General features: G+C 38.2%; 2 protein-coding genes across 7 annotated transcripts; one reads left to right on the top strand and one right to left on the bottom strand.

The window, feature by feature from the left end:
- The first annotated feature begins 53,092 nt into the window (after positions 1-53,092).
- ITGA4 (integrin subunit alpha 4) lies at positions 53,093-142,552 on the top strand. Of its 4 annotated transcripts, XM_032636527.1 has the most exons (28): positions 53,095-53,442; positions 53,766-53,887; positions 77,280-77,386; positions 77,483-77,612; positions 81,173-81,240; positions 82,755-82,884; positions 84,310-84,395; positions 85,153-85,215; positions 85,307-85,444; positions 89,012-89,123; positions 93,579-93,673; positions 94,883-94,973; positions 95,559-95,604; positions 95,981-96,135; positions 99,249-99,403; positions 109,344-109,493; positions 115,831-115,907; positions 126,689-126,839; positions 128,131-128,226; positions 129,444-129,523; positions 129,921-130,010; positions 131,726-131,816; positions 134,265-134,372; positions 135,182-135,307; positions 136,037-136,156; positions 138,018-138,116; positions 138,485-138,604; positions 139,040-142,552. In XM_032636527.1, exons 1-28 carry the CDS (start codon positions 53,246-53,248, stop codon positions 139,136-139,138), a joined length of 3,102 nt encoding a protein of 1,033 aa, XP_032492418.1. In that variant the 5' UTR covers positions 53,095-53,245; the 3' UTR covers positions 139,139-142,552. The 4 variants fall into 4 exon arrangements, 3 of the variants coding, with proteins under 3 accessions (XP_032492419.1, XP_032492420.1, XP_032492418.1); XM_032636528.1 differs by lacking the exons at positions 109,344-109,493; positions 115,831-115,907; positions 126,689-126,839; ... (8 more) ...; positions 138,485-138,604; positions 139,040-142,552 and having other exon boundaries at positions 53,093-53,442; positions 95,981-96,025; positions 96,111-96,135; positions 99,249-99,398; XM_032636529.1 differs by lacking the exons at positions 109,344-109,493; positions 115,831-115,907; positions 126,689-126,839; ... (8 more) ...; positions 138,485-138,604; positions 139,040-142,552 and having other exon boundaries at positions 53,094-53,442; positions 95,981-96,025; positions 99,249-99,396.
- CERKL (ceramide kinase like) lies at positions 139,614-286,854 on the bottom strand. Of its 3 annotated transcripts, XM_032636530.1 has the most exons (13): positions 286,522-286,852; positions 242,354-242,596; positions 176,693-176,824; positions 168,725-168,788; positions 162,023-162,165; positions 156,463-156,537; positions 155,302-155,479; positions 155,163-155,222; positions 154,559-154,584; positions 154,356-154,464; positions 150,267-150,363; positions 142,713-142,891; positions 139,614-141,865 (listed from the first exon to the last, which is right to left on the bottom strand). In XM_032636530.1, the coding sequence occupies exons 1-13, from the start codon at positions 286,757-286,759 to the stop codon at positions 141,784-141,786; spliced, it is 1,626 nt and encodes a 541-aa protein (XP_032492421.1). In that variant the 5' UTR covers positions 286,760-286,852; the 3' UTR covers positions 139,614-141,783. The 3 variants fall into 3 exon arrangements, with proteins under 3 accessions (XP_032492421.1, XP_032492422.1, XP_032492423.1); XM_032636531.1 differs by lacking the exons at positions 162,023-162,165; positions 168,725-168,788 and having other exon boundaries at positions 286,522-286,854; XM_032636532.1 differs by lacking the exons at positions 162,023-162,165; positions 168,725-168,788; positions 176,693-176,824 and having other exon boundaries at positions 286,522-286,854.
- Positions 286,855-288,358: the final 1,504 nt, after the last annotated feature.

The raw sequence follows: 288,358 nt of genomic DNA, 5'->3' as shown, positions 1-288,358 counted from the left end.
CCTGGACCTTGATTGATGAAAGTTCCGACTTTGGTTCTTCAGCCGTATTCACAAAAGGAAAAAGTGTAGCTTGTGAACCCTACAGTGATCATCCTTACAAAGCTATTATGATCACTTACTACTCTTATATCACTTCAGTCCAACTTAAACTTCTTTTGGGTGGCTTTGCATACACCAAGTACCAAGCAATAGCAGGATGATAAAAAGAAAGGTAAGACAGAATGCCTGTCCCTCAAGAAGCTTGGCTTATTCAGCAGACAATTTATAAACACTTGAAAAAGTTTAACAAGATTATGTTATGACAGGATGTGAAAAAGAGACATTAATAGAAAGTAAATATAATTGAAAGCAGAGAAGAAAATGATGATTTGGACTATCAGGAAAGGCTTCACTGAGAAGGTGGGACTTTAACCAGACCTTGGAAGATGTAAATATGTTCCTGTATGACTCCACCAGTAAGTGTTTCCTGTCTGTTGCATCACACAAACAGTATTTTTTTTTTTTCATTTGGATTCCTCTTTCAGTATCCTAGAGTCATTATGTACAACCCAAGGTAGTATCTACACATGACTACTAGATTGGTTTCTTGCCTGACCTACCCTGTGTCAGAATATGCATTGAGTGACATAATGATTCTTTGCTCATCTGTTTGATGCACATCATAGCAACACTGTGTCAGACACTCAGGAAGGTTTACGTGAGGAGAGAATTTCTAGACGATTACATAGGAAGGATTTGCTAAAAGTGACCCCAAAAGACTCCTTAGGGCAAGAAATGGCCCAGCTCTAGAGTCATCAGATCTGTTTTTAATTCCCAGCTCCTCCATCTGCTAGTCATATGATCTTAAACAAATAAATTTATGTTGTCCCAGTGCCCTTTTCTGTAGAACTGTGGCTTTCATATCTTCTCAAGGGGTTCATGTTGAGTTCTAAATAAAATAATATTTAAAGGGTTTATTGCTCACCTCATCTTAAGTAATTTCTTATAAATGACATCTATTTGTATTCTACGACCTTCCTCTTCCTATTGTTCTTGCTATTCCTATTTATTAGATTATTATTATTTTACAGTGAGTAGTACACACATACCTTGCGAGAAATCTTAAGGTATAATAGCAAAATTACATCCACATTAGAATGTGGTAAAGAGCAAGATTGATGACACTCTCAAAATTGAATTCCTGATGTGGAGATCAAAAAATGTAAGGAAGGAGGTGAGATATACATGAAACAAATAAAGATTTAACCATAGAATCATGTGTTCCTTAGGAGAAAACATGAAATGTTAGAAAAGGAACATCTAAAGATGTAACTTAAAAACTTACTTTAGAGGAAAAAGAAAAATGACCTGACTGTGCTGGTCAAAAGGGGTCACCACATTCTAGGCAAAATCACTGAAAAAAGATTCACACCTGGACTAAGTGTAACACAAATTTTAGTCATAAAAATAAAAAGAAAGCCCAGAAATTTAAAAAACAAGAGACCTACAATGTACTAAAAATGAAGCAGTCCTCAGATTTCTCCTCTACAGTGTATGTCAGAAGAAAATGAGAAAATGAAACATCTACAGATTTGAGGAGGAAATTGTAATCCCAAATATTAATAAACAGCCAAATTGTCTTTCATGTATGAGGACAACAGAACTACATTCACAGATGTGTAAACCTTAATCAAAGTTTTACAGAATGTATTGCCCACATACCTGTAAAAAAAAATAATCCTAGAAATGGTATTCCAACCAAGCTAGAGATTGCTGAAAGTTAATAGCTCAAGAATGAAAAGCATAGGATATAAAATCACTTACAAATCTTTCTACCCAAGTTTCACCACAAACTTCAGTTTCTATGGTCTGCTTTTCTTTACTTAAAATTTGTCCTGAGAGATCTTTAATTATGATTTTTCACTCATTTCTTTTCACAGATATTTTTCATTCTTTTGTACGGCTTTTTTTTTTAATATATAGCTACATAGTATTCCATTTTATGGATACACCATAACTTATTAAACCAGTCTGCCATTGATGGACATTGAGATTATTTTCAATATTTTTCTATTTCAAAGAATGACGGAACTCTATTTGTAGGATAAATTTCCAGATTTGGTATTACTGGGTCCAAAAGTATATGCATTTGTGATTTTGATATTCACTGTCAAATTGTACCACATAGTATTTGTACAATTTTTTACTTCTATCTTTAATGTATGGGAGTACTCATTTCCCCAAAGTATCATTAATGCAGTGTATTATCATATTTAGATTTTTATCAGTTTTCTAGGTAAAAAATGATACCTCAGTGTAGTTTGAATTTATCTTATTATAAGTGAATTGGAGTACTTTTTCATGTGTGTTAAGAACCATTTTTTCCCTTTACATGGACTGAGTGTTCATACCCTTTGTCTATTTTTTTTTTTTTTTTTTTGCGGTACGCGGGCCTCTCAGTGTTGTGGCCTCTCCCGTTGTGGAGCACAGGTTCCGGACGCGCAGGCTCAGTGGCCATGGCTCACGGGCCCAGCCACTCCACGGCATGTGGGATCTTGCCGGACCGGGGCACGAACCCGTGTCCCCTGCATCGGCAGGCGGACTCTCAACCACTCCGCCACCAGGGAAGCCCCCCTTTGTCTATTTTTAATTTCTAGCAGCTCTGTATATATTAGGGAGATTAGCTTTTTGTCTGTGATATGAGTTGCAAATGTTTTCTGGTTTGCCATTTTTCTTTTGACTTTTCCTAAGTTTTAGATATTTAGGTTTTAACATGCATGTGTTTTAATATATATGCAATATACATACTTTATAGCTCGATTATGAGTCATAGTTTGTCTTTCCTTCCCTAAGATTATAAAGGAATTTTCCCATTTTTATTCTATGACTTTTTTTTACATTTATATCTTTCATTTAACCGAAATTTATCTTGGTGTACATGGTGAGGTATGAATCCCATATATTTCTTTTGGTTTATTCAACATTATTTATTAAATAGTTCTTCTTTTACCTACTGATTGCATTGCCATTTGTATCAATTATTAAATCCCAATGTGTATTTTGGTCCAACTAGTGTTCTCTAAGGAATGAGATTCTGGGTAGTTCTTATTTTTTCTTTTAATTTTTTTTATGTTTAAAATTTACTACAACAAACATATGACTTTTATAATTAGGAAAAAATTAATTTTAAGTTTTCTTCTCAAAGCTAGCATATAAAAGTATGTGCATTTTATAGAATCTTAATTTTGTTTTTAAAAATAAAGAAACAGCACAAATAAAATACTCTAAAATATTAACAGTGATTCTCTCCTCATAGTTTCACTATGGCTTACTTTTTCCTTCTATTTTTTCTGTTGCTTTTATAATTTTATGCACTAGCGTATGAAAAATCTCTAAGTTAAAAAATTAAGTTTTTGTGGTAAATGAAATATGTCTTGTGTCACAGAGGAATTTGAGGTTATCTTATGTATTTAATGGATTATGTGGAAATTAAATGTTACTTTCTGTCACTGACTTTCATTAACATTACTTAGATTTTCAGATCACATTAATTCAACTCCAAATTCCTCTCACATTCATCAAAAAAGCATGTTGACTGCCAAATCCATTCAATCAAATATCTATAAACTTTTTTTATAAAGTACTAGAAGAAACATTAAAATATATTCCTAAACTTCTGCTTGTAATAATTTCTGAACTAAAATTTTAGTTACAGAAGTAGAAACACTAATAGTGCCACCGTACTGATAGCATTGTCATAATCTGTGACTTATATTTGCTTATTATGAGATAACGAACCTCAAAACATCTTCACTTTGACATAGCAGTTTTGTAAATTAGACACTTCAGAATAATTATTTTTCTTTTTATGGAAAAACAAAATTCTCTGACATAATTTTTCGGTGAGTCATATCTTTAAATTTTAGGTTTATATAAAAGGAATACAAATAATTGAGCTTTTATCAATCCTTTTAATCTTTTACATTTGTATCCCCTTGCATAATGGTCTCGAGGGACTTTTTAATTAATAAATAAGCAGTGAAGTTTCAAAACACCAGGCAAATACACAATTTATTACTGAACTTGGAAGAGTTCATTCTTTCTTTTAAACCAAATGACAAAGCAGAACAAGTCCTTAAGTCATGAATTTTAAGTTTTCAAAATTTCATTTATATTCCCTCCCTTTCATTTAATATTTCTTCTCAGAAACAGCACCTACTTAAAAAACAAAGTCAGCTTTAGATTCGTAAATTCTGTATTTATAGAACTCAAATTAATGTGGGATTTCTGTAACCTAAGATGACACAGTTATGAAGAATAGCACCCCTACGATTTTTACCTTGTGTCTGACCACAGAAAGAGATGTAAAGTACAGTTATAGTCAGCATTCTCCAACCCAAATGTGCTTGTTAAGTTTGTTTATCCAGTCAAACCACATGCCACACAGCTGCAAACTATTTAGAGAAGGTTTACTAGACACTCCTCTGTCTAGGAATGTTTTCTTTCTTTTCGATTTTCTGCCTCATATCACACTGGGGACTACTTAATGTGACTACATTAAGTGTTTTCTGAACCACTGCTACTTCTAAATACTTCTGATGTCTTTGGGGGCATACTTCCCTCAAAAGCCAGATTTCCTTGGAAGGGATTCTGGTTCAATTAATTAATTTAGCATATTGAGTATATAGGTTGATACAAACAACCACAATTATTGTTTTGTCTAACAATGGCCTAGGTGCTGGGGCTGAAGCAGGGAATAGGGCACACAGATGGCTATTTTTATGGAGAGTACATCTTGGTGGGGGAGACCTAAAATCAATAAACAACCAAATAATGAAAAGAGAACATTCCAGTAAGAGCTGATATGCACATAAAGAATAACTGGGTGACAAGTTTCCTGAAGGGCCTTTTGCAGGTCTATTTTCTAAAGAATCTAGAAGAGCATAATTCACATCAAGAGGCAGCAAATCTCTATCATGTTCCCTTTCCCTCATTGAGACTTTAGAGGGAGAAATAAAGATGGGGAATCCAAAACCAAATCCAAACCAAACCCCCCCAAAAAATATATATATATGGTTTGCGGGGACAGAGCAAAGAAAAGGTATAGGCAGAACTGCTGGCCCAGCAAGCATGAACACCAAGACCAAGTGGCAGGGGGAACATGTGCCCACAGTAAATGTGGGCATCTTGAGCTGCCGTCAGTGTTACAGAGGCTCTAGGCCTGTAGAACTGGAAGCGACCTTTGGTCATTTATTCCAACCTTCCTGTCTTACAAATGGCATGGCTGGCACCTGAAGAGTGATGAGACTCACCCATGTCATGGTTAGAAATTTAGAACCAGAACTAGAAGTTAGCCTTCCTGGTAAATTTAGTTTATATCACTAGCAGTATTTGCTTTCATCTGGATTATTTGTGATGTGGGTACTAAAAAACATGGTTCCTGAGCTAGAATCAAGAAGTGATAGTGTGAGATTTAGGTAGTCACAAAAGTAGGTATTCAATAAGTTTATTATATGGTAAATAATATATCTGTACATCAGAATATCCTGCAAATTATTAGTGAAACTGGCTCGTGGATCCTCTTCTGTTGGGGTTATGGAGAAACACAAGCCCTCTTCCTTTTACCCCAAATGATGAACCAAAAGCAGCTTGAAAATTGAAAAGATAAAGGAACCTGTGTTCAAGAGAAGTACTTAAAAAGGCCCAAACTGGGGACCAAAAATAAATAAATTAATTAAAGAGTTAGGATGATTAGCTCTTTAGTTATTTGGAAGGAATTCTAGTGAAGATTAAAAAACACTGTGATCTGGTCTGTGGTTAAATCCCATGACATATAATTTTAGCAATCATCTGGGAGACAGCCAATGGTGGGGTGTAATTATGGAAATGCTGACATAGCAGAACACAGTGGAAACCAAATTAATTTTCAACATGCGTACTCAAGACCTAATAAGAAACTTCCATGGGTGGTGAGAAAATAATTGAGAAATAAAAAAAGTGAGAATATGTGAGTAAATATAGAAAATGAACTGAATTCTCCCTCCCATCTCCATGATCTTTCCACTAGCCCTTTGTGCCCTAATCTGAGAGAATAGCAGCGTCTTGGAAATCTTCCCAACAAATCCTCTGAGTGAAGGTAAGAAGCTGGATTAATGTTTCAAGGCACTTTTTAATGCAACCTGCTTCTACTGACATGAGGAGAAAGTTAATTAAAAAGAAGAATACCTAAACTGTATTTTTGAAGTTGTTATTTTAAAAAAAGCATTAAATAACAACTATAACAATAACTATGAATTTACCATGGACTCAATTAGGGGCCCAGGAAAACTATAAAATCTCACATGAAGGTAGAGCTTAGAGGTGGCAGCTGCTTTGAGACCCTTTTAGAAACGGAAGGGGAACAGGAGAAACAGTAGCTCATTTAACATATGGAATTCAGAACTTCACATCACATCTTCTCAAACCAGCCTGCCGTTGGAAGGTACTATTTCTCTTGGCTACAGAGTCTGCTTTTGTTAAAAGCCTATAACTCTTTCATTGTCTGGAGTAAGTGATAGTAAACACTTTGTCAGATAGGAGGTACCGTGGGTGGGCTCAGTAAAAAGCAGAAGCAAGAGGTATACTTTTTGTTAGATTTCAGTTCAGTTCCATGTAACAGAAGTTTCAGACAAGAGAAGAGAAAACATAGCTATATCTGAGCAATGGTGAATGGGATTCCCTATTAAGGATGGCTTGATCATGGTATTCTTTATCTTCTGTTAGTTATCTAATGCTGCATAACAAAGTGCCCCCAAATTTAGCATCTTAAAACAGCAATAAGCATGTATTGCCTCACACAGTTTCTGTGGGTCAGCAATTCAAGAATGGCTTATATGAGGTGGTTCTGGCCCTAGGTGCCTTATGAGGTGATGGTCAAGGTGTTGGGGCATTCACTGGGCTGTGGGCAAGAGGACTCAGTTGTTATTCAGCACAGGGGACTCTCCACAGGGCTGCTTTTCATGGCATGGCAGTTGACTTCCCTCAGAATGACTAATCAAAGGTTAAGGTGAAGCCTTAATGACTTTTGCCCTAGCCTTGCAAGTTACACTCCTTCATTTCCACAATAGCCTATTGGTTATATGAGCTTATTGGTTACATGTCGGCCCTGCTCAGTGTGTTGGGGGGATTATACAAGGGCATGAATACCAGGCGTTGAGGCCCATGGGGCCATCTTGGAGACCACCTACCACAGTCATTTACACACCAACATCAAAAATTTTTGCCTTTTCTACCACATACCACTTACACTATTATTTATTTAATATTTTTCTTTATGTGAACTTTTTAAACAAACCCATCTCAGGCAACAATATCCATGAAATCATAGATTTGATGTGGTCTTTATTTTCATGTACCAATCTCCAAATAAAAATATAACTATTAAAACAAAATATGATTTTTCTTGTATCTCCTAATAGCAACTCAGGCATCACCAGTGTTATTATATGTACTACCCTTTGGAAAAAAACACTGGCCACAAACTTGAGTGGGTCTTGCCTGAAGGAGATTCTTACAAGTCTAGTGTAAGTCAGGAGGCATTTGTTTCATTAGACCCCTTCACTTACACTAAATTCCCTAGAAGTCTAAGATAACAGTGCTCAGGGGTAGACTTCAACACTACCACATAGTCCATTTGCTGCAGTGGTTAGAACTGTCACTTGCCAGCTATTTTTTGTAATTACTTAAATCAGGAACAGTTTAAAGAATTGAACAGTAAGGGTAAAGCAGATTGTTCTCAGGACATAAAACTAAACTCACCTTATTATGTATTGTTACACTGCTGTCCACTCTCATTACCAAAGGCCATAAAGCAATTTTAAGTGTTCCCTGGAATGTCACCAGCAATAAACGTTTTTGCTTTACTGTTCTGTTGAGTTGAATGTTAACAGTTATATTTTAGAACTCTTACAGCTGGGAAATCTAAAAATGCCTTCTGGTCTTTAAGAATTCATTAAAATATCTGCTTTGGGTAACCTTGGTATTACCTTAAGTATGGTTGGGGAAATAATGTCATAATCACTGAATTTTATTAGCTACCAACACTTTTTATCATAAAATACAGTGTTATGAAACCTAGAGCCTGTTCTGTCCCATGCTGGTGACTTTACCTCTTCTCTTGATGGTATGTCCATGAACCCTGACTAAGCTTTCCTGAGAGTACTATATTTATTGCTGTCCTTCATGGCCAAAGGTGACAATACAGATGATGTTATAGTATGGCTGATGGGAAGAATCTCTATCCTGAGTACACAGAGCATCTCCCATACTTCAGCCTGAAAAGCCTACGACCATTTGCAGGGTTGAGATTCTGTGATTTTATCATATACCTGTCAGGTTTACATTTTTACTCCATTTGAGAAGAAAATAATCCCTTTTACTTTAGTTCTAAATTCACGTCTGAATTAATAGGTAATTAGGTTTTCTTCACCATTCTGTTTCATAAAATGAGGGAATTGTGGGGAGCCTGAAAGCAGTACGTGCCTCCACCATGCCGATGCCATTATTTCCAGAGTATTTCCTCTTCCTTCATCAGTTTCCTCTTATTAGAAAATATAACTTCTAAAATTTGCAACTTAAAACTATATTTGTGGGACTCCCCTGGTGGTCCGGTGGTTAAGACTCCGCGCTTCCACTGCAGGAGGTGCGGGTTCAATCCCTGGTCCAGGGAACTAAGATCCTGCATGCTGCATGGCGTGGCCAAAAAACAAACAAACAAACAAAAACCTGTATTTGCCCAGCCTCTGCTTCATTAAAACAAGGGAGAGAAAGATCAGCCTAGAGTATGCTTAACACAGTTAATACCCGCTCTCTCTTCCCCTCCCCCGTACGCGGGCCTCTCACTGCTGTGGCCTCTCCCGTTGCGGAGCACAGGCTCCAGACGCGCAGGCTCAGCGGCCATGACTCACGGGCCCAGCTACTCTGCGGCATGTGGGATCTTCCCGGACCGGGGCACGAACCCGTGTCCCCTCCATGGGCAGGCGGACTCTCAACCACTGCGCTACCAGGGGAGCCCTCGGTCTCTTTTATACTATGTGTGACTTGGACATTTTTTAAAGGTGATTGATGCAATTATTTTTCTCTTCCTTTACAATCAAGTAGGAAGTGTGGTGCATCTTCATAATAAAAAACTCACTGAGCTAAATTCAATTAAAAGAGATGTACTGTAAGGCTATAAAGGACCACTGTATATGTATCTAAGGAAAAGAGTCCAAGTAGATCTGGAGCTAAAAGTGGATCTGAAGGTCATGCTCAGGGGTGATTCTTTCTGTCCGTCTCAAGCACCTTGTGTTTTCTGTCATCCTTGTTTTTCTCTCTGCTTCTTGACTCTGAAGCAGCTTCCTCTTCTTGCCACTGGTCCCCCAGCCCTTATACCACATGACGATTTCAGTGCCAACCACTGTCTAATAAATATCTGTGTGTCTCCAATCAAGTTAGAGAAAAAGAAAGAGATCTGAATGTTATTTATATTTTCCCTGTATAGATTCTAAGGGAGATGATATTAATGATAGTCCCTCGTTTATGGAATGGGATGAGGACTATGGTAATACAAGATTACATAAGAAGAGAGATTTTTAATTGGTCTGAGAGAGAGAAGGAGAAGTTAAAAGAGAGATAAACTGTCTTGGTAGCCAGTAAGAAACTTGGTGAGTCATTGAAAAGGATGTAAATGTTTAATCAGGACTTCTGTTAAGTTTTATTGTGTATTGTGTGATGTAATTCTCTTTTTTAAATTTCCCCATCATATCTTCTCTAATATCTATCCTTTGCTAACTTTTGTATGGTTAAGCTTGCCTTCTGGGGACTGTGATTAAGGCTTAAGTCAAAGTGAGTAGGATTGAGAGCTGAGAGGCTCCACTCAGCAGTGCCCTCATACCAGTGGGAAGGAAAAGGGATCCAGACTCACTTTTCCATGATTTAGCATATACCTTCTTTCCCAGCTTTATTCCCCAGAGGCCATCCTCACATAACCAAAGTCGGAGCTAGGAAGGACAGGCTTCTAGATTCTCCTTGTCTTTTCATAATTCTATCACTTTGTTCGTGTTATGCTACCTCCTCGTCAAAAATCCATTTCAGCAATTCCCACAACTGCATCAAGACCAAACCCCAATGCTACTTTCTCCAGGCAAAACTAACCTCTCCTTCCTCTCCACTCTTAGGGCACTTGGTTTAGTACTTATATTACCTCTGTTACATTATGCCTTGAACTAAACTGACTGTATCATCTGCCCTCTTGGAGTGTAAGAAACATCTTATTCGCCTCTCAGATTACTCACATATGAGGCCAAGCACAGTGCATGGCACATTTGAGCACTCAGTAAATGTTTTTTGAAAAGATAAGTAACGCAGGGACCTGTGTGGTTTGCACAGGGTGTGTTCTATCCATATTTTTACAGTGTAGTACTAGAAAATAGTAGGCTAAAACATGTGCACCTAAGTGTGTGCATTTCCATGATGAAGATATGTTGGTCTCTTGCTGATAAAGTAATGAACTTTCACCTACCTGTCACGTAGTCTGCCTGAAGATAAATGGGAGTGTGAACATGTAAACACTTTGGGAAGTAAAAACATGCTCGATAAATAAAAGCCATTGTTTATTTCTGTATACTATACAGAGTAGGATCTCTATAATTCAGTGTCTCTCGGGACTATGGGTGATCATGATAGTTTTGGTTAATCTGAACCCTCCAGGTCAGTGCTACTCAAGCTGTGAACCATGGACCACTGCCAATCCAAGAACTGTTACTGGTGTATAATGAGATAAATGGAAACATTTGGAGTCAGCATTTAAAAACCTTTGAAGCAACTTGACACAACAATATAACTAAGTAATTTAATAATAAAAATGTGACTTATGTCTCTACACTTTCGTTGTATTAATTTCATTTTGCCAGTAATTCATTTCCGTTGTTGCGTGATAGGATTCACAATAGATTGAGAATGAAAACAAAACATCAGAAAAGCTGGTCCATGGGCTTCCCTGGTGGCGCAGTGGTTGGGAGTCCGCCTGCCGATGCAGGGGACACGGGTTCGTGCCCCGGTCCGGGAGGATCCCACATGCCGCGGAGCGCTGGGCCCGTGAGCCGTGGCTTCTGAGCCTGCACGTCCGGAGCCTGTGCTCCGCGGCGGGAGGCGCCGTGGCAGTGGGAGGCCTGTGTACCGCAAAAGAAAAAAAAAAAAAAGCTGGTCCTTCAGTGTAGATAGTTTGAGAAGCACTGCTTTAGGTAATTCTTTCCAGAATGGAAGATACCCACATTGTGTACATGGGAGTGTTGGGAAAAAAGATAAAAATAAACTGGTAGACATTATGAAATACTAGTATCAACAAAACTCAGTGAAAGTTGATATAATTGTCAACAAAAGTTGGTATAAAGGAACAATATAGTGAATGATAGTGAGAGAAAAGCATCTGAAATGTAACAGTTCTGATTCATAGTGTTCATTTTGAGCAGTCTTCCCAAAATGTTTTGTGCATCTTTAATAATCCTTTATGCAATCTCCTCTCTCTAGTAACTAAGCTTACATTCTGGAACTTTTAGAGAAAATAACATGCTCCCCTGTTGCTAAATGAGTTTGGGTGTTGTGCTTGCTTGAAGAAAACATCTATGCACCCTTTTAATTAATGTGGACAAGAATTCTCCAGTCATCTGTAAGTCTTCTCTATGAAAAATCCCTTCAGGAAGTCAATAATTCAGTGTCTTTAACATACAACTGAGCTTTGGTTATCCTTTGCTTTTCTTGCCAGTTTGACACTGAATTTTTATGGAAAGTCTTCTTAACCTGGGTCAGGATGATATTTTGAGTAAACAGTATGTGGTTCTTATTGTCGGAGCATCTTGTTTTTCCAGATTACCAAGATAATACATTTCACAGGGGTCTTAAAAATGTTCTACAGATTTTTGATACTGTAGAAAGTAATATTTGCCAGTGTCTTAAAATTTAGTATTCATGAATCATGTTACAGATTTTGATTTGAGGACTCAGGGATTTATTATGTAGATCACAAAATCAGAGGGTAGGGACTGAATGCAATGTCAGGTTTTGTGCTATGCCTGATGGGATGGGATTGCTCAGAAATGGTTCTTTTTTTTTTTTTTTTTTTTTTTTTTTTTGCAGTACGCGGGCCTCTCACTGTTGTGGCCTCTCCCGTTGCAGAGCACAGGCTCCGAACGCGTAGGCTCAGCGGCTGTGGCTCACGGGCCCAGCTGCTCCGCGGCATGTGGGATCTTCCCAGACCGGGGCACGAACCCGCGTCCCCTGCATCGGCAGGCGGACTCTCAACCACTGTGCCACCAGGGAAGCCCTCAGAAATGGTTCTTAATGCTTAGGAGACCGAGTCCTTGATATTGCATCAGGACTTGATATTGCATTCTAAGCAAAACAGGAGGATTTTCTGATCCGTTTATAATGTAATTTTAACTTTCCTATGTTCCATTTCACTTTTCTTTCCTTCCCCTGGCAGGCAGATCTGGCCTCAGGCTGCCCAGGACCTGTTTGAACCGAAATTGGAAACCTGGACAAGCCTGGGGTTATGGTCCTCTAGGGTACACGTTCCATGTCTACCCCTTTCCTCATACTTTTCAGACTCAGATTATCTTGACTCAGTTTGCAAAGTAGCCTGTATTTCCTCCAGAGTCTTTTAAAAAAGAAATTAGAATGTTTCATAAAGCTAAGGATGCTCCAATAAAGAGAAAGTCTGTTTCCTGCTCACCAAATTGTTTCCTATACTACATTAATATTCAAGTCTGCTCTAAATGTGTATTTTAAATTACCCCTTATATAATTGTTTATGGGGAGGTAAAGAAAATCTAGATTACACCCACTAGAAGTTTTGAAGGCTTTGCTAACTTTTTAAATTCTTTGTAGTTCAGTAAGCATACATTTAAATCCAAGGATATAAGTTTTTAAAAAATGAGCTGGCTTCTTGATTTTTCATCTTATCTTTGCCTCTTGATCTTGCTGTCTTAGGAATTCTTGATGGCTCTTTCCTGACTGTCTTTCCGGTCTGACTTTTCTCAAGACAAATCCTAAACCGTGATATACCCATAATGAACTTTCTTCAGCCATGGGTTTAGCTACAGCTGTTCCAGAACCCTCTCTCCACCTTCCCTTGGCCCTGAAGACGTTTCTAGGCTCCCTAATACATCAGGCCATCCCTCACCAGCTCTCCCATCCTGCTGCCTATGCCCTTCCTCCCAATGACAGATCCATCACTTCTGATCCTAGATTTTTCGCTCCACCTGCAGCTTAGAGATGATGTTTTGATCTTCCCTTATCTCTCTTCCTGTCCTTATTGAACATTCCGCCTCCCTAGACTCACAGTAGTTAGTTCCAGTTCCACTATCACCCAGTTCCCCCTTTTCTTTTAAATTCCTCTCCACTCCTAAACCCAGTTCTGGCTTCAAGTGCCTGGGTGGGGAATCCAGAGATCTTGAAATTATCAGCCATCTTGATAACAACTGAGAGCCTCACAGTGGTAATTTCAACAGTGGCCAACCTTTCTCTGGCTCCTTCCTATAGTTCTCTCTTGTCCTTGGTTGCATTGCGAATCCTATTTTGCTAAACGTAGTTGTATTCATGACATTGCTTTACCTATACCTGACTACATACTAGAACTTAAATAATCCTGAAAACTCATGCCCAGTGGAAGCAAGCAGAGAGTCAGGCAAGCCTGATGTGTCTTGTTACTTGTTGACAAAGTGCTTGACAGAATAATTCCATCACCTCTGCTTCTCTACTCTTGCCTTTTAAAAAAGGTACCCATTCAACCTTGAGGGTATTATGCTAAGTGAAACAAGCCATAGAGAGAAAGACAAATACTGTATGATCTCTCTTATACGTGGAATCTTAAAAACAAACAAACAAAACCAAGCTCATAGATAGGTGAGAACAGATAGGTGGCTGCCAGAGGTAGGGGGTGGGTACAGGTGGTCAAAATGGGTGAAGGGAGTCGACAGGCACAAACTTCCAGGTATAAAATCAATGTCCTGATGATGTAATGTGCAGCATGGTGACTATAGGTAATAATACTGTAGTGCATATTTGAAAGGTGCTAAGAGAGATCTTAAAAGTTCTCATCAGAAGAAAAAAAATTCCGTAGCTATATATAGTGACAATGGTAACTAGACTTATTTTAATATCTATAAATATCGAATCATCATGTTGTACCCCTGAAACTCATATATATCACTTCTACCTCAATTTAAAAAATAACAAAATTAAAATAAATTAAGAAAGGTATCCATTCAGAAACATGAAATACCATTTCCCACTGTGCTTACCAGTTTCTGCCCCCTGAGTCTGTACCCTGCCCTGAATCGCACTCTGCCTGTTGGCATCCCATGTGAGTATTTCACGTGGTATTAACAGCAGCTGCTCCCCATAGCAAAGCAGCTGTGAAAGCTGATCAGCCAGGATTTTTCACTTGAATCAGTTTAAACGGAGCCCACAAAGATGTGGCAGACACAACTTAGCTATTTCTTTCAAATTTACCATCTTAGCCTTATGCTTGGAGCAGCGTGTTTGGTCTGTGCCTCGGGTATTAGGAAGAGTACTAAAGCCTCCTGTCACTAATAACACCCTTTCCCGCATTAACCCTTCAGATCCCAATGAATTATTTGAGAACAGATAGAACTGACTTCCCCAGGGTCTGGTTTCTCTCTCAGTGGGTGACACTATAACACAGTTCATCTTTTTGAAGTGAGCAATCTGTCAGTTTCAACACATCATTTCTCTTTTCCTCCCGTGTTTACATCTGTAGCCAAAACTGATGCATTTCACTTAGCAGCAGCTCTTAAAAGAATTAGATCTTTTATCTAGCCATCTACCCACTTATCTGTTTACTTATTTAGTATAGTTACTGCCTTAGCATCTGCATTTTGAATGATTTCATACCCTTTCTCTTCTCCTTACCCTGAACCTGCCCATTTGACTCTTCTTTCAACCTGTGGCTCCTCTCCTGCTTGCTTTCACCAGGCTATCTAAGACCAATCTCACTTTGCAGTTCCTTCTCTTTTCTGTGTGTCCCTGTGCTCCTAGGTTAACATAATCCTATTTGAGCCTTTCATTTTATCATCCATTACCATGTGTGAACCTTGCTTCTGATTGCATTCCATCTCAGAAACGCTAGTTCTATATAGACCACCTACACAGGTCACCTGTATAGATTGCCTATACTGATAACACCTGTCAAAGAAAACGGAGCTGGATCCTGTCCACCAGTCTTGTTTTTGCAGGTTTACTTGGGGAAACCACCTCGGTATGATCCCAAGAGTCCCTGATTACCTATGTTTAATCCTGTTCATGCAGTGCGGGCCATGTTCTAAATGCTCCATACACACACACTTATTGAATGCTTACAATGCTAGGAAGTCTGGAGCATTATCACTCCCGTTCATAGGTTAAGAAATTGAGGCACAGAGAGATGAATGACTTGCTGGTCACACAACTTCTCAGAGAGAAAATAGGCTTAACCCAGGCGATTTAGCTCTAGAGCCCATGCTGTTAACCACCATGCCCCAAAACAGTGTTTCAGCATCTAATATTTCTGCTTTCCATCTCTTCTCCAGGTCCCATGAACTTCCCAGATTCCTCCTTTGGCCACTTTCTGACAAAGTAGGAGAAAATAAAGATTCTCTCTTGAACTCATGAAATCTTATGACTTCTTCTTTACTCATCACACTTTCATTTCTTAGTGCAAATTTAACTCAATTCCTTTATCTCCATGGCTTTCCTTCATAACCTTGACTTCAGCTTACATGACTGAATATAGATAGACATTCATAATCCTCTTACTGACATTTCCTGTCACGAGGTGCAGCTTTGGAGAAAGCATAGCTCCTCTGAGAATGCTCACAGCCGGCATCTGAGCTCCTAACTCTTGAGAGTCTAGAGTGAAATTCCTTATTTTCCTCTGAGTCATTTGTTGACTGTTAACACAAGTTTAGGTCATTTTAAAGCACAGAGGACTCTGTAACCCCTTACATTCTGAATCAAGGCTGAAATTCAAGCAGATAATAAGGCAGACTCTTAACCAGAACAGCTGTTATGGTGGCAAAGGAAGGAGCCCAGGAAATGGCATGAATTTAAACCTTTTAAATGACTGAATAATATGTTTAATTTTCAAAAAGTGAACATTTGGGACTTCCTTCGTGGCGCAGTGGTTAGGAATCCGCCTGCCAAGGCAGTGGACACGGGTTCGAGCCCTGGTCCAGGAGGATCCCACATGCCACAGAGCAGCTAAGCCCATGTGCCACAACTAGAGCCCCTGAGCCACAACTGCTGAAGCCCACACGCCTAGAGCCCGTGCTCCACAACAAGAGAAGCCACCTCAATGAGAAGCCCGTGCACCGCAACAAAGAATAGCCCCCGCTCGCCCCAACTAGAGAAAGCCCGCATGCAGCAACGAAGACCCAATGCAGCCAAAAATAAATAAACTAATTAAAATAAAAAGAGAGCAGATTGCTCCATCTCCTATTTAAAAAAAAAGAGGGGAGTTTAAAAAAAAAAAAGTGAACATTTGAACCTGATAATCCGGTAGCCATATGTTGTGCAAAAGTTTACTAGCATGAACTGAAAAGTCTTGGCCTGATGTCAAGCCACATGACTCCTTCTCATAAAAGGGCAGGACCTTGCTTTTCTACTTTTCCTTTGTTTCTATGACTAGCCTGGACTCACTTGGTGATATTGAGGAGTTAGCTTTGATTCCTCTTTTTCTCCCCCTTCCAATCCATCAACTAAAAAACCTTCTTGCTCTGGTTTATGGAGCACGAAAGTCCTGGCCCCTGACCACTTCTCTAACTTTATCTCTCCCCCTCACCCACACGCTCCACCCGTGCTCGCCGACTGTCTCTTCTGTGATCATTCTCAAGCCATTTTTTCCTCCCTTAGGATTTTCCTCACCAGCTCTTTTCTCTGTTCAAAATGTTATCTCTTCCCTGATATTTTCATGGCTCATCCTTTTCTGTCAGAAGCCTTCCTGAACCATCCACTCTGAAGGAGCTGTCCACTGATTCTGTCACATAACTTTATTTTAACTAAAATAATAATAAAATTTTAAAATTTAACTAAAATAATAATAAAGTTAACTTTATTAACTGTAATTAGTGCAGTGCACTAATAGTTACAAGACCTTAAACTGGGACTCTACCTAAGTTTTAGCTGAGTTCAAAAAGGAGAGGTGAAGAATACTTCAGTATTCTGAAGTGAGGTGCTAGGCTACCTACACAGGACTTTTCAAGGGAGTTGACAACTTGGTCTTGCAACTCTTGGTTAACTGCCAACTTACAGTCTATAAAATTGTTTGGAGGAGGCAAAAGAGATATTGGAGATTAAAAATTATTTTTTCAGAGAGAATTGCTGGTGTGCTGCTCCCCCAAAATCTCTACAGTAAAGAGGAAAGGGGGGTTATGTCCCCCTCTTTTTTGCCTGCTGCAGAGACTTTGGTAAGACTACTCAGTGATCTTGACCTATGTCCCCTTAAACTGTGGGATACAGACTCACACCCAGAAATGTCTGAAGGAAGAAGACTGGATGCTCTGAGACAAGCAGGAAGAAGACGCGGAGTTGAAAACAGCCTAGACTCCCAGAATTTACCATGACAAAGGACACACGAGTGCTACCTCTTGACCAGATGATGGGCACAAGAGAAAGCCCCAGCCAGGAGCCCTTTTAAATCCTACCAGAGAGGGCTATGCCTAGGGGAAAAGTGATCCTAAGAGGAGTTGAGCTTCTAGATTCTTAGTAACTGAGAGAGAACATTTAAGTGGCCACCTAGAGGAATATAGATCACCCACATTATGACTAGAGCAACAGAATTCATTCATTCATTCAACATAATTGTTACATCACTATTGGATTTTCACCTAGTTTATTTCCTTACTTCTATAGTGCCCATCTCCTTTGACTAGAATATACATTTAACAAGAGTAAGGACCTTTTCTATCTTTTCATGGTTGGCTAGAGCAGTACTTGGCATATAGTTGGTATATTTGTGAATGAATATTTAATAAATGTTGATTGATTGACTGAAATAGTGAAGACTAGGAAAATGTAACTTCCACTCCCTTCCCACAGTGATACGCAGATTCTAGTACTGTGAATGTCCACTAAGCTAACATAGTTGGAACTATAATCATTAACAAGTAGAAGCCTCAGAAGCAAAGCCTGATTAAAAAAAAATAGCTGATTAAAAATCTAACAACTACTTCATCACCTTCTCCTAAATTATTTTTTGTTTGGTTTTGCTTTTTTAAACAGAGCACCTCATGATAAATCATATTCTGTTATCAATATAACCTTTGTCGTACTATGCTGTAAGTTTCAACCTATTTATACAAGTTAAATAATCTTATTTTATTAGTCTATTATATTCTTATTTTAAAATGTTTTTATATATACAAAATAATATATGTAATGTAAATTGAGGCATAATAATATCGGTAAATAACATTTTATCACATTATAAGTAACTAGAAAATTATCCAAAGTGGTGTGACATTTTAGAGGAAAAATAGTGTTAATTCTTAGCCCTAAAATAAATTTCAATTTTAATATGTGTAATGTAAATTGAGGCATAATAATATCGGTAAATAACATTTTATCACATTATAAGTAATTGTAGAAAATTATCCAAAGTTGTGTGACATTTTAGAGAGAAAATAAAATGTTAATTCTTAGCCCTAAAATGAATTTCAATTTTAATGAACTTGATGCAAATATCTACTTTTCCAAAATACACACATATACAGAGCTGTCTAGGGCTACAGACACACTCATTTTTATACAAACTTCATATATAGGTATACATACATTATAATTGTAATATATGAAGCTAGTATGTATGTGTGTTTATATTCAACTTATGTAATATGAAATATATACTGCCTTCCCAAAATGAAGGTGGAGAATTCATAGAATTTTAAACTAATTTAAATAATAGCACCAATTTCCTGAGCCTTTTTGTATACCAGGTCCCTCCTGAGCAGTTTAATAAACACTATCTAATTAAATTTTCAGAAAATCCTCAGGAATTAAGTCATATCCCCATTTTACAAATTAGGAAACTGAGGCTTAAGAAAATTAAGCTTCTTCCCAAGATGACGGCAGAAAATCAGTAGTGAGTGATAAAACAGAAAACTTTCTGACTCCAAAATCTACCTTCTCAGACCTTTTAGTTATTCACCACGTTCCTCCCTAATCGATAGGTGCTACTAAATCTGTGTAGGGCCAAGATTATTTTCAGTGTAATCTTTTGAAATCATATACTAATATTTTGTGTGTCTATTTATTAATTTATGTTACTGTTTCCTCTCTCACATTTAACAAATAAGCCTCAAATCGCTATAGAGACTTCTAAAAAGAAGCTAGATCCAAAGTGTCTAGGAGGGCTTCAAGATTCAACTTAATAGAGATATTATATTGGGCCACAATTTTGATGAGTAAGTAATATCTTTCAAACTAACATCAACATCTCTTCTGAGAAAAGAGAGAAAACAAACTGAAAATCATGAATTTTAACAAAATAGCTGAGATGTTTGAATTCTTTGTGTGTGTTTGTGTTTAGTTTTGCTTTTGTTTGTTTACTTCTTTTGCCTTAATCGGATTCTATAGGAGATTTGAAAGCATTATCAAGTGTCATCTTATGCTTATTAGTAATATTAAGCTAGGGAGTAAAGATAGTAGAAAAATGTTTTTTACGTAACTCAATGAAAACACTTTGTTCAATCAGTTAAGACTGTTTCATTAACTAACAAATAATTATTGAACTTCTTCAATATGATTAACCAAAGGGAATTCAGAAGTTATAGTCCCTTTGGGAGTTGAGAGATTCTTCTGAGTGTTCATTAAGGGTATCAAATATTTGACCAAGATAGCGAGCAAAACAACATGTGTTTTGCACTGTAGTTAGGGTGCACCAACTATCACAAATAGTTGTCTGTTCCCCTCTCCCTCTCTCAGGTGTGCTCATGTTGTTACAACAATGAAGGGCGCATGTGCAATGCAAGTTCACACTGAGAAAAACTTGTCTATTCCACTGATAATCTTCTTTGGCTGAGAGGAGCTGGTCTTTGGGGCCTTACGGGTATGAGTCATAAACAACCAGATGAAAGGTTTAAAGGAGTTACTTGGCTATAGTAGACAAAAACATCCTGTTATAGAAATCTTCTAAACCACTATCTGTATGCGTAGATTTCTTTTTCCTTTGCAACTAACTGTATTCTAGCTATCATATATTTCTCATTTTTTTAACCTCTATAATTCAGCCTAAAAATATAACTACTTAGGTATTCTGACACTTCAGTTGGATGTCAGTGATCACTTCATTTTGAACAACCATCAAATCTAAGACTGAGTTTCCTTGGAGGTCACTCGAGGATCAACATAGCCATTGGAAGAACAATAAAAATTTCAGATTTTTATTTTGGTATCAAACTACAGATACTTTTGTGGCTCAAGGAAGGTTGAAATCACTTGACATCAACCTTTAAAAATTAAACTCCATCTTTAACAACAATAGCTAAACCCTAAAAATAGTGCCAATTATTTCCGTGTAAACACCACATGGGGAGATTCCCCTAGACCTGTGTTTCATCCATTCAGTCAAGAAACAGTTATTAAGCCATTTCTACAAGGTGCCCAGACCATGTACAAGTCCTGAGAGCAGAGAATGGAATAACGTAAAGTTCCTGCTCTCACACAGACAAAGCTCCTTTCTGACAGTGATAGCATCTGTGAAAATGATAATTAGAACATTTGATAGTGCAGTTTTCCAGATTGGCCTGATAATAAGACTCACCTACGTGCCTCGTCAAAAATGCAGATTCCTGGGCTTGGAGATTGATGACATGTGGAGTGAGTCCTATAAATCCATTATTTTACACCTTGCTCAGATGTGTCATATCAGGCAATTGTAGGAAGCATTTGGTAGAGAATCCCAGGGTAAGAGTGGACTAGAAAAGCCAATGAGGAGGTGGTGTTTGAGTCAAGGTCTGAATGATGAGAAAATATAGAGGAAGTGGATTCCAAGTAGAGGGAATAGTAAGGGCAGAGGCCCTGAGCACAGTATGAGGTTGCTGGCTTTCAGGAACAGAGCAAGCCAGTAAAATCGGTTTCACCAATTAGGAAAAGCTTGGCCGAAGGAGGTTAAAGAAGAAGGCAGGGGCTATGCTAAGCAGTTTGGAAAGTTTTAAACTCGACAGGCAGCTGTTGGATGGTTTTAAGTAGAAGAATGATGATCTGATAAACATTTCAAAAGATCTACTCTAAAAGACTAGCCATCAAAAGGAGACTTGAGAATGTGCTTCAAAATCTCCTGGGATGATTTTTTTAAAAATGCAGTTTCCTAGTCCAAATCCCATATCTTCTGAACTAAGGCCCAGACATCTGTACTTCTAACAAGCACCCAAGGCTGAATAATACAGCCTCAGACTAGAAGCTCCGTGAGTGTCTGGACTCTATTTACTTACCACTGTACACTCAGTGGCTAGCATTGAAGTAGTAGGGATATTACTTAATTTTTGATGATGTTGTAAAATGTTTTTAATGAATATGTAAATGAATAACCAAATCTTTGGTATTTAAAATCAATGTGATTAGCAATTTAAAAATTAGGTATTTAGGGCTTCCCTGGTGGCACAGTGGTTGGGAGTCCGCCTGCCGATGCGGGAGACACGGGTTCGTGACCCGGTGCAGGGGGATCCCACATGCCGCGGAGCGGCTGGGCCCGTGAGCCATGGCCGCTGAGCCTGCGCGTCCGGAGCCTGTGCTTTGCAACGGGAGAGGCTACAGCAGTGAGAGGCCCGCGTACCGCAAACAAACAAACAAACAAAAAAATTAGGTATTTAACTAGCTAGCATAATAAATAAGATTATTGGTAGTCTTTACATATTTCAAATATTTCCTAAACAAACTATAATTTAAGTTAGTGCTTTAATCATTGTCATTAATATAGAAATATTATATTCTGGCTCCTCAAATGCACCTGGAAATGGTCAGAAAATCTGTCATTGCAGAAGATTATTGATGAGTAGAGGATTGTTACAGGTTTTGAAAGGTAACAAAGCAGTAATCATGCTTAAACAGTTTTAGTTGCTTAACACTCAGTGTTTGGTCACATCTGTAGCATCTGTAGTTTGTAATGGTTGAGGGGAAAACAATTTATGAATCAAAGCAAAACCCCATAGTTGGAATATCCACATCTTTCTTCTAATTCTTCTAAAGTTCAGCTTATATACATAGACATGGAGAGTTTTTACATTTAAATCTTAGTATTTGTTGGTAATTACAAATATTTTTTTCCTAGGATCAAAAGAAATGCTATGAAATACAATAATAATCTGTAAGACTTTGAAGAAAATATAAATAATCAACAAAATATGCTCTGGGTCATAGAACGGACAACATAGAAAGACATAGTTTTCATAAAGTAAATAGGAGTGATATATGAGAATCAGTATAATTTATAACTAAAAACTACTAAAATTTTAAAAAGTTCTTGGCATACATTGGTTTATAAAAAACATTTCCAGGATGAATATATATCTTTTCCACAAATAAAACACAAGACATTAAATAAACTCGATCAGTTACAAACCCAATCCATATTAGGCAAATCCCATATCTTACTTACTTTATCTTCAGGGATTAACACAGAGTGGACCTCCAATAAATGTTTCATGAATGACTGAATGGTTGTCACAGTGATTTATATCATGAAGTTAATGAGACCAAGTTCATGTTTGTTCAACTGAACATATCTGTTTTCTTGGCACCAAGACACACTGTATCTTTATTTCCAGCCAGAAACCCACTGTATCCTTATTCCATCACCCAAGTTACTCTTTGGTCACATAATAAACTGAGTAAGAGGATGCTTCCAGTTTAAAATGACCATCACAACTTTTTATCCAATGTAATAGTGTCACCTTCTTATACTAAGATCAGAATAAGTATATAATAAGTATATATCTATATCTAGATATATATCTAGATCTAGAGCTAAATTGAAAGATAGACACACACATATATGTATATAGACAAACTTATACACAGGTCCATATATATAAATATGTGCATATGTGTATGAATTTCAAAGATGTGAATCTTTATTATCATTATTATATAATAACTTACTATTTCAAAGGGAAAAAAGTTAAGGCCCACTATCATAGGCTTGATACACAGTATTGGATTTTGAGTGTGTATTCCAAAGAGATCCCACTAAAGAGCTAAATATATTTAAAGCTAACAAAAATAAAAGGTTTTTTGAAAAAAATTATGTTGAAGCTCTTTGTACAACCACTTTATTCCACTTTCTGTCAGAGCTTATGTGTTTCCAAGGGAGTACAGTAATTTGTGCATTTTCTATTTTTAAATCATTCATTGTTCTAGTTAAATATTATGAGTGTATGGCAATTCCTAAAAGAGTCATGCAGAGATAGTAGGTGCAATTGTGTTGTACTCAAAATAAATTCATGGTTAAAGCAAATATTTAACAACTGTCAAATACTGGATTGCATGTAGAAAAACTAATCCTGTATAGCTCTGGTAAATTAAAACTTCAAACCAAACCTTCCTTCTGTGCTTTTGTAATTAGAAAACCAAATGAGGAACTTTTCTGGGCAGCCTGGTTTAAGAAACCCACCTGTTTTCTCTTTTTAAAAAGATATTTTTGAAGTTAATACGTTTAAGTAAAGGATTTAAATGACTCAAAACTGGAATTGTAAAGAATAACCCTCTCACATTTAAATATTACTATGTATATTTGTGATTTACAGCAATTTGATAAATGGCATATGAGGCATTAATTATAAATAATATGCTTGAAAAAGAAAGTCAGGTTATGCAAAGAAGACATTACCTGAGGAATGGCAACCATCTATCCCATGGATCACCCATCAAGGCTAATGTCCAGGGACCTTTATATTTTCTCCACATCAGCCATCATCCAGGACCTTGTCAGTATTCACAAGGGCTCTACTGAAATATTAAGTTCAAACATCAGCTCTCTGATCACCAGTCCCACTCTACTAGCCCCACCATGTCTGTCTTCAGTCTCTCGGGGACATTTAGTCTCTTGACTAGACCCTTCTCTCTTTCACTACCTTCTCTATCCAAATTAAATTCTATGCTCCATTATTTCAAATGCTTGCTTCCTAATCCCTCTACCCTCTTCTCCGATTGTCCTTCAGTTTAAGTACATGGAAAAACCCAGCCTTGGCCCAGTCTAATTCTTCACCTTTTCTGAAAGAACCCACACTGCTCAGTGCCTCCGGAGAAATTTCAAACAAACTTACATGTTGGTGTGAGCCTAAATGCATGATTTTCAGACTCAACTGACTTCTCAAAGAGTTCTGATAATCCTATTTTTTCAAAATACTTAGAACTTCTCTTTTCTTTTAAAATCTGCAACCTCATCACTCTCACTTTCATCAGGTACCTTACTTTCAACTTCACAAGGAAAAGAGAAGCCATCAAGGTAGAATAGCCTCAGTCTCCCATTCATAGTACAGACTCCCCTGTGTGCCAGCCATATGTGCCTCCCTCCCTTCTGCCTCAGATTCACCCTTCTATTGGCGGGGGTCATATTACTTCTTAGGGGACCATGCTCCAGTGATTCTTTCTTTCACTGTATCCTCAACGTCTCTTCCTATACTGACTTATTCTCACAAATAATTTGGTGATCATGTCAAGAAAAAATACATAAAACCTCTCTGGATGTTTCTCTATGGTCCCTATCCCTTCTATCTGAACCCTTTAATAGCCAATCTTTTAGAAAGACTGCTCTCCTTACCATTTCGTTTTCCTCGCCTCCCACTTACACTCTGATCCGTCTGTAATTTGGCCTCTGCCTCCACCACACCCCAGAAAGGCCTCCCAGCAAAGTCTCAAATGACCATTGTGTCAATCAAGTTTCCAAAAGAAAAGAGGTGGGACATTCAAGCTGGGATAATTTGAAGAGAATGTAATTAAAAAAAAAAAAAAAAAAAAAAAAAAGAGACAGAGACTTCCCTGGTGGCTCAGTGGTTAAGAATCCGCCTGCCAATGCAGGGGACATGGGTTCGAGCCCTGGTCTGGGAAGATCCTACATGCCGTGGGGCAACTAAGCCCGTGCGCCACAACTACTGAGCCTGCGCTCTAGAGCTCACGTGCCACAGCTACTGAAGCCTGCGAGCCACAACTACTGAGCCCACGGGCCTAGAGCCCATGCTCCGTGACAAGAAAAGCCACCGCGATGAGAAGCCCACGCACTGCAACGAAGAGTAGCCCCCTCTCGCCGCAACCAGAGAAAAGCCTGTGTGCAGCAAGGAAGACCCAGTGCAGCCAAAAATAAATAAATAAATAAATAAATAAATTTAAAAAGACAATAAAAATCCATTGGTAGAGTACAGTGAACCCTCAAGGGATAGCCTGATACTCCAGAGCTAATAAATGCAGGAAGCTCTTTCCCAACCTACCCCAAGATGGGTGAGCAGAGAACTACCTGACAGGAACTGTGACCTTAGGTCAAGGAAGCAAATCCACAAAGAAGAAGCCGAGGGGAAAATATCCTCTCCTCCCTTCTTCCCTCCTTCTTATCTTCTACCAGTGCCCACCGTTGGTCTAACTCCAACAGAAGATAGGATAGAGTTAATGGGGGCCATCCACACTGGGCAAACTCCTGGGCACGGAGCAAGATGAAGAAGGCTGCGGACACAGAGGTGACAGCCAGCACAACCTCAGTGCCAAACCTACTATGCAGCTTTGCAGCTTTATCTTAGGCTCTTAATGGCACTGAAAAATGTTGGCCTCTTCTGAAAACTCTCCTTTTTGTGGCCCTTTGATGCCATTGCAATCTGTTTGTCTTCTTCCTCAACTTCTTTTGCACCTTCTATGCCTTTTTATTTATTTTTATTTTTTTACTTTTATTTATTTATTTTTTTTGCGGTACGCGGGCCTCTCACTGTTGTGGCCTCTCCCGTTGCAGAGCACAGGCTCGGGACGCGCAGGCTCAGCGGCCATGGCTCATGGGCCTAGCCGCTCCGCGGCATGTGGGATCTTCCCAGACCGGGGCACGAACCCATGTCCCCTGCATCTGCAGGCGGACTCTCAACCACTGCGCCACTAGGGAAGCCCTTCTATGCCTTTTTAAAATGCTGGTGCTCTTCAGGGCTATGGCTCTTCAAAGGCTGCTTTTCCTCTCAGTGCCCTTGGGTGGTCTCATCTATTCCTATTGCTTTCACCACCATCTTCACGATTCCTAAGACTATATTTTGGCCCCAGCCCTTTCTCCTGAGCTTCATGCCCACTTCCTTGTCTGTCTATAGTGCTGCTTCACTTAGAAGTCTCATAGACACCTCCAGATCAACTTGTCAAAAATTAAACCAACCTCTCTAATCTCAAATCCATTCCATTTATGTTTCCTGTTTTAGTAAATGAGACCGTCATTCTTGCAATTGCCCAAAAAAGAAATCTGGTTTTCAACTTGACTTACCATTTTCACAGCTAATGAGAACCCCTATCATTTTTATCTCAAGCACTTTCTAATTTCAGTGGTTTACATTTATCCTCACTCCCACTACTCAAGTCTAGGCTACCATACACTTACATTTAGGTCTAGAAGTGGCTTTTTCCCTGGTCCTCTGCATCCCTTCTTGGCCCATTCTGCACCTTCAGCCAGAGTGTAATTTCTTTGATAAATCTTCTCATTATATTTTCCTTCTTTAAAAATTTCCAGTAGCTCCACATTTTTCTTAGAATGAAGTCTACATGTTTTGTCTTGGCTTTCCAAATTTGTTCTCTTCTTTCTCAGGCACCACTATGTTAAATTCCAACAGAGCAGAGTTTCTTTCAGTTACTTGAACAGACCATGCTCAGTCTCACCTCTGGACCGTCACACAGTCTTTGCCTTCTTCTTGGGGCACTGCTTGTCCACTCTCTACCTGGGTAATTGCTGCTTTGCCTTCAAGACACAGGGTAAATATCACTTATTTTGAGAAGCCTTCTCTGATAATCCACGCCTGGATATTATGCGCCTCTCTTATCCGATAGTATATGGTACTTCCCAGAGTGAAACTTGTTTTCTTGTGTGCATGTCCCTCTAGACTCTAGTGATGTGTGCTCCAGGACTGGGTCTTTCGTTTTCATTGATGCATCCCCAGCACCTAGCAGAATTGCAAGCATTTTTCTAATGAATGAATGAAATTGCATTTGAGGACATGAAGGCATTTTACAGAGTGGGAGTGAAGTATATAATTGACGAGGTGAAGAGAAGCGGCATCATAGATGATGTTACAGTTTTGCTCCAAATTTTATGTTTATTCCGAGGGCAGTGGTAAGCCACAGAATGTTCTTAAACAACAGAGGGATAGACAGAAGTTGTGTTTTAGCGAGAGTAATTTTCCTGCTGTGAGTGGGATAAACCAGAAGAGGGGAGAGCTGGAAGATGAAAAAACAATTTTGAAGACCGAACAAATTGAGGCAACAGGTGACACTTTATAAGACTTCAAAGAAAGGTATAGCTGTGGGAGGTGTTTGGAAAATATAAAGAGGGATGCTTGGACATTAAAGGCAAAGTAGAAGAGGAAGTAAAACGTGACTATGATTTTGATACTGGTCACTAGGGTAAATAGTTCTGTCATTTACCAGAATAGGGAAGTTGGAAAGAGGAATTTGAGTGAGACATATGAAAGGACTTAGAGGCTACAGTGAGGTCATAACACTTGAAGAGAAATGTTTTAAGAAGAGGGTTTATAGGATGGGACTGAAATGTGTCTTCTCAAGGGAGAACACCCTTTTCTGACCCTAAAGAATGTGTTCTGGCACAAAGAGAAGCACTCTAAGGCCTGAGGTTGTTTTTGTTTTTGTTTTTGTTTGTGTGTGTGTGTGTGTGTGAGCTGTTGCCTAAATTCTGAGTCCTAGAAAAGACTATAAGGACAGAGGACAGAGAGGCATTATGTATGTGTGTCCCCTCTCTGATCAGAGGCATATATTTGAAGAGCAGTCAAGAAAATTCCAAGTCCTTGTTTATTGTAAATCACCACCTAGCTGAAACACAGATTTCCAATTATTGCACTAGTTTTCTGCACACTGCCTATAACAAATTCTTGTTAATTAATAGAAAGGATGCTTGAAATCCATAGAGAAGTGTTCTGTAGCGTTCAGATGTTGGGAGCCTGTGTACGTGTGTGTGATGCATAGGACACAGCATTTTGTAAAGGACCTCCATAGGCTCTCTCCCCCTGACGAAAGAATGCCCACTACATGTAAGGAGATTTGAGTCATTTTTTTTTTTTAAACAAAGTAAAACTTATATTTACAAATCACAGAAGAACTTTATTCTTTTTCTTCTCCCAGCCATTCAAAGCTGTTTTGTGGGCGTAGCTCTTTCCCTCCCCACTGAAACGTCCATGACTTTTCACTTCTCTGCATTTGGCAGGTGTTTAAAGTGACTCTTTTCCCTTATGGATATTTTCTTGGGTTCTTCTGAGATCCCACATCACTAGAGATGTCTCATTTACATTCCACAACTTCTTAGTCTCTGGAAGTCACATCCGGGCTCTTTGTGATGAGGCCTCCTTGACCCTCCAAAGCCTTGTTGGGAAGAACCCCCCAAACAACTCAGACAGCACCTGTACGTGGCCCCCGTGTGGGCCTCTGTCTGTGGGCCATGCAGTTACTTCCAAGAGCAGTGCTTTCTCCGTCACTGTGGGCCACTTCAGCTAGACACCTGTCCTCATGAGGCTTTCAGGCATGACTGCAGTCTACCGTACGTCCGTAGTTCCAGGGAGTACTTATGAAAGTCTCTGTGTGGCCTTGAAACCCCTCTCGACCCTCTCTCACCAGAAAGAACCACACGTACTCTGATGCCTCTCTCTCTCTAAAGAATCCTCTCGGAAACCTCTTCTTCTCTCTTGAGCTTTTCAAGCTTTATACGCTGGAATCAGATGGTTAGCTGAGGGAAGCAAGAGCCCCTCCTGTACAAGTCCAGCTAGTCAGCACCTCAACTGTGAGGTGGCAGCACACTTGTCACCTCTGGTTTGGGTCTCAGCTAAAACCCAAACAGGAAGAGCCCTACTTAACATCCTGTTACCACTGAGATGTAGATATGTATTAGACACTTATCAAAACCATAATATTAATATTTGGCTGTAAGACAAATCTGGTTAAATAACGCCTTACCCAGAGAAAGTAAATGAGGGAAACTATGACCAGGGAGGGTGACAGAGCTCAAGAGCACAGGATGTGTAGAACTCATGTGACCCCCTCAGGCAAGTACTCATTTCCAGAGAAACTGCACTTTCAACCCTGTATCACACTTCAAAGGGGAAAATAAACTATTTTCTACATCTATGGAGCGTAATTACAAGAGAAAGAAATGAGTCACAGGATTTCATTTCCAAATATTTGCATATGTGTTTTATATGAAACACTAGAGAACAAACGAGGGATGTTTTTTTCCAATAAACATGAAGTATGTGCCACAAAATTATTCAGATATTGAAAGAATAGAGAAAGACTACAAACTTCTCTTTTAGTTTTTTTTTTTTTTTAGTTTCTTTATGTGCAGGAGAAACTACGTGACCTAAGAAGAGACCTGACCTCTAAAAAAACCTCATTTCAACCTCGACATATGACCTCAGAGGGATTCATTTGCCCTTTGGAAGTTTTTAAGCTTTGTAACAGAGACACAGGCACGGAGAAGATTAGAGAGCTCAGGGGAAGGAAGTTGGGGATTTTGTTCCATAGCAGATGGTGGGTTGTCAGCAGCTTGGTTTCTCAATTGGGAAAAGCCTCCAATGGTGTAGCTCTTCATCAGCTGGAGCTCCCTCTTTCTCCGGGTCCCAGTAACTGCTTCTTCACCTTGCCCTTCAGGTCTAGTGGTGATACTGGCGCTCTGCCACTTTTTACCTACTTGTAACCCTGACCTCACACTGTTAGGTAGTCCCTTGATTAAATATTCTTCATTTACCCTATTGGTGTGCCATCCCTTTCCTGTTACACTGAGGCCAGTCTTTCCATAGAAAATTTCTGTTTGCCAAATTCCTCCTTGGGCTGGTCATTGGAGTTGCTTGAGACCTTGAATACTTGGGACTCAGTCCAGTGTCAGATTGTTAAAGATAGCATTTTCTATAGGGTAAATTGACTTTACGTGTACCTATTTATTTGGGAGGCCACAGAATATTTTCCACAAAATTATTACATACCACTAAGCTTACAGCTCACGGATATAGCATGGCCACTGTTCACATCTTGCAAATAACAAGAAAACGATAATCCAAAAGTTATCTTTCAAAGTTCAAAGGCAGCTTAAGGGATTTTTTTTTAAGGGATAGAAATAAAATCTCCGGTTTTGGAAATCCCTTCATGTACCCACCCATCTGACCCCCACCTGTTTTAATGATTCACCGGGTTGGGAGGCCAGTGCACTAAAGCTGCTTGGTGGCTTGCCAAGGAGCCACAAGGCGAAGCAGTAAAACCACCTGTGATCCAAATTTACTAGGAGGAAAATGTCCTCTGCAAAAGGAGAAAGGTGTTAACTCCAAAACCAGCAGGACCCAAATGTTGCTCTCTAGAGATGCTGCTTTATTAAAGGAAGAAGCTATCTGTAGTTTTCATATCAAAGGTCGAGCTGAGTAGGGGTGGCCTTTGTGTTGCAATTACAGTGTTCGCGAACTTCTCAAGTGCTTCAAAACAGCGCCAAGCAGGGCATTCTTCATTTGCTTACCAAGCCACTCCCCTTCCTCTCTGCCTTTCCCTCTCTTCAGATGATCAGGCAAAAAAGATAAACTGCACCATAGGCCACAACTGAATAATCGCACATTATATTTTATAGAAGCCTGGAAAATACCCGTTTTCTTTGCCCTTTTTTTTTTTTTTTTTTTTTTTTCGGTACGCGGGCCTCTCTCACTGTCGCAGCCTCTCCCGTTGCGGAGCACAGGCTCCGGACGCGCAGGCTCAGCGGCCATGGCTCACAGGCCCAGCCACTCCGCAGCATGTGGGATCTTCCCGGACCAGGGCACAAACCTGTGTCCCCTGCATCGGCAGGCGGACTCTCAACCACTGCGTCACCAGGGAAGCCCCCCTTTTTTTTTATTTTTTGCATATTTTCTGATATTTTTCTGCTCACAGAAACTGTCTTAGCCCCAAATGATTTATTTTATGGTGAAATTTTAGTGGATACATGAAGCCTATAAATTATTTGAATACCATTTTCAATAGTATTATATAGGAAAAAGGTAAAGCAGTTTCATAAAGCTTTCAAATATACAATAATGAGCTCTTGATTGAAGTATTAAGAGCAGCATATTAGAATAAAATTATTATAAGCTATTCTTAAGACATGAGCTTTGATATTTTACCTTTTTTTCTTTCTTTCTTTTTTTTTTTTTTTTTTTTTTTTTGCGATATGTGGGCCTCTCACTGCCGTGGCCTCCTCTGGACGCGCAGGCTCAGTGGCCATGGCTCACGGGCCCAGCTGCTCCGCGGCGTGTGGGATCTTCCCGGACCAGGGCACGAACCCGTGTCCCCTGCATCGGCAGGCAGACTCTCAACCACTGCGCCACCAGGGAAGCCCTTTTTTTTATTTTTAAAGTTGGTACTTTTGAGCAAATTAATGAGTTTACAGGTTATTCTTAGAAGACTGATTTCTGAAAAGCAGAATATTTAGAGTTGAAAAGAAACCATTTTTCAGAACAATGTAAACATTTTCATCTGCTCATTGTTCAGTCATGTTTGTGCTCAAATTTTCTTTTCACTGTAGAATAGACAATGGTGCAGGTTATTAGTTAAGCTACTGGGTATGATCATTCATAAGATAAACTAGTGTGTCAGTATTTCTAACTAAGGCAATCAGGAATTTCTCCTTTCCTTTGATTTATGTTTTTGAGTGTATTGGCAAATATTTTATACATTTTAATATGTACAATAATTAAACAAATGCATCTAGCTCTAAGTATTTCATCTGGAATATAAATAATTCTATACATAAAAATCTAAAATCTAAATGTAGTACACAATTTACTTTAAGGTATTTGAGTTCTACCAAGTAATACTTTTTTGTAATTAGAATGAAAATGTTTCCCTAACGTTATTACCTCAAAAGATAATCTGTAGCAGAATCTACAAATGAATTTGTGCATAAAGCTGACCAAATTCCTTTTACTGCAGTATATAATCCATCATCTACATTGTTCACCTGTACATTGCAGCTTTCTTGGTAAAAAACTGCATGGTACTGTGAGAAAGTACAACATAAGATTGTCTATGATTAAGGAAATTTAAAATTAGAGGCCACGTGTTTATTCCATGTGTTTAACTCAGTTAGTAACCATAGATAAATATATATTGTGGGGTCATTTTCTTTTCTTTTCTGACATTATTGTTAGTAAACCAGAGCATTGTTGGGATTTGGAGATTGATTTTTATAGAATCAGAAAGAATTAAATAATTTTGCAAAAGGATGGCCTTGGAGCTGACTCTCTGGTTCGTAAATATGTAGTTTACAATTCCGTGGCACTGAAGCACTTTCAAGACCAAGTCAAGAGACTCCATTCAGTGACACTAAGGCCATAGACAGTGCCCATGAAGAGCAGCCATCCTGTTTCCAAAATGAGCCGATGTGCTGAATTAAGCCTTTGAAAAGGCTTTGTTTTTAAGAGTAAGAAATACAGTTTTGCATCATGACACAGTATACTAATACACACACACACACACCCCTTCACATTTATATATAATTGAAACTAAATTTCACAAAACAGTACTTATTGGAATCATAGCTAAAGCACTATTTTACTATTCTATTCTTTTCATCCTATTTTTTGTATGTTGACCATAACCCAGTAAGTTATGTCATGTACCGCTGAAGAATAGCACCCAGCGTTTGAAAAGCACTGTAAAGTGTGTTATAAAGACTGTCGTGAGATGAGCACCTGTTATTCTCCAATTTCCGATAAAGGTGCCCAAGGGAACATGAACTTCCTTTGATCAGTGCTGTTTACAGATTCTTTCACTTTTTGCCTCACAAAGACTGATGAAGTTGGAGAATCTAAGAAACTTTGAATGTCTAATACATTGAGACAAGTAAATGGAAACCTCTAAAACCTAAGTTGAGTCACACAATCTCATTGGTTAAGTCTGCTTAGAAATAGCAGGTAGTCATTAATGTTTATGCAGTTCATGACCATGCGATATTATTAATTAAGCCTGTTTCTCAGATTAAAAATTGGGTCATCTCTTACTTCTAGCCAGCTAGAGAAACAGTGGAGAAGAGATGAGATGAAGGGTCTGGCCTCCCATTCGTCTCTCTTTCTGTCTTAAGAGGGGAGCCTGAGCTTGGCTGTAGCCTGAGAATCTGAGAGGCAAAGGTTCTTTCCTTTTCATACACGAGGGGAGGTCTAGAATTATAGAATTTAACTGGACAGACTCTGGAATGGTCTGTGGGCTTCTGCTTGAACTTCTGCCAAGAGAAAAAAAATCCTTCCATTTATATTAAGTCGCAACTCTTAGGAAAAATAAGTACCTTTCAGAGAAGTAATGGCCTATAAGCTTCTAAAAACTGACTGAGTTTATCAGAGTTTTCTGAAAGTGTCAGATGGCTAAAACTAAATGCAACAGGACTCAGGTCTTACATGCCAAACAAGCCGAGAGCATGAAGGAAGGACCCCGGCACAGAGCACACGTACACGTAGCTTCTGAGAGTCCGGGTGAATGAAAAGGCATCATGAAGACAGAGCAGAACCTGAAAGAGGAGTAGGCACCAAAGATGGCTTTGACCCCTGTATTATGTAGTGTAAAAGACTAAGCTGCTCTAATGCTATCCCGGGGAGTCTGAACGATAGAAAGTCTTCAAAATGACTTTTATTTCCTCTTCACATATCAATCTGGGGCAAGTAGGCAGGCTGCTATCCTGCTATCCTGCATATGCTTCAGATATCCAGGCTTCTTCCATCTTCTTCTCCAATTATCATCTGGGTTGTTTCCCCTACCCCATAAGGAATATTTATTTTCTAAGGAAGGTTGGAGTTTTTTCCAGCTTTTTGAGGGAGAAAGTGCCTGAAGGATCATATGCACAATGTTTGAAGTCCCAGGACTGGAAGAGGCATGCAGCACTTCCAGTGACTTTCTCCTGGTGAGAATGAAGTCACAGAGCCATGTTTAGAGGAGGGACTTGGGGGAGGAGTGGCAGTGCTAGGAAAGATAGCCCCTGCTTTGTGGTCACATCCCTAGCTTAGCTGTATTACTTTAAGGGGAGAATGAACTGTGATGAACAGCCAGCAGTCCCTGCCATAGCGACGTCTTAGTCAGCCGTGGCTCATGCTACATTTCTGTGTCTACTGTCCAAAAGCAGACTGTGGTGTGCCCAGGCTGCTGTGAATATGTAGAAAGCCTTCTTCATGGTGCAGATTTTACTTGAACATTTATCATCAGGTCATTGACATAACTACAAAGCCTTTTGAAAAATAACCTCATATTCATTTTAATCCAATTTTTCTCTTAGCTTGGAATGCTTTACATTGCTCATATAAAATTTCTGGGACTAAGGCCATAAGTTAAAAATGAATGTCTTTAATCAATTCCAGATTTCCAATCTAACTTCTAGTATAAATCTTGCTCCTTGAATTTAATATGTACTGTAAGAAACAAGGTATGATAGATAAGCCGTAAGCTTTAAAAATTCTGGTTTGAACAGAAATCAGGCCAAGTATTAAGGTCTGACAACATCATCTATCTAACTCAAAATGTTCTTGCATATAAGGAAAATTAATCTGGTTTCTGTGTATGTGAAACAATGCACAGCCCAGATAAAATTATCTGTTAAATTTATGAATAATCTAGACTTGAATTTTAAGGTCTGAGAAGATTTTTTTTTAATGAAGTCTTTTTTTTTAATTATAGTTTTTATTTCCTTTTTTATAATTTCCAGGTTTCTGCTGAAATTCTGATTCTTTAAAGTGTAATTCTTGAAAGTCTAATTTCATTTAGGTACTAATCATGATTATTTTAAGATTCATGTCTAATAACCCTAGTATCTGTACACTCTATCACCTGTTTATTCAGCCATGTGGCTTTTTTTTTTTAACCTACCTATTATTTTTTTTTAACATCTTTATTGGAGTATAATTGCTTTACAATGGTGTGTTAGTTTGTGCTTTATAACAAAGTGAATCAGCTATACATACACATATATTCCCATATCTCCTCCCTCTTGCGTCTCCCTCCCACCCTCCCTGTGCCACCGCTCTAGGTGGTCACAAAGCGCCGAACTGATCTCCCTGTGCTATGCGGCTGCTTCCCACTAGCTATCTATTTTACATTTGGTAGTGTATATATGTTAAGGAAGAGTCTTGCAAATAGAATTTGAAAGTAAGGGAAGGATTAGTTTGGGCTAAGTGGAAAATGAATTCAAAACCTAATATGTAGAAGACAGCTTAGATCCTGTCTAATTCAGAGGTGGGTTTTTGAGGGGGGGCATTGTTTTTTGGGTTTTTTTTTTTTTTTGTCCATTTCAATCTGTGGTATTCTCTAAGAATCAGTGCTCCAATCTTAAATCTTTATAGGCAGCCCTCCCTTATCAACATGATAGTGTTGTAGATGCAAGAGGTGTCAGCAGAAGGCTCAGATGGGGGTTCAAATGGAGTCAAAGACACAACTTCAAAATCAAGTTTTGCATGTGCAATTTTTAAAATTTTATTGAAATATAGCTGATTTACAGTGTTGTGTTAATTTCTGCTGTACAGCAAAGTGATTCAGTTATACATATATATTATTTTTCTTATTCTTTTCTTTTATAGTTTATCACAGGATACTGAATACAGTTCCCTGTTCTATACAGTAGGACCTTGTTGTTTATCCATCCTATAAATACTAAAAATGCAATGTTTTTAGCCTTGCTAACACTCAGTGAGTTTAGCCTCATCCCTGAGTTAAAGAGATCAAAGATGTCAGCAAGAACTTTGCTATTCAGAGTTCTCATTGTGATTTCCAAATGATTTCTATTACTCTGTAATGTTCTTTACAAACAACCCACCGCTTTCTCTCTTAAATGGCCATGATGGTTTTCTCTTTTAACTTTATGGATTTTGTTCATGCATTCCACACATATTTTCAAGACACTATGTGATGCGCTGTTCTAAGTGCTGAGCACACAGAGATAGACAAGAGCAGCTCATGTTTTCATATCCTAGTGGAGGCAGCAGAAAATAGAGAAGTGTAAAAGTATATGACAAAAAATCTATTTCAAAACAATAGAGCAGGCGTCTTAGAGAGCCTGATCAAGGAGGTTCTCCCTGAGGAGGTACCATAGCAGGGAATAAGGGAACAAGTCATGTGAAAATCTGGGCCGATGATAGCAAGTACCAAGGACACAAGATTTAAAAAATAGTCTAGGGCTTCCCTGGTGGTGCAGTGGTTAAGAATCCGCCTGCCAGTGCAGGAGACATGTGTTCGAGCCCTGGTCCAGGAAGATCCCACATGCCGTGGAGCAACTAAGCCCGTGTGCCACAACTACTGAGCCTGCGCTCTAGAGCCCGCAAGCCACAACTACTGAGCCCACGCACCACAACTGCTGAAGCCCGCGTGCCTAGAGCCCGTGCTCCGCAACAAGAGAAGCCGCCGCAATGAGAAGCCCACGCACCGCAATGAAGAGTAGCCCCCGCTCACTGCAACTAGAGAAAGCCCGCGTGCAGCAACAAAGACCCAATGCAGCCAAAAATAAGTAAATTTTTAAAATTAAAAAAAAAAAAAGTCTGGCATTTCGATGTAACTTGCAGCAAAAAGGTCAGGACTAGAATGAACTGAACAAAGCATGAGGTGAGGTTACAGAAATTCACAAGGCCTGTTAGCCATGACCAAGGAGCTGTATTTCATTGTGCTAAATGAAATGGAAACCCACTGGAAGGGCTTGAGCAGGGAAGTAACATGACTTGATTTATGTTTTTAAATGATCACTCCAACAGCTATGTGGAGAATTGATGGTAAGGAGACAAGAGTGGAAGCACCAGTAAAAAGGCTTTTAAAGAAATGAGAAAAGATGGTGACTTGAACCAGAATGAAAAGGGTGGAGGTGGTAAAAACATTTTTTAAGAAAAATCTCCTCTAGGCTTTGCTAGTTGCCTTCCCAGAAGCCATCCTCACTTTCATTCCTTGCTCACAGCTCTCTGACATTCATCTGGTGTGCCAGCCAGGTGACGAATCGGGACGGGTCTAATTGTATCCTGACCGCTCCATCCTCCCTTGGTAGACATCCCCTCGGCCAACACAGCTCGGAATGTCCTGGTTTTCCAAAAAGACTTCAGAGAATGTCATGTGACTATCTCTGAAGGCTTTCTTTTTTATTGATGAGAGAAGGAGTGACATCCTATCGAGGTCTTCCTCAAGCCAAAAATTTAACCAATATGGAAAAAGATTGAAAATCGAAAGGGGAAACATTTCCCAAAGTGTACTCTGTGGACAAACAAATTTGAGAAAATACTGTGGTAGAGTACAACAGGTTGATTTTCAGAAGTTTTCAAATTTGTGGATGTCTAAGAGAGGGTTAAAGAATCCAAACTTATATAACCACAGAATTCCCCTTTGGGGAATAATAATCTGGTTCACAAAATTAGTCTTCTTCAGAATATCACTTATGGTAATATTGGACAAAGGGGTGAATTTTTAGAATCAACTGTTCTTCAGAATCATGGTACATCATTGATATACTCAGCCCACAGCAGGCTGCAAACAACTAAATATTTAAGTGTTGAAGTCTTTCGAGATAAAAATAGATCAACTACTTGGTAGAATCTATCAATACAGATGTTTGATGTTAAGATTTGGATTCTCAGAAATCATATTCATTCTCAAGAATTAGAAGACTCATTCAAATTAAAATTTCAATAAGGATCCAGTTAGAAAATTGCTTTCTGGATTTTCCCCCTTATTGAATAGACTCATTATGAACTTAAGTTATTATGGAAGCTACTACTCTCCTTTTAGGAAGGGAGGGAGGGAGAGAGGGAGAGAAGAAGGCAGGAAGGAAGGGAGGAAGGAAGGAAGGAAAGAAACAGCTAACAGTCTTCTGTACAAATTATTCTGTTAGTGTGAAAAAAGTATTTAAATAAAGAATCTGAACTACACTAGAAATTTTACCATGACTATTTACAGACAGTCATATAGAATGAGATGGGGTTTCTACCTGTAATTCATTGACTCTGTTAGTAAAAGATAACAGGCTTCAAAATTTTATCTCATCATAAAAAAAGGATTAATATGGCTTATAACTAAATGTCAAAATAGATTTTCATTACATAGTCTAATTTTTCAACCACAAGATGTTGACAGAAAAGAACGACTCACACTTAGCTGCTCAGTTCAGATTTTCTTTGCTGGCATTACTGACAGTAGATTTTATACTTTACTGGTCTAACTGTGTAATGAAACTCAACCAAGAATATCCTCTTAAAACCTTACTACCCAAAGTGTGATCCATAGCCTAGCAGCTATGGCATCACCTGGGAACCTGTTAGAAGTGCAGAATCTTAGGCCCTCACCCCAGACCTGCTGAATCAAAATTTGCATTTTAACAAGATTTCCAAGTGATTCATAGGCACATTAAGTTTTGAGAAGCTCTGTCTTAGAAGACATTCTCCAGGTGTTTTGCTATCATTGAGGATCGTTCTGCCACCACCTGGGGTGATCAGCAGGTTTCCCTAAGAACATGACACTGCGATTACAGCCCAGCCCCTTCCCTGTGCACCCACTTAAAATGTGTGAGCGACAATAGACTGAGAATAATGTTTAGAGTGCAGTATACATGCCACACCTTGTGCAGGTCTGATGTACAAATGTTGAATAGATAATTAATTCACATCTATCTAGTCTTCCTTTAGTAGGGCACAAGGTTACAAACCTTTATGTGTGTGCGTGCGTGCGTGTGTGTGTGTGTGTGTGTGTGTGTGTGTGTGTGAGAGAGAGAGAGAGAGAGAGGAGAAATAGAGACAGAAAGGGAGCAGGGGATGCCTGAGTTCCAAGTTCATCCATTAGCAAATATGCAAACAGCCAAGTCTTTAGCCACTGAGTTTCCAGAACAAAACCCCGACTTTATTGGAAGTCTATGGCCTCATTGAAATCCTTCCATCCTAGATTCTGAACCAAATTCTGAACGATGTTTCTCTAAAATCCCCAAGTTTATTCAAAACTCAGCCCACTCTCAAACACTTGGCCAAACTACCTGGGTGGCTGAGCTCCCTTAAAATGTCAAGAACCTCTGATAGTCTCAGAGTCTGACCTCTATAACCCAACAACAGAATTCCATGCCGATCACTCAGCCCAGCACAGGGGCAGCGCTACTGGGAAGATTTAGCATCTGACAACATGGCCTGGTGTATTATGTTGAAGAGCAACCATGTCCTTAGCTGCCTTCATTCTTCCCCTGCTGAGCCCAAGACTTGGCCTTCCTGTGTATACCCTCTTGCTTCCCCTCCTGTTCCAATACAGCTGTGTTCTCCATGTGAGGTTTACAAGCACTAAGGTTTATATATCCATCATCTCCTTCGAAGAACCAACTCCTTCTAAATTTGAAGAGGCTGAGGTAGCCAGAACTGGGGGCAGTGAAGTTGTTTGTAGGGAGTGGTCATCGTCAGTTGCCATCCCTAGAGGAGCAGAAAGGGAACTAAAAGTTAGAACTAAGGCTGGTAGAGTCGAGACTTGAGAGAGGGCTTGCTATCTGGTATTGGGTTGGCCCAAAAGTTTGTTCGGGTTTTTCCGTAAGATGTTACAGAACCCAACCCAATAGTAACCAGGGAGAAAGAAAATGAGGCCTATGCTGGTGGAAAAAGTGGGTAGGGAATTGAGGAAACCAGCCATATGGAAAAAGCAACATTCAGTGGGAGCCGTCCTCTTGGTCATCTGAGACATGACATGTCCCTGGTTCTCTCACCTCTCTGATGATTCCTTCATAGACCGATCGTGGCTTGCTTTTCATCTGCGTGACCCCAAACTTTGGTATCCTTCAAGATTCTTTCAAAGCTCTGTTTTATTCTCTTTACATATGCTCTCCATTGTCCATCTTTATATTAATGATGCTACCGAAATAATATCTGTAGCATAAGTGTCTCTCCTGAGCCCCAAAATTGTCTATCTAGTTGTCTCTAGAACACATTCACTTGGATGTCTCTCAGAAAATTCAGATTCAGCACAACCACCCCTGCTGTGATTATCTTCCCATCCGAAAGGCTCCCCTCCTTCACACTTTATCACAATGGATGGCAGCACCCAGTCGCCCCAGAACTGTGACACCGTGCTCAATTCCTCCCTTGCCCTTGCCTCCATTCCTTCCTCTTTAGCCTTTTAAGATTTAATTCAGGCTCTTGGCATTTCTCTCCTATTTTAATACATCAGTCATTTGACTAAACTATCTGCATCTGATTTCCTATCACTCCGATCTCTCTAGGCATATTATGGTATTGCATAAAATATTTTTCTGAATGTAGCAACAATTCATACTACTTAACAGGACAATGAGGTTTCCACGATCTAAACCCTGACTACCTCTTCTGCATCTTTTCCTACCACTCCCTGCTCTATGCCACATGCCTAACGTTCCCTAACTGTACCACGTAACTTCATGCAGTCCTATTGTGCCACCAACCCATCCATTGCACTTTAAAAAAATGTAGTTCTTTATTTGTTTCATGGTAATCTCATGTGTATCTACTGTAATTTCCTGGAGCGTGGCAACCTGTCTTAATTATGTTTATTTTTGTAGCTCTGAGCACAGTGCCTGACAGAGAGTAGGTGTCAGTAAATATTCACTGAGAGAATGAATATACAGGCATGGGATGAGTTCAAGGAAAACAGGGAACTTGTCTGTAGTTTACTTGTTGATGCCTAAAGTTTATCGTGACCAATCCAGGTTTAAAATGAGACTGGACAGCGTTCCAGCATGGACTGCTGAAGGAAGGATATCAGAGTCATTCTTGTGATGGGGGAACCTGAGAGGAAGCAGATCTCCTAAGATATGGGCACTGACAAGTGGTCAGGGAGGTTCCAAAAGAAGGAGGCAGATTTTATCTGTGAACAGACATCTGAGTTACAAATACAGAGGAACATAAAAGAACAAGAAGGCTTACCCTCAGACAAATGTTTCTCTTTTCACTTCAATTCCCATTTAGGAGACCTTTTGATGTTGTTTACAAGCCACACTACCATCTCACTTCAAACAATATCCCTAGCCTGTGTACATCTCTTGTCTCTTTTTGCTGAGTTCTCTCTTGTGAAAAACAAGGAATTCCCCTAAATTCAATTGAAAAGCTGTTTGGAAGTCCTTTTAGTGAAAGACTATCTAATGAAGTTATGAAATCTGGGATTTTTTTTTTAAGACAGTTCTCCTGGCTTAAAAAAAATAGACATGCAGGACTTTGCCTGAGGCTTCCTATGTACTCAGGGGTCACTGGTGTGAAATAAAGTTCCTATTTTGTGGCAAGACAAGAAAAATTTAAACATGAAGGTTCTTCTCTGCCGTTTGGCTGCCTGTCTACCTCCATCCATCGTGCATTGTGCATTGACCAGGCCTCTCCCATTGGCGGGAATGCATATTCAGCCATAAAGAGCAACATTCTCCCAGAAGCAACAAGACAACTCCTTGGAAGATAGCATTCCTTCTTGATCTTGTAGGGGGTCACATGACCCACCACGATGGTACTTAGATATGGATCATGTAAACTGTCAATAATACCTCATCGATATACAGCCCCCTGTCTCAAAAAACTTATATAGGGGCTTCCCTGGTGGCACAGTGGTTACGAATCCGCCTGCCAATGCAGGGGACACGGGTTCAAGCCATGTGCCGCGGAACAACGAAGTCCGTGTGCCCCAGCTACTGAGCCTGTGCTCTAGAGCCCACGAGCCTGCGAGCCACAACTACTGAAGCCCGTGCGCCTAGAGCCCGTGCACCACAACGAAGAGTAGCCCCCGCTCGCCACAACTAAAGAAAAGCACATGCGCAGCATTGAAGACCCAATGCAGCCCAAACTAAACAAATAAAATACATAAATTTATAAAAAAAAAACTTATATAAACTGTGTCTTGACTTCTAGCCGGCGGAACAGTCCTCAGAGCTTTCTGAGATGCTCTTCCCGGGTTATAATCCTCATATTTGGCTCGAATAAAAATTTCCAGTTCTTTCTTAAAAAAAAAATAGTCTGATGCTATCGACAGTGTGGTTTAGAATGAGAGTCTGTTATGAGGGCAGTGGAAAAGGTTTATCCTGCCCCACCCTCGTTCTGCTCTATTGTTTTTATTTTATAAACTGCCTGAAGGACTCCAAGTTGCTAAAATGTCCATTGGCAGCAACTGCTGTCAATATGGACATTGATCCCAAAGCAAGGATTCTTTTCAGTCAAGCCGCTAAAATTTCATTTGACTCAATGAAGATTTTTCAGTGGAGCTATGAAAGTGTTTCTGCCCATTTCCTAAACCGTTCCTAGTTGGAAACTGAATTGGATTTCGTAAAGATTTATGAACACTTCCAAAATCACTTAACGGCTGAAAGCCATATAGTAACTTTTTCCACGTCTGAATAGAAGGCGAGGCCTGTAGAAGTGACAGCTGTAGAAGAGCAATGTGATAAGATTTTGGATCGTTCCCACCCAGACCTTGCTCTGTCTACTGCAGGGCCCATGTCCACTGCCCCTAATGAATTATGCAAGCTTGCTGAAGCCTTGGAGTGCAGTCTTTATGCTATTAACTTACTGGAGTTCAATTAAATGTTAGTATAGCCCACCCCTAATTATTGGCAGTAACGATTACCCCGTTGTTACAAGGGATAATTATGTCTTAAGTGCCAATAACCTGAAAATTATTCTGAATGAAGGTTGAAATAGATTCAGTTTTACATTTATACCTGAACGTAGGTAGGTCAGGTACTCCAGGAATTATTTTTAATAAAGTCTCATTATTAAGATCTGACTTCCATGGATCTAGAAAATCGTTCTCTTCAATTTCATTCCTTCAGCCTCATTTCCGATTCCTGACCCTTATTGTACATGAAAAGCACTAGGCTAGGCAGGGTCGCTTCTCAAAACTGCCTTGACAGAGAGAGTGGTTCAGAGTCTGCTTTCCTAAGGCTTCCTTAGTTTACAAGGAAAACAAGGGGAAGGTTGTGAATCTGAAATCAACTAAGCTAGGAATTAAACAAGTAAGTACTGCCAACATTTAAAGGCAAGGTTTCTTGGTGGAATCAGGGATGATTACTCAGAGTAGACTCTTTTTCAGATGTCTTTAGATACTGAGCTTCTCCTCTGTATACACAGATAGCATAGGCACTGGGGTATGTTGGAAAGAAATACTTTTAAAAAAATAGTACATTTGAATTGCAGACCAGTCCTTGAATTCTATCTCAGTCACTTAATACTGTAACACCCTCCCCGGGCAATCTCCACATCTTTAAGATGTTAAAGCCAGTCGAGACAAGCCATACATGCTTCCGCTCTGTTCACAGCAATTGCCCAGGACCATTTGGACCTGCTCCTGTTTTGTCAATCTGCCTGTTTCCTGAACCTTAGCTCTGCTTTCTTTTTTCCCCACTTCTGTTCTTTGGTTAAATGGATTCATCTTGGTTTCTCTAACTCAGACTTTAAGAAGGTCTTTCTATTTTTTGCCCAATTCTGTTCCCAGAGACCCAAGCCCTGGCACCCATTCTGACAGCAGTCTTTCTAGACAAGCCAATCCAGTTTCCTTGGAAGGGAATATGAAAGGGTCAGGAATGTAGTCCCTCACCTTGAGCAAGCCCTTAACACTTTGGAAGCCATTGCCTCACCTCTAAATGAAATAAATCATCCTACCTAACAGTATTTTAAATGAAATAAATTATTCTAAAATGAAATAAATCATTCTACCTAACAGTATTTTCTTCTAAGGATCAATAAACTTAGAGTATGTAAACCTATAGTATAAAGTATTTAAGTAGTCAGGAATGAGCCTTGGTAAAATAACATTACCTCCTACTTAACTGGTATGTATTCTAGGCAGCAGAGTAGTGACTGCAATTTTTAGTCAAGATGCTTTAGGTATAATTAAAGCTGGCATCTCAGTACTTTGTACTGGTAATAAAACATCAACTGGGATTGACTAAACTCACAGAGTAATGTGAACTACATGTGACTTACAGTACTACTAAGTTTTAAAAATCAGCTAGGTTAGATTTCAGATAGTAATTTTCAATCTGTCCTCCCTGAAGAATCAGTAATAATCTTTACCCAGTCGTGGCCAAGAAAATTCTTGCTGGCATGGTCAATGCTGTTTCTTATCTGTTCTTTGACCTGCTTCCTGTACATCCTTTACCTCCATGCCCTGGTTTGTACTTGTATCACATTAATAGGACCTGAGGTGCACTTCCTTTTAGAAGACAGTTCATTCTAGAACCTATTTACAAAACAGAAATTAAGTCACACATGTAGAAAACAAACTTATGGTTACCAAGGGGGAAAAGGGGGGAAGGGATAAATTGGGAGACTGGGATTGACATATACACACTACTATGTATAAAATAGATAACTAATAAGAACCTACTGTATAGCACAGGGACCTCTATTCAGTACTCTGTAATAACCTTTATGGGAATAGAATCTAAAAAAGAGTGGATATATGTATATGTATAACGGACTCACCTTGCTGTACGGCAGAAACTAACACAATGTTGTAAATCAACTATACTCTAATAAAAAAAATTAATTGAAAAAAAGTTCATTCTAAATACGGAGACTTCTCAGTTTTTCACTCAAAGCCCAATCTCTAATAACAGAGGTTCCAGTGTTTTCCAATTACACTGCAAAATCATTTTAGTCAGGTCTGTACTACTCCAGGAATGCTCTGTCTTTGCGGTTCTCCCTGTCCCTGAGGTCTGTCTGTGATCTGTCTAGACTTTTGACATTTCATCTCTGAGTTTTGCAGTACTGCTCTTACTTGCTCACTTATAGATGAGAAGAAGAAATTCCAGATTAAGCCTCTGAGGAAAATCATGTCCCCATGGGGTTTTATTTTTGCTTTTGGTTTTGAATTAAAAAATGTAGTCTTGGCTACCATGTTGCATTTTGTATTATTTCCTTTTGCGCCATACAAGCTTTATTGATAATTACTTCACATCTACTTTAGCACAGCTTGGAAAATGTACTTTGTAAATTGTAAGGACCCACACAAGCACAATTTACTTTTTGCTCATTTATCAGAAGACACATATATGAGTTAAACTTCTCTATTTGCATATACTTAACTAAGCCAGCATATGATAAGATAAATGATAGATAAGATATCCAATTATAGACATTGACATATAGACATGTAGAGTTGACATTTATTCAAGATTCATATTTTTCTCCTTGCAGTTGCTCATCTCACCTTTTTGAAAAGAATTAGCAACTGAATTGAATGCCCTTCACCTGCCTATTTGTCTGTGTGTGCTTTTTGATTCCTACTGCAGGCTCTGTATGAACAGTATTCTCTGGTAACTTAAAACAATAACATTTGGAGAGTGGAAAACTTTAGTGACAATCTAAGTGAACCCTTTCAGTTTAATAAAATAGCTAGCTCTAGTGGGAAGGAGCTGCATAGCACAGGGAGATCAGCTCACTGCTTTGTGACCACCTAGAGGGGTGGGATAGGGAGGGTGGGAGGGAGGCTCAAGAGGGAGGGGATGTGGGGATATATGTATGCATATGGCTGATTCACTTTGTTGTACAACAGAAACTGACACAGCATTGTGAAGCAATTATACTCCAATAGAGATGGATTAAAAAAAAAGCTGTAAAAATATAAGGGCAGTTCCATTATCAGTTTCATGTCTCCTAAATCCCTGTATGGTTTCTAAAACTGGTTTTTAAAAAGCTTACTGACTTTTACGTGAAGCAATGAAAAGAGTAAGAAGTAGCTCTACAATCCACCATATATAAATATAAATATAAATATATATATATATATATATATATATATATAATTGTATTGAATTAGTATTACCATCCTTTGGCCAGTAATAAAAAATATGGGTCTGAGATTTTTTTTTTCACTTTCATCTACAATTCTGATGAGTTCCTTATGAACAGCATGTGGTTTTAAAACCAAAATAGTGCTTTAAGTTTCTGTAAACAGAGGGAATTTGCTTTATCGGGTCAATATACTGTGCAACTGTTATAAACAAAGCTTTTCAGTGTGCTCCAAAAATAGAACATCCAAGCTGTCTGCTGACTTCTAATGCATAGATGTGAGGTAGAGCTGAAATTATTTTTGTATTTGTAGTATTATTCATTACGTTTTACTAATCCAAATTATAATTATTTTCCCAAAGTTTCTTTGGGATTTTAAGTAATTCAGGGAACTTTGGTGCATTAAATTATTTCTCTTATTTTGCACTATTGTCCTTACAAAGTGGTGTAGCCTCTTTCCACTGTTTACATTCCTCCTATTTACTGATGATATTTTAGTTTCTGATGTTTTCTTATCTCTTTTATCTAGTCTACAAAGACTAATCTCTGTGTTCCCCCAGTTTGCTCTGATTTTTTTAAAAAAACAAAACAAAACAAAAGAAACATAAGTGTAAGATTAAACTAAATTTATTTCTTTTAGTCCCCCAACAAAACCTTTTGCTATTCTGAAAACATCGCAATTGCATTATATAGCTTTTGCTATATTCACAACATATTTTGTAAGTTGCTTTGAAATTGTTTTCTGGTTTGAGGTCTGCATGTGCTGTCTATCTAAATTAAATTGGCAGATTTATCTATCTATCTAGATTGCCAGCTATTCAAGAATAAGAGCACATCTTTAACTTCTTGTATCCTCAGAGTACTTGGGATATGTGTACATAAACGTTTGTTGTGTGATAAAACTTTACCCATGATTAATCAATTTTACACTCTTTATTTACCATGTCCTTTTCTGAAGTGCCTAGGAACTCGGTTTTTCAAGATGAGGTCATGCGTATGAAAGGCTTCAGATAAGACGCTGTTGTATAGCCCTTTTACATGGACTCTAACCTCTGATAATAGAAGAGGGTGATGCTGTAAACTGTGTGTCTTGTGAACCTTTGAGATCTTGCATGGACCAGTTGTTAAATCATTCCAGTGCACAAATCCAATCTTCCAGATCAGATTACTTATGAGATAGAATGTTGTCACATAATAACTATGTGCTCTGAGGGGGAATGGTTTTATACCAGGTCCTTTATACACTGTAACAAGAGAAGCAGTTGTTTCTTCTTCTGAACTGAAGCATGAAATAGACTTAGTTTAAGAAGTTATAAAGTATCAGTAGTTTCAGGAGTTGTAAAAAAGACTGATAAAAAATGAAATTTCTCAAAATTGTCCTTCTATTCCAGAAAAATTGCCCCGAATAATCCAGCCAGAAGAAACTTGTCTGTTGAATTTCTCTGTTAGGCACCATTTTGTATGGTATTTGGTACCTACTGGCTCAAATAGTTATTTCTTGATCTGTTAATTTCCCAAACTAAAGGGAACATTTCCAGAGGGAAGGAAAAATAAGCTATGTTTGGGATGGGTTGAAAGAAAGTTTGAGGCCCAGCATGGAGGGTATTAGGCCCCAGGCAAGAAATTCTAATTTAATTGGGTTGAATTGGGGGAGGAGCCATTAAGGGTCTCTGAAAGGGAAATGATGTATTCATAGTTGTAGAAAAAAGCATCTGCTTGAAAAAAAAAAAAAAAAAAAAAAAAAAAAGCATCTGCTTGTGTATGTCAATGTACTGAAAAGTGACAAGGGGATAAAAGTATCAAAAGGAAAAGAATCCCAAATCTGTCTGCCATGTTATGCATAACATCTCTCAGTTATACATAATAAGTGTTCAATAAATATTTGTTGAATGAGTGAATAAATAAACAGAAGCAAATAGAGACAGAAAATGCCTTTTATTAACTTAAACAACCTTCCACATGAGTCACTGGCACTGAACTCAGATTTCTATGCAGAGTTTATTTCCGTTGGTAGTTTATTTCTATACAAATTGCATCATTAACGATGATGATACAAGAAAAGAAGGATGAAGGAGAAAGGGCTACTATTTTTTTCAGTATTGATTATGTTCTAAGTACTGCGTTAAAGTGCATTATCCACATTCACTCGTTTTCCCAGCCAACCAGAGAAAACTTAAGAGATTAAAAACCAAGCTTGAGTAACACTAACAAACCGTGTATGGTTTTGATTGGCAGTTGTGGCCAATGCTGTCGATGCCTCCCGCCCCTTGGGCCACCTGAGCTCCCAGAGCTCCCCCGCCCAGTACAGTTTCCGAAGGTTGGCAGCTTCCCTGCTCAGGTGCCTGTGTCCCTCATCTCCCACTGAGGACTCCTCTGGCATTTGGGCACGTGCTGGCCTGTGAACAGGTGCAACCTGTAAGTGTGGCAAGGTTAGCCCTCCACCAGTAGAGGGTGAGTCCTTGGATAAATGCCCCAGTCTCCAGGTCTTCCAGGGTTGGGGATTCTGAAGTATGTTTTACACAGTTTCTCAGCAGATTTCAGAACTCTTATAATGAGGAGAAGCACTATTTCATGTTTTTTTTAAAAAGGAACCTGGTCGTTTATATTTATATTCAAGCATCAGGAAATTTGGACTGATATTACCTATCAGGATAAAAGAGCTTTTTGTTTCATGTTGGGAACCTTACTCCTGTGAAAAAAATTATCTCCTATGTCGTAGCTCAGATCCCCCAAGAGCAGACCTTGAGACATGCACTTGGAAGCAGTTGTTTTACTTGTGGAAAGGGAACGCTTTAGAAGGTTGGGTTAGAGGGAGGCAGGAAGAGATCACAAATATATTCTTTATGCATCACTAATTGTTTTACATGTTACATGCTTTACTTTGGTAATTTAAAAAGATCTATTAAAGAAAACATAAAAAAGCGTTTTAAAAAAATCTTAAAAACGACTTGCTAGACATGTCTATGGATGTTCCACTAATATCTCAGACTCATCTCTAGAACCCAGCCAGCATTATCCAAACACATTCTTCTCTCCCTCCCTATTCCAAATTTTCTTTTCTGGTTGCTTTTTCTTTTCTTTTCTTTTTCTCAAGGCATATCATATCTCTCCTTATAAATTATAAGCTGATTAAGAGTAAGACCCATGTTTTATAGTATATCTTTGAATCTGCCAAAGGACACATCCATAATGCATGAACATAGACTTATAAATATCCAGATTTCTTTCAGTTCGTGACATTAGTGATGTTAAAAGTCCAAATCATACAAGGGCCATTCAAAATACTGACTGCACACCTGCTGTTGGTCAGGTAGCTTATCAGGTGCTGGAGATAGAGTGGTGAATAACGTAACAACACAACATGTGTTCTGCCCTTGTGCTCTAGAGAGGAAGACAAAATGAAAAGGTAAAGACACCTGTGACTATACATTAAAGAGCTATGAAGAGAATGAACAGGATGCTCTGCAATATGGTGACGTACTTTAAGTGGACGGGCAGGAAAATCATCTGTGAGAAGAAGATCTTTCAACTGAGACTGAAGAAAGAGAGGAATCATGTGAGAAGTCAGAGGCTGTGCGTTCAGGCAGAGGGAACAATATGGGCAAGGGCACAGAGAGTGAAAAAAACCTTGATGCACTTAAGGAAAGCCAGTGTGAGCTGGCAGTGTAGTCAGAGGCCAGATCAAAGAGGCCAGTCCTTGGAGGCCATGTTAAGTGTGGTTTGTACTAGAAGAGCATGGGAAACTATTTAACGGATTTAAGCAGGGACTTCCCTGGTGGTCCAGTAGTAAAGAATCCACCTTTAATGCAGGGGATGCGGGTTTGATCCCTGGTCAGGGAATTAAGATCCCACATACCGCAGGGCAACTAAGCCTGCGAGCCACAACTACTGAGCTCACGCACCTCAACTAGAGCTCATGTAAAACTACAGAGGCCGTGGGCCCTGGAGCCTGAGCACCACAACTAGAGAGAAGCCCACGCACCACAATGAAGAGCCTGCGTGCTGCAACGAAAGATCCCCCGTGCCGCAACTAAGACGCGACACGGCCAAAATAAATAAATAATAAGTCTAAAAAAAAAAGGATTTAAGCAAGGGAGTGGCCTGCATGATTTGATTTAGAATTCTAAAAATTCACTTTAGCTTCTATGTAGAAAATCGATGATGTGGGGATGGGATGAATAGGGAGATCAGGTCTTGGATTACTGAACAGCTCAGATGAGATTACTGTACTTGAAAGAGGGTAGTAGCAGGGCAGAAGCAGCTCATCAAACCGATGAGCTGGAGATATATTCTGAAGGTCGATCAATAGAACTTAATTACTGATGGATTAGATGTGGGGAATAGAGAGAGGGGACTCAGAATTACTTTCCAAGTTTCTGGTCTGAACAACCGGGCAGATGGAGTGCTGTTTTTGGGAAAGAAAGATTGAGTGGAGGAATAGTTGAGATACGGGTCAGAATTCAGTGTTAGACGTGTTACGTGCGCCATGCCCAGTAGACATCCAAGTAGAGATGTCAGGTAGGCAGTAAAACATATGGGTCTGGAGCTGAGAAGAGAGGTCCAGGCCGGAGACACGAACTGGGGAATCATGGTGGTATTTAGCGGGATTATTTAGTTGGTACTTAAAGATACAGGAAATCGGTTAGAGCTCTTAAGAAGGAGTGAAAGAGAAGGAAAGAGGGCTCAGAATGGAGCCGTAGGCCTTTCCGACACTTAGGGTGGAGGGAAAGAAGCCAGCAAAGGAAACTCGGAGTGGCCAGATAGAAAGGAGGGAACGGCTCAAAAAGTGTCATGAAAAGAGAGCCTTTCAAGGAGAAATGCTCATTCTTGATAACAGCTGAGAAATTGGGTGAGCCCATATTAGAATCCTCTCTACTGGGGAGGACTTCTTACCAAGGATAGAAATCACTTGTATTTTGTCTTTTATTTGAGACCTTAACGCATCTCCTAGCACACAGTGGGCACTTGAAACATATTAATCAAATGACACATTAATTGAATGACTGAATATTTTGGTTCAGTTGAGAGTGAGTGATAGGCATGAGAAGTTTAAAGAAGTCTTTCTGTTCTCCTGCCTACATGCTCTTCACCCCCCACCTGATTCTCACTCTTGCCTGCAAAAGTAATTGATTGGGGTTATAGCAGTATCTTCAGGCTCTGTAATGGCAATGTTAAATACCCTTTATTTCTCCCAATTTAGGAAACATGGACTGTTCTCTAAGCCTTGGAGGAAGAAAACTCAGGGCTACCATAGTGTATGAGATCATAAAGGGTGGCTGTTTCTGCACGTGTAGTGAAGTCATAACCATAATGACCATCACAGAAATTAGGTCCTGCCCTATGAAGTGCTCTACTGGCCACTCTCCTCTTAGTTATCCCGTGAAAGAATTGTGTTGAGTGGATTTCATTGTATAAGATTCTGGTGAAAGGAGGGAAAGAAAGAGGTAGGGGTTCAGATCAGTGGCTCTGACGCTGCCAGTGCCTGGAGGGTGTGTGAGGGCTTCTGAAACCCGCAGCTGATCCAGACCAGTTCTCCAACAGCCTCCTTTTAGCTCCAGCATAAACACTCCTGGCCTGGCTTAGGAGGTTCACAGCGTGTCCCTGCCTCCCTACTTAGCCTCATATTGTACGATCCTGTGTGGGAGCCGCTAACTGCTCTAGCCAAGACCACCTCTTCTCCTCTGCCTGGCCCTGCTCGCCCTGTCCCGCATCCCTCCTCTCAAAGTGCTTAGCCTAACAACCCTCCTTGTCCTTCAACTCTGTCACTAAAGCATCCAGAACTTTCTCTAGTTAGTAAATGTTTGTCTACCACTTGGCTGAAAATTTTCCTGAAAGCTTCTCCTGCCTTGTTCACCGTGGCATCCCGTGGACCTAGCAAAGTGCCTTGCGCAATGAATATGCTGAGTGAGTGAACAAGTATTTTAGTTACGTGTCTGCCTTTACAACTTCAGAGGTGCTATTTCAGTATGGTTTTAACGCACATGCGCACACACATACCATTTGATGAATGCTGTTTCTTTCTCTCTCTTTTTCCATACAGTAATAATTAATAACTGTACCTGCATCTCCTGCAAATACCGGCCTAATTATCTATGGCTGTCTCTGGTTGCTCTAGAAAGAAACCTGAGGCACACGTGGATTAATTAGGACGAGAATCAAACCCAGTTCAGGTGTGTTGTGCTGTGGGTCCCCAGCGCATTTTCAGAGGCTCATTATGATGTCTGACTCTTGACCTCAGCTGGGTCTAAGCCCTGATGGCAGGTGTATCCGGTGGAACTGAGTGGATGCGTGGAAAGGGGGAGCATCAAGAACCGGAGGGAGGAATCCGTTGAAGTGAGGTAAGTCACAGTGCTTCCTTAACCCAGACTCGCCCTTGGACTCAGCAACAACCTAAACTGCCCGCCTGTGCCTTTCAGCTCGAGCCACTGCTCCTCAAGCAAGCAGCCCGGACCTAAGAGGAAGTATGGGGAGGAAGGAAGTGGGCATAGAAGGGTGCAGGGTTCTGAGTCTTGAAGTGATATACCATAACGTCTTTATCGGGCGCCTTCAGGGAGTGCGCTTTGTGTTTAATTTGTGGCTCCCCAGTGGTTGCTTATGCCCCCAAAATCAGGTCTACCGCTTAACTATCAACGAAAGATCAGGACAGTTCCCCGGCGCAGTCCCTCCCGGCGCCCAGGTTTGTGGCCGGCCTTTGGGCCACTCCGGGCAGGCCGAGGAGCCTCTGCGTTCATAGTGGGGCGCGCGCGGGTCGGATTGGGGTCACGCCGCTAACATCTAGGCCTCAATCACGGATAAAAGGCGAAGCCCCGGACCCCTTCCGGCTCCACTCTTGCAGTCCCGGGAGCCCAGAGTCATCCCGTGCTCCGGGACTAAGAGGCCCCGGCCTGGACGCGCGTTCTGCGCAGCCAAGGTCCCCTAGCGCCCCCTACAGTCTCACGCGCGGGGAGACGGCATCGGGTCCTGCGCCTCCGCACTGCGCCCGGGACCCCACCCAGCGGCCCGCGCCCCGGGACCACGTGAGCACCGCACCTCCAGACTGCAGAAACGGGGCGTGGGGGCCGGCGAGCGCGCAGCATCCCCGGCCACCTCTGATCGCTCCGCCCGCCGCTGCCTGACTTCCCCTCCCTCCCTCTGTCCCTCCCCCCAACCCCCGTTCCTCCCGCCCGCCCGCCTGCCGGCGCCGGACACGCTGAGCCTCTTCTCTTGGGGCGCTCTTCCCCTTGGCCGACCGTCTCATCCCGCGCAACTTTGGGACGGACAGTGGCCGTTTGGTGTTGAATGTTCCCCTCGGAGAGCGCATGGCTGCGGAAGCGAGGTGCGGGCCGGGCCCGCGAGGGGCCGCCGTATGGGAGGCGGTGATGCTACTGCTGTGCTTGGGAGTCCCGACCGGGCGCCCCTACAACGTGGACACCGAGAGCGCAATGGTTTACAAGGGCCCCGCCGACACCCTGTTCGGCTACTCGGTGGTGCTGCACAGCCACGGGGCGAACCGATGGTGAGTGGGGTCGGAGGCGGCGCCCTCGGTATCTCAGAGCGGCGAGCGAAAGGCGCCTCAGGGATTCCCTGCCCGGTTCAAACTTTCCTCCCTCCGCGGGAGGCAGGAGGGGAACCCTGCGACGGCCAGCTCGCTAGAGAAATGCTCGGGAAACTAACTTATCTTGGGGTGGCAGCACCCGGGGTGCGTTCTGGCGCCAGGCCCTGGAGTTTGGGGTGGCGGGTTGGGTGCGCGGAGTGGTGGGCGGAGGAGTCCGTGAAGACCCGGAGTTCAGTGGGCAGCACGGCTCACGTCTGCGCGCACGTGCCCATTGCTCCCTTTAGGCTCGTAGTCGGGGCGCCCACGGCCAGCTGGCTCGCCAACACTTCAGTGGTCAATCCTGGGGCGATTTACAGATGCAGGATTGGAAAGAACCCAGAGCGGACGTGCGAACAGCTCCAACTGGGTGAGTTGTACCTGGGGCCGGGAGCTAATGACCCACTCCCCCCAACAGACACACACACACACACACACACACACACACACACACACACTTGTGAGCCCCACGGTAGCAGAAGTCCTGGAAAAACTCGTGTTGCCTATTACTTCTAGTTTAAAGCGAATGACATTCACTTAACTCTACGCCATCTTCCCTTCTAAACATAAAAGTGGTCTCCTTTCTGTCAATATTGTTCTCCCTTTTGCTTATGACAATGATTGCAGTACTCTGACCAAACTATGTGGAGAAAAATTTCTTATAAAACCTTCTCCTCACCTCTCCCCTCCTCCCCCCCCACCCCTCCCCCACCCAGCAAAGTGTAAAACACATCTTCAAGTCTCTCAGCACATTAAGGACAGGATCCAGCTAAGCCAAGACTTGAGAATTTTATTTCTATCTTTGACCTATCAGCCTTGTTAAAGAACAGGCTAAGGGGCAGATCAGGAATAGCAGTTGGAATTGATCCCATACCCTGTCATTTAGCCCAAGGGCTTTCTGAAAAAGAAAATGATACAGTTTTACTTAGATATGAAATGTAAAAAAGGAGAGCACAAGAAAAAATTGGCATCTCCACTGTTAATATAATTAAAATGAAGTTTAACATATAATTATGAATTTTTCTTTCCAAAAACTCCGATGTTAAATGGATACCTCTATTTGAAATCATTTCTTAGTGTCTCTTCTCAGATTTGTGACAGCTTGAAAAATGCGTTCTGATGGGGGAGAGGAGAAAGTTCATGTTTCAAAGCCAAAAACAAATTTGCTTTGCATAGACACATGGGGGAAGAAAGGGGAACTAATATCAATTCAGACCCTATCTTGCTTCAAACATTGTTAGGAACTGCTATATATGTTTCTTGTTTTCCACAAAACACCACTGGGTCATGGTTGGCATTGTTCTTACTTTACACATGAGGACTCTGTGACTCAGAGAGTTGCAAGGACTTTTTCTAAAGTTATTCAGCTAGTGAATGGAAGATGGGACCTCAAGTCAAAGTCAGGTCTGCCTGGGTCCAATGTCCAAGCCCTTTTCTTTCATGTATGCATCTTGAGTGAAAATAAAATTCAATGACGAGTCCGATATGTTGTCTGCTGAGCTTATGAGTCATCTGTGAATGGTGAATAAAAGGTCATATTTGGTACCTTTTTCCTATTTATCTTTGCTATCAATGGACTTTCGGGATAAGTTAGTTACTGAATCTTTACCACTCCCCTCCCCCCATTTTGGGTAGTAATCTTTGCTTTTTCTCAAACTGGGAAGCGGCTTCCCTTCATTGAGAATGAAGTCAAATAGAGTATGCACATAATGGAAGTTTATTTTTGACTCAGCATCCGTAAGAGTCTCGGAGTTGTCTGCAGTGTGTAGAATAGGCCCCAGCCTCTCATTAAGCATCTTCCATCCCCAAAGGCAGACTAGGAAAGCATAACATATTCACAGACCTATCCATTTGGAATAATTCTGCAAAGTATAATTTTCATTGCATGAGAGTCTTGTAGGATGAATTAGGGAGCGGAGCAGACAGACTTGATCTGCCAGAGGATCTTGACAAGGTCTCAGGAGGGAATGTTTTATTTTTGTTGTCCTGTCATAGTTTCCTGATTCATGACATTATAACTACTGGTATTTAGCTCCTACTTCCTGTCTGGAAGGGCACTGAATCTATTTCTAGATGTCGGTATTTAACTGGAAATATTCTGTCATAATATTATATAATATTTAAAATTTAAGATGATAATACCTGTCAAAATTGAAGGTAAACGTATATTGATTGGGCACGTGGAACATAGGGGTTGACTACAGAAATATCCACAGAAAAATGTGCACATGATAGATGTTCAACACACACGAATTAAGTGAAGATGTACTGGATGGATAAATGAATAAAAGCAAAGTGAAAGTTTGTCATCGACATGATTGGTGAATAAGAGAATTAGTTAGAAATGACAAGCCAAAGGGATATTGTTAACTTTCAAATTTTTGATCAATAAAAAGGTTTCTACTGAGATGAAAGGCAAAAAGGAAGACAAGATTTCTAGCCAGTCAACTGGTTGAAACACTAATAGCTGTAGTAATAGCTATGAACATTTGCAAAAGAGTTGACTGAAGTTACTTCTCATATAACATTTCAAACGACATATCTTCTCTTCCTTATATGAAGAAATTGTGTGTTTCAATTCAGCACAGACTCAGAAGTAACTTGAAACTGTAAAATAAGGGATTGAGGATAATGTCTAGAAAGGAAACACTGAAAACAATACATCGGTAACTAAAGGCATTTAAAAATTCTCAGGTTTTTAAATGGACTATGTAGTATTCTTTATGAAGAATTTTCAAGGAAAAAATACATACACAATCGTCTATATAAGACAGCTTCAGTTGTTCTGTCTCAAATATGGGTGACTATAAAATAGGCAAAATGTTTAGCTCAGTACCTGACATACAACTGACATTCAAAAAATATTAGTTTATTTTTTATCTCTATTTTCTACTTAAATCTATATCTGCATGTTATCTGTTATAGGCAGGTTGAGGTTATAAATATGGATAGTTAATAGATGAAACCAAAAGTTAAATGTGTAAATGAAAAGGAAACAGTTGAAACACAATGAAAAATATTTTTTGTTGGCCCAAGCAAAAAATCTTTATTTTTTAAACATCTTTATTGGAGTATAATTGCTTTACAATGGTGTGTTAGTTTCTGCTTTATAACAAAGTGAATCAGTTATACATATGTTCCCATATCTCTTCCCTCTTGCGTCTCCCTCCCTCCCACCCTCTCTATCCCACCCCTCTAGGTGGTCACAAAGCACCGAGCTGATCTCCCTGTGCTGTGCGACTGCTTCCCACTAGCTATCTATTTTACGTTTGGTAGTGTATATATGTATATGCCACTTTCTCACTTTGTCACAGCTTACCCTTCCCCCTCCCCATATCCTCAAGTCCATGCTCTAGTAGGTCTGTGTCTTTATTCCCATCTTACCCCTAGGTTCTTCATGACATTTTTTTTTTTCTTGGATTCCATATATATGTGTTACCATACGGTATTTGTCTTTCTCTTTCTGACTGACTTCACTCTGTATGACAGAGTCTAGGTCCGTTCACCTCACTACAAATAACTCATTTTCGTTTCTTTTTATGGCTGAGTAATATTCCATTGTATATATGTGCCACATGTTCTTTATCCATTCATCCGATGATGGACTCTTAGGATGCTTCCATGTCCTGGCTATTGTAAATAGAGCTGCAATGAACATTTTGGTACATGTCTCTTTTTGAATTACGGTTTTCTCAGGGTATATGCCCAGTAGTGGGATTGCTGGGTCATATGGTAGTTCTATTTGTAGTTTTTTAAGGAACCTCCATACTGTTCTCCATAGTGGCTGTACCAATTCAAATTCCCACCAGCAGTGCAAGAGGGTTCCCTTTTCTCCACACCGTCTCCAGCATTTATTGTTTCTAGATTTTTTGATGATGGCCATTCTGACCGGTGTGAGATGATATCTCATTGTAGTTTTGATTTGCATTTCTCTAATGATTAATGATGTTGAGCATTCTTTCATGTGTTTGTTGGCAATCTGTATATCTTCTTTGGAGAAATGTCTGTTTAGGTCTTCTGCCCATTTTTGGATTGGGTTGTTTGTTTTTTTGTTATTGAGCTGCATGAGCTGCTTGTAAATTTTGGACATTAATCCTTTGTCAGTTGCTTCATTTGCAAATATTTTCTCCCATTCTGAGGGTTGTCTTTTGGTCTTTATGGTTTCCTTTGCTCTGCAAAAGCTTTTAAGTTTCATTAGGTCCCATTTGTTTATTTTTATTTCCGTTTCTCTAGGAGGTGGGTCAAAAAGGATCTTGCTGTGATTTATGTCATAGAGTGTTCTGCCTATGTTTTCCTCTAAGAGTTTGATGGTGTCTGGCCTTACATTTAGGTCTTTAATCCATTTTGAGTTTATTTTTGTCTATGGTGTTAGGGAGTGTTCTAATCTCATACTTTTACATGTAGCTGTCCAGTTTTCCCAGCACCACTTATTGAAGACGCTGTCCTTTCTCCACTGTACATTCCTGCCTCCTTTATCAAAGATAAGGTGACCATATGTGCGTGGGTTTATCTCTGGGCTTCCTATCCTGTTGCATTGATCTATATTTCTGTTTTTGTGCCAGTACCATACTCTCTTGATTACTGTAGCTTTGTAGTATAATCTGAAGTCAGGGAGCCTGAGTCCTCCAGCTCCATTTTGCTTTCTCAAGATTGCTTTGGCTATTGGGGGTCTTTTGTGTTTCCATACAAATTATGAAATTTTTTGCTCTACTTCTGTGAAAAATGCCAGTGGTAGGGATTGCATTGAACCTGTAGATTGCTTTGGGCAGTAGAGTCATTTTCACAATGTTGATTCTTCCAATCGAAGAACATGGTATATCTCTCCATCTATTTGTATCATCTTTAATTTCTTTCATCAGTGTCTTATAATTTTCTGCATACAGGTCTTTTGTCTCCTTAGGTAGGTTTATTCCTAGATATTTTATTCTTTTTGTTGCAGTGGTAAATTGGAGTGTCTTCTTAATTTCACTTTCAGGTTTTTCATCATTAATGTATAAGAATGCCAGAGATTTCTGTGCATTAATTTTGTATCCTGCTACTTTACCAAATTCATTGATTAGCTCTAGTAGTTTTCTGGTAGCATCTTTAGGATTCTCTATGTATAGTATCACGTCATCTGCAAACAGTGACAGCTTTACTTCTTCTTTTCCGATTTGGATTCCTTTTATTTCCTTTTCTTCTCTGATTGTTGTGGCTAAAACTTCCAAAACTATGTTGAGTAAGAGTGGTGAGAGTGGGCAACCTTGTCTTGTTCCTGATCTTAGTGGAAATGCTTTCAGTTTTTCACCATTGAGGACGATGTTGGCTGTGGGTTTGTCATATATGGCCTTTATTATGTTCAGGAAAGTTCCCTCTAGGCCTACTATCTGCAGAGTTTTTATCATAAATGGGTGTTGAATTTTGTCGAAAGCTTTCTCTGCATCTATTGAGATGATCATATGGTTTTTCTCCTTCAATTTGTTAATATGGTGTATCACACTGATTGATTTGCGTATATTGAAGAATACTTGCATTCCTGGAATAAACCCCACTTGATCATGGTGTATGATCCTTTTAATGTGCTGTTGGATTCTGTTTGCTAGTATTTTGTTGAGGATTTTTGCATCTATGTTCATCAGTGATATTGGCCTGTAGTTTTCTTTCTTTGTGACATCTTTGTCTGGTTTTAGTATCAGGGTGATGGTGGCCTCGTAGAACGAGTTTGAGAGTGTGCCTCCCTCTGCTGTCTTCTGGAAGAGTTTGAGAAGGATAGGTGTTAGCTCTTCTCTAAATGTTTGATAGAATTCGCCTGTGAAGCCATCTGGTCCTGGGCTTTTGTTTGTTGGAAGATTTTTAATCACAGTTTCAATTTCAGTGCTTGTGATTGGTCTGTCCATATTTTCTATTTCTTCCTGATTCAGTCTTGGCAGGTTGTGCATTTCTAAGAATTTGTCCATTTCTTCCAGGTTGTCCATTTTATTGGCATAGAGTTGCTTGTAGTAATCTCTCATGATCTTTTTTATTTCTGCAGTGTCAGTTGTTACTTCTCCTTTTTCACTTCTAATTCTATTGATTTGTGTCTTCTCCCTTTTTTTCTTGATGAGTCTGGCTAATGGTTTATCAATTTTTTCTTCTCAAGGAACCAGCTTTTAGTTTTATTCATCTTTGCTATCATTTCCTTCATTTCTTTTTCATTTATTTCTGATCTGATCTTTATGATTTCTTTCCTTCTGCTAACTTTGGGTTTTTTTTTGTTCTTCTTTCTCTAATTGCTTTAAGTGCAAGGTTAGGTTGTTTATTTGAGATGTTTCTTGTTTCTTAAGGTAGGATTGTATGGCTATAAACTTCCCTCTTAGAACTGCTTTTGCTGTGTCCCATAGGATTTGAGTCATCGTGTTTTCATTGTCATTTGTTTCTAGGTATTTTTTTGACTTCCTCTTTGATTTCTTCAGTGATCACTTCGTTATTAAGTAGTATATTGTTTAGCCTCCGTGTGTTTGTATTTTTTACAGATCTTTTCCTGTAATTGACATCTAGTCTCATAGCATTGTGGTTGGAAAAGATGCTTGATACAATTTCAGTTTTCTTAAATTTACCAAGGCTTGATTTGTGACCCAAGATATGATCTATCCTGGAGAATGTTCCATGAGCACTTGAGAAAAATGTGTATTCTGTTGTTTTTGGATGGAATGTCCTATAAATGTCAATTAAGTCCATCTTGTTTAATGTATCATTTAAAACTTGTGTTTCCTTATTTACTTTCATTTTGGATGATCTGTCCATTGGTGAAAGTGGGGTGTTTAAGTCCCCTACTATGAATGTGTTACTGTCGATTTCCCCTTTTATGGCTGTTAGTATTTGCCGTATGTATTGAGGTGCTCCTATGTTGGGTGCATACATATTTACAATTGTTATATCTTCTTCTTTGATCGACCCCTTGATGATTATGTAGTTTCCTTCTTTGTCTCTTGTGATAGTCTTTATTTTAAAGTCTATTTTGTCTGATATGAGAATTGCTCCTCCAGCTTTCTTTTGGTTTCCATTTGCATAGAGTATCTGCATGGAGTATCTTTTTCTATCCCCTCACTTTCAGTCTGTATGTGTCTCTAGGTCTAAAGTGGGTCTCTTGTAGACAGCATATATATGGGTCTTGTTTTTGTATCCATTCAGCCAGTCTGTGTCTTTTGCTGGGAGCATTTAATCCATTTACATTTAAGGTAATTATCAAGATGTATGTTCCTATTCCCATTTTCTTAATTGTTTTGGGTTTGTTATTGTAGGTCTTTACCTTCTCTTGTGTTTCTTGCCTAGAGAAGATCCTTTAGCATTTGTTGTAAAGCTGGCTTGGTGGTGCTGAACTCTCTCAGCTTTTGCTTGTCTGTAAAGGTTTTAATTTCTCCATCAAATCTGAATGAGATCCTTGCTGTGTAGAGTAATCTTCATTGTAGGTTTTTCTCCTTCATCACTTTAAAGATGTCCTGCCAGTCCCTTCTGGCTTGCAGAGTTTCTGCTGAAAGATCAGCTGTTAACCTTATGGGGATTCCCTTGTGTGTTATTTGTTGTTTTTCCCTTGCTGCTTATAATATGTTTTCTTTGTATTTAATTTTTGACAGTTTGATTAATATGTGTCTTGGTGTGTTTCTCTTTGGATTTATCCTGTATGGGACTCTCTGTGCTTCCTGGAGTTGATTAACTATTTCCTTTCCCATATTAGGGAAGTTTTCAACTATAATCTCTTCAAATATTTTCTCAGTCCCTTTCTTTTTCTCTTCTTCTTCTGGGACCCCTATAATTCGAATGTTGGTGCGTTTAATGTTGTCCCAGAAGTCTCTGAGACTGTCCTCAGTTCTTTTCATTCTTTTTTCTTTATTCTGCTCTGGAGTAGTTATTTCCACTATTTTATCTTCCAGGTCACTTATCCGTTCTTCTGCCTCAGTTATTCTGCTATTGATCTCATCTAGAGTATTTTTAATTTCATTTATTGTGTTGTTCATCGTTGTTTGTTTCTTCTTTAGTTCTTCTAGGTCCTTGTTAAATGTTTCTTGCATTTTGTCCATTCTGTTTCCAAGATTTTGGATCATCTTTACTATCATTATTCTGAATTCTTTTTCAGGTAGACTGCCTATTTCCTCTTCATTTGTTAGGTCTGGAGGGTTTTTATCTTGCTCCTTCATCTGCTGTTTTTCTCTCTTCTCATTTTGCTTATCTTACTGTGTTTGGGGTCTCCTTTTTGCAGACTGCAGGTTCGTAGTTCCTGTTGTTTTTGGTGTCTGTCCCCAGTGGCTAAGGTTGGTTCAGTGGGTTGTGTAGGCTTCCTGGTGGAGGGGACTAGTGCCTGTGTTCTGGTGGATGAGGCTGGATCTTGTCTTTCTGGTGGGCAGGTCCACGTCTGGTGGTGTGTTTTGGGGTGTCTGTGGCCTTATTATGATTTTAGGCAGCCTCTCTGCTAATGGGTGGGATTGTGTTCCTGTCTTGCTAGTTGTTTGGCATAGGGTGTCCAGCACTGTATCTTGCTGGTCGTTGAGTGAAGCTGGGTGTTGGTGTTGAGATGGAGATCTCAGGGAGATTTTCGCCGTTTGATATTATGTGGTGCTGGGAGGTTTCTTGTGGACCAGTGTCCTGAAGTTGGCTCTCCCACGTCAGAGGCACAGCGCTGACTCCTGGCTGCAGCACCAAAAGCCTTTCATCCACACAGCTGCTAGTGTTGGAGGGTATTCTGCAGAAGCTGGGGGTGGCTGTGTCTCACCTTCTGAAGAAGGGGTCTCTGTTCTCCTTCATGTGAAATCTGGCAGTGTTTCCGTGACCAATTTTGTTTCAATTTGGAAAACAATTCTAGAGGTTAGAAGTCCAAAATCAAGGTTTCAGCAGAGTTGGTTTCTTCTGAGGTCTCCCTCCTTGACTTGTAGATAAATGGCTGTCTTTTCCCTGTGTCTTCACATAGACTTCCATCTGTTTCCAAAAAATCTTATAATAACTAAAGATTCAGCTGTGACTGCCATGTCATAAAATGTTTTCTTTCATTCATGGCCTAATTTGCTATCAAAGAGATGAAGTTGAAAGAGCTCTTAAAATGGTGCCAATCTCCTATACAATTCAAAGTGCTATCTACATGGACTAGTCTTTAAGTCTCAGAATTTCAGATCAAAGTTTGATTCAGATAGACTCCTTCCCTCAGAAGAGGAATCAGTACCCTTCCCCCCTACCTCCTAACCCCTCTTCCCTGCAGTGGCTAATGTTGTCCCATACTATGGTATATTCACTGTAGTCATAATCATAAGTGAGCAGCAAATGCCTGGTTATCTAGAATGTTCAGTGTATGAGATGTTGAGAATCAGAGACCCCTTTTAGTGAAGTGAATTGACTGTAGAAGAGGTGCATTTCTTCCTGTGTGCAAACAGGCTTCTTCCACCTTCCTGCCCGCCTAAGAAGGGTCTCTCCCCTCACTTCCTTGGTACTGCTCTCTGTGAACCAGAGGAAGGTAGTCTCCCCATCAGGAGAGTCTGAATCCAAACTTGTTCATGAAGACTCCGTGTCTGAGGAGGCCATAGTGATTTCCACAGGTTCAGTTGCTTTTCCACTCAGGTGCTTTGCATCCTTGCTAAGTTTTTTAAAAGGCAACTTTGATCACAGGTGGTTGCTAAATTAAGGCATCACACATAATGACTTCATTAATGTACTTATCCATGGATTTCCAGTATTTGAACAAATAGAACATAATAAAATACATAAATGGCTACAAAATTATACTAAAAAGATTATATTTGGTCATTCAAAAGGCATACTAGATCTTTCATTATTTTGAAGTTGCCACTAGTAGCATTATACATGTGTGTTTGGGCATGCACACGTGCGCGCGCGCCCACACACATCTGGGTAATAGAGGCTAAAATTACACAATTACACGGTACAGTACAGTAGCCACTAACCACATGTGGCTTTTGAGCGCATGAAATGCGGCTAGTTTGTAGTGAGAAGTACTATAGGGCAAATTATGTTCTGGGTTTTGAAGCCTTAGTACCAAAAAAAAATACATACACACACATACGTATACATAAAATCTCTTAATTTTTTAGATATGGATTACATGTTGAAATAAATATTTTGAAACTAATATTGATTACATTTTTAAATGAAAACATTTTAGATGTATTAGGTTAAAGAAGATATATTATTAACATCAATTTTACCTATTCCTTTTTAATGTGACTACTGTAAAATTATTTCATATGTGACTTGTATTAGGTTTCTGTCGGACAGCGCTGTTCTAGAGAAACATAACTTCCCTATGTAAAATAACACTAACTTTTTAGCAGGTGCTTTCCCAGTGTCTATGCATAAAATGATTGGAATTTTCACTTTTCTAGACCAATGTTGTATAGTTACTAGACCTTTAAGCTCTCTCCTTGTACCTCTTTTTCTTACTAGAGAGAACAGTGGTTTATTAAGTTAGTCATCATTATTCCCCTTCAGATATCTTCCTGGAAATTATATTGCCTTAGCCAGCCTTCTGGTTTATATTACATAACCTACTTGGAGGAGGTTAAGTTAATTAGCGTTTGTGTCATTAAACTAATGATTACCTCACTCACTTCTGCCTGATTTGTAGGAATTATTAGCTTAACAATAAAAGGCAAACCTCTCACTGTTGAAACTTCAGATATGTCCTTGATAACTTTCCTTTTCTTTCTCATTTGTGATACTCTTTAAATTGTAGCTTATGAAGATGCTGTTGATACAGACCGGTCATTTTGAAAAATCACCCCTGAACAGAGGTTGTTATGCTAATTATGCACAAAATGAACACACAGAGCTTCGTGAATAAACCATCATATTACAAGAATTGTTTCCTTATTTCCAGCAATTTCCCAAGCTCCATCTCTAAAAGAATGGTTTCCACCTAATTTAAGAGATGAGATTTTCTAAAATGTATTTTATTTTTTGCCTAAAGTTTACTTGACCACTGGGTGATATTTCTAATGACTAAAAAATCTCTCCCTTTGGCAGTAGTTCTTGGGCCAGATATGGTAATCCATTGTGCTTGTAGGTCATTTATTGAGGGATGTCAAAGGCCGAGAACCTGGGCATACAAAAGAAACATGGCCCTTGCCCCAAGGGGTTTACAGTCTATAGGTTAGGTTATTATAAGAATGGTGAGAAGATCTAATCTGTTTAGGAGATTGAGGTGATGCCTTCCTAAGGAATTGATGTTCTAGTGGAAAACTGAAAACAACAACAACAACAACGACAAAAAATCAAGAGTTAGCCAGAGGAAGAGGTTATGGGAAAGGGTGCCAGACAGAGCAAACAGTGTATATGAAGACCCTGAGGTCTTTGAGAGGGCAGCATCTTTGGACTGAAAGAAAAATGCGTAGAGTTGAACTGTGGAGTGTGAAGTGGTGATAGGTTGGAGAAGTAAGCAGGGATTATTTGTGTTACGACTTGGTAAGCTCTCTGGAAACTGAAGAAGCCCTGGCTGTCAGCACGCTCATGTGTGGTTTCGCACTCTTCCTCGGTGTGTGCACGATGCAGTGGGGGCTGGCGCTGGGTGTTGGGCTGGGGGTAGCAGATGCTCAGTCGGAGGTGTTGGCTTCGGATGGGCGTTGTGGTGCTGAGCAACAGAAGGCGCACCCTGACGCAGGCCCACAAAAGCTTACAGGGGCCCCGGCTGTCTTCGTGCTCCCTCATGGCTGCACACGTTCCCCTGGGCGTGTGCACTGCAGTGAAGCTTGGTGGTGGGCAGAGGATGCACAGCTGTAGGGCTGAACCCTGAGGCCGGGCTCAATGGCGGGGTCAGCCACAAGGGTCTAGGCTGGTGTCTTGCACTTGGGCTTTGGTGGGTACAGGGAGGGGCTCAAGTGGCTGGCTTCTTATACTAGGGTAGGCACAGAGGCCTGGGATGACCGGTGGTGTGGTTTCTGGGCTTTTCAGTGAGGAAAAAAAGGGAGTGGGGAGGAACCCAGGCATCAGTTAACACTAATACCTGTGGGGCAAAAGCTGGCAAGATCTGCAGGGGGTCCACAGTGGCTGTACTGGCCTTTGGCTTAGTGCTGAAATCTGCTATTTTCCTGCAGAGCAGGTCTCCGTGAACCGGACTTTGTAATTATTAAACGGGAGAGATGAAAAAGAAGGTTTCAAAATGTTACCCAAGGTTCTGACTTGGGCTGTTGGATAGATGATGGTGCTATGTCCTGTGAGATGTAAAAGTAAATATCTGGAAATCAGTTGGATGTATGGGTCTGGAGGGCAGGAGTGGTCTATAGGGCAGTTCAGAGTTGAAGGTAATTGGCATAGAGATGGTAATCAAAACCATGGAGATCAATGAGTTTAACCTGGGAACTCTCTAGGCTGAATAGATCATCAGGCCCAGAAGAGATCCCAGAGGCTTCCTACAACTTGAGAGGCGGCTAGAACAGCGTTGCTCAACTCTGGCCGCAACCTAGGTTCTCCTGCAGAGGTTTAAGAATACCAGTGCTGGTGGCCTCCTCCTAAACTAATAAAACCTCTGGGGGTGGGTCTGGGGTAGGAGGTTGTGATTTATAATAAGAATATATTGATATATTTGGTCTTCACCCTCATTTCTGGCACAGAGATCCTAAAACCCTTGGAGTTTTCTAGAGTGATAAATATATCTTTTGTTACGTCAGTGAGATGACTTTAGGACCTCAGGATGTGGCTGGTTGCCAGTGGAACCAACCATATGATTAGATAGTTGGAACCTTCATTTCTATCCCCCTGACCTCCAGCAAGAGAAGAGGGGCTGGAAGTTGAACCAGTTGCCAGTGGTCAGTGGTTTAATCAATCATGCCTATGTAATGAAACCTCCATAAAACCCCAAAAGGACAGGGTCGGTGAACACGTGGAGATTTAGGACTAGTGGTGCATTCAGAGAGGACCTGGAAGTGCTCCCTGCAAGTTCCTCATGCCTTGCCCTATGTGTCTCTTCCATCCGGCTGTTCCTGAGTTACTTCCTTTTATAATAAAATGGTAATCTAGTAAGTAAAATGCTTCTTTGAGTTCTGTGAGCCACTCTAGCAAATTATTCAAACCAAAGGAAACTTCAATAGCTGGTGGACTTGAGATTGGCATCTGAAGTTTGTGCGTGTGGGGGGAGCAGGGGTATGGGAGGAAAGCAGTCTTTTTAAATTTTTCATCTATTTTAATCAGCTATTAAACAGATACACCCGGTGTATTTTTACCTTTCAGGTTTCTTTTAAAAGTTCTATTACCCGTTAAGGAAGTTTTGTGTTAATTTATTAAAGTTGCCTAAATTTCCTAATACTATAGAAGATAGTCACAGATTACTAAATGATAGTAAGCTATGTTTTGGTGTTGCTCAGTAATGCGCTGTATTTATTTTTCTCTTTGTACCTTTTGACTCCCTTCACCCATTTTTCCCTCCCCACCCCTGCCTCTAGCAACTACATATCTGTTCTCTCTCTATGAGCTTGTTTTTTTTTTCTTTTTTTTAGATTCCACATATAAGAGAGATCATACAGTATTTGTCTTTCTCTATCTGACTTATTTCACTTAGCATAATGTCATCGGGGTTCAGTCATGTTGTTGCAAATGACGAGATTACATTCCTTTTTTGGCTGAATAATATCCCATTGCCTATATGTACCACAATTTCTTCATCTACTCATCCTTCAGTGGACATTTAGGTTGTTTCCCATCTTGGCTATTATAAATAATACTGCAATAAATATGGCGGGTACATAATATTTTTTTGAGTTAGTATTTTCATTTTCTTCTGATAAACACCCAGAAGTGGAATTGTTGGATCATATGGTAGTTCTATCTTTTATTTTTTGAGGAACCGCCATACTGTTTCCATAGTGACTGTACCAATTTACATTCCCACCAACAATGCACATCCTTTTTCTCCACATCCTCACTAACGTTTGTTATCTCTTGTCTTTTTGATAATAGCCATTCTGATGGGTGTGAGGTAATAGCTCATTGTGGTTTTGATTTGCATTTCCCTGATGTCGAGCATGTTTTTATGTACCTCTGGTCCATCTGTATGGCTTCTTTGGAAAAATGTCTATTCAGGTCTTCCACTCAGATTGTTTGCTTGTTTTGCTATTGAGTTATATGAATTCTTAATATATTTTGGATATTAGCCCCTTATCAGATATATAATTTGCAAATATTTTTTCTCATTCAGTGTGTTGCCTTTTCTGTACAGAAGTTTTTTAGTATAATGTAGTCCCACTTATTTATTTTTGCTTTTGTTGCTTTTGCTTTTGGTGTCAGATTTAAAAACTCATCACTAAGACCTATGTCAAGGAGCATGTAGGACTGAACCCTTAACCTGTGGGATCTGACATTATCTACAGGTTAGATAGTGTTACAATGGAGTTGAATTGCAGGATACCCACCTGGTATCAGAGAATTGCTTGTTGATGGTGTGGAAAAACTTCACACACACACACGTTGGAATTGGGTGCAGAACCCTTAGTAGTGCATCAGGAGTTTCCAAAGGTCCCCAGATGATTCCAATATTCATCCATGGTTAAAAACCATTGGAGAAGAAAAAAGAGCCTGAAAAATAGATTGAGAAGGAAAAGCCAAAGAGGTAGCTAGGAAATCAGGTCAATGTGGCACTATGGAAGTAGAGGAATGAGAGATTCTATAAAGAGGTGAGTGGTTGGCAGTCTCAAAAGTTGCCAAGAGGTCAAGCTAGGTAAGAACTTAGGAGGTTTCGTTGGATTCAGAGAGAATTGGTTCATTAGTAACCTTGGTAAGACCAGTCTTAGTGGTGATACCAGACTTCAGAGGGTTGAGAAGTGAGGAGTGCGAAAATATTGGTGGCAGATGTCAACTCTTTTAACTGCGTTCTTCCTTTATTTATTAAAGAAATTTTATCAATTACTTATGCTGGTACTGGGAATAGAAAGGTGGCTGAGATGGCTAAAGCCCTGAAAGAACTCAGTGACAGGAGAAACAGGGAAACAGATAATTACTTACAAGGAAATGTAACATGCATAATGATAGAGACACACAATGGGGAGAAGAAAGTGTTTGGATGATGAGAGAAGTTTTCCTGGAAGAGTAATTGAGCCAGTTCTGACCAGTTTTGATGAGCATGTAGTAAAATTTCAGTGAATGTGAAATGGATGGGTGCATTTCTCAGATTTGGGTGGGATCCTCTGGGGTTTGCTATATATTTCAATATTGTTCCAAGAGGTCTAGGCCAGCCTTGGGTTCCAGACTCTGCCTACTCATACCAGGCAATCTAAAGAATACACACTCCTGAGGTGGGAAGCTTGGAACTGACTGTCTTTACAACAAGGGGATTTTAATTTTAGGAAGAGCTGGAGATATCAAATTAAATATGGAAGTGGACTTGCAAGTGACAGAACTGGGCTCAGTAATGCAGTGTGTTGGTTCTGATGCTCTCAGTTTATCCCCAAGAATCTTTTTTTAATGATTTGAAATCTTTTTCATATAATTTATATGAAATACTGTAATTCTCAATGAATATGTTCGGAAGTAGTAAGAGTATAGATTTAGTTATCAAATCTCTTTTGCAGGAAATATTTTGTGAAGTGGATCAGACATGTCCTTTTAAAATGATACCCTTTGTAGAAGTCTCTTGTCAATATCTACCCTCTGTGAAATCTTCCTAGGTCTACCTCACCCCAGTGCTATTCTGTTTTCTTGTGACCATTTTCTAGTATTTATTAGAATATCATTATTTTATCTGCAAATCATTGTCTCTGCAACATCTTATCCCACAGTTTAAACTTTGAATGAAAAGATGTCCTCTGTTATCGGTAACCCCTCATCTCAGTCTGATCCTACATTGATTGGTACAGAATGATGCCATGGACTCTCTGACTGATTTTTACTTTTCTCACTTTTTTTTGCGGTACGCGGGCCTCTCACTGTTGTGGCCTCTCCCGTTGCGGAGCACAGGCTCCCGATGCGCAGGCTCAGCGGCCATGGGCCTAGCCACTCTGCGGCATGTGGGATCTTCCCGGACCAGGGCACGAACCCGTGTCCCCTGCATCGGCAGGCAGACTCTCAACCACTGCGCCACCAGGGAAGCCCTCACATATTTTTAAACCTTGTTATTAGCCTGACCTCCTCCTCCATCCTACCCTGTGAATTCCAAAACCAGGCTCAGAACTTCAGTATTGACCACTGAGCATTAAGTGAGGGCAGGTTTCCCTGGAGTTTTATTTCTGTTTACATTTTTGCATTATTCTTGTTTCAAAGACACTCAAAATGGTATCTATATATGAGTGATACTTTTTCAAATGAATGCTTAAGTCTAAGAGATTAGTTGAAAACCATGGAAGCAGAGAATTTTCTTTCCTTATTTTCTAATGTTGGAAGTTAATGTTATATAATAAGTTATTATAGAAATAGAATTAGAATAAGATTATTAATAATGTTGATACTTGGAGTCATTCCCTGATTAACAGTGAAAAGTACTAATAGCAAATCATTGTAAAGTGGTGTAGGGTGGTGGATGACAGTATGGGTTTGAATCCTTCCTTCCCCCCTTACAAGTAGTGTGACTTTGGGCAAGATGCTTAGTCTCCCTTTGTTTCAGCTTCTCCATCTGTGAAATTGGGATAATGATAATAATACCTGCCTCATAGGGATATAACGAAAATTAAATGACTTAATATACATGTTTACATGTATTAACAGTGTGCCTGGCACATACAAAGCATATAATGTGTTATTTATTATATAAATAATTCTATAATTACTGTAAGAAAACATTCCTTCTTTAAATTATGCACAGCAAATATATCCCTTGCTGTACATTTTTCTGCTGTACTTAGTAAAAATACTTGTATAGGTTTTCTGAAGGAATTTAAAGAAGTTTGGCCCTAAGGCACCTGGAGGAAACCCCGATCTTAGGTTCAAGCTCACCAGCAGGATGGTTTTCTAGGGTTCTGAAGCCTAGTGACGTCTCAGGATCAACTCAGATTCATAAAATTGCAACCATCAAGCTTGCCTCTACTGCCAGAACTTGTTCACCTCTGTGTGGAACTCTCTTCCTAAATACAACACAGTAAAATAAATACAGTTATTAAATAAAAAATGTAATTAAAATAAAGTGAAATAGAGGACTTAAATAGCTGGCTTTTTTGATTATCAGCCATTATCAGATTTTTATTAGGAAGTCGTAGAATATGACACTTAAACATATTTTTCCAGAAAAAAAATACTTCGAGAATGGTTTCTAATTTTGATGTTTAATTTGATATTTCGACTCTCGTTTGCCCCTAGATGACTTGGAGGAGATGGTCTTGGAAGTTTAGTACTTTCATGTCCCATAGCTCCTGTAAAGCTTGGGTATTTCACTTTTCATTACTCCAAGTTATTGTTATTGCTGTTAAATTCATGAACATCACTGTTACCTTTCAGAAACATCTCCACCACAGTTTATTAGATGTGTGGGAAAAGTACACAGTTTAATATAATAAAAATAATAGAATGAATTTAATAGTAATTAGTGTCTGATAAGAAACAAAAACAAGCGGCCATTTGGCTTAAAAAGCTGAAGGAAGGCTGCTGATCCAACCTCACAACATTGTGAGCTCCCTCTGCTGGTGTGTCCACATCAACGCAATGTGGGTACCCTGGGGAGCAGAAGCATTTACCATTTAATGAACACGTACTAGGTGCCAGGCAGTCTTGTATGCACAGGCACAAATTTTCTGTAATTTTTATAACCCTCCAGTGGTAGGCCTTGTAATCTGGTCGTCTTTGAATTGGTTCGTTTGCTTTTAATCACATATGTTTTTTCTATATTCTGAATCTTGGTAAATGAAGGAATTGTATGATTATTTTCACTCGGTAATTATTGCTTCTACAAATAAAGATATCTTGCATGAATGAACAAAGAATCTTTATAGAATCTTTATAGAACATAGAATAGAACAAGGGTCATTTATTTTTCAGGATTATTTAAGAAAAATTTCTAGTGGAAGAGTTTGAAAATACAGGACTCATCTTTCAATGGAATAGAGCTTCACGTTAAAAAAAAAAGTAATTGGTGGAAGTAAGGTCTTTCACTATTTTTCTGAAACTTGACAATTATGTCACATCTTTTGAAAGATCAGATAAATGCATGTGTTCTCTTAGTAGCCGGAAGGCCAGTCTGAGAGCCCCAATCAAATGTCTGAACTGATGAAGCCACAGCCCAGTGACACAAGCAGATAAACCAAACTCGTCATTGCATCCAAAAGTCCCAGGCTCCCCTACCCACAAAGTGTGTCACTCAAGCTGTCAAAAGGTTACAGAAAGAAGCCTTTGAGTTTGGTCTTTCCCCTTCGTCCTTCCTCGGTAGAAATGCCAAAATATTGAGAACTGATCTCAGTTGAGGAAGAGGTCAGGGTAAGATAGGGACCAAGTAAGTAACATTTTTTGTGAACACTACAAAGTTGACTGTATAGTCTGTGGGCAGACTTGTGATATTTTACACATTTTCAGCTGAAAAAAAAGGTTTAGAAAGTAAAATTTATCCAGATAATTCATATGTCTGAAATACGTGTACAGTTCTGTTGTATATACTCCAGATTAGTGGAAAGTAACTACTTTTAGATCTTCAATTTCTAAAAGCTTTTGATTTCCTTTTTTTAAAAAATTCTTTTCCATTATGGTTTATTACAAGATATTGAATATAATTCCCTGTGCTATACAGTAGGACCTTGTTGTTTATTTTATATGTAGTATTTTGTATCTGCTGATCCCAAACTCCTAATTTATCCCTCCCCGCCCTTTCCCCTTTGGTAACCATGAGTTTGTTTTCTGTGTCTGTGAGTCTGTTTCTGTTTGGTAAAAAGTTCATTTATATCATATTTTAGATTCCACATATAAGTGATATCATATGATATGTGTCTTTCTCTGTCTGGCTTACTTTACTTAGTATAATATTCTCTAGGTCCATCCATATTGCTGCAAATGGCAGTATTTCATTCTAAAAGGTTTTGATTTCTGATTCTAATCTTTTCTGTTTACCAGCCCCATGGATTTGGGCAAATCACTTTACTTCATTAAGATTCTATTTCCTCACCTGTAAAATGGGATCGATAACACTGTCCTCTGTTGCTACTCCGAGAAATAAAAGAGTTAATGTGTATGGTCAGGGCTCGCTGACATTGATGCGCCACAAATATGTTATGGAGGAGGATATATCCCATGACATATGTGCAGCTTAATCGTATCTTTAGCTTAATCCTTAAAATAATAATGTCAGCATCAGCTAATGTTTTCTTGCTTTCTCTGCCAGGCTCTAGCCCGAGCCCTTCACATATACCTCATTTAGTCCTCAAAATCCTTGCAGAACCCCTCTGAGACAGGCACTTCCTGGAGGCCCAGCTAATTCTCAGTCCTACGTCATCCTACTCACATATCACACTTTGTAAAGATCTTCAAACCTGCAAACGCTGTTTTCCTTCAGACCATCTGTTACTGTCTTAAAACTTAAAGGACTAATATTTTGGAAGTAGGAGAGAATAGTAGAGAAGGAAGAAGACCTCTCCAAAGCTTAGATCCCTGAGAGTTTGGTGAAAATTTTGTAGTAGTATCCTCTACTAGAGGATTTTGTGGTGGTATAAGGGGTTTCAGAATTCCCTCCCTCAGCAAATATTTTGTTCCTGCCTACTGCATGTAAGGCCCTGTTCTGTGCTGTGGGAATGCCACAGTCAACAAAATAGTCAGTCTGCCCCCATGGAGATGACAGTCAAGAGCAAATATCTAGTCTTCCATAGTCTCTGTCACATTTTGGCACTTGGAAAAATGGCACTAAAACAGATGATGTGAATAAGAGCAAAAAAGACAAGGGGGGGGGAGTGGTAAAGAATGTACCTAATTGGCTTTGCACTAACATCCTTTGCATCCATCTATCAAAATTACTGCTTATTCACATTTATATACTCATGTATGCACTGAAACAGAATCAATAAGTAGAAATAAAAACTGAATAGTAAGCATACATTTTTATATTTTCTTTCCCAAGTGAAAATTGAAAGAGGAAAAAAAAGAAAGAGAAAGATGGGCTTAATTTTTAGAATAAGGGTTATGGTTTTTATGTGCTTTATATTTTTAACGTCTACTGGGAAAATGCGTTCAACTGTGCTAAGAATTAGTCATTCTAGTTATATAAAAGCATGGAAAATTATCACATGTTAATTTCTGCTGACCTCTTTTATGTTAAACCATGTAAAGTACTTTTTTCAATTATGAAGCTGATTTGATTTTCTGAGTTTAGATCAGTAATGTATGAGCTGAATTGAAAACCAGATTATAAATCATTTCAGCATGACATTTGGATAAAATATAATCTGCGTTTATTTATGGTGTTCTGTCAGGGAAATTCATGAGAATTAGCTTTCTCATGACAGTTCTAATGATCATCATTTCTGACCAAATCAGAAATACTGTATTTCCACATGAAGAAAATTGGCTTACTATTTGATATCCTATTCCAATATTTAGGTGAAACCAAGGAGGGCAAAAAGGTATTACTGCTATTTTCTAAATGGAGTAGTTCCTTTCACATATAACACAGGAAATGGCATAACCATGTACATTGCAGAGCAGTTGCTCACAAGCCCAGCTGCGTACTACTGTTACTGGGGAGCTGTTTGAAAAATTCTGATGTCTGGGTCTCAACCCAGGCACATCAAATCGGAGCCTCTGGGAGTGGGACCAGGTGTCAGTATTTGTTCCAAAATCCACCCCCCACACCATCACCCCAGGTGATCCTCATGTCCAGTCAGGGCTGAGAACCATGAGAAAAGGCGTGGCCTCCAGAGCAAGGAAGTTAAGGCAAAGCTCTGGAGGGGCCCTGAGCATAAGTTGGTGATGTGAAGGGCTGACCTCTCTGCCAAGATTCTGCAGGCATTACAGAAGTAAAGGTGAAAAGTTGCTAGAAATGAAGACCCAGGTCAGTAGTGGGGATTTATAGGCTGTTCTTTGAACTGATTTTGTCTTGTAACCAGTGCTGAAAGTACCTCAGGCTTCTCTTTGCTATTGGGTGCTACTCTGTGGCAGAAGCAGTATTAGGAAGTGGAAAGAAGAAACCTATATAAGCATGAGTCTGTATGTCTGTCCACTTACTAGAGTTATCTAAGTGTGTGACTCTTAAGTGTGAGAATCTGAGCAGTGATGACATTGTGATGTCACCTGGTGAGGCTAAAACTAAAACAGAAAGGGTGCAATGGGGAATAATCTGTGGACACAGTAAACAGTTTTATAACACAAGAGTTTCTCTAGTTTTCATTTTAAAATCTACAAATAAGAGCTCAGCTAAGAAACAGATGACAATTCAAAATTTTTGTGCATAAGAACTTTTGGGCCATTTTCTTCAGCAATTTACATGGTATTTTTTAGTTCTAAACTATTGTATGTTTACTACGTACATACTATTATATGTTTTTAAACATTGGGGTGGCATCTCTAGAACACTAAATTTGTTCCTAAATATTGGCCGTAATCTTAACGAAACTGTCCATTAAATATACCACATTTTAACAGAGATAATGTGTTATTTGTGAACTCCGTCCTCTCCTGTCCTTAATTTTCCTCCTGCACAATTGCTTAGTTAACTGAGTGTTGACTATAACTTGAGAAAGACTTTGGTATTTTCAGAGAAGATACTTTGTTGAAGTAACTATTGGGATAAATAATAACTTCAGCTTCAGGTAGACGAATCTACCATTTATCATCTTTTTTTTTTTTTTTTTTTTTTTTTGCGGTATGCGGGCCTTTCACTGTTGTGGCCTCTCCCGTTGTGGAGCACAGGCTCCAGATGCGCAGGCTCAGCGTCCATGGCTCACGGGCCCAGCCGCTCCGCGGCATGTGGGATCTTCCCGGACCGGGGCATGAACCCACGTCCCCTGCATCGGCAGGCGGACTCTCAACCACTGCGCCACCAGGGAAGCCCTATCATCTATTTTTGACATTAGTTTTAAAAAAAAAAAAAAAAAAAGCAACTGACAATTTTAGTAAAAAGTCAAACTGAAATTTGCATCACAATGAAAATTAAAATTTGTCATTCTTTCACTTTCTTTCAATTACGTTGGCATTGTGTAGCCACAGTAACAACTTTCTATGTTAGACCTTACCCATTCAGTACTACAACATAATTGTTTTTCCCTTCCCTCTCCCTTATTCCTTCCTTTCTTTATTAACTTGAATATAGAAACCTTACGCTTCCACCTGGACCATCCTTGATCAAGGTTTGGGCTGCAGCAATATCCCCTTCCCATTCCAAGTAGACATTGCTAATCAACCCCAGCATTCTTTTTCCGGCCAGATCCTTAGTCGTATTCCTCTGTCTCATGCTCTTGGCGGGCACTACCAATGGGTGGGAGTTGACATTACTATTCTCCAAGAAAATTGGCCAAAAAAAGATTATCCATATACCATCGTAACAATGTTCCAGATCATGAGAATTGCCTGGGGTAATCAGGGCCTCACCTGGACCAACTAAATCAATCTCCAGAGACGGGGCTAGGAAACTTTCTTCAGTTTAGCTGTGTTGAAGGGTTGGTTTGTCCTGAACATTTTAAGAGAACGACAAATGTTCATAAAATGTATGCACAAATATCTTTCCACACTCCTTAAAATCTCTCTTACCCAGGAGACTTAACTGCAAATAATTTCACTTTCTAATACTAACCTCATCTATGAAAGTATTCTGAGTTTGCCCAGGAAGCATTATCTAGGGGTCAAGGTTATAAGTGCTTGGTGATTTAGAGTGTGGTCCCTATCAATGTATGAAAACTTGGTACCAAAATTAAGTTAAAAAAAAAAAGTTCCATGTCCCTATCCAGTCAAATTGATGCAAATGTATTTATCTGCCTTTGTTAACGGAACTGTCATGTGGCAATTGAAGTGGGTGGAAATAGCAAAAGGAATCTTAATATACTGCATCTTATTCTCCCCCAAAATCACTTACTTGACATCACATTTAATACAGGATCCCAGCTACAAAGCAAATAAGTCACTTTAACAAAAAGAAAAATGACTGGGATGATCACTTTTTCTTGCACAGTTTAGAAGTTTTGCCCTTGTGTAATATTTTATTTTTGGCTTTCTGGTTATTCATGCCTTTGTGAAAGTGCCTATTGACGTTGTTTCTTTACTTAAATAATCCAGCTTTTCAAAGTCTTTTTTTCTTTGTTGAAAACGTCACAATCCACTAAATGTAAACCATAGGGCAGTTTGTTTTAAATACTGGCATTATTAGTATGCTAATTATACACAGCTGCTTTCCACATGCTCCATCACCTCCAGCTTCAACAAATTGTGACTTAAATGCTGAGGACCATATTATAGTCCTTCTATTCTTAACGTCTCAGAACAAGAAACGTTTAAAAAAGTGCTCTGGAAATGTTGCCTACATTGCTAGATAAATGATCAAAACAAAGATGACATTCTTTGCCAAGTATTACACAATGCAGTTGGACTTGCACAGCCAATGTTGTTTGAAACTGGTTTCCCCTCTCTTAGTCATGTTGGTTAGCGATCTCCTATATCAAGGCCATCTCTTCCTGGTGTTACTAGTCAGAGGGCATTTCTACAAACAAAAATCACCTGTGAGAGAACAATTATGTTGTCACAGATTAACTGACGGTTACCCCAACAATGTGCACCAAATGTATGATGACAGGGAAGCAGGGAAAGGGGGCATTCCACAGAGGGCTGAAGGAAAAAACACTGGGGATAAGCATGCGTGTTTGTTTGCTCTTGTAGAATAATATTGTTTTCAAGATAACTGATGATAAAATTATTTTCAAATGCCGTAGGTAGCCCTAATGGAGAACCTTGTGGAAAGACTTGTTTGGAAGAAAGAGACAATCAATGGTTGGGGGTCACGCTTTCCAGACAGCCAGGAGAAAATGGCTCCATCGTGGTAGGTTATTGAAATTAGTCCACTGATCACATGGTGAAATCAGATACCCTGGGTGTGACTTTCACATCATATGGTCTACTTTTATGTTTTATTCAGACTTGTGGGCATAGATGGAAAAATATATTTTACATAAAGAATGAAAATAAGCTCCCCACGGGTGTTTGCTATGGAATGCCCTCTGATTTACGAACAGAGCTGAGTAAAAGAATAGCTCCATGCTATCAAGGTAAGGCATGATTTTGATATTAACTGAATCAGGAGAAATAAGTGAATGCCTTTAAAATTTTTTCTTCAATTTTCAATTTGGGATGTTTGGTTTGGGGTGGGAGGATCTTTGAAATAGCTATGTTTCCTTTAACTACTCAGAGTATTATTTCCTTTTTTACCCATTTGCAGTTGTTTTAATTTTCAAAGATGTACTGTGTTTTTAGGACTAGGAATTCTACAATTTAATTTGAATAATTTTAGCATCTAGTTGAGCATTACCACTTTAGCATTAAATATATTTTCTATTCAGTATAAGTGAGTCTAATGCCCAGCAAGTGCAGGACACTTCAAATCATGAAATAGATTGAAAAATATGATCAGAAGCAAGAAAATTGTTTAAGTTTCTTGCTTTACCTTTAGCTTCCAACAAGATTTAGAAAGATCTAAAGTATAAACGTAAGCAGATGTTTCCCACTCACTGTCTTTTTTATTTCCCCAAATTTACTTGTTTTCCTTGACATTGCAAGGGATTGGTGTCTTAAGTTTGAAAGGTCTTTCCCATAAAAATTTTAGGTCATGGTTAGTGCATGCAGAGCTAGGACATAAACTGAAATGAGCAAAGTTAGAGGTAAATGTCAACAGAGTATTGAAAAAACGATACCTGCAACAGAACTAAAATTCTGAAAATGTGTCTTTGGAAAGGATAAAATATATATGAATACCAAGTTCCAGTTTTTCTAACCAAAATGATTATCCCAGTGTCCAAAGGAAATTTCTATTACTTGACAAAACTTGGAGCAAGTATGCAAATTGAGTTGGTTTTATTAATATTGGAGTCTTTCCTCCCTGGAATTTGATATAATAGAAAAGATTATATCGTCTGTATTCCTAATTTGCCTTTGAATGCCAAGAAGATAAAAGGTGAATTTTAACTTCTCGATTGCAGTAAAACTTACTCTAGCTATTATCCTCTTTTTCATAATAGTTTATGCTTTACACTTTAAAACATTTCACAGTAGAGGCCTCTCTCCCTGGCTGTAGCGGCCTTCATGGTCATTTGGGGTCTTGCAGTCTCTCCATAATGTAAACCTGACCAGCCTGAGTCATAATCTTCAGTTCAGGTGAGGCCTTTTCCCTTGTGAACTTGGTTCCCTTTAAAATCAAGTGTGCAAATGTTCGACAATAGGAATTAGCTGTATAGGCTGAAGGAAACCTGTCAAAGGACAGTCTAGTAGAGATGCAAGCTAAAGACACCCCTCAACAGCAGCACCCCTCCCCACCTAGCTGGCCCCATGTCTGGGGCTTTTAATTGCCCCAGCAACCACTTCTGACTATTCTGGTGTGAAGTGATGCATTTGACCACTTAATGTTCCGCAACTCTTGTCCTACTGCTGGCAGGTCCCTTCACAAAATGCTGGTGCCTCCCTGGATGTAGATTTCAGTCCTGTACATTTTCTTTTTTTTTTTTTTTTTTAACATCTTTATTGGGGTATAATTGCTTTACAATGGTGTGTTAGTTTCTGCTTTATAACAAAGTGAATCAGCTATACATATACATATTTCCCCATATGTCTTCCCTCTTGCGTCTCCCTCCCTCCCACTCTCCCCATCCCACCCTTCCAGGCTGTCCCAAAGCCCCGAGCTAATATCCCTGTGCCTTGCGGCTGCTTTCCCCTAGCTATCTACCTTACTACGTTTGTTAGTGTGTATATGTCCATGACTCTCTCTCGCCCTGTCAAAACTCACCCTTCCCCCTCCCCATATCCTCAAGTCCGTTCTCCAGTAGGTCTGCGCCTCTATTCCTGTCTTATCCCTAGGTTCTTCATGACATTTTTTTCCCTTAAATTCCATATATATGTGTTAGCATACGGTATTTGTCTTTTTCTTTCTGACTTACTGCACTCTGTATTACAGACTCTAGGTCTATCCATCTCATTACAAATAACTCAATTTCATTTCTTTTTAAGGCTGAGTAATATTCCATTGTGTATATGTGCCACATCTTCTTTATCCATTCGTCCGATGATGGGCGCTTAGGTTCTTTCCATCTCCAGGCTATTGTAAATAGAGCTGCAATGAACATTTTGGTACATGACTCTTTTTGAATTTTGGTTTTCTCAGGGTATATGCCCAGTAGTGGGATTGCTGGGTCATATGGTAATTCTATTTGTAGTTTTTTAAGGAACCTCCATACTGTTCTCCATAGTGGCTGAACCAATTCACATTCCCACCAGCAGTGCAAGAGTGTCCCCTTTTCTCCACACCCTCTCCAGCATTTATTGTTTCTAGATTTTTTGATGATGGCCATTCTGACTGGTGTGAGATGATATCTCATTGTAGTTTTGATTTGCATTTCTCTAATGATTAATGATGTTGAGCATTCTTTCATGTGTTTGTTGCCATTCTTTATATCTTCTTTGGAGAAATGTCTGTTTAGGTCTTCTGCCCATTTTTGGATTGGGTTGTTTGTTTTTTTGTTATTGAGCTGCATGAGCTGCTTGTAAATTTTGGAGATTAATCCTTTGTCAGTTGCTTCATTTGCAAATGTTTTCTCCCATTCTGAGGGTTGTCTTTTGGTCTTGATTATGGTTTCCTTTGCTGTGCAAAAGCTTTGAAGTTTCATTAGGTCCCATTTGTTTATTTTTGTTTTTATTTCCATTACTCTAGGAGGTGGATTCCTGTACATTTTCTCATGTGTTCTCTGGTTGACCTTGTACATGGACATCCAATGTCCATAGATGACAATGTGCACCACCCCCAAATATATATATATATATATATATACACACACATATATATGTATGAATATATATAAATATATGTATAAATATATACCTACCCACATTCTATGAAAAAACAAAACATGATGGCAGAAACCTAAGACACCTAAAATTATGGTAATATTTTTTAAATAAAAAAATATATATAGGACCAGAGAAGATATAAAAAGGAATGAAAAAGCATGACAGGGAGTGGTCATTATAAATGACAGCAATTTATTTAACATTTCTGGTTAGCAAAGCCAAAACAAAGATGTGGTCCTGTATCTTCATAGAGGTTTACTTATGTCAGTTCTTCAGGTAAAGCAAGTTTTGTGCCCCTAGTAAGTTTCACAAAGCAACCATTCATGGGGGCTTTGTAAGAAGAGACCCTCCATCTCCATGCAGATCTTGACTCTGTTATTTTCAGCCAGGCAAAAATCTAGGAAGCCTATTTTAAATGGAAACCTGAACTGGAAGCCACAAATCCTACCTCTGTCTTAGATACTCACCTGACAACTTTTTGAGTGTATGCTGCATGTTCTTCCCACGGAAAAGAGGCTGGGTAGATTTTTCTACTGCTATTTCACAAGGATGTTTTGAAGATCAACATGGAAGATATTTGTGACCTTAAATTTTACCACTTACTATTTTTTTAAAATAATACTGTAAAAAGAGCTCTTAAAAGGTATACTTTTAAGAGCTCTTAAAAGGTATAAGAGCTCTTAAAAGGTATACTTATAAGGATTTATAAATAAAATTATGCAGATTTTGTCTGTTTTAAAATGAAATCCTGAATTGTTTTTCTGCTTTATTTTAGATTATGTGAGAAAATTTGGAGAAAATTTTGCATCATGTCAAGCTGGAATATCTAGTTTTTACACAGAGGTAATTGTCCCAAAATAGCTGCTATGGATGTTTACATATAGAATTTTAATTTGACTTAGAAGATTGATATTATGCTTTGAAGAAAAACTGTATAATACTCAAATAATATGTCTCAAATTTGAGTGTAATACAACTTAATTTTCACCACTCAATATTCGACATATGTATTGATAAAATATTAATACTTAGATGGCTGTGTCACGCAAGACCAACTAAAAGTCTATACTAAAGGTTACTTTTATGAAGAATGTAATAGAAATCAAAAGTAGCTGTAGTTATTTGTTAATTTAAGCATTGAAAATATCTAGGTATGTTATATTTAGTTATTAAATCGAGGGGGAGGAAGCGTATGAGTTAACACTTTTCATTAGAAGTGTGAGAACTGGGAGATTTAAGAACTTAATAATATCCTCTTAAATGAGATATGGTCCCAAACTCTATTATTCTTTTTCTAACACTATCACATACACAGTGGAAGATCACAATTGTACTCAACTCCTAAATCTCCCAGTTTCTCTCAACAACCCATTACGAAGTTATGAATGTTTTCTAAATCTTTGTAGACAGGTTGTATCAAGCCTTGGGTTAACAATTTCCTTAAATATTGCCTAGTATGGAAAAATAATAATGCTTGCTTTCTTTAAATTGACCTCTTTTTTTCAAAGTTTGGATTGTTTAGGAAATTTAGAAATGTTACCTAGCTTTAACTGCTGAAAAGTTTTCATATTTCACCAGACAAGTGTCTGCTCTTTCCTTTCTTCTAAATTCCTACGTTTATCATCAAGTATGCCCCAATTTCATTTGAGTTGTTTTTTTTCCAAGCTAACATTATTAAGGAACCTATTCATTAGCTTTTTGCAAATTGAAATAAATTAAGTCCATTTTTTACTCTTTGGAAACACACAATTATCTCTGTAATGAGCACTAATGAGTTACCCAGATAGGGTTTACTTTAATAGAAAACCACATTGCCTTTCTCCCCAAAGCTTACTCTAGTGTTCAGTGATTCTACCTTTGATTTTAAAATCCGCTGATGAGCATGAAGTGAGAGTTTCAGTGTTTCTTCTCTGAAATTCTCATTTTAGGTGAAAATTCATTAGCTAGCTTCTCTGGCTTTTTTGATGTGTTTTTTTTTTTTTTTTTTTTTTTTTTTTTTTTTTTTTGTGTGTGTGTGTGGTACGCGGGCCTCTCACCGCTGCGGCCTCTCCCGTCACGGAGCACAGGCTCCGGACACGCAGGCCCAGCGGCCATGGCTCACAGGCCCAGCCGCTCCGCAGCATGCGGGACCCTCCCGGACCGGGGCACGAACCCGCGTCGCCTGCATCGGCAGGCGGACTCTCAACCACTGCGCCACCAGGGAAGCCCTGATGTGTTTTTAAACTCATAAAATGCTTACATTTCAGAAATTTATAAAAATGTATTTTTGTCACTATTGACTTAAAGTGTGTATCTGGAGGAGGTTTTGGGTGGTGAGATTAAACTTTTAAATGATGATAATTTTTTTTTTCTTACAGGACTTAATTGTAATGGGAGCTCCAGGATCATCCTATTGGACCGGCTCTCTTTTCGTCTACAATATAACTACAAATAAATACAAAGCTTTTTTAGACAAACACAATCAAGTGAAATTCGGAAGTTATTTAGGTATTATAAAAATGGACAAACTCGAATTATCTCTGCCTTACAGATACTAGTAATTATAAATAAGGGAAATTATATCTTCAAATGATCAAAATGGGGTTTCCCTGGTGGCGCAGTGGTTGAGAGTCCGCCTGCCGATGCAAGGGACACAGGTTCGTTCCCTGGTCCGGGGAGATCCCACATGCCGTGGAGCAGCTGGGCCCGTGAGCCATGGCCGCTGAGCCTGCGTGTCCGGAGCCTGTGCTCCACAATGGGAGAGGCCACAACAGTGAGAGGGCCGCGTACCGCAAAAAAAAAAAAAAAAAAAAAAGAAAGATCTAAATGGCCAGTAGTAATTAAAAATCCATTTCAGAAACCCCCTTTTTAAGGATATAGTCTCTGAAACTTCAGTTAACTTAATATTTTACGTATGTAACTATTATCAATATATAATTCTTAGATTGGAACTTCTGGTTTAGCTTCCTCTTTTTGCAGTAAGTCACTTATAAGCTTATATCTTTATGCAGTCAACTTGTTATTATAAAGATAGCATCTATTGAGTGCCTGTCATCTCCTAGGAACTTTTGTAAGCACTCTACATGAAATAACTCATTTAATCATGAATGGATGAGTAAGTATAGTTTCTTCAAGGACCAACTGAAAGCCAGTGGGACTGCGGACAGCATTCTAGACAATGGGTAACATTATGAAGAATGTGGGTCTAAAAACGGCCCATTGACCTTTGCCTCATAAGTTCTTAGAATATTTCCCAGAGCATAACTATTTTTATCATTCTTATTGTAATTATTTCTGAGTATAGGCTGTTCACATTTGAAGTGAATTCCCCCCATTCATACAGAAGGAATTTATTTTAAAACGGAGGGAATTCATTTACAGTTCAGCATTTACTTGTTTATGGTTGAAGGATATCTTGAAACATTGTTTTAAAAATGTAACTTAGTATTATGCCTTTTATTACATAATAAAATAAGAATATTTTACTTTTTGTGTAATCATACAGTTTTATCACAATAGGAAGGTTTCAGGGCAAGAAAAGTTGAAGTTTAAGAAGCCTTTTTTTTTTTTACTTAAAGTTCAAAATGTTATATTTTATATACGCTAAAATATTTCTGTTGTAATCGTAGAAACTACCATGTCCTAATATACAGAGACTAACAAACCACATGTAAAGGTGCTATCTTTAGTTTCTAAGACTTAAACATATAAGCCATATTAACACACAGATTAATAATTGCTTAAAGCATATAAAAACCAATTTTGAGTATTGCTATTCTAAATATTCTTAAAACTCTATTTACTGTAGTCATTTTGAATTCAGTCTCATTTAATTATGAATGGATTTATGATCCATTCTATAAGTGGATTTATGATAATGAATTTTATCCATTGCGAATGATGATTCTCATACTTGTCTCCATTTTCTTGAAGGATACTCAGTTGGAGCCGGTCATTTTCGGAGTCGGCACACTACCGAAGTAGTTGGAGGAGCCCCTCAACATGAACAGATTGGTAAAGTAAGAGTTACATTTTTATATTTATTTCTTCTAAAAGGTTCATATGGATTGCATGAGAGAATAAGATATTACAGGAGGAACTGCAAAAATTCTAAGCAATGAAGCTGGAAATGATGAGAAGTATGCTGCATTTAGTGGTAAAACGGGCGAAAGTCGTATGGCTTTTAGACAAAATTGAGCAGGAAAGCTTTCAGGAAGACTACGTAAATCAAATGAGGCTCTTCTTTCCTATGAGTAATTGTTTCTGAGATAGAATTGTCTCAAGATGTCCAAGGAATACATTTATTGGTTAATAAGTTTATAGCTGAAGGCAAATGAAGGCAGCTACATTCCTGGTACAATTGTGGTAGGACCAGAAAGAACAAAATGTTATTTCTCGTTCTAGTTTTTGTTACATTGCTGCATGAACATGACTTTGAAGATTGAGACAAACAACATTTTCTTTTTTTTTTCTTTTAATTGGAGTATAATTGCTTTACAATGTTGTGTTAGTTTCTGCTGTACAAGGAAGTGAAGCAGCTATATGTATTTTCTGTGCTCTCTAAGGAAACAGTAAGATTGTTCCTGAGAAGGTAGTTTTTCAAGGAAGGCATCTTAATGTGAACTTGGTTCCCTAAACCTTTTGTATGACTCTGAAAGTGATTTTTCAAAAATATATTTGCGCAATTACAAGTTATGAAAATTAATGTTTTCATTGACTGAAACATTTTTAATGTGATAGCAGTCTGACTTTTCCGAATTCTTTTCCCCATTGCAGGCATACATATTCAGCATTGATGCAAAAGAACTAAATATCTTACATGAGATGAAAGGTAAAAAGGTAATATGTCTCTACCTTCGGTATCACTGAGGGCTTTGGTGAGTAATTCTGCTTTTTTCTCAATGACTGGATCTGGTTTGCCTTGGAGCAGCTTGGGTCTTATTTCGGAGCTTCTATCTGTGCGGTGGACCTCAACGCAGATGGCTTCTCAGACCTACTTGTGGGAGCTCCCGTGCAGAGCACCGTCAGGGAGGAAGGAAGAGTGTTTGTATACATCAACTCTGGCACTGTAAGTCTGATTGGCTGCAAGTTGGAAGCCATGTATGGGATTTTGATTGAAACTGATGCTTTTCTTATTCCAAAGTTCTGAGACTATAGATTTTTAGGCTTATTTTACTGATGAAAGTAAAAATTGTGGTATTGTACTGATGCTTTAGAAATGAAATGGAATATGATGATGAATGGGCCACTGTCCCATTTTTTAAAAAAATTTTTATTTATTTATTTATTTGTTTTTGGCTGTGTTGGGTCTTCGTTGCTGCACACGGGCTTTCTCTAGTTGCGGCGAGCGGGGGCTACTCTTGGTTGCGGTGTGCGGGCTTCTCATTGCAGTGGCTTCTCTCATTGTGGCTCATGGGCTCTAGAACACAGGCTCAGTAGTTGTGGCACACGAGCTTAGTTGCTCTGCGGTATGTGGGATCTTCCCGGACTAGGGCTCGAACCCGTTTCCCCTGCATTGGCAGGCGGATTCTCAATCACTGTGCCACCGGGGAAGCCCCACTGTCCCATTTTGATATCTCGAAAGTATGAGATCAATTGTCTGGAGTTTCTCTATGCACAGCTTGTATGTGTTCACTCAAGTAGTTGAAGTTTCTTCCAGTTTTATTATTGATGCAACTCTAATTTGAAAGAATGATTTTTATATAGCCCTAAAAATGTGAATGTCCTATTGGTTTGATGGTGAATGTCCCTATGTAATTTGGTAATTATAAAACACTACTAGAGGGCTTCCCTGGTGGTGCAGTGGTTAGGAGTCCGCCTGCCGATGCAGGGGACACGGGTTCGTGCCCCGGTCCGGGAGGATCCCACATGCCGCGGAGCGGCTATGCCCTTGAGCCATGGCCGCTGAGCCTGCGCGTCCGGAGCCTGTGCTCCGCAATGGGAGAGGCCACGACAGTGAGAGGCCCGCGTGCTGCAAAAAAAACCCCCCAAAAAACAAAAAACACTACTAGAAGTGGAAGATAAAGTATGAAATGTTTTTAATTTCTTGATTTGAAAACAATTGGAAACAAGATATGTTTTGATAAGATGTTAATTTGCACAACTTATATAGATTATATTCCTGATAAGAATGTAAAATTGCCATAGTTTATTCCAAAGTAGATACAGTAGTTGTAGAAATAGGTGTTTACTTGCTTATGGTTGAGTTTTCAATTCTGGGGGGTGTTTTGGAATAGAAACTGACCACTTGACAATTCAATTTAAAGAGTTCTGCTGGCCTTATCTTGACAGTCTATCTTCCTGGCATCAAATCAAAAGAAATAATTGATAGGGCCTTAATGGGGTCTTCTTGGCCTGTTTCTTTGATTTAAGAGCAAGAACAGGTTTGTGAGAAAATTGGTTCATTTCTTAAGTCACAGCATTTTCATTTAGGATTTAACAAAGTAAAATCTGTTTCCAGAAGGTATTTTTTTAAATCAGTTGTTTCGGAGCATTTAGTACGTATTTACATTAAGCACCTGGCTAAACTCTTTACAATTTAAGAGAGAAAATACTCAGTCTTACAAAGCTGGGAGATTCTTAATGTTCCAAATATAGAGCAGGAAAGTTATTCTCGTGCTGGGATTTCCTAGACTGTTTAAACCTTAATTTTAATAGTAAAAGCATATCATCTATGAAGTGATCGTTCATATCTCATTAGTAGTGAAATCAGGCATTACTCTGTCTTATATAGATATTTCACATTTTCCTATCCATAAATGGTCTTCCTTATGCTAGCTGCATACTTTTCTTTCTCTTTAAACTAAAGTTTTTGAGAACAGTTTAAACAGTAGCATATATACCTAAAGTAAGGCAATAATAGAAACGTTTTTCCCACTGAACTCTTAAGCAATCCCAATATGAAAAACATAAAAGTGAATAGCCTTTGCTTAGCGGGCAAGGGAGGAGATCTACCCATTCGACTATCCTCTTGTTCGCCCCTCACTTCTACATCACTCAAGAGAGGGCATCGCTGTTGAATACTGGGGTTAATTTTATAATTGATTTCAGCTTTTAAAACCTCTTGCATAAGTTATTCTTCTTTTGTTGCCTTCCAACTTCCTGTTTCTTAACTTTAAGAAGACACTAACCACTACCTGACATTATATTATATATTTATTGGTTTGGTTTGCTGTTGTTTGTCGGTTCTTCCATTGGAGTGTAGACACCGTGTGGAGAGAAATCATCTGTTTTATTTACTACTGTTTCCTCAGGACTTGAAAGAGTCCTGGACAAGTTGGTGCTCAGTAATTGTTTCTGCATGAACTCAAGAAAGAATGATACTTGAATGAATCTGGCTTCCACCTACTTCTGCTAAAATAGCTCTCAGGGGTCCCCAGTGAACTCTTGGTCACCATTCTGTGCCTGGAGAATACTTGAAGAATAGTGATCACCACTTCTTGAAGCTCTTCCCCTGGAACTTCAGTGCCTTTGTGTTGTTTTAGGTCTGCACCTTCTCGTCCTCGCCTCTTCTGCTTTCTGCTCTTTAAATTAGGCATTTCTCTAGGAGCAAAACAAGTATAGGAATTTTTTAGTTGGAAAATAAAAGGCGAAGGGCACTTCACAAGGGGAAGAATGTGTGTGCTACGGGAATGAACAGACTTGTTTGAGAAGCGGGAAGGATCTATGATGAGTAGTGCACGGGGTTTGTTTTTGGTTTTGTTTTTAATACAAGGGAGTGACGTGATCAGAGTTTGGAAAGAGGTCTGGCAGCTGTTACTGCAACAGCTCCTGTTGAAACATTATTGAGTGTTAATTGTAATAACTCATCTTCCAACTTCAGAGACAACAGTTGACCAATCCGTGCTTCGGTGCTGCTGGAAAAAGATCACCAAGACCAGCTTCAGTCGTGTCACTCCTCAACTCAGAAACCTTCAGGGGCTCTGTCTTGTTTTCCAAATTGAGAGTAAATTTCTCCCAGCCTTCAAAGTCCCACCGCATAAGACTGCAGTCTGACTTTTTTCGGCCTCATTCATTGCACATACTGTTGATTATAGCCAAATTCTTTGCAATTTGTGTTTTGCTGATTATTTTCTCTGTATATCAAAACTTTGCCCATCCTTCAGTAGCCACCTTGACCGCTACCTCCTTTTTTGAAATCTCTGCTGGCTCTCACAGTTAGATATGCTCTCCTTGCTTGTCAGTATTGCAAAGCAGTCTGTACTTCTAAGTCATTTACATGCTTGGACTATGCCTTTTCTGTAACTGGGGGCTTCTTCAGGAAAGGGAGTGTCTTATACACACACTGCCTTGTCCCCTTTCACCCATTCAGTCTTTGCACAGTGCACTGCCTTTGCTAGGAACTCACTAAATATTTGCTAAATTGAATTATCAAAATGATTTATTGGATTTTCAAAGCTAGGGGTCATGAGTTTGACAATTTTTTTTTTGTCCTCTGAGCTCTAATCATACTATTATACGTGTTGACACACTTGACAAATATTTATTGAATTGAACTGAGATGTGTGTACTAAAGCTGAGGCTGTAGTTTGTCCAACCTGTTTGAAGCATTAAGAAAAAATCCATACCCAATTACAACAGTAAATCATGCGTGAAGCTGTGTTATAATGACACCTTTCTCCCCCTTTCTATCTAGGGAGCAGTAATGAATGAAATGGAAATAGAGCTCATTGGAAGTGACAAATATGCTGCAAGATTTGGGGAATCCATAGTCAATCTTGGCGACATTGATAATGATGGCTTTGAAGGTAATTAAAAGTATCCAATTGGGTACATGATTTCCACTTTTAAAGTGGCACATGGAAAAGAATATAATTGGAGTTTTATGTTGTTTGTCTTTCTATAGAAAATGGAGGCAGACTGGTATGCTAAGTTTTTTTCTTTAGTGTTATCCCTGATTTCTTCTCAGTTGCCAGCTGTTGATTCTTACTACTGTTAATAAAGAATGATACTCAACACACCTTATTTCATTGCTTCTAAGGCACCATTGATTATAAGTTGTTTTATTATAAGTCATTATTTTATATGCCCCTGAAAAAATGGTGCCTCTTAAACTGCGACTCACTTTTTTTCTATTTTAAGAAGGACCCTGATTTCAGGAATGTGAAAATGTGGAAAAAAATGTGCATCATAGACTCACTGGATAACAGTATTTAACTATCAGTGTAGTAAAGACACTGACAAAACCCAGCAGAGGCTGGCCACAGAGCTGGAGCCGGGCTCTGAAAGCCCCCTTGCTGTGCCAGGCTTTCCTTGTTCAGCTGCTCTGTTGTGGGAAGATTTGGGGATCCCAGGAGAGAGTCCTGAGCGGTGGTAAGGGGGCAACTGGCAGACTCAAGGACAGTGGATATTTACCACTCGATAGGGGTGCGTTTCAATAATGGAATAGGTGGTCTCATCAGAACTGTGACTGTTGCCTAGATAGCAGTCCTGCTGTTGAAGTATCTGTCTCTACCAGCCTTCCCTCTTAAAATTTGCTTTTTGTTCAGTCTAGTTCTAAGTAGTAACTAAGTCTATTAAAACTGTGCCTAAAATGATGAATGGGTTTGAAGGCAGAGTGTATAATTCCTCAAGTTCAGCAAATAAGTATTCGATATTTTCAGGGCTCAGAATTGTCTTCTAGATATGGTCATTGGCAATTGGTATATGGTAAAAGTAGGTCAAAATTTACTTGGATATTGGACATAAGTGAGGGAGTACTGTAAATTCTCACTTTCTTAATATCTTCTTATGCCTAAATGCTTCATTCTACTTTAAATGTATAAAATGTTATTCTACAAGGAGCAAGCTAGTTGGTTATTGAATATATGCTTCCAGTGAGCCTTCTTGAATGTAAGATAGTGTAATTTGGTATACAAATATTACCATTTCTGGATTTATTTTACTATTTTTAAAACAAAAGGAGATAAAAAGTATACATATATATTCCTATGGTTATGATTACACATAAAATTTTACATTAAAATATCTAAAAAATGTTATTATGATGTTACATTTCACAAGTAATCAGCAATTCTGTGATATTTATTGAGGACTTATTTTTTGTCAGTTGTACCATGCCAGGTATAGAGGATGTGCCATAATGAATGTAAATGAAGGAAATAGTGGCACTCCTTTTTATAGTTTTACAATCGAATGGAATATAAGATTAAGACATGAAAAAATAAACATTATATAAGTGGTAAATTTAGACCCAACCTAATAAATATCTGTGAAAAAAACCATGTTTTTGCACCTTGATATTTCATATATATTATATAAAATAGTAAAATTCTTTCTTTTAAAAACAAAATCATCATTTAGTAAAATACTTATTTTGTTTACTTATAATTCCTTCTACATCCTCTTTTAATTGACACACCCAGGGAAGAGTATTCACTATTTTGAATGTATTAAAATATTTGAGAATGATTTTTCATTTCTCTTGTGCACATACACAGATGGTTGTTGCATATGACAGGATTTCCTTCTTTTTTATGGCTCAATAGCATTTCTGCTTTGCCCATGGCTATGTGTTTTCTACATTTTAGATATTAGCCAAGACCATGCTGATTTGGAAGTAGGCTCAGTGTGTTCTAGCTCTTCACTGAGGTCTTTAATTCCACCATCTCACTCTATCTGCCTGGGTGAGCCAGCAGGGCATCTATGTTTAATTTTTCATTATGTGATTCCCTATTCCTTTTCCCCATCTTCTAACTTAGTTTGTTTTGCTGGGATATGAGTGAAGTTACTTCACGTTCATGCCAGAGTGTGTGGGATTGTGTAGAAAAGAGATGAAAAACCCACCTGTTCTTTTTCCTTCCTTCTCCAGTCTTAGATGCAAATCAGACTTAATGTCCTTTTACTATGCACAGCTTTGTGGTGTTTTGCATAGTGGACTTCGGTAATTTTGGCGTTCACGACATCATTTTTTTATTCTTCAAAAGAAAAAAATTAGAATATATTTCCTGTGTCCTTAGAAAAGCAAAACAAGCCATTTTCTAAGAAGATAATCAATCAATTTGGCAGGAGTCCAGCATAAAAATTTCATCAAAAGTATGAGAAAGTTAAATAGGTAATAGACAAACCTATTCAACCAATGTGACCAGACAGACAGATGATAGCATTTTAGCCATAAAATGCTTTTGGCAAGACCACTTATTTTTGTTTTTTTATGTTGAGCCCTGTCATCTGACTTTTAGACTATATGTTTGAATATTTTTTTTAGCAGAACCGTAATAAAGTTCTGCAGCTGTAAACTATATTATTTTATGTGCTTCTGAAATGCTTATATATTATCAAATCATTTATTGAGCACTTCTTTCACACAGAAGAGGAACATGTGCTAAGAGGGGAGAATGTTGGTCACAACTTTATTGTTGATGATTTTATAGAACATGGTGATGGAGAGCAAAGGTTGTGGAGCCAGACTGCGGGGTTTAAATCCCAACTCTACCACATCCTGGCTCGGTGACTTTGAGTGAGTTACATTCTGTGCCTCAGTTTCCTCATCTATAAAAAGCGAGGATCAAAAAGAATTTGATAGAGCTGTTGTGAGAGTTACACGGGTTACAGTGGGTTATGTGAGAATAACATGAATAACGTATGTAAAGCCTCTAGTGCAGTGCCTGCATTGTAAGCAGTATATAAATACTAGCTGATGTTAAGATTATTATGATCATACTAATGATAATTGTTATGGTTTATGCTAACAGTGTAGTAAATGTTCAAATGGAAAGTAAAAACAGTTGTCAGATATCTCTGTTTATTCTCTGTGTTTTGTCCCGATGGTGTTGCATAGGCATGGAAAAACATTATTATTAACGTGTATTCTCCTTATTTCTATAATGATAGCTAGAACTTTAGGATATTATATAATAGATCCAAGTGTCATCTTAGGAAGTAAGAGTTTGGATCTATATATAAGCTAGCCAAAGACCGAATATACTTCAGTATCTTCTGCTTGGAATTAAATTGATCTGGGCCTTCTTAATAATTCAGTACTATATGTACTTTGTATTTATAGCACTTAAGCAACCATGTTATTCATAGTTTCTATTTTCTCTTGGTTTTCTTATGTGAAAACATACCCTTAACAGATACTTTAATTACTTTCATTGGAACAGGAATTAATTCAGAAGTCATTTTGCAAATAAAGTAAAACCTAGAGCTCAAACTAAGAGTTCTTGTGGTAATAGTATTTATAGTGATAATAACTTATTATGTGCTACACACTGCTCTAAGCACTTCACATGAGTTACATCTTTCTATGCCGAGGATGAGTTCTCTTACAATCCTGTGCTGAGGTGAGGGAACTGAGATACAGAGAGATTAAGAAATGGGCCCAGGGCTTCCCTGGTGGCACAGTGGTTGAGAGTCTGCCTGCCAATGCAGGGGACACGGGTTCGAGCCCTGGTCTGGGAGGATCCCGCATGCCACGGAGCAACTGGGCCCGTGAGCCACAACTACTGAGCCTGCGTGTCTGGAGCCTGTGCTCCGCAACAAGAGAGGTGGCGATAGTGAGAGGCCCGCGTACCGCGATGGAGAGTGGCCCCCGCTCGCCGCAACTGGAGAAAGCCCTCACACAGAAACGATGACCCAACACAGCCAAAAATAAATAAATAAATAAATTTTAAAAAAAAAAAAAAAAAAAAAAAAAAAAAAAAGAAATGGGCCCAGCATAGCACAGCTGGGCACGAGGGCAGTGCTGGGGTCAGGCCTGGCCATCTGGCTGTAGGACCTGTGTCCTTAACCATTCTGTTAGCCTGTCTCTAAGACCCTAAGACTCTAAGCTTCTTCCACACACAGACTTACCTGTACAATCCACTACATTGTTATGACAGTAACAGTATTTTATAATTTTTTTCTGTCCAGTGAGAAAAGTGTCTTTGTTTTGGTTTTTGTTTTTGCGGCACGCGGGCCTCTCACTGTTGTGGCCTCTCCTGTTGCGGAGCACAGGCTCCGGACGCGCAGGCTCAGCAGCCATGGCTCACGGGCCCAGCCGCTCCACGGCATGTGGGATCTTCCCGGACCGGGGCACGAACCCGTGTCCCCCGCCTCGGCAGGCGAACTCTCAACCACTGCGCCACCAGGGAAGCCCAGAAAAGTGTTTTTTGATAGGGAGTTTTCTTATGTGACATTAATTAAAGAGCATGAAGGTTAGTTTTCAGAGTTGCATTCTTTGCATTAAGAATTTATTTTCTGTCATTTAAATTCTTGAATAGATGTTGCTATTGGAGCTCCACAGGAAGATGACTTGCGAGGTGCTATTTATATTTACAATGGCCGAGCAGATGGGATCTCGTCAGCCTTCTCACAGGTAGGATAATACTATTCTGTTAATACTTTCAAAAGAAGCATTGGTAATAAAATCCGTCTTAAAACTTCCAGCGTTAATGTGGACTTATTTTTTTTAATTTGGTCTTTCAAATACTTAATACTCTTTCACCATTTTCTTACAATAACAGTAGATGGCCTCATTTTTAAGGTCATTAATAACTCTTTGAAACCATTTTGTTTTTCATAAATAAGAGTTCTGGTTCACTTCCATTCTAGCTTGTATTTAACCTATTAAAGACATTCTCTCTGCATTTCATCAAATTTATGTTCTGAGGTAATACCCATAGTATTCCAGATAAGCCCATTTGGATTTGATTAACTGTGTCTTGCCCTATGGCTAAAGCCCCATGTTCCACGGAGATTGCACAGGGAGAGCAAAGACTCATGTGATACTCTGTGTTCCTTTTAGTGCAGAGAGTAAGATGAGAAAGTTCCCTGATCTAACTCTGACTTTACTTTCACATTTTGAAAGATCAGGGCATTTCATTGCATAGAAAAAAACTACATACACGTGCGGAGAAGAGAAGTTTTTCCAAAGGTACTCTTAGGGAAACATTAGCTAACACTGTTATTTTTGATTAGGCAAAAATAGGTAAATTGTTCTCTGTATAACGTGAAAGATATATACTTGTCTAGTAAAGAATACTGATTCTCTTAGAATGGACAACCCTGATACTTATAAATCAGTATCTGGACATGAAATTAAACACATGGGATAGGAAGCACATATCAGACTTGAGTTGTCCTTGTCAAATACTAGGAAGCAATCTGGCTAAATGAGGTGGTTATTATAAACCTAAGTAGTAGGCTCCACTAAGTGATCGTAGATGTCTTATTTTCTTATTATTTGTTTGGTTACTCATGTTGCTCAGGGAAATAAACACAGAGCCTGAAAAAAGACTGGGGAGAGAGTGTCAGGACTGTTCTAGGAGATCTTTACTACATAATTTTCCCTTTGCTCACAATGTAAAGAAAGTGATTTTTTTCTTGTCACAAAATAGATGTCAACTTCCCACTTCAAGCTGGAAACTACTCTTTCTCTTAGACACATGTATTTGACTTAACTACAATGCATTTGTTAATAATGTGCCAGGGCATGTACCAGGACTCATTATTTAACTAAATCATTGTTTCTCTGGGATATTACGTGTTCAAATCCTGTTTCCCACTCAACTTTATTATTTTTCAGAGAATTGAAGGGCGTCAAATCAGCAAATCATTAAGTATGTTTGGACAGTCTATATCTGGACAAATTGATGCAGATAATAATGGATATGTAGGTGAGTATAAAATTTACCATATTTTATAAATTGAAATGAACTCTGTTGTGTATGCTGCTTTATTGTGAAGTACATAAAACTGGTAGAGAAAAGTTCTAATTTACTAATGAGTTTTTTCCTTCATTTTTAAAGCTCTTTTGAATTCAAGGATGGGTCAGAAATAATCAAGTAATTCCTGAGCTTTAAACTGTTAGTTACTTAACACTTTATTCCTTGTTCCAAAAAAAATTAAAAGCATTCATGAAAATAAGTCAAACACACAATGATGAAAAGAAAGAGGGGTTTCTTTGGTAATTTAAAAAGAGATTTCTGGGTGAATGTTTATAGTCCAAAAATTGAATCTTGTTTCAGCAAGGCTGTCTTTATATCATATGTTTATATCTATGAATGAATGTCATTGTAAATGAGCAGATTCAGACATATGTGAAATGAATCTTAAGATGTAAGCATACCTCTTCTAATTAATTTTCTGTAAATAGTGTTTTGATATAGTCGAAAGGTGATATGTAGTTAAGTATTTATGGCTGAAAGTAATTCTCTTTGACTAATGATGATCATTAATCTGTGTTGTTTTTTATCCTCCAGATGTAGCAGTTGGTGCTTTTCGGTCTGATTCTGCTGTGCTGCTAAGGTAAGGTTGATACATTTCACTGCTTAATGACAGTTGGGCTTAATTTAAATGATGGGAGGCAGTTTTTAAAATCAGCAGGGTGGTGACCTCATAACACTCCTTTTGATACTCTGAAATTTAATTATTGAACTTTAGGATATTTTTCCCACCTTACCTAGACATACACATAAATCATCAAAGTCAATATTTTTAGAAGTTTAAATGAAAATTTCTTTTGATTCATACATGGAAATGTAATTGGGTATATGTATATACATATTATTAAACAGTTTCATGAAATTACTTGATCAGTGGAAACTGACAAAACAAATGTTAACTGTCATCTTGAGGAAAAATAATTCTGCAATTAATATTGCTAATTTTATTTCCTTCTTAGGACGAGACCTGTAGTGATTGTCGAAGCTTCTTTAAACCATCCTGAGTCAGTAAATAGAACAAATTTTAACTGTATTGAAAATGAATTGCCTTCTGTGTGCATGGATCTAACACTCTGTTTCTCATATAAGGGCAAAGAGGTTCCAGGTTATATCGGTAAGGGTGCCCTTAACAAATTAATGCCTGATAGAATGTGCACTTCCCTCATAAATCTCTTGGTCGTCTTTCGAGCTCTCTCTCTATTTCACCATGGAGGGGATTTTAGGGCAGGAGAGAGCAGCCACCTGATAACCTTTCCTCTTCATCTTCCGGATTCTCGCTTTGTTCTAACCAATGAGTTGGACACATTAAGGCTCTAGTTGTTTAGAGATTATGGCAGGAAGTAGAGCAAGAGTATCACTTGCTATGTTATTTAAGGTAAACTAATTGAGCTTGATCTGTAAGATCTCTTTGGAATAAAAAGAACATCACCACAGCTCCTCCTGTTTTACGAGGCTCACTGAAGTCTTGAGCTGGCTTAAGTTGGAGGCCTGAGAGGGGGAAGATTCTTTTTTTCTTATTCTGTCCTCTTTGAGTAATTGAAGAAGCTTATCTGGGGTCTAGACCCTGATTCTAATTTCCGTAAATAACACACATCTCTTAAGGATTTACTATGACTATCGGCTCCTAAGAGCCATGCCCATTTGCCTGTACATAGGCAACTCTCAGTGATCTGCTCTGGAGAAAGTATCTTTGATATGGCTCATCTGACATTGTGGTTGATCTCAAATAACGTATATGTGACTTCATAATCATTACACATTTTTCTAGCAGGTTAATGTTCCTAATTATGTTATATTTAAGCTAATATTAGAATAACTACTAATGAAACTAGCCCATGGTAGAAGAGAAGCATAACGGAGTTTACCATTTGGACATTAATAATTCATATACTTCCTGAGCCCCGCAAGGCCTATCAAGAGTTGTTTGTTCCCATGACCCTGCTGGGTGTCATCTAAACATCATGAAGGGTAGCAGATACTTATTGAACCAAGCTATAGATATGTAGCAGAGGCCTCAGTCTGAATTAGCCTGTAATAAGAAGTAGAGAATGAGCCTGGTATTTCTATTTTAGATCAGATTCATTTTTTTACAATTTTAATTTTATTGGAGTATAGTTGATTTACAGTGTTGTATTAGTTTCAGGTGTACAGCAAAATGATTCAGTTATACATATATTCATTCTTTTTTAGATTCTTTTCTTACAGATATCATAGATAAGATTCATTTTTAATGGTACTCTGCAGAAGTCCTCATTAAAGGTGCAGTGATAGGCCAGTGGGCAAGACCTTCATCCGGTTATTGATGGAAGAAGTAGCAGTTGGAGAGCATGACCCTAGTAACACAGTGACACAGACAAGCTGATGATTATCTGAGAGACACACGTTAAATAGAGAGAACTATTTCCCTTTATGGAAAATCAGTATTTGTCGTACTACCGATTCCATTGTGACCAAATATTTCTTTAAATGATTGAAAACAAATATATGAAAATCATAAATAATCAGCATTGTTACAAAACATGCTTTATAGTTGTCATAAAATGACTGCTTGGGAGAAATAATTCACGTAGTAAGCATATTTAATAAAACCAGGACATTTTGCCACTTACTGTGAATGGATTTTTATTTCCCTTGTTTCATGTGCTCTTGTCTGAGCTCAGAGGGATGAATTTGTAGATGGCTATTTCACTTGCAACTCTATCTCTGAGGCATTGAACCTCAGTTATAGTAATTTTGAAGCCAATTGATTTGGACTTTATTTTCTAAATAAAAGGAAGGTTGAAAGATTTATTTGAAGTTTGTAGGAGTGATGTAGGTTTTATACTTATGTTTCCTTGAAGTAGATAATATCCTTCCAGAAGAGTAAGATACTCCTAAAATGTAAATGAACACTTGAGGAATAATATAAATTATTTTAAATATCACTTATGAATTATTTCTCCTATATAATGAATGATCTCTCAGTGGACTACTAGATGTAGCTTGTTTTGCAAAGAAGCCTTTTATTTTTCAATTTTTTAAATTGAGGTATAACTGACGAACAACATTATATTAGTTTCAGGTATAAAACATGAGATGATTCAATATTTGTGTATATTGTAAAATAATCACCAAAATAAGTCTAGTTAACATCCATCGTCATACATAGTTGTAAATGTTTTTTTCTTGTGATAAGAAATTTTAAGATCTACTCTCTTAGCACCTTTCAAGTGTGCAATACGGTATGATTAACTGTTGTCACCATGCTGTACGTTACATCCCCATGACTTTTTTTGTAGCTAGAACTTTGTACCTTTTGATCCCGTCACCCATCCCCCACCCCTCACCTCTGACAACCACCAGTCCGACAAAGAACCCTTTTATATTCAAGAAATAGCTCGCTCTTTCTTGGTAAGATCGGTCTTGGAATTTTTTTTGGTTGTTGTAAATTTTCCTTAATTTTTTGGTTATTGAAGATCTTCTTTAGCACATCATTTACCATGTCAGATTTGAAATAAGTTCTTACCAAACTGCCAGAATATTTATTGAGAGAATATTTGTTTATTTTTGCATAAATCAACACTGGAAGATCCAACCAGAAACCAATAAAAACAAGGAAGGGAAATAATCAGGGTCTAGGGCTGGAAAGGAGATGTCTGTGAGTCAGCTGTTTATGTAGGTTTGACTTTTAAACCATGTGTTCACTTCACGTTAAAAAAAAAAAAATCAAAAGAAAAATAGCAACCCCTCAAATTGGAAACAAATGGAAATAAATGAACCCAACCATATATGAAATTAGTTCTGTAACCACACAAGATAAAATTATTACAAGTGACATTTGGGTGCCTGTACTTCCTCAGTCAGACGTTCTACGGACAAAAGGACTCGAAGAAATCTGAAACCTTACTCGAGACTTCTATTATTAGTAACAACTTTGGTAGTGTAGCTGTGAAATGTTTATATGTAGGAGGATTAAGCAAATAACTAAAGATGTTAATTTTAAAAGTAGAAACCTAGAGAAAAGTTTATAACTCTTTTTTTTTAATTTATAAAAATAATTTTTGAAATGTGTATTTTAAGTTGTTCCCTCTTTCATATTTCAGGTTAGTTTTTAGGAAGTTATTTAATGAAGAGAATTTAATATATATCCAGTATTCTATATAACTTTGACTATTATCACTTTAAAAATAACAAAACAAATGCCTTTAGATAATTATACTAATTGCAATTCTCTCTACACGTTTGCAGTTTTGTTTTATAACATGAGCCTGGATGTGAACCGAAAGGCAGAGTCTCCATCGAGATTTTACTTTTCTTCCAATGGAACTTCTGATGTGATTACAGGAAGCATAAAAGTATCAAGCAGAGTGGCTAACTGTAAAACACATCAAGCATTTATGCGGGTAATGTAAACTTGTTTTTATTAACAGATACGTAAACTTCAATATTATCAATATGTTTAAATCTTCTTGCATTGGTATCTTTTATAAAACACAGTGAAAAGCAAGTATTACTTGAACTAGCTGATCTATTGTTCCAGCGTCAAAATGTTAGAGGATCCTGTGACAGACCTAGATCATTCAAACTCTACGTTTTGCTTCTTCCTTATTTCACATTTATCACATTTTACGGCGTCACTGTTTTTTAAAGATTTGCCTTTTCCTCTTCACAATTGCTATTGTCCCTCTCTGTTTATGCACTTGCCTAAAAATGTAAATGTCGAATAGCTCTGCTGAGCCCCAGATCTATTCCTGGTAGATAATGGAGGGTGGGGGGAGGCAGGGAAGTTGGTTTATGTTTCATGTGACTTTAAGAAGCAGAATCCAACGTGACTGCTTTTGGATCGTGCCTTTGTCTCTATGCCAGCATTGTCGGTGATGTCAGTGGGAACTTGCACAGTTGTAGCGTGATGGGGATCATCTGTGGGCCAGGATGATGCTTCTCATGATGGTTTGGGGGTATAGCCTGCCAAAGCACAGCCAGTTTCATGTTTCTTTTATTAAAACACTCATTCCCAAACTGATCATCACGTTCCTTGCATTGATCACATTTTATCGTATGAAGCAGTGCCAGGTCTTTTTCATTAGGGAATGGTGTACTTCATCAGAAAAACTACTGTCACAAAAAAGCCAAACTATTCCCAGGAGCCTTTTCTGGGATTTCAAATAGTAGCCTCAGTGTAGAACTTAATTTTTCCTTAGATACTTATTCCAAGCAAATGCAAACAAGCATCAGGACTATTAAATGCTAACAGCAATAATCCCTATGCTATTTCCTCATTTCCCTTAACAGTTTTTACTGTCGTACTAGAGTAAAGCTATTAGATGGTTGAGAGCCAAAAGTATAGAATGATATTAGTGCAACCATCATTGATGTGGTGGGGATTAAAGAGGGTTTTTTCTTTTTAATTCTGCATAGTTGATTTTACTCAGGTTAATCAATTTTAGAGCCTAACATTGAGACCATTTTAAAGGGCAATAAAAGGACCAACATCAGGCATTGACAGACATATTGTGTTGAATCTGTATAAATGGCAGCAAATTGATCTGATTTATTTAGTCCCGTTTCTTGACATTGTTCCTATGACTAAGGGTTCATCAAAATTGTGCACTTTCTTCAGAATAGATTTGTACCAGAAACGACAATTTAGCAGAGGTTTCTGTGTTAGTTGCATATATACTTGTCACTACCATGGTAACACAACAAAAGCAGGTTACAGCCGTGACTTTGGGCCATACTGTCAATGTCAAAAAAAAGCACTTAGCTCTGGGATTGGTACATAGAGGGACTGTCTTTGAAAAAGTGATTGTTTCTTCCAATATTTTTTTTTCCTTCCTAACTTACCTTGCTTTTGTTTGGGACGTTTTAAAACTCATACATAGAAAGGCAAAAGGCTACTCCAACACTCTCCCTTGCAAGAAATCCGAAGGCAGGTGTAAGAACCACAGAAACAGCTGCCCTGATCTTGAGTTTTGTCAAGGACCCCTAGCTGTTATTTAGGAGGAGATGAAAATATAATGAGTGCATTTCCCACCCCCACCAGCATGGTACCCGAGGCTTTCGGAAACATTAACCGGATTGTTCCTTTGCTCTGTAAAGCGCGTCCGGTGTCAGGAGTGTTAATATACATGTGCATTCTACCTCAGCGCCCCTTACAGTGAAATAAGGTGACACTTGTTAATTATGTGCTCAGGGCCACAGCCCCCACCTCTCAGAGGACTCCCTGCCTGCTAGTTGGGCATGCTTTCTTTGCATAGCTCCTGTTGGCTGTACCAATTAAGTTCCACTTCTTCCAGTTAATAGATATTGAGTACCTATGTAGTGTCAGGTTCTGTTTGAGACACTTATACGGGTCAGTGACTGAAACAAAAAGATTAGCACCCTCATAGAGTTTATAGTCTAGTGTGGTGAGATAAACAACGGCACAAAATGTAACAATACACAATAGTAACAAATAGTAACACAATAGTAACAAAATGTAAATTTTATAGTATTTTAGAGCAGCAGACCCCAACCTTTTAGGCACCAGGGACTGGTTTCATGGAAGACAGTTTTTCCACTGGGGCGGGGGGGATGGTTCAGGAGGTAGCGTGAGCGATGGGGAGCAATGGGGAGCGGCAGATGAAGCTTCGCTCGCTTGCCCCTCACTCACCTCCTGCTGTGCAGCCGGGTTCCTAACAGGCCACAGACCGGTACCGGTCCATGGCCCGGGGATTGGGAACCTCTGTTTTAGAGGATTATATGGGTAATGGAAAAAGGAAAGGAGAGCAGAGCACAGGAAATTATAGGGTGCTGGGGAAGGAGTGAAGAATGCAATTTTAAATAGGGTGGGCAGAGTGGGCCTCATTCAGAAGGTGACATCTGAACAAAGACTTGAAGGAAGCTAAGGAGTTACCATGTAGATGTCTGGGGCAGTGGTCCGCAACTTTATCATGCAACAGCATTACCTGGGGGGCTTGTTGAAACACAGATTGCTGGGCCCCACCTAGAGTTCTTGATTCAGTATGTCTTCAACAAGGCCTGAGAATTTGCTTTTCTACAAAGTCCCCAGGTGATGCTGATGCTGCCAGTTTGAGAGCTGTACTTTGAGAACCCCTGATCCAGGAGGAGAACGTTACTGAAAGAAGAGCTAGGTAAAAAAGCATCAAGAAAAGAATGAGCCTGGTTGTTTTAGGAAACCATGAGAAGGCAAGGATGGCTGGAAGAGTGAGCAAGGGGGAGAGCAGTAGAAAAAGAGTCAAATCGCATAAGACCCTGTGCCTTTTTCTCCAAGTGACATGGGGATCTATTGTAGAGTTTGGGGCAGATAACTGACATGATCTGACTGAGTAATAAAAAGGAATACTCTAACTGCTATGTTGAGACTACACAGTAGGCGGCCACAGGTTAACGCAGGAAGAAGAGGACACTGCAATAAGCCAGGTGAGAGATGATGGCTCCAATGAAGGTGGTAGCAGTGGATCTGCTGAGAAGTAGTAGAAGACAGATTCTGCAAAATTTACTGACAGATTGGATGTCTAGCATTTGAGAAAGAAAGGCTCCAAGACGACTCCAAAGTCATTAGCCCAAACAACTAGAAGAATACAGTTTTCATCAGTAGGGCAAGGGAAACAACTTTTGGGTGTAAAATGTTGGAGTTCAGTTGTGGACCTGCGGAGCTGGAGAGACCTATTTTACTTTTAAGTGTAAACAGCAGTTAATCATTTGTATTGTATATACTCATCTGGAATTGGAGAGGGGCATGGAACTGGAAATCTAACAATGCACCTTTGGCATATGAATGGGTTTGAAAGTCATATGAGGTGGCTGAGATCATCACAGGAGGAGAAAAGAGCTAAGGTCTGCACTCCGGACCCTACAACATGAAGTGGTTAGAGAGAAGAGAAGGCTTACAAAGGAGATGAGAAGGACTAATCAGTAAGGAAGAAAAACAGGAGCTCGTGGCATCCCAGAAGTGAAGTGAATAAAGCAGGGCAAGGAGAAAGGCACGACAGTGTTTTCAGTGCTTTCCTCTTAGTTGAAGAAGATGAGGGCTAAGAACTCACCATTGGGTTTAGCAATGTAGAAGCTATTGGTGATCATGACAACAGCAGTTCAGAGGAAAAGGAGGAGAGGAATTGGAGACAGAGTGTAGCTTATTCTTTCACAGATTTTTGCTCCAAGGGGAGCTAAAGAAAAGGGGTGGGGGGTCAGTAGCTGACAAGAGAAGTGGAGAGACTTTTTGTTTCTTTTAAGATGGGAGGAATAGCATGCTTTTATGCTGATGGGTGTGTTCCAATAGAGTAAATGAGATAGATAAGAGGAAAGAATCGTCAGTGCAAAGCGGGCAAAAAGGGTGGGATTAATTGTACAGATGAAAGGATTGATTCTAGATAGCACATGCATAGTTCATTTGTTTATTTCCTTGCAGATGCTGGGCAGATGTGGTTGAGAGGACTGGAAGTTCTCTTCTGATTGCTTTAATATTATCAGCGAAGTAAAAAGCAAAGGCATTTGCTTCCATCGGAATGGGAGAAGTGGTGTTTAGAGTTCGGGAAGAAGACGTGAAGTAGTCTTCCAGGAGAGTGGGAGAGTGAGAAAGTACAGTATGGTCCTGAGATGGAGTTAGGCTCTAAGTTGCATCAGAAAGTGAGACGAGTCAGTATGGTTGTGGTTTTTTCCAGTCATGTTCAACCTTACAGGTGGGGGTAGATGAAGAGTTACAATCAACCATGGTTGCGGTCTGCCAGTAGAGTGAAGCAAAGAAGGAACGCGCGAGAGAGCCGAGGAGTATGCAAGGGAGTGGTTATATTTTTGGCCATGAAGATTAAGCAGGGTAAGGAGAGGAGAGAGGACAGCAAGAGGGTGTGTGAGGGACCGGGGAACAAAGTTGAATTGGAGGTCCCAGTGGGAGCAGCACATTGTTGGACTTGAGTATTAAAGAGAATGAGCCAGAAAGATTTCATCAGTATGACAACACATTAGAGTCATTGGGGACCTGAAGGTGAGAAAAAGAATTGAATTTTATTTTTATTCTTGCTCACAACGCCTTGATGATCTCACATAAATGAAAGTCTTTAAACCTACTTGTATTTTAAAAAACCCATCACAGTCTTTGATAGTAGAGAACTTGGCTATTTTAGAAAATCCACATCTTCTCATAAAACTTGGCTTTTATTAAGTCCTTCTCTTTTAATCACACATTCTCTAGTTTCACGTATTGGATCTTCTTGGACTATAGGAGACATTGTTAGCAATCTAATAAGTATCACATCACTAGCATACGCATTTGCTGGTATGTTATTTTTCTGAGACTATGTGGTCATTTATTTGGTTGGTAAGCACATCAGGTTTCTCACGTCTACTTCATCTACTCATAATTAAAACAGGTATTACATAAGACTGTTTTATGTGGACGGTCAAAATGTATTCCTCAGAAAATAAGGCAGAAATTATTTTTTTCCTCATAGAACTCCATTTTTTGGTGGTTTATAACTGTGCCAAGCTTTAATTTTTACTGTTAGAGCCTTACAATTATTAGATGTTATGAAAGGAGAATCTAGAATTTAGAATTGGGAGTTAATAAAAGGTTTCTGTGGTAGAAGGCAAATGGTTAATTTTTTAGGCCTTATAGTGTTTTATCTATTGAAATTCTGTTCTCTTGGACCTCGCTTTTCCCTTTATGAAAATGTTTCCCCATCCATGTAAGCATATGAAAATGAATCTTTGTTATCTTCAAAGGTACAACTTGATTAGGTCTTAGAGGTTTCTTAGGACAAGATTTTAGGACAAAGGATAATTTTGAGGCTGTTTTGATTTAGAGAAACCCATTCAACAATTGGCAACAATATTTAGAAATGTTGGAGCAGCCATGGTAGTGAGACTTACCTTCAGGTTTTTAGAGATATTTCTTGATTGATCTTGATGGAATCTCTGCATCAAAATACTCTCTGATGTTTGAGAAGAAAACAAACATTCCCTGCCTGTCTACAGCATTCCATAAAATCTAGAAATATTTAGCTTAGTCATTGGACCAGGAATGCCTGTCTCTACTGGTATCTGAGATCCAGTGAGTTCAGTGGCTTTAGTATGTTGTATAATAATCATGAAATCAACCTGCCTATGTATTTAGTAGATTAGTTTATTCTTTCTTTCCTTTGGTTTCTCTAAATTCTGGATTTTGGACTTCTGAAATAAAGGAATTTTATTTTGTTATCTAAGTCTTAGGTAACTTATAAAACCCATCATTTTCAGTAATAACTTCAAAAAATGAACACATATTTGATTACTAAAATATGTATTTGTATTTTATTTGCTTATATTTTTAAGCTATACAAACACATAGTTTAATGAAGTACCATTTGCTCCAAAGTAGTTATATTTTAACCACTGTGGACCAATCCATATATGCATGCATTTCTGCTGAAAATCTAAATACAGACCAACTATATAACTATACTGATATTATGGTAACCTAGTAGATGATTGATTATTCCATCAAATATTAATTCTTGGTTAGATTACAAGGTCTTTGAAGACAGGATATCTTTTCCATGTTTGTTTTCTTCTTAGAGCTAGCACAACTCATTACATAAGGCCCCCAATCAATCAATATTTAATAAATTTATAGATGATGTGTTCTCAGAGCTTTTTAAAGAATTCTGTGAGGGAAAATCTGTAATGTTCTATTCGTGTGATGGTGAGGGCACCTGTCTTGGGAGTGTTATCTTTTCTCAGGAAGTTGTAGTCCCAGATGTTTGACAGTTCACCCTCTGAAACATACTTACTAGATAAAATGGTTATAATAACACGGGGCCTTGCTAGCTCAGATTCCAATCTATGCCTCAGTCTTAACCTTCTCCACACAAATCTGATCACATTCCTTCTTAAAATTCTTCTATGTAAGAATTTTCCCATGCCCTTTCGAGTGTAGGTTAGGTGGCCCTCCCTCTTCTGTACTTGTGTCTGCATGTATCAGAATGCTCATCTCTCCACCACATGTGTGGATTTATGGGTTTTAAAGTGTAATGTAGGCACCGGCTTTCAGTTTTGTATCCCGAGATCCTGTCTTCTACAGAGTAGACCCATGAATAGATATTTTCACATGTTTGTTTATACCTCAACATCATTGTTCATTAAGTAATATTTTATAAATATTTCTGGCTCCACCCTTTAAATAAATTCCCTCACTGCATAAACACAATAGGATGACGTGGGCCTACAGCTCAGTTCTCAAGCTGGCCATAATAAAAATTTCTGTGAAAGTCAGACAAGAAGGCAGACTTTGTGTAATTTCAGGCATGTGCTAATTTGCATGCTTGTGGGTGCCCTGTTTTATGTAATTGTCCATAAAAATGTGGCATGGAATCTTCATTATTTTTAATATAGATAGCACATGCCATCCAAATTAAAAATTTTAAGCAAATCTACTTTTTCCTCCTGTATATTAATTAGTCACTTTAAGAATTTTTGATATTATAGCTTTTGTCCTTAGGTGGAGCTGTTAAAGTTAAGTAAGTGTGAATATCTGTCAAATACAGTTCTTGCAAGAGTGCACGTACATTTTATATATTGTGAGAAAGGCGTAATTAATAGCAAATTAGGATAATGAAAGTAATATACACCAGATGTAGAGAAGACCTTGTGGAAAATTAGTATGAATTAGATAACATGTGATGTGGTCAAAGCAAGCTTGTTGAGAAGAATTAGAACAGTGGACATGTGGAGGGACCGTCAGTAGCTGTCTAGCTCCTACACCTAGGGAATAATTTAATCAAGTTTGCTATTGTAATACTCAGGGCTTCAAGCTGTTCCATTTTCACAAGTTGATAACTTGGGATTTGGACCTTGATTTGCAGCATTCCTATATGGTCAAGGTTTCGAGTTGAGATGATCACTTACCAAGTAATCTAATAAAAACATCTCCATGTGTGAGAATGGAAAAGCCATGAGAGATCTTGAGTACTCTGAGTCATGCTACACATCTTCCAGGTACCACTTAATTAATACCAGTCTAATAGTTGTATTAGTAGAAAACGTAGCTCATTTTCTATTTAGTGTTCACTGGTTGGCAATAGACTAATTTTCTTTTTTCTTTTTCTTTCCAAATAGTCACCAGAATTTATTATAAGAAATTGAACTTCTGTAATTCCTTGGTTGGCTTATATAGCTACATTTTGCAGTAATATACACATAATAATTATAACATTTAACATCTATTGAGACCTTAATACGTACCAGGCATTGTACTAAGTGTTTTACATACATTATGTCATTGAATCCTCACAATAAGGTATAGGTGTCGTAATCATCATTTTCATTATCATTATTACCAACCATTTTCAGATGAGGTAATAGTGCCATAGACAGATTATGTAATTTGCCCAAGGTTACATAGAGATAACAAGTGAAGGACCTGAGGTTTGAACCCCAGTACTCTACCTTCAGACCACTTGCTTTTAACCAATTTATATATATATATATATATATATATTATATAATTTATGTATAATGTTGTAAATGATGAGAAGAAACAATGCATCCTTTTTTATAATTACATAAAAGACATAGGATAGGTGTAGTCTTATGTGAAATGTCATCTTTATTAACTTCATTGATTTTTATCAAAAGTTACTATAGGCATAAATAGCATAGCAGTAATCTGTATGATAGGTATTTTTTTCTATTCAGTAGGGATTGTTAATTTATGAGCTTTGGAAATCTGCTTTTAGGCAGAAATGTTTAAGCTATATTCCAACTCTGAATTGTCTAGATAAATAGAAATCCACTGACATTATTCAGTAGGAGGTCTGTCAGTTACAGTGTCATGGATCTACTAAGGAACTCACTAAGTGTAAATATAAACCTCATAAATATAAAGCTTAATTATGGTTAAAATTAATATGTCTAGTCCCAATGAAAACACTTGAGTTTCTTTAGTGGGACTTTGATGAATCTATTTTTTTTTTTAATCAGAAGAAATGTAAATTGAAACGGGCATATGAAACGTAGAGTCAAGCCAAGCTTTACATTTAAATTGTTAGTGTGAAAGACAAAGTGTGTGACCAATTCTTTGAATATCTTCTGAGTATGGTAACAATTATAATGCCAAGAAAAAGAAAAAGAAAAACTGCATAGTTCCTGTGTAGGTAGACTGTATCTGCTGATCATGAGCTTCTCTCTCAAATCCTGATATGATATATACTTTTAATTTTTGTTGTGCATAAGCTACTTGTTCTATAGATTTGCCATCAACATGTCTTATTTCATGCAGTTTAAATTGTCAACTGAATTCTGTTATAAATCCTCATGGATTACTTTATAGTGGAATCTTATTTGCCCATCCTCTTAGATAGGGGGAAAAATAAATGAGTCTGCTTTGTTCAATATATTTTGAAAATCTCATATCTGTATAGGCAGGGCTGCTCTGAGAAGCGCTTTCTAAGAGATGCCATGTTTTTTATCTTACTTGACTTCCATTTTTTTTTTTTCACAGACTTGGGATTCTAGAACACCTTTACTCTTTAGGGAAGTGTTTTCTTAATTGAATGCCAAACTACTTCAAAGTTATTTTCTTGTCAGTTATTTTAGTGTTTGTGCGAGTTTATGTTAGCAAATAATTTTGATAGTAATGTTGTATATTCCCATTTAATGAAGGGGCTATTGAATAATCAAATGAAAAGATGAAATAAATTTTAAGTTCATGGGAAAATGTTTTTAAAAGAGAGAAAAATAATGCCTGCATGTAGAAATAAAGATTAAAATATATGAATTGACAACCAGTGTAATAAACTCACGAGTCACTTCTTGGGGGGCAGAAGACAATAAATTTTAAAAACCTAATCACTCAAAGACTTTTTGACTACATATAAAGAAGATTAAGAATGATAAATGCTGTGTAAAAAATTAGTAAGATATTAAACTTAAAAGAGTGTCATACAGAGCAGAATGGATTCCAAATGGGTTACAATTCCTGTATCATTGATAAATAAATCCAAGAACTCTTTCTTTGTAAAGTGTAAAAGCACAATAAATGTAGAAAAACTGTAACAACTAATAAGAAAATTGTATGCATAGAAAATAGCATTGAAGAAAATATGCCAAAATGTAGACCTGCATAACTATTATTGGATAGTTATGGTTTTTCATTTTTAATACGTTTTGTCTTTTTCCTAATAAATGTGATTGCTTTTGTAATGTGTGAAAATAGTTCAATTTTTTAACAATTTAGCTTAAAAGGAAAGGATTTTCTTTGACTTCCATATATTGTGTTTGACCTTATGCAGGAAAGGAGGGACTTTATGTATATTTTTTATTTAGATGCTTATTTTTGTTATTAATTCATATGGCTTTCAATTTCTTTAGAAAGATGTACGGGACATCCTCACCCCAATTCAGATTGAAGCCGCTTACCACCTGGGGCATCATGTCATCAGTAAACGAAGTACAGAGGAATTCCCACCACTTCAGCCAATTCTTCAGCAGAAGAAAGAGAAAGACATCATTGCAAAAACAGTAGGAATTTTTTCTTTTATTTGAAACATCATGTGACATATAACTGAAGAAATTTTTTTGAAATAGTACACAGTTCTGAGGAAATGAACTCTCTCTAAATTTATTTAAAATTATAATGTTTTTATAAGAAAGATTTATGGTATGTCTTGTTTTCCATTTTTCTTTATTTTTTATATTCCCTTTAGGATATTGAACTGAATACTTTTAAATATGCATTTAGTCATAACAGTGGTTTCCCATATACATAAAATGTTAATTTTCTCTCCTTGATGCCTTGCCAGTGAAGAAAATATATTTCCAGAGAGCACTCCTAATGGAAGTGAGTTGCATTCATGAGTTATTCAGCATCGTCATGTGTGTTCAGCTTATCTTTCTCATTTTCTGTCTCCTTCTTTTTCAGTTTGTCTCCATCTCACTCACCCTACCCACAGATTCACTCATGTCTTGTTAGTCAGATTTTACTCATTTATAAACGTGTATCTATGTTACACAACAGTTTCACTTTTTAACTTAACTGTATGTGCATTTTGAGATGGATCCTGCATTCTAAACAGTGAACAGCTTTTTAAAATGTATCCCTGAAGTGATGAAAGGGAAAAACCTACAACCAAGATTACTCTACCCAGCAAGGATCTCATTCAGATTTGATGGAGAAATTTAAAACGTTACACAAAAGCAAAAGCTAAGAGAATTCAGTGCCACCAAACCAGCTTTACAGCAAATGCTAAAGGAACTTCTCTAGGCAGGAAACACAACAGAAGGAAAAGACCTACAAAAACAAACCCAAAACAATTAAGAAGATGGTAATAGGAACATACATATCGATAATTACCTTAAATGTAAATGGATTAAATGCTCCAACCAAAAGACAGAGACTGGCTGAATGGATACCAAAAAAAGCCCCGTATACATGCTGTCTACAAGAGACCCACTTCAGACCTAGGGACACATACAGACTGAAAGTGAGGGGATGGAAAAAGATATTCCATGCAAATGGAAACCAAAAGAAAGCTGGAGTAGCAATTCCCATATCAGGCAAAATAGACTTTAAAATAAAGACTATTACGAGAGACAAAGAAGGACACTACACAATGATCAAGAGATCGATCCAAGAAGAAGATATAACAATTGTAAATATTTATGGACCCAACATAGGAGCACCTCAATACAGAAGGCAAATGCTAACAGCCATAAAAGGGGAAATCAACAGTAACACAGTCATAGTAGGGGACTTTAACACCCCCCTTTCACCAATGGACAGATCATCCAAAATGAAAATAAATAAGAAAACACAAACTTTAAATGATACATTAAACAAGATGGACTTAATTGATATTTATAGGACATTCCATCCAAAAACAACAGAATATACTTTAAGTGCTCGTGGAACATCCTCCAGGATAGATCACATCTTGGGTCACAAATCAAGCCTTGGTAAATTTAAGAAAATTGAAATCATATCAAGTATATTTTCCGACCACAATGCTATGAGACTAGATATCAATTACAGTAAAAAGTCTGTAAAAAATACAAACACATGGAGGCTAAACAATATACTACTTAATAATCAAGAGATCACTGAAGAAATCAAAGAGGAAATCAATACCTAGAAGCAAATGACAATTAAAACATGAAGACCCAAAACCTATGGGATGCAGCAAAAGCAATTCTAAGAGGGAAGTATATAGCAGGAAACAAGAAACATCTCAAATAAACAACCTAACCTTACACCCAAAACAATTAGAGAAGAAGAAAAAAACCCAAGGTTAGCAGAAGGAAAGAAATCATAAAGATGAGATCAGAAATAAATGGAAAAGAAAAGAAGGAAACAGTAGCAAAGATCAATAAAACTAACAGCTGGTTCTTTGAGAACATAAGCAAAATTGATAAACCATTAGCCAGACTCATCAAGAAAAAAGGGAGAAGACTCAAATGAATAGAATTAGAAATGAAAAAGAAGTAACAACTGACACTGCAAAAATACAAAGGATCATGAGAAATTACTACAAGCAACTATATGCCAATAAAATGGACAACCTGGAAGTAATGTACAAATTCTCAGAAAAGCAGAAGCTTCTGAGACTGACCCAGGAAGAAATAGAAAATATAAACAGACCAATCACAAGCACTGAAATTGAGACTGTGATTTAAAATCTTCCAACAAACAAAAGCCCAGGACCAGATGGCTTCACAGGCAAATTCTATCAAATATTTATAGAAGAGCTAACACCTGTACTTCTCAAACTCTTCCAAAATATAGCAGAGGAAGGAACACTCCCAAACTCATTCTGTGAGGCCACCCTGATACTAAAACCAGACAAAGATGCCACAGAGAAGGAAAACTATAGGCCAATATCACTGATGAACATAGATGCAAAAAACCTCAACAAAATACCAGCAAACAGAATCCAGCAGCACATTAAAAGGATCATACAGCATGATCAAATGGGGTTTATCCCAGGAAAGCAAGGATTCTTCAATACATGCAAATCAATCAATGTGATAAACCATATTAACAAATTGAAGGAGAAAAACCATACGATCATCCCAGTAGATGCAGAAAAAGCTTTTGACAAAATTCAGCACACATTTATGATAAAAACCCTCCAGAAAGGTAGGCATAGAGAGAACTTACCTCAACATAATAAAGGCCATATATGACAAACCCACAGCGAACATCATTCTCAATGGTGAAACACTGAAAGCATTTCCTCTAAGATCAGGAACAAGACAAGGGTGCCCACTCTCACCACTGTTATTCAACATAGTTTTGGAAGTTTAGCCACAGCAATCAGAGAACAAAAAGAAATTAAAGGAATCCAAATCAGAAAAGAAGATGCAAAGCTGTCACTTTTTTCAGATGACATGATACTATACATAGAGAATCCTAAAGATGCTACCAGAAAACTACTAGAGCTAATCAATGAATTTGGTACAGTAGCAGGATACAAAATTAATGCACAGAAATCTCTTGCATTCCTGTACACTAATGATGAAAAATCTGAAAGAGAAATTAAGGAAACACTCCCATTTACCATTGCAACGAAAGAATAAAGTACCTAGGAATAAACCTACCTAAGGAGACAAAAGACCTGTATGCAGACATCTGTAAGACACTGATGAAAGAAATTAAAGATGATACAAACAGATGGAGAGATATACCGTGTTCTTGGATTGGAATAATCAACATTGTGCAAATGACTCTACTACCCAAAGCAATCTACAGATTCAATGCAATCCCTATCAAACTACTAATGGTGTTTTTCACAGAAATAGAATAAAAAATTTCACAATTTGTATGGAAACATAAAAGACCCTGAATAGCCAAAGCAATCTTGAGAAAGAAAAATGGAGCTGGAGGAATCAGGCTCCCAGACTTCATACTATACTACAAAGCTACAGTAATCAAGAGAGTATGGTACTGGCACAAAAACAGAAATATAGGTCAATGGAACAGGATAGAAGGCCCAGAGATAAACCCATGCACATATGGTCACCTTATTTTTGATAAAGGAGGCAAGAATATACAGTGGAGAAAAGACAGCCTCTTCAATAATTGGTGCTGGGAAAACTGGACAGCTACATGTAAAAGAATGAAATTAGAACACTCCCTAACACCATAGACAAAAATAAACTCAAAATGGATTAAAGACCTAAATGTAAGGCCAGACACTATCAAACTCTTAGAGGAAAACATAGTCAGAACACTGTATGACATAAATCACAGCAAGGTCCTTTTTGACCCACCTCCTAGAGAAATGGAAATAAAAATAAAAATAAACAAATGGGACCTAATGAAGCTTAAAAGCTTTTGCACAGCAAAGGAAACCATAAGCAAGACCAAAAGACAACCTTCAGAATGGGAGAAAATATTTGCAAATGAAGCAACTGACAAAGGATTGATCTCCAAAATTTACAAGCAGCTCATGCAGCCCAATATCAAAAAAGGAAACAACCCAATCCAAGAATGGGCAGAAGACCTAAACAGACATTTCTCCAAAGGAGATACCCAGATTGCCAACAAACACATGAAAGAATGCTCAACATCACTAATCATTAGAGAAATGCAAATCAAAACTACAATCAGGTATCACCTCACACCAGTCAGAATGGCCATCATCAAAAAATCAAGAAACAATAAATGCTGGAGAGGGTGTGGAGAAAAGGGAACCCTCATGCACTGTTGCTGGGAATGTAAATTGATACAGCCACTATGGAGAACAGTATGGAGGCTCCTTAAAAAACTAAAAATAGAACTGCCATATGACCCAGCAATCCCACTACTGGGCATATACCCTGAGAAAACCATAATTCAAAAGGAGTCATGTACCACAATGTTCATTGCAGCTCTGTTGACAATAGCCAGGACATGGAAGCAACCTAAGTGTCCTTTGACAGATGAATGGTTAAAGAAGATGTGGCATATATACACAATAGAATATTACTCAGCCATAAAAAGAAACGACATTGAGTTATTTGTAGTGAGGTGGATGGACCTAGACACTGTCATACAGAGTGAAGTAAGTCAGAAAGAGAAAAACAAATACCGTATGCTAACACATGTATATGGAATCAAAAAAAAAAAAAGGTCATGAAGAACCTAGGGGCAAGACGGGAATAAAGACGCAGACCTACCAGAGAATGGACTTGAGGATATGGGGAGGGGGAAGGGTAAGCTGTGACAAAGTGAGAAAATGGCATGTACATACATACACTACCAAATGTAAAATAGATAGCTAGTGGGAAGCAGCCACATAGCACAGGGAGATCAGCTCTGTGCTTTGTGACCACCTAGAGGGGTGGGATAGGGAGAGTGGGAGGAAGGGTGATGCAAGAGGGAAGAGATATGGGGACATATGTATACGTATAACTGATTCACTTTGTTATAAAGCAGAAACCGACACACCATTGTAAAGCAATTATACTCTAATGATGATTTTTTTTAAAAATTTAAAATAAATGTATCCCAAAATATATCAGTTTCACTCACTGTGTGTTTATTCCCAGGAGTCCAGTTGTTCAGACTTTTACTGTCCAACAACACAAAGACAGAGTCAACAGGATGTTTGGGGCCATGGTTAAAGCATTCATTAAAACATTCAGTAATGGCACACAGAACGCAAAAGGTGAAAGGGACATTTAAAGGTCTAGTTCATATCCTGTCCAGATAAAATTGCCCCTAAGTCGCTTCAACATATTTGAGCTTATAGTCAGCACTGTCTGGTCTACAATACTAGATCAAATGAAGATAATAAATTAAGAGCAAAGTCTTTCTATAGCCTTGTATGAAAATATTTATGGAAGTCGGTTTTTTTCACTCTTCTGTTGAACTTCAGTTTTCAGTATCAACTACTTTTAAATGTCTTTGATAATGAACCTCTCAATATTGTGAAGTACATAAGCCCAAACCTTAGCAATTTGTAGTTATATTAGAATGAGCTACAAATGAGCTACATTTTGATTCTTCAAGCCACCTGCTTTACGAATAAGAGAAGTAGAAAAAAATTATATTAATAATCTAGAGAACTATTTACACTTTCCTGCTGCTCCCGCTGGTATAGGCAGTCTCTGGTCTGACGTGCCATTTGACAACGCTCTACCCACTTCACATTTCATGTGCCTGGCTCCTTCTCTGACTTTCTAGATATCTTTCTTTTCTGCATCTCTCCCTCTCTCACCTGTTCCTCTCAGCTTCCTTTCTTTTTGTATCTCTCTATTTTTCCTTTGTCCAACGTATACCTCAGGGCTTCCTGTGTACCTTGCAGTATCTCTGGGTTCTGTTAAAATACTCAGAATTAAATAAATTCTGGAACCTGTTGATAAACTATCATTTATTTTTATTCACTGTATCCTCAAAGTAAAATTTCTAAATTTTATTATTTTCAACCAATATAAAATCACTGTTCTGCCATCTGTGAAAATTAAGTGTCACGCGTATGCATGATAGGCGGGATCAAACGGCAGCACCAGAAAATCGAGAGGGACTCAACGAAGAAAATCTTGGCAGTACAGGTTCTAAACATTTACAGAGGTTACTACCACAGTCTGATTAAACTTCTTTTTATACAACTATTATGAAAGAAAGAAATTATTTCGCTTAACAAACTTAGGCTCTAAATTTGCCTATTGAAAGAACGTGGTTCCTTTGAGCCCTGGAATTGTCATCTGAACCTACTGATACTCAAATCGAACTCTTCAAAAGGTATAAAGGAGTTACCAATTAGCTGTATTAATTTTATTTTTTCATGTGTCATAGATATTTTATCCTTTAAAAAACATAGAAATATACCTACTGATTTGAACTAAGATAAAAAATACTGTCATATTTTATTTCCAGATAAACTTTGCAAGATTTTGTGCCCATGAAAACTGTTCTGCTGATTTACAGGTTTCTGCAAAAATTGGATTTTTGAGGTAAGTGTAGTTGGCTCTCTGCTTACTTATCAGGATGGGGTAATTGGTGTGTGCCTGTGGGTTCTGAAGAGTAAAGGACTAAGAACTAATCCATGGGGGTTAGCAGCATTTAAAGACCTGGAAAAGAACAGCAGTCTCATTCTCCTGAAAGAGACTAAGTGTTCTATACAGCAGTCACATAAGTATACACTCAAAGATTACCACTTTTCAAAAGAATGAGAATGTGTGAGCACCATGGTTTTATCAGGCATGATTTTAACCTTTCACTGATAACTCGGAAGATATTTCAGGATTTAAATGTGCTTTGGGTTATTGTTATCATAATTGTAGTTATTTTTCAGACATCTGTAAGTGCCTGTTAATAGAGTTTTGGTTCAAAGTGAGCTAACCTTTACTATCTAATGCTTAGTATTTTATCATCCAAAAACTGGTTACATAATTCAGATTGATGTACAAAACAAAGATATCCCTAAATATATATGTGACCCATTTGAAAGGGAATAAATCATCTTTGTCTTCTAAATTCATAGAAGGGAAACAGGAAAAAGAAAATACATGTAAACGTGCTTAGAACAGTGCCCACAGTGCAAACTGGATAAATGTTGATTGCCGTCATTATTTATGTTGGGAAATAAACCATTGTAATTCTGTATCATGTCTATATCCCCTCTGTTGAAATTGTTCTGCATGTCAGAGGGAAGATGTGAAAATGAGGACCAGAGAGATAGAATCCACACTTCAGGTTAAGAGCTGGATGTGTATGGAAAGTGAAAGAGGACAAGGAGGCATCACTGACAGGGCAGGAATATGGGAGACTGGGGAAGGTAGGGATATAGAGGAAGCAGGTTTAAATTGGGGTGTGTTGAATTTGATGAGACTTCTATATGTAGCTCTGCAGTGGAAAATCTAGTTCAGGATTATGTTTGGAGGTCCTCTTCGCATTAGTTATGAGAATGCCTGTGATGGGAATGTGAATTTCACAAAGAACTAAGGATCAAATCTTGAGAGGGGTGGGTAAATTTTATTTAAAGAGCTTAAAAAGAATAAGGACTTAACTCCAGGAGACTGAAAAAGTATCTTCATAGAACTAAGAGAAAAACCACCTCCACGGTGAAATAGCCAATGGAGAATGTAAAAAGAGGGACCTAATACTGTGATTTTGTAGCCATCAGAGAGCATAATGACTGAGGAAAGGTCATGGAAGTTGGCACTTAAAATGTGACTGGTGGGGGAGAAAAAGGATGTCGCTGGCAAATTTTAACAGAAATTTCTGTGCAGTCATAGCTAAATGACAGCATCAGTGATTAAGGGAGGGAGAATTTATTAGGAACAAGTAGCTTCAACTGAATTTTTATGTATTTATCAAATGTTATTTAATTATGGGAAGATATAAACAAGTGTGAGGATCAAAGACAGGGAAAAGAATAAATTGAACAAAGAAATGGTCTGCTTAAATCCAGGGGACACTTCAGATATTACTTGAGCTGTCCTGTGAAGAATTTGACAGCTGTTCACTTCCTTTTTTTCAATGTCTTTTAATTTCCCGGATGCCATCCTGCTCCCAATCTCCTTTTACTTCTCTAGCCCCTCCTTCTCACTTGTGTTTGGAGGACCTCTGAATTTGCCTCTTTGGGCTCCCTTAATAGCCCTCTCTCACTCCTTCTCACACTCCCATATTTTCCCTGGATAATCTTGCCCACAACCATAACCTCACCTGGTCTGCCTCCACTGCTTATGCCCAAATCAGTGTCTCTGAGTTCCACACCCACCCATCCAGCTGGCTATCAGACATGCAGTCTTGGGTACCCAGTCACTATCCACCAGTGACACAACCATTAGTTAGTTACCAAAGCCAACAACCTGGAGCTCAACCTGCGTTCTTCTCTCTCTCTTATCCCTGACATCAAATAAATTACCAAGTCCTATAATACTACCACCCAGATGTGCTTTTTATCCATCATACTTCTCCATCTCTACTACTATTGCTCCAAATCAGGCACTCAATATCCTACCTGAATCAACTGAGCTTTACCACTTTCTGGGCTACTGGCCTCTGATTTTACATTATTCAAATTCCTCTACCAAGATGTTTCCAGAGTGACCTTTCTAACTTACACTTTTGATAGCAAGGCTTCAGTAGCTCATTAACATCTAAAGTCCTTAGTGCACTTCCTCAGCAATTCCACAGGACTTTTTTCCATTGATTGCAGAATAGTTGTGTGGCCATGCCATGCTCTCCTGAGCCTCTGTATCTTTTCAGTTTGACTTATCTGATTAATGCTTATTTATCTTATAAATCTCAGCTGTTTTCTAGGTAAAGCCCCCCCCCACACACACTTTGTCTCCAGCTACATAAACCTAGTCCTCCTGTGGCCCTGGTCCCATTGCACCTGTGCTCAGAACTATTATTGTCTGTCTCCACACTATCCTGTACACTGCTTCAAGGTGGGTTCCTGTCTTTTCATCTTGCGTTTCCAATATGTAACACAGTGCCTGGAACACTGTAGGTGACAAGTGGATGTTTGCTGAGGATGGAACAGGGTTCTAAAGGAAATAGCATGTACCTGGGATCAGACTCAGGTGGAAGGGTTAGCCTTAGAAAGAAGTTAAGATTCCCCTTGTCTTGAGCTAAGGAGCTGTGAATAGATGCTGACATTGATGAAGAAATTTTAACCTGGAAGGGAGGGAAATACAGAGAATTAATGGATGGCCAGAATAAAAAATGAGTTTGTGTATGGAAGGTGAGGCCTCTGAGGTTGGGTTTGGGACCTTGTGAAGGGAATGGGAAAAGATTCAAAATAGCTGTGAAGATAAATGGGATAGGGAATCAACCAGGAATGAGTAAAAAGGTTGACGAACAGCACTGAGTACCCTGCTGGGGTGGGATCACATATGGCAGAGAATAAATTAATTCTTTTCACCTAGGCAATGCCAGGATAGCCTTGAGCATCCACAGTTGAGGGCCAAGAAGCCCTAACCTATTTGATAGATAATTGGACTTTATACTTAAATTATCCAGATTGGCTGCTTAGATAGTCCAAAAACAGCAACCGCTAACTGCTTTGTAATCCAGCATGTAATTGTGGTGCCTTTGTTGAATTATTAGATGAATAATTTATAATCTTCCCATTCACATATTTATTTTCTTTCTAAAATACTTAGTCTTCCTGGTGCTTTGGCTCTCATGGGCCTTTGATAAGAAGAAGTATTTTGTGTGGGAAAGATTACCTAAGCTCCAAATAGGTGGTGTTTTCATCTTCTCAAATCAGACACTTCCATGGTTACCTTGTCATCTTTCACTGCAGTCCCTCTGGCCCGTGAAAAAAATGAGATGTTGAAATTTATGTGGAAATATTACTGAGAATGCTTATTTCCTGAAGAATGAAAATAATATCTTACTGAATTAAGATATGAAATCATTAATGTAATTGAATTATCAGTTTTTCTTCATTACGTATTTCTCACGAGAAATTACATTACCTACATTTCATTTTTAATTTGAAGTGATAACGTTTCCTGTAGTCGAAATATCAAGTCCATTATGATTTTATATGGCAGCCAACAGAAGGTAAGGCAGTTTTTCTCAAGGTGTGGTCTTTGAGTCACCTTCATGAGAATCACCTGGGATGCTTGGTAGAAATGCAGGCTCCTAGGCCCCTGACCATCCAAATCAGAATCCATGGGGACCAGGCCAGAAATGTTCATTATTAAGAAGGCTGTCAGTGGTTCTTATCAAGCTGAAATCTGAGAACCAGTGTTGTGGTGGTTTAGAGTTTAGATTTGAAGTCAGGCTAACCTGGTTCAAGTCTATCTACCATTTACTAGCTGAATGACCTTTTCAGAGAAGCCTTTCAGCCTCTGTAAGCATCCTTCCTCATTGGCAAGAAGGTAAAATAGTACTCTGTAAGGTTGTTTCAGGAGGCCAGTGCCTTATCCATTAGGCCACTGGGGCTTCTGTAAGGTTGTTTTAAAAATAAAATGCAATAATGCAGGCCAGTGCATTGCATAGCACAAAGCCTGGTACATATGGAGATTTGAGAAAAGTTGTTATTTTTGATAAATTATGGTTGGAATAGTTATAGACCACGATAAAAATGTTTTCATTTGGATAAAAAAATTAAATATTGCCAGTGAATTCTAAACATTTTCTGCACATGTACTGGTTATTTGTCCAGAGTTTATTGTTTCTTTATGTCCCGAGATAGCTGCTGACTGTGCCTGGGTCAGTTGTTTTCAGTTCTGTGAAGTTTGTAGTGGCCTAAAGTCCAGTGTAAAGTATAAGCCCCACATGTTTTGCATCAGTTAGGAAGATTACAGGCTCTTTCCATTAGGTAAATAACTTATTTGAAGAGTTTTCAAATGAAAACTCTTTGAATTAATTTTTAAGCCCATGGGTGAAGGGTTCTGACAAACTTCTTTGCATTTTAATAAATGATACTCTCTCAGAGAACAATTTGCCTCTCCCTCAAAGGAGTCCTCTCTGCCTTCTCGGTCATGGTAGGCAAATTGCAACCATATGTCTATGCCTTCTCCCAACTGTAACTCCGCTGGCACTAGTGGTATTTCTGTGTCTCAGAGCTACATACCTGCTTCAGGTATGATGAGTTTCTGATGACTGCACTAATAGACTGCCGACAGCAAACTGAATAGTGCTGATGCACTCCATCTCATGTTTTCGCTAAGTTGAGGCTTCCTCCTGAATCTCTAAATTCTCGGGACGGTAAACCACATTCAAATGGACTTACAGTGCGAAGTGAAAATGAACAAATATGACTTTACCTAAAAGATTACAAATAGAAGAGCAGGTATTAACCATCACCTAGGTAATTGAAAATCGAGTCTTTCGCAGAGATGACTGATCTAAATGACACTACTTCTCTTCCGTGCCTCCGTCATGCTTCCGGGGTAAGTGATGGAGGCTTTTCCTGAACAAAAGTGCTTTCAAATCAGTGAGGAATGCTTTTAACTGTGAGTAACAGAGTACGGGGCTAATAGTAACTTAAACAAAGGTGTTTAATTATTTTGCATAATAAGTCTGGAGAAGGTGGTCGCAGGTTTAGTGAGAAGCTACCAAAGTCTGGGCCTTCATGGTTCATGGTTATCTTTTCCAGTTCTCTTGGCTTTTCCCCTGTGGCTGCTGGGGCACCATGGTTCCCAGTAAACAGAAGGGGGCAGGAGGAAAGTTCTGTGTCCTCTTAAGGCTGCCTTCCAAGGAAGAGAAGTGTCTGAGCAGACGCCTTATTCTGATTAACCAGAGTGGTGTCACATGCCCCCGATCTATCCTGGTTGAAAGAGGATGGAGTCGTCACGATCATCGTAGATCAATCATAAGTCACTCCCTGAAGCTGAGCTGGGGGCTTAGCTTCTGCAGTATCAAGGGGATACTACCGACTGGCTGGCTAATCCAGGGTTCTGTTAGCAGCTAAGAAGGGAACTCACTGTTGGGGAGACAGTGAGCGGTGTGTAACCGCACTGTGCTGTTAACCCCAAAAGCGTGAGTGTGACGAAACTGTCCATTTTTGAAATGCAGATAGTAGGAATATATGCCTCACTGATGTCACAGAGTTTGGGGAAGAGGAATCGTATGCTTCGTACACTAAACATTCTAATTCCTAGCTCTATCTTCCAATCCGTGTTCTTCTGCTGTCCTCCTTGGGATCTTAGTGAATTTGTCTATTCAGTAAAATCTTCTTAAATGTCAGGTATCTGATATTGCCCAGTAGATGAGAATTTTCCACTATTTTATTTTTTTCCCTGAAGTCAGTAATAAAGAAAAAAAGAGGACAAAATTTTACTTGGGCCTGAGGCCACTTTGCCGCAGGCTAGTCTTTTGTCAAATAAATGACTCGTATTACCTTGACCTGGGTACATAGCAATTTCTGTTATATTTTGTTCTAGCATCTTGATTAAAAACATGTTAGCTATGAAGCAGTCATTCATCTTATCAAGGCAAAATGCATTAATTATATGAAGACTTAGGGAGCATTTCTCACAAAATAGAACAGTAGCGTTCATTCAGGAAAAACGTAGAGCCTGGTGCTGAAATACATCATTTTTCTGTTTTTCCTTTCACTTATTAAGTTATGATTCTGTATGTACACAGTATCTTGATTTGTTTAAATTACATGGATTCTAGGCTGCTTTGTAAATTTCAAGTCTGCATTATGCATGTTTTAATAAAGAATGAACTGCGATTCCCGGGGAAAGCTCTGGTTCGGCCTTGTCACACTTCCAGATGTGCACCTGGTCCTTTATTATGTCTCATGTAAAAAGCTAGTGGGTATCTTTCTGACAGCACCTTGTTAATGAATCAAGATACAGTAAGATGTATACATATATATATATATACACACACACACACGTAAAGAGTAGAATTGTAATTATGGTAATGTGGCAAAATAGCTTAAAAGTGGAAAACAGACCAGCAGCCTCGCTGTTGAAATGTGAATACTGTGTTTCTCTTTCATTTGCTGTTGTCTTGGAACCTAGCTGTTTATGCAGTGCTTTCACCTTCTGTTGCTTGTCTAAGTGCCAACTTCTTTCCCAAAGGTGTTCAGTGACTAATGCTTTGGTTACAAGCCAGAATATGTTATAAATGTCTATTTATAGGCAGCTCTTCTACAAGTCTTAATTAAACTTTAATGTCAAGCTGAAGTTTACTTTTAGAACCTCTTAGTTTCCTTGAGTTGTAGCGTGGTTCTAGAGAAGTAGAGGGGATGTGGGACAGCCACGTTCCCGCATGTCTTCTCTCTGCCCTTTATCACAGGGCCACCAAGCAGATGCGTGCTTGTGTAACACAAAGGTTTACAACACAAGAATAAGTCACAGCCATCCCCTCAAACACTGGGAAGAATAGCCCATTATGACTGAGTCAGATTCTTCCACCCTGAAATGATAGCCATGATTCAAAAGAGTTAACTGCCTTGTTACTCATCATACATCCTTCCAGAAATATCCAGCTTCTTCTCAAAGCCGGGGATCAGAGCTAGAAATGCTACATAGGGACCTTTTCTTCATTCCTTTCTCCTCGATGTCTTTAGTACCAGACAAGGAATTATGAGGTCTGGGAGATCGTTTCCTCTAAGGCAGCATCGGGTGCCATCTGAAATAATGAAGCTTCTGTTATTGTCAGAATAATACAGGTTTTAAATATAGTAATATGATGTGGTATGCTTATTTTGAAACTAATTATGCTCCTCAGTCAGACTGCCCAGTGGCAGAGCCAGCAAACTTTTCACTTGAAGGGACAGACTGTAAATATTTTAGGCTTTGTGGGACAGAGATGTCGCAACTGCTCAACTCTGCCGTCATAGTGCAAAAGTGGCCACAGACGAAAGAGCATGGCTGTGTTCCAATAAACCTTTATTGGAACATAAAGGTTTAAGGACCTTTAAGGCAGCGGTCCCAATTTGGCCTTCAGGCAGCAGTTTTTGAACCCCTACTCTCTGGTATGCTTTCTTTTATATGATAATCCTGTAGGACATTTTTATTATTTAAATATGGTTCCTTAGAGTGTATTTTATTTTTTTAATGTAATTTGTTAGTAAAATATGAGCTGGTTGCCCAAATTAGCCAGATTTAGAGGTTTTTTTCAGGAATTAGTCCTGGGTTAATAAACCATAAGGGCCTGCTCATAGACAGACAGACAGACTGACACAATGGAATTATGTATATATGTTTACTGAAAAACTATAAAGGCTCCAAACTGTAATTGCCAAAATTCCCAATAATAGTTGAAAGGATAAATAAAATGTGGCATATTTACAAAAATTAGTATACACACCAATGAGAAGAAACGATTTACAACTCCATGCATCAATATAGATTAAACTTAAAAACAAAATTTTGAGTAAAGAATGTTGGATACTCCAAGATTACATACTCAGTGATTCCATTTATGTGAAATATAAAACTGGGCAGAGCCAGTCTATACTAGTAAAAGCAAGATGGTGGGTAGGGCCAAGAATTGGAAGGGGGCACAAGGGTATTTCTTTGGTGCTGGCAATATGGTTTTCTTGATCTGGGTGCTGGTTTCACACATGTATTCAGTTTATAAAAATTTGCTGAGCTCTACACTTAGGTTGTGTGCATTTTTCTACATGTATGTCCTACCTTGATAAGAAGGTTTAAAGTGAAAAACAATTAGGATAAGAAGGGGAGAACTTTTAGGTATTAAGTGAAATGTCCAATTTCTCATAGATATATTAGAAGTATCAAAGTGGGGGGAAGTGTTCAAAATTATAATAATTTTGTTTGTAGATTCTGAGGTTCATAATAATTTGCTTCTCAAATTCAAACTCAAACAGTATCCATGTTGCCATTAATTTATTGGTCAACTCAGTAGTTGTATTGCCACTAAAACATTAGGTTATATGGGCGGGGTATAGATCCCATGAATGTGGTAGTAGTAGATATTTACTTTATCTTAATGAAACATTTGGAATTTGCATACCGTCACAGAACAGATAAGCATGGCTCTAATTTCATAGAATGTGTAATGAGTTCATGAACTCTTAACAGTCACTTATCCAGTAATTTCCTCAATCTTTCAGACTTTTTTTTTTAGTGTTATCCAGCCCTTTTTAATGTTTGATACACTTACATACCACACATATATTTTGAACACTGTGTTGCTAGCCTCTGAGAAAACAGTGATATTCGTGACCCGGCACCTTTTCTCCAAGAGAACTTATTCTAGTGGTGAGAAAAGCCAGACAGTGTGAACATATTGCATTAGAGGGTTGCCCAGTGTGTGGGAAAGTGGCAGAGAGAGAAGCCACTTCTGTTAGGGAGGATGCAATGCTGGGCAAAGGGGCTTAGCAATAAGTATCAACTGGAAGAACTTCTGAGGACTCTTAACATTGACACTCAAGCTGAGTCTTGAAGAACAAGTATAAGTTAACCAGATAACATGAAGAGGGAAGGGATTGAAGGCAGAGGGATGGCTTGAAGTAGGACACAAAACACAGGTGTTTGGACCCCTGTTTGTAGGTGAGCATGGCTAAAGGGAAGGAATGGGTTGTGCAGTGGAAAGTAAGGCACGGCCAGCTCTTTCAGGCTGCATCTGCTGCACTAATCAGAACTCTACCTTGAAAGCACTGGAGGAAAGGAAGCAGACACGTGACATTATCAAGTTTGCTTTCTGCAAAGTGACCACCACCCGCCCCCAGTAGTGTGAAAATTGGAAGAGGACTTGACAAATCGATTAAGAGTATAATCCAAGGTTATGCCAGTTCAATCATGAAATTTTCAGATGTTCTTTATTTAAGAAAAGAAATTTTAATCTTCATTCAGCTCAACCTAAATAACTAGAATAGTACAAAAGCAAGAAGCAACATGCCTTTGCTACCCCCAGGCGAAATGGGTCCCCGCCCTGGTCCCAGAGCCCTTTATTCATAACTCTTTTCAAGTATTTCTAATATCTGTTTACATCTGTTTATAAATCTGCCCTTTGTAAGCTCTACAAAGCTGGGAATTTGTTATACGATTTTTGTATGTGGGAGTAATAGATGTAGCGATTATTATACAAGGGCTTTCAGTTAAAGTCATTCTTCATCTTCAAGTAATGCTTAAAAGCATCAATCTTGAAACTTGTTCTTTAACTCTGTCCTTAAACATTCTGTCTTAAGTCAACTCACAAATAACTACTAAATGCCTATTATGTGTTTAACATTTCCATAAATAGTTTATTCAGACACAAATACAGATGTTGATTAGAATGATACAATGTAGGCATTATTGAAGAAGCGTTTTCTAAACTCTAGTTGCTAGGTGAATATCTTTCTTATTGTTATGGTTATCCTCATCTGATATTTTGCTTTGGGTCATAACTCTTCTCTGGTTGAACTAATTTTTTTTTAATTTAAATACTGTGATATCTAAGAGTGTCTGTTTTTGAGGACAGCTTACAGAATCATGACATTCTGTAGCAGGTTCTGAGCTCTTCTAACCATCTAATCAGTAAAGGGAATGGGTTGCCTTGAGACTTTAGAACATTCTAGCTGTGGTACCTTGAATACATTTCTTAAACCTCAGGTTCCTTGGGGTTTCATGGAATGTGCATGAGTCATATCTTCACTGAACAGTAGTTATTATTACAGGTGGGGTGACTGAGTCTTTAAAATGCTAAATGGCCTCTCCCCCAGAAGAACAGGGGCCAGAGCCAGAACTTGAACTCACTTATGTGTTTGGATTTGTAGCGGTGTTCCCTTTCCACTTCACAAGATGGTGAAACACTTCCACAATTCTGTTTTTAATTTGGTCTAGTTATTGGTAGAGGTGACCAGCCTGCCTTAAGAAATTAATTCTAGTTCAACAGATTTTAGTGGCACCCACATGCTGGCCATAGCAGTCCTTTCCCATGCCATGCGCACTTCCACCAGAGCATCCTCCATTTTGGTGGAAATAGTCTATTCTCCTTTGACTTTGGCAGCAGCTAGTTCAATGTCTACTCAAGAATGAAGAAAGAAAAAAATCTTTTCTTTTAGGAAAATATTTTGAAATAATGAGAAAAATATGCTAAAATGATAGAAGCAAGAAGTTAAACAGAAAGCAGACTAGTTTAATTATAACTAAATTAGAAAACTTTTCCTGTGTAATAACTAACTGAATTTATCTGAAACCTGGGAAACTGAGTTCTTTTTACAATGGATTTACATCTACTTGCATGGGGTCATCTCCTATGGCTGTGCTTCCAAATTAGTATTTTATGTTCAGGATACATAAATGAAGAGATGGGATTTTTAGTTCCAAACAAAAACTAAATCGTACTTAATTTTTAGGCCACATGAAAATAAAACCTATCTTGCTGTTGGAAGTATGAAGACATTAATGTTGAACGTGTCCTTATTTAATGCCGGAGATGATGCATATGAGACAACTCTGCATATCAGACTACCCACTGGTCTTTACTTCATTAAGATTTTAAATCTGGTAAGGATCGAAAACTACAGTAGCATGATACTACATGATATTTTACTTAACTTTTAAAGAATGTAAATGTATAAATCACTTTATCATTTGAGGTATAAATATTTGGCGTATGAGTCTTAATATTCAGACTTATCACTCGGGCTTCCAGTAATTTTTTTCCTCTCTGCCCCTAATCAAAATGGAAAGTTCCTTGGGATCTGACTGAGATCAAGAGAGTCAGCTTCCTGCTTACCAATGCTACTATGAGACAGAAGCGATTGTCCAGTTATCCAAGCAAGCTGCCTGGGTGTCATTGCTTTTCTCGCTGGTACAACCTCATCTGCTGCTGTGATGGTGCTCCTCGTGGTTGGGGTCTCTACACGGGCCATATTGGTCCTTCATGCTGGGCTCTCAGAGTTACTGCTCTGCATTTTAAGGTCACATACACTGTCTCGATCCCAGAGGACCTCCAAAATGCTAGAACCAGCGTCAAATTCCAAAATCCTGGTGTCAACCAGATTGTAGGCAAGTTTCTCCTTTCCTGCAAGAGTTTGGAGCATCTGGAGACCTTTTCCTTTTTTTTTTTTTTTTTTTTACCACTGTGCCTCAGTCATGAGCACTTAGATCCGTCAGTGAGGTATTAATAATGTTAAATTTGAAAGAGAAAAGTCTCAGTCACTTTCTCCGTGGATGCTCCTCTGTCCCTTAGAAAATTTACCCATCTCTTATCCAGAGACCATTTCTTCACACTAAGGACATTTAGAAAGGCCTTTGACCTCTTATAAATATCTACTACCCACTTCCTCTAGAGCTTTGGGAGCCTGTTTGCAATGGTAAGAGGAAAAACTCAGTTATTCAGGAAAATATACATCTGTGAGATGTATATAAATTTATATTTCCCTGAATATTTGAATATATATATAATTGTGATTACAGTTATAATTAAATACCTTTATCACATTCTCACAACGCAGACAGAAGGCAGCCGATGAAATATAGACCTTACGAATTCCTTGCTTCGTGATTTTTCAAGGAACCTTGAGTTAGGGAACACAGAAACATGGTTGAAAGCTACAAGTCCAGGAATTATTCTGTGGAGAATGTATGTGAATATTAGAGTGAATCTATACTTGTACACACATATTTATGTAGTGTATTTATATTCCTATTGATTTATCCCCAAAGTAAACAGAAAACAGTCTTCCAAGAAAGTATTCAGGGATGATTTTCTTTTCAAAAACCATCCTTAAACATATGTTATGAACTTCTCATTCCCTACCTACTTAAACCAGTTATTTCATTTTCCTTTTAGGAGGAGAAACAAATAAACTGCGAAGTAACAGACAGCTCTGGCACAGTAAAACTTGACTGCAGGGTTGGCTATATATATGTAGATCATCTATCAAGGGTAAGCATTTAGCATTTATAGTTTTTGTTACTGACATGAATATAAAATATTTTCTGTTTCCTTATGTTTGTGCTGCATACAAATAATTTGTTGTTGTCGTTTTTATTATTTACTAAGAGTAAGTAGCTAAATGAAATAAAACCCAAACCAACTGGGCTTGAGATCTTTGAGATTGTGTTTATATTCTTGGCAATGTTCACTGTTTAAAAGAAAGAGAAAGAAGGGGGCGCCTGTTTGTGTCAGGACGGGCAGGTGAATGTGTCGATCAATTCCGCTGCCCAGCCTCACCCTTCCCCAACACTCCCCCAACTCCACCCCGGGTGGTCCTATCTGCCAGGCGTGTCACCTGTGCTCTACTAAAAGGTGTTTCTGGCAAGAGTGCCCACTCAAGTTGTTAAAGCATCTCTAATTTTGTCAGTCTGGACCTGCCTATCTACATTCAGAGGGGGCTTTGTCTCTGAACGTCACTCGTGGAAATGCTGCTGCTTTAAAATCGCCGCAGACCCGACAGCTTCCCCGTAGTTCTCTGAGTGAGGGTTAGCCTATGCTTGTAAGGACATCATTTCCTATCTGTATTTCACAGAACATAAGTAATAAGAAAAACTAAAATTCAGATTGTAAAAACAAACTTTAGATTATTTTTATTTTTTTTTACATCTTTATTGGAGTATAATTGCTTTACAATGGTGTTAGTTTCTGCTTCATAACAAAGTGAATCAGTTATACATATGTTCTCATATCTCTTTACCTCTTGCGTCTCCTTCCCTCCCTCCCACCCTCCCTCCCTCCCTATCCCACCCCTCCAGGCGGTCACAAAGCACCGAGCTGATCTCCCTGTGCTATGCGGCTGCTTCCCACTAGCTATCTGTTTTACGTTTGGTAGTGTATATATGTCCATGCCTCTCTCTCGCTTTGTCACAGCTCACCCTTCCCACTCCCCATATCCTCAAGTCCATTCTCTAGTAGGTCTGTGTCTTTATTCCTGTCTTACCCCTAGGTTCTTCGTAACATTTTTTTCCCTTAAATTCCATATATATGTGTTAGCATACGGTATTTGTCTTTCTCTTTCTGACTTATTTCACTCTGTATGACAGACTCTAGCTCTATCCACCTCATTATAAATAGCTCAGTGTCGTTTCTTTTTATGGCTGAGTAATATTCCACTGTATATATGTGCCTAGATTAGTTTTAAAATGAGCGTTCCCTGTGTTTTCCAGACAGATATTAGCTTTCTTCTGGATGCCAGCTCACTCAACAGAGCAGAAGAGGATCTCAACATCACAGTGCATGCCGCCTGGTATATTTCATTATGAAAAAACAACTGTGTTAAAGGAAATGAACCCCGGACTTTTGGGGAGAGAAAAGGGAGGTGACCTTAGGGGAACCATGGAGCTGTGTTCCATTGTCTGCAGGAGAAAACTTCCTTTATGTGATCTGTTAAACAAACAAAAAACCCTTCTAACATAGGGTTTTATAGCATAGAAGCAAATAACCGCGTAAATAACGAGAGCAAATTTCTGCCAACTCTGACATAAAGATTTCTTACTACCGCGTCTACTTTTATCCCCGCTCCTCAAAAAGCATTTTTGAAACCAACCTCCAAGTACATTAGGTATACATGGGCCGTAATTAGTTCCCTCTGAAGTTTTGTGCTGACTGGATTCTAAGAGGGTGTTTTCTATTTGCTTCTGTAGCGAAAATGAAGGAGAAACAGGCAACGTGAAGCGTAACAAAGCGACTTTAACAGTACCTCTCAAGTATGAAGTCATGCTAACTGTTCATGGGTGAGTAGATATGGAGGACTCCTGTAAAATTCTGAGCCGATTTTGAATTCTGTTGCTTCTTAAACTACTGGTCAAAAGCCTATTTAAAGTTTTTTAAGAAAAGATCATGTGCTGTTTCTGTCTCTTAACAATTACCTCGGTGTTGCAGCCCATTGCTTAGGTGTTCGTTATTTTAACCCACTCTGTAGTCATCACTGAGACCACCTCAAACTAATGCCCCAATGGAGGAGATTTCTTACTGGAAAAGCCCAATAGGAGGCCACGTCCAACCATTCAGCGGTACACCGTGCAGGCCAGGGCCCCAGAGTGCCGGCGTGCACTTTGTATCATGCTCAGTGGCCAGGGCAAGTGTGAAGTTCAGAGAAGTGGAAGGTTGGCCGAATCGCCCTTGTGCAGACCCCGCACCTACCTGCGTGGCAGATGAATTGAGATACAAGAGAGCCGGCTCCCTTGTCCCCTCTTTATGTCCGTGAATTACAGAGTTCCTTACCCACAGCCCAGCAGTCACTGATTCCTCACAATTTTAGTAATTTGAATGGACCCTCCTATGACTCAGGAAGGAGATGTGAAGAGAAGGAATTAAAGGAGTATCATGAAAACCTTTCATGATTTTACTGGAAATTATTGAGCCTACTAATCTTTGTTTAAAACCACATTTTTAAAGCATAGACAATATGAGACACAGGACAAATAGATGAGCTTTTCTAGCTGCCCCAACTATAAAGCATCCCTAGTCATTTTTAACCACCCATAAAGGTGGCATACAGTTACATAAAAATAGTGTCCGAACCCGATGGAACTGATTCTCCAGTTTGTGAGATAAAACCAGCGGAGGAAAGAGGAATCCATTCAAGGGCGAGTAGTGGGGAGCAAAGGGAAGTCAATTGCATGTTGCCTGGGTTCGAATGCTTACCTCGCCTCCTTGATTCTGTTATAAGTGTGTCCTCCTGCTTTTCCATCGTCCACATCTCATTTTGAGCAAGGGATGCTCCGCAACTATTAAGCTGCCTAAATCTACAACATTGGAATATTTCTCATTTCTTTCCTCTGTAAAAGAGTCTCTAACATATTACCTCATATTAGCTGCCAAATATTAGCAACTTGGGGAGTCGGGATTTTCCTAGAAAAATATGTCTTAAAGTTCGTTACTGACCGTGCGTATGTCTCATCTCAGGTAAAGGAATGACAACCTTGTATCCTAACAAAAATTTGCCCTACTTCTTGATGTTTGAATTGTTCCCCAGACTTGGGGTCCATTACAAATAGCCAGCAGGAATTGGGGGTGATAAGAAATCACTCAGACATCTGTCAGCTAGATTGAAATACAGGAGGATACTGTGGAGCCCTAGGGAAAAGCTAAGAATTTATCTCATATTCGTCAAGTTTGCTTGAAGCATTTGAGGGCTGAGAGAGAAGGAATGGTCACTAGAGTGAGCCAGGCAGTATTGGGAAGGCAAAGGATATTGGCGGGAAGAGAAATTATCACCCCAGTCAGAGCACGTGGCTTTCTAACTTCCTTACATTTTCCCTAAAATTCTTATCTTTACAAGAAACCAAAAGTATTCCATGGTACTTAGAGGCACCTGTCGTCTGAATGATGGCATATTTAAGGGATATTTAAGAGGTATGCTATATTTAGACTAGAGAGAGAAAGACTGTTTCTCATACCTCATCAAATAAGACAGTTAAATTAAATCTGAATTCATTTCTGGCAGGTTTGTAAACCCAACTTCGTTTGTGTATGGACCAAAAGAGGAAAATGAGCCTGAAATGTGTATGGCAGAGAAAATGAACTTCACTTTCCACGTAAGAAAAGTTGATTGTGCTGATATTTGTAACAAACTCAAAGAATGTTACCGATGCATTGCTCCAGAGGACATCATATATGTGTGGCGTCCCTCAGCTTTGGGCCACCTCAGCTGGCTGAGGGCGAGAAGGGAACTGCAGCAGGGCTCATGCCCTTGCCTGGTGGGCCCCTGCGCCTTCTCTCCCATTCATCTTGTCCCTGTTACTGAGCCCGCTCTCCTTATACTACCTCTCCTTATACTACCTCTCCTTACAGTAAGTGCCTCCTGGGAACAGAGGTAATGCCTGAAATAGGCAAAGTTATGGGAGGAATGCTAAAGATGCATGCAGAAATCAGAATAGGTCAAGAAAAGGCATCTTTGGGTGCAAATCAGTGAAACCTCTTCGTGGTCCAAGCTTCATACAAGTCCTAACCTTACCAAGTAAAGGAAGCTTTTACCTCCACATCTCCATTTAAGGTCTGCTTGGTCAGCCTTTCAAGCCATTGGTATATGACCCATGACAAGTGATGCATCATTTATTAAATAATCTTTTTAAAAAGGAAAGAGTATTATCATCATCCAGAAGTATTAACATACTAATATAAAGCTAAAACTTCATTAAACACTTTTTACAGTCAAACTGAAATTTTCGTTACAGCATGGATGTTGATAATGAGCAAATAATTGGAGATAATGTCCACAAAAACATTTTTTGAACCGAAAGCACTGCTCACACATTCTCAAGAGCTATATAACAATCTACAGGCTGTGAATGAATCTGCCTTAGGTACATTGTGATATTTTGTAAGGCAATGCTTTTCAAAATGTGTATCAGAATCACTTGAGGTGCTTATCCAAAATGCAAACTCCTGGGCCACTGCCCCAATCTGTGGAAGAAGAACGACCTCAAAATTCTTTTGAGTCCATACTCAAGTTGTTGTTACACTAGTATACCCTAGTGTTGGAAAAATGTCGCCCTCTACTTTGAAGACCCCCAAAATGCTCCTGTCACACTCCGGTGGGGGTTTGTACTCTGATAAACAGAAACTGAGTTGGACTCTAGTAGGCCTATTTATTACGTTACAAATAATAGTTAAGTATTGTCTAGTTAAGTTACAATGGAGTGACTGGGCGTGGAGATTCTTTCAGCCTGTAGGCTTGGTGACTTGTCCAAGTACGAAGATGTTCTCGGAGGTCTAAATGCTATTAGGCGAAAATGGATAAAGAATATTGTAAGTGAGCTTGGTTATTTGCTGGCGTCAGGAAGACCTTGTGTAAAGGTCTGGGCATTGCTGGGTCCCCATTGCTGACATTGCCTTTTGCAACTGCCCTGTGCTTCCAAGGCCTGGCAGTTACCACCTGTCCCAAAGCCCAGAGATACTCTGTCTCTTTATTTACGTCGTGTGCGTTCAGAAGATTATTGCGAGTCTTTGAGTCATGCTATTTCATTTAGATATCGTAGCACATCTTTTTTCTGACTTACTGTGTTGGTTTTATAGTTCTCAGGAGGCAATATTTTGGCCCCATTTCCTTCTTCAGCTTTCTGCAAACCCCAGATTTATCAACAATAATGAAATATCTTCCCCTTACGCATTATTAAAAAACTGGTTTTTTTCTAAAACCCAATATCCTACCCTCTTCTGATTTTCTGAGTGCATCAGCATGATAATTTTCCTGAAGTTAAACTACTTTTATTCACTTACGCTGCTGATTATCCTCTCAGCACAGAGTGACTTTGTGAAACCAAGATAGAATTTAGAATTAGAATACCTGGGTTTTGGTCCCGCTTCTTGTCACTTTTTAACTCTCATCTTGGTGACAACATTAACACCTCAGCATTTTCCTGAGATGGCAAATAATAAAATGTCAGCCCACCTCATGGGATAGTTATAAGGACAACCGATCATGGTTTTTGAGATCTATAATGTGCCATACCAAGGTACAGTTGGCCCTTGAACAACACAGGTTTAAACTGCACGGGTCCACTTATATGTGGATTTTTTTTCAATAGTAAATACTCTAGTACTACACAATCCACGGTTGGTTGAATCTGTGACTACAGAGAAACCATGTATACAGAGGGCTGACTATACATTATATCAGGAGTTTCAACTGTGCTGAGGTCAGTGACCCTAATCCCCCTGAGTTGTTCAGGGGTCAACTGTATATTATTGATGTCTTTTCCCTCAGACTACTTCTGCAGTAAACCATCAGTGTAGACAGTTTGGTCTAATCGGCACCAAAAGGAGAGGTCTAGGAACGATGACTAGTTATATTATTAACAAACGTTTTAAAGTTCTGACTATGGATATTCTGTCTCCTTTTGCCGTGCAGCTGCCAGCTACTACAAACCCCCACCATTATAAATGTTACATGAAATATATGGGTTCACCTGAAAAGTTCATTGGTATCTGTACTTCTATAAAAAGTATTTTTTGAGTGTTTAAATTTTCTTTCTTCTTGTCAGGTTATCAACACTGGCCAAAGCATGGCTCCAAATATCAGTGTGGAAATAACGATACCAAATTCTTTTATTCCCCAAACTGATAAACTGTTCAACATTTTGGATGTCCAGGTAAAAATGTGTTCCTTCCTTTATTCTAAGTGATATTAGAATAAAATGGAGATTTCTGTTACTTCAGTCACACTTAGGCTAAACTATGAATGCACCATGCATTTATTGTGTACACTTTGAATACTGCATTAGAATGGCAGGATTACCGTGGAACCTCTACATGTGACTTAACACAATAACAGAACTATGCTCTACCATCTTTGGTAGATTTTCTTTGTGATAGGGACCTGTGGAAGTAATTTAATTGGTGGAATTCTCCATAAAGCTTGAGACCACTGTTGAAAAAGCAGTACTTCAGCCTTTTATTGATATTCAAATAGCTACTTAAGAATCAATATTCTTGTGTTGATGATTCTATCAGAATTGTTTTTACGTTCCCAGTTTTAAGACAATCGACAAAGAAACCTACTCAGTAGATTTGATATATAATCCTTAAAAATCGTACTTGAATCCCAGATTTAGATGGTAGGGCATGCTTTTAGAACACTTTGTTGTATGTCTAAAGCCAAAGAAATGTTCAATATAATGCTAATGTTCCAATGTCCATTTTTCATATTGCCCTAATTTCTGTAAGGTTAAGGCCATTTGATCAATTTGGGACCTATATCCAACCCTTTAAAAGTTTTCTGGGTTTTTGTTGCAATTTTTGCCACAGAGATTTAATCTCTCCCATATCAAAAATATTTTCACACAATTTTAGAAGTACTTGATATATTTCAGGAAAGGTAAGCTTTAAAAGGTAAGTTTTAAAGCCATGTAGCTGTTGTTCTTTCCAATATTGGCTAAGATTTTTCTTTCTTTCTTTGCAGACTACTGTCGGAGAATGCCATTTCAAGAATTACCAAAGAAAGTGTGCCTTAGATCAGAAAAAAGGCACAATGGAGACCCTGAAAGATATATTCAAATTTTTATCAAAGACGGATAAGAGGCTACTGGTAAGTTTCAATTTTTCAGGTTGTAATTTTTGCTTTCCAACCTACAGAACTGAAACACTTAAACCCATGAACCAAGGGGTTTTGAACTGTCAGTTGAGTATCGGAGAGAAGCCAGTTCAGGTAATGTTCTTGTGTGTGAGGAACAGGCATGACTGGAGAGTTGAGAGACACCCAGGGTTAAATATATACAATATACTTTCATTATTTATGCAACAAGTGCCCAACTTATGCCAACCAGACGTTGTGTCAGACCCTTTGCGGGTCAAGATGCTGTCCTCAGCTGAACGGCCTTTGTGGCATGAAATTAATTTTCAGTATTTTCATTTTAGTGAATGTATGGGGAAAAAAACCCAAGAAAGCCCTTACAATGATCCAAGTTTTACCATGAACATAGAACATGTAACTTAGCAAGACTCAGATTAGATGTCTTACTTTTTCTATCCCAGAAGATTAAGTTCATAAGAATAATGAAAACATGTGATCTAGTTCGAATACTTTGTTTTTGTTAATTTACTAAACATTTGTGTTTTGTTTAAAACGAGATAATTTTTAAGTGCCACTAATGAAAGCATAGCTTTAATTCCATGTTTATATCAAGATAAGTTTTTGCAAAATGCCACTAAGGGGAGCAGATCTTGAATTCCACGTATATTTAGCCATCTAAATATTTTAGCCATCTTTTTAAGAAATGTTGAAATTTTAACATAGCTCTTTTGTATTCTTTTCAAGTACTGCATGAAAGCTGATCCACATTGTTTAACTTTCTCATGCAATTTTGGGAAAATGGACAGTGGAAAAGAAGCCAGTGTTCACATTCAGTTGGAGGGTCGGCCATCCATTTTAGAAATGGTAAGTCTATGATACAGTGACAACCTTGTGGATAAGATTTCATATAGAATCTACAAACGCGACCATCTTATACAGGTAGGATGGTATGTAAAGAGGCATTCAACAAATTAAGACGGTATGAATGAATGTAAAATCTGGAGCGAAACTCCAAAACTGTTCCATTAATTAAACAGATTACTAAGACTGTAAAATAGACTATATAATTAAGAGATTTTAGAAAGCATGTGTCCAACTATTTATGAACCTTGATCAAATTAGAGAAGTTAGCTGCTTTAACATTTTATATATCTTTTCCAAATTACTTCATGCTTGAAAACCTACTGTTGTGTATCGTATAGATTTATATATTTGCTAAAAATTGACTTCCAGAAAATCAAACTAAAACATCAGAATTTATCAACAACAGTAAAACACAAACACGCTTTTAAAGAAGATGAACTTTGAAAGGTTGAATTAAAAATTAACTAAATACATGTTGGACTTCTTCCTAAGAAGCAGTATGCATATTTATGAGAAGTACTTTGAGATCATTGGTTTTATCTGGAGTTCTGTTCTTCAGTTTCCTTATCAGATTAATATGGGTAATTATCTCTTTTTCAGGGTTGCCGCAGATTAGATGATTTTCATAAAGCACTTAGTGCACAACACAGAGTAAGCCAAAGGAAATGAGAGCTATTATGTTTTGTTAAGAGGAGTAGTTGAAATTACCACAAGGTGGTCAAGAGGAACACGCACCAGACAGGGAAATAAGAGCTGTCTGTTCTAGTTGCAAGTTATTTAAACTTTTGCAGCCTCCCTTCGTACTCTTTTTGAGGGCCAGGTTTCTCAACAGCGGGCACTAGTAGTATTTTGGACCAAATGCTTCTTTGTTGTCAGGGGCTGTCCTGTGCATTGTAGGATATTCATCAGCATCGCTGGCTTCTCCCCACTAAATGGCAGTACACCCCCTCCCGAGCCCTGCCAGCCAGAAATGGCTCCAGACATAGCTGACTCTCCTTGAGGGTACAGAATCATCCCTGTTGAAAAAAACTGCTCCAGATAAAGTATATAATTTATTTTTAGCCCTAAAATTCTACATGTTCTCTCCAAAATGTTAAATAACCTTTACACAGTAGTTTTAACTTAAGAATTTGACAAAAGAATGTATTCTCATCTACCCTAATGAACGCACATATGAAAAATAAGAAATACCTCGATTTTGAATACAACTTCAAAGATCCTTAGAGTCTATGGAGCCTGTCCACAGATGCCCAACCAAGCTCTGGATTCTGGGTGATAAAGCCCTCTGTTTGTTAGACAGTAAAGCTCTGAGTTCAGCCACTGATTTTATTTTTGAATGTTATAAATATTTGTACCAGATTTTTTCATTATGATATTTGGTACACTAATCTGTATTTGATCAGAGCAGAAAGATGACAACACTATTAAGAAAAACAAGCCCAAATAAAATTAATTTGAGGAAATGTTTATCAGACAAAGAAAGTCTTCTTTGGGAATAAAAATTCAATAGCTAAGGTAAAAATACACTGGTAATTATCAAATAGTATTTAAATATTAAAAATTATAAGCATTTAAATCAAGTTCTCTGCAAAGCAGCCACGTAGTTCTCTGCAAAGCAGCCACGTTTAATGAAAGGATTTCAACAAAGTGATGCCATATAAATTAATACCAAGGACATGCCTTTGGAACCAAAGGAAGCATTGCATTGCAATTAACTACAAATGGTGAAACCGGAGAAGATAACTTGTGAAAACCTTTAGAATGGAAGTAGTTTCTCATGATTCTTACCTGCTCTATGTTTTCATGAAACAAAACGATGTATCAGGCTACAGTGATCTTTTTTGTTTTATTTATTAAACAGGATGAGACTAGAGCCCTGAAGTTTGAAATAAGAGCAACAGCTTTTCCAGAGCCAAATCCAAAAGTTATTGAACTAAACAAGGATGAGAATGTTGCACATGTAAGATTATTACCTTTTTAACCAAAACGTAAACATTGTGGGAAAAAATATTGCTAGTGTTTGGTCAGGAAAATCATGGCGAGCCTAAAATACTTTACAGGGGATTGGTATTTTCTACAACTGCCAGGAAGGCATGACATAGCTCTTTCAGGAGGTGATTTTGGTAGGATGGATTGGAGGAAGAACCACAGATAAGCCCCTTGCACACCCTGTTTCTGCTAAACAATTACCAATGTTTCCTATGGTTTGTGTTAGACCAGCAAGAGAATGGGATGGGTTATTCTGAATACTATTGGGGATCGTGGCTTCAAACGAAATAGAGGCAAGGTTTTAAACTGGTGTTTCTATATTTTGCTTAATTTATGTAGGTTCTACTCGAAGGACTACATCATCAAAGACCCAAACGCCACTTCACTATAGCGATTATTTTAAGTAGCTTGCTACTTGGACTTATTTTACTTTTATTGATTTCATATGTTATGTGGAAGGTAAGCCTTTAATAATTACCATTGTTATTAAACCACTCAAAATGCCATTCTTGATCTTCTCAAAGCCAACTTGTCACTCCGTTACTAGATTTCAGCATTTTTAATGTTAATTCTTATACTGATTGATTGCATATTTCTCTTTAGTACCACTGTCTTTCTAGAAAAATATGCCTTCTTAAAGATAACTTCAACAGATGTTCAAACTATAACAAAAGTTTTGAAGGATGTTCTTTCTAAGCATTGGGCAAACACTGCACGTTCTATGTTGAACTTCAGTTCTGGAGAGTGTGCATCACTGAGAAATCCTGCAGTAACAACAAAACAATGCTCTTGAACCCAATATTTCCCAAACTAAGTTTTACTGACTACAATTGGCATTGACTCTTATTATACTCATATCAAATATCTAATGTTCATGATTAATGCTATTTTCAGGCTGGCTTCTTCAAAAGACAGTACAAGTCTATCCTACAACAAGAAAACAGAAGAGACAGTTGGAGTTACATTAACAGTAAAAGCAATAAAGATGATTGAAGACTTCTTTCAAATTGAGAGAATAACAGACTCAGGTTACAGTATACTAAAACAAATTTAGACATTGTTTACAAGAAACCGTGAATTTTGCCTCAGACTTCTTCTATGTACTTCTTTTAGTCATGACCTTGTGACATGTCTTAATGCAGATGAAAAATCCAAGCAATGATTATTCTAAGAGAAAATAACTCCAAAAGTAATATTTTAATATATCCAAAAAGATAATCTTTCAGCTCTTAAATGGATAGAAAAACACTAAAGCATCAGCTTATCCAAGATAAGTAATCCCTGGACAATACCTTGAAATGAGTGCATCTGAATTAAAATTACGTTGAGGAAGTAAACAACTCGACTGGAGAAAACTTGGACTTTGAGGTATCATTCCTTTAAAAGAAATACTATTTACCATATGTGCTGGCTTTGGTAAAATTAATTCCACCAAATAGGTAAGGACTCATTTCTAATAGATCTTTGGAATATGTTCTCTAGAAATATTTAGCAGAATTTTTGAAAGGCTGTTCCCAAATTTCTAATGAATAGAAGAGGAACATTATCATTTTAAAGCATATTTTATCTTTAAAGACATTGATTTGTAATATATTTCCTATAACCTTTGATCAACAACCATTTATTCAGCAGTCTATGAATACTATGGCCTGATGAGCAAACTTCAGACTGAAGTTATACACTGGTTTGAGCTTAATGGGATAATTTCTGGATAATTACTGTTTATACAGCTATTGATTTTTTCTTTCTGTACATATATATACATAAGTTTTTATGAGAAAATATATGTTTATATAGGTATAAATCCAGTAAGTCCTTCTATAACACAGTTTTATCAAGGGAAAGGTACTGAAAAGTAAATTGTAAAAATCCATCTTTAATCAAATTTTTTGTTTATAAAAACAACAGTACTTAGAATTCTAATTTATATTCTAAAACAGATCGAATGTTGCACTTTAGCTGATATATGTAAAATATGAAAACTGTACCTCACTAATTTTTAAAAATCAAAGCTCTGCAAAGAACATATTGGGGACCAGTATTTCATACAAATTACATACTGTTTAAACAGTTGACTATCAAATTCAGCAAAGAAATTCTTGTTTAGATGTTACTCCTTTCTCCTCAAACGTAAGTATGAAATGTGTTTTCACCAGTACTATAAGAGCATTCGCTTCTTCAGGGAAATATAGAGAAGCAAATTTAACTGTAAAATTGAAAAATATAGATTTAGCTTGTATCAGGTAAAAATGTGACATCAAAATTTCCATGTTTTAGTGATGACTGAAGTATTTTAAGTTTTTTGTTGGTGTTATCTTAGACTTTTTATAATGAAGTAGTTTTTCTGCGTCTAAAATACCTCTTCACTTGCAAATACAATCACTTTTTGTAATATTTATTCATGCGTATGAACTAAATGCTGATATATAAACACCAGAAAATAATTTCCTCTGATTTGTCCCTAGAAAATAATTTCCTCTGATTTGTCCCTACATCTGTCTTGATATGAAGGTTGTGGCCAAATTTTCGAAATCTGTTACAGGAAGTGATAGGTTAGAGGGCAGTCTTTACCACTATGGAAGGGGATTTCTCTTCATGGAGGTCCCTGCCCACAGCTGTCTTCCTCAGACCACTTAATTCCTGTAAGTTATCTGTTCACAAATTGGTGGCTGGAGAATGAAAAATGCACAGAAACTTGTGAAGACATTTGAGCAGTGGGACCCAATGAGCACGAAACCTCCTGAACTCGGGGGTGTACCAATAGAAATTAATTCAATTTTAAAGAACCCTTTGAACAAAAGATACTATGTTTTTTTATGATTATTTATGATTAAAAAACAAGTAGTTCTTTCAAGAAAATGTCTAGGCTCATTGGTGGAAAATCAAATCCAAAATCAAATCCAAATTTAGAATTGCTTTCTCAAGGATGATCCCTGAGGAAATTTAAATTTTGTTCCTTCCTACTAGAAATGACACCATTTCAGGTAGGATTCTAACCAGTTAGATATTTTGAATAGTTTGTGTATTATGGATTTCAAAACCCTAAAACCCTACCACTTTGCGTTTTCAACTTTCAGAGACTATTCACCAAAGTGGTACTATAACTTTTGAAAAAATCCATCTTTTTTCTTTTTGGCAAGTAGTCTAGGTATTAGAGAGCTTTTGAAAAAATAGTACTATTTCTGGTTATATCATTTCCTAGCTGTGTAATTTAATACCACTGGATTACGTACCTCATCAAGAAATCAGGACAGTCTTTCTTACATGACCTCTGTGGTCTGTTGGCATCAGGCTATAGGAAATTTAACGTCAGAATTGATGGACTCAAATCCAGGAGTCCAAATTAGTTCATTTTGGAATTAATCTAGGTTAAATATTGATATATCATGTTTATGATATATCATGTTTAAATTTCAAGTATATGAAATAGTTACTTTCCATTCCAATAAATACTTTCCCAAAACCAGAATTTAAATCGTTTTGTATATATTTCACGTCTTAAGCCTAGAAGCTAATTTTCAGTAACATCAAAAATAGCAATTTTAATTTCTTTTAAAAATAGTTTTCTCCTTACTAAAATATCTGTTTAAAACATGACAATATCCCTTCATATTAAAATTCTGATTTTCACATTCCTCTTATAAACAGCTACATGTTACTTTGGAAGCATTCGTTTCTTCCATGCTTTTTCCATAAAGATTGATAAGTCTTGGGTGTACTCTGTAAAGAATATAAGAATATGTATGATTATTTCATCAACCTATCATGCTGTTATTTTTCACACATAACCTCTATCGAATGTGGTGCATAATACCAAATAGAAATCTAATGATAGCCAATGAGCATACATTCATGGCAGAGCTGCCATCTAGGAAAAAATGCAGGGCCTAATAAATCAGCAGCAGTAATTCCTATAAAGCCCAGTCACCCATGCATGTAGAAAGCTCACACCTAGCAGGCTCCTCAGGGAGCCCTGCACACTTCTTCTACCCACTGAGTCATAATGCTTATCAACAATAAGTTTGCATGTTCCCAAGCCTGTTTATAACCCATTGCTCTTGTTAATATGTAAAATTGTTCTTACTTACGTAAAGTATGCTTTGGAAAGACGATAAAAGCAAACTGCTGAACACAAAGTGTTACAGTATTTGTTGTGGGTAAAAGGAAATTTTAAACGACTGGGGGATTAAATTGTAACCATCTGTGCTATTCAGATGGCATCACAAGGTTTGAGATCTTAATCCATTTTTAAAAATTCAAAATGGAAATTGTAGACGTACATTATGTGTATAGTTTGTGAAGAATGGTAATTCAGAATGCCAACGTAGAGAGACTCATAACCAAAGAAAATGCTTTGGTTCTACATAACAATTAGTGAATAAATACAAAGTTACACTTCTTTATTTATTAAAATTGTACATGTGTCTTTTTATGCTTCCCTGACTTACGAATTTAAAACAGAATTAGCCCAACTGCCTGTTTTGATAGTTATAAGGCGGCAACTTCCATTTATATGTCTATCAGACACAAAACTGATAGTACAAGATGGTGAAATAATTAGACTTACCTAACATGGACCTCTGATGCAACTTCCATTAAATCACCATCTACATTCCAAGGGAAACTGCTTCCTGTAGCAGTTTCATGTGGTCCATCTTCTTCCTCTGGATTGTGTCCACTGCTGTTACTCCTTGGGTGAACTTTTACTTCTTCAACAGTGTAAGTCTCAACAAATGGAAAATTAAACTAAAAAAAAAACCAACCAAAAAATAAATGCAAATAATCTTGGTACTTGCTTTATCCCTAACTAACTGTAATGCAAACTAGGAAAGTTCACTGTGCTCTCATTTGCAAGTAAATATCAGTGTGCATGCTGATGTTTTCATAGCTTTGAAACTCTAATTAGTTCCAATTTCTTTGGAAGAAGGAGCCCCTTTTCTGAAGCTTTCCTAGCTCATTTAGATCTAGCAGCTGGCAAACGTGTTTTATGACAAATAGTATATGTCTATGAAATTGTATACAATAATTTCCAATAGAAACTAAATCTTTAATATTGGTCTGTTGTTATAGAGGATTTATATAATCCACTGACTTGATTATTGTCAACTAGTTTAACTGATGTAGAGCAAACTCTAGAATAAGTTTCTGAATTACGAAGAACTAAACTTATGAAGGTAAAAAGAGAAAGTCCAACCCATGTGATTTTGACAGGTATTTGCCTGTCTCATCCTCACTTTAAAGACGGACACAAGTTGCATGATAATTATGGTTGCTTACTGACCACTCTAGCATGGTACAAAGTCAGCTTCATATTTCAGTCTTTCTTGGTCATGCTACTCAAAGCAACCTACAGATTTAATGTGATCCTTATCAAACTACCCATGACATTCTTCACAGAAATAGAACAAATAATCCTAAAATTCATATGGAACCATAAAAGACTCAGAATTGCCAAAGCAACCCTGAGGAAAAAGAACAAAGCAGGAGGCGTAACCCTCCCAGACTTCAGACAATACTACAAAGCTACTACAAATACTACTACTAATCAAAACAGTGTGGTACCGGCACAAAAACAGACACATAGATCAATGGAACAGAATAGAGAGCCCAGAAATAAGCCCACACACCTATGGACAATTTAATCTTTGACAAAGGAGGGAAGAATATACAATGGGGAAAAGACAGTCTTTTCAGCAAGTGGTGTTGGGAAAATTGGACAGCCACATGAAAATCAATGAAGTTAGAACATTCCCTCACATCATAGACAAAAAATGGCTTAAAGATTTACATATGAGACATGACACTATAAAACTCCTAGAAGAGAATATAGGCAAAACATTCTCTGACATAAATCATACCAATGTTTTCTTAGATCAGTCTCCCAAGGCAATAGAAATAAAATCAAAATTAAACAAATGGGGCCTAATCACACTTACAAGCTTTTGCACAGCAAAGGAAACCATAATCAAAATTAAAAGACAACCTAAGGAGTGGAAGAAAATATTTCCAAATGATGTGACTGGCAAGGGCTTAATTTCAAAAATATACAAACAGCTCATACAATTTAATAACAACAACAACAACAAAAACAATCGAAAAGTGGGCAGAATATCTAAATAGACACTTCTCCAGAGAAGACATACAGATGGCCCGTCGGCACATGAAAAGATGCTCATCATTCCTAATCATCAGAGAAATGCAAATCAAAACTACAATGAGGTGCCACCTCACACTGGTCAGAATGGCCCTCATTAAAAACTCTACAAATAACAAATACTGGAGAGGGTGTGGAGAAAAGGGAACCCTCCTACACTGTTGGTGGGAATGTAAATTGGTGCAGCCACTATGGAAAACAGTATGAAGGTTGCTCAAAAAACTAAACATAAGAGTTGCCATATGTTCCAGCAATCCCATTCCTGGGCATATACCCAGACAAAACCTTAATTCGAAAAGATACATGCACCCAGTGTTCAAAACAGCACTATTTATAGTAGCCAAGACATGGAAACAACCTAAATGCCCATCAACAGATGAATGGATAAAGAAGATGTGGTACATATATACAATGGACTATTACTCAGCCATAAAAAAGAATGAAATAATGCCACTTGCAGCAACATGGATGAACCTAGACATTATCATACTAAGTGAAGTAAGCCAGACAGAGAAAGACAAATACCATATGCTATCACTTATATGTGGAATCTAAAATACAACACAAATGAACTTACCTACGAAACAGAAACAGACTCACAGAGAACAGACTTGTGGTTCCCAAGGTGCGGGCAGGGGAGGGAAGGATTGGGAGTTTGGGATTAGCAGATGCCACCTATTATATATAGGATGGATAAACAACAAGGTCCTACTGTGTAGCATAGGGAACTATATTCAATATCCTGCAATAAACCATAACGGAAAAAAATATGAAAAATATTATATATATGTATAACTGAATCACTTGGCTGTAAGCAGAAGTTAGCACATTGTAAATCAACTATACTCCAGTAAAAAATTTTTTTAAAATTTAAAATTTTCTTACTTGCCTAAGGAAACTATAGTGAAAAAATATATATTCTCTGAAATAAGTAAGATAGCCAAGTAACTTTTTAGTAGAAATGCACAACTACTCATTTATTTCAGTTTTCAGATAAATGGCATGAGGTTTATCACAAATATATTATCTACATGTTTTTTTCCCTTCTTTCACATATAAACCTCGATGAAGCACAGAATTTTAAAAGTTGCCAGAAAACTCTTTTCCCCAATACCCTTATTTTGCTATATGTGGAAACATCAATGTCCAGCAGATCTTATAGTTTATACTGAATAATGCATGGGTTACGTGGTGGATAATACTGGGTTACATGATGGCAACAGTTGTTCTATTTGAAGTACAGGGTTAGCAGGCCCCAAGCAACTCTCTGTTGGAAAAATCAAGGCTCTCTCTAAAACTGCCTCATAGTCACTGCATTAGACTTCCCATTTCAGGTGTAAGGTTTGGGGCCACACTTCACACTGCACTTGTAAAATGTTCTACATTTTTCATTCATTGTGAAAATAATGTGTTTTAGTTGTTTTTTTAAACATTTTTTAAAATTTTATTTATTTATTTGATTGTGCCGGGTTTTAGTTGCGGCAGGCAGGCTCCTTAGCTGTGGCATGTGAATTCTCAGTTGCGGCATGCATGTGGGACCTAGTTCCCTGACCAGGGATCGAACCCAGCCCCCCTGCTTTGGGAGCACGGAGTCTTAACCACTGCGCCACCAGGGAAGTCCCAAAATAATGTGTTTTAAATGAGTCAGTGATCACTGGCCATTATGCGTTAAATTGTGTCCCCCGTAAAGATATCTAGAAGTCCTAACTCTTAGTACATGTGACTGTCACCTTATTTGGAAATCGGGTCTTTGCAAATGTAATCAAGTTAAGATGAGGTCATTTGGGTGGCCCTAATCCAATATGACTAATGTCCTGGTTAAGAGAGGAGAATGCCGTGTGAAGATAGACACTCAGGGAGAATGTCATGTGATGAAGGGGTCAGAGACTTGAGCCACGCAGCTAAAGCCAAGGAGTGTCAGGAACTGATGGCCATCACCAGTAAGTCTATTGTCTTACATCACCAGTTTTCATGTACACACTTCACAAAATGAAGCTCCGTTCATCCATGCATGCACATTTATTACCTAGGAAGCCACAGACATTGTTAGATGGGACTTAGGGAAGCCAAGAGCGTGATATCACGTGTGAGGGTGTGTTTGGGGCATGAGGAAGGGAAGTTAACAATTAAAGTTGTGATATATATATAAGTGCCATGATGGTATAAGCAGAGAGAAATGAGAAGAGGCAAACAGGCTCAGGATATTGGGTGAATTGCCCTCTTGAGCTGTGTCTTAACACAGAAGAATTAGCCTGGAGGTGAAGAGAAGCCCTGGAGAGAGGAAACCACGTTTGCAAGAATACAGAGATATGCCATGATCAAGCATAGTGTGATACTGATGGCAACACTGGTATTTTGGCATTTATTTTTCAGAGTATGTTAATGCCTATATTTGATTTTAAAACATAGACACATATGGTGTTATGGGCTGAATCGTGTCCCCCCTTTCTCCAATTTATATGCTGAAGTCCTAACTCCCTGTACCTCAGAATGTAACCATATTTGGAGATTAGGTCTTTAAAAGGTGATTAAGTTAAATGAGTCTTTTAGGGTAGGCCCAAATCCAATATGACTGGTGTCCTTATAAAAGGAGGAAATTGGGACACACAGAGAGACCCCAGGAATGTGCATGCACAGAGAAAAGATCAAGTGAGGACACAGCCAGAAGGCAGCCATCTGTAAGCCAAGGAGACAGGTCTTGGGAGAAACCAAACCTACCCAGTCTGTGGTATTTGTTATGGCAGCCCGAGAGAATGAATTCAATGACCAAAGCACGGGAAATCTGGTGGAGGATGGCAAGAAGCGAGGCTGTGACACAGGCAAGGGCTAGAATACAAGGGGCCCTGTATTCCACACTGAGGAAATTTGATGTCATCCTGATGACAATAACACATTGAAGAATTAGGCAGGAGATACATCAGATATGTATTTTAGAAAAATCCCTCTAGAATGCAGTGTGGAAGACCAGCGAAAAGAAAGATCAGAAGGAGGCTATTGGAAGCAAGAAGGGGATTAAGGTTTGAATTAATTGGTGGACTGGTTGTGAGGAATGAGGGCGAGGGATCCAGAGTAACTCCAGGATGGGTAGAGAGTGGTACCATTGCCCTTTGTAGGGAAACACAGAAGGAGCACCATCAAGGAAGAGGGCGATAAGGTAAGTAGTGGACGTGCTGGACTCAAGATGCCTGTGAGTTTTATAACCTTCTCAGCACACAGGAAGGCACAGTGGTCCTGCAAATCAGAAAGGAAGAGAGAACCCTTGGTAGTGTGCAAAGTTCAGATAGTGGTTCAAGCAATGGGAAGCAGTGAGATCACCCAGGAAAAAGTATCATGAGAAGAAGGTTACAAACAAATCCCTGGGGAATAACAAGGGTTTTTAAACCCCCTAAACAAAAATGAGGGTCAAAGCAAACGTAGGAATGTTTTCAATATGAACAGAGGAAACAAAGGCCAGCTACAGGATGGAGTTGAAAAGACCTGAAGAGGAGTTTTTACCTCTATCTATTTCACACAGAGATGGGAAACGCAAGATGCGTCACCTACAAATGATGGTTTTCAGTACATTCTACAATTGTTCAGATACGCGAACATTCAGTTCAACCTGGAAAGATGGTTCAGAGACCTAGACTGTTGCTCTCCTTAGGCTGAAGTGCCGCCTTTCCCTTCCTGGATACCAGAACTGCTACTAATTGAGAGTGGATTATATAATCTTACATTTATCTGGTCTTTATAATATTACATAATTTATATAAGTTTATATTTTTGAACATGTCACCATGAAGGAAAGAGACTACACATACACGTGTATATGTGTATATGTATGTCTGTGATTTTTACACAAATGTATCAGATTAACATTGCTTGAAAGCAGTCACCTTGGGAATCAATCCAATTATTCTTACTATATACTATTATGCAAAACAGTTTAGAATTTCTTTGCAAAAAACTACAGAGCAGTAGCATGGACTTGAATTTTTGGAAAGAGCTGAGCCAATCAGTTAAGCCTAATGAACCACACACACATACACAGGCAATAGTTTTTTTGTATCAAAAGCAAGATATGGGGCTTCCCTGGTGGCGCAGTGGTTGAGAGTCCGCCTGCCGATGCAGGGGACGCGGGTTCGTGCCCCGGACCGGGAAGATCCCACATGCCGCGGAGCGGCTGGGCCCGTGAGCCATGGCCGCTGGGCCTGCGCGTCCGGAGCCTGTGCCCCGCAACGGGAGAGGCCACAACAGTGAGAGGCCCGCATACCGCAAAAAAAAAAAAAAAAAAAAAAAAAAAAAAAGCAAGATATGACTGGTTGAGTACCTGAGAAAAATGGTTATGTCTTGCATAACATGGTCTTCTTTTGAAAAACTTTACTTTCCTATAGATACAGAATTACATTCCCTACTATGTCTTTGTCTTTATTTTTTATAGTAAGCATCTATTACTTTTAAAGTCAGAAGAAAGCTACTTTCGTAATGAAAAAAGTATGTCTACAAAAATTACCTAAGACATTTGACCCTTAGGCAATTCCAAAAGAGAACTTCTTCTCTGTAAGTAATCTGTGCAATCGTGCCTCTAAAATAAATATACAGCTTCTCAGGGTAAGTACCTTGGGGTTATTACTCCTTTAAGTTCTCATATTTATTTAATAGAAAAAGAATAGGAAAAGTTTATACCAACATAATGGCACTCATTATCTCTTGGAATATAGAATTTTGAGAGCTTTTTATATATATTATCTTGTTTCTATTTTCTGACTTACAGAAAAACCAATGAACATGTATTGCTTTGGATTAAGAAAAATAATAAAGTTGCAAACAAAATTAGCAACATCTGAAAAGGCATACATTCCTTTAAAAATCAATAAATCACTATTTTCCCAAACACATAAAGTTATTAGTTAGTCTTACAACCTACATTATATCAGCTTTTTTCCACTTTGTCTCCTTAGAGATTTATATTTAAAGAAAATAGGACTGTACATAATTTTATGACATAATTTCCTAAACATTTCATTCAACTGGTTGCTCAATAAATATTGATCAAATAATGTAGTAGGCAGAGGAGAACTGAAACTTCATGAAGCCTGCCCGAGAAAGTTTAAAATTATAAAGAAGCAAAAATGAGAGCCTTGCAGTGGCTACCTATGTAAGAAAGATACACCTGCTAGTCACCGGCTGGATTTACTCTCCTTCCCCCATCTGTTCTCCCCCAGCTACATCCAGGCACAATTTTATACCTGTAAGAAGGTATGAGACTGTAGGGTTTTACATGCATACTATGTACTTCAAGATTCATAATTTCAGAAATTCACATATTTCTGGATCGGTTTCCTAATAACCGGCTCAAAATGTCTGCCAAAAGAATATGGCTTATAACAGTTATTGCTTCTCTTTAAAACAAATCCCTTAAGAATGGAAATACAGTTTTATCTATCTCTACAAATACCACCACACATCCTAAGTTTAGAATAAAATAAATAACATCTATATAAAAGTAGTGTATTTTAAAATATATTTCTGCAAATCTATTTCAATCAATGTAAGTAGGCTGATCTTGAACAACAGGAAAACCCAAAGGTCATAACTTTAGAGGGAGTCTGCTGCCATAAAATTAAGAAGGCTAAAAATCTCAGATTTCACTACTCTTCATTCTGAAGAACAGCTGAGTATGTCATTTTATCCTTAATTTACTTCACATTTCAAAATAACACTACATTTTCTATTTTCTCTTTGCACACACACACATAAATGTGTATAACCACCAACCCACAATTCAAAAAAGGCCAATCCATATTAATACTGGTGGATACTTTTCAGAATTTGAAGAAAGAACAAATTGAAAAAAAAAAAAAGGTTAATGCATTCAGAAGAAAATAAAGCTTTCTTACAAGGCAGGACTCGGTGTCAACTCTCGCAGCATCTCTCTCCCCATGATTAATTGCTTTGCACACAGGTAATCTAAATGGTTTACTGTACCTGGTTTTTAACACTTGCATATCTTTTCAGGTGTTTTATAAATTCTGGTCGAGAAGTGTTTCTTGAAATTATAAGAGCCATGCTTCCGTCATTTAATCTGAAATTAAATATTTGTATTTGACATTAAAATATTTATTAAGAGAAACTACTCTGTATCATTCCTCCTAACAAATAATGTTTACTAGAAGTTGTAGGCAAGCTAGATAAATCACCATCACATTAAATTTACCTAAAATTATTAAATCATATCTTGCTGTGCTGTCTTTTAAATGAAACAGCCTTTCAAATTAGTTTTATTAAACAACTGACTGATTTCCTTCTCACCAAGCACTGACACCAAGCACTTCTTAAAAAATGAATCACCGTGCATCCTGTTCACATATCAAGACATAATTTGAAATCCAATGTACTTACTTAGGGATTCTAAGTGTGAAACCATGTATTTTTTTAAAGATGTGTTGTACGATAGTTAATAAATACAAATGGTCTAACAACTAGTTCAACACTTTTTAAAATCTAAAGTGTGATTTAAATATTTATTTATGGGCAGGTCTAAGTGACATAGGAAACCAAATAAATCAGAGGCTCTTGGATGGATGAACTGGAGTGAACAAATGCTACCACACATGTTCAGTTAAATGACTGAACATTTTAATCTCGCATAACTCTTCAGTTCAATGTAAGAGGCTGCAAATTTAGAGGTGTGATTTAGTGCCAAAAAGCCACTCACAGATGCATCTAGCTTTAGAAGGCAGTTTGCAGAAATATGTGCAAATGACTTCTAGGCTCAGTTTCAGTGCAAATATAAAGTTATTCCAAGAATAACAATGATGACATAAAAAAGAGCTCTTTAAATCTTATGGAAGCTCAGGTTAGAGCTGTAAGGGACCTTGGAGATTACCCAGTCATTCACTCAGTTTATGTAGAAGGAAAAGAAGCCCCGAAGTTTAAGTGATTGGTTCAAAGACAGAGAAAAACAAAATAATCACTGGAACCAGAGCGCTTAATCCAGGGTCCACCATTCCTTTTACGCATTACGTCACCTCTTCCCAACTGGAAATAAATAGTACCAAAACATCAAAAAATCTAGAAACAATAAATGCTGGAGAGCATGTGGAGAAAAGGGAACACTCATACACTGCTGGTGGGAATGTGAATTGGTACAGCCACTATGGAGAACAGTATGGAGGTTCCTTTAAAAACTACAAATAGAACTACCATATGACCCAGCAATGCCACTACTGGGCATATACCCTGAGAAAACCATAATTCAAAAAGAGTCATACCAAAATGTTCACTGCAGCTCTATTGACAATAGCCAGGACATGGAAGCAACCTAAGTGTCCATCGACAGATGAATGGTTAAAGAAGATGTGGCACATATATACAATGGAATATTACTCAGCCATAAAAAGAAACGAAAATGAGTTATTTGTAGTGAGGTGGATGGACCTAGAGTCTGTCATACACAGTGAAGTAAGTCAGAAAGAGAAAAACAAATACCGTATGCTAACACATATATATGGAATCTAAGAAAAAAAATGTCATGAAGAGCCTAGGGGTAAGAGGAATGAAGATGCAGACCTACTAGAGAATGGACTTGAGGATATGGGGAGTGGGAAGGGTAATCTGTGACAAAGTGAGACAGTGGCATGGACATATATACACTACCAAACGTAAAATAGACAGCTAGTGGGAAGCAGCCGCATAACACAGGGAGATCAGCTCTGTGCTTTGTGACCACCTAGAGGGGTGGGATAGGGAGGGTGGGAGGGAGGGAGACGCAAGAGGGAAGAGATATGGGAACATATGTATATGTATAACTGATTCACTTTGTTATAAAGCAGAAACTAACACACCATTGTAAAGCAATTATACTCCAATAAAGATGTAAAAAAAAAAATAGTACCAAAACATTAGTGTTTTGTGCATTCTTGATTTTTTTTTAATTACTTAGTTTTTACTGGTAAACATGAAAAGCATTTCACGTGTCTACGTTTCAATACTTATTAGTAATTGAAACACAAGCTATGTGCCTGGCACTGTTCTAAATATTTTCCATACATTAATGCATATAATCTTAGAAAAATTCGAATATAAAAAAATTAGTTCCTATCAGCAACTCACACTGAGGTATCTTGAAGTAAATTATACTTTCCTGTGAAAAAATAAATAAAGGTGGAAGTGGAAACTCCTTTGCAATTTCGCTGAATCATCCAGAAGCTAAATTTTTGAATACTTGGTCAGCTGAGGCTCTGATGTAAAGGCCTTTAAAAAAACGGCATGTTTGCTTACAATCCACAGAAGACATCTCTAACTAATCACCCTCCTCTGAAAAATTCATCAATGCAGATGGAACCTGGAGAGTAAGCAGTGGAATTCCAGGCCAGCTGGAAAATGACTGGAGCAGCTTGGAAGGAGGCATGAATCTACTGCTCCCAGGAGAGCAGGACTACTTCCCACGAAGGTCCTCGAGCAAACACGAGAGTCAGAGATGGCGCCGGGTTAGAGCAGCATTGTGTCGAGTCCTGGAGAATGCAGCTCTAGTCAGCCAGCCAGATCTTCACTTTTCATGGGGGAAACTACACTAGGGAGATGCACAGCTATCTAGGGTTTCTGAGGGTATGGGGAGGAAACAATCGGCCTCAATTTCTAAACCACACAAGCTCCAGCACTAGAGATAATTAATGAGACTCTGACATCTGATTTTTAAAATAGTTTCTCGGGCTTCCCCGGTGGCGCAGTGGTTGAGAGTCTGCCTGCCGATGCAGGTTTGTGCCCCGGTCCGGGAAGATCCCACATGCCGCAGAGCGGCTGGGCCCGTGAGCCATGGCCACTGAGCCTGCGTGTCCGGAGCCTGTGCTCCGCAACGGGAGAGGCCACAACAGTGAGAGGCCACGTACCGCAAAAAAAAAAAAAAAAAAAAGTTTCTCTTCTTCTCTAACTTTGGATATTTCCCTCTTTCTTACCTTCCTATCAATTGCCAAGGAAAACATTTTAAATCAATCCCTTTACCAATTGTTAATCCTTCAGATTAAATATTTTGCAGGGAAGTTGAAACTAATCATTAAAATGATGTTATGAATTGCCAAAGTTCATACATAAGTCATTCTTTTATTCCACTTCTGGGGAAAATCTAGCGGTGACGACATTACGCAACATTCATCACCTTTCTTCTGTGCTCTACAGAAACGCAAGAGAAATATATTTTCAGACCAACGATGGACAACTACATGAAAAGGATGTGCAAGAGATGGAACAGCTATAGCTTGTGGATAAAATGATATATAAAATGTCTCATGAAAATGTGGGCAGTAGATTCCGATGTACCACAATTCACACTAAATATAACTAAAATGTTTCCTTTGACTAAAAGTATCATACACACATACATGCTATTCCTGCTAAGGTTGTATACGTCTGCACTAAAATCGAAAGGCAGAGGTGTGCATAAGGAATACCAGAATTAAACATAATATTCTCAATGACTGGTAAGTAAATAAAGCAAAGTAGACATAAAATAACACAATAAGATCATGTCAATAAAACCCAAGGAATATTATTTTAGCCTCAGTGATATTAAAACATCAGAGTAAATTATCATTTTTCCAGTATAACAGTTACTCTCAGCCTACTCTGAAGACAAATCCCTTAAAATCAACTCAGAAATGACCTCTTGATAATATTCTAGTTAGCCAAGAGTTAGCAGGGTATTCTGAAAGATAAATGTGGTTTATAGAAAAGTTTCAATGGGGCTTCCCTGGTGGCACAGTGGTTAAGAATCTGCCTATCAATGCAGGGGACACGGGTTCGAGCCCTAGCCTGGGAAGATCCCACATGCTGCAGAGCAACTAAGCCCGTGCACCACAACTACTGAGACTGCACTCTAGAGCCCACGAGCCACAACTGCTGAAGCCTGCGTACAAGAGAAGCCACCACAATGAGAAGCCCGCCCGCCCCAACGAAGAGTAGCCCCCGCTCACCGCAACTAGAGAAAGTCCGCGCGCAGCAACAGAGACCCAACTCAGCCAAAGATAAATAAATGAATGAATGAAAAGTATCAATGATTCAATAAAAACGCTTACTAACCTGGTATTAGGTGCCAAGCCTCTAGGTGCCACTGAACACAGGCATGGAATTGCCATAATGCTGACATTCAAGAACTGACCCTGGATCATTTGCCACTGATCATTACAGTCTAAAGGTAATGGAAGGGATTGGTTACTTCCGCCAACAGATCAAAATGTCAATAGAGCCCTGCTCAGTTCTCAAGGAGGTAACTTCATACTCACCAGATTTCAGAGATCCCTGTGCCCTCCTAAAAGTAAGAAAACAAGACAAAGAAACATCACATCGCACACAAAAAAATAGCATCTATTAAACATGAGATGATTAGAGAACCCAACATTATATATATTAGATTCAGCAGTAAGTAAAAATACGTGAACAATTCTGTCACTGCATTAGTTGTTGATTCATTGATTCATCAGTAACAATGATTTTCAAAATTTCTTTTAAGACTAGAGCACTTCCTTTGTGTGGCTTTGAGTAATACTTTTATTCCACATTAGAAATTCTCATGAGGGCAGAAACTATGGATTTTGTTTGTTTGTTTGTAGGCGTATTTTATCCAAGGTGTCTGGCATACAGCAGGTACTTTAATAAACAGCTATTGAATAGACGGATGGATGGATGGATGGAGTGATTAGTTATTTCTGAAGACAGATGCCAAACTACATGGCCTAATAGGATCTGTAGGACCCCATGATTCTATATTCTTCACTAATACGATAGAAGAACAACCAAAGATCACAAGTCTAATAAACTGTTTATATCAAAGTTTTATGCTTCAAAGAAAGATATAGACTCCTGTATTACTTTGAGCTGTTCACTTACCTTTCTTCTCTATCCTGAGGGTCGTTAAATGGTAAAAATGATATTTCACATTCCTCTGGCCTAAAATATAATGAAATTTGTTATTAGCACTCATTGACTCTGGGATATGAAGTTTGGGGGTTAAGAAAAAAAGACTTACTTAAGTTTTGCCAGTGCCTTAATGACAGCAAAATCCATACGTTGGTTAGGGGACATCCATCGATGTTCTTCTGCCAGAGCCAAAGCTCTTCCACCAAAGCCAAACATAGCTGAGAACCCAAAGCGAAGAAACTTGCCAGTGGTGCTGAAGGTGCAGACATCGACCGGTTGTACGTGCCCTTGAACGTTATATTGAGTATTAGTCAGCAAGTAAGTAGAGCCAGGTGTCAAAATGGCAAAGATAGGAGAGCATATTTATTTACTCAGAGGAGAAGAAGAAAATGTCAGGCTACTTTATACCATAGTATCCTATTTTCTCTTCCACTACCTACAATTACTGCAATTGCCATTTATAACTTTTTTTTTTTTTTTTTTGCGGTACGCGGGCCTCTCACTGTTGTGGCCTCTCCCGTTGTGGAGCACGGGCTCCGGACGCGCAGGCTCAGCGGCCATGGCTCACGGGCCCAGTCGCTCCGCGGCATGTGGGATCTTCCCGGACCGGGGCACGAACCCGTGTCCCCTGCATCGGCAGGCGGACTCTCAACCACTGTGCCACCAGGGAAGCCCCATTTATAACTTTTTCAGGTACCAAGGGGAGAGACACAAAGTGGTAAATGTTGCAGCTTACTGCTATTTTAAGCAAAACATGGCTAAGGAAGTGAAGTTGAAGTACATGTGCAGAGCAAACTCAGATTTAACAGATTTGCATTTATTAGAGCTTACATGCTTTACATCAGTTGAGATAATAAAAGGTCTAGTGGAAGTACACTGGCGAAACATTTTTTTCTTGTGCTTTTTTTTCTTTTAATAACTAGTCCTAGAGTTTTGGTAGTCAAACAACAGTACCTGATATATTTCATCAGTATGCATGGATTTTCCTGACCTGGTTATAAAATTGTGATCTTGAACATCACTCTATTACTTTCTATCAAGATTATAGTAGAACTTCACTTACTACTCTTTAGAGCACCTGTATTCTGAAAAGATCAGCAGTCAAAATAGTGAAGCTTTGCCTAACTGACTTTTGGTTTTTAGTCAAACATTTCTCTGCTTTGAGAGATAAAGAATCTGTCTTGGACAAGCCTGAAGGATATAAAATAGCCTTCCTTATATAAATAGAAACTTCCTTATAAAACATAAACTTCTTTGGAAGAATTCTTACCCATTATAATGTGCAAAGTTGCAGTGACCACGTGAGAAATTCCATGGAGGGAATGTGCCAGTACATTAGTAGATCCTGCCAAATCAAAGTTAAAACATGTATGATCAGTAACAGCAAACATTTTCAATTAACCATTTGCTCCTACTTTCTAGAGATGTCACTACGTGATGTTCAAATGAAAAATTAAGTGGAAGTGTATGTTTTTGTGCACATCATAGATGCACACTGAATGGCTACTCAATTATTACTTAATCTTTAAATAACTTAAAAATTAGGAAACAAGTTACAGTATCTACTTGCTCACAGCTTCTTCCATCATGAATGTCTGTTTTCTACCTGAAAAAGTGCTAGTTACATCAAAGTCTGCTCCATTCAACTTTAATAAACAGGCTTCTTTACCAAAATGCACACCAACAGCAGAAGGATGGCTCTGGAAAGCAGACAAATGCATAAACACAAAAAAAGCCAAATAATAACTAAGAAAAAAGTATAAGATCACTATAAAGTACAAAAGATATGCTTTAAATACATTTTAAAGCTCTCAACCAAATGGAGAGCCCTTCTATAATCCGAAAAATGGTACCCCAGATGAAGAAAACTCTTCATCCCATGGTATTTGCCATAGTTTGAGAATCTGTATTGAGACATTATAGGTTTCTGTTTTCCATAATCACTAAGATAATTTAAGATCCACATGAATTTTTCCCACCAGCCTACAGAGAGAAAGAGCTTTCTCAAGTCAGGCCCCTGTAACATTTGTGTGTATCTGAGATCTTGGGGTAAAGGCCTGGTTTCGAAGGGGAAAATACCAGCTAGCCACTGCCATTCCCAGGAGGTAAAAAGCATTTAAAATTAAGAAGCTACATTTTTCTTGACTTAAGTCCAGTAACAGCTAAGAACTGTGAAAGCATGGATGTACTGTGTACAATAGCTATCAATGCAAAGGCTAGCTAACCAGGAACTTTCCTGTGTGGTCATATGTAATCCCTTCGGTTTGTGTCACTTTGAACAGATGTATTATGCTTGGGCTGCTTAGCTGGAGAAGCTGAGTCGATGAAGCCATTATCAAGCAAGACTGTCATTAAAACAATAGTCATCGTGAGGTACCTATCTAAGCATTCATGATTTCCAGACCTCTAGTGAAACCAATGCAAAGAAATGTCCCCCTTAACCAACTGGTAAACTGGTTTTAACTGATTCATCAAACAGTAGTTTATGTTCTGACCCCTGTTACTCAGAATATGTCCCACAGTCCAGCAGCGATGGCCACACCTCCGTGTTTATTACACTGTTGATTCTCAGGCCCCACTCCAGACCTAAGGAGGCATAGTCTGCATTTTATAAGATCCTCAGGTTATGTATATGGAGAGGCCCTCCTCCAGAACGTATGGTTCAAGGATCAGCAGCATCAACATTACTTGGGAGCTTGTTAAAAAGGGAAATTTCTGGGGCTTCCCTGGTGGCGCAGTGGTTGAGAGTCCGCCTGCCGATGCAGGGGACATGGGTTCGTGCCCCGGTCCGGGAAGATCCCACATGCCGCGGAGCGGCTGGGCCTGTGAGCCATGGCCGCTGAGCCTGCACGTCCGGAGCCTGTGCTCCGCAACGGGAGAGGCCAAAACAGTGAGAGGCCCGCGTACCGCAAAAAAAAAAAAAAAAAAAGGGAAATATCTGGGTTCCACCTCCAACCAATGGAAAGGAAGTAGCTGGGAGTGGGGTCCCCGTGCCCATGTCTTAGCAAGTTCTCCAGGTGATTTGTGTGCACCCTAAGGTCTGAGAAAAAGTGATCCAGAAACCTGTTCCTCAGTGGATCTTTACCAGGCGTCAATTACCTAGGTTTTTCCAATTATTCTTTGACCCTCTACAGCCTGCCCTTTGGCTGTCTAATACTAATTAACTTGGAATGGGTGGGGGGAAAAAGCAAAAACAAATCAATTTTGCTTCCCAGTCGGATTTATGGTAAAGGTTTTGGAGGAGGCCACATAATTAGAGTGAGATATTTAAGATTATCGATGGATTACAGTACTCCATGAAACACATTTCCTCCATTACCATGGTTAATTAAGAGTAGACCATAAAAGCATTCCTCTAGAAAGACTATTAAAAAACAAAATGTAATGTTGTCATGTGCAGTAGAGAATGACACATATCATGACTCAAGAAAATAAAGACCATTTATTCCCTGTGAGTTTGAAGTATGCCAAAGTACAAGTCCTCTTAGAATGCTAGACATTGCTTTTTTATTTCTATGTCTTCTCAGGCTTTGCAACTTTGCCACTTTTCTTTAATTCCACTGAACTTGGCAGTGATGACAGACATGACCAGAAATCAGAAAATCATCTCAGTCATCTTCTGCTCTGCTTGACCTGTACCTTAACCCTTAAGAACGTTTTTAACACTCTGAATTTAAAAGGAAAGTTCATGAAGAAAGTAGATGTAAAATTATAAAACTATAGATTGCTCCATATTTTTGTTTGAATAATCTAAAAGAGTACAATTTCCAGAAACAAAATGGGATCCAACCAAAAAGATCTCTACATGCCAAAAGAACATGCTGCTCACATAAATAAAAACTATGTAATTTTAGCATTCTCACAAAAGCTATAAATGTTCTACCTCAAGGTAAACATTTTAATTAGCCTGAAAAGTTATTTTTCTTAACACTACCAGCAACTCTGCTCACCACCGCCGCCCCAAACCTGCTAAAATGTGCCACATCCAATGAGTAAGGACAGAAGTAGCAGCTCATGTAAAGCATGACTGATAGAAGAACCAGGCAGAAACTACAGAGGCAAAAAGAAAAAAAAATTGTCCTTGGAAGTGCAAGCACTTCTGCAGAACAATTAACTTAATTAACCAGACATCATGAATATTCATAAGGCCATTAATGTCTCCCACATCCAAACATAAATGTGATGTAATGACTTCCTAGTCAAGCATATCTAAAATTCTCGTGAAAACTGCACCTACACTTTGGTTCTTTGCCTGAAATATCATAGAAATTAACAGTCCCTTGGCAATATTTTATTCTCCTCAAATTAATTGGAAAGCATGAATTTATTTATGTGAATGCTATAGAAATATATGGTTCCCAGTCATCAGTATGTGGATTGAGCCTTGTTTTACAACAACTGGATTGCTTTTTTATTTTTATGTCCTCTCTGGCTTTTTTCCCTATCCTCCCCCTCATCCCCTTAATCGGAATCTCTCTGTATAGTTCCTTAGCACCAGTTCCCATAGCAACAAACACCGTTGCTAATGGCCAGCAGTTCAAATACAGGCTTCCCCACATCTGATCCATCTGAGTCTGACCATAATTCAGCGGCTTAGTCTGTTGGCTCAGTGGAGTAATTTACTAAACACTCTCCCTCTGGGTGTCTCTCTCCAGGAGGCAAATGGCTTCAAAGGCAGACTCTCTTCTGCGTTAGCTTAGAAACTTCCTGCCTAGCTCTTGTTCCCATTCATTATCAAAGCCCTGACCAGACATAGAGTCCTCATATTAAATACATCCTGCACATGACTTCCTCCTCCTATTAGATGGAATCCACAAGCTAGAACTCTATACAACCACTAAAGTTTTGGCAACAGGCTGTATCTTCTAAACAAAAAGTATTCCAATGGCATTTCTACATATCCACTGTATCTAAAAAATGCTTTCAAAATCAGAAATATGCTTAAAAAGTATAATGATAATAAAACTCAATGCTGTTCCTTTATAACATCTGAGTTACATATTAAAAATGTAAGCATAACCACCAGTTTTTCTAGCTAGCTATTCACTTTATGTCAAATGAAGATCCATGGGGACACCCATCTTTCCACTTTTGATGCAGAGCAGTGAATGAGTGACTTCAGGGGTATAAGTACTAAGGAAGAGAAACAGTGACCTAAGCACATCCACTCTGTACAGAAGGAAATGTTGGGAAATTTCCACCATTACAGACGGCACTTCTAAAGTGACACAGAAAGGTCAAAGTGCAGCCCAAATGCATCGTTTTGAGTTGATGCATTTTGTTCTCTTCTACCTAAGGGGGTCTTTCTCACAGATTTTCCTTAACAGGTTTTTACAATCATCATGATATATCCCAATATCCCTCTCCTTTTAAATTCTTATTTTTTATGAAAGACTTTTTTCTCTAGAAGGGCATTGGTGTGTCTTTTGCTCTTTGTCAATTAACAATACTAAATATACTGAAATTCATACTAAATGACTCTGGTCATCAAATGGATAGAATGTTGCTTTTTTTTCAACCATGTGTAACCATGTGTCTTCTATTTTCGTAGGAAAGAATACAGTTGACCCTTGAACACAGGTTTGAACTGAGTGGGTCCACTTAGACATGGATATTTTTCAGTTGTAATTACTATAGTACTTCATGGTCCCCCGATGGTTGAATTCGAGGATGCAGAGGAAAGGAGGGCCAACTGTAAATTGTTCAAGGGTCAACTGTAATTGTTTCCTCTTTTCTTGTAGAGATAATAACATGTGATGTTCTAAAGTGAAAAAAAAAAGTCACTTTCCTTCACTACTGTTTGTTTCAATAATAATTTGAGAGGAGGGACTCATATAATAAACCTGCAAAAGATACTTTTGTCTTCTCTGGATCCCAGTGTTGCTCTGGCTGCTCTCCCTGGCTCTGACCTCCACTTCCTTTTCCTCCCTTCCCCTAATCAGGAATCTTCCTAGAACAGGCTCCCAGCAGGTCGCTCCCCTTGCTCTAAACCTCCCATTGTTCCCTACTGATCATCAACTGCAATTCAGACCCCTTCCTGTAGCATCCAGGAGCCACCATGACGTGGACCTGTTTTGACACCAGTACTACGAAACAAATGGCCTGTTTTCTATTCCTCAACATTCCTGGATTTTGCCTTGCCATTTATTATTTTTGTAGCCAAGAAAATAACTCATTCCCATCTTTCAGGCCAGAAAAAAAATTGTCCTACGTATTTTTAGGTGCAATTCAAGTGGTACTTGCTCTATAATGTCTTCTTTCCACTTATTCACTTAGACTTTATTGAGTGTTCATTGTATCACATTCTGTTCTAGCTGCTGGAGATACAGCAGTCAGGATGAATCCTTTTGGCACATTCAAGCTTATCTGTTTACACTTCAACTATGGGAATTGAGTTACCACATTTTACCCCCCCCCCCCAAGAAATTATAAACAGCTTGACTGGAATGGCCCTGTTTCAAAATTTCACATCTGGGACTGTGTGATCATTAGACCTTTATATGGGAAGGTAGAATAACGGTCCCATTTATTGTTTGCTTAACTATGTATTAAACCCTGCACGTATACTATCTAATTTAATACTATAATAACCTTGTAATAAAGTGAGTGTCATGTGCGTTATCTATCTTTTACGAATTAGAAAAATAAGGCTCAAAGAAATTAAATAACTTGGCCAGAGTCTCACATGTGCTAGTGGAGATGCCAAGCGTGGGTCTTTCAAACTCAAAGTCTGTGTGTTTAACTCTGTGTGACACTGCCTAGGTTAGGAAGTAAACCAGGGAAAGATAGGCGAGGGGTTCCATTTGGCAAATCCATGGCCCCTCCCTTGCCTGCTGGTATCACACCAAGTGGAAGCTGGGCTCGGACAGGAGTCAGGATGCTGTCTGTTTCCACCCCGGCGTTCTTCTGGGCACTAAGAAGCAAAGCATGGGCTACTTCACTGGCAGATCCATCTCCACCAACACAGACCACACTAGAAAAGAAGAAATTAAGTCAAAGAATGAACAACATCAAAACAATTGGTGATAATTCGTGAAATTTTGACTTTAAAATATTGAGTTGGCCAAAAGGTTCTCGTAACATCTTATGGAAAAACCCGAACGAACTTTTTGGCCAACCCAATATTAATTTTATATATTCTGTGCGTGTGATTACTCACACCTTCAAACACTTCAACATGTGTCAGTGGATAAGACATTAGCACTGCTCTGATAAAGTTTACTTCACAAATATCATACCTAGATGATACCCCATAGGCAAAATATTTTTAAATGGGTTAAGAGGCATTAAACACTTAAACATGTTAATTCACATCTGACCTGAATTTTGCTCTGTTAATATCCCAAAGCATATTATCCTCATCTTGTTTATGTTAATAATAGTCGTTGCAATTCATTTAACTAACACAAGCCAAAGTCATAAAATGCTGCTAATTTTCAGTATAGCTCTGAAAAGACAGACAGCAATAAAAATCATGTAAAATATGAGGCTTTAATTTAAGGAACTGCTAATTATCATTAGTATGTAAATGTTAATTGCAAACCTGAACTAGTTTTCATCTCCTGGACATTACTGCGATATGGCACTTTTAAAATTAGTGTTACTACCCTTTGACCCTAGTCAGTACTACTAATATTTTTTTAAAAACCTCACCATATGTACACTACAGGAGTGATGGGGTGGGAATCCATGAAATTCATACAAGATATCAGAAGTTTTGTCATAATCATTCGTGTTTAAAAGATGCAAAATAGGAGCTTCCCTGGTGGCGCAATGGTTGAGAGTCCGCCTGCCGATGCAGGGGACACGGGTTCGTGCCCCGGTCCGGGAGGATCCCACATGCCGCGGAGTGGCTGGGCCCGTGAGCCATGGCCGCCGAGTCTGCGCGTCCGGAGCCTGTGCTCCGCAATGGGAGAGGCCACAACAGTGAGAGGCCCGCGTACCGCAAAAAAAATAAAAAATAAAAGATGCAAAATAATCTTAAGTATCAAAATCACATCAATTTACCCAAAAGGAAAAGATTTTGTGTTATTGAGAGCAGGTGTCACACCCCAAGGCCTCCAAGGCCCAGCAGGAGCAGAAGAGTCTGCTCAGTCTAAAGAACAGGCAGCTTCTCAGCACCAGCCCACTCCCATCATCCAGGAGGTAGGCTTTAGAGGACCACATCTTCTGATTTTTCTAGGGAAGCCACAGGTCCTGATTTTGGGGACAGTCTCCTAACTTACAAACACTCACAACTAGCATTCAATATATTTAAAAATTGTATGTGCCAAACAAAACAGCCTGTGGGCCATAATCAGCAGGGGGTCCTGGTTCCCTAAGTTTAGGAAGCTCCCGAAGTTGGTGAATCCAGAGGCTGAGAATACTTTTTGCATCAACTCCTTCTACCTCTCAGCCTTCCAGCCCCGGCACCTAGGTGGGGTTCAGCACTAGGGCTGCACATAGCCTGGGCGATCCAGGTCCATCCTAATTAGACGAAACTCCAGGATATGAGATACGGCCCAGGTCATTTTTGGCTGGGGCTATTATTTTGTCTGAACTGATTCCAGGGGCCATCAGTGTGGTCACTGATTCAGAGAAAAGTGATTATACCTGCCGAGGACCAACTTCACATCAGGTAATACATTGGCTCTTTTCTGTTAAATTCCCAGAATTCTGTAAAGTAAGCATTAGCCTCATCCTTATATATGGGGAAGCCAAGGTTTCATTTGAACCTTATCTATATGATTTCAAAGACCTCTATGAGCAGATTTCCAAACGTTCTGTGAACTTAATTATAACTTTCAGTTCCATGCCTGTCTACCAACCGAGGTGTATGTGGCCTAAAAGGGACCCGTAAAGTCTTCCGACACAGCATCTAACTTAGTACAAAGAACTTGCCTCTTCCATATAGTATGTCAACACTTGAACCCTGGAATTGTGCATCCAGTTATAGCACATGTTAACTCATTGCTAGAGTTAGTAGAAATGGCCTTTCTATGAACATGCTCTGCTACAAAAACCTTTGCAATTTTGTCATAACACAGTCTGTGTTAAATATTTTGAAACTATAACAAGTGATAATTATAACAATAAAGTAACATTTAGTGAACAATTACTATGTACCAGACACTGTTGTCAGCACTCTCCATGTATTAACTTTTTAAATTTGAACAATAACTGTATGCAATAGATACTTTTACTCCCAATTTACAGATTAGGAAACTAAGACATAAAAAGATTAAGCGACTTTTCCAAGGTCATACTATAGTAAGCTATGGAATAAGATTTTGAACCAAGACAATTTGGCCTTAGAAACTACACTACTATTTGATATATTAGACTCCTTTCTTATATATAAAACCTAATGAAAATAGCCTTATGAGAGTTTTATTATTTTGGAAATCAGTTTACCAGTAGAATCACTGTGGAATTAAATAAGTGAGAAAGGAATATATTTATTTATCTTGACAACTACTAGATCACTGAGATCATCTCAAGATATAGTTACTCAACCTAGGGAATATGCTTAATACAAACATATCGCAAGAGTCTAGATATTACAAGAAAAGGCAAAAAATAAACTTTTTATAATGAGTTAATTTAACCACACTTAAGAGCTACCCTAAAACATAAACCTTTACAAGTGGTACACCTTGTGTTTTCAGAATAAGCAAACTCTTTCTTGCCATGACCCAAAGTAGAGCTTTTCTGTCTAGAAAAGTACAACTGGGGGCTAATATCTTACTTCTCTTTTTTAAAAAGTGACAGGAAAATTTTTAAATTGCTGTTTGTGTATTTGTCTATCAACCCATATCATTATTGAAATGTTTACTATTGCATTTTTGACTTAAAATTTTTTTTGAAAAGAGATACTTTTTTTTTAACCTTATTTAGTAATACAGATATGGTGGTGATAAAATGTTAGTGCAAGCCAAATAATGTCTAGATTCTCGTGAAATTAAAAGAAGGAAAAAACTATAATTCAACAAATTAAAATTTTAAAACGCTGTGAAATAAAACAGGAAAATATTAGTATATGTATAATTGCATAAGAGCTACAGATTAGCTTAACAATTTTCACATTCATAAATCCAACTGTTACCGCTTCAAGTCTATGCACCCAATATTACACTTTTCTTTGCCTTTACAAAACTTCCTATTCATGCCCAGTGTAAAGAGGGGTCGATATGGAAACGGACGCTCCCGCAAGCTCTAGCAGTGAATCTGAGAGCATTTGCTAGAACACACTGGAGCTGCACACAGGCTGTCATGAGAACTGATACACTGTTCCTGTTGGCATTAGGAATATGTCACAATATGTCTTCATAGAAACATATGCAACTCATTAAAAAAAACTCCAAAAACTTAACAAATAATCTTCTTAAACATTATTTACTAATCACTTTGCTTTACTGAAAAATACACATAGAATTTCTCTTGGATCTTAAAACTCTCTGTCTGGTCTGTGTCTAAAAAGCTTTAGATGATTTCCTAGTCACTCGCTACCAACAGCTCCACTAGAGTCAGGTAGAGATGCTTCAGGCTCAAGTTGAGCTCCTCTTTCATCAAAATACCATAGAATCCTGGGGTTACCTTATCCCGACCTTGAGTCTTTTGTATCAATTTCTCAAAAAGTCCTCCTATAGCCATTCTTCGAACAGATTCAGGAACAGGGAACTCATGAATGTAGTGTCTTCCACTTTCAAACAACTCTACTTATTAGAGAATTGTTCTTTGGAAGTGCCTACAGAAACTGTTTCCATTGTTCTCCTCATATGTATCCTTCTCCATGTAATTCTAAGTAGAGTGACTTAAAATTACTATTTTATTAAGATAGTTATCCCAACCACCACTTCGTCTCCTAACTAGAAAGACTGGGCTCAAATAAATAAATAAATAAGCTACTTAAAGGATCTTAGAAATATTAGACAACTTGCAATAGAAATTTTAAATTATTATAAGTTCTAATTAATTCAGCATGCTGTAGAGCAGCGGTCCCCAACCTTTCTGGCACCAGGGACCTGTTCTGTGGAAGACAATTTTTCCACGGACGGTGGGTGGTGGAGGTGGGATGGGTTCAGGCGGTAATGCAAACCATGGCGGGGCTGGGAAGCGGCAGAGGAAGCTGCACTCCCTTTGCCCACTGCTCACCTCTTGCCGTATGGCCCAGTTCCTAACAGGCCACAGACCGGAGCGGTCCTCAGCCCAGGGGGTGGGGACCCCTGCTATAGAGTTTAGAAACAGTGAACTCACTGGAACTCAATTGACATAATGGTTAGGCCAAACTACTTGGTTTAAAAAAATGTAGTTAATAACTAAAGGATCTATATATCTTGCACTGCCACACTGTAAAATAACAGCACCTGCCATGTGGAATAAACAAGAATTAAGTATGTTCAGGTAAAGAGAAAAACATTACTTGTTGTGCTTCAGCTACAGTCTTTCATCATTCTGCAAAGTTCTTCTTGATCCTTGCATAGTTAATTACCAATGGAACTTAGTTATAGATACCACATTTATCAGAACATTTCATAACGTGCACAGGCAAGACCAGGTCTAAATACCTGTTATGCTTATTATTTATATAATCACGTTTTGAAGCAAGGACTTATTTGCAATGCAACATCTCTTATATACTCACAAGCTGTGCTTCAGGACTATGCAGCATATTAAGGTAGGTAGCTGGTAGGCATGATTCCCCCAGTTACTTTTCCTAAATTGTCTACTTGCAAGATAATTTCCTAAATGTAGCCTGTTAATCAATCTGTCTAGCTCTAAGTATAAAGCTCTGAAGTAATCTCCTACCTCATATTCTTCATGCTCAGTATTTATACAACATTGCCATCTAGATTTGCTCCCCTCAATTAAATTCAAATGCTCGAGAGGGTGTGGAGAAAAGGGAACCCTCTTGCACTGTTGGTGGGAATATAAATTGATACAGCCACTACGGAGAACAGTACGGAGGTTCCTTAAAAAATTGAAAATAGAATTACCATATGACCCAGCAATCCCACTACTGGGCATATACCCAGAGAAAACCATAATTCAAGAAGACACATGCATCCCAATGTTCACTGCAGCACTATTTACTATAGCCAGGTCATGGCAGCAACCTAAATGCCCATGGACAGACGAATGGATAAGGAAGATGTGGTATGTACACACAATGGAATATTACTCAGCCATAAAAAGGAACAAAATTGGGTCATTTGTAGATACATGGATGGATCTAAAGACTGTCATACAGAGTGAAGTAAGCCAGAAAGAGAAAAACAAATATCGTATATTAAAGCATATATGTGGAACCTAGAAAAATGGTACAGATGAACTGGTTTGCAAACAAATGTATGGACACCAAGGGGGGAAAGTGGCGGGGCGTGGTGGTGGTGGTGTGATGAATTGGGCAATTGGGATTGACATGTATACACTGATGTGTATAAAATGGATGACTAATAAGAACCTGCTGTGTAAAAAAATAAAATAAAATTCAAAAATTCCAAAAAAATTAATTCCTTTTTGAAAAATTATGTTTTACTTACCAAACTTTCTTCTTCATCCAATAATACTTTTCTCACTAACAAATATTAAGCATTTCTGAAAAACAACCCTACTAATTCTGATTGCAGCACTTTCCTCTCTAACACATTCTAATAATTCTTCGGGAAGAGCAAAACCTTTCATTTCAGTTGAAAAACCCAAATGCCCTTCCTGATATTGTGAGGGTATTGTTGCCCCCCTGCCCACTACCATGTTACACAAATAATTCACATACCTGCCACCTTTTAAAACTCTGAAATATCCATCCTTGCAAAAAAAAATCTTCCCTAAAATAATATGCTTTTAGTCTTGTACATCAATCCAGCACTTTAGCAAATTGATTCACCTAAATTTTAAAAATGTCAATTAAAGTATATGTCACTTGCTTTGTTTCTAATGTTCGCATGCCAGTGAACAATTTCTACACACACCAGCAATGTATTGCAAACAACAGTTCCTAATGCCTACTGTGAATAACATACTTATTTGGTAGCTACTAAATTATAGAAGATAAGTAAAATTAGCATATTTTTTCATCCTGAAAAATATATATTTGTTTTTACAAAATATTTACACTCAGTCAATCATATCCAAATTAACCAGTGGGTAGCTATTAATACTATCAATAAATTTGCAAAAAAGGATCATAGTATAGTTATATCACACAATCAATATAATATGTTCCATCAATGCAACAGGGTTAAAGCCAAGAATTAAGGACTACAGAGGCAAATGTATACACATTAGGTAAGAATAAGGTGATACGCTGTGATTTCTCAGTACTTATATTTATAACCCTCCTTTTGCTTTCCTATGTCCGATCCTGCAAGGTGGATGACTATGCCATAGTACATTATCAGCACTGTTATTACACAGATACAAATGAACTACAGCCTAATTACATACATCGCAAACATTTAAAAATTGTAAGTCTCAAATATGTGGCTAAAAACTAATGAAAACATTTAATAACATGAGCCATATGACATTAATAGATTAATAATACAACCTACCCATCAAATCCCTGTAGTTCACATTCTTTTAGCAGTGACATGGCATGCCCTTCATATTCTGTTACTATATGAAAAAAAAAAACCACAGAAAAAGATGAAAGTTTTAAACAAATGATCTACACGTTTAAACTTGGTTTGGCAAAATAATATGCTAAACATATGGTCAGGTCGTAAAACAACATTTATTCTTGAATATTTATATTTTAATCATGGGAAAGAGGATTAAGGGTTACTTGCCTGTTATGTTTTACAGCTTTATGTAAAAGAGGGTCATATATTTGTTCCAACTACATAAGTCATTTGGGGATATCCCATTAGATAATTTATCTTGGTGCCTGTCTGTTTAGTGTTCCCTAAATAAGACACATTTCCTTTAAATCAGAAGCCTAGGAGCAGCAGTATTTTGAAAATAAGGCATATTAGCTGGCACCAAATAGTCAATGTTAAATCACTTTGGCAACCTTACATGAATAAATTAGTTGAAAGGTTAGTGTAAGATTTACATACTAGAAGAATGTGTGTCTGGAACTGCTAGACTAAAAAGAGGAGGAGTTGGATGTGAAAATGTGAAGCAAAGCCAACACCAAGGATAACAGACCCAACGCCAAGAAGGGTGGCACACAGGCCCACCAGAGCCCAGATTCTCTGAGGAAATGAATCTGTCACTCCCTATTGCTGCCTCTACAGTCATGATGCCCTATGCAGTGTTGCAAATGCCAGAGAAGACAGGATAAACTGGCACACTGCAGATGGCACCAAGCATCCCAACCACATTTAGCATTTTCTAGGGCAGCTTTGCCAGAAGAGACAGCCCAGCTGTACCCACCCATCAAAGGTTTCTGCTGACTGACATGACACTGCAGATGGATGTTTTTGTGTAAGAATGTACATCATTATATGCAAGATTACATTAATCTTTCATGCCTGTCTGTCCCTGGTGCCAGCATGGTTCAAGCTTTTCCTACGATGCTTTTAGATACTGTTAAAAATTATCAGTCTTGGTGTCTAAAAGAATCATTCTGTATCCAGCAGCATTACATTGTAATTCTCCCACAGCTTATTCAAATGCCGTTAACATTCACATGAATAAAACCTCTCTCTATTAAATTCTATTCAGAAGAAAGCTACAAGAAAATGAAATCTTTAATATTAATAAATTTAGGTTATCGTAAATGATTGTGTGATCATTCATCTATAACTTCAGCAAGTAGTCGCAACCTTAAAAAGCAAAATAATAAAATGTCTTACAAACACGCATTAAAAATAATTAAGGATATTAGGAAGAAATATTTATGCTGAGAATCAGTTTATCAAGTCTCGCTTTTATTCCAAAGCTTACTTTGGTAAAGCTTTTCGAATCCAAAACAAAATTAGCCTTAAAATTATCTTGTAGCTGAATGCCATTTTTACTTAGGAGGAATTTTGAAATAATAGTCTATTTCTTCCTTTCATCTTGCAGGTGAAATGTGACTATACACTGATGCAAATTATCCAAGAACAGTAATTTTTAAAGTGATATTGTAAAAGTTAAATAAGATGACTGATCCGGAACAACAGACGGACAAGATGACTGAAACCTGACCACAATATACTAGGACAATGAACAAAGTTTATCACGTCCTTGGCCTCAGGGAGGTTACAGTCTGGAGACAGAGGATACGCACTACTTTGTTTCAATGAATGTACAATATAAAGTAGTATTAAGTGATTATGAAGAAAAATAATATAGGGGCAAAGGATAGAGAGTAATCTGAACTACTATTTGGAAGGAGTAGAAGAAATCAAAACATGTGTTTAGACAGTGTATTATGGGCTCTGGAAGCAGAAAGAACCAGATTCAGATCACTCCACAAAGACATCAACAGTGGGCTGCTGGGCAGCTGCACTTTCAGAAGAAAGTTACTGGCCTCTTCTTTCAACTACTTTCCTTTGCCAATGAGACTGACACGCCTCTTACATAGGAAATTTGGAGTTTTCATCGTCTACAACTCTTTGAACACACAGTTCTCACTGCTGGGATCCCCCATGCACCCCAACCTTCAGTTTAAATATTACTACCTTCCTCCAATATTGTCTTTCTGAGGAAATGTCTTGAGGTTGATACTGAATGTTGAGGAAACAGGCTGAAGTCAAATCAGATGAGTTCTGATTTGAACGTAAGGAAACATTTCTTGGTCTGGTGATAAAATTCTATGATGGGATAAGGTACTGAGATGTCATTTTCTTTCCTGTCCCTTAGGTACTTCAAACTTCGTAAGTTCAAAATAGAATCCATCATTTCCACCTTCAAATATACCGCCTTTCAGTTACACTATTCTTTTGTGTGTTCCATCATCCACTCCCCACTACCCGAGATAAATAAATGTCTTCTTTCTAGAGTATCCCTTTCTTTTACTCTCCAAAACCCCTCCATGCCCAAAGCCAGTGGTTTCTGTCTTTTAGTTTATGCGGCTGCATCCAACATTCCTCAGGCCAATGCCCTAAACCTAGTCACCACCATCTTTAATATGCAAACTACATCAGCCTCTCCTCCTCTCTAACATTTATCCCACTCTAGCCAGAATGACCTTTCTCAAGCACATGTTTAACCACATCTCTTCCCTACATAAACACCACTGATGACTGTTCATTGTCCCCAGGGATAAAGTTCCAACTCCCTAACTGAGATCCTATTATTAGAAATGGGATTGGTCATATATATACATAATTATCCTAGGGATAATAAAAAGAACTTTTCACCCATAATTCTCTCCCTCTCTAGCTGGATCTGATTCATGGAACATTTACGATCCAGATTTTTATTAAAATGTAGGTAAAACTGGAAGTAATGCCTCAGCGTACTAGCATCTTTTGTAAGTTTTATCAGATTACCTAGCCTTCTGCTCCGTGAGAGCAGGAACAATTAGAGGCATCGCCAGGGAATGGAGGGCTTCAAGTAGAGACATAAAGAGCCAAAGAGAAAGAATTCAAAGAGAAGATTTGGTAAAAGTGTCAAAAGTTAAACACATGGTTCTAGAAGGAGGAAAAAAAAGTGAAAATAAACCCCACTCTTTTGACAACTCTGCCCAGGGTCAGAAAGGAGGTAAAATTATCTGGTGACTAGGCGCTCCCATGGGCCCTGAGCTGGCAGAGATCAAGGCTACATTCAGAGAAGTGTCTTTGACCACGATAATGATAATCAGCATGATAAGGTCTAGCAACTTTGTTACTACCAAGATTGACTGAAGGAGGTGGAATTGCCTGTCTTGAACAAGAGAGATCACGGGCAGACATGAAATCTGTTTTCAAATACCTCAAGGCTCGTGGAAAACACGTATTTCATTTATTTTGTATCACTACTAAAGATAACGTCAACACTGAAAGTCACAAGGTGGCAAACGTCAGCTCACAAGTTCTTGCAGTTTATATCTTGCACAAAGGCATTTGGCAAAGGGTCAGGTAGGTTTGCAATCCAGCCAGTACTCCTATTCAGCATGCGAGGTGACCTTGGGCTACATCAGCCCAGAAGAAAGAGCACCTTTTTGTAAGTTAGCACAAAGGAGGTGCTCTTTTCTAATATGACCCTGAACTCCAGTTGAGAATATCCATCAGTATTGTCCAGTAACGGCACACACTGACTCCAACACAGGGTGCCCAGGCCGAGGCTGGGTGTTCTTCCACCGAGAGTGTCACGTGACTGCACTCCACCACATGAGGGAAAATGAACTAGATGTCCTCCAAAGTTCTTTCCAGTTTAATTTCTCTGCTGCCTTGACTCTTTCACTTTATCGTTCTATGAATTATCGTATGAATCTATGATGTCCAAAATTCCTCTCACACCTTTAATAGTGTAATTCCGAAAGTCTGCTCTGAGAGGAAGAGAAAGAAATGGTATCATATGCCATTTGATTCACATATCAAGTTACTAGGAATAAATAACTCTTTTTTTTAGGTTCTTCCAGTTCTTCTGAAACCCTGTCCCCCAACCTCTGGAAATCTGTTCTCTGTATCTACATGTTCTGGTTTCTTTGGGGAATTTTTAAAAAATATTCCACATATAAGTGAGATCATATGACATTTGTCTTTCTCTGACTCATTTCACATAGCATAATGTCCTCAGGGTCCATTTATGCTGTCCCAAATGGCAGGATTTCCTTCCTTTTCATAGCTGAAGAGTATTCTGTGGTATGGCATGCAAATATATATATATATATGTATACACACACACACACGCACACACACACACACACACCACATCTTCTGTATCCCTTCATCAACTGACGGACACTTAGGTTGATTCCATGTCTTGGCTGTTGTAAATAATGCTGCAATCAATATGGGGCACAGATATCTGTTTTGAGTTAGTGTTTTTGTTTCCTTTGGATAAATACCCAGAAGTGTGGAATTGCTGGATCATATGGTAGTTCTATTTTTAATTTTTTGAGGGGCCTCCATAGTGGCTGCACCAATTTATATTCCCACCAACAATGCATGAGGGTTCCCTTTTCTCCACATCCTCACCGACACTTGTTATTTCTGGCCTTTTTGAAAATACCCATTCGTTTTTTTTTTTTTTGGCTGTACGCGGGCCTATCACTGTTGTGGCCTCTCCCATTGCGGAGCACAGGCTCCGGACGCACAGGCTCAGCAGCCATGACTCATGGGCCCAGCCGCTCCGCAGCATGTGGGATCTTCCCGGACCGGGGCACGAACCCATGTCCCCTGCATTGGCAGGCGGACTCTCAACCACCGTGCCACCAGGGAAGCCCTTAAAATACCCATTCTGACAGGTGTGAGGTGATACCTCATTGTGATTTGATTTGCATTTCCCTGATGATTAGTGATGCTGAGTGCCTTTTTATGTACCAGTTGGCTATAGGCATATCTTATTTGGAAAAATGTCTACTCAGGTTATCTGTGCACTTTTTAACCAGATTCTTTGGTGGGGGGTTTTGCTATTCATTTTTTTTTAATGTATAGAAAAATGATAATGTATTCATCTAGCTATAATTTTTACATCATGTCTCATTTATACAGCACTATCTCTTAATGAATTCATCATCATACAGAATTTGTTACATAATTCATATTCCATTTGGACTTGGCAGTGCACAGAAGATATGTTAAAACAATGGTCACACTGGACATGCAGAAAATATGTACTCTTTCTGCTTTACTCTTTCATAGAAAATACTTTTTCAAAGTTTGAGTTGAATCTTACTGTTACATAATTTATGAAACTGAAATCAACTGCATTATGACCATGTTTTTATAGTACTTTATAGCACACAAGGTAGTTTTAAATATACTACCTTATTCAAACTATAAAACTATACTGTGAGATAAGCAGGAAGATTCTAAAACTTTTCAGATACCCAAATGTTTATTCAGTCCCTCACATGACATGGGAGACATTTTTAATATAAATATTTAGCCAATATACGTATCAAAATGGTTTTATAAGCAAAAGGTGCAATTTTATAATTCTGCCTGTAGGAGGAGTGTTAGGCGGCTAATAATTAGCCATGCTGCCCAAATATGTAAATAAATTCTATATTTACATTTATGTAATATTCTAATTTTATCTTAAACATAATAAGCAAAAACATCTAAAATTCAGGGGGGAGAAGTCCTAGAACATAACATTTTTCTCTCCAATACACTTGTTTTAAGAAGGAAAGCACATTCCTATCATCTCCTCTACCTTAGTTCAGGCCTCATAGGCTGGTTTCCCTTCCTCCAATCTCCCCCTCTTCTCTTCCAATATTTATTCTGATGACATAATCATCTTTGCCAAACTAGATGACAACGCTATGATAAAAAATGTACACCACCTCCGAATCGGTGCGTGATGAAAAAACTCCTGAGTGTAGCATAAAGATTCATCCTTAATCTGGACTCAGACTTCCTCCTGTGCACTTTGTTGGGAGCCTTCCCAACTTCAGTTCAGGTGGCCTCAGCCTTTAGGAGAAGGGGGTCCCACCCTCATCCCATGGGAAGGGTCTTGATGCTTAAGACAGTAAGTGCTCCAGGTGGGGTGTATGTACTACATTAGGACAGTCAAACTGATAGGAAAAAATTTTTAATCCTTGTTCAGGATTAAAACATGTTGAATCTCTTGCATATACAGACCTCTCCCCATCTCACTAGATTTGAATAAAGAAGAACTGAACTCATTGGCACCATTTTACGATGATAGAAAGGACCATATTTAAGATAAAGCCAACGTTATGAAAGAACTACCAAAACACTATGGGTACAGCACACACAGCCACACCCACTTGTACGTGCTGCTAGCATGCCTGCCTTCTCTCACTTTTCTTTTCTGCTATATATATATATATATAGTAAATATGTATATTTACTATAACAGTAAACCATTATTTGCCTTCTCTGACTTTCTAAAACTGTCCATTTCAAATTCTTTTCTTGGGTCTTCTGATCAAAATAAATAAGACCCCTGAGACACCATAATTCCTTTATGTATATCCCAATTATATCTACTTTAAATATCTATTTTAATTCCTAATAAATTAACGGTCACTCAAGAGCAGGTAGTAGAACTTATCCATCTTGCATGGTGCATAGCGTTTAACACAAAGCATTCAACAAGAGTTTCTTGAACTGAATGATATGTAGTAATATCCATGTAAAACTGTTTTGGATACTAAATCAATGAAAAAACAATTAAATATTATTGCGTTCACCAATAAGTTTATTCAACTTTTAATTGGCTCATCCTAATATGAACTTCAAACTTTTCCTTCTTCCAATCCTTGAAAATCTTCAGGGAAAGCAACAACAGATCTGAATCGTTTCTTTTTCTTATAAATCACCTCCAAGTAAGACAAAAGGCACAAAGATGAAAGATTAACTCCTTCACTACAATTTTATTTTAATTCAGAAACTCCTCTTGAGTTTTTCATGGTAGTTTCTCTCCAACCTTCATTGTAGTAGATGCCTTTTGGGGTGGATGACCTTCTCCAAAAGATTATTGTTGCTGCTTTTTTTGTTTAAAGGAATTTCCTTCCACCCCATCCACCAAGTCATGAGATGTAGATTTATAAACCTTATTTACGTTGTGAGACCCATCTCCCCTGGTGACAGCAGAGCAAAGCCAGGTCACTCTGAATCCCTTCCCTAGGAACTTATGACTGGGATTGGGAGATTCCAAGTACATTCTGGCCTTGTATCCTGAGTAGGCTTATTATGCAATATTCTTCATCAATTAAAATTTACTACAAATTTACACTGTGTGTTAGTGAAGCTACACAGAAATAAAACCAGAAGAACTGAGGGTGTGATTCACGATAACGTCAACCCTCCTCACCCCACCCCCGTGGGAAACATGAGTCTCAAGGAAACAAAGGAATCTGGTCACCAAATTTTAAAAGCTGAAAAGAATTTTACTAATCTTCTTTATATGAACTTTAGCATTAGCAAATTTCTGTCTTCCTGGGCACAAACCTAAGCACCCTTCTTATTTTAGACAATGAATTTAAGCTTCTGGCTTCTCTAAATTCATCTAAAATCAGCAGTTAAGTGCTTAGTTTTGACCTAACCAGCAGGGGTCAGAGTCAGAACAAAAACCACCTAATGAAGGATTCCATGGAAAGACATCAAACATTTAAGTGAACAAAAATCAATCGCTGCTGAACTACAGAGATAATGTTTAAATAGCCAACATCTCAATGAAGGTATCAAAACGTGTGCAGCCCCCTTAAAAATGACACCTAATAATTTTTAAAGTCTGAAAAAAGGTTTAAAGAGAAAATACTGATATTCTAATAAAAATAACACAATTAAAAGAAAACAAAATAATTGAATTATAATCCTGGAGCTGGCTGCAGTAAGTTATCGAAGCACAAAAACAAGCTTTAGATATTACAAGTAGCTTCCTAAATTGGACTCAAGAGCAAACTCAAGGTTATTTTGCTTCCTCAAGTATGATTTTTTTTAGAGGTGAAATTATATTTTGAAAATACTTACCTGTTACATCCGTCTTTATTCCCGCAATCTTCAACAGTGGTTCAACCTTCTCATAATAGATCTGAGTAGCTTCTTTTTTGTGGCTTTGAGGGTTAAGGACTATTTTTAATGACTTCGGTCTGTCTGAAAAACCTAAGAGGAAAATATAAAGACAAAAATTATAGTCTCAGTCGGCATTGTTTTTTCTTTCCCTTTAAAACCATACACTAAGGCCAGTGAGAATGCTATACACCTATTTAATTACTGTTTGCTATTTTTATTTGAAATTCTTCCAAGAGTTTTCCTGAATATGGCATTATTTTAAAACATTTCACAGTTCCTAGCAGTGAAATAAGAATATCCCTCTTAAAGTAAGTCATGAGTTATAACAAAGCATTTAATTTATGAAGGAAGGTGTGAATGAAAGCGACTTCATGAATATTAGGCAATGATTAAGTATATTTACCAAATCACCGATAATATATCCGATGTTCCTTTAGCATTTGTTTCTGGGGAAAAAAGCAATGGACTATAACAGATTAGAAAGTCCATTTCCTCTCCTTGGATAAATATGCTCATTATTGGAACTGGGCATTCCGGTAACCCCAGGGCTACCCAGGGCTGACCTGCTGATGAGCCCAGAGTGGAGTGGAGGATGCAAGGCCAGGTCAGGGCCAGCACCCAGAGCAATGCACGCTGGAAGCTAAAAAGAGGGTTTAGGTCGGAGTTCAAGCCTGAAAAGGGGCCAAGGGAGAAAGAACTCTTCCCTGGGGAATTGGGAAAGCAACGCCTCTCAGTGGGGGTTCGGGGCTGAGATTTGATACTACAATTTTCTGGGCTTGCAAGATGCTTAGCACTTAGAGCCCAGTTGGAGCAGGTGCAAAGCAAATTTTCCGTTGTTAGGAAGGGGCAGGAGAGGACAGAGGAGCCAGAAGAAAGCTGATGACTATTTCTTTCACGGTAAGCTCTTCTCACAGGGCCATGCTTCAAAGTTAGAAAAGCAGTTACTAGCATCCATTTTTAATGAAACCGTTACTAAAGCCAAAAGAAAAATGTCCATTACACCCACGTCAGTTTTTGTGCCTCAAGTAGAGACAATATTTTATTTCTTACCATATTTGAAATAATAAAAATTTTTCAACAACACATATTGTTTGAATTCAGGGAGTGTCTTGGCTGAGGACCAGACGGGACGATGCTGAACTCCTTACCTCTTCTGTACTTGGCCCTGGGATCCCATTTTGGTGAGAGACTTCTGCCAGTCTCCTTATCACCCAGTCTTGCAACCTCAATTCCTTGTTTTTCTTTCAATTCCTACATTCAGATGAGTGCCCAGGTTCGTGAGGTGATAACTATTTGCTTCCATGCCTCTGCCCTTCCTGGCTGTCTCACTCTGGCTCGGCATTCTCCAGGACCACTCATGGGTACCTTGCAGCCCCCCCTTCCACCATATCCTCAGACATCACAGCTCCCAGCAGCCCTGCACTGGTCCAAAGCACCAAGGCTCATCACTGCCTGTGGGGCAAGCCCGACCCCTGAAAATGACATCCAGAGCCTCCCCCAACCAACTCCAACCTATCCTCTCTCCTCTCTCTCACACATATTCAAGAAATACTTGTCGAGCATTTGCACTGAGTACTGGGAAGAGGTGGAAAGTGATTAACATGTGTTCATGCTTTACAGGGGGAAGACGTATCCACAAATAGAACCAGTACAAGACAGAACAGATTTGTTAACACGAAGGCACAAAGTGCCCTGGGAGTGGATGAGAGGAGGGTGGTTAATTCTTATTAGGGATCCGGAAAAGGCTTCCCAGAGAAGGGAGCATTTGAGCGGGGCTTTGGGCCCATGCTGTTTTCACTACTTGTAATTCCCTCCTGCCTCACACTTCATCCTCCCCTTAACGAAACAGCAGGGGTAGAGTCAGGGAGGAAATACCAAGCAGTGAGACCAGCACAGAAGGTGCTCGAAGCAAACTAAGTGCAGAGGGTTTTCTGTTCCATTTCCACTTCCCCTTCGCGATCCAGACCCACCGTATTACTTGCTGAATACCAGCTGTTAGGCCTTCCTCTGTTCAGACAGTTCACCGTTTCTCTGCCTCATCTCCAATCCTGTAAAAATCTGACCACTTTTTCAAAGCTCACCTCAAATACCACTTCCTCACTGAAGCCCTTCCTGACCAGCAGAATTCACCTCTCTGGCTTCTTGCTCCCATGTTACTCTGTACCTCTATTATCGATTTTTTCTATCATGTATACAGAAAACTCTGATAAAGGACTCAATGTCTCAGGACTCCCACTGGCCAAACCTGGGACAACACAAAATGGAATAAAGACAGTAACATATCATACATACTACAGTGACTTTTTAAAAAACCCAATTCCGGGAGTCAAACCGACACTAAATACACATATAAATAAAGGAGGAAAAGGGAAAACTTCATCTTAGAGTAACAATTAATAAATACGGGAAAATTACAGAGTTAGAAAATCACTATTTTCAACCATCCTAATAATGATGGATTTAGGCGAGAATCAGCAATGGATGCTAAAACCATCGGTGACAGTCAGTTGGGAACAAAATACTTACTTATTCTTAAACTCTGTCCTTCCCTATTACTTTATTTACAGAAAGTAAAAAGGAATATTTACAGTAGGGAAGTAGGGCAGACACACCCTCAGTCAAGTGATCAAAGTTAACAACACTCTGAGTGTTGTTAACTCAAACTGACACAAACTGAGTGATACCAACCGACACACGTGCCTCATGTACAAGATACACAGCACTAAGGACACACAACTTCTGTGGGAGTCCTGCCTCAAGTGCATACATAATGTGGACCTAACAAGATGAAACACTCAGACAAACCCAAGTTGAGGGGCATTCTCAAATTACCTGCCTTAAACTTTTCAAAAATGTCAAGGCCATGAAAGACAAAAATTGAGGAAGTGCTCCAGATGAAAGGAGACTAAAGAGTGACAACTAAATGCAGTATGTGACTCTGGATCAGGTCAAAACAAAACTGCCATGAAGGGGGCTTCCCTGGTGGCGCAGTTGTTGAGAGTCCGCCTGCCGATGCAGGGGAAACGGGTTCGTGCCCCGGTCCGCGAAGGTCCGCGAAGATCCCACGTGCCGCAGAGCGGCTGGGCCCGGGAGCCATGGCCGCTGAGCCTGCGCGTCCGGAGACTGTGCTCCTCAACGGGAGAGGCCACAGCAGTGAGAGGCCCGCGTACCGCAAAAAAAAAAAAAAAAACTGCCACGATGGACAGTATTTGTGTCCTTTAACCAGAAAGGACGAAGCAGATTAATTTAGGGCTCACTTTTATTAAAACACGAAAAGAACCAGAAATTTGTTCTAAACCCCAGAGTCCAGACAAAAGATCTGTTTAGGTTTCCCTTAGCTGGTAAATTTGTTGGAATACCCTCATTTCTCCAGCAGGGACAGACCCAGTAAGGAAGGTGTCTAGCCACCAAATTGCAGTCCCCAAATGCTGTCACACAAACCAACTTTTATTTCCCCCTTTTCTTATAGCATGACTGTGGAGGAACAGACTTTTGTGGAGATGAGAAACAGTCATTTGGGGTTAGTGAGGATAAGCACATTGCAGTCAAAGGCTTGTAGACCTTAAACATATGTATAAAAGTGCACGCTATACGTCCCACCCAATCTTTGTGACACAATCTTCTTAAAATGGCAGGAAAGGGGCTAAAATTATTTTTAAAGACTTTCTAAAAGGATTTAAGCAAAATAATTTTATTTTTAAGCCTCAGTTAACAACAACAGCAATGAAAACTAAATTAATCAGAAAGTCCTATTCCTTAGACATTCTGGTCAATCAAGGGGTTTTTAAATACAAGTCAACAAAGCCAATATTTTTTTCTTTACCAGAGCACGTATTCATTTCCTCATTTCTCTTTTTCTTTTAGATGCATCTAATATGATGACTATGAAGATAGAGTATAAGTATATATGAATTAGGTAGCAATTTGAAATCAATTTAGAGATCAGGATGGAGATCTCTACCGAATAAAGTCGGATTTTTTAAATGTTCTTAATTAAGTGGAATAAAGAGACATAATTAACAAATCTCCATCCTTCTCTCCTTCCACGCTCCCTCCTCAAGCCTCCTCCTATTCCATTCAGTTTCTTGAACTCCTTTGTTCCCTCTACCACAGGGTCCTTGCACCTGCTCTCCCCACTAGCTGCCCACCTACACCAGCTGCCACCATAGCCACTTTGCCCAATTAACCCCCTCTTCTCTTTGTCTTGATCTCACATCAGTCATTGTTTCTAGGGAAAGCCTACCATGACTTCCTTGGCTTTGTGACTTCAGCTAGGTCATTTCCCCCTTATCATTTGTTCTCACAAGTCCATATACTTCCCAATCTTGATTCTTACACTGCTGTTATTTTATATCTATTAATTATTCTTCCATATTAGACTGGAAACTCTCTGGGTTTTTCTCCACATTCTATTTCCTTAGTGCAGGGCACATAATAGATGATCAAATATTTGATGAGTGAATAAAAGGGCAGTGTTAGCTTTAGGTCATCTAGATAACAATAACAGCCATTCATTTATTCACAAATAACTACATGCCTGTTATTTGCGAGGCAGGGCTCTAGAAGCTGAGGTTCTATCAGTGAACAAGAAAAGCCTCTGTCCTCATGAAGCTTCCATTCCAATGGCAGGAGACAGAAAAAACAAGAGAATTCAGAGCATGCTAAGTGGTAAAAAGTTCTAAGGATAAAAGTGAAGCTCAGGACCTAATGAAACTTAAAAGTTTTTGCACAGCAAAGGAAACCATAAACAAGACGAAAAGACAACCCTCAGAATGGGAGAAAATATTTGCAAATGAAGCAACTGACAAAGGATTAATCTCCAAAATTTACAAGCAGCTCATGCAGCTCAATATCAAAAAAAAACAAACAACCCAATCCAAAAATGGGCAGAAGACCTAAACAGACATTTCTCCAAAGAAGATATACAGATTGCCAACAAACACATGAAAGAATGCTTAACATCATTAAACATTAGAGAAATGCAAATCAAAACTACAATGAGATATCATCTCACACCAGTCAGAATAGCCATCATCAAAAAATCTAGAAACAATAAATGCTGGAGAGGGTGTGGAGAAAAGGGAACCCTCTTGCACTGTTGGTGGGAATGTAAATTGATACAGCCACTATGGAGAACAGTATGGAGGTTCCTTAAAAAACTAAAAATAGAACTACCATATGACCCAGCAATCCCACTACTGGGTATATACCCTGAGAAAACCATAATTCAAAAAGAGTCATGTACCACAATGTTCATTGCAGCTCTATTTACAATAGGCCAGAGATGGAAACAACCTAAGTGCCCATCAACGGATGAATGGATAAAGAAGATGTGGTACATATATACATTGGAATATTAGCCATTAAAAGAAGTGAAAGTGAACTATTTTGTAGTAAGGTGGATTGACCTAGAGTCTGTCATACAGAGTGAAGTGAGTCAGAAAGAGAAAAACAAATACCGTATGCTAATACATATATATGGAATCTAAAAAAAAAAAAGTCATGAAGAACCTAGGGGCAGGACAGGAATAAAGACGCAGACCTACCAGAGAACGGACTTGAGGACACGGCGAGGGTGAAGGGTAAGCTGGGACAAAGTGAAAGAGTGGCATGGACATATATACACTACCAAATGTAAAACAGATAGCTAGTGGGAAGCTTCTGCATAGCACAGGGAGATCAGCTCGGTGCTTTGTGACCACCTAGAGGGGTGGGATAGGGAGGGTGGGAGAGAGGGAGATGCAAGAGATATGGGGATATATGTATAGCTGATTCACTTTGTTATAAAGCAGAAACTAACACACCATACAGTTTATGGTGTATACAAAGCGATTATACTCCAATAAAGATGTTTAAAAAAAAAGTGAAGCTCAGTTGTGGGAGAGAAGGAGGGCAAAGGTAGAAGAAATGACTTGCTGGCCAGGGAAGGTCAGATCACCCAGAGCTTTGTAGGCATTTACAAAGATTTTAGCTTTGGTTCTGAGTAAGAGAAGAAGCATGGAGAATTTTGAGCAGTGTTTACAGCAACATAGCCTTAGGTGTTAAAAGGATCACTTCAGCTGCCATATGGAAAGTAGACACAGTTATAAGGACTAACAGAGTAAAGAACACTGGCAATATTCTAACACTGTGTGCTTAGACACAGTGGTTGAAGTGGACATTATAAGAAAAGTCAGATTCTAGATATATCTCCTCATTGAAGTATAACTGACATACACATTATACTAGTTTTGGGTGTACAATATAATGATTCAACATTTGTATCCATTGGGAAATAATCACCACAATAATTCTAGTTACCATCTGTCAGCACAGAGTTACAAAAAAATTTTTTTCTTGTGATGAGAACTTCTAAGATTTACTTTCTTAGCAACTTTCGAATGTATTTTGAGTATATTTAGATATATTTTGAAGGGAGAATGGATAAGATTTGTTTCCTATTTTGATATGGTATATGAAAGAGAACAAAGAGTAGTCACATGTGTGGCTGAAAAAGGGGAAAGTAAGGACATAAGAGGGCTAAGGACTAGTGAAAAGCGGCAAGAACAGTAAATTGTGGTCTCAGTGGGGCTGAAGGATTATAGGGGTTGGGAGAGTTGATCTGGTGAGCTAGGAAGGCAGAAGGCAGTAGCCACATGGGGGGTAGGATGATTAAAATTGAGACAGAGTGTTATTGCTAGGGACAATAACAAGATCTGATGAACTTCCACATTCATCAGAATCACAAAAAGGAGCTTCTTAAAACAGAGATTTCTGGGTCCCAGCCCCAGAGTTCTGGACTCAGTAGTCTGCGGTGGGGTCTGAGAATTTATATTTATAACTAATTCCCAGGTGACGCTGATGATGTTGGTCCAGGGGGCCACACTTTGAGAACTACTGTACTAGAAATATGATTATGGGAGAAAATGGGGAAAGTGAAATACCTGTCAAGATCTCTGAAGGAGAAGAGGTAAAAACTGAGAGAAATGTACAAAAAAAACACACAAAATTATGACAGCAGTAGTATTGGAGGGAGTGACAGTGAGGCAGGAGCTAAAGTCTTCAAGGACTGGCAGAAGGATGCAGCAGGCTGTACAGGACTGCAAGTAATGCTAGCAGGTGTGTCTGATGGGCTGAGCTTGAATGCTGAGGATTTTTAAGAGAGTACGCTGAGAAAATGGTCCCCAAATATCAGTGGATGCAAGAAGACTTCAAGACATCAACAGCACCTCCAGCACCAGTTGTATGAAAGGAGAGGACTGCAGGGGACGCTATAAGCTCCCGGAAGAGCTGTGTCTCTCTACTAAAGCAAAAGGGGGATATTTGGAAAAGCGGTTGACAATATAGATTTTGCTAATGATGAATCGTTCGCTCCACAGGGCAAAAATAAAATGGTGTCTGGAGTTGAGGAGAGTAGGGGATGGTGTCAGGTTAGGCGGTACACAGAGAGGGCCTTAGAGGGATGAGAGTCTAGGTGATGAAGGGCCTCAGGCGGCAATACAGTGTGTGTAAAGAGATAAAAATTGTGTGCAGCAGTTGGGATTGGAGAGTGGGGCAGTGATGAGTGGACTCTTACCACTCAAAGTCTTACCACTCAAGCACAAAAAGCTCTATGGATTCCGTCTTCCCTCTGGTCAATATCCAAGTTAGGGAAGAAGCAAAGTTGCCCGGAACTACAGTTGTTCCAAAGCCCCTTTCCGTCTGGTAACCATCCAGTGTTGGAGTCTGAACCCAGGTCTGCCTATGGCACTTGGTTACACTCTTCACCAAGTGACAATGCAAATGTCTCTATATCTGAGAACCATATACACAATTATTTTCTGTACAAATTAAAATACACACGTTATACAGAATTCAAAAATCTTATTATTCAGCTCATTCCCTGGTATCTAGTTCCCTTCCTGAGGGGCAACCACTGGCATCATGTCAAGAATCTATTCTCTGCATCTACAAAAATGTAGGTATACGTTCTGTGACTTTTTACATAGATGGTAGCATCCCAACCCACTATTCTGTGCCTTGTTTTTCCTTTTACAATATTTTGGAGATAATTCCATATCATTACGTAGAGTGCTATCTTACTTTGTTTAAAGCTGCCTAGTTTTCTTTGTATGGATAAACCTCAATTTAATTAACTAGTTCCCTGGGGATGGGTATTTAGGTTGTTTCCAATCTTCCTTTACTGCAAATACAGCTGCAATGAGCGTCTATTTACATAAAACTGCAGGACAAACTTCTAGAAGTAGAAACACTGGGTCAAAGGGTATGTACAATTTAGAGTGCATATTCCCAAATCACTTGCCATAGAAATTTAGACTTGTGACTGAAAAAAAAAGTAAATGCTAGAGTAAAAGTAATTGATCTTAAATCTTGGCTCCTCCATTTGCCAACTGTGTGACTTTGGGTTATTGTTTAACTTCTCTGTTCTTCAGTTTCCTCATCTGTAAAATGGGGATAATAAGAGTGCCTCTCACAAATTCTGATGATTAAATACGTGTAAAGTACTTAGAAAAGTGCATGGCACATAGTAAGTACTCAGTTTACCTATTATTTTTACTACCAATTTACAAGGGTGTTTTCTTACACCCTTGTAAACCTTGTAAATTTTCAAAATTTTGATCTTTGACAATCTGAGGGGTGAAAAACCGCATATCACTCTAATTTCAATTTACATTTCTCTTATTATGAGAGAGGCTGAGAAACTTTGCAAATGTTTAAGAGCTACTTATATTTTTCCATGAACTGTCCGTTTATATCATTAGCCAATTCTTTCTTTGTACTGTGTGTCATGTTAATTGTAGCAGTGCTCCATACAGTATCAACCTTTTACTTGTGTGAGTTACAAATAATTTTCCCCGCGTGTCATTTAGTGCTTTTAATTTTATTTATGCTGTTTTCTCTATGTCAAATGTTTTCATTTTTATGTGCCTATGGTTGAATTTATCACCTTTTATGGTTTCTGGGTTTTGTGTCATATTTAAAAGCTCCCTTTGTGACAAAAAAAAATCCCCTATATTTTTCTAATAATTTTATGGTCTCAATTTCATATTTTATTTAATACTATCTGAAATTTATTTTGATAGATGATACAAAATTGGGAGTTGACTTTACTTTTTTCCAGGTGGCTATCTATCTGTCCCGACATAACTCATGGCATAATCAGTCTTTCTCCTACAGATTTCAAATGCCACCTTTAGATATACTAAATTTCTGGATGTATTTGAATCTCTTCTTGAGTGTCTAGTCTGAGATCTATTGATTTATTCATATGCCAGTATCATAATGTCTTAAATATTATAGTTTCATAACATGACTTAGTAGCTGATAGAGTTCCTTACTACTTTTAAGAATTTCCATGTCTGGGCTTCCCTGGTGGCGCAGTGGTTGAGAGTCCGCCTGCCGATGCAGGGGACACGGGTTCGTGCCCCAGTCCGAGAAGATCCCACATGCCGCGGAGCGGCTGGGCCCGTGAGCCATGGCCGCTGAGCCTGCGCGTCCGGAGCCTGTGCTCCGCAACGGGAGAGGCCACAACAGTGAGAGGCCCGCGTACTGCCAAAAAAAAAAAAGAATTTCCATGTCTATTTTTACACATGATCTTTAAAATCAGTTTGTCTAGTGTGAAAAAAATTCTCCTGGTATTTTATTCGGATTACGTTAAATATATATTATCTTAAGGGCTGTTAACACTTTTATGAGATTCAGTCTTTCTTTACAGAAACATGGTATGCTTTTCCATTTTAAGTCTCCTGTGTCCCTAAGTACCATGGTAAACATTTTTCAGATAAATGCTGAATAAGTCTAGGTTTTTCACCTTTTTTTGCTGCTGCTGTCAATATGTTTCTAACTCCATCTCCTAACTGACTCTTGACGCCATATATCAAAACCATTAGATTTCTACACCTAGCACTGAATTTTCTCATTGTTCATCATAGATTTTCCCTTATTCTCTTGGATTTTCCTGTCTAATAGTTATTTCATCTTCAAATAATGGTAATTTCACTTTCCTCTTTCCAACTGTCACACAAATTCATGTTCTTCTCTAGTCTACTTGCATTGGTGGTTTTCACCAGAAGAATGTGACCAACAGTGCCGATGAAGGATACTGTTGTCAGTTTCAAAATTTAATGGGACTCCCTCACGTGTTTCTCCTTTTATAGGCTTTAAAATGAGATATATATTTATCATGTTGATAACACAGCCATCTATTCTTATTTTATTAAGGGTCGTTTGACACTTATAAGTAAAATCAATCTATACTTTTCCTTCTTCGGACTTCATTGTCAGATGTTGGTATTCATTTCATGCAAGCTCTAGAAATAAAATCTGGGAGTTTTCCATATTTTCCTATGCTCCAGAATAATTTAAGTAGTATTGAAGTTTTCCTGTTCCTTAAAGGTATGGTGCATATCCCTGTGAAAATATCAGAGTTGGTGCTTTTTTTAGGAGTAACAAAAAATTTCTGCTTCTTTGGTGATAACTGGTCTTTAACATTATCTATGTCTTCTGGAGTCAGTTTGGCCATTTTTATTTTCCTAGACGATGTGTTCATTTATTTCATCCTGCTCCTAAGAGGCAGCCCAGGTTGCCTTCTGGGTTCTAAATATCATTCTCCTACTGAGGAGTAGTAACAACACTGCTTCCCCCCGATAATCAGGACTGATCCCCTTTGCCAGCAGAGCAACTTCATTATTATTTTTTCACTTGCTGGTTCAGTGATATGGTTCAATAATGTGGCCAGGTAGTTTTCAATGTCCAATTCAATTGAACCACTGTCGTGTTCCCATATGAAAGTATTCTTTTAAACTAAAAGCTCTAAATCAGGGCTTCCCTGGTGGCGCAGTGGTTGGGAGTCCGCCTGCCGATGCAGGGGACACGGGTTCGTGCCCCGGTCCGGGAGGATCCCACATGCCGCGGAGTGGCTGGGCCCGTGGGCCATGGCCGCTGAGTCTGCGCGTCCGGAGCCTGTGCTCCGCAACGGGAGAGGCCACAACAGTGAGAGGCCCGCGTATCGCAAAAAAAAAAAAAAAAAAAAAAAAAAAGCTCTAAATCAGCAGAGTTCAAAGTTGTAGAGGCCGGAAGCAAAAATATTACAAGTGGGTCACAAAAGGTGGAGATAAGAAATGTCACTTCTATCTTAACTCATTCATTAGTCCATAGACCCATGTATTCTGTTTATGGAACTAAAAACTACTTTAATATCACAAGATTTGGTCTCCCAGGTGGAAGACAATATTATAAAATAGGAAAAATGGTAAGACTAGTGAATCCCATACTTGTCAGCCAACTGTTTCACTAGTTTTGATGTGAATGAGTTCCTTGATCAAAAGCAGTATTGTATAGGATGCAAATTCACTGAACACGGCATTTAGTAGGGCCACCAATGGTAGTGTTGGCAGAAACATGGTGGACAGGAAATGCAAATCCATACCAGAAGTAAGCATTCATAGCAATGAGGCCAAGCCACTGACCTTTCACAAAGGAGAGGATTCAATGTATCAACCTGCCACCAAGTGGTGGACTGGTTGCCCTGGGATATGGGGTGTATCCAGGGCTCAAGGCTGATCTGCTTGCAGGCAGAGTACTCAGCAACGGTGGTAGTCAAATCAGCCTTGGTGAGCAGAAGTTATTGCTAAATCCCTGTATTTTTCTCCTTCCTGCTTTAAGGCCACTTTGTTTATATGTTCATTGTGCAAGCCCTGGGTTTGCTCTGAAAAGATGCTGACAAACATCTATAGAATGGAGCATCTTACATACCTGGTTATTTCTAGAGAATAAATTTTCTTTGGTGAGCATTTACATAAAACTTAAATCTCATATTCTGTTCTTATTCTGTGAAAGTCATCCATATACTTTTGCTTTATACAGTTTTGCCACCAACCCTCCAAATTTTTACTTCCAACTATTTGGCCAAGCTCTTCGCCACTGTTTATGCATTGAGATACATCAATCCCTGTGGCCATCACTCCTTAACAACTAGTATCAACTGTTTGAAGTTCTGACTACCAGAAGGATCTCCCTTCCCTACTATCTTTTAGGAACACCTTGTGTGGAGCTGTAATGCTTCAGGAGCTCACTTCTATTATACCATACAGAGCTGTCTCTGAACTAGGCCCCATTTAGTTCCCTTAGGCAACTGGTCAGAGAAAATGTCTCATGAGGCCATATATGTGGGGTGAGGGGGAAGAAAGCAACCAGCAACAGTTGTAGGCCACCAGCACATTCGATGCCCTAGAACCTTCTCTTCTAGCCCGTTAATAATATTATCTGTATAAAACAGCTTTCTATTTAAAATAGCTAGAGTATTTTATATCAATTGAACTTTGATCAATACAACTGTTTAACAGACATCTCAAATTTAACATATTCAAAACTGAAATTCTGCTTTTCCCCACTAAACCTGGTCTGTCTACCCACCATCTTCCACTTCTCACTAAACGACAACTTCATCCTTCCACTCACTCCAGTCAGAAACTTCACTTTACTTTGAACAACTACTTAAGCATTTATCCTGCCTTTCTAATATGCACTATACTCCTAGCTAACCAAACAGTACCAGTTACAGAAGCAACATCATTTTTTAAAAAAAGAATAGCACTCATTTAGGAAGAATGGTTGAATTAGAAAATCTCCATGATCTACCCCTAGTTAAATAATCAGTTCAGGCAAGGATAATCAATGCATGTTAAAACCGTTAGATGAAATATTTACTGAGGACTAGACATTCCCTTGGTCCCTGAGTACCACCCAACAAATTATCTGCTAGTTTCAAATAGAGACATTACAATGGAGGGATCAAGCTTTTTCACCTCCTTGATTCAGGGATCAGTCTTAGCCTTGGGGAAGTCATCTTGGCCTCATTAACAGTAGGGAAGTCAGACATCCATTATGTACCACCTGAGATGATAAAAAATGAGTACACATACCACTTATGAAGTATCCTTGCCCAAAATTTATAACATAAATCTAATTAAGTCTTTAGATTGAAAATCCAGTTTATAGTAAATACAGAGAATAGAAGAACAAGTTAAATGATTCCCCCAGGAAGCAATCAGATAGGAGCATAGCAGTACTGCTCAAAGTCTGTGGTCTCCACAATGACACCCCAGTATCACGCAGCAGCTCATTAGAAAGGCCCACACCAGATCCACTGAATCAAAATTTCTGGGAGTAAGGACCAATAATCTATATTTAAATGGGCTAAATGTTTCTTATGAACACTAAAATGTCTACAGGACAAATAATCCAGTCTCTTCCATAAATCAGTGTCCGAGAGGATATAAAAGATGAGGAAGAACATGTTGTAGTGTTGTCATTTAAATGCATTTAGCTGGACACTGATGGTTACAAATCAGCTATAAAAGACATTCTGGAAAACGGGGGAAATTTCAATGTGAACCAGGTATTAGATCATAATAAACAACTACTGTTCATTCATTTTATAGGATAATGATATTTTGTTATTTGTAAAATTTCTGTTTTTAGAGATGCATACTGAAATATTTCTGGGAAAAATATAATGATGTTTATAATTTACTTTAAAACACATTGACAGAATAAAATGTTTGAAGTCACTATGGAAGAATGTTAAGAACTATAGAATCTAGGTAACAGAAATACAGAAAATCTAAAAACATTATAATGGGCACCTTGATGTTTGATAATTTTTCATAATAGAGTAAAAAATATCTTGGTGTCATCCTTGAATTTTTTTTTTTCAATATCCCCCGTATCCACTAAGTCAGTAAATCCAGCCATTTCTATCTTCAAAAACAAATGCAAAGACCAACCACTTCATACCATGTCTCCCGCTCCTACCCTGATTTAAGCCACCATCTCTTGCCCGGATTATACTAATTTCACTTAACTGGTCTCCTGCTGCACCCACTCACCCACTCGCAAAATCTACTCTCTACTTGGCAGCCAGAATATCCATTTTGAAAGTAAGTCAGACCATGTCGCTCCTCTGCTTAAAACTCCCCAATGAGCCCCCATTCTTCTCAGAATAAAAGTAAAAAATCATACAAATCTTGCAAGATCCTTCATGGCTACTCCCAGCCACCTCTGTGACGTCATTTCCAATTATTTGGCTTCCTGTTGACTTTACTCTGCACGTTGACCCTACTCTGCACAAGCTTTCTTGCTCAAGCTTTTGCACTTACTGTTCCCTCTGCTTGGAACATTTCCATATCCACATGGCTCCCTGTTACTTTCAGCTCTTTTCTAACACTTCACAGCCCATGAAGTCTCTTCCTTGACCACCTGTGTACATTTCACATCATAAATATATTTGACATTTTTTTCAATTCCCTCTTCTTATGAATTAAATACTTGTGTCCCGCCCCCAAATTTATATGTTGACATCCTAGTCCCCCAATGTGAGGTATTAGGAGTTTGGGCCTTTGGGAGGTAATTAGGTGATGAGGGTTGAGCCCTTATGAATGGGATTAGTGCTTTTATAAAGGAGACCCCAGAGGGCTCTAGTTTTATTTCTGCCATGTGAAGACACAAGAAGAGGGCTCTCACCAGAACCTGACCATGCTGGCACCCTGAGCTCAGACTTTAAGCCTCCAGGACTGTGAGAAGTAAATTTCTGTTATTTATAAGCCACCCTTTCTATGGTACTTTGTTATACCACCCCAAACAGACTAAGACACTCCACTACCACTAGAACATAAGCTACTTGAGGTCAAAGACTTTGTGGTTCTGCTCTCTGCTATATTACTAGCCCCCAGAATCGTATGTGGCACACAATAGAAGCCGTGTGTGTGTGTGTGTGTGTGTGTGTGTGTGTGTAGTCTTTTTAAAAATAAACCAAAAATTAAAGAAAAAATAAATTATAAGACTGTAATTCCAATTGCATTAAAGAAAACAAGAGATCAACATTTAAGCAAAAAGCCTTCCTTTTAAAATTGCTGTGATATAAAATAAGTCCAGAAACATAACCACTTACATTAATTCTTAAAGTAAAACAAAAAGACTAAGGCAAATACTTCACAAAGAACCAAAGATTTATCAACAGTAGGTTTTGCAATAGACATTTATATCCTTTGAAAGAAACATTTAGCATGAAAAATCAAACAACCTCTTATTGCTGCCAAGTTAAGCTTTTAAAAAATAATTCAATCACTAACTCATATTTACTTCCTATATATACAAACTTATGACCAGTAGAAGAATTTTTTAAGAGCTGGGGAAATCTTTTCTAAATTAAATTTACAGCAACAATGAAAATAAATACTAACCCCTTTGCTCAGAATTTAAAATAAATCAGTTTGCCCTCCAAAAAAAAATCATCAGTTATTAAAAAATCAGAAAGTGGGCCAGAAAGAAACTGCCTTTACTGCACATGGTACTAGTTCGTTTTGAAAAACAACCTCAGTTGTCCCATCTTAGGCTTGGACTGGGAGTGCTGTCCTTCAGCCCCATCAGGGCACTTGTGTGCCATCATCTCACATGAAAAAGGACAACGCAAAGAAGCAGATAACCAACAGGATGGCACCAGTGTGTAAAGATGATGACATACAGATGGCCAACAAACACATGAAAAGATGCTCAACATCACTAATTATTAGAGAAATTCAAATTAAAACTACAATGAGATATCACCTCACACCAGTCAGAATGGTCGTCATCAAAAGTCTACAAATGATAACAGCTGGAGAGGGCATGGAGAAAAGGGAACTCTCCTACATGTGTGGTGGAATGTAAATTGATACAGACACTATCAATTTGCATTGAGGAAAACAGTATGAAGGTTCCTTAAAAAACTAAAAATAGAACTACCATATGATCCAGCAATCCCACTCCCGGCCATATATCGGGAGAAAACCACAATTCAAAAAAAACACATGCACCCCAGTGTTCAAAGCAGCACTATTTACAATAGCCAGGACATGGAAGCAACCTAAATGTCTCAACAGAGGAATGGATAAAGAAGATGTGGTACATATATACAATGGAATATTACTCAGCCATAAAAATAAATGAAATTGGGTCATTTGTAGAGACGTGGATGGACCTAGAGAGTGTCATACAGAGTAAAGTAAGTCAGAAAGAGAAAAGCAAATATCGTATAAAAATGCATAAATGTGGAATCTAGAAAAATGGTATAGATGATCTATACCAAGACAAAATTCACCAGGTGAGTCTGCCAAATAATCTGATAAACCTATCTTCCACAAAAAGAACTATAACAGTTAAAAGAATTTGTAGACTTTGAAAACTAGGTTAGGAAGGTAAAAAAGAGGAGGAAGTTCTCTAAGTTTTATGAAATTTATTTATTGATTGATAAATAAAGAAAAAGGAGACATTTTAATTTCATCTGTGGGAAAATAGACATGCATCCTAGATCTCTTGCCCAAACAATAAACATTCTCTTGTACTATAGAAATATAGTTCACTGTAAAGATTTATGTAAATTACTAGCTACAAAGAACTCTACAGAAGACATTTTTAGAATGAGATGATGTGAAGCATCAGGCAGCCACAACCTTGCTCTTCTCTCGTCCAATTATGACAAACTGTTTAATATGAAAGCTGTATAGAGACACATAAATCCCCTGAACTCTGAAAAAATGAATCTGAAAGTGGTTATTATCATTCATTCATAATTTTACAATAGTATAAGCATCCCCCCAAAAGATAATCCAAGACTAAACTATAGATATGATTCAACATTAATATGCATCTGACTTGGTTCTCAGTCTTTTGGTAGCCTCTCAATTCAGACTCTAGAGTATAGACCTTTTTAGCACACCAGTTTGCAGTGAACAAGCAATGTAAAACAGAATGGCCAACTGTTCCTCCGTTAGTAACAAATGTGCTAATATGTACTAGTTTAAACTTGATCTATCAGTGAGTCAATGAACCATGAAGGGTGGGGGTTAATCAGGGTGTTCTCCAAACAAAGGCTCATGAGAGCAGTGGGGACGCCACTCCCAGACACACATCTGTGCTGTTTTGAGTGCAGCATGATGGAAATGGCATGGTGTTCATCAAAATTAAGAGCCCAGAACCTTGTCATAGTCTTGCATATAGTCACAACCATTTTACACAGAAAAGCAACCAAATTGTTGCAAATCAAAAATCCATACACAGGAAATAAAGACCTCAGTTAGCCACAATTCTCAGGAACTATTAATATTAAACTATACCCAGTTAATGTGTAACAGTGATGGTAAAAACCTTTCACACATAAGATTTGACAACTTCCCAGCAGCACTCAGAGTTGGAAGTATTGTATATTACATGATATATATTGAAGTGCATCAATTTCACTTTATTATTAGCAAAAGCTAATTGATGCGCATCTTTACACATACCAATGAAAACAATCTAAATGCTATATAATCTACTTAAAGTAACAAACAAGCTCAATAACTTCTGAATGCACATGCAGCCCACCAATGTGACATATCTCTATTTCTAAGAGCTGAAATGGACTGAGCAGCAATTAGTAGAAAGAATCACCTGCTGCCAGGAATAATCACCTCAATACTTCAGTATTTAAACAATAAGGGCGTTAAGACTATGTAGACAGAGGCAGAACAAACAGAAAGAAGAGAAAAAGAAAGAAAATTTAACAAAATATATCATCCATTTATTTTTACCAGATTTTTATAATAATCTTGATAAAATAAATTTGTATTTATTTTGTTCACTATATCACTTTCCCCAATACAAAACCCAGACTGAAAAGAAATACATGTTACTGGCTTCAGGAAAGTTTTTTATTCCCTTGCTCTGCTTAGAAGTTGACCACAGAATTAGTTAAAATAATTAGCATTTAAATACGACTAACTTTATGAAAATCTGATTTGATGAAATAATTGTACATTTAACCCTTCTCAAGCCATGAAATTATGAAAATATTAGAGAATTTAATAAACTTTTTAATTTTTTCATTGAATTTAACTGATATACAATTTTATTACTTTCATGTATACAATATAGATATGTGACATTTGTATATACTGTAAAATATTCACTGCAATAAGTCTAGTTATCATATTCAACAGAGTTATAAAATATCACTGAATGTATTCTCCATGCTGTACATTATATCCTAATGACTTATTTATTTTATACCTGAAAGTTTGTACTTCCTGCTCCCCTATACTCATTTCACCTTACTCCTTATACCCCTCCCCTCTGGCAATCATCAATCTGTTCTCCGTACCTATGAGTCTGGGTTTTGTTTTATCTGATTTTTTAGATTCCACATATAAGTAAATCACATAGTATTTGTCTTACTAGGACTTATTTCGCTTAGCGTAATACCCTCAATATCCATCCATGTTTTTGCAAATGGCTAAATTTCATTCCGTTTTTATGACTGAGTAGTATTCTGTTGTATATATGTACCACATCTTCTTTAACCATTCATTCATCAGTGGACACAGGATCTTTCCAAATCTTAACTATTGTAAATAATGCCATAATAAACACAGGGGGGCATATACATTTTCAAATTACTGTTTTTGTTTTCTTTGGATAGATATCCAAAAGTGGAATTGCCAGATCACATCACAGTTCCATTCTCAATTTTTGAGGTACCTTCATATTGTTTTCCATAGTGGTTGCAACATTTACATTCCCACTAACAGTGCATGAGGGTTCCCTTTTCTCCACATCCTTGCCAACATTTTTTGTCTTTTTGATAATAGCGATTCTGATGGGTGTGAGGTGATTATCTCATTGTGGTTTTGATTTGCATTTTCCTGATTATTAATCATGCTGAGCATCTTTTCATATGTCTGTTGGCCATCTGTATGTTTTCTTTTAAAAAAAAGTCTATTCAGATACTCTGCCCATTTTTTAATCAGAGTGTTTGTTTTTTTGTTATAGTGTGAGTTCCTTATAAATATATTTTGGATATTAACCCTTTATTGGATATATGATTTGCAAATATCTTCTCCTATTCAGTAGGCTGCCTTTGTATTTGTTGACGGTTTCCTTCACTGTGCAGAAACTTTTTAGTTTAATGTAGTCCCATTTGCTATCTTTGTTTTTCTTGCCCTTGCCTTTGTATTCAGATCAAAAATATATATATATCTCTAGGACCAATGTCCATGAGCTCACTGCATACGTTTTCTTCTAGGATATTTATAGTTTCACGTCTTACATCCAAATCTTTATTCCATTTTGAGTAAATATTTGTATATGGTATAAACAGTGGTCCAGTTTCATTGTTTTGCATGTAGCTGTCCAGATTTCCAAACACCATTTATTAAAGAGACTGTCCTTTCCCCATTGCATATTCTTGCCTCCTTTGTCATAAATTAATTGACCATATAATGCATAGGTTTATTTCTGGGCTCTCTATTCTGTTCCATTGATCTATGTGTCTGTTTTTATGCCAACAATAGACTGTTTTAATTACTATAGCTTTGTAGTATACCCTTCTAACCTGCAAAGTTTATGCTGAAAAATTTGCCGATAGCCTTATGGGGTTTCCCTTGTATGTTACCAGTTGTTTTCTTCTTGCTACTTTTAAGATTCTCTCTTAACTTTTGATATTTTAATTATAATGTGTCTTACTGTGGACCTCTTTAGGTTCATCTTATTTGTAACTCTTCAGGCTTCTTGGACCTTGATGTCTGTTTTCTTCCCTAGATTAGGAATGTTTTCAGCCATATTTCTTCAAATAAGTTTTCTGCTCCTTTCTCTCTTCTCCTTCTAGGACCCCTATAATGCAAATGTTATTCTACTTGATGTTGGCCCAAAGGGGGCATGTGTGTGTGTGTGTGTGTGTGTGTGTGTGTGTGTGTGTATACATGCTCTTTCTGAGTGAGTTCCATTGCTTTGTCTTCCAGCTTGCTGATCTTTTCTTATGCTTCATCCAGTCTGCTGTTGAACCTCTGTATTTTTTCAGTTCAGATATTGTATTCTTTAATTCTGTCATTTCTATTTGGTACTTTCTTGTGGCATTTTCTTATGTTTTCTACCTCTTTATTGAAGTTCTCACTGTGTTCATCTATGCTTTTCTTGAGTTCAGTGAGTATCTTTACAACCATTACTTTGAATTCCTTATCAGGTAGATTCCTGATATCTCCATTTCATTAAGATCTTTTTCTGAGGTTTTGTCTTATTCTTTCATTTCCTCATTTTTGCCTGACTCCTCTCTGTGTTTGTTTCTATGCATTAGGCAAAACAGCTACTTCTCCCAGTCTTGAAGGAGTGGCTTTTTGTTGGATAAAATCCCTGAGGCCCAGAAGTACAACTGCACCCCCACTGGCCACCAGAGACAGGTGCTCAAGGGGCATCCCCTGTGTGGGTTGCATGAGCTCAACAAATGTGGTGGAGAGAGTCCTGGCAGATTCCTGCCTCTCCAGTAGATGCTTTAAGATTAGTATTCACATGTGTGGTTTATGCACTTTTCAGACTGATGCTTTTGCATTGGAGTCCCTGAGTCTGCATGCAAGCCCTTCAAGAACAGGTTCTCCATTCCCTACAGCTCTGTGGTTCTCCTGGACATATTCCCCATTGTTTTCTAAGGCCAGATGTTTTGGTGGCCCCTCTCTCCAGTGCTGTGCTCCTGATGTGGGGCACAAACTGCTTGCTCCTCGGGGAAAAGTTCCATAGTTTTGAGATCCCTCCCAAATGTGCGTTGCTGTACCTGGGTTGGGATTTTGGCAAGACTGTCTCTGCCTCTTCTGTCTCAATGTAGCCCTTTTACCCTTTGTTGTGGAGCTGCTATTCATCTAGCTTTCAGGGTTTTATCAGAGAAAATTATTCCATATGTAGTTGTAGATTTTTTTTGTCCAGAAGAAGAGGCAAGTTCAAGATCTTCTTATGCCACCATCTTGAACTGCCTTCTCATGAACATTTTTTAATTCAATGATTTTATAAGTTAGAAGGCTTTTACAAAGTATCACCTCTGGATCACAAATAAGTAAATAGGTATGACTTTTAAGAGAGTTTTTAGTTATCTGCAGGGCTCCAAAAAAAAATCACACAGTCTTCAACACAGTCCTTGACTTACAATGGTTCGACTTATTATTTTTGTCTTTATGATGGTGTGACAGTGATATACATTCAAGAGAAACTGTACTTTGAGTTTTGAATTTTTATCTTTTCCCAGGCTACCAATACGTGGTAAAATATGCTCTCATGGGCCTCCCTGGTGGCACAGTGGTTGAGAGTCCGCCTGCCTATGCAGGGGACACGGGTTCGTGCCCCGGTCCGGGAAGATCCCACATGCCGCAGAGCGGCTGGGCCCGTGAGCCATGGCTGCTGAGCCTGTGCGTCCGGAGCCTGTGCTCCGCAATGGGAGAGGCCACAACAGTGAGAGGCCCACGTACCGAAAAAAAATAAATAAATAAAAATATGCTCTCATGATGCTGGGCAGTAGCATGTCTCAGTCAGCCACATTGTTCACTAGGGTGAACAATGACACACATACAACCATTCTGTTTTTTACCTTCTGTACAATATTAAATGAATTACGTGAATTATTCAACACTTTAACACCTTGTTTTAGATAATTTTGCCCGACTCTAGGCTAGTGAAAGTGTTCTGAGCATGTTTAAGGTAGGCTAGGCTAAGCTATGATGTTTAGTAGGATAGATATATTAAATGCATTTTTGACTTAAAGATATTTTCAACTTGTGATGGATTTAGGACACACCCCCCCATCATAAATCCAGGAAGATCTGTATTCCAAGAACATATGTTCCATTGTAAAATGAAGGTTCCTGAAAAAGTTTATGTGCTATAATATATGTTGCCAAAGAAAAACCTGAGCTGAACGGTAGTGGAAGTGGTAAAAACAGATTTTATTAAGAACTATTGCAATAGGAGGAAAGAGACCTCAGTACAGAACAAGTCTTATTTCATTATACAGCATGAGAAACTGGGAGTTTACATCCAAGGAGCAAGATAGGGGTCAGTGGATAGAAAATTACTAAGAGGAAATATCAGAGGTAATGGGTATTCTGGCTAAACCGACCTAACAGGATTCTTTGTTGAAGACAGGCCAGGATGATCAGATATTACCAGGAAGATGGCAGAGAATAAGAAACCTGATCAGTTACTGTGGGTGATCAGATATGGAGGGTGGGGGGGTCCTAGATTAACTGACTTAGCAGGGTCTTGCTAAGAGTGGAATTTACGAGGAAGTGCACAGATGGGCCTAGGAAAAGGTTCAGGAACCTGATACTTACATAAAATTAGCCCTGCATTATAAATGATAATCATAATGTGTTTCCAAAAGCTTAACATTTCAGTATAAGAAAACTGAGAAAATTCTGAGGGATACTCTCCATCAAAATGATACTGCTTTGGGACTACCATTTTGGAACACTATAGCAGCTGCCTGAAACCGAATTTTGCTGCGTGAGTTCTGGCTCAAGATGTCAGTTCTTCCTAAGTTTATTTATAAATGTAATGTGCTCTCAATAAAAATATCAAATTTTTTCTAGATCTAGATAAGTTGATAGTAAAATATATATATAAAATTAACTTTCAAACATAGGTAGGAAACACTGAAAAACAAAAAAAAGATCTAAGAGAGAAACTAGTCCCACCAAATCCTGAAACATACTATTTACAAAGCCTTTTTAAATAAACCACTGGCATATGAATAGACAGACCAACCAATGAAATAGAATAGAAAGCCCAGAAATAGACCTGAGTTCATATGGGAATTTAGTGTATGATAAAGGTGTTAACTCAAAACTCTGGGACAAAAATAGACTTTTTAGTAAATGGTATTGGTACAACTGAACAACTATTTAGAAAAAAGGTCCATTTTATACCACACAAAAATTAACCCCAAAAAGATTAGAGATCTAAAATTAAACTATGCAAGTACTAGAAGAAAACATTGATGATTTTCTCTATAACCTGTGTATAAAGAAAGGCTTCCTACTATGATTCAAATACCATATGCAATAAAGAAAAAGAATGGCAAATTTAGCTACATAAAAATTTTAAAATAAAAACTTTGAATCACAAAATCACTAGAAGAAAAAGTCAGGAGAAAAATATTTGCAACATATATAACAGCAAAGGGCTAATGTCCCTAATATATAAAGAACATTTACAAATTGAGGGGAAAAAAGACCAAAAGTATGATAGAAAAATGGGCAAATAATACTAACACAATTCACAAGATATTAAAATGGACATTAGACATATGAAAAGGTACTCAACTTTACTCATAATTTTAAAAAAACTCAAATCAAGACTCTATTGACACAACATATCTCACCTATCACACTGGAAAATTTCCAAAGCGTGAAAGTACAGTTTGTTGGTGAGGCTGTATGGAAACAGACACTTTCAAACATTGCTGGTAAACATGAAAAATGGCACAAATCCTATGGGAGGGAGCTTGGCAATATCTAACAAATTTCCAAATCTACCCTTTAATCCAGAAATTTACTCAAGATACAATATGTACAAAACTATTTATTGCAGCATTATTTGTGATTACAAATATTAGAAATAATCAAAATGCATAAGTATGCAAAAGCATTGAAAAAAATGTAGTACACACCACACAACAGAGTTTTATACAGATTTTAAAAACATAATGAAGGTCTCTATGAGGCAACATGGACTGATTTTCAGCATATGTAGTTAAGGTGAAAAAAGTAAAGTGCAGAAGACTTCATATTGTATGTTACTTTTTGTGTAACAAAGAAAATTTAAAAACATACATACAGGTCCAGAGACAAGAAGGTGGAGCAGAAGGATGTGAACTCACCTCTTCTTACGCAAACACCAAAATCACAACTAACTGCTGAACAACCATTGGCAAAAAAACTCTGGAACCAGCTGCTGCTTCCAGGATGCTCCTCGGCTGGCCATGCCAGCCCAAGGGCTGGTAAGGTCCCCAGGTCTGGCCCACCACACCCGCCCATGGGAGCTGCTGCCACCACCACTCAGGGCCAGCTGTCAGCCCTCAGCCCTGTGGAGTTCCAGGCTCCCTTGTCAGCTGCACTGCCCCACCGTGTCCTGCCCCAATCTGCAGCACCTGGCTGGCATGCATTCTACCTCCCCTGGCTGAGCCCCCCACTGCCGCAGGACCAGAGTGGATGTACAAGGTACTAGGGCTAGATGGTGGACTAGAAGGACATGAGTTTACCTCTTCCTACGAAAACACCAAAATTGTAACTAATTGCTGAAAAACCATCGACAGAAAAATTCAGGAACCTACTAAAAAAGATATCCTACACCCAAAGACAAAGAAGAAGCCACAACAAGACAGTAGAAGGGGCACAATCGCGATAAAATCAAATCCCATACCTGCTGGGTGGCAACCCACAAACTGGAAAATAATTATATCACAGAGGCTCAACCACAGTAGTGAAAGTTCTGAGACCTATGTCAGGTTCCCCAGCCTGGGGGTCTGGCAAAGGAGGAGGAGACCCCAAAGAACCTGTCTTTGAAGGCCACGGAGGTTTGACTGCAGGAATTCCACAGGACTGGGGGAAACAGAAACTCATAATTTTGAAGGGTGCAGACAAGATCTCGTGAGCACCAGGAACCAGGGAGAAAAGCAGTGACCTCATAAGAGCCTGGGCTAGACATACCTGCTGATATTGGAGGGTCTCCTGCAGAGGCAGTGGGTGGCTGTGGCTCTCTGGGGGTACAAACACATTGGTGGCAGTAGTTCAGGGGATTACTGATTGGCATGAGCCCTCCTGGAGGCCACCATTTTCTCACCAAGACCTAGCTCCACACAACATCCTGTAAGCCTCCAGTGCTGGGATGCCTCAGGCCAAACAACCAACAGGGTGAGAACACAGCCCCACCTGTCAGCACACAGACTGCTTGAAGTCTTCCTGAGCACACAACTTCCTGTTAAACACATGCCCTGGAAAAGTCCTGCCCACCAGAGGGACAAGACTTCACTCACCAGTGGGTAGGAACCAGTTGCTCTCACCAGGAAGCCCACACAGCCTCTTAGACAGACTCATCCACCAGGGGGCAGGCAGCAGAAGCAAGATGAACTACAACCCTAGAGTCTGCGCAGCAGAAACCACAATCACAGAAAGTTAGGCAAAAATGAGACAGCAGAGGAATATGGCCCAGATGAAGGAACAAGATAAAACCCCAGAACAACAACTAAGTGAAGTGGAGACGGACAATCTACCTGAAAAAGAATTCACAGTAATGATACTAAAGATGATCCAAGATCTCAGAAAAACAATGGAGGCACAGATTGACAAGATACAAGAAATCTTTAACAAAGACCTAGAAGAACTAAAGAACAAACAAACAGAGATGAACAAGATGACAAGTGAAATGAAGAATGCACTAGAAGGAATCAATAGCATGTTAACTGAGGCAGAAGAATGGATAAGTGAGCTGGAAGACTGAATGGTAGAAATCACTGCCACAGAACAAAGAAAAAAGAATGAAAATAAATGAAGACAGTCTAAGAGACCTCTGGAACAACATTAAACATACCAAAGTGTGCATTACAGAGGTCCCAGAAGGAGAAGGGAGAGAGAAAAGATGTGAGAAAACATTTGAAAACATAATAGACGAAAACTTCCATAACATGGGAAAATAAACAGTCACCCAAGTGCAGGAAGGGCAGAGAGTCCCAGGCAGGAGAAACCCAAGGAGAAACACATCGAGACACATAGTAATCAAATTGACAAAAATTAAAAACAAAGAAAAAATATTAAGAGCAACAAGGGAAAAGCAACAAATAACATACAAGGGAACTCACATAGATTATCAGCTGATTTCTAAGCAGAAAATCTGCAGGCCAGAAGGAAGTGGCATGATACATTTAAAGTGATGAAAGGGAAGGACCTACAATGAAGAACACTCTACCCAATAGGGCTCTCATTCTGATTCGATGAAGTAATCTAAAGCTTTAGAGACAAGCAAAAGCTAAGAGAATCCAGCACCACCAGACCAGCTTTGCAACAAACGCTAAAGAAAATTTTCTAGGTGGAAAAGAAAAAGCCACAATTAAAAATTAGGAAATTGTGAATGGAAAAGCTCACAGGTAAAGGCAAAAATACAGTAAAGGTAGGAAATCAACCACACACAAATATGATTATCACAACTAGCAATCAGGAGAAGAGGAGAGTACAAATGCAGAATATTAGAAATGCATTTGAAATTAAAATAACATCAACTTAAAACAACCTTGGCTCTATATACACCGCTGAATCAAAATCTCACTGTAACCACAAATTGAATATCTACAACAGAAATACACTCACAAAAGAAAAACGAATCCAAACACAACACTAAGGTTAGGCATCACATGACAAGAGAAGAGAACGAAAGAGGAAGGGAAGAAAAAAGACCTACAAAAACAAATGCAGAGCAGAAGCAAGAAGAACTACAATCCTGCAGACTGTGGAACACAAACGACATTCACAGATGGATAGACAAGACAAAAAGGCAGAGGGCTACATACCAGGTGAAGGAACAAGATAAAACCCCAGAAAAACAACTAAATGAGGTGGAGATGGCAACCTTCCAGAAAAAGAATTCAAAATAATGATAGTGAAGATGATCCAGGACCTTGGAAAAAGAATGGAGGCAAAGATCGAGAAGATGCAAGAAATGATTAACAAAGACCTAGAAGAATTAAAGAACAAACAAACAGGGATGAACAATAAAATAACTGTAATGAAAACCACACTACAACGAATCATTAGCAGAATAACTGAGGCAGAAGAATGGATAAGTGACCTGGAAGACAGAATGGTGGAATTCACTGCTGCAGAACAGAATAAAGAAAAAGAATGAAAAGAAATGAAGACAGCCTAAGAGACCTCTGGAAGAACATTAAACACAACAACATTCGCATTATAGGGATCCCAGAAGAAGAGAGAGAGAAAGGAACAGAGAAAGTATTTGAAGAGATTATAGTCGAAAACTTCCCTAACATGGGAAAGGAAATAGCCACCCAAGCCCAGGAAGCACAGAGAATCCCATACAGGATAAACCCAAAGAGAAACACGCCAAGACACATAGTAATAAAATTGGCAAAAATTAAAGACAAAGAAAAATTATTGAAAGCAGCAAGGGAAAAATGACAACATACAAGGGAACTCCTGTAAGGTTAACAGCTGATTTCTCAGCAGAAACTCTACAAGGCAGAAGGGAGTGGCATGATATACTTAAAGTGATGAAAGGGAAGAACCAAACAAATGGGACCTAATGAAACTTCAAAGCTTTGGCACAGCAAAGGAAACCATAAACAAGACGTAAAGACACCTCTCTAAATGGGAGAAAATATTTGCAAATGAATCAACGGACAAAGGATTAATCTCCAAAATATATAAACAGCTCATGCAGCTCAATATTAAAAAAAACAAACAATCCAATCCAAAAATGGGCAGAAGACCTAAATAGACATTTCTCCAAAGAAGACATACAGATGGCCAAGAAGCACATGAAAAGCTGCTCAACATAGCTAATTGTTAGAGAAATGCAAATCAAAACTACAATGAGGTATCATCTCACACCAGTTAGAATGGGCATCATCAGAAAACCTACAAAAAACAAATGCTGGAGAGGGTGTGTGGAAAACGGAACCCTCCTGCACTGTTGGTGGGGATGTCAACTGATACAGCCACTATGGAGAACAGTATGGAGTTTCCTTGAAAAACTAAAAATAGAATTACCATATGATCCAGCAATCCTACTACTGGTCATATACCCAGAGAAAACCATAGTTCAAAGAGACACATGCACTCCAATGTTCGTTGCAGCATGCAGCACTATTTACAATAGCCAGGTCACAGAAGCCACCTAAATGCCCATCGACAGATGAATGGATAAAGAGGATGTGGTACATATATACAATGGAATATTACTCAGCCAGGAAAAGGAACGAAATTGGGTCATTTGTTGAGACGTGGATGGACTTAGGGACTGTCATACAGAGTGAAGTAAGTCAGAAAGAGAAAAACAAATATCGTATGTTAAAGCATATATGTGGAACCTAGAAAAATGGCACAGATGAACCGGTTTGCAGGGCAGAAATTGAGGCACAGATGTAGAGAACAAACGTATGGACACCACGGGGGGATAGCCATGTGGGGGTGGGTGTGAGTTTGGTGGTGTGATGAATTGGACAACTGGGACTGACATGTATACACTGATGTATATAAAATTGATGACTAGTAAGAACCTGCTCTATAAAAAAATAAAGTTAAATTATTAAAAAAACAACAAAAAAACCCAAATCCAAAACAAGTGAGGAAATGGCAACAGGAATATACATTTCAATAATTACCTTAAACATAAATGGATTAAATGTTCCAACCAAAACACATAGACTGGCTGAATGCATACAACAACAAAACCTGCATATATGCTGTCTACAAGAGACCCAATTTAGATCTAGGGACACATACAGACTGAAAGTGAGGGGATGGAAAAAGTTATTCCATGCAAATGGAAATCAAAAGAAAGCTGGAGTAGCAATACTCGTATCAGACAAAATAGACTTTAAAATAAAGACCATTACAAGAGACAAAGAATGACACTACATAATGATCAAGTGATCAATCCAAGAAAAAGATATAACAATTATATACCCAACACAGAAGCACCTCAATATATAAGGCAAATGCTAACAATAAAAGGAGAAATCGACAGTAACACAAAAATAACGGGGGTTCTCTAACGCCTCACTTTCATCAATGCACAGATCATCCCGACAGAATATTAATACAGAAACACAGGTCTTCAATGATATATTAGACCAGTTGGACTTAATTAATATTTATAGAGCATCCCATCCAAAAGCAGCAGAATACACATTCTTCTCAAGTACATATGAAACATTCTCCAGGATTGATAACATGCTGGGCCACAAAGGGAGCATTTGGTAAATATAAGAAAATCGGAATCATATCAAAGCATCTTTTCCAACCACAAAGGTATGAGAATAGAAATCAACTACAAGAAAAGCACTGTAAAAACCACAAACACATAGAGGCTAAGCAATATGCTACTACACAACCAAAGGGTCACTGAAGAAATCAAACAGGAAATCAAAAAATACCTAGAGAAAAAAGACTACGAAAACACGATGATCCAAAACCTATGGGACGCAGCAAAAGCCGTTCTAAGAGGGAAGTGTATAGCAATAAAATCTTACCTCAGGACACAAGAAAAATCTCAAACAACCTAACCTTACACCTAAAGCAACTAGAGAAAGAACAAACAAAACCCAAAAGTTAGCAGAAGGAAAGAAATCATAAAGATCAGAGCAGAAATAAATGAAATAGAGACTAAAAAAATAATAGAAAAGATCAACAAAACTAAAAGCTGGTTCTTTGAAAAGATAAACAAAATTGATAAACCTTGAGCTAGACTCTTCAAGAAAAAAAGGAAGAGGGCTTAAATCTATAAAATTATAAATGAAAAAGGAAAAGTTACAATGGACACCATAGAAATACAAAGGATCATAAGAGACTACTACAAGCAACTATATGCCAATAAAATGGACAACATAGAAGAAATGGACAAACTCTTAGGAAGGTACAATCTCCCAAGACTGAACCAGGAAGAAATAGAAAATATGAACAGACCAATAACAAGAACTGAAATTGAAACTGTTATCAAAAACTCCCAACAAACAAAAGTCCAGGACCAGATGGCCTCACAGGTGAATTCTACCAAACATTTACACAAGAGTTAACACCAATCCTTATGAAACTATTCCAAAAAACTGCAGAGGAAGGAACACTACCAAACTTATTCTACAAGGCCACCATCACCCTGATGCCAAAACCAGAAATATATACCACAAAAAGGAAAATTACAGGCCGATATCACTGATAAATAGGCACAAAAATCCTCAACAAAATACTAGCAAACCAAATCCAACAATACACTAAAAGGATCATACACCATGATCAAGTGGGATTTGCCCCAGGGATGCAGGATTTCTTAATACCCACAAATCAAGCAGTGTGATACACCACATTAACAAATGGAAGAATTAAAAACCACATGATCATTTCAATAGATGCAGACAAAACTTTTGATGAAATTCAACATCCATTTATGATAAAAACTCTCCAGAAAGTGGGCACAGAGGGAACATACCTCAACATAATAAAGGCCATATATGACAAACCTACAGCTAACATCATACTCAATGTTGAAAAGCTAAAAGCATTTCCTCTAAGATCAGGAACAAGACAAGAATGTCCACCTCTGCCACTTTTTAAACATAATACTGGAAGTCCCAGCCACAGCAAACAGAGAACAAAAATAAAAGGAATCCAAATTGGAAAAGAAGCAGTAAAACTGTCACTGTTTGTAGATGACAGGATACTATACATAGAATATCCTAAAGATGCTACCAGAAAACTACTAGACCTTATTAATGAATTTGGTAAAGTTGAGTTACAGGATACAAAATTAATACACAGAAATCTGTTGCATTCCTATACACTAACAACAAAAGATCAGAAAGAGAAATTAAAGAAACTATCCCATTTACCATCACATCAAAAAGAATAAAATACCTAGGAATAAACCCACCTGGGGAGGAAAAGACCTGTACTCTGAAAACTATAAGATGCTGATGAAAGAAACTCAAGATGACACAAACAGATGGAAAGGTAAACCATGTTCTTGGATTGGAAGAATCAATATTATCAAAATGACTGTACTACCCAAGGCAATCTACAGATTCAGTGCAATCCCTATCAAATTACCAATTTCATTTTCACAGAACTAAAACAAAAAAAATTTTAATTTATATGGAAACACAAAAGACCCTGAATGTCCAAAGCAATCTTGAGAAAGAAAAACAGAGCTGGAAGCATCAGGCTCCCTGACTTCAGACTATACTACAAAGCTATAGTCAACAAAACAGTATGGTACTGGCACAAAAACAGAAATATAGATCAATGGAACAGGATAGAGAGCCCAGAAATAAACCCATGCACATATGGTCAATTAATCTACAACAAAGGAGGCAAGGCTATATCTTGGAGAAAACAGAGTCTCTTCAATAAATGGTGATGGGAAAACTAGACATCTACTTGTAAAAGAATGAAATTAGAACATTCTTTAACATCATACACAAGAATACACTCAAAATGGATTAAAGACCTAAATGTAAGACCTGATACTATAAAACTCTTAGAGGAAAACATAGGAAAAACACTCTTTGACATAAATTGCAGCAAGGTCTTTTTTGATCTGACTCCTAGAGTAATGGAAATAAAAATGAAAATAAACAAAAGGGATCTAATTAAACTCCAAGGCTTTTGCACAGCAAAGGAAACCATAAACAAAATAAAAAGACAACCCAGTGAGTGGGTGAAAATATTTGCAAACGACATGACCGACAAGGGATTAATCTCCAAAATCTATAAACAGCTCATGCAGCTCAATGTCAAAAAAACAAACAACCCAATCACAAAATGGGCAGAAGACCTAAATAGACATTTCTCCAAAGAAGACATACAGATGGCCAAGAAGCACATGAAAAGCTGCTCAACATAGCTAATTGTTAGAGAAATGAAAATCAAAACTACAATGAGGTATCACCTCACACTAGTCAGAATGGCCATCATCAAAAAGTCTACAAACAATAAATGCTGGAAAGGGTGTGTGGAAAAGGGAACCCTCCTACACTGGTGGTGGGAATGTACATTGGTATAGCCACAATGGAGAAGAGTATGCAGGTTTCTTAAAAAACTAAAAATAGTTTAGTGATGATCCAGCAATCCCACTCTTGGGCATATATCTGGAGAAAACCATGGTTTGAAAGGATACATGCACCCCAATGTTCACTGCAGTGCTGTCTACAATAGCCAAGGCATGGAAGCAACATAAATGTCCATCGACAGATCAATGGGTAAAGAAGATGTTGTACATATATAAAATGCAATTTTACTCAGCCATTAAAATAATGAAATAATGCCATTTGCAGCAACATGGATGGGTATGGAGATTATTATCCTAAGTGAAGTAAGACAAAGAAAGACAAATACATGATAATGCTTATATGTGGAATCTAAAAAAAAAATGGTAGAAATGAACTTATTTACAAAACAGAAACAGACTCACAGTCTTAGAGAAACAAACTTATGGTTACCAAAGGGGAAAGTTGTGGGGGGTGGGGAGGGATAAATTGGAAGTTTGGGATTGACATATACATACTACTATATTTAAAATAGATAACCAACAAGGACCTACTGTATAGCACAGGGAACTCTGCTCAATATTCTTTAATAAACTAAATGGTAAAAGAATTTGAAAAAGAATAGATGCATGCATATGTATAAGTGAATCACTTTGCTGTACACCTGAAACTAACACAACATTGTTAATCAACTATACTCCAATATAAAATAAAATTTTTTAAAAAACAAAAACAAAAAAATACATGTATCTGTCAATTTTGAAAAAAGAATTATAAGTAATACAAACCAGAAATCAAACCTATAAGATGGATGAGGAGGGGGTTTTTTTTCTTTTGGAAACAGGTTTATATTCTACACATTAAAAATATATATATAATTAAATCAATAAAGGTGGAGGGGAAAAACCCAAACTGAATACAAACAGGAACAAACAAAGCCAACTGTATTTCAAATTAATAACATATCTATCATGAAGGGGGAAAAGCTAATCCATGTAACTTTTGAACAGAGTACTTGAAATATATACCTTCAATCTAGGGGTCAAAAAAGGAACTGCCAACAAATCCTGAACTCATTTTAGTAGGTTTCCTGTTCATAGTGGTGTGGTTGCAGCTATTCTGAAACTATTTTTTGTATATTATATGATGGAGCAATGGGAAAATGTGTTGCTGTCATTGGGAGTCAGAATTCTTCCTACAGAAGAAGCAAGATGCAGATATAAAAAGGAGAGAACCAAGGAATTAGCCTATAGGATTGGATTAAAGTTATCAATATAAAGTCCTGATTTCTGATCAGTTTCCTAGCTCTGTCTACTGCAAGAGCCTATATGTTATGATATCCTAAGAGCAATGTGTACATCTAGCACCCAGATTTTGGTTTCTCAATACCATTCCCCACCAAAAGGAACCACAACTCCTTGGAGAAGTGGGTCATTCCATGGCTGGAGCAAGGAAGTTATAGTTAAGCCTGGAATATCCTATTGTGCCAAGAAGTGAAGAAATGCTCCAAAACTGATGGAAGAAGTTTGAAAGAATTGTAAGGGGCTCCTCAACATGTCTCTACCTCTATACCTCAAAGGAAACTCAATTTGTATGAAAGGAAATTCCTTATCTTTCTCCCTAAACCTGCTCCTTTATTTCAGTTCCAGGCACTCAAGTCCACCAACGCAAGAAATCAGAGTCATTTCTTTTTCTCTCTTTCACACACGTGAAGGATTCAGCTGATATCATGACAAAAACATTTACATTTTTTTCTCTTACCTCCTGGGCCTGATAGATCTAAAATCGCCAGATCAATTTCGAGCTTTACTTACAGATATACTAGTCAACAAGAAGAAATATTAACAATTGCATAACATTAATATGAACAGAGCTTACTGCTTTAACTAAAGTCCAAATATTGTATGGTATTTTAGAACCAACCAGCCCTCAGACATATAGAACACAGATAACATATGTCAACTATAAACTATTGGATTGGCCAAAAGGTTCATTTGGTTTTTTCCATAAGATGGCCCTAGTGGCACTTAGTTTTCTTTAACTTCATTTGAAACAATTTTGTTAGATTGTATGTGACAGCTGTCATATCATCATGCATTTTAAAATATTACTCATCAAAATGGGTGAATTTTTGTGTAGCCATTTTAATATTGAAGATGGAAGAAAAACAGCAACATTTTCAGCATATTATGCTTTATTATCTCAAGAAAGGTAAAAACGCAAATGAAACAAAAAAAAAAGATTTGTGCAGTGTATGGAGAAGGTGCTGTGACTGACTGAACATGTCAAAAGTGGTTTGCGAAGTTTTGTGCTAAAGATTTCTTGTTGGACAATGCTGGTCTCAGGTAAACCAGCTGAAGTTGATAGCAATCAAATCGAAACAATAATTGAGAACAATCAACGTTATACCATGCGGGAGATAGCTGCCATACTAAAAATATCCAAATCAAGCACTGAAAATCATTTGCACCAGCCTGGTGATGTGAACCGCTTTGATGAGTTCCACATAAGTTAAGCGAAAAAAACCTTCTTGACTGTATTTCTGCATGTGATTCTCTACTTAAATGTAATGAAAACGTTCTGTTTTTTAAAACAAATTGTGACGGGCGATGAAAAGTGGATACTGTACAACAATGTGGAACAGAAGAGATCGTGGGGCAAGCGAAATGAACCACCACCAACCACACCAAAGCCTCATCTTCATCCAAAGAAGGTGATGTGTATATGGTGAGATTGGAAGGGAGTCCTCTATTATGAGCTCCTTCTGGAAAAGCAAATGATTAATTCCAACAAGTACTGCTCCCAACTAGACCAACTGAAAGCAGCACTCGACGAAAAGTGTCCAGAATTAGTCAAGAGAAAATGCATAATCTTCCATCAGGATAACGCAAGATCGCATGTTTCTTTGATGACCAGGCAAAAACTGTTACAACTTAGCTGGGAAATTCTGATTCATCTGCTGTATTCACCAGACATTGCACCTTTGGATTTCCATTTATTTTGGTCTTTACGAGATTCTCTTAAGGGAGAAATTTCAATTCCCTGGAAGACTATAAAAGGCACCTGGAACAGTTCTTAGTTCAAAAACATAAAAAGTTTTGGGAGGATGGAATTGTGAAGTTGCCTGAAAAATGGCAGAGGTAGTGGAACAAAAGGGTGAATACATTGTTCAAGAAAGTTCTAGGTGAAAATGAAAAGCGTCTTTTACTTTTACTTAAAAACTGAAAGAACTTTTTGGCCAGCCAATATTTTGTTGGCATCCACCAGTTTTTGAGTTTTTATATATTTGAGCCCAAATTACACATGCAGCCAGGAAAGGAGTTATTAGAATAGCAGATCTGACAAATATACCAAAAATAGCAGCTAATAGACATTACCAGGTTAAACTCAGATTCTCTATGAATCAACATTACAGACTACGGAATATGCCTTCTAACTTAGAGTGTTGAGGTAATATGGTGGGCTAAGAACATGAGCTGTGTAGCCATATTGCCCAAGTTCCACAACTTTAGTTATGTGACCATGTGCAAATTCTTTACCCCTCTATCTCCTTTTCCCCAACTGAAAAATGACAGTAATGATAACAGTACCTGTCTCAGGAACGTTGGGAAAATTAACATCAATTGGTATACGTTAAACACTTGGTACACTCCCTGGCACACCAAGAAATCATGGTGATGATGGTTATAAAGATGAATTCTATTAGTATATATTCTATTAGGGAATTGACAGTTCCCCTCACTCTCCCCTCTGCAAAGATGATGCTTAAATGAAGTACTGAAGGGCTAAAGGGTTTGGAACTGTGAATTCTCAAGAAGTGCAACACTATTTACAATAGCCAAAACATGGAAGCACCTAAATGTCGATCGACAGATGAATGGATATAGAAGATGTGGTACATGTACACAATGGAATATTACTCAGCCACAAAAAAAATTTAATACCATTTGCAGTAACATGGATGAACCAAGAAATTATCATACTAAGTGAAGTAAGTCAGAGAAGACAAATATCATATGATATCACTTATATGTGGAATCTAAAAAAAATGATACAAATGAACTTACTTATAGAACAGAAATAGAAAACAAACTTATGGTTACCAAAGAGGAAGGTGGGGAAAGATAAATTAGGATCTTGAGAGTAACATATACACACTACTATATATAAAATAGATAACCAACAAGGTCCTACTGTATAGCACAGGAACTATACCCAGTATCTTGTGATAATCAATTATGGAAAAGAATCTTTAAAAATGAATATATATATCCATATATATAGATATATATGGATATATATATGGTGGGCCAAAAAGTGCCTTTGGTTTTTAAGTAAAAACAAAAGACACATTTTTCATTTTCAAGAACTTTCTTGAACAACGTATTCATCCTTTTGTACCACTACCTTCTGCCATTTTTCAGGTAACTTCACAATTCCATCTTCCCAAAACTTTTTATCTTTTTGAGCTAAGAACTGTTCCAGGTGCCTTTTACAGTCTTCCAGGGAATTGAAATTTTTTCCATTAAGAGAATTTTGTAAAGACCGAAATAAATAGAAATCCGAAGGTGCACTGTCTAGTGAATACAACAGATGAATCAGAATTTCCCAGCTAAGTTGTAACAGTTTTTGCCTGGTCATCAAAGAAACATCATTATCCTGATGGAAGATTATGCATTTTCTCTTGACTAATTCTGGACACTTTTTGTCGAGTGCTGCTTTCAGTTGGTCTAGTTGGGAGCAGTACTTGTTGGAATTAATCATTTGCTTTTCCAGAAAGAGCTCATAATAGAGGACTCTCTTCCAATCTCACCACATACACATCACCTTCTTTGGATGAAGATGAGGCTTTGGTGTGGTTGGTGGTGGTTCATTTCTCTTGCCCCATGATCTCTTCTGTTCCACATTGTTGTACAGTATCCACTTTTCATCGCCTGTCACAATTTGTTTTAAAAACGGAATGTTTTCATTACATTTAAGTAAAGAATTGCATGCGCAAATACAGTCAAGAAGGCTTTTTTCACTAAACTTATGTGGAATCCATGGACTTCCCTGGTGGCACAGTGGTTAAGAATACACCTGCCAATGCAGGGGACGCAGGTTCGATCCCTGGTCCGGGAAGATCCCACATGCTGTGGAGAAACTAAGCCCATGTACCACAACTATGGAGCCTGCATGCCACAACTACTGAAGCCCGCACACCTAGAGCCCTTGTTCTGAAACAAGAGAAGTCACTGCAATGAGAAGCCTGCGCACCACAACGAAGAGTAGACCCCACTCACTGCAACTAGAGAAAGCCTACGCACAGCAACAAAGACCCAACACAGCCAAAAATAAATTTAAAAAATAGAATTAAATAAATAAAAAATAAACTTATGTGGAACCCAAACATCAAAGCAATTCACATAACCAAGCTGGTGCAAATGATTTTCAACACTTGATTTGGATATTTTGAGTATGTCAGCTATCTCCTGCATGGTATAACATTGATTGTTCTCAATTATCATTTCGATTTGATTGCTATCAACTTCAACTGGTCTACCTGACCGTGGAGCGTCGTCCAGCGAGAAATCTCCAGCATGAAACTTCACAAACCACTTCTGACACGTTCGATTAGTCACAGAAAATTTTCCATATGCTGCACAAATCTTTTTTTGCATTTCAGTTGCATTTTCACCTTTCTTGAAATAATAAAGCACAAATGTGCTGAAAATGTTGCTTTTTTTCTTCCATCTTTAATATTAAAATAGCTACACAAAAATTTACCAATTTTGATAAGTCCTTTTTAAAATTTATTTCTTTATTTTTAATTAATTAATTAATTTTGGGGGGCTGTGTTGGGTCTTCGTTGCTGTGCGTGGGCTTTCTCTAGTTGCAGTGAGCAGGGGTACTCTTCGTTGTGGTGCACAGGCTTCTCATTGTCGTGGCTTCTCTTGTTGTGGAGCACAGGCTCTAGGCATGCAGGCTTCAGTAGTTGTGGCACGTGGGCTCAGTAGTTGTGGCACGTGGGCTCAGTAGTTGTGGCTTGCAGGCTCTAGAGCTCAGGCTCAGTAGTTGTGGCACACAGGCTTAGTTGATCCGTGGCATGTGGGATCTTCCTGGGCCAGGGCTTGAACCCATGTCCCTTGCTTTGGCAGGCAGATTCTTAACCACTGAGCCACCAGGGAAGCCCTAATTTATTTTTTTAAAGTTTTTTTTTTGATGTGGAACATTTTTAAAGTCTTTATTGAATTTGTTACAATATTGCTTCTGCTCTATGTTTTTAGTTCCTCGGCCACGAGGCATGCAGGATCCTAGTTCCCTGACCAGGGATCGAACCCACACACCCTGCATTGGAAGGCGAAGTCCCAACCACTGGACCACCAGGGAAGTACCTCGATAAGTCCTTTCTTAAACGCACGTTGATATGACTGCAGTCACATACAATCTACCAAAATTGTTTCGAATGAAGTTAAAGACAACTAAGTGGTACTAGAGCTTGCAGAAACAAACAAATCTTTTGGCCCACTCAATATATATAACTGAATCACCTTGCTATACACCTGAAAGTAACACAACATTGTAAGTCAACTATATTGCAACAAAAAATTTTTAAAAATAAAAGTTTGAGAAGTGCAACACTAACTTGGAGAGCTATGTGATAATAAGAAAAGCTACCCTTTATTGAGTGCCTGCTGTTTGATACACATTACATATTTAAGTATCACAATAATCTTGCAAGATTGGTATCACTGACTTCATTTCACAAACAGAAAGCCAAAGGCTCAGAGAAGACATGAAGATAAGGTACACAGCTAAGTAAGTAGCAAAACTAGGAACCAAATCCAGACTATCCAAATAAAAACTCCACGGGTCTTAATAACTCATTCATAATCCAGCAATGATGGATTTTCCATTCAAGTAAAAGGAGAATAAAAAGAATTGAACCCAGCCATGCTACCCTAGGGTGATGATCCTTTCCACCCTTCTTGGTGGTTAGGACTAAGTCACCTTGTTTCTGACAGATTTAATGGTATCTGTGGTGAGCTGTTTAGGACGTTTCAAAACAATAATATGTGGTGTTTGAACTTGAAAGTCCTTTGATTCTTTATGTATTACAAAATGGAAATTTTTATTTTTGATAGGACATTCAGACAAATCAGAAGTTTCTAAAGAATAACACTTTCCTCTCCTTCTAGATAAAAAACCACTGGTAAAAGTTGGGCATGCAACCTGTCAGACTATTTTGAGCCTTCCAGTCTGGCAGGTCCAAACTTGGGGAATAGGAAAGCCTTGTCCCGGAAGATTTCAAAGGGACCCTGTCCTTTGCCAATATCAAGATTCAGTACAAGTACTGATTTCATCGGTGTCTCATCTTCTAGAAATTCTTCAACCACATGGCCCATTGATGTTATCCTTTCCAATGCTGCCACGGATTTTTTTTTTAAATGTAAAGTGTATTTATTTTAAAAAAATACAAAAACTACAAGTCTGTCTTTCTTTGTTTATGGCCTTTCCCTGTTCTCTCTTACCAAAGTGGGGTCTGTCCCTTTCCTTGTAGCTCTAGCCAGGCAATAAAGAAGCCTTCCAAGAGAGCTGCCACAGATTTTTTTTTCAATATACTTGATAATAATATATTTAGTTCCAAATACATAACATAGTCAGTTATACTTTGCCTTTTAAGAAACTAATACCACTCTTTAAAAATAGATAGATAGATAGATAGATAGATAGATAGATAGATAGATGATAGATAGATAGATATAAAGTTTTCAAACCTTTCTGTTGGGAGGCAGTGTGGCTTAGGAAAAATCAGGTGGATTTTTGAGTTAGAAAAGCCTGGGCTTGAACCTCATTCCACCACTATTTTTTAACTGCATGACCCAGGAGTCAATCCATCTCTCAGAGTTCTATTTCCATAGCTATTTGTGAAGATTAAAAAAAAAAAAAATCTTGACCACAATAAAAGTGTTGTGATTAAGATTCAGTGAGTTGGGGCTTCCCTGGTGGCACTGTGGTTAAGAATCCACCTGCCAATGCAGGAGACAGAGGTTCAAGCCCTGGCCCAGGAAGATCCCACATGCTGCAGAGCAGCTAAGCCCGTGCTCCACAACTACTGTGGCTGCACTCTAGAGCCCACAAGCCGCAACTACTGAGTCTGTGTGCCACAACTACTCAAGCCCACACGCTGCAACTACTGAAGCCCGCACGCCACAACTTCTGAAGTCTGCGCGCCTAGAGCCCGTGCCCCGCAACAAGAGAAGCTACCGCAATGAGAAGCCTGCACACTGCAATGAAGAGTAGCCCCCGCTCACCGCAACTAGAGATGGACCATGTACAACAACAAAGACCCAACACAGCCAAAAATGAATAAATTTATCTAAAAAAAAAAGATTCAGTGAGTTGGTTTATATTAAAAGCAGCAAAGACAATGCCTAACACATACTAGATAATAGATTCAGTTCACTTCACCAACATTGAGCTATGTACTGTTAGAAATAAAAAGTAATAATAACAAACATTTATAGAGTACTTACTATACTTGAAACTCTATGTGCTTTAAAAAAAATCTCTGTGCTCAAGAGAGCCCTCAGTCTAATAAGGTATCATCTATATAAGCCAACAATTAGAATGTAAGTGACTGTGTGTTTTATCAGAGGTATATAAGAAGTGCTACAAAAACCTAAAAGAGGAAGTGCCTGGTTTTGCTATGTCAGTTGGCTTTGCAGAGAATTTGGTGGTTACATCAGGCCTTGAACTGCAAAATGGACCTCACTGTGCCAGCAGGACATGAGGAGCAGTCCAAACAGATGGCAGTTCCTAGCTTTGCCACTTACTTTGCACATGGGCAGGCAATGAGGGATGAGAGAACAGGGCCCAGCGTTAGATGCTGCAGAGAGCCCAGGAACCCAGCCATGCAAGCAGTTTCATCTTTGCCCATCTCTTCTCTTTTCATTAAAAAAACAACTAAAGTGTATAACTAGTAGAAACAGAAAATACGCTTTACCAAGTTACGTGATGTTGCACTTAAGGTATTTTTTTCAAAGAATAAAGTTTTTAAAATAGATGTTTTCTCTTTAACAATGACAAATAAGGAGAAAAAAATGGTTGATCTGAAAAATGTTATCTCAACTCTTCAGCATGTAGTCATTGCAAACATCCACCTACCTGTCTCAAACAGTAAATCTATTCATATAAGGTTATAATAAAATTCCTGGAGTTACATATAATATCTATATAAATACAGAATTTCATTACCATTAATGGTAGTCTAATGAATACCAGGGGGCTTAATAATTATTTGTCATGATATGAAATATTATGTATTTACTAGTTATGCATACTGTGAGAATGCTGCTTTATTACTTTTTACTTCATTTCTTTCCAGCGAAAAAGTTGTTAAATGACAATCCATTATACTCTCATCTAAGGATTGATCCAAATTTTAATATCTCCTGTAGGCTAACAGCATTTGTGATTTGTTTAGGGAACTCTGATAAACATAGAGCCCGGAAATCAGTCACAAACCAGTGTATTTATATGTGTTTTAAAATTCCTTTAGGCTAATAGAAAGAACTCTTTGCCATCTTTTTCATAGTGCATTCCTAATCCATTCCAAGGCATTTGAGAAATCTCAATTAATAATGGTGACAGTCATGAGGAGGAATTTTTTTAAGGACCGAGAAATGCATTAGTGTATTACTGCTCGCCCTGAATGCAGAGGGTTACCTTTAGAGCTCCAAGGATCCAGAGTTCTGGATCATATCATTTTTGGAAAAGAAGTCTAGAAAGGGATAATCTTCAAACAAGATAATGTAGCTCCTTCTTAACAAGAAAAGTGTTTGAAGTCCTTTTTTCAGGATAGAGTCTAAACTGTACAGTAAATATAGTATACTTTAAGAATTGTATATGACAGACCAGATAGGCAATAGCACATCAGTCAAAGGTTCATGTTCCAGATTCAGGCAGTTACGAACTTGTTTCCAGTTCCTTCACCATACAGTAGGTGTGTAACTTCAGACTAGCCAATTTTTAAACTATTTAAACCTTAGTTTTCTAATGTATAAACTAAGATGAAGAGTATATTAACAAAAATAATTTACTTAATTCTACTATTTGCTAAATCATGCATTATTTTAACTCAAACCTCACAACAAAACTCATAAAATTAAGCAATATCATTCCCCTTTTCACATGAGAATATGTTTATATTTCTTGATGCTATTATTACAAAGATTTAATGAGATAATAAAAATTATTTACAAGAGTGGCACATAGTAAATGCTTAATAAATGTTAGCTATTAAGATTTAAATTTTTTATCATTAAGATTTAAATAATGACTTCTCTATAATTCAGTAAAGGGAGAAAAATTAACTAATTCATTTAACAGCATGAAAACTTAATTCAACATTTCACTGGAAATATTTAGAAAAGTTCTTATTTAGTCTTTGATATAATCACATGATAAAATGTGACAAAGCATACCTAATTTTTTTCTCCAGAGAAGAAATTTATTTACACAAAAGACATAGTCAAAAAGAACTTTTATACAGAAAAAGCATTAGAAATATATTAGAAATAACTTGAGAATAAATATATCTCCTAATTTCTTTTCTCAAGGTAGTCTGTAATGACTGAAGCAGGAATATAATTTTCTTTTATAAGGCATCAACAACTTGTTTTTAAACATAATTGTCATCAGTTATATGCAAAATATATCCCTCTCTTAGGATAAAAATGTTACAGAGGCCTGTGAGAAACCCTTGGGAAGGTGGACTTTTGCCACTCATCCCAAGTATAAACAGCATCAATAGTTTCTAAAGAACTAACACTAGCTTGCCTTCAGCTGAAGGAGTCATGGCTGTGAGTTAGAGCTGATGCTACTAAGAAAAGAAACTGGAAGGAACAAGAGAAACTCTTGGCATGCCTCTGTCGGTCTTCTCCGGGCTCTTGTGAACCAGGCCCAAGGTAATGGTCTTGGAAAATAAGTGATAACCTTACATGACTCAGGAATGGGCATTGGCTAACCTGTAGGAATACTTAACAACAAGAATATAAATTATACCTATAATGAGTCATTGCACAGATACCTTTGGTAAGTGTGGAGTGCAGAGTTTTACAGATGTTCATCAAATTAAAATTATGTTGTTCAAATCTCCCACATTTGTGGTTCTTGGCCCTGGCAACACATTAGAATCATTGAAGAGACTTCTCAAGGAAGCTCATGCCTGGGTCCATCCAGACCCATTTAATCAAAACCTCTGAATTCTCAGGCTCAGGAACAGCAAGTCCTAGGGAGGATGAATTTTTTTAAAGTAACATGCATACATACATATGTCATAGCAAAAATGTTATCCTTTTTTATTATACCCTATGCTTTTATATTTTCAATTTCTCTTTTTGTTTGATAATTTTCAATTTATTTATTTCATATCCTCTGATTGTTCTATTATGTGCAGTTCTTGGGGATCTACTGCTATAGTGTATGTCTGCAGACTCTTATTCATGGTGATTTTTCACACTGTTAATTTCTGGAATGGAAATGGCTTGAAATGTTAAGCTGGTACTCTCCAGGTTCAAGATAAATAGTATTTTTTCCTTCTCTTTATTAGCAAATTTTGCAAGATAATGATTTTTCCATATACTTATATTTTCAGTTACAAATTTCATGAAATGGGAGGTTTGGCTTTTAAAAGTTTTATGTACTATCCTTTGAAAAGCTAAGCAGTGTTATTAGTCATTAAGAATTTAATAAAAATTAGTTTACTATCACAGTTTTCCTCTGAATGTCCAGATTAGAAAGCAACAGAAAGTTCAAGGAAGAGAAAAAAGCCAAACCTTTGAAATAATTTATTTTTTGACTCAATTTCAATCTTTGATAACATATATTTTTCTTATTTGCAAATTGATTTGTATTCAATAATTTACAGTTATAGAAAAGAAAAATACATTTAAATATATATTTAATAAGTAATTTCTATTGAAAACAACAAAATTACATGGACACTCGGATAGTTCAAAATATGTGGCTGCCACAGTGACTGTATATTTGGAAGCTTTCTTTAAACAAAGCTTTACTCAGTACTACTGAATATAAAATGCTACACACACTCAAGAGTGAGTGACAGATATGGATTCCGCACAGTGAGGCAACTCCTGGGGGACAGGGTGGTGATAATCTACAGAGCCCAGGTGGAAACCACTACAGGAGGCATACATCACATCATCTTTGTTGGACACAGTGCTTCAAATGGGATTGGACTTTAATATTTATATGTAAATAAGGTAATACATATTTAATCAGTTTCTACATTATTTCAATATATATTGATAGTAAAAATATATTCAACAGTGACACGCATGGTAGAAGGTGGAAGCTCTCAGTGGAGCAGCCGTCCTCCACCACTTACTCAGGCCCCACTTCCTCCATCCTGCTCCGCCCCATCCCTGGTATCCCCATCTCCCTCCACAAGTGACTGAGGGTAGAGTGGCCCTAACACCATCCCAGCATGAAGCCTGGGTCCCTGCAGAGGCTGAACTCAGCATCTCTTCCCTCTGCCATCACTGAGCTGCCCCGGAAACCAAGGAGAGAGTAGCACGACCACCAACCCCACCCACGACCACAATGCTGCTACACTCATGAGGGACACCACTGGCCAAAGCCCCGTCTGCCCTCAGGCCCGTGCACCAGGAGAGAAGATAAGATTACAGAGTAGAAGACCTTGAGCTCACCTCCTCCCATGAGAACACCAAAAACACAACTAACTGCTGAACAACCATCAATGAAAAAGACTGGAACCTACCAAAGAGATATTCTACATCCAAAGACAAAAAAGAAATCACAACAAGATGGCAGGAGGGGCACACTCATGATATAATCAAACTCCATACCCCCAGGGGTGGGCACCTGACAAACTGGAGAATAATTATATCACAGAAGTTCTCCCATGGGACTGAGAGTTCTGAGCCCTATGTCAGGCTCCCAAGTCTCGGGGGTCTGGATGAAGAGCCCCAAGGGTATTTGGCTTTGAAGTCCAGTGGGTCTTGATCACAGGAGCTCCACAGGAATGGGGGAAACAGAGACACCATTCTTGGAGGACACACACAAGGTCTTGTGCACAACAGGACCCAGGGCAAAAACACTGACTTCATATGAGCCTGGGCCAGACCTGCCTGCTGGTCTTGGATGGTCTCCTGGGTTGAAGGGAGGTTGGTTCTGGCTTTCTCTTGGGACATAAAAGCTGGTGACAAACATACCTGGAGTATTCATCTGAAGGCTGACATCTTGCTTGGGATATTAGCACCAAGACCTGGCCCCACCCAACAGCCTGTAGGCTCCAGTGCTCGGATCCCTCAGGCCAAACAACAAACAGGGTGGGAACACGGTCCCACTCATTAACAGACAGGCTGCCTAAAGACCTCCTGAGCTCAGAGCCACCTGTAGACATGCCCATTTACATGGCCCTGCCCACTAGAGGACCAAGACCCAACTCCACCCACCAATGGGCAGGTACTGTTCCCTCCCACCCAGGAAGTCTATAAAATCCTCTAGACTAGCCTCACCTACCAGGAGGCAGAAACCAGAAGTAAGAAATATACAGTCCCACAGCTTGTGGAATTGAGTCTACAAACACATCAGAACCTACCCTTGGACCAGCTGGTACCTGAAGATTGGGTGATGAGAGGGGGGTGTACTGCTTGAACACACAGGACATCCCGCACAGAGGGACACTTCTCCCAGGTCAAGAAACATAACTAACCTTCCACATACATAAAAATACAAATAAAAGTTCAGACAAAATGAGATGGCAGAGGAATATGTTCCAGACAAAGGAACAAGATAAAACCCCAGAAGAACAACCAGTGACATGGAGATAGGCAGTCTACCTGAGAAAGAGTTCAGAGTAATGACCATAAAGGTGATTCAACAATTCAAGAAAAGAATGGATGCACAGAGCAAGAAGTTATAAGAAGTTTTCAACAAAGAAATAGAAAAAATAAAAAACAACCAATCAGAGTTGAAGAATACAATAACTGCAATGAAAATTACACTAGAAAGAATTAATAGCAGAATAAATGAGGCAGAAGAACAGATAAGTGAGTTGGAAGACAGAATGATGGAAATAACTGCCTTGGAACAGAATAAAGAATGAAAAGAAATGTGGAAATCTAAGAGACCTTTGGGACAACATCAAATGCACCAGCATTTGCACTATAGGGATCCCAGAAGGAAGAGAGACAGAGGGCCTGAGAAGATATTTCAATAGATAATAGCTGAAAACTTCCCTAACATGGGAAAGGAAGCAGTCACCCAAGTCTAGGAAGTGCAGAGAGTACCATTCAGGATCAACCCAAGGAGGAACATGCTAAGACACTCTGTAATCAAACTGACAAAAATTAAAGACAAAGAAAAAAATATTAAAAGCATCGAGAGTAAAGCAACAAAACATACAAAGGAACCCCCATAATGTTATCAGCTGATTTTTCAGCAGAAACTCTGCAGACCAGAAGGCAGTGGCATGCTATACTTAAAGTGATTAAAGGGAAAAACCTACAACCAAGAACACTTAGCAAGGCTCTCATTCAGATTTGACAGAGAAATCAAAAGCTTTGCAGACAAGCAAAAGCTAAGAGAATTCAGCACCACCAAACCAGCTCTACAACACATGCTAAGGAACTTCCCTAGGAATAAAAGAAAAGGCCACAACTAGAAACAAGAAAATTATGAATGGGAAAGCTCACTGGTAAAGGAAAAACATCCAGTAAAGGTAGGAAGTCACACACACACACACACACATATGATATCTAAATCAATAATTGTGAGGAGAGTACAAATGCAGGATATTGGAAATGCATTTGAAATTAAGAGATCAGCAACTTAAACCAATTATGTATATATATATATAGATTGCTATAGCAAAACCTCGTGGTAACTGCAAAACAAAATATAGATATACACACAAATAAGAAAAAGGAATCCAAACACAAAACTAAAAATAGTCATCAAATCACAAGACAACAAAAGAGTAAAGGCAGAAAAAAAGACCTACAAAAACAAATTCAAAACAATTAACAAAATGGCAGTAAGAACATACATATCAATAATTACCTAAAACATAAATGGATTAAATGCTTCAACCAAAAGACGTCGACTGGCTGCAGGGATACAAAAACAAGACCCATATGTATGCTGTGTACAAGAGACCCACTTCAGACCTAGGGACACATACAGACTGAAAGTGAGGGAATGGAAAAAGTTATTCCAGGCAAATGGAAATCAAAAGGAAGCTGGAGTAGCAATACTCATATCAGACAAAATAGACTTTAAAATAAAGACTGTTATAAGAGACAAAGAACGACACTACATAATGATCAAGTGATCAATCCAAGAAGGTATAACAATTATATATGCACCCAACATAGGAGCACCTCACTATATAAGGCAAATACTAACAGCCATAAAAGGAGAAATCAACAGCAACACAATACTAGTGGGGGACTGTAATACCCTATTTACATCATGCAGACAGAAAATCAGCAAGGAATAACAAGACTTAAATGACACATTAGGCTGGATGGACTTAATTGTTATTTATAAGCATTCCACCTCAAAGCAGCAGAATACACATTCCTTTCAAGTGCACATGGAACGTTCTGCAGGATAGATCACATGCTGGGCAACAAAGAGAGCCTTGGTAAATTTAAGAAAACTGAAATCATATCAAGCAACTTTTCCAACCAAAACACAATGAGATTAGAAATTAACTACAAGAAAAAAAACTGCAAAAAACAAACACATGGAGGCTAAACAATATGCTACTAAGAAACCAATGAATCACTGAAAAACTCAGAGGAAATCAAAAAATACCTAGAGGAAAATGACAATGAAAACACAACAATGCAAACCCTATGGGATTCAGCAAAAGCAGCTCTAAGAGGGCAGTTTATAGCAATACAATCTTACCTTAAGACACAAGAAAACTCTCAAACAAACTAACATTACACCTAAAGCAACTAAAGAACAACAAACAAAAGCCAAAGTTAGAAGGAAAGAAATTATAAAGAACAGAGCAGAAATAAATGAAATAGAGACTAAGAAAACTAGAAAAGATCAACAAAACTAAAAACTGCTTCTTGGAAAAATAAACAAAATTGATGAACCTTGAGCCAGACTGATCAAGAAAAAAAAAGGAGAGGACACAGATAATAAAATTAGAAATGAAAAAAGAGAAGTTAAAATGGACACCACAGAAATACAAAGGATCACAAGAGACTACTACAAGCAACTATATGCCAATAAAATGGACAACCTAGAAGAAATGGACAAATTCTTAGAAAGGTACAATCTCCCAAGACTGAACCAGGAAGAAACAGAAAATATGAATAGACCAATAACAAGAACTGAAAATGAAACTATTATTAAAACTCCCAACAAACAAAAGTCCAGGACCAGATGGCCTCACAGGCAAATTCTACCAAACATTTACAAAAGAATTAACACTGATCCTTCTGAAACTATTCCAAAAGAACTGCAGAGGAAGGAACACTACCAAACTTATTCTACAAGGCCACAATCACCCTGATACCAAAATCAGACTAATACACCAGAAAAAAAGAAAATTAGAGTCCAATATAGCTGATGAATAGATGCAAAAATACTCAACAAAATACTAGCAAACCAAATACAACAATACATTAAAAGGACCATACACCATGATCAAGTTTGCCCCAAGGATGCAGGATTTCTTAATATCCGCAAATCAGTCAGTGTGATACACCACATTAACACATGGAAGAATTACAAACCATATGATCATCTCAAGAGATGCAGAAAAAACTTTTGATGAAATTCAACAACCATTTATGATAAAAGTCTCCAGAAAGTGGGCATACAGGGAACATACCTCAACATAATAAAGGCCATATATAACAAACTTACAGCTAACATCATACTCAATGGTGAAAAGCTGAAAGCATTTCCTCTAAGATCAGGAACAAGACAAGAATGTCCACCTTCGCCACTTTTATTCAACACAGTATTGAAAGTTCCAGCTACGGCAATCAGAGAAATAAAAGGAATCCAAAGTGGAAAAGCAGTAAAACTGTCACTGCTTGAAGCATGATACTATACATAGAGAATCCTAAAGGTGCTACCAGAAAACTACTAGAGCTCATCAATGAATTTGGTAAAGTTGAATTACAGATACAAAATTGATACACAGAAATCTGTTGAATTTCTATACACTAACAACAAAAGACCAGAAAAAGAAATTAAAGAATCTATCCCATTTACCATCACATCAAAAAGAATAAAATACCTAGGAATAAACCCACCTGGGGAGGAAAAGACCTGTACTCTGAAAACTATAAGATGCTGATGAAAGAAATCAAAGAAGACACAAATAGATGGAAAGATATACCATGTTCTTGGATTGGAAGAATCAATATTGTCAAAATGACTGTACTACCCAAGGCAATCTACAGATTCAGTGCAATCCCTATCAAATTACCAATTTCATTTTTCACAAAACTATAACAAAATGAATGCCCAAAGCAATCTTGAGAAAGAAAAATGGAGCTGGAAGCATCCGGCTCCCTGACTTCAGACTATACTACAAAGCTATAGTCATCAAAAGAGTATGGTACTGGCACAAAAACAGAAATATAGATCAATGGAACAGGACAGACAGCCCAGAAATAAACCCATGCACCTATGGTCAATTAATCTATAACAAAGGAGGCAAGACTAGATAATGGAGAAAACAGAGTCTCTTCAATAAACGATGATGGGAAAACTAGATATCTACTTGTAAAAGAATGAAATTAGAACATTCTTTAACACCATACACAAGAATACACTCAAAATGGATTAAAGACCTAAATGTAAGACCTGATACTATAAAACTCTTAGAGGAAAACACAGAAAGAACACTCTTTGATACAAATTGCAGCAAGGTCTTTTTTGATCTGTCTCCTAGACTAATGGAAATAAAAACAAACAAAAGGGGTCTAATTAAACTCCAAAGCTTTTTCACAGCAAAGGAAACCATAAACAAAATGAAAAGACAACCAAGTGAATGGATGAAAATATTTGCAAACCATATAACCGACAAAGGATTAATCTCCAAAATCTACGAACACCTCATGCAGCTCAATATCAAAAAACAAACAACCCAATCAAAAAATGGGCAGAATATCTAAAAAGACATTTCTCCAAAGAAGACATACAGATGGCCAACAAGCATGTGAAAACAGGCACATCATCACTAATTATTAGAGAAATGCAAATCAAAACTACAATGAGGTATCACCTCACACTGGTCAGAATGGCCAACATCAAAAAGTCTACAGGAGGAGCTTCAAGATGGCGGAAGAGTAAGATGTGGAGATCACCTTCCTCCCCACAAATACAACAGAAATATATCTATATGTGGAACAACTCTTACAGAACACCGACTGAATGCTGGCAGAAGACCTCAGACCTCCCAAAAGTCAAGAAACTCGCCACATACCTGGGTAGGGCAAAAGAAAAAAGAAACAACAGAGACAAAAGAATAGGGATGGGACCTGCACCAGTGGGAGGAAGCTGTGAAGGAGGAAAGGTTTACACACACTAGGAAGTCCCTTCGCGGGCGGGGAATGCGGGTCGCGGAGGGGGGACGCTTTGGAGCCGTGGAGTAGAGCGCAGCAACAGGGGTGCAGAGGGCAAAGCAGAGAGATTCCTGCACAGAGGATTGGTGCCGACCAGCACTCACCAGCCTGAGAGGCTTGTCTGCTCACCCGCTGGGGCGGGCGGGGGCTGGGAGCTGAGGCTCAGGCTTTGGAGGTCAGATCCCAGGGAGAGGACTGGGGTTGGCTGCATGAACAGAGCCTAAAGGGGGCTAGTGCACCACGGCTAGCCGGGAGGGAGTCCGGGAAAAGATCTGGAACCGCCGAAGAGGCAAGAGACGTTTTCTTGCCTCTTCGTTTCCTGGTGCGCGAGGAGAGGGGATTAAGAGCTCTGCTTAAAGGAGCTACAGAGACAGGCGCAAGCTGCAGCTATCAGTGCGGACCCCAGAGATGGGCAAGAGACACTAAGGCTGCTCCTGCAGCCACCAAGAAGCCTGTGTGAAAGCACAGGTCACTCTCCACACCTCCCATCCTGGGAGTCTGTGCAGCCCGCCACTGCCAGGGTCCCGTGATCCAGGGACAACTTCCCCGGGAGAACGCACGGCGCGCCTCAGGCTGGTGCAACGTCACGCCACTCCAGCCTCTGCCGCTGCAGGCTCGCCCCGCATCCGTACCCCTCCCTCCCCCAGGGCCTGAGTGAGCCAGAGCCAATGAAGCAGCTGCTCCTTTAACCCAGTCCTGGCTGAGCGAAGAACACATGCCCTCAGATGATGTACACGCAGAGGTGGAGCCAAATCCAAAGCTGAACCCCAAGAGCTGTGTAAACAAAGAAGAGAAAGGGAAATTCCTCCCAGCAGTCTCAGGAGCAGCAGATTAAATCTCCAGAGTCAACTTGATGTACCCTGCATCTGTGGAATACCTGAATAGACAACGAACCATCACATATTGAGGAGGTACACTTTGGGAACAATGATATATATATATTTTTCCCCTTTTTCTCTTTTTGTGAGTGTGTATGCATATGCTTCTGTGTGTCATTTTGTCTGTATAGCTTTGATTTCACCATTTGTTCTAGGGTTCTGTCTGTCCATTTTTTTTCTTTGTTTTTTTTAGTATAGTTTTCATTGCTTGTTATGATTGCTGAATTTGTTTTTTGGTTTGGTTGTTCTTTCTTTCTTTTTAATTACTTAAAAAATTTTTTAATAATTATTTTTTGTTTTTTATTTTAATAACTTATTTTAATTTATTTTATCTTACCTTTTTCTTTCTTTCATTTTTCTCCCTTTTATTCTGAGCCGTGTGGATGACAGGCTCTTGGTGCTCCAGCCAGGCGTCAGGACTGTGCCTCCGAGGTGGGAGAGCCAAGTTCAGGACATTGGTCCACCAGAGACCTCCAAGCTCCACGTAATATCAAATGGCAAAAATCTCCCAGAGATCTCCATCTCAACGCCAAGACACAGCTCCACTCAACGACCAGCAAGCTACAGTGCTAGACATCCTATGACAAACAAGTAGCAAGACAGGAACACAACCTCACCCATTAGCAGAGAGGATGTCTAAAATCATAATAAGGTCACACACACCCCACAACACACAACCAGATGTGGACCTGCCCACCAGAAAGACAAGATCCAGCCTCATCCACCAGAACACAGGCACTAGTCCCCTCCACCAGGAAGCCTACACAACCCACTGAACCAACCTTAGCCACTGCGGACAGACACCAAAAACAACGGGAACTATGAACCTGCAGCCTGCGAAAAGGAGACCCTGAACACAGTAAGTTAAGCAAAATGAGAAGACAGAAGATGAAGGAGAAAGATAAAAACCCACCAGACCTAACAAATGAAGAGGAAATAGGCAGTCTACCTGAAAAAGAATTCAGAATAATAATAGTAAAGATGATCCAAAATTTGGAAATAGAATGGAGAAAATACAAGAAACATTTACCAAGGATCTAGAAAAACTAAAGAGCAGGCAAACAATCATGAACAACACAATAAATGAAATCAAAAATTCTCTAGAAGGGATAAATAGCAAAATAACTGAGGCAGAAGAACGGATCAGTGACCTGGAAGATAAAATAGTGGAAATAACTACTGCAGAGCAGAATGAAGAATAAAGAATGAAAAGAATTGAGGACAGTCTCAGAGACCTCTGGGCCAATACTAAATCCACCAACATTCGAATTATAGGGGTCCCGGAAGAAGAAGAGAAAAAGAAAGGGACTGAGAAGATATTTGAAGAGCTTATAGTTAAACACTTCCTTAATAAAGGAAAGGAAATACTTAATCACGTCCAGGAAGCACAGAGAGTCCCATACAGGATAAATCCAAGGAGAAAGAGGCCAAGACACATATTAATCAAACTGTCAAAAATTAAATACAAAGAACAAATATTAAAAGCAGCAAGAGAAAAACAACAAATAACATACAAGGGAATCCCCATAATGTTAACAGCTGATCTTTCAGCAGAAACTCGGCAAGCCAGAAGGGAGTGGCAGGACATATTTAAAGGGATGAAAGGGAGAAACCTACAACCAAGATTACTCTATCCAGCAAGGATCTCATTCAGATTTGATGGAGAAATTAAAACCTTTACAGACAAGCAAAAGGTAAGAGAATACAGCACAACCAAACCAGCTTTACAACAAATGCTAAAGGAACTTCTCTAGGCAGGAAACACAAGAGAAGGAAAAGACCTACAATAACAAACCCAAAACAATTAAGAAAATGGGAATAGGAACACACATATCAATAATTACCTTAAATGTAAATGGATTAAATGCTCCAACCAAAAGACACAGACTGGATGAATGGATACAAAAACAAGACCTGTATATATGCTGTCTACAAGAGACGCACTTCAGACCTAGGGACACATACAGACTGAAAGTGAGGGGATGGAAAAAGATATTCCATGCAAATGGAAATAAAAGAAAGCTGGAGTAGCAATTCTCATAACAGACAAACTACACTTTAAAACAGAGACTATTACAAGAGACAAAGAAGGACACTACATAATGATCAAGGGATCAATGCAAGAAGAAGATATAACAATTGTAAATATTTATGCACCCAACATAGGAGCACCTCAATACATAAGGCAAATACTAACAGTCATAAAAAGGGAAATCAACAGTAACACAATCATAGTAGGGGACTTTAACACCCCACTGTCACCAATGGACAGATCATCCAAAATGAAAATAAATAAGTTAACACAAGCTTTAAATGATACATTAAACAAGATGGACTTAATTGATATTTACAGGACATTCCATCCAGAAACAACAGAATACACTTTCTTCTCAAGTGCTCATGGAACATTCCACATGAGAGATCATATCTTGGGTCACAAATCAAGCCTTGGTAAATTTAAGAAAACTGAATCATGTCAAGTATCTTTTCTGACCACAACGCTATGAGACTAGATATCAATTACAGGGAAAAAAATCTGTAAAAAATACAAACACATTGAGGCTAAACAATACACTGCTTAATAACCAAGAGATCACTGAAGAAATCTAAGAGGAAATCGAAGAACATGTAGAAACAAATGACAATGAAAACACGATGACCCAAAGCCTATGTGATGCAGCAAAAGCAGTTCTAAGAGGGCAGTTTATAGCAATACAATCCTACCTTAAGAAACAAGAAACATCTCAAATAAACAACCTAACCTTACACCTAAAGCAATCAGAGAAAGAAGAACAAAAAAACCCCAAAGTTAGCAAAGGAAAGAAATCATAAAGATCAAATCAGAATGAAAAAGAAATGAAGGAAATGATAGAAAAGCTCAAGAAAAATAAAAGCTGGTTTGTTGAGAAGATAAAGAAAAGTGATAAACCATTAGCCAGACTCAACAAGGAAAAAAGTAAGAAGACTCAAATCAGTAGAATTAGAAATGAAAAAGGAGAAGTAACAACTGACACTGCAGAAATACAAAAGATCATGAGAGATTACTACAAGCAACTCTATGCCAATAAAATGGACAATATGGAAGAAATGGACAAATTCTCAAAAATGCACAACCTTCCAAGACTGAATCAGGAAGAAATAGAAAATATGAACAGACCAATCACAAGCACTGAAATTGAAACTGTGATTAAAAATCTTCCAACAAACAAAAGTCCAGGACCAGACGGCTTCACAGGCGAATTCTATCAAATATTTAGAGAAGAGCCAACACCTAGCCTTCTCAAACTCTTCCAAAATATAGCAGAGAGAGGAACACTCCCAAACTCATTCTATGAGGCCACCATCACCCTGATATGAAAATCAGACAACAGTGTCACAAAGAACGAAAACTACAGACCAATAACACTGATGAACATAGATGCAAAAATCCTCAACAAAATACCAGCAAACAGAATTCAACAGCACATTAAAAGGATCATACACCATGATCAAGTGGGGTTTCTCCCAAGAATCCAAGGATTCTTCAATATATGCAAATCAATCAATGTAATAAAGCATATAAACAAATAGAAGGAGAAAAACCATATGATCATCTCAATAGATATGCAGAGAACACTTTTGACAAAATTCCACTCCCACTTATGATAAAAACCCTGCAGAAAGTGGGCACAGAGGGACCTTACCTCAACATAATAAAGGCCATATATGACAAACCTACAGTCAACATCGTCCTCAATGGTGAAACACTGAAACCATTTCCACTAAGATCAGGAATAAGACAAGGTAGCCTGCTCTCACCACTACCATTCAACATAGTTTTGGAAGTTTTAGCCACAGCAATCAGAGAAGAAAAGAAGTAAAACGAATCCAAATCAGAAAAGAAGGAGTAAAGCTGTCACTGTTTGCAGCTGACATGATACTATACATAGAGAATCCTAAAGATGCTACCAGAAAACTACTAGAGCTAATCAATGAATTTGGCAAGGTTGCAGGATACAAAATTAATGCACAGAAATCTCTTACATTCCTATACACTAATGATGAAAAAATCTGAAAGTGAAATTAAGAAAACACTCCCATTTACCACTGCAACAAAAAGAATAAAATACCTAGAAATAAACCTACCTAAGGAGACAAAACACCTGTATGCAGAAAACTATAAGACACTGATGAATGAAATTAAAGATGACACAAACAGATGGAGTGATATACCATGTTCTTGGATTGGAAGAGTCAACATTGTGAAAATGACTCTACTACCCAAAGCAATCTACAGATTCAATGCAATCCCTACCAAACTACCACTGGCATTTTTCACAGAACTAGGAAAAAAAGTTTCACCATTTGTGTGGAAACACGGAAGGCCCTGAATAGCCAATGCAATCTTGAGAAAGAAAAATGGAGCCGGAGGAATCAAGCTCCCAGACTTCAGACTATACTACAAAGCTACAGTAATCAAGATAGTATGGTACTGGCACAAAAACAGAAATACAGATCAATGGAACAGGACAGAAAGCCCAGAGATAAACCCACATACCTATGGTCACCTTATCTTTGATAAAGGAGGCAAGAATATACAATGGAGAAAAGACAGCCTCTTCAATAATTGGTGCTGGGAAAACTGGACAGCTACATGTAAAAAATGAAATTAGAACACTCCCTAACACCATACACAAAAATAAACTCAAAATGGATTAAGGACCTAAACGTGAGGCAGACACTGTCAAACTCTTAGAGGAAAACATAGGCAGAACTCTCTATGACAGAAATCACAGCAAGATCCTTTTTGTCCCACCTCCTAGAAAAATGGAAATAAAAACAAAAATAAACAAATGGGACCTAATGAAACTAAAGCTTTTTCACAGCAAAGGAAACCATAAACAAGACAAAAAGACAACCCTCAGAATGGGAGAAAATATTTGCAAATGAAGCAACTGACAAAGGATTAATCTCCAAAATTTACAAGCAGCTCATGCAGCTCAATATCAAAAAACCAAACACGCAATCCAAAAATGGGCAGAAGACCTACATGGACATTTCTCCAAAGAAGACATACAGATTGCCAACAAACAAATGAAAGAATGCTCAACATCATTAAGCATTAGAAAAATGCAAATCAAAACTACAATGCGATATCATCTCACACTAGTCAGAATGGCCATGATCAAAAACTCTACAAACAATAAATGCTGGAGAGGGTGTGGAGAAAAGGGGACCCTCTTGTACTGTTGGTGGTAATGTAAATTGATACAGCCACTACGGAGAACAGTATGGAGGTTCCTTAAAAAATTAAAAATAGGGCTTCCCTGATGGCACAGTGGTTGAGAGTCCGCCTGCTGATGCAGGGGACATGGGTTCGTGCCCTGGTCCAGGAGGATCCCACATGCCACAGAGCGGCTGGGCCTGTGAGCCATGGCCGCTGAGCCTGCGCATCCGGAGCCTATGCTCCGCAACGGGAGAGGCCAGAACAGTGAGAGGCCCGCGTACCACAAAAAAAAAAAAAACCCTGAAAATAGAACTATCATACGACCCAGCATTCCCACTACTGGGCATATACCCTGAGAAAACCATAATTCAAAAAGAGTTATGTACCACAATGTTCATTGCAGCTCTATTTACAATAGCCAGGACATGGAAACAACCTAAGTGTCCATCGACAGATGAATGGATAAAGAAGATGTGGCACATATATACAATGGAATATTACTCAGCTATAAAAAGATACGAAATTGAGTTATCTGTAGTGAGGTGGATGGACCTAGAGTTTGTCATACCGAGTGAAGTAAGTCAGAAAGAGAAAAACAAATACCGTATGCTAACACATATATATGGAATCTAAAAAAAAAAAAAAAAGTGGTCATGAAGAACCTAGGGTCAAGACGGGAATAAAGATGCAGACCTACTAGAGAATGGACTTGAGGACACGGGCAGGGGGAAGGGTAAGCTGGGACAAAGTGAGAGAATGGTAGTCTATATATGGACATATATACACTACCAAATGTAAAATAGATAGCTAGTGGGAAGCAGTCGCATAGCACAGGGAGATCAGCTCAGTGCTTTGTGATCAGCTAGAAGGGTGGGATTGGGAGGGTTGGAGGGAAGGAGATGCAAGAGGGAAAAGATATGGGGATATATATATAACTGATTCACTTTGTTATAAAAACAGAAACTAACACACCATTGTAAAGCAATTATATTCCAATAAAAATGTTAAAAAAAATTAAGGTAAAAACAATGTATTTAAAAAAAAAGAAAAAGACACTTGCACCCCAATGTTCATTGCAGCACTATTTACAACAGCCACGTCATGGAAGCAACCTAAATGACCATCGACAGACAAATGGATAAAGAAGATGTGGTACATATACACAATGGAATATTACTCAGCCATGAAAAGGAACAAACTTGGGTCATTTGTAAAGATGTGGATGCATCTAGAAACTGTCATACATAGTGAAGTATGTCAGAAAGAGAAAAAGAAATATCATATATTAACACATATATGTGGAACATAGAAAATGGTACAGATGAACCGGTTTGCAGAGCAGAAATTAAGACACAGAAGTAGAGGACAAACGTATGCACACCAAGGGGGGAAAGCAGTGGGGGGTGAGGGTGGTGGTGGTGGGATGAATTGGGAGATTGGGATTGACATGTATACACTGATGTGTATAAAATGGATTTCTAATAAGAAAATAAAGTTTTTTTTTTAAAGTCTACAAACAATAAATCCTGGAGAGGGTGTGGAGAAAAAGGAACCCTCCTACACTGTTGGTGCAAATGTAAACTACTGTGGAGAACAGTATGAAGGTTCTTGAAAAAACTAAAAACAGAGCTACCATATGATCCTCCATTTCACTCCTGGGCATATATCTGGAGAAAACCATAATCTGAAAAGATACATGCACCCCAATGCTCATAGCATTAATATTTACAATAGCCAAGACATGGAAGCAACCTCAACGTCCATCAACAGATAAATGGATAAAGAAGAAGTGGTGTGTATATATATACATACACACACACACACACACACACACACACACACACACACACAATGGAATATTACTCAGTCATAAAAAAGAATGAAATAATGCTCTTTGCAGTAATATGGATGGACCTAGAGATTATCATACTCAGTGAAGTAAGCCAGACAGAAAAAGACAAATATCATGATATCACTTATTTGTGGAATCTAAAAATATATATACAAATGAACTTATTGACAAAACATAAATAGACTTACAAACATAGAAAACAAACTTATGGTTACTAAAGGGGGGTTAAATTGGATCTGGGGATTAAAATATGCACACTACTATATATAAAATAGATAACCAACAAGGATCTACTGTATTACACAGGGAACTATACTATCTTGTAATAACATGTAATGTAAGAGAAATTTTAAAAAGAATATATATAAAACTGAACCGCTTTGATGTATACCTGAACCTAACACAACATTGTAAATTTACCATATTTCAATAAAATTTTTTAATTAAAAAGTTTTTTTAAATGTTTAAGTGATATTCATATTTTAACGCCCAACTCAACTGCTCATAAACCAAAGTCTTGAATCATTTTTTTGGTGCTTCAAAGGAAAAACTACCCATACTTCAGACAAAATGTCCTTGCAGAAAATAATTTGTCCCTAGGGAGACAGGTGTTGCTAACTCAAATACTGTACAACGAAATATCTGAAGCTCTAATACTTTTGATATATAACAAACGCTCATCTTAAGATAACCATTATACTGTTGATTTCGTTTATTTCTCCTTATAAGTACATCATCTGGCAGCATATCCTAGTAAAACTTCACATCATTATGTTCTCCTCCTAAGAAAAACTCTACCTGGTTCATGATAATATAAATCACGATACAGTTTGGATTTTTAAAAACCCCAAAACATATTTCACCATGAATTTCTTACATAAGACAACATGAATATTAAACAAAATATTGTTTAGAAGCCCTGGTTTTTACTATTGAGGAAAGGATCCTATGAAAACCATCATTATTATCACATGGAAAACAGATTTGACGTCTTTGGGAAACTAGGAAAACTTGCTCTTCTTAGGAATAAAAGCCAAATATTTATTTAAGTAATTTTTCTATTTTCTTTGTTTTTCAGAACTGAAAACCTGGAGGCTATTTAACTAGAAGCTAAGAGCAAATTATATTACAAGGACAAAGTGTGTATAATCAAAATGGTTCATGAAGTTAGCATTTAAAAATGAAACAGAAAAATATGATAACAGAACTAACTCAGTCAAATATGGGCTAAAAATACCTTTGTCAATTGTCTCTGGGTAACAAATAAATTAGAAAAACCAAAATATAATCTCAAAATTCAATGGTCTTATGATAAAAGGGTTCTTCATCTTTTTTTTCTTTTTACCATTCCTTCTATTTTAGTTCTGGCTTTTGTCTCCTCCGCCTATTTTAATATATGAGTATCCCCCCAAGATTCTGTATTTAGCCCTTTGCTTTTTTTTTTTTTTTAACTGTATACTACTTCCTTGCAGTCTTTCATCTATTCCCATCACATCAGCTCTTCTTCACCTCTTCATGCACTCCTCTCAAACTGCCAGCCTGCTGCACATCTCCAACAGATGTTATATATGCCAAATGTGTCTGCAACAGAACATCTTTCCTTCAAATCAACCAGTGTCCGGATTTCACTCTGTTTATGACTTTACCACTCTCCAAGTTACTTGGGCATAAGGCTTTAGATTTGTTTTTAATCTTTTTTTTTTTTTTTTTTTTTTTTGCAGTACGCGGGCCTCTCACTGTTGCGGCCTCTCCCGTTGCGGAGCACAGGCTCCGGACGCACAGGCTCAGTGGCCATGGCTCACAGGCCCAGCCGCTCCACGGCATGTGGGATCTTCCCGGACCGGGGCACGAACCCGTGTCCCCTGCATCGGCAGGCGGACTCTCAACCACTGCGCCACCAGGGAAGCCCTAAAATCTTTTTCTTCATTTCCACACCATTCTCCTAAGTCCTCCACTGAAGATCAACCAGTTCAACTCCTGAAAATCTTTCAGTTTTGAATGGCCCTAAATGTCACCTTAGGGATACTTTGTTTTGTCCCTCTATATGGGATACCTGTCAGAAAGCCTATGAATATGCTTTAAAGTATAGATTATAGTACCTAGAGAAAAGGTTGGTTCAGGGTCCAGAGAAGCTTGCAATTCACCATTTCCAGGAAACTCAAATATGCAGAGACTGGATCACACCCTAAATGAATAAAAATTAATGCATCTAGTGTACACACATGCTATAGTTAAAGGTTGTGCATGTTTATCTTTGCATCACAGGTATAAAAAAAGCAGAAAAGACTATGTTAAATGACTTTCACCACAATGACTACATATTAGGCTTATCAGTGACTACATTTCAGCCTTAATTTTTTAAGATTTAAATTTCTGATTCAATGATCAATGGTGATGTTCCCTACTAAATTTTTCATATCTTCATTGAGGCCCTTAACACATTTATAATACAAGTTTTCTTGTCTGTCTCCTAGGGCAAGAGTGTTCCATACAGGATTACATTTCATTCTTTTTTGTATTTCCAGCACTTAACACAGTGCCTGACCCAAAATGTGTGTTGGATGAATTAACTTATATTGACTATTAGTCAATAAAGTTATGGTGACTTTTCTATTACTAAGAATAAAAAAGATACTGTGCTCAACTGTGTTATTAAAAATTGGAATGTAAAAGGAGTTAATTTTTTTCCAAATAAAAATAGAAACAGTTCTAAGACTCCTTCTTTATATTTATAAACCCTTTTTAATCTGGCTACTCTTTGTCAATGTCTTGAAACTTCAAGTATCAATATTTGAGAGTTGGCTTCGTCCTCCTTTTAGTACTGCCAATTTGTTCTTTCCTCAAAAATTCATCAAATCTTATTCATTGCTCCAGTTCAAAATATAAATGTGCATATTTGAAAATAACATTTAATATCCAAATATTCTAAAATTACAATTGTTAGACTAATCTCACTAAAAGACCAACTAGTTGAGGCTTTCAATACCTTCTTCATGTTTGTCTTAATAGAAGAATAAAGAAGAAAAAGATGTAAAAGCTTACAGGAAAAAAATCCATTTGCTGATTAAAGACAATATTCAAAATCAATGAAAAAATATATATTTTTTTAATTCACTGTTTTGCCACAGAACCAGTTAAAGCAAGATTTTTGGACTTAAAATAGTAATGTCTAAAATTCAAATGTAGGGCATTTATAGTTTTGTGATGTAAACTTCTCTCATCCCCTGAACTTACGTCAGGTCTATTTCAAACACAAATGCCTTGGTTGGGGACTGTAAAAAAATGTTTTTGGAAACCAGCAATCACTATCTGCCAAACCTGATGCAGTATATATGGTACAGAATAGGGACAATGGATGTGAGATACAAAGATAATCCACAAAGAGACCCGACTCTGTGGAAATAAGAACAAAAGAGGACCAGGAAGAAGTAAACAATCAACCTCATCCCAAAAAGACTGGGAAAGACACAGGCCACCTCCATTTATGGAAAGAGCCTCGAGACAATTGTATTTGACTCTTAGACAATAGGCATTTTAATAAACACCTGGATTACCTAGCTTTGAAAGTAAAAGAAATATGAACAAAAACACTCTAAGATTACAAACTTAAGAAAGGAAGTGTCAGTATTATGCAGCATTTGGCAGAGATCTTTTGGAGGCTTGAGCGTGCATTTGCGTATGATGAAACTGACCCAGAACTGTCTTTGTGAGGCATGGGGTTGAGGAGTTGGCTCCTCCTATAGGACCTACTGAGTCTACTGAGAGGCAGAAATGGAACAGCCATTCATTCAGACCATCCTGATTCGGTTCCTTCATTTTTATTAGATGATTTCAAACCTGTTTTGTTTGTTTGCATTGGTTGATTTCAAGTCAATCTATTTGCTTTTAATCAGCAAAATCGCTCTGTCCTCCAGGACCATGGCAGAGAATATGACCTCATATATTTCACTACCTCCAACTGTTATCAAAATCAAAGGTACAAAAAGTAACATTCCCAAAGGATGATAGCTTAAAAAATATGTAATTTATTCATCTCTATAATTGCCTAGATTTTAATCCTGAATCAAACCAAAACGTCATTCATTAAACTGAAAAAATATGTGCACAGTATTTTTGTGGTGTGTGTGTGTTTGGACAAGTTGCTCTACTCCAACAAAATTGCTTTTACGGAATTGGGCTTTCTTGTGATGCCCTCTGCTTACTTGCTTTTGGTTTTACGGGTGAGATATATTGCAGAAGTTGTCTCTCACATCACTCAGCCAGCCCTTCATAAGCCCCTGGGGAGATCTCCTCAGACCGTCAGTTCAAGGAAGAGCTTTGCCTCTCCTAATCAAATGACACATTCTTATTTTATAGACCATTCAAGTCCCACGAGTACCTGCCCATGTAAGGAAATTTATTCAATTAAGTTTTCATTTTCATTTTAACTTCTTTTATCTCTTCTCAAATGAATTTAAAATAAGAACATTGTAGAAGACTCACCATTAAAGTGGAATACTTTTGGTTTTATATATATATATATATATATATATATATATATATATATATATATATATATATATATTCTGTATGTTTCCAGAGAGATGAACCAAACTACAGCCTCTGTAGTTTCCTGCCTTCTTAAAACAATCAGGTCTCCTTGAAGGGACCACTTAGTAACAGTTCTCCTAGCTCTAATATTTCACTTCACCTCATCTTTTGTGCATAAAATCGTATCAGTTGGCTGCCCTTGACCAACTTGGGTCCTCAGTCTTCTTGATCAATGATTCCTGGCCTGAAAATTTCTAACCTCGCCATGTGCCTGCTCTTTGTCTGGCACCCATCTCTGTCCTGAGTCATCTTACCCCAAGCTGTGCATCAACTACACCAGCTGCCTCTACCTTGATCAATCTGGCAAACAGGAAGAAATGGCCAAAACAAAAAACAAAAAAAAAGAAAGCAAGACTTACAAGTTTATGAGAAGAAAAAAGTCCTAAAACTCAGTTTGATTATACTTTACCTAGATACCTTTAGAAATCCAATTTGCTTTATATCTGTGTTCATGCACTTTATTTAAAATGTAAAATATAAGTGCCATTCAGAAATTTTAGATACAACTGAATTCAAAAGGAGATAATATTCTAGTAAATGCTCTCTTTTCTCTGGATATTACCTTCAGAAAAATCTACCCTGAAATATAGACAATTTAAATATTATCTTCAAAAAACTGTTATCCTCACTGGACAGCCATGTGTACATCAATGAAGTTAGAACACTCCCTCACACCATACACAAAATATAAACTCGGGCTTCCCTGGTGGCGCAGTGGTTGAGAGTCCGCCTGCCGATGCAGGGGACACGGGTTCGTGCCCTGGTCCGGGAAGATCCCACATGCCGCGGAGCGGCTGGGCCCGTGAGCCATGGCCGCTGAGCCTGCGCGTCCGGAGCCTGTGCCCCGCAACGGGAGAGGCCACAACAGTGAGAGGCCCGCGTACCGCAAAAAAAAAAAAAAAAAAAAAAAAATATAAACTCAAATGGCTTAAAGACTTAAATATGAGACATGACACCATAAAACTCCTAGAAGAGACCATAGGCAAAACATTCTCTGACATAAATAGCACTGATGTTTTCTTAGGTCAGTCTCCCAAGGCAATATAAATAAAAGCAAAAATAAACAAATGGGACCTATAAATCAAACTTATAAGCTTTTGTATAGCAAAGGAAACCATAAACAAAAACAAAAGACAACCTATAGACTGGGAGAGAATTGCAAATGATGTGACTGACAAGGGCTTAATTTCCAAAATATACAAACAGTTCATACAACTCAATTTCAAAAAACAAACAACCCAATCCAAAAATGGACAGAAGACCTAAATAGACATTTCTCCAAAGAAGACATGCAGATGGACAATAGGCACCTGAAAAGATGCTCATCATCACTAATTATTAGAGAACGGCAAATCAAAACTGCAGTGAGGTATCACCTCACACCAGTCAGAATGGCCATCATCAAAAAGTCTACAAATAATAAATGCTGGAGAGGATGTGGAGAAAAGGGAACCCTCTTGCACTGTTGGTGGGAATGTAAATTGGTGCAGCCACTCTGAAGAACAGTGTGGAGGTTCCTCAAAAAACTAAAGATAGTTACTGTCTGATCCAGCAATGACACTCCTGAGCATATATCTGGAAAAGATGAAAACTTTAATTCGAAAAGATACATGCACCCCAATATTCATGGAGGCACTTTTTACAATAGCCAGGACATGGAAGCACCCTAAGTGTCCATCCACAGATGAATGGATAAAGAAGATGTGATACACACACACACACACACACACACACATACACACACAATGGAATATTAGTCAGCCATAAAAAAGAATGAAATAATGCCATTTTCAGCAACATGTATGTAGAGATTATCATACTAAGTGAAGTAAGTCAGACAGAGAAAGATAAATATTATGATATCACTTCTATGTGGAATCTAAAAAATAGTACAGATGAACTTATTTAAAAAACCCAAACTCACAGACATAGAAAACAAACTTATGGTTACCAAAGGGGAAGGGGGGGAGGGATAAATTGGGAGTATGGGATTACCAGATGCATGCTACCATATATAAAACAGATAAACAACAAGAATTTACTGTATAACACAGGGAACTATATTCAATATCTTGTAATAAACTGTAACAGAAGAGAAAAAAGGAATATACATATATACACATATACACACACACATATATATTTATAACCAAATCACACTGCTGTACACCTGAAACTAACACAATATTGTAAATCAACTATACTCCAATTTAAAAAAAAACTGTTATTCTCAAGCCATCCTGTACATATATGCACTTGCCATCAATGTGTACGTGGAAGAAAAGCAAATTCTAACATATGCTCAAAAGAAACATTAATAGAAAAATAACAAGTGAAAAAAATATTTAAGAACTGTTTTATTTCAGATTATCACAGTTTCTTTAAGGAAGCGGTCATTCAACAGTTACTTCCTAAGTCATTCTATAAGGTCAGCATCACCTTGATAGCAAAGTCAAAAAAAAAAGATAATAAAAGCAGAAAATAAAACTACACACAAATATCTCTCACAAATATCAATGTTAAAATCCTCAACAAAATACTAGCAAACCAAATTCAGTAAAATATTAAAAGAATTATATACCATGACCATGTGGGATTTATTCCTGGAATGCAAGGATGGTTCAACATATGAAAATCAATCAATGTAATACACCACATTAATAGAATGAAAGGAAAAAGCCACATGATTATTTCAATTGATGTAGAAAAAGCATGTGACCAAATTCAACACGTTTCATGATTAAAAACACTTAACTAACAATAGAAGCAAATGACCTCAACATAATCAAGGGTTACTGTACTGATAAATACAGTGTCATGTTTAGATTAATAACCTGTCAAGGACACTAGACTCATTAAAAATCTCCACAAGGAGTACTTACCTGCCAAAATTTTCTTGAACTGTCTAAACCATACGTCACAGTGGTCTTCACTTAAATTAATAAGATCAAGTGTAGAATCCTTTAATTTATTTTGTTCCTTTTTCAAACATATGAAGAGTGTGATTCCTAATAAAGTACCACTTCTCTGCTGTTTAACTGAATAACGCCGTTTCAGTTTGACAGAGAATATGTCTTTGAGTTCAATAAATTCTTCTTTATGTAGAAAATTATACTTGGAATCACCTGAAAAGAAATTAAATTTTCTAATCAAAACCACTGTGTCTATATCTTATATGTATGAATAATAAATAGTGAAAACCCACAAAATCGTTATCATCTGTTATTTTACTGATTATGCTTTATGTCAAGTCCTGTATGAGATGGGTGGGGAAAAAAAAAGAAAAATTGGGTCTATTTTCGCATAAATAGAAGAAATGGAAGGGAGTCCCTGCCACACAAGGCCTAGGACATTCAGAATCTGAGAATATTCAATGTATGAAGAATTCCAGGAACATAAACAAAGCAACATTTCAATAATAATAAGTTAGTATCATGCAAGAGGCTTCCTGGTACTTACAACGACAGAGTAAAGTAATGGAAAGAAGAGAATTCACTAACAGAAGTGAGTTTATGACAGGTTGCTGAAGGCAACATGTAAAGGAAAGAAAATTTACATTCTAGGAAAGTAACACATGCAAAAAGGAAACAGAGCAAGATTACTGTGAGCAGAAAGCATTATGAATGCCTGCTATTCTAAAAAGAAAGATCCACCTGAATCTTACTATAGTCAGACTTTATTTTATAGTGGCATGAAATTTTACTGGTTATGTTTAAACACAGGTCAGAAAACACCTGTTGTTGTGATAACGGACTTTTTCAACTGACTCTCAAAGTAGAAGTGTTTTATACTTTAAAAATAGTACTTTCAAAACTTCCACTCTGACCCACATGGAATCACAGGGAATGCTTTTACCTTCTGCCTGAAACGACTAAAAGAGCACACCAGAGAAAGGAAACATCAGTTTCAGACATGGGACATTAGGTAGCACAGGACAGTGATCCCTGAGAGAGGGAAAACAAAGAAGCCATATGATTACAAGCCGACTATCCCAGGCCACAGGGAGCGGAACCCTGGTGGAGTCTGGTTGTCTCCCTGAGTTGAGGAGGACTGAGGAGCCAGGAAAGCCAAGATGACTTAGAGTTCACTTGGAAAATTATTATAAAAAGGAGAGCTGCACAGAAAGAGAACTCTGTAGATCTTCCCCCTGAATCTTCAGCTGAGCATGGATCTGTATATGTGTGAGGCCAGGGAAAGAATTACCCAAAGGATTAGAGAGAACAACACTCAGAGATCACACAGGTGTTTCCACCAGCCAAAGTGGAAAAATAATGAAATTTGTGGGACTTTGGGGAGAGCACTTAAAAAAGTATTGTCTCGTTAGTGAGCTGACCAAAGCCTGCTCTGATTCCACCTAACAAAGCTTAAGAGCAACCCTCAAAAGGTTTCAAGTGTTTCCAAGTAACTTAACATCCTAGAACAAAGCTCAAGAATATTTACTGGAGCTACAATGAACATTTTGGTACATGACTCTTTTTGAATTATGGTTTTCTCAGGGTATATGCCCAGTAGTGGGATTGCTGGGTCATATGGTAGTTCTATTTGTAGTTTCTTAAGGAATCTCCATACTGTTCTCCATAGTGGCTACATCAATTTACATTCCCACCAACAGTGCAAGAGGGTTCCCTTTTCTCCCCACCCTCTCCAGCATTTACTGTTTGTAGATTTTTTGATGATGGCCATTCTGACTGGTGTGAGATGATATCTCATTGTAGTTTTGATTTGCATTTCTCTAATGATTAATGATGTTGAGCATTCTTTCATGTGTTTGTTGGCAATCTGTATATTTTCTTTGGAGAAATGTCTATTTAGGTCTTCTGCCCATTTTTGGATTGGGTTGTTTGTTTTTTTGATATTGAGCTGCATGAGTTGCTTGTATGTTTTGGAGATTAATCCTTTGTCAATTGCGGGACATGGAAGCAACCTAAGTGTCCATCAACAGATGAATGGATAAAGAAGATGTGGCACATATATACAATGGAATATTACTCAGCCATAGAAAGGAACGAAACTGAGTTATTTGTAGTGAGGTGGATGGACCTAGAGTCTGTCATACAGAGTGAAGTAAGTCAGAAAGAGAAAAACAAATACCGTATGCTAACACATATATATGGAATCTAAAAAAAAAAAAAGAAAATGGTCAGAAAAACCAAGGGGCAAGACGGGAATAAAGATGCAGACCTACTAGAGAATGGACTTGAGGATATGGGGAGGGGGAAGGGTAAGCTGGGACAAAGTGAGAGAATGGCACGGACATATATACACTACCAAACGTAAAACAGATAGCTAGTGGGAAGCAGCCGCATAGCACAGGGAGATCAGCTCCGTGCTTTGTGACCACCTAGAGGGATGGGATAGGGATGGAGGGAGATGCAAGAGGGAAGAGCTATGGGGACATATGTATACATATAACTGATTCACTTTGTTATAAAGCAGAAACTGACACATCATTGTAAAGCAATTATACTCTAATAAAGATGTTAAAAAAGAAAAAAAAAGAAAAGCATTTACAGGAATACAAAAATATTTAGCAACTCTAAATGGTAAAATTCACAATTGCTTTCATTCAATCACAAACCACTACACGTGTAAAAAGGCAGAAAACTACCAGCCATGATAAGAGACAAAGAAATCAATAGAAACAGATGTAGAAATGGTACCAGCGCTAAAATAGCCCCAGGAAGCAGAGGCCCTCTCTCAGCTTTCTTAGGCCTTAAGCAGGCATAAAGATATTCTCAGACTGGAGCAAAAATTTTCAGATGATTTAAGAAGTTCTTTCTCTGCATTCTCAGGGAGTTTGGGGGCCTTTCCCAACCATTCTGCAAACAGCCCAATTGCTCCCAAAGCACATGTACCACTGAAAAAGAAACGAAGACAAGTTCTTCTCTCAGTGCTTATGGCAGTGGGATAGGGTGAACCCACGGGCAAATTTTCAGGCCTGTCATTTCCTCAGAAAGCTCAAGCTTCAGGTCTGTGTACCGTCTACTTCTGTTGTCACCCGGTGACCTGAGAATCAATACCCTCAAAGTATCACTTCAATGGGAAACATTTATATATTCTAGAAAATGAAACAGCCGTCACTATTACTACAATCATCACTTAATCAACAGAGTGAAAATAATGTATCATCAGAAGCCAAAATGTCCCACGTGCCTTCATGAACAGAGTGAGTCAACCCACCCACTCTTCTGTAAGTACTAATGGATTAACCCATGTTGGTAAGATTGACTTTTCTCTAATTCAATGGCTCTCAATCTCTTTGGTCTCAGAGCCCATTTACATTCTTAAAGACTGGGGGCCCCAAATAGCTTTTGTTTATGGAGGTTATATCTATTGATATTTACTATATTAGACATCAAAACGGAGACTCTTTTAAACACAAGAATACAAAGCACACACTGTATTAGCCATCAGGGCAAATATGTCACCACATATCTCAGCCTCTGGGAAACTCAACTGTACCCTCGAGAGAGAATAAGAGTGCAAATAACAAATAACTTCTTAATAAAATTATGAAAATAGCTTTGACCTCCCAAACTCCCTGAGAGGGTCCTAGAACACATTTTGAAAATGCAACTTTAGCATATTTTAGATTGTTTGTTCCCTTTGATCATATAATAAAGTTAGGACCTTTTACAGACTCAACTTTTCAATTAATTAAAATTCTTGTTTCCACTTGAACACTCCAAATTGGTACAGAATGACCAGTGAGAGTTCCTCCCATCTGCCTCCTTTGTTACAATATCCCAATAGCTTTGAAAATAACCTTTCTTTCTTATAACAGCATAGTGTTCCAAGCTCATCTGGATTCCTCAAGGAGCCCTGGTTCCTTCTCAGGAAGAATATCTTAGAAACTAAAAGCTGGACAGTATGTGTTATATATGAGGGAAACCAAGCTCTTTCACAGTAAATCATCATTAAGGTATCTGCAGCTGGGGGGCTTAGTACAAGTTATTTGCACTTGTTGAGCAGGTAGGCATATGGCCAGGGTCTCTAGAACAACTGGGAGGTGCCAGGGAGATCTTACATCCTCCCTCTACCTTCAAGAATGGAATCGGTGCTTCCCTGGTGGCTCAGCGGTTGAGAGTCCACCTGCCGATGCAGGGGACACGGGTTCGTGCCCCGGTCCAGGAAGATCCCACATGCCGCGGAGTGGCTGGGCCTGTGGGCCATGGCCACTGAGCCTGCGCGTCCGGAGCCTGTGCTCCGCAACGGGAGGGGCCACAGCAGTGAGAGGCCCGCGTACCACAAAAAGAAAAAAGAAAAAAAAAAAAAAGAATGGAATGAAGCAGGCTTTCAAAGGTCCCGACAAATCCTCACCCTGTGGTATGTACTGTCTGTATGGCAAATGATACCTTGTGATGTGTAAAGAAACTGGCCTCCCATATATGGGTACTGCTGGGTGTCTGCTTCATACAGCTAAATGTTATAGATAGGTCATAGCACTTACCTACCCTAAAGGAATTTATATTCTTGATTATATCTGTGAGTACTTTTCCAAAAATCAGTTAAACAATAAAGTTGAACATCTTTTATTTTTCATTTGTATTTCTTAAAAGAGTTGCCTCTACAAATGCATTTCCCTATTTCTATTTGGTTGCTTGTCTATTTCTTCTAATTTGTAGTCCTTCAAATACTCTTGAAATTAATCCTTTATTATATATGCATGATATATGTTACAAATAATTTCTTCTAGGCTAAACTTATAATATTCGTTATAACCTTGCGTCTCATATCAATTTGAGTAGTCACATAGTCAAACATACAGCAAATAAGAGCTCCAAAGGAGGGAAGTAGAAAGGGAGGCAAGGACCACTGAGGAAAAAAACCAGAGGGATGAAATACACACTTTTCACTCGAAGTCCTATATTAGTCTGAATTCCTTGCCGTGTGTGCTTTACTTTGGCAGTAAACAATTCAATGACTATTCCTAGTTAAAATTTCTTGTAAACTGCAAATTTAAAGATACTAAACCAACAGCCAAGATCCAACTTAGTAGTGAAAACTAGAAAAATTTACGGAAACAGGGCAAGAATACCTATTATCATTCTTACTATTCTCAATTATTCTGGACATTCTGGTCACTATCATACATAAGGAAAATGAAATAAAAACAACTGATGGTGGAAGGGGTAGAGGGACAGCTGAAACTATAACTATTTATAGATGGTATCACAATATATTCACAAAACTCAAAAGAGTCAACTTAAAACCAACAGAACTAAAAAGAATAGCCAGTAAGGAAGCTGGTTACAAATATATCAATACCTAGAAAGAAAGCATAATGGAGATAAAGAGATCCTATGCAAATTATTATCCAGAAACAAATTTAGCAAAATGATCCTGGACTTGCTTGGGTGGAAAAGGCCATTCAAAATAAACTGAGAGACAAAGAATTGAATAAATGAAGGCATACCAAGTTCGAAGATCACATATTTTTATGCCAGTATTCTCATTATTAATAACTACATTAATGCAATTCCAGTCAAAATCTCAATGGTATTTTCTTTGATGTAAGGGGCAAGGAACCTAATCAAACGATTTGCAAATTTTCTTGGAATAAATATATTAATGAAGAAAATGTTTTAACAGTAATGAGGGGAAGTACATACCCAGTCAGATAAAATACTATTTTTTAAGGCTATAATAATTTAAACATCTAGGAATAGATAAATGAATGGTCCAAAGAAATACTTGTAAATATTTTAAGTCACTAATGTGATAATGGTAGTATCCAAGTTCAGTGGGAAATATTCAGTAAAAGGTGATTTAGAACTGGTTCATCTTTAAAAAAAGAAAAGAAAAACTAGATCTCTATTTCATAATATACACCAATATTCCTAGATTAGAAAGAACTTTATATAACCATAAATTAGTAAAGCCATAGCATGGCAATAAAGGCAGACATTACAGAGACTGAGATACTCAACACAGAAGTTATTAAATGCCAATAAAGTCCTAAAGACCCATAAGAAGTCACAAACAAAGGCCAACTGGGCAGAAATATTTGCAACATATGACAGTTAAATAATCTATTTAATCAAGAAAAGAAACACTTTAGTGGAAAAGTACATAAAAGGCCCAGGCAGGCATTTCACAAAAGAAGAAATGCAAATTGACCAATGAACATATGAGAAAGTTCAATCTAATTAGTAATCAAAGAAATGCAAATCAAAACAACAAGATACCATTTTTTGCCTTTTAGATTGGCACAAGATCAAAAATAATGCTCAGTGATGGTGTCGGTAAAGGGAACCAGTCCCAGCACTGGTGGGAATGCAAAAATGGTAACTGCTGGAGAACAAGTTGGGAACACGTATCAAAAGATTTCAAAATGTTAATTGCAGCATTTATAATAGCAAAAATATTTGAAGCAATATTCATGTTCTTCAATAGGAGAACAGTTTAATCATAATCTTCAACTCACAAATGCGCAAATTGATCTTTGTGTTCTAATCTGGAAAGACACTCATGTGAAGAGGTATGAATAAGTGGAATAAAAACAAGTGACAAAATAATCTGAGAAATTTGATCTCATTTCTTTAAAAGGAGAAAAAACCCAAGGGGAAAATAAACAGTGGTTACCCATGAAAAGAGAGATATGAGGGAGCATAAGATTAATTTTTTCTTAAAATCCTCCCTCTCTGTAGTCAGCATTACATTTTATATTTTTTTAAAAATGGAGAGAAGGGAAAATGCTTTAAAATATGCATATTTTTGATCCAGCAATTTAATTCCAGGAATTTACCCTAAGGGAATAAGTAACATGCACAATTTAGCTAAAAGAATGCTTACCCAAGCATTATTTGAGTGAAACTTGGAAACAACCTAAATATGAAATAACAGAGTATTGGTTCTGATAAATGAAGCAGAGTCATATACCAGAATGCAATTCAGTCATTAAAATGTAGAAATCTGACTAGAAAAGTGTCTAAAACAGTGCACATTTCCATTACTGTTTTGTATATATTTACTGAACACATAATGCATGTGGAATATATTTCCATATGCACATATGTATGAAGATGCATATGAAAACTTGGAAGGAGAATGAGTTTGTGATTTAGTTTGCGTATATGAATTTCTAATTTTCCTACAATGAAAGTATTTCTGTAATTAATTGAAAAAGATGTCTCCTTTGCTCATCCTAAAATAGTTCCTGATCATAGTTTTAATTGTTAAAATCCCATTTTCTGGGCTTCCCTGGTGGCGCAGTGGTTGAGAGTCCGCCTGCCGATGCAGGGGACACGGGTTCGTGCCCCGGTCCGGGAAGATCCCACATGCCGCGGAGCGGCTGGGCCCGTGAGCCATGGCCGCTGAGCCTGCGCGTCCGGAGCCTGTGCTCCGCAAGGGGAGAGGCCACAACAGTGAGAGGCCCACGTACCGCAAAAAAAAAATCCCATTTTCTAAAATGTAAGGGTAGCTAATATTTAATGAGCATGTGCTATATCATTGTGCTATATCATTGCTATAAGCACTTTACATCTATTATCTCATTTAATCCTTAACCTGTGGATCTACTAACCTGAGGTAGATGCTTTTTCCTAAAAGAGAAGGAATTCAGGCCGGAGTGTTTACATAACTTGTCCACGGTCATACATCTGGTAGGGGCCAGATCCAAGATTTAAATCCAAGCAATTTGGCTGGTCTTTACCCACATTTCACATTAGTAAGGACCTTCTTCAAGTAAACACACACTCGTCTGACCCTCTGGATCTGTTTTTTATTCTAGTCAAACTTAAAACAGTAGGCAAACCATTATTCTGTCTCTAACTATTCTGTAGGAAAACAGCAAACCACCAATGTCTTTTTTATTTATTTCTTAAAATAAATTTATTTATTTTTGGCTGCACTGGGTCTTCATTGCTGTGCATGGGCTTCTCATTGCAGTGGCTTCTCTTGTTGCAGAGCACGGGCTCTAGGTGCATGGGCTTCAGTAGTTGTGGCTCGCGGGCTCTAGAGCTTAGGCTCAGTAGTTGTGGTGCAAGGGCTTTGTTGCTCCGCGGCATGTGGGATCTTCCCAGACCAGGGCTCGAACCCGTGTCGCCTGCATTGTCAGAAGGATTCTTAATCACTGCACCACCAGGGAAGCCCCACCGACGTGTCTTAACTGAGTAGCAGAGTTGATCCTTAAACAACTCAGGGCTTAGGGCTGCACCCTCAGTGCTGTCAAAAATCCGCATATAATTTATAGCTGTCCCTCTGTATCCACAGTTCCCCCCATGTGTGGTTCCACACCCAAGGACGCAAACAACCACCCGCTATTTACTATTTTTAAAAAATCTGCATATATATGGACGCATGCAGTTCAAACCCATGTTGTTCAAGGGTCAACTGTATTTCATCTGAAACTTCAGGGTAACCTTCAAGGAAATGGAAAGTGAGAATGTAGCAACCAGGAGCTGACAGAAGTGAAAATTCTGAAAATCCCTGTAACTCTCTGAGTAGTATTTCCTGCTTTCCCTGCTCAGGCTTCTAATGTCTTCCCACATTTGCCCACTGATTCAAATTTGGGGTTTTCACATGGTCTCTTTGCCAGGGTGACAACAGGAAACTAAGAGGAAGAACTACAGATTTAGAACATTTTGTTTTTATTTGAAATGAAAATAAAGATAATTGATCTGTGAATAAAATAGTTTTTGTTTGTTTTACAAACTTCTAACAATATGCAAATGTTCTTCACTCTCTTTTTCTCAGCAGCTATAGAGATCTCTCAGGTGCCAATTTCCTACATAGTAATTCTGGCCTATTATTCATTTCTCCAATGTTAATCATTTACATGACATGAGTAAATCTGCCCAGTTCTCTCTAATCACAGGATACACCTGATTTTGAATAAAACTGGTTCCTAACATATGTGAAGATGTGTATACTAGTTTTATAGAAAATTATTTTCTTCTTCTGAATACGGTCTTTAGGATTAAAACTTGTTAGAATTCTGTGAACTTGAATTTAAAATGGTTTTATTTAATGGCTTGGAACTGTCTAAATATTGTTTAATCCATCATCAGATTAGATGGTGCTTGTCTATGTCTTATTTTTGTTTTTTGAAGTTCTTAAGATATAAGCAGTGGGCCAGCTGGCTCTGCGGGGCAACGGGACGTTGGTTTCCAAGACTTGAAAGAGAGCTAAGGCCGAAGGGTCCTCAGGTTTCTAGGTGGAAAGCCCTCAGGCTAACCCCCAGTGAAGGCTGAAGGTTCTAGAGATCATCTGACAGGATAAGCTAAAAATCTAAGAAGGTCACTGTTTCTCCTCAACCCCCATACCAAAACACTTACTCTTTGGGACACATTTAGAAAATACAAATATTTATGAAAAACATGATTAAAGAGAAAAAAAAGAAAATAAACCATATTCAGAGTGAAGACTACTGTTTTAGGGTCTATAAAAATTGACCACTTATCTACACCCCTTTGTAAGTAATACCTTAAGAATGACTCAGACTCTCTTTATTCTCCATGTGAATCAGAAAAAATACTGCTTTTGATTTATAACCTATTTTATCTGTAAATTTATAAATGCTGAAACATATTTAGGTCTTTTATCTCTGCTTACTTTTTCATCTGCAAGATAGCTGCTTCGATCCCCACACCAGCCACCTCTGTTAGAGTATACAACAAGTTTCTGCCATGTATAAAAGCAAATGTTTTCATAATGTGGCAAAAGCCACATTTCCATGCACAACCTAACACATGCAGACAGTATGTAAAAGAGGAATTAAAAAAATTTTTTTAAATTTAAAAAAACATACTTCGGGGGATGTAGTTTAAATATAACTTTAATTTTACCTTAATGTTAAAACATAGCTTTATTGGTGAAAAATATGAAGTCAAACTTTATCCATAAATTGATATTTGATAATAGTAGATAAAAATATGAGAATCATTTATAGACACTTTCTCAGATTATGAGAATTAAAACCTTACAGATGATATATATTTATATATGTTCTTCTTTGTGGCAAGTGGTTTATTGTTTGAAATCTATTGGTTCATCAGGATCATATTGGTGATAGCTAGTTGTTTCAGAACATTAACTGTCCGCTCACATTACTTACATAGATGCTGGGGACCATCTGTTCCAGCATGGGATTTAAGTATACGTCTATTGGATATCATGCTATTTATTTAATTCAGCACCCACTTCCTATTGTTGTATTTTCTTGGGGGGAAAAGTCAATTTAATTACAAGGAATAAAGATAACCTCTCCTGGCAGGTTACCCTGTCACCATGAAAGCAAAGCAGGACCTGCTTAAAGTAGGTTACAGTGGTTAACAAGAAGAGTAAAACCAACAACACTTAAGAATATTTAGCAAAGGTTTAACAGAAATAGAACAGTGAATGGCACTTTTAAAAATATTACTGTAAGCCCAGGGCTTGTCTAAATCAATCTTGGCACATCTGTCTGATGCAGACCGTAAACAGGATTAGAGATGGATTTATCTGCTTGGCGCTAATTGCGCTCACAGTTCCTGCACATGTCCACTCTTTAAAATACTGCCTGAAAAACAAGCCTGCCTGATAGATGGCTCCCACAACAGAGTGTAGACACACACTTATGGTATATTAGATGGTTAAGCAATGTGATGTCTAACAATTTTTTTTTCCAGCTCTTCAGAATTACTTATCTAATCCCCTAATTAAAAATACAAAATTCTGTTTGAATATACCACATACTGAGATAAATCTGTGAAGCAAGGGACCAATAAATTTGAATACACTTTAACTGTAAGAAGAAAACACAATTTAATTGTTAATAATCAGGTTAAACCAGGGTTTAAACAAATAGGGCTGCACCAGTAATTTACTGAAAAACCATCACAATGCATTACTATCCTCAAGAATTATGACTTAACATGTTAGCATAAAAGTTTAAGTTCCTAAATATATACACTTATCAAGAGTGACAAGAAATAGAATTATCTAGTCAAAGAATTATAGAGGAAATTCTAAACTTATCACTTACTGAGAGATAAATGCCAATCCCAATACCAAAAAGTCACATTTTTGTCATACCAAATAAAACATTAATGCTCAATTTCTTATCTGCAATTTTTTTTCCCACTTAGTTATTTCTATCATGTGTAAACAGCTTAGGTACTTCTCTTAAGAACTAAGCACCTGGAGATACATAGGTACTTTTGCATGAAGTCCAAAATGAACTAATCAGGCAAAAAATTAAATATTATTCTTTGTGTTGATGATTTGAAATACAGACAATATGTAATTCTTTATTCAAAACAACATTTAATGCCTATGATACAGAGTGACATTAACAATTTTAAATTACATAGTCTGTTTAATCACGAATACCACATAAAATCAGTATTTTAAAAATCAGTATAATTGAAAATTTAGGTTGACTTCCAATCATAGACAATCTTCTGTTCTAAAGCTCTTTTCTTGATACATAATTTACTCATGTTCCATATATCTTAGTGAGCTCTTAGAAATCAGTTTTTTTCCTATATCTACCATTAATAAAAGTATATCTATACTTACACTGTTGTTTCATACAGACAAATGGAGAAATTGGCAAATTAAGTCAATCAATTAGATATTCTCAATGTGTAATCTCAGAAGGTATATAGGGTCAGCATGATTTTTATAATAATACTAGAGATGTTATTTGCCTTTTCCACTGTGCTGACATTTGCATGGGTGGTAAATAGGCAACAGTGGTTAAAACTCCTGGTGTCACCATGAATCAAGGCAGTGACACTAAATTCCATTAATAATTGTTGCATCCTTCATCACCTCAAACTCACAGTTTAAATAAAAGAAGTTTCACTTAACTGTCCTTGATGAAGCAGTAACACTTTAATTTTTAAAAAACGTCTCTGCTCTTTAGTATATTTCTTTTTAATATTATGTGTGGTGAAATAGGAAATGTGCAAAAAGCATTTCTGCTACAAATGAAAGTGATGGCTCTCTCCAGGAAAAGCACTTATACCCTTCCCATTATGACTAGCTGGATTTTGTGGAAGACCATTTTTGCTTGAAAGATGGACTAACAGACTATGGTATTCAGACATGAGTATTTGGTAAATGTTTTCTGGGAATTGAGCAAAGTGAGCCAGTCACTCAAGCAAAACAACTGAGAATATTTGTTGTCACTGATAAAATTCCAGCCTTCAAGCAAAAATTAGAATTTTGTAAAACTTGTATCTGTCACGGTGAGCTTGACAGCTTCCCAATATTTAAAGACTCTTATGATACAGTGCTGTTAATGTATCTGATATTTTAAACATATTACATAAAATGTGTCAACATTTGGAAGCTCTATATAACTCAGTAGACCAAATTTTCCAAATAGTCAATGCAGGATATTATAAAATCATGCATAATGAAAGATTCATTCAAAGTGCAAGACAGACCAATACATTTTCAAATAGCAGACTACAAAAGGTTAATTGATGTCTTCAGATCCTGCTTTGTAACTAACATTTAAGAAATTAGCACTTACCAAGTTTTACTGTAGTATCAAAGAAGGATATCCACAATTACCTGAAAACACTATTAAAATACTTCTCCTTTTCTAAGCAAACATCTGTGCGAAACTGGATTTTCCTTATACACTTTAACAAAAAACAAGATATTCACAACAAACTGAGTGCAGAAGCAATCTTGAGAATTCAGCTGTCTTTTATTAAGCCTTCTATTAAAGAAGACTGTCTTCTATAAAAGAGATTTGCAAACTGTAAAGCAGTCAAGAAAGTGGCATTGATTTTTTATTGTTTTGGAAAATAGTTATTTTTAGTCAAAATATTATTTATGTTAAAATGCAATGGACCTACTACTGTTATTTTTAATGAATTAATATTTTGAATGTTTAATCTCTAATGTGATAAATATCAATGGGTATAACTTATATAAACAAAAGCTCTTTTGTGGGGTTCAATAATTTAAGAGTGTAAAGGGGTCCCAAGACCAACAGGCTCAAGAACCCCTGGTCTATCTATAATGTTGTAAAGATAGGCCTAACCTTAAGAAAATGCAGCCTAAAGATGTCATGGTTCACGCATTTTATCTTTCATCATCTTGTATCAAACAACTGAGATTATATCATTAATTTTTTTAGACTGTCTATGCAACAAGTCCCTATTACATAGGAAACCTAGTGAAATGAAAGAAAAATTCAAAATTTCATATTCTGTATTTCATATTCTATAGCATGACTTTATCATGCAGTTAATTGGGTTTTGTCACTTTCACTTCGGCAAGAGCACTCACGGGCATCTATTGGGACTATGCTTTACTCAATTTTACTATCTACTTATATATTTACCCCTGTCATTTTATACATCTACTTCCATTTCTATTCCTTAGGAAAAACATTTATAAATGGGGAGTCTCTGAGAATGGCACCAACAGAAAATATGACATTAATTGAGTCACCTTAATCTTATAATCTAGTCTTTTTTGGCATTATCAGTTCAGTTATGTGTATCAATTCACAGGATTTACAGTTCACATATCTCCTACTAGATGACCTTTGCAGACTCCCCATGAACGTCAGAAGTACTGTAATCTGTCTTCCTTTTTCTAGTTTCTCAGTCATTCACTTCAACAATATCTTGACCGTCCTCCTCATCTCTAATCTCTGTATCCCAGCATCTAGCTCAATGCTTCAAACACAGGCTAGGTTTCCAATAAAAGTTTTTTTATTGACTGTATTTACCATCAATCAGATAATATCTTAATGATAGTGTATGCATTTCAACCTCTGAACCTTTGTTCCTTCATTACCCAGCAAATGGAAGGCCTTCTTGACTCTAGTCTTTTCAAACATTAACCATCTGTCAAAGCACACGGAGCCCCTCCTCCGAGAAACATCCTTCATTTTCCAGTCCCTCTGAACTCCTCTGGCCCAGTACTACTCAGCTGAAATGCAGTCACATATCAGAAGTTCCTAACTTCAGAGAGGTGAAGGCACAAAGGTCCTTCAAAGCCTTTTAAGAACTTATCAACAAGTTACATATATATTTTTTCCCACACTAGTTAAATGGTGGTTTTAAAAAACAGCAATGGGGGAGGGACTAGAGAAAGATCAGACTGTAATAGTTTAGGATAAATCCAAAAGCTTATTTCTTCAATATGTCTGAACACCTAACATTCCAGGCACTTCTGTGTGGATATTAAAATGCTAATATTGACATAGCGATCTCCATGGACAACTGTTTCTAAGAGAACAAAGGTTAAGGAGTTCTTTATCCTTCATGGCCTGGAACTTGCTGGACTGTGGAAATAGGACCAAATCTAAGCTACAATGATGGCTTCTATTGCCAGCATCTAAGGACAATGCCTGCATATGGGCTTCCTGCCTGGTAAGGGCCCTTACATCTCACAGTCCAAGCTGGCTCACCGATACTCTTTTTTTCTGAGGACCTCAAAGACAGTCACAATGACTTTGTTTTCACCTCTGCCATTACTAGCAATCAATGCCCTACCTACGCAGGTCCCATCCCCCAACACCTCATAGTAGTCACAGTGAAGTTACCACACAGCCCTCCAGATAATCTAAAGGGTTTTGCTACTGAGAGACACTAAAAGGCTCACTTTTATACCACTCCCATTCAGTTTTACCTTCAAGACTGTCATTATTTGCTCCTAAGAAGCCAAAAAGGTATTCAGAATAACTACTGTAAATCCGGGGTATCTGAAATTAGCACATGCAGATCCACGTTGCTGGTAGGAAACAGAACCATTACATGAGAGACTAAAGGAAGTAATAATTTTCACCTGATGAAGATTGATCTTAGTACCAGGAAGGGAAAAGTTCAGCTGAAGAGCCAAGACAGCTAGGAAGAGAATGCCACCATCCAGACCATCCAGAAATGAACTGGAAGAAATTCACCTTTCAGCCTCCAGGACACCTGAACTTATCATTAGTCCACCTTCCAGATGCCAGAAATGGCACATCTGTGGTCAAGGAACCACTGTGTGTGTGAAGGAAGCAAGGGGGGAGAATAAAGAGAAATTGCCAGAAGTTACTTTTATACTGAACATACAAAAGTAAACTTAAACACAAACATATTCACAATAGCCAAAATATGGAAACCTAAGTGTCCACTGATGGATAAATGGATATAGAAAAGGTCACACACACACAGTGGAATATTATTCAACCATAAAAAGAATGAAATCTTGCCTTTGGGATAACATGGATGGAACAATGAGGGCATTATGCTAAGTGAAATGTCAAAGAAAGACAAATACTGTATGATCTCACTTGTATGTGGCATCTTAGAAAACAAAAACCACAAGCTCACAGACAGAAAATGGACTGGTGGTTGCCAGAGGCAAGGGGTAGGGGGTAGGCAAAATGGGTGAGGAAGGTCAAAAGGTAAGAACGTCCAGCTTTAACATGTCATGGGGATGATGATACAGTCATTCAGCATGGTGACTGTAGCTAACAATATTGTACTGCATATTTGAAAGCTGCTAGTAGAGTAGATCTTAAAAGTTCTTATCACAAAAATTAAAATTTTGTGACTATGGTGATGGATGTTAACTAGACATTGTGGTGATCATTTCAAAATATAAACAAAAATTGAATCATTATGCTGTACATCTAAAACTAATATATGTTACACATCAATTATACCTCAAAAAATACACATTTGAGATATTCTAAAAATATCTGTAAATCCTTATTAATTTGATGAGGATTTGTAGGCTTAGACTTAGTGCAGACAAAGGAAAAGTGATAAACAATTTTAATGTAGCTGATCATGGTTTTACTAAAAATTCCAACTTAATAACTTTCAAGACCAAGTTTATGTTTATTTTTAATATGCTAGGCACATGGGCGATGTAGCCCTTTATTTCATTTCCACCATTAAAAGCATACAGTTGACAGACATGTTTAGTTTGTTTTGTCTTGGCATTCAAAAACTCTAGATAAGTAAATCCAGTGAGAATTGATTCACTAAGAAATATTAAAATGAAGTTACCAATAAAATGTAGTCAAATATCCTAACTTTTAAATTTATCTTCAGTTGGACTTAGGCAAAATGTAAAAAAAAAATTACAGTAAAAAGAAATTACATCTTAATAAACACACATACAAAAACTATAAATTATGCTAGTCAGTTGATACCATTTAGGCTCCTCTTCACAAAAAATATGACCTACCTACCTATTTGAAATGAAATTTTTAAAGCCATTTTGGAGTAGAAATTAGAAGTTAATTTTTTTCTGAAAAAGCCTAAAATTGATTCAGAGTCTGATATGAAAATAAGCTCAATGTTTGACCTTGATGTTCTACATATATGGTATTTATTCAGTTATGTTCCCAATTAAAGAGTTTTAAAGTAATAGTTTCTTCTCCATGCCTTTCGTTATAATTTTTACCACATAATTAGTACTATGATAAAAGGCCAAAATTAAAGGTAAAGGTAAGAAAGTATTACTTTGATAATGTGAAAATTTTAGAGAAAATTTGAACATTTTAGATAAAGTATATATTTAATTACACCATATAGCATGTAATCGAAGCAAAATAGCTTGTAGGATTACAGCAAGCCATCTTCTCCACTGTGCTGTAATACTACTGTCAGTAATTTTTTTAGAAAGATAAATTTGATATCAATACGATGTGACACAACTGCATCAAACCTTAATTTCACTCACAGTAAGAAGTCACAGGATTAAATAACACTGTGCAGTCTTTTAGAAAAGTTTATTGCTTCCAGATGGATTCAAGTTTCCTTTCAGCCCCGATTACATCTAATATGCACAGGGTGCCAACATTATAACGGACAGAGTCAAAAATATCATTTATATAGATAGCAAGGGGCAGGGTGGAGGAACACTGGCTTCTAAGTAGGTTGTGCTGATCAGGGTTTGACTATTTTTCAGAAATTATAAGAAACATTTTTTAGAAAAACAAACCTCATACCATGTAAATGTCTTGAATGATGGCTGTTCCACAGAAAAACACAAATCTACAGCGAAGTATCCATAAGATGACTCCTAGCTCAAGCTGCATGCTCTCTGCCCCCATGTTGGGTTGTGCCATGTGTCACACCGCATGAGGCTTACCACCAAGATGTCCACCTGTGCCTCTGTGGCAGAAGAGGCAACTCTGTTTATTTCATTTAATAGCACTGTTGAATATAAGCCATGGTGATCACATATGAAGACCTTCAAAAATACTGACTACTTAAAGGCACGTTTGGTAAGTTAAAGGATACAAGTAAGTCAGTACTTATATTTAAAATAGCATTTTCTTAAGCCGCTGAAGTATCAGGACCATAATAAATAAAATCCTTTCCATAAAACCCAAACAAAGAAAGCTCTCCCTGTCACGTAGATTAAAAAATAAAATCACATCTGCTCTATCTAGTCTATGGGAGAAAAGCAATAAAAATTCATGATTGAAGAAGGATTTCAGTCTGTACATCGGGAGCTAACTTTTTAAAATACAGTGAAATTCTAGTAACACTCCCATTTTCTTAAATTTAATTTTTCAAATGTTCTGAAAGTGCTATACAAATTAGGAATCCGATTAAATATTAAGCAATTTATTATGCATCCTTCAAAACAGATTAGCAATTTAAATACAATTATGGTCTCACAGATCGAAAGAAGAGAAACATGATTAATTTCTGGAAGGACATAAAATTTTTCTTGTTGGAGAACCACTGGGAAAAGTGGTACTACAATAATTCCTACTCATGCCTAACTTTCTCCAGTGGATACTCAACCAAAACTAAGACAAAAACCATTACAGCCCTTTACTACTCACATTTTCTTTAGAGAGAAATAAGTTCATTTATATAAGGGTTATAAATGAATGTGAAGATTTCGGGTGATTTTAATGCAAGTTCTGCACTTTTATTTTCTATTAATTTTATACATGATACTTTAAATGTATATGAGAATTAAAATTTTAAATTTTACTTACATTCAAATAGTGACAATATATCCTTGATCAACTGCATGAAAATGCTCTGAGACACAGGGTGATCAAAAAAGGATGAAATTATACTAAAAATTCGACTTAAAGTTACATGCCAAATTAATAACAGATCAATGAAACAGAATCCAACCGATTAGGCTACCAGGCACTGAAGTAGGTAATGGGTTTTGTGTCAGCAGATGATTCAGCCATTAAGTATTTCTGATATTTCAAATACTAATATGTGTTTGAGATAACTACCACTCATCAAAGAGTACGTTGTTTTTGATAATGGTTAACTGTTCTTAAACTGGTCACACTGTCTCCTAAATAACACATATTTGAGTGAAAAATGATTTGAGCTTCATTCCTTCTTTCAATAATTGTTAACCAGACACTTTCCACATGCCAGACTTGCTCTACAAGAGAAAAGCCTTTTAGATAGAGATCTACCCTGACTACCCAATGATCATTGAATAGGTTGGAAAAATATATATATATAAGGGAGAAAGCCATGTAGTTACAGGTCCAAAATCTCTCACCTGCAATTCTAAAATCCCCAAAGCTCTGGAAATTGTTTATTTTTTCTTAAATCATTTGGCAACAAAACCTGAGCTGACCTCATTTTGCCCCAAAATTGGACCTGAACTGACCATGAAATGTTAAGTCTTTATTTATGCCACTTCGCATAGATATTCTTAATGTTTCATTCAGAAATATTAATGTTTGAATATGCAATGCTACCTGAGGCTAGTTGTGGGTTTTACATACACATAAACATATGTCCCGTATTAGCTTTCTAAAATCAGTAAATAGCTGAATTTTCACACAGCTGGTTCCAAGGGTTTCTGAACAAAGGGAACAGTAAGTATAAAGGCCTTGTGGCAAGAGCATACTTGGTATATTCCAGACACAGCAAGAGGTGGCTAGAGTTAGTGAGAAAGGGGAGAGGGTAAAACATGAGAATACAAAGGTTGGAAGCAGGCAGACTTTAGATTTTAGCCTGAAAAAGATGTGAAGTCACTGGAAGTTTTGGAGCAGAAGAAAGATGTAATCTGACATATAGTTTAAAAGTATCAATAACATTCTATCTGATACATAGAGAATAGATTGACAGGAGACGTGGTTAGAGACAGAGAGACTAGTAAGGAAGCTTATACAATACTCCAAGGGAGAAATGATGGTGTCTCATACTAAGATGGTGGCAGCAATCCTGTTCAATTTTGAATATATTTCAAAGAAAGAGGCAACAGGAATTGTTAGTGGATTGGACGTAGAGTGAAAGAGAGTGAAATCTAGCAGATCTCCAGTGTTTTTGGCTTGGGCAATCAGAAGGATGAAGTCTCCACGTACTGAGAGCTGAAAATCTATAGGCAGTACATAGTTGGAGGCTGCAGGAGAGAACATGGAGTTTATTTTAGAACAAAAAAAGTTTGAGGGCTTCCCTGGTGGCGCAGTGGTTGAGAGTCCACCTGCCAATGCAGGGGACACGGGTTCATGCCCCGGTCCGGGAAGATCCCACATGCTGCGGAGCGGCTGGGCCCGTGAGCCATGGCTGCTGAGCCTGCGCATCCAGAGCCTGTGCTCCGCAACGGGAGAGGCTGCAACAGTGAGAGGCCCGCGTACCGCAAAAAAAAAAAACAAAAACAAACAAACAAAAAATACATCTTTAAAAAAAAAAAAGTGTGAGAAATCTGTTAGATCTCTAAGTTGAAATTTAAGTAGGCAGTTAGGTTTATAAATCAGGAATTCTGAAGAGACGTCTGGACTAGAGATATACATTTGAAGGTCATGGGTATTTAGATAATATGTGAAGCCAGAAACTAGAGGAGGTTAAACCAGAGAGAGAATGGAAACAGGCAATGGGGTCAGAAGACACTCATGGAAAAATGAGGATAGCCAAGAGATTAGTCAGAGAAGGAGCAGGCCAGTGGGGTGGGAGGAGAACCAAAAGAGTGACATCCTAGGAGATACAAAAGTTGTGTCAAGGAGCACAGTGTGATTCAGCTGTCAAAACCTGTTCATAGGTGAAGTCACATGAGGACTGACCTTGACAAGTGAACTGTGGAGTGATGGGACTCAAAATCCTGATCATAGAAGATTCAAGAAAGAATGAGAAACAAGGTAAGACTGTGAATGTAAAGTAAGTCCAACTAGACTAAAAAGCTGGTGGTGGGGAGGGCCAAAGAAATGGGACCAAGCACTCTACATGGATTACCTCAATTAATCCTCGTAATAGTTCTACAAGGTAGAAACTCTCTCACTTTACAGATGAGGATGTGTAAGATAGGCAGTGTGGCAATGATTTTGATAAGAATGCTAGAATTTCATCCAAGCATGTCTGATTATCAAAGCACATCCTCTTATAGTAATATACAGCTTCCTATGAATTTATCATATAAGATAAATATTGAGAAAATGACATCCTCTTCTCAGAAAGGACACTGGTGTGGGAGTTAGGAGACCTTTGTTTTAGCTCTAGCTCTGTCACCAATCTTGAGGCAAATGCCATAACTTTTGAGCTTGATAGCTCATTCCTAAAATAAGGGAATTGGAATAGATTCATTCACTCAGTCAACAAATATGTACTGAGTACTAATTTGCTGGACACAACTCTAGTTGTGAAAGAAACAGTGGTGAAAAAAGAAGGAACTTACCCTTTAGTGAGGAAGATGACGAATATTCAATACAAAAGTTTCTTTCAACTCTAAAATGCTACAATAGTTGTTAAATAAATATTAATAATAGACAAAAATTCCATTCCAGGCTAGTGCAAAGAAGTTGAGATTTATTATATCACTGAAAACTCACAGCGCTGTAAGCTGGGCACTATTACTATACCCCATATTTTACAGGCTGGTGGGAGGCAAGGAGAGATGAGCTTAGAGCTCAAGTAGCTTGCCCCACAGTTACACAGGAAGTGGCAAAGCCCAAATTCTAACATATAGTATGGCTCCAAAAACCCATCTTTCAATCACTCTCAATGGTAAGTTACTACTATAATATCTCATTTTACTGGTGTTTGACTCTCCTCTCCTGTTGTTTTTCTTGATGGGTCTTTGAATGTTCAAAATGGGAAAGAGTGAGGAGTAAGAGAGAAAAAAAGAAAAACAGTGAAAGAGAAACTGCAGAACTAGAAGTGAATATTGATGTAAAGACAAAAATCAGGAAAACCAAAGCAGTGAAGTAACACGAACAAAAAAGAGGTTTGCGAAGCACATGAAGGAAAGAGAACAGCAGCCCTTGAGGTCCTGCATCAGGTCAGTGACCCACCAGGTGCCACATGCCTAACTGTACAGGACAACGGACAGGCCTGGTGACCCGGGGCTCCTCCGAGGGGCCTGGCCTCTCCCACTCTATCAAACTCGCTGCCTGCTCGTCAACCCTACTGAGAATCGACACTTCTAATGAGCCTAACAGAGTAAATATGCTCTGTAAAATATTTCAGAAAGGAGCTCTGAATACTTTCCCATTTTGTTTTTGGTACAACCACGTTGAAAAGGAAAGCAGTCCTTGAGGGTTCAGAGGTGAAATCCTTACAGAAATCCAAGAAGGACAAAGGAGGCAGAGATGAGTCGCCTGGTCTTGGGACCACTGAAGTCACCCTCTGATTTTCAGCAGACAGCTAGTATCTGGCTCCACTCTTTGCATCGTGGATGTCCAGCCAGGACCAGGTGCCAGGGACCCTCACAGGCTGGGAGCCATTTTATCTTCCTGAGCTTTCCACATAGAATGGTGATATTAGAATAACTGGATTTTTCACTTTGAGGAACTATTCTTATAGCTGGCATTTTCCCCTAGTATTCTGAAGATTATTTGGAGATCATCTTGCTTTATAAATTGTGGGGACAAGAAATGTATCTCCCATTAATAATCTATCTGGTTCCAAAATTTAAGTGCCTACTATATTTAGGTGTTTTCTGACCTCAATATTGCATATTTAAGGATGATTAGATATGGTCTTTCCCTCTAGTTGTTCAGTATATTGGGGAATGGAAGCACAGTGGGTACTAGCCATCTTGTGGAACTTCATCAGATTCATATTTACAAATTATTCCTTCACCAAAGGATACTGGAACCCATCAGAGATTTTAAGAAACAACTACCCAATCTGTTTCATCTTTCTGGTTTCTACCCAGAGCGCCTTCTCAACACAGATTCAGATTCATCCAGATGTATCAATACTATAGGCCTCTTTTAAAAAATAGTCCTGCATTAAAAGGTGAAATTAGAACTAAATTTCCCTCCAAAAAGTGTGCTTTTGTTTATATTTTCTTTTACATACTCTTTTATATTAGCTAAATTTCTACAAGTACAATTTATATGTATAATAAGGAAAAAAACCATTTTAAAGCTGTAGTTTTTACTTGCCTGAAATTAGTTCTCTATTCCAACTGTTCCCTTCCTTCATTAACTTCTATTAAGCATCTAAGAATGACTGACTAAAGAGGAAACTATTGTATTCAGAAGCTCAGCTCCTTCCCAAGTTATCAGTAGGTGTAAAGCTAATACTAGGTAGTAAAGCTTTTCTTTACATATTTGCCAAATTACCTTACTATACATATATTCCATTAATGGAACGGAAATATGTTTCATATGTATTCCTGGCAAGGAAGCAGTCAGTTTTTTATTGTAAATGGCACGGCACAGAAACACAGGCAATTGAAAGCCGGATGACATGCCTGCCAAGCTAGGCACTAAATCAGATACTCCATCTCATCTAACCATAAATTATCTTCAGGTTATGGTGACAATGAAAGGAGATAGCATCCCTGTTTCTTGATTTTAGAGAAGACCAAACAGATCCTCAGAGAGGTGAAGGGGCTTATCAATGACAGATGTCAATGGCAGAGCGTAAGGCTGAACTTTAAAGCTCATACTCTTTTCCCCTGTTCTACAGACTAGAAGAACTTGCAAGGAACCACCTTGTTATTGCAACAATATTAGTATGTGCTTTATAATTAGGCTTTGAGAAGACATGGTTCATTCCATAGCATGGGTTCACACTTCAGCATATCTTCTGCTGTCTTTCTGAAACTCCAAGTTTCAGAAGCAGCACTTCAGGTTTTGTTAAGAAAAAGGTCCCAAAGAGAAGCAGCAGAGGTAAGTGATATGCCTTTTCCAACTAAAAATAAATCATATTTAGAATTTGGGTATTCATCATTTCCTGAGGATGGTGTTGCTGTCAATCCAACTTGGATTACATAAATTAACCAGCAAAAATCAAGCACATTGGTCACATTAAAACTTTAAACGCCGTGATTCAGTGTTCTGTCAGCACGTTCATATGGACCAAGGGTTGGCAAACTTCTTCTGTGAAGGGCCAGATAGTAAAGATTTTAGGCTTTGGGGACCATATGGTTTCTGTTGCTCTGCTGTAGTAGTTTGTATGGCTGAGCAGCCAAAGTCAATACAGAGTGAGGCTGTGTCGGAAATTCGATAAATAATAATTAATTAAACTTGACTTATTGACATCAAAAAAAAAGCTATGGCTTCTTATATAAAATAGATAACTAATGAGAACCTACTGTATAGCTCAGGGAACTCTACTCAGTGCTCTGTGGTGACCTAAATGGGAAGGAAATCCAAAAAAGAGGGGATATAGATATACGTATAGATGATTCACTTCGCTGTACAGGCAGAAACTAACACAACACTGTAACTCCATTGAAACACAACACTGTATACTCCAATAAAATTTTTTTTAAAAAGAATTTGGTATTATCCAACATAAAAAAAAAAAAAAAGGTATGGCCTCTTAGAAAAGGGGCTGGAATCCAGGCTCTGCCTCTTACTACCTGTGTGACCTTGGAGAAGTTACTTAAACTTTTTGCAGTTTTCTCATCTAGAAAATGGGGATTATAATAGCCCTTACCTCTGAGGATTGTTGTGAAGATTTAATGAGTTAATATGTAAGATTCTGGTAACAGTTCCTGGCACATACAATGTGCTATATAAGTGTTTACCACTATTATTATTATTACCTGAACTAATTCAACAAATCTTGCAGTCACCATACCAGTAGCTGAACTAGATAAACCATGAAAGTAGCATGTGTGACAGACTGGTACTAGGCAGGAATGATTAGAGGAGACCTCTTCCATACACTTAGAATACAAAAATGCTCCGGACTTGTTATGAATTTATAAAGGTAACTCCTAATATTAGGGGGCATCCTGATTGCCTTCCCTAAAGCAGACTTGGAAACACCTCCCTTGTTACAAAGGGCCTACTAAGAAATTTATGGAATAGGTTAGGAGGAGAAAAGTAGGAATTGAGAGAATAAAGACAATATTAGGAAGATAAATTAGAAATAATAGTAAGACTTACGTAGACTTTCATCACATAATCAAGACAGAACATCTTTTAATTGGTTCATTATGTATCCACAATGGTCCCAAATGAAATGCTCAATTTATAGTGGCTTTATCCCATGAGAAATAAGATTGCTGTTCCTATTAGTTAACTAACAAGTCTTTCAAATTAAGCAAAAAGAAAGGGAAAATAAAGAAAGAATAATAAAAGGAGAAAATTACCAGAAGTTGACTCACAGGTCACTACTACTCTGATTCTAGCTAGGCACAAATATTTTGGGAAATATATCAAGTTCGGTTTGTATTCATCCTGAAAGGGTTTATGTGCCCCACTCACAAGGCAAGTTCTTCATCAATTCCACCCCAGGATGGGACAACGTTTCTGACAAACACTAATGATGATGTAGTGTGCAACAGAAATTTGATCACAATCACCTGGTTTCATCACCTTGTATTTTCCTTGGATCATGGATTTTGTTATGGAAATGCACAGACTGTGCTGAGGAGGAAAATCTTAGCACACTCTATTCCTGGCAGGAAAGGCTGCACACATCACTGCCCTGAGTACTGAAACACTAGATGGTGTGAGAACACACCAGCTCCGAACGTGACATTCTCCTTATTCACCATTTTGGTTCCTCAACAGATATGAAAACTATGCCATGGCAACAGTTTACGGGCGAAGGAGTTGCTAAGAATTTTTGACTAAGTGATGACCTATCTGTAAGCACATCTACGGTAACAAAAACACATGCTAATAACCTAAGATACAGAAAATAAAACCCACAGCATAATTATTCCAGAATATTCTCAAACTATAATGTCTTGTCCTGAAGGTTTCATTTGTGTTCAAAATCTTTTTGGGAAAAAAAAATGTAAACAACCCTACATTTAGATGATCTTGGTGATAACTTGCTGTTTAGACCGTGACTATCAACAAACTCTTATTTAAAAACTTCAGACTCCAAAAACCGACACCATCAACTTCAGAAATTTCTGTAAGAACCTCCACAACTTCGAAGTTCCCTATTTAAGCAATGGTTTATACAGTGCTTCTCAAACTGACCTCCAGATGATGCTAGACCTTCTATGACACGAACCTAATGAGCTCTGCTTTGCTTTATCTATTGGGAAGGGAAAAGATGCCCCTGGAAGGAAGAGATCAAAATTACAAAAACCACTGCTTTAGTACAGTTGTTGGTTCAAGTAACTGTGCTCTCACAGTGCCCAGTGTATTCAGAGATACTAGGATGCTTGAAGATCAGGGATCCATCCATTTGTTTAGAACGCTCTATTTTCAGTGGACACTATATTAAAAAAACAAAGGCAGTAACCTACAGAGACATGCTCAAAAGCCTTAGTATATTAGGATTTGGACTCTTCCAAAACATTTTCCAAAAAGTTGTTGAAAGAACTTTCTAAAAAATAAAAGTGAGGTCTTCTTCTGCTCTTTAAGGGGATAGATGAGCTAAAATTGACACAAGTTCAATTTCCTTGTAATGTATTTTACAATTACATTATTTTTCCAATACATGCATGCAGTTACTACCTATACAAGATTATTATAATCTATCCCAGGTAATTAGTGCTGAGATCAGCAATTTAATGCCCTTTGTTTGCCAAATTTTTGTTTTCCCAAGGACCAATCCCACTCTATAAAGATGTGTTTCCAGGATACATATAATTACGCTGGGTATAACATCTGTTGCTTTGCATGTTCAGAGGCTTACCAAACCAAGGTAAGGACACGCTTCTACACCTATTTTAGGAGGATGACTGAAGTATTAAAAGCTTAAAGATTCAGCAGAAATTTTTTTTAAAAAGGCAGTATTTATCAAAAGCAAAAGCTAATTCTAATTTAAATATTTCCAAATAGAATTAACTCATTTCAGCCCTTATTTAGCTAAATGTTAACATGGTGATTATATCATTTTTCAATTTATGTTTCCTATGATTTCATATAGGAATCCTAGTGACGTTTCTACTTCAGTTATCTTTCAGAAGCAGACCATCTAACCAAAAACAAACCCCCTTACTCCGGGACAACAGGGAAAATAATAATGGTGACCTCTTTTTTGTATTTCACCCTTTCATAGCACAGTGGATTTAGATAACAGAACAGCATTGCACTTTCAAATGTAGGTCAGTACTCTGATTGTACCACGAAAGTGAATTGTTCAGACTTAAATAAAGCGGAGCAGTATCAACCCAATCACTTTTCTACGTGGCCTTTTAAGGTTGCCCAATAATATGATAGTCCTAAGAACTTCCAAATATGCAAATATTTATTGGCAAGGTTTACCAGGAAGATACAAAATGAACACGAATTTCAGTACTGAAACCTGAAATAAGCCCTTAATAAACGGGGGGGTGGGGAACAAATCCTACACGGTCATCTCTCACCAAACATTTGCAGTCATAGACAAGAATATTGAAGTTATGAGTTCATCATGTTTTCAGAAAATTTTAGGACAAGCAAACTCATGAGTATCAGTGTATTCAGATGTATTTTACAATCTTTGAGATCTGCGCTTACTATTATATAACTAAGATTGCTATTTGGCCTGCATTTAGACTGATTAGATATGCCAAGTTCACACAGATCTAGAGTTGAGGAAACCTACTTAAAATGTTAAAAAAATTTTTTTCCAAATCATTTTAATATGTTTTAGCTCACTTGACTCTTCTAACAATTCTTATTTCCTAGCATTATATATAGTTTGATGTAACCAACCATACATTAACTATTATATTAAAAATCAAAAAGAAACAAACCAAAAAAACCTCACCTGTTAACAGGAATTTGGAGGGAAGGGGTAAAACCCACTTTCAGGATTGGAAAAGATTTAGCTAAAGGAGTACTACAGTAAATCCACTTGTTTTGGACTGAATTGTGTCTCTCCAAAATTCATATGCTGAACTCTAATCCCCAGGGTGACTATATTTGGGCCTTTAAGGACTAATTCAGTTTAAATTAGGTCATAAGGGTGGTCCCTAGTCTGATAGGACTGGTGTCCTTATAAGAAAAGGAAGAAACACCAGAGATCTCTGTCTCCATGTGTGCACAGAAGAAAGGCCGTGTGAGGGCACAGTGAGAAGGCGGCCATCCATAAGCTAAGGAAGCGAGGCCTCACCAGAAGTCAACTCTGACAGCACCTTAATCTTGGACTTCTAGCCTCCAGAACTGTGAGAAAAAAGTTAATTTCTGTTGTTTAAGCCACCTCATCTGTGGTATTTTGTTATGTCTGCCCTAGTAGACTAATACACCTTCCTTCTTTACCTTGTCCTAAGTTTTCATTTCCTCTATAGAATCTAAATTTTCTACACCGGGTGGTGACCTTCTGTCTTATCACAACATCAAGCAAAGTATGGCAAACAGAGAAATGAATCATTTTCCTTTTTTCCCTTCCAGGTTTCAATATTTCCAAATGTGAACACTGAAGACTATTGAATGCCAAATGGAGAAAAAACTTTAAATAATTACTTAGGTTATCATTAATTAGAATGCTAGAGTTATATTAGGAGGACACTAAATTATTTTAGGTGGGAATTAATCAGGATAGCAAGGGATGCAATGCAGCCCAGAAACGACAGATGAGGGTAACTGAGAAACTTGTGTAAGATTTGAAAGTGCAAGTGCCATTTACAATATTTTTCATTTTGCCTTCATACGGGATCAAATACAAAATCTCTCAAGAGTCCTTGCCATTTTTGCTCCCACTCGTTCTTTAAAAGTTTGTACTGGAACTAGAAACACTTCCTCCTTGAGCTTCAAAACTTAGGAGGACCCAGCATGGCTACACCTGAAAAGTTAAGGGTCAAGACTGACTCAGGATTAAGTGGAGAAACAGGTCAGTTTGAAAAGGTTCACCAAAGTCCAAAAGTGACCAACTAGAAAAATGGCCCTTCATCTACCACCACACCTCCCCACCCCCACCCACACCCCCAGTCTCCTGCTAATGCTGCTCCTAACACAGCTCTTGCCTGGGAGCTCAAGTTCTGATTTAAGGGGCTGAGGGAGGGCTTTAAGAAGGTCCCATATGGAGGAAGAGTTTGCCCCAAGCAAAATGCTCCCCCTTCTTACCACTCACCCTAATGCTTGTCCTCTCCTGCACTCACACATGATTTAAGAGTCTCAGAAAAGGGCTCTGGAGTATGGAAATCAAAAAGAGAAGAGAAAGAGAGGGGGACAGAGCTTATTCTGGGAATTTTTCTTAAAGTAACAACTAGACATTTACATTTTGCTTTTCTGCTATTTCATTTTAACCCTAACCATTTTTAAGCTAAACCATCTTCAGGGCATTAAAATACCATTTCGTGAAAGCATTTGTCTGAAATTAAAGATATGTGGTACTGAATTTAGTATTTTGATGGCAGAGTTAAATAAAATTATACAAATAGTTTGTTTATATTTTTTAATAATTTATTGTGAATATCAACATATCATCATTTAAAAAGAAAGTTTCCACAGCTTCTGTTGTTCTTAATTAGTTTCTGTATCTTTGCCTTTCCCAAATCTAAAATAAGTTCCTGGTATTACATTGGTTTCTATATTATCATCTGTAAACTTTGAGAGGCATTATTAAGATTCAGTGGTTAACAGAACTATTTAATTTGGAAATATGTATTAGCCGAAGACACCATTAGGTTTATTCTCATATATCGGGATCAGGGAAACAAAGGAAAGAAATCCAATTATTTAAAACAGTAATCCCTTAACACTGGGATTTTGTTTTAATTATAAAGAGTGTGTCTTATTAGAAACAAAACAAAGCCTTGTCCTTTAAGGGAGAAGCCCCATGCTTCTCTAGTGAACATGCATGCAAGATTTCCTAAAGAATGCTTCAACAAATTAATTTTGCTATTCTTCAATTTCCCGTGATATAACTGACTTCTTAAAAAGAGCGTCAAGTAAACAATTATGAGCCCACCTGTTCATGATATCATACCAGACACCATACGAAGTTAATGAACATAGATTTCATGTTGTTTCCCGCTCCACTCCACCACTGATAGTATGACAAAATTCTCTGCACTAAAAACTAACAACAAAAAGTATAGGCAGTGATAAGTATTAAAATGGTAATTGCCAAATAGTCTTTATCCTTCAAATAGGACTCCAGATATACCCAGTACCTGAAAACCCTTTTCATGAATGTCTTCCCCCATCCCCATGGTTCCTCCAGTGCCTTGCATAGGGTAGAGGTGTCAGAGGGGTAAGAAGCCATGACTTAAAGTAAATGGCCTGCCCTACAAGAGGCAAGAAGAGTCATTAGGGACTTCCCTTAGTTGGTTCTACTCCCATGATACACAGAGCAAAACTAAAACACTATTTGAGGAAATTACACCCCCTTTGGGTCCAGCCCACTAACCCACTTAAATGGCTCAGTGTGGAGCCCAGAAGGCGGAGGGAAATCTTTCTTTCTCGAGGGACGTTGAGGCTCCTGGCTCTCCTATTTCAGACCTAAGAGAAAGCTATTTAGGTACTCAATACAGCCTCATTTGGGCTTTATCACTGAAACTAAAGCTTTCAGTCATCCTGTCACCCCTCACAGAATTGAGTTTTGGCATGGAAGGCACACAGACATCACCAAGGCCAAAGCTGAACCCAGGCAGGTCCAGCACCTAAGGTTACCTGGCAAGGGCACCAGCTCAGTTTCAGCCAAGAGATGGTAAGCAGGAGACAGAAGGTTGTCCTAATGACAAGTTACCCAAGGGACAAAGAGAGAATAAGAGCAGCAAGGGCTACTGAATGAGCATGGAGATATAAATGATGACACACTTCGAGTCTGAAGGAGTGCAACAGCTGATACATAGAAAGCAGATGAGTAGAAAACAAAACCGAGTGTTCTATTATCTTAATAACATAGGCAAGATTAAGGACTATACCTCATGTATATTTACTTTATTGGGTTTAGAGTTGGTATCAAGTATATAGGTAATACAAAATTTTATAGACAATGTCCTCTGATACAATAAAAGGAGTTGGAAAATCTATTTATATATTTTCCACTGGAAAACATGGACAGATATTGCTATTCAAAGTCCTGTTTTTCATTTTGTTGATGTTCCAGGTTTGTTTAAGTACCATGAGTACATGGTCATATTGCTTTCTTTGAATAAGTAGCTATGACTTAAGAAAGACATTTGAGAAAAGAGAGGAAAACAAATTCCAGACAATGGGAGTCTGTGACCATTGCTTCTTAGTCAAGGTCATACCAAAGCAAGTAAAAGAAAGGATCCCACCCGTAACATAATCATTGGCTTATGTTCTCTAAAGTTTTTGCAATCTCCTAGAGGAAAGATTTCATAACTTTATTGAAAGTTCATTTCCTCTTCCTTTGTCTGCCCTTACACATCCATTGAAGATTAGCAATTAGCAAAGGATATGAACAGACCAATGATACACCACAACTACTGCACACTTTTGTAAAATTGAAAGAATAATTTCAGAACCATCAGAAAACAATTTGGGACCTAAAATTTTGGATGCTAAAGGATCCATTAAAAGGACACTTTTCTATTTTAAAGTATCAATGACACAATCATGAAAAGAGATTTTTAAAATAATGTGCACAGGCAGTTCAATTACTTTCTGAATTATGTCATAAAGCTGAGTCAAAATGTTGTTAATTAATATCAGTAATAAAAAAATAGAAAGTGAGCTTATTCTAATGAAATACTGTAGATTTCACATTAAAAAGTGACTGACAGGTCAAATTCTAAAAAAGAAACTGTAGATATCACCACAAAACTAGCAGATGTTTCTTGGGGTCATTTGTACAAAAACATAAGCATATGTTAAAGAAATCTGACACTATCATGGAATCAGTTGGTGTCTAAAATAATAGCAGCTCCTTATGGCAATATGGTAATATCCGTATCAAATGCACAACACATTATGTTGCAACAGTATGTGCAGACAAAAGAGCATCAGTGGCAGCAATAATGACCAGTGCTTTCATTAAGGTGAAAAAATAAAATTAGAAGGTTATATCCAGGGCATAATTTTATTTAACAGTAAACTGAATGTGATAGACAGTATGTTGAATTTTCTGAGTTTCCATTTAACTGATTTTATTGAGATTCTCATAAAAGCAGAATATTAACCAAATAAGAATACTAAAGTTTTTCTACGGGCCTCCAACATGGGTTTTCTTCAGTCTACCCTAGAATACTGAAGATAGTTATTTTCAAAGCTAATGATAATACTTGGTTAGTTTAGAATATGACCAAGAATTCTTCACTTCAAAATCAATGGTTTCAACCTGGTGTCCTATACTCAGTAAAGAAATAGGTAACTGCTGAATCTTTTTAATGTAAAGCAGCACATAATTTAGTAAGTGTATTATCAGCTTCAATCTCAGAAGTCTAAGATCCTCTAGAATATTCCTTGTTACTAGTCATATCACCCCGAAGTATACAATGTACACAACGAACGGATGCTAATTAAATGTTAATGAACAAAGGTCTTTGAAAAGTCAAAATGAAAAGGCATTTCATAGCTTTACATTGTTGGGACTCATGTTGCACTCTAGGAAATTTAGATTTGCAAAAGCACTTAGAATTTCAATGTACATATCTTCCCATGCAGATGAAGTGGATGCAAAGTGAGTCTGTACACACCTAACAAAGTATTCAAGTACCAAGAAGATTTGAGTAAAAGAGGTCCCCCCATAAGATGTTTCCATGGCATGAAGCTCAATAACAGAGTAGGTTTGGTCCCAGTGTAAAACATTCAAACAATATGGGAAATGATAGCTTTGTCTTCCATTCAGAAGCTAGGATATCAAGATATTTTTCCCCAAAATATGAAAAATGCTAATTCAAAGAAATGGAAATAATGATTTTTAGAGAAGGATGTATTTTTACTTTTAAAATGAGTGTATTAGAAATCAAATCTCATGACAAAAATGTATCCACATTATTTAGTTTAAATATTTAAATATTATCTAAAGTAAGTGGGCTATGAATGGGACTTCAAAAATCCATTATATTCACCAAGATTTCAACTGTAGCAAGTTTTCATCTGTATAATGAAAACCACAACAAAACATACTATCTAGACTTTACACTTTCAGTACATGAAAACATGCCTGAAATATAAAGAAACCAGTACACTCTAACAGTTGTTCAATTTTATTGATCCTATTCTTCCTGCACAGATGGGCACTAGAAAATACTTTGAATTATGTGTTTGTAACATTTTACTAAGCTTGAAAGTTTAATTTGGAACAAATATTATATTTGCATTAGACAAAAAGATTTCATGAAATAAATGAATTTTTTACTTTAAAATGATATAGAAACAGTTTTTATACATATAAAAATTGACATTTAAAATTATTTCACTTTTTTTTATATTTCAATAATACCTAAACATTATGGTCATACAAAGATCATAACTTTATTTACCAATTTTTAATGAATAGTGTTTTCTGAAAATAGCTTTAAACTTTTTTCCAAAGTAGCCCCAACCTAGTAAGAAAGGGCACAGAAGGAGAGCCCGAGGCTCATGGAAAACATAGATCTTAAATTTGACAGGGTTCAACTTATAATCCTTCAAGAGCAATTTCTCAAGCTTATGCATTCTTCAAGCTTTCCATTTCCCTTCTGTTTGAACATTTTGCTAGTCTTGGCATATTTGATTCTTGGTAGAATACATTTCGAGTGAGATAATTCTTAGATTGGCAAAATAAGAAGCAATTTTAGCTGTGTTCATTATCCATTCCATTGTCCAAGCTAAAAATCTCAGCTTCACCATCGTTTCTTCCCTTTCCCTCAAACCCCACATCCTCCAGGTTCTATCTTTGACAATATCCCTTTGCACCTGGCCTCACCTCTCCTCTCCATTCTCCCAGCCTAATACACACCATCTCCTGGATCTTCTGGGGTACTGGCCACTGAAATGGACTCCATTTATAATCCACCCTACCCCCATGGTTGTCTTTCTAAAACCCAAACTCACTTACTTTAAAAAACAAAAACTTGATATCCTCTGACACTCGGCCTTTGCCACCCTTTACTCAACCCTCAGTTTAAGACACCAACTTCCCGGCATGATATTCAAGGCCCTATGCAAACTACTGACTTACACAAAGGACTATCATCTTCTCCCATGAACATACACTCTCCCCACAGGCTATGGTCTTATTTTCCACAAAGGTCAAAGCATTCTTTCCTGATTTTTCCAAAATATTACTTCCTATAATGGTTTCCTTATTCTTTTGTGCCGCCAACTCCTAATCATGCTTCAAGGCCCACATTCAAGTTTACCCTCACACCCCTCTGCAGCTCTCCCTGACCTCCCCCGAGCCCACTCAAACAAAATGATTTTCTCCTTTAGCTACATTTCCTTGGTTCTTTATAATGCCTTGTAAGTAATACCTCAATGGCACATAAAATAGACTACCTAGTTATTTTGCTGATAAGTCTCCCTGCAGATTGTGAATACTTTGAAGCAGAAATTGTGTCAAATTGATTGTAGCATCCCTGAAACCTATGAGATACCCTAGCACATAATAGTTGCTCCCTGATATTAGGAGGAATAAGCTAAAAAAGTGAATTATTTAAAGAGGAAAATTCAAGTTAAAATTTTGCCGAGATACCATTTCTTATCTCAGATTGGTTTTTTACAACAAGGTCTGAAAATATACTCTTTTGAAGAAACTGCACAAAAACAGGTACCCTCATACAATGACAATAGAAAAGCAAAACAGCACAATCCTTTTGAGGGAACTTGGAAATATTTAGCAAAATTATATAGGCGGAAAGTAGATGGGAAACCTCTGTACCTTTCACTCAATTTTGCTGTGAACCTAAAACTGCTCTAAAAAGTAAGTCTGTTAAAAAATTATACAGATATTTATTCTTTGAGTCAACAATTCCACTTCTAGGATTTTAGTTTATTCCAAAATAAATTTTAGTAATTTATTCCAAAAATATACTAAAAAAAAAAGACATGACAAGGATTTTTTTGTTACACCACTATTTGCAATAGCAAAAATGACTGGAAACAACCCAAGTCTTTCTACAGAAAGATGGTTCAATAAACTATAGTACACAATAGATTACTGTGCAGATATAAAAAGAAATGATGACTCTCGCTATATACCTCTATCAAGTGATATACCAGGTACACTGTTAATTCAAAAAAAAAAATCAAAGTGCAAAAAGCATATACGGTACACTACCAAGCACTTAAGAAGATGGGTAGGGGTGAGGTAAGGAGAATAATATATGTACATGTTTGCTATATAAGAATAAACCAAAAAAATTAAAAAGGCTTACCAATAATAGGAAGGAAGAAAAAGGGTAGAAGGGGCACAGATAAAAATTATACTTCCCAGGATATAGCTTGTTTAGCTGATTTGATTTTGGAACCATATAAATATTTTATATAATTATAAAACAAAATTGGAATAAAAAGAGCAGTGCCCAAAAATAAAAGCAAAAATGAAACAAAATATTGATTTGGAGGCATAATATCACAGATAGGAATGATTCCAAGTGTCTTTAAGACATAGTAATTTGACTATACATAGCATATACTCTAAGTGGTATGTCCCTAAGAGCTACAACAAAATATTACATAATGATCTTAAATGGCTCTGATTAATTATATTATTGATGGTGGCATTGGTGTTGGTATTCTGTGATGTACATTTATTGCAGGATAAGGCAAATCAGTAATGATATTGTTGCAGTCAGAACACAGGATTTTAAGGGTAGGAGCAAGAAGACGAAGTAAAAACCTTTCGGTCTTGAACTTTTACTGGAAATAACAGCAATGATTCCATGGTGCATTTTTTCCTTTCGGAAAAAAAAATACATACTTCCTAGCTCTGCTTTCAGAAAAACCTAGGAAACAGGACCATATAAGGGAAGTTCTAGCAATGAGCACACAGGTGCTCAAATTGTGGTCTCTAAATACCATTAGTCAATTTAAAAAATTAGGCTTCCTTGATGATAGGCATAAAATGTTCAAGATGAGCCTGGAATATCTTGCCACTCCAGAAAGCAAAGAAGCTAACAGAGACAGCTGAGAGAACGTCAAAATGTCTCAGAAGTCAGCCTGAAGGGGTCCCCATTGGTCCAAAAATCTAGAATTGGGGCAGTCTGAGAATTAGTAAGAACAGTCATTGCTGTGAATTGAAATATATTTAATATATTTAAATAACTGAGCTCATAATGGTAATAATAAACGTTATTGGTCACTGTGGCTGCTGTGATTTCTCCCTTTAAGAACTTGCTTTTCTGCTGCAATGAATGCAGTTAGCTGACAGCCTCCAGCTACTGGTGCCTTTAGGATCCACCTCAGCTTCACTCTTCCCAGGCAGCCCCCAGTCTATGACTGAACACAACTAGATTTGGCCATTTCTACCTAAGACAGGACCCCTAATGAGCAATCTTTGCTCCCAAGCTCTCACCATAGGTAAACAAAGACTTTATCACATAAGCACCATAGACTGAGGTTCTCCCTGACCCTGCCTGCTTCATCCCCTCTTTACAGGTGTCAGACTGGCATCACAGTCTGAACATTATCCCTCCCAACCTGCTTCCTGCCCCTTTTATCTTTCACAGACATTCGCCCCCAACAAACCTTTCATTTTCCTATGAAAAACTACAGTCCAGACAACCCAGTTTGTTCAGAAAATAAGTTATAAGGAAAAAATTTTAAATGGAGAGGAATCTGTGGATTCGAAGATATAAAAGACATAGCAACCAACTGCAATATGGACCTTATTTAAACATTGATTTATACAAAAAAGAGAAAGAAATAATCAGGAGACAATGAACACTAACTGAATATTTAAGGATAAAGAGGATTATTTTAAATTGGAATAGTGGTATAGTGACTATACTGGGTATCATATTGTGTACTATATTTTTTTAATCCTTATCTCCTAGAGATACACGTAAGATGTTTATAGGTGCAATTATATGATGTCTAGGAATTGCTCCCGATTATTCCAGATAGAGGGACATATGGGTAGGGCGTAGATGGAATAAGACTGGCCTTGAAAATTGTTTAATCTCAACGTGTCACATAGAGTCTCACCACTCATTGGGTTGAACATGGAGGCTTATTATATTATTCTTTCTACATTTGGGTATGTTTGGTGTTTTCCACAATAAAAATATTGGGTTTCAAAAACTTTGTCCCATTTGGTCATTTACTCAGGAAGTAGAAGTGGCAAGAGAAGTGGAACATGCTCTCTACAGTGGAACTGTCAGGAAGGTCTGAAAGAAGTCAGATGATTTTGTTGTATTAAGGTTTATTATTCTGATTTACCCCTTAAATTATTATTTCTCATGTCAAATTTCATGTGCTATTTCTAGAGCAATATTAACAGTGGAGATGGTAGGCATTACTATCTAACTCTTATTCTAGATATGAAAATAAAACTTTTAATGTTTTACCACTAAAAAAAAAAAGGTTTATTGTTTTGGTTTGGACCATGATGCTGCACTGTCAGTAACTCGGACATCACACAGACTCTTGAAGGCATTAGGGAGAACTCTTCCTTACTGGACTGAGGAAACAGCATAACCTCCTGGGTACAGTGTAGACTCTGGAGTCAGGCTGCTTAGCTTGGAATCCCAGCAACTCCATTCCTAGCATGACCTTGGACAAGGAACGTGACCTCTGGGTCCTAGAAATAAAAATCCTGTCCGGGGGCTTCCCTGGTGGCGCAGTGGTTGAGAGTCCGCCTGCCGATGCAGGGGACACGGGTTCGTGCCCCGGTCCAGGAGGATCCCACATGCCGCGGAGCGGCTAGGCCCGTGAGCCATGGTCGCTGAGCCTGCGCGTCCGGAGCCTGTGCTCTGCAGCGGGAGAGGCCACAGCAGTGAGAGGCCCACATACCGCAAAAAAAAAAAAAAAAAAAAAAAAAAAAAAAAAAAAAAATCCTGTCCGGACTACATAGTCTTGTTGGGAAGATTAAACAAGATAAGACACTTAGCATAGGACCTGGCAGCGTAAATATCAATAAACGTTCACTATTTTCTGTCGAACACCAGACACCGATGCATAGCAGCAGCAGTAGTTTCCAGAACACTGTTTCTGATGAAAATCTTGGAATGTACATAGGAATTCCCCGATGCCAGCTGGTACATTATTTTAGACTTATCTGTAGGCTTACCATAAGTCCATAGCACTATGCCAAATGTTTTTTAATATATGCATACCTGCCCGCCTGCTTGCCTGCCTGTCTCTGGATTCTGGCATCCATTATACTAAGGGTCCTCCACTTCTAGTTCACATGCCAAAAGTCAGCAGAAGGTTTAATTCCCTTCAAACTCCCACTTCCCTCCCAACTTTCCCTTTTAATTCATCACTTACTGATCTTGGAAAACACAAGAGCATATAAAAAGCCATGGCTACCAAGAGTTTCTTCCCTTTGCCCACCACATACCCGACCAGAACTCACTTGCTCAGCATACGCTACCCCCATCATTGGCATAGTACTTCTAAAATTCGGGCAGGAATACAGTCATATGGAAGGAATTAGAGAGGCCTATGCTGAGGACTTTGATGATGTTTGTAGATTTGTCAATATTTGAAATGTAATCTAATAACCTAGTCAACTAATGGACTAGGCAGGATTAGCAATAAGGTTCAAAAGGAGCATTCTAGTACTGAGATCACAATGAATTATATATTCTATATCCCTGGCCCTTTAAACAAGGATGTAATTTCCCAAATTACAGAGGGCACAAAAATGTCCAGTCTAGGCAATAGCATCCTCCTGTGTACCCAACCTATCCGTTGATCCCTATTATCTACTGCCGTGGCTCTTTGGTTCTTTAGTTCCATCATGTTCAGACTCCTGCAGTTCACTTCAGGTCCTCCTGCTATGGCGGATCCCATCTGGATCAGCCTCTACCGACCTTGATCCAGTTTATCTGATTTGCAGTTTGTACATCCCTTGCCTTCAATTGCAAGTACCACTCCCCACTTCTAGGGGGATATTTTTGTGCCAGTTGCAGCCTCAAATACCCCCACGTGGAGGAGACCGAGAGGAAGGGGACACAAAAGTAGACCAGTTTTTAAAAGTGTCTGTCTTCAGATGGTGCCACATGGCTGTGGTATATTTATGAACAACACTGGGATGCAGACTTTCATGGGGTCAAGGTACGCAAGCTAGGACAGTTATTTCAAATTTACTATCCCTATAGTAAGAAACAGATTTTTTGCCAAATTTTAGTTTAAATAAATCATGACCGTGAGGAAAAAGACTATGGTTTTAACAGACAAGACTTCAATTTTACTGTCAGCCAATTAATTCACAATAACAAAAGCATGTTTTTGTACTCACAAAGTACGTTAAAGGGTTCTGCCACTTGGGCATCTCTGGACTCAGTTGTTTTATCTTTAAATCGGCAGCTCAGATTATATGGTCATATCAGTTCTATGTTGGGATTAATTACTGAAAACTGTACCTTACTATAAAGATGCAAACCCATGCCTGGGAATAAAGGGAATAAACATTTTCAACTCTTCATGGGTCTATGCATTAGAGCTACGTTGTCCAACGCGATCGCCACTAGCTGCATACGGCTATTAAATTTATTAAAATTAAATAAAATTTTAAATTCAGTTCCTCAGTCACACTAGCCATATTTCAGGTCCTCAGGTGCCCCAAGTGGCTGGTGGCAACCGTATCAGACAGAGCAGATACGGAGCATTCCATTAGTGCAGAGAGTTTAACTAAACAGTCATGCTTAGAGATTCATTCTATATTTCGTTTTCCTGTGTGGACCAATTTAAGAAAAAGCTAGTATTTATACAATATGAGCTTTATACAGTATTTATACAATAGCATAACAGACCTGTCAAAGCGTTTTAAAACGTTATAAACATTACACGCAGTTGTCTGGTAAGCTTGATTTTTCGCACCCAGTTTTTAAAAATTCCTTCAAATTTGACAGCTTAGGAATACACTAATAATTTTTTTAAAGAAGTATTTTTCTTCTTCATATGTAGACTGGTGAATCAAAGCATCACGTTTTACTGAGTAATTAGTCCTTCAATAATTCACATGAGTAATGGGTCACTTCGGGGTTTAACCCCTGCTTCCATTATTTCTGACCAACGGTTTACCGACAGATGTCTCACTTTGGATATACACAACAGAAGCCTGGGATCTGTTTCATGTACATCTGTTCCCAAACAGCTCAGGCAGATTAATACTTAGAATGGACCCAGCTCTGCTAAGTCCCGTGTAATCACTAACTCTTGTTGTTTTAAAATTGATTGGTTTTTTTCTCATTTTCACATTTTTCCACATTACCTTTCACGTTGCAAAGTTTCCAGCAAATGAATGTCTATAAAAACTTAAAGGACAAGAAAATCACGAACTCCCTTATAAAAGAAACACTTTCAAGACCTTATTTTGAAGCCCAGCTTTTTCAGGTTTTTCTGGTTACTGCTCTAATTAAGCTGAGCTCAAAGTCGTGGTAGGAATCACCCTTTGAAAAAACACAACATGAAATGGTATAACCTGAGGTAGTAAGTCTAAGAATAATAAGAGAATTGTAAACCATAACTAAGATTTGAAACCTTCACCGTATTTTTAAAAATATTTAAAACATAACATTCTCATGCTAATCGAACATATTGTAAGATCCTTGCCCTGAAATTTAATAAGAGGGTACAGGAAATGAAATTGAAGAAAGGATAAGCTAGTCCTTTTGTCCATCATGAAAAAGCTGCTCATGACTAGCCTTATCCCACTATTTTCTATCAGAAAGTGGTTTCTTCCTTTCCAAAGACAGAACCTGTGCTGAGGTGACTGCCCACCTCTCATTATTGTGTCTTGAAGCTAGGGAAGGGGAGCAAGAAACTTGGCCCGTATTTCCCAGGCAGTTCTTCTAATTAGAAATTCATTAGGGCTGTGAAGCTCTAGGTGTAAAATACAAGTCTTCCACACACACCTGGCAGCTGATCATTAAAACTTAACTCAGGTTTATTACGATGTCCTAACACCAAAAGTCTATAAAAATAGGTATTTTCTTTAAAATGCAACTTCAGAGTTGATGGTTCTTAGAGATCATATAATGTAAACGCCTCATTTTGCAGATAAATGAACTGTCACTCAGAGCAGTTAAATGACTTGCCTTAAGTCAGTTACACCCGTTAGTTGTAGACAAGACCTCAGGCCCCTTGGTGCCCACTCCTGAAACCCTTCCTACACCAGATGGGAGATTACAGACAGCCGGAGTGGGGGGCCTGTAAAAGATCCTGTAGTGCTTTTCATACTTCAAGGTGCTATTCATTAGTAAATGATAAAGGTGCCCAGTGTGAGATAACAGAGACTTGTGGGCATTTGGCATTCCAGTCATAGAGATCCCTAAATTAATCATTCTTAAGTGTACTAAAATATGAGCTTAACATAGTCTAATGCTATGCATTACTGACTCTCCCTACCAGTAGCTTTTCCTTTACGGGAAAATCTCATAACCAGGTCTCACAGTACAGTAAGCAGATTCTGCATTGGGGATACACAAAAATGCTTGTACCTTCTGTTTCCATCTAACGTTTCAAATAGAAGTTTACCACTTGGTAAGCGCACGTTCCTAGAAGTCTGTCCTCGGTTGAGATTTAGAACAATGCCAACAGGCCATCAGTGATAATTTTGAAAATGTTGAACTCTGAAAATATCTGATCCAGTAACGAGCTAAGGGCTAAATGACAAAATACACATATTGGTCTATGGCATCTGCCCATACCCCCTTTCTGAGTCTCTTCTCAATTTCTGACACCTCACGCCTGGTCCCAGGCACCATGTAGGGGGCTAACAACACTGTGGTCTGCTCTGCCTAGACAGGGTCCCATGACCCAGACGTGCCTGACCTTTCTCATTTGGCCTTAAAATCCTCATCTGACCCCTCGCCCATTTCTTCACGAAAGGTTTTGCTCTTTCCTAGAGCACAGAGAGCTAACTTGGTAATTAACATGAATAAACTCAAACGATTCCACAAGTAAAATGACTGTAATTTGAGATTCCAATAGGAAGATCATTAGGTACCATGGCAGGCGACAATGAAGATATTTTCTGAATGGCTGATGCCCTTTTGTGTATACAGTTTGCTTACAGATGTGACATACTGGTCGATCTATGCCCTGGTCATAGATTGCTTTCTTCTTCCAACTTACAGCTGAGCAAGATGGAACCTTCTCACCATGACGCTCACAATGGAGAAGTAAGCCAACATTAGCTGAAGAACGTTTTGTAAAAAGAGTTCTAATGCTTTAACAAAAGGGGAAGGGGATACTCTTACAGGTGATGAGAAATCACTATTAAGTAGCAGTGTAGTAATCAGATTATAATGCAATGGGCAAAACTAAAGTTCATGAGACCAATTAACAAATTCATTCACGTAACAAATGTTTATGTCAGGCACTCTTCAAAGCGCTGAGAGTAAACAAAACAGATGTCCTGAACATCTTCCCTCTTCTCATGTAGATCCCGTCTCTGGGAGCTACACCATCAGTTCCCCCCAGTTCTGAGGCCTTCAGATTTGGTCTGAATTATACAACCAGCTTCCCTGGTTCTTCACTTTGCAGATGGCATAGAGTGGCATATCTCAGCCTCCATAATCCCATAATCTCCAATTCCCATAATCAATCTCCTCAAATATATATTGTACTGTGTATTTTTTTCAAGGTTCTATTTCTCTGGAGAATCCTACTACATGTCATTATAAATAAGCCAAAACCCATAGAAGGCAGAACACCAAGAGTGAGCCCTAATGTAAACTATGGACGCTGGATGATAATGATGTGTCGATGTCCATCAGTTTTAACAAAGGTACCACCTTGGTGGGAAATATTTATAATGGGGGAGGCTATGCATGTGCGGGGAGCAGAGGGTATATGCACCTTCTGCTTAATTTTGCTGTGAACCTAAAACTGCTCTAAAAATAAAGCCTATTTAAAAAAAAAAAAACAGCTACTAAGGCACTAAGAGGTTTAAAAACTGAGCGGTCTTGCAAGCATCTCATATGATGTAATAATGCCCAGCAATCCGACCCCACCCCTACCCTTTCCTGGGACAGCCAGGCACCGGCCAAGGAGCAACAGACATGGTCTCCTCCACTACATCCTCCCACACCACGTCCTCCCAAGTATGGCAACCTTAAGGTAGTTTTTCCTCCATTTTCTGGACCAATTTCAATTGTCTTTCACCACGCACATCTAAGCTAATTCCACATCAGAGAGTATTTCTCACATTTAAACATCTCTCTCAATACCTCCTTTTCTTTCCCCACTCTTATTATTTTACTAAGTAAAACATCTCTTGGTTCCTCCTACAAAGAGTAGTGCTTACTAAGGTGCTAGGCTTCTGGACCTCCAATTTTCGGGGCCCGAAGTGGTTTGCATACTAGGTGTTAGTTACAAAGAAAGGATGGTATATCTAAATGAAGGAAAAGAAAACCAAAGTGTTTTAGGTCAAAATTAAAGATCAACACTTGCAACCTTTAGAGTTATAACTGTCGGGATGTCTTTTTAAACTCTACAGCCAGGAATGCTAATTAAGACTATTTTCCCTCCATCACCACTCAGTATATAAAAGAGCATTTTTTGTCTTCATGCCATTATTTGACTTTTCGTGTACCGGTATTGCAACACTGAATTGAATATCTCTCGTTGCACAATGTCTCATTTTATTCCTATAGTATTTCAGCTTCATTGTAGGTTAAATCGACTCTTGTAGGCCAATTTAAACTCTAATGGTAAACTTCTATGTCCCCAAATTCAAACAGACTTAAAAACTAAACAGAATAACTCTACGTCCATATCCCTAGCTTTTAACTCAAAGGTTCTAGAAAATACTCCACATCTTGGTTTTCAACACACCTGGAAACATTTTTAATTAAAGTCAAAGGCAGTTTTAGTTAAGTGGGCCAGCAGGACACCTGCAGCAGAAGCAGAATTCCCACTCAGAACCAGCACTGGGTCCCTGACTAGTATGTTTTGTTCGATTTTTGTACACAAAACTTTAAAACAGTGACATTTTTCTATTCTTTGAGGTAAACAGCGCATTGTGTCTTGTTTTCCAACAGGGGAAGGCATTTTTTAAAATTTCGTAAGTTAGCATTTAGAGGGGACGTGTACCACATCCCAAGGTTTTCCCCTAAATCATCTCTAAGACTTGAAATAGTTCTATTGTACAGAATTATAACACTTTCTAAATAAAGGTTTAGGTCAAAAGGCAAATGCACGTAAACAACAAGATGATTCTAAAGTCAATATTGAACACCATAAGTTTCTAGACTGACCTTTAGACTTGATTCTAGACAATGGCAAGGAATGTGAGGGATGGAAAAGTCCAGGGAGACCAAAAGTTGGGGTGAAACTTTCAGAAGTCAGCAAAATGAGAGCTGGATTTGAAACCCACGTGTAGGTATACTCGGTAAAATGCTTTTACTTTCAGCGTTACCGTCAGAAGTTGACGGAGTAAAACTTCAACTTGGAGGGGAGGAGCAGGTGACTTTCCTACATCTGGAAAACACCTCCCCTTGCGGGGCTCAATTCTTTCTTCGGCGTCACAGAGCAGAAGCAGAGTGTGACTTAGGTCCCGGGATGGCACCCCAGGCGGAAAGCCAGCTGGGAGGGGACAGGTAGCGGGAGGCCCCTGGGGGCGGCGCGGGTTCTCGCCCCCTGGCGGGAGGGAGGAGGCGGCGGCTTCTGGACGCGGTAGCCCGCTGTGGCAGAGGCGGAGCTTGCGGAGGGACTGCGCCGGGAGGAGGGTGTGGGGCCGGGAGAGCGAGGAGGCGCCGCGGGGGGCGAAGACGCCGGGACCTTCTAATTGGGACCACTCACCTGTGGGGCGCTCGGGCTGGATGGGCTGCCACCTCAGGGCTCGCTCGCTCAGCACCACGTCGCAGCTGTCCCTCCGGATCTCGAAGATGCCCCGGAGCAGAATCAGCTCGGCCGCCGACTCTGGCTGCTGCCCGGACGCCCACAGCACCGAGGGCACGGCGTCCGCCGCCGGGGGCGCCTCCTCCTCCCGGCAGCCCTCCAGGGCGCTCACCCTGCCGCCGCGCCTCCCCCGGGGCATGGCGGAGCTACCGGCTGGGCCCGAGCCAGGGGTCCGGGGAGGCCTTTGGGGGAGGAGGTGGAGCCCGCGGCAGCCGCGGCTCTGGCTGCGTCCGGCGCTGCCACAGCAACCGCGCGCCGGGCAGAGACCCAGAAGGGAGGCGGGGCGGGGCGCGCAGGCGGAGCCGCCCTGACCTAGTCCAGCACCTTGGCCCGCCAGCCTCCTGCCTCTGCCACTTACTACAAAAAGACCGCAGTCCAGGAAGACGAATAAGTGGCTCTCTCCACCTAGTCCCTACAGTTGCTTGACATTTTGCGCACTGCGTTACCCGCCAAAATATAGGCCAGCGCTTCTGAAACACTGACTTGCATACTCACCCCTGGGCATCTTGTTAAAATGCAGATTCTTATTGAACAAGTCTGGGACGAGGCCCCCGACACTGTTTCTAGGAAGCTCCCAGGTAACGCCGTTGATCCTCAGAACGCACTTTGATTTGCAAGGGTATAACCCTCTGTTTTTCCACCTTCTTCCCAGCGGGCTTTCCTGGAGCGCAGAGGTCGTGCTTTATAACCTTGCTTGCATGGCCCCAACAGTTAGCTGAACTATATGCAGCTGGTAATAGAGAACTCAGTTCCCAAAAGCCCTGAGAGGACGCCAAAGACAAGTCCCTGGTTTACATAGACAAATTTTCGTTCTGACAAATTTAATGTTAAAGGAAGGTGCCTCCATGCTGTATTAAAGGTCCTACTTTTCCCCAAGATACTCCTCTGCAGTCTTGTCTCTGCCTGGATCTGACTTTCCCTGGAGAGAGATCACAAGAAGCAGGGCTTGTTCTCCTGAAGACTAATGCAGCGTTACCTGGAAATGGAGAGAGCCCGGGCCGGGGCGGGCGTGGGAGGGTGGGGGCGGTCAATCCTTCACTTTCTCGCGATAACTGAGATTCATGAAATTAGCTGTTAATTTGCAAAGCACAGTCTGGAGGCCAATGGTTCTCAATCACATTAGAGTTACCTGGGGAGTTTGCTTATAATCCAGATGCCCAGGCTACACTTAAAGACAATGAAATTGGAATCTCTGGGGGATGGGACCAGACTTCAGGAGTTTTTAAAGCTCTCCAGGTGATTGCAATGTTCAGCCAGAGCTGAGTGCCGCTGCTTTAAGCAGTGTATTAACAGGGAGCTGACAACTTGTGAAAGTGAGTTCTCTGGAGGAGGAGCCAGAGTGGGAAGTAAATCAGCAGGCTTATTTTTTATATACATAAGGCCAGAATAATTGCATTGAGAAAAAGTTAGGGAGAGGAAATTAAATTCATAGAGTTGTGAATCTAGTTCCACTATGCTAGTGCCTGACCAGTAACTTCTGGTAGGCAGCCACTTCTCTTTCTGTCCTCACCCCTCGTCACACTGCAAAGTCAGACAGAAGAGCTAATGGTAGCAGGAGCATCTCAAGGGTCTCTGCTCAAACTTAGATTTCAAAAAAACGAGGATGGAGACCACAGACCTAGCCAAATCCCTTTCAGACACAAAGCGCCTGTGTGCCAGTTAAGCTAGGACTCTTACTGTTTAATGCTCTGAAAACAAATACCCAAGCTTCCAGGTGAAGTGGGGAAGAGCCTCAGTG

The sequence above is a fragment of the Phocoena sinus genome, chromosome 7 (assembly GCF_008692025.1).
Source record: "Phocoena sinus isolate mPhoSin1 chromosome 7, mPhoSin1.pri, whole genome shotgun sequence".
Classification (NCBI taxonomy): domain Eukaryota; kingdom Metazoa; phylum Chordata; class Mammalia; order Artiodactyla; family Phocoenidae; genus Phocoena; species Phocoena sinus.
Note: the sequence above shows the minus strand (reverse complement) of the source record. Positions and strands in the feature narration are given on the sequence as shown.

What these genes read in the sequence shown, in the direction of transcription:
- CERKL (XM_032636530.1), bottom strand. Translation starts at nt 286,759, where the DNA reads ATGCCCCGGGGGAGGCGCGGCGGCAGGGTGAGCGCCCTGGAGGGCTGC. An exon ending in ACTTGGTGTGATACCAGCAG is followed by an intron (nt 156,538 to 162,022) that starts GCAAGGGAGGGG and finishes TTGATTTGGCAG; the next exon opens with GATCTACTAATGTACTGGCA. An exon ending in GGCTTGGCACCTAATACCAG is followed by an intron (nt 150,364 to 154,355) that starts GTTAGTAAGCGT and finishes ATTTAATTTCAG; the next exon opens with ATTAAATGACGGAAGCATGG.
- ITGA4 (XM_032636527.1), top strand. Translation starts at nt 53,246, where the DNA reads ATGGCTGCGGAAGCGAGGTGCGGGCCGGGCCCGCGAGGGGCCGCCGTA. An exon ending in AGCCACGGGGCGAACCGATG is followed by an intron (nt 53,443 to 53,765) that starts GTGAGTGGGGTC and finishes TGCTCCCTTTAG; the next exon opens with GCTCGTAGTCGGGGCGCCCA. An exon ending in TCATTAAGATTTTAAATCTG is followed by an intron (nt 126,840 to 128,130) that starts GTAAGGATCGAA and finishes TTTTCCTTTTAG; the next exon opens with GAGGAGAAACAAATAAACTG.